The sequence below is a fragment of the Chiloscyllium punctatum genome, chromosome 24 (genome assembly GCF_047496795.1).
Source record: "Chiloscyllium punctatum isolate Juve2018m chromosome 24, sChiPun1.3, whole genome shotgun sequence".
Taxonomy (NCBI): domain Eukaryota; kingdom Metazoa; phylum Chordata; class Chondrichthyes; order Orectolobiformes; family Hemiscylliidae; genus Chiloscyllium; species Chiloscyllium punctatum.
The window spans coordinates 82930581-83200687 of record NC_092762.1 but is presented as its reverse complement, the minus strand read 5'-3'; the positions used below and the strand labels follow the sequence as shown (position 1 = coordinate 83200687).

At 45.1% G+C, this 270107-nt stretch overlaps 2 protein-coding genes across 3 annotated transcripts; one reads left to right on the top strand and one right to left on the bottom strand.

Annotated features, from left to right (window-relative positions):
- Positions 1–58805: 58805 nt before the first annotated feature.
- Positions 58806–108599, bottom strand: slc5a5 (solute carrier family 5 member 5). Of its 2 annotated transcripts, none has more exons than XM_072594326.1 (15): positions 107942–108599; positions 101911–101976; positions 95237–95288; positions 93092–93159; positions 91877–92031; positions 86575–86715; positions 84309–84438; positions 77416–77504; positions 75849–75961; positions 70326–70396; positions 69433–69519; positions 64059–64264; positions 63365–63468; positions 62678–62778; positions 58806–60980 (listed from the first exon to the last, which is right to left on the bottom strand). In XM_072594326.1, the coding sequence occupies exons 1-15, from the start codon at positions 108302–108304 to the stop codon at positions 60777–60779; spliced, it is 1950 nt and encodes a 649-aa protein (XP_072450427.1). In that variant the 5' UTR covers positions 108305–108599; the 3' UTR covers positions 58806–60776. The 2 variants fall into 2 exon arrangements, with proteins under 2 accessions (XP_072450427.1, XP_072450428.1); XM_072594327.1 differs by lacking the exon at positions 107942–108599 and adding an exon at positions 103079–103541.
- A 47349-nt stretch (positions 108600–155948) lies between these two features.
- On the top strand, positions 155949–269396 carry LOC140494758 (tyrosine-protein kinase JAK2-like). The gene is made up of 24 exons (XM_072594325.1): positions 155949–156081; positions 193358–193575; positions 197909–198032; positions 204643–204760; positions 209475–209620; positions 210922–211219; positions 212915–213034; positions 218396–218553; positions 220589–220700; positions 224201–224381; positions 227509–227633; positions 232846–232977; positions 233882–233969; positions 235442–235575; positions 237648–237786; positions 239576–239727; positions 244969–245119; positions 248010–248149; positions 251094–251283; positions 252843–252967; positions 257100–257272; positions 258909–259026; positions 265557–265664; positions 268769–269396. Exons 2-24 carry the CDS (start codon positions 193383–193385, stop codon positions 268871–268873), a joined length of 3330 nt encoding a protein of 1109 aa, XP_072450426.1. The 5' UTR covers positions 155949–156081; positions 193358–193382; the 3' UTR covers positions 268874–269396.
- The last annotated feature ends 711 nt before the right edge of the window (positions 269397–270107 follow it).

Below are 270107 nucleotides of genomic sequence, written 5' to 3'. Positions count from 1 at the left end.
GGAAGATGAGAGAGAGTGAAATGATTGCCCTGCTGGGCTGCGATGTGACATTGAGGGCCGAGGTGATGCTTGTCTATTCATGCAGTGAGCGCAGGCTGATACTTTCACATGAGGTAATATGCCAATAATATACAATCAGTAACTCACCAGGGTAGCACTTTGTCCGTGAGCAATCCTGTTTGTTCACAAAACATCGGTTTCTCTGATTCTTTAGTTTGAATTTTTCAAAGTGTCAATTGTGGAGTCATCGCGATGACTGTCCAAATCAACAAAAGGGCCGTGCCCTGCTCTTTTAATCATTTCTACTTCCTTCTGATCACTTCAACATAAGCAAGCTCCATCTGCCAGTCCCAACACCCTCGTATCAGCTCAATCTATTAACTCAAATCCCTGAGAAATATGTCAGAAAGGTGAAAAATTGGAAAGCATTAGCACACCATGATTCCCTTATGGATATTATTATCAGTTCGTTTATAAATCTTGGAAAAGGTTAACTCTTCATCGTCACTAACACACAGCGACCAGAGGAAATCTTTCCTTGTGTCCCAAGTAACATTAACTCACAAACACACATTCAGAGGAACATTAATCCCTGAAAGATGCTGGTTGTGTGGAATCTTTTAACTCCCTCCTCCCTGCAATATCGTTTTGAATACCTCCTTGTGTTCCTTAAGTAAAGTGGGTGACTCTGACCTGTTATTACAGCGATATCACAGCGATATTACAGTGATATCACAGCGATATCACAGCGATATTACAGTGATATCACTGCGATATTACAGCGATATTACAGTGACATTACAGTGATATCACAGTGACATTACAGTGATATTACAGCGATATCACAGTCATATCACTGCGATATTACAGTGACATTACAGTGATATCATAGCAATATTACAGCAGTATTAGTGTTGTCACAGTAATATTACAGCGATATTACAGTGATATTACAGCGATATCACAGCAATATTACAGTGATATCACAGTGATATCATAGTGATATCACAGCGATATCACTGCGATATTACAGTGATATCACAGCGATATTACAATGATATCACAGCGATATTACAGCAATATCACAGTTATATTACAGCAATTTCACAGCGATATTACAGCAATATCACAGCGATATCACAGCGATATCACAGCGATATTACAGTGATATCACAGCGATATTACAGCAATATCACAGTGATATTACAGCAATATTACAGTGATATCACAGCGATATTACAGCAATATCACAGTGATATCACAGCGATATTACAGTGATATTACAGCGATATCACCGTTATATTACAGCAACATCAGAGCAATATTACAGCGATATCATAGCGATATTACAGTGATATCACAGCAATATCACAGCGATGTTACAGCGATATTACAGTGATATTACAGTGATATCATAACGATACTACAGTGATATTACAGTGATATCACAGCAATATTACAGCAATATCACAGCGATATTACAGCAATATCACAGCGATATTACAGCGATATTACAGCAATATTATAGTGATATCACAATGATATTACAGCGATATCACAGCAATATCACAGCAATATTACAGTGATATCACAGCGATATCACAGCGATATTACAGCAATATTACAGCGATATTACAGCGACATTACAGCAATATCACAGCGATATTACAGTGATATTACAGCAATATCACAGCGATATTACAGTGATATCACAGCAATATCACAGCAATATCACACCAATATTACAGCGATATTACAGCAATATGACAGTGATATTACAGTGATATCATTGCAATATTACAGTGATATCACAGCGATATTACAATTATATCACAGCAATATCACAGTGATATTACAGAGGTATCACAGTGATATCACTGCGATATTACAGTGTTGTTTGTGGAATAAATATTGATGAGCAAATTACAGAGGACTGTCTTCAAATGTATAACCTTTCCATCCACATTAGAGGTTACAGTGCCCCGATTAATCGTCTGATCTGAGAGACAGCATTTCTGACAGTGCAGCACTTCCACACCTATTGCACTGGCTCAGTTTTCAATGTTCATATCCTGGAGTCAGATTTAACCCAGAGCAGAGAGGTGAGAGTGTTTCCACACAAGCCCTGTCTCACACTGAAAGCTGGGGAGCGTTGGGTGAAATAACTCCACAGGAGCCGGTATTCCCTCACTAAGTCACTCTTTATTTGATTTGATTTGTTGTTGTACCTGAGTACAGTGAAAAGTTTTGTTTAGTGTGCAGTACAGGCAAATCATAACATACAAAATTCATAGGGTGATAGAACAGAGTGAGGGATACAAAGCTACAGCTGCAAAGGTTCACAAAAAGCAAGATCAACATTAGGTTTGAAATTTGAGAGGTCTGTTCAGAATTCTAATAATAGCGGGGAAGAAGCTGTTCTTGAATCTGTTAGTCCATGTGTTTAAACTTTTGTGTCTTCTGCCTGATGGAAGATGTTGGAAGAGATTATAACCGGGGTGGGAGGGGTCTTTGATATTGTTGGCTACCTTTCCAAGGTAGCGAGGAGTGTAGACAGAGTCAATGGATGGAAGTTTGGTTTGAGAGATGGACTGGGCTGTGCTTCTTACGGTCCTGGACAGAGCAGTTGCTATATGAAGGTGTGATACATCAGAATAGAACACATTCTATGGTGCACCTATAAGAGTCTTTACAGACATGCTGAATTTCCTTAGCCTCCTTAGGAAGTAGAGGTGTTGTTGTGCTTTCTTGAACTTAGCATCAGTGTCGTTGGACCAGGACAGATTGTGGGTGATCAACACTCATGGGGATTTGATGCTCTTGACCATCTTCACCTCAGCCCCATTAATACAGACGGGGTGTTCTCTCCACTCTCCACCTCCTGAAGTCAATTGACAATAGACAATAGGTGCAGGAGTAGGCCGTTCTGCCCTTCGAGCCTGCACCACCATTCAATATGATCATGGCTGATCATCCTTAATCAGTATCCTGTTCCTCCCTTATCTCCATAACCATTGATTCCACTGTCCTTGAGAGCTCTATCCAACTCTTTCTTAAATGAATCCAGAGACTGGGCCTCCACTGCCCTCTGGGGCAGAGCATTCCACACAGCCACCACTCTCTGGGTGAAGAAGTTTCTCCTCATCTCTGTCCTAAATGGTCTACCCCGTATTTTTAAGCTGTGTCCTCTGGTTCAGGACTCACCCATCAGCGGAAACATGTTTCCTGCTGCCAGAGTGTCCAATCCTTTAATAATCTTATATGTCTCAATCAGATCCCCTCTCAGTCTTCTAAACTCAAGGGTATACAAGCCCACTCGCTCCAGTCTTTCAGTGTAAGGTAGTCCCGCCATTCTAGGAATTGACCTCGTGAACCTACGCTGCACTCCCTCAATAGCCAGAATGTCTTTCCTCAAATTTGGAGACTAGAACTGCACACAGTACTCCAGGTGTGGTCTCACCAGGGCCCTGTACAGCTGCAGAAGAACCTCTTTGCTTCTATACTCAATCCCTCTTGTTATGAAGGCCAGCATGCTATTAGCCTTCTTCACTACCTACTGTACCTGCATGCTTACCTTCATTGACTGGTGTACAAGAACACCCAGATCTCTCTGTACTGCCCCTTTACCTAAATTGATTCCATTGAGGTAGTAATCTGTCTTCCTGTTCTTGCCACCAAAGTGGATAACCATATATTTATCCACCTTAAATTGCATCTGCCATGGATCTGACCACTCACCTAACTTGTCCAGGTCACCCTGTAATCTCCTCATCACATTTCACCCTGCCACCCAGCTTAGTATCATCAGCAAATTTGCTAATATTATTGCTAATACCATCTTTTACATATATTGTAAAAAGCTGCGTTCCCAGCACTGATCCCTGCGGTACCCCACTGGTCACTGCCTGCCATTCCGAAATGGAGTCGTTTATCACTACTCTTTGTTTCCTATCAGCCAACCAACTTTCAATCTAAGTTAGTACTTTGCCCCCAATACCATGCACCCTAATTTTACTCACTAACCTCCTATGTGGGACTTTATCAAAGGCTTTCTGAAAGTCCAGGTACACTACATCTGCTGGATCTCCCTCGTCCATCTTTAGAGTTACATCCTCAAAAAATTCCAGAAGATGAGTCAAGCATGATTTCCCCTTCATAAATCCATGCTGACTCTGACCTATCCTGTTACTACTATCCAGATGTGTCGTAATTTCATCCTTTATAATAGACTCCAGCATCTTTCCCACCATTGAAGTCAGACTAACTGGTCTATAATTTCCTGTTTTCTCTCTCCCACCTTTCTTAAAATGTGGTACAACATTAGCCACCCTCCAATCCGCAGGAACTGATCCCGAATCTATCGAACTCTGGAAAATAATCACCAACGCATCCACAATTTCTCGAGCCACCTCCTTCAGTACCCTGGGATGTAGACCATCAGGCCCCGGGGACTTATCAACCTTCAGACCTAACAGTCTCTCCAACACCAATTCCTGGCAAATATAAATTTGCTTAAGTTCATGTCCTTCAGCCACTGTTACCTCAGGGAGATTGCTTGTGTCTTCCCCAGTGAACACAGATCTGAAGTACCAATTCAATTCTTCTGCTATTTCTTTGTTCCCTATAATATATTCCCCTGTTTCTGTCTTCAAGGGCCCAATTTTAGTCTTCACCATTTTTTTCCCTTTCACATACCTAAAAAAGCTTTAACTATCCTCCTTTATATTTTTGGCCAGTTTACCTTCATACCTCATTTTTTCTCTGCGTATTTCCTTTTTACTAATCCTCTGTTGTTCTTTAAAAGCTTCCCAGTCCTCCGTTTTCCCACTTATCTTTGCTATGTTATACTTTTTCTCTTTTTTCTTTATATATTTCTTAACTTCCCTCATCAGCCACGGCCACCTATTCCTCCTCCTAGGATCTTTCTTCCTTATTGGAATGAACTGATCCTGCATCTTCTGCATTATACACAGAAATATCTGCCATTGTTCCTCCACTGTCATCCCTGCTAAGGTATTGCACCATTATATTTTGGCCAGCTCCTCCCTCATAGCTCCATAGTTCCCTTTATTCAACAGAAATATTGTCACTTCCGATTGTACCCTCTCCCTCTCAAATTGCAGATTGAAGCTTATTGTATTATGGTCACTACTTCCCAATGGCTCCTTCACTTCGAGGTCCCTGATCAATTCTGGTTTGTTGCACAATACCAGATCCAGAATTGCCTTCTCCCTGGTAGGCTCCAGCACCAGCTGTTCTAAGAATCCATCTTGGAGGCACTCCACAAAGTCTCTTTCTTGAGGTCCAATACCATCTTTTGTTTTACTGACATTGAGGGAGAGATTGTTATCTTTACACAGCACTACCAAGCACTCTATCGCTCTCCTGTACTCTGTGTCATTGTTGTTTGATATCCAGCCTACAATGCTGGTCTCATCAGCGAGTTTGTAGTTGGAGTTAGCATGAAATTTGGCCACATGTTCATGTGTATAGTAAGGGGTGAGGACGCAGCCTTGTTGGGCTCTGAGTTGGGGATTGTCGTGGAGGAGGTGCTGTTGTCTGTCCTCACTGATTGGGGTCAGGAAGCTGAGGATCCAGTTGCAGAGGGTGGAGCTGACACCGAGGCCATGGAGTTTGGGGATTATAGTGTTGAAGATGGAGCTGTAGTCATTCGGCAGAAGCCTGGCGTAGGTATCCTCGTTATGCAGGTGTTCCAGGAATGATAGTGTCTGCCGTGGACATGTTGTGACGGTAAGTGAATCGCAAGGGATTGAGATCATAACTAACCTCTCGAAGCATTCCATATGATGGAGGTTAGGGTCATCTGACTTTGACATCACATGCCTAGTTTTCAGGAGGCAATGTATTTCCCGGTTCATCCATGGTTCCCAGTTGGGAATATACGGATTGACACATTTGCTAATGCAATCCATGATGGTGGTGGCATACTCATCTAGGCTGGCCACTGAGTTTTTGAATATGGATGAGCCCACTGATTCCAAGCAGTCTCGCAGAAGCTTTTCCGCTGCCTAAGACCAGCTTCCTGTACGGGATCCACACGGATAACCTTCTGCTGGTAGGATGTGAGGAGGAGCGCAGTGATGTGATGTGGATGGGGTATGGAGCAGTAGGCAGCTTTTATGATTGTGTAGCAGTGGTCCAGGCCCACTGATAGGGCAGGAGACATGTTAATGGTGTTTTGGCAGCACCCTCTTGAGGTTGGTCTGGTTGAAGTCACGATAAGGCCTCAGGGTATTCTGTTTCAAGACTACTTGTCAAGTTGTATACTTCATCAAATACACCATCCACTTCCTATGGGGTGGCAATGGTAGACTGCTGTCAGGATAACAGAAGTGAACTCGTGCGGGAGGTCATATGGACAGTAGCTGACTGTGAGATATTCTAGGGGAGCAGTAACTGGCCACATCTGAGCACCAGGAGATGTTGATTAGGAAGCAGCCCCCTCCCACCCTTTGTCTCCCTAGGGCTCTGTGTGGTCCATGTGATGTACTGAGACACTCTCAGGTTGTAAGGCACAGTCAGGTGTAGCAGGAGTAAGCGGTGTCTCTGTAAAATATAGCACACAGCAATCACTCAGTTTCCTCTGGAGGACAAGTCTAGCTTTAAGTTCATCCATTTTATTCTCAATGGCTTAGACGTTGACCAGGGGTACGATGGAAAGAAGGGACTTGAAACCACATTGTTTCAATCCAACCTGGAGGTTAGTGCATCTCCCACAATCCCTGCCATCGGTGATGGATGTCAACTGCTCTGGGAGGTAAGTGAGACTTGACACTGATCCAGCTCCCTTAGAACCAGCTCTCAGAGTGAACAGAACCCCTGACACTCCTGTTTATATCTGTCAGCCAGGGCTCCCTGATTAACCCAGGTTAACAGCCCTAGTCAGGGAACTCAGATTCTATGAGGTCCACCTGGCTGACCTTGTTACAATCCCTCCCTGGGTCCGAGGCCATAGACTGGTTCTTACTTTTTTAGCTCATTCCGGGGCGGTTTAGCACTGGGTTATATTCCTCCGACTCTGCCTTGGATAGCTCGTTTCTTGCGCCTGCAGTGTCTCGGAAGAAATTAATTCTATTCACGCAGCAAAGGCATCAAGGTGGCATCGGGTCCATCTCAGATTCTGAGGTTTCTTCAATGCTTGACAGAGAGGGAAAGCCATGGGCTCGGGAACAGTCGGGAAAGCTGTTGAGGAGCTAGGGAACGTTTTACTCTCACAGTGTTTGTGAGTTTGCAGCTTTCATGTGGTTCACATGCTTGCTCAGGACTGTCACACCTACTCAAACCTTATATGTCACTGAACCTGACCGCGCGCTGACCACGCCCCTTACCCATGCATGGCTATTCCCATGATTCCTGCATCAAACTTGGCCCCCTCAAGTGTCTCTGTTGCTTAGCAGAGTCTTGTGTCTGTGTTGGTGCTCCTGATGTCATTTCACCCTCTGCCCCAGATCCGGGAAGATCAGATTTAACCTGGTGCAGTGTCTTCTCCCCTTTAGCAACTCAGCTGGAGCTATCCCTGTGTTTGCCTGAGGGGTGGTCCTACAATCAAATAGAAACCGGGACACTTTGGTATCGAGTGAAGCTGTAGGCTGGTCCTTTAAGGCTGCCTCTAAAGTTTGGACAGCTCTTCCTGCCAGACCAATGGATAATGGATGATATGGAGCCGTACGTATATGACAAATACCATGCCACTTTAGGAAAAACTTAAATCTGTGACCAACACTTCTAGAAGCCTGTGTATTGCAAAAGATGGTTGCAGTTTATCTATCATCACCCCCATGTGTGATGAATGAACTCTGTGCGTGTTCTGCTATTTTGGGTCGGCGTCCACAATGACCAGGATTATTGGTCCAGCATTGTTGACATGTAACCGATTCCAGGTTTACCCAGCCATTCCCAGGAACGGGGTTGGGGGGGGGGGGGGTACGGAGAGGGTTGTGGGGGAGCTGCTGACACTAATTTCTCCCAGCACTGCTCCACCAATGTCTGCATCCAATCCTGGCCACCAGACATAACTTCTCACCAACATTCTCATTTTGGAAACCCCCAGGTGACCCTGGTGGAGTTCAGTCAGTATCTGGTGGTGATCTTTACTCAGGACAATCCCTCTTACTCCCCATAATTATACACAGACCTCTACTGCGATCTGGTCTCTCTGAGTCCAAAAAGTCAAACCAAAGGTCCTTTGTTTAGCCCCATCACCACCAGCTGTTTCAGTTTGCCCAGGATTGGGTCTTCCTGTGTCGGAAGTCCGATAGCACCAGTGTGGCTGGAAGTATATCCAGAAAATGTAAAACCATTTCAGTCTCTTCCCATGGCAGTACCACCCAGGGTGTATCTGGCAGCTGGAGGTGGCTCAATATATTCGTATTTGTTACTGGACAATGTTCCAACTTGTAATTACACACACACACACAGAGTTAAAGTCAGCCACTGAATTCAGCCTGAAGCTATGGGCAGCACTGCCTTGTCTTAATCAAGTAGGACCTAGCATGGTTTGTGGTCCATCATTATTACAAATTTACATCTATAAAGGTATTGTTGGAACTTCCTGACTCCAAATATGACTGCCAAGCCTTCCTTCTCTATCTGGGCTCTGCATTAGCCATACACTGTTGGGTGTTCCTCTCCATTGGGCCAGCTGTGAGCTAGTGCGACCCCAATGTCATACAGGGCGGCGTCTCACCTGGGATCGCCAACACCTGAGAGGATGATTGTTGTTTCTTCACTTCCCTGAAAGCTATGCCTTGGCTATGTGACTGTTTCCAAGATTTACCCTTTTTCAGGAGATGATGCAAAGGTGCCAGGATGGAAGCCAGCTTATGTATGAACTTTTTGTAATAATTCAGCAGCACGAGGAATGCCCTAAACTCTGGTACAGACGTGAGAGCCAGAGCACCTCTGATCGCTCTCACATTATCTTCTAATGGGTGTACCCTGGTTTTGTCTGTAGCCCAACAAGGTCACTTGGGGTGCCTGGGACACACATTTTACCCATCTAGGGCATACACTTTCCTGGGTGAAACATCTAAGGACAATGTCCAAGTTTTCTCAAGTGCTCCTTATTGATCTGCCCTGTTATTAGCACATTTAGAAAAACCTATAGATAAATGCTGACCGAGTGTAGACTTTATAAAATGTTCTCCATCATCTGCTGAAAAATTGCACGGGCTGATGATATCTCAAATATATTGGCACCAACCCTAATTGCCCAGAGGGCACTTAAGAGTCAACCATGTTCAGACTAAGTTAGGATGGCAGATTTCCTTTCCTAACTTACATCGGCGAACCAAATGGTTTTCTTCCCCGAAAATTGGCAATGGATTCATGGTCATCATGAGAATCGTAATGCCAGATTGCCATTGAATTCAAATTCGACCAACTGCCTTGATGGGATTTGAACCCTGGGTCCCCAGGACATTGCTGGTGTCACTGGATAAATAGTCTCGCGATAAAACCATTTGGCCATCACCTCACCTAGCCCTGATAGAAACCAATAAAATTTGAACAGGTCTGGACCAGTTAGATACAGGAAGGATGTTTCCAATGGTGGGAGTTTAGAATCAGGGGTCACAGTTTAAGGATAAGGATAAAACTTTTAGGAATGAACTGAGGGGGAATTACTTCATCCAGAGAATGGAATTCATGATCACAGGAAGTGGTTGAAGCCAAAATATTGAATGCTTTCAAGAAGGAGGTGGACATAGTTCTTGTGGCTAAAGGGATCAAGGGATGTGGTGGGAGGGCAGGATTAGGGTATTGAACTCAGTGAGCAGCCACAATCATATTGAATGGCAGAGCAGGCTCGAAGGGCCAAACGGCCTTCTCCTGCTCCTCTCTTCCAAGGTTCTATGGGAGAGAGAAGATGTTGGTTCTTAACTTGGGAAGGTGGAGAAGGTCACTGATGTTCTTCCTACTGCACTGGATGTCTCTCCACATGGCTGAGACTGCAGAGGAACCAGAAGAAAAGACAAAATTCAAACCATGATAAAGGCCATTCGGCCCGTTGGCGCCACTCCTACAATAGCAAAAACACCACATTTACTTTAACACAATGTTCTTCATATAAGTGCTAATGAACAAAATCTGACATGAGGGTGGTTAGTAGAGCAAGAGACAGAGTTGCCAATTGTGATTGGATCCAATCCTGGAGGTTTTATCACATGACTTGCCCTCTCTCTCCATTCATTGGCCAAAGCATGTCCATCCTTGTGATGCATTGCCGTTCTCACCAATCAGAAAGTCAAAAGACTTGTTACCAGGCTGTTTGATGTTGGCTGTCAGCCATATGGCCTTGTCTCTTGTTTTTTTATATATATATTTTATGTCTACTTGAGAGAAATGTTCAGAAGAGCAGGTTTTGCAGTTCCAGAGAGAACACGTGGAGTTGGACTGCTGGAGAGTGGAAATTTTTAAAATGACCCTGTAATTTTTTTCCTGGGTTACAGACAGCGGTATCCTGGAGATTTGCCTCCAATACCTGGTTTCCCTGGTATACTCCTGGAGTCTTTGACACCCTATCAGGTGTTTGGAAGAGCTTCGTTAAAAGAGTTTGTTAAAGCTTTGGTAACGTGTAGATTTTATTGCAGATAAAAAGGAGGAGAGAAAGAGAAAGGATTAGGGATGAAATCCCAGAACTTCAAGCCCAGGTATAGCTCACGACGCAGATGTCAATGATGAGCGATTGCAATCAGAGATGCTTAAGAGCCCAATATTAAACTAACGTAGAGATCGCGAGACAGCTGTAGAGCTGAAAGATGTTATAGAGGTAGAGAGGGGTAAGGCTTATAGAGATTCAAAAACAAAGATGGAAAAGATGAAATCAAAAATATATCAACTCTGGAAAAAGGTATGTGAGGCAGTCAAGGGGTAGATCCAGAATGGATCTAGTCTGATCTGCCTGTCAGCCCAAGTTATACAGACAGATTAATGATGAGAGCAATTCTATGGTGATCAGTTTTGGTCCCTGTATCTCAATCAGGACCTCATTGCATCAGGGAGGGTAAAGACAAGAAGATAGGTACAAGATAGATCCAAGTCTCGGAGGATACAAATGATTAAATTCACTCATACAAAAGATATTTAAAGTAATGGAAGTTTCAGAAGAGCAGGTTTCGCAGTTTCCAGAGAGAACACGTGGAGTTGGACTGCTGGAGAGTGGAACTGGTTCCTGTCTATTAATAACTGTGACAGTTACATGGAAGAAGGTGTTCCATCCTGAATCTCTCTCTGTCTATTAACTGTTGACAAAGGGGATTTTGTAGTGTCATGGAGATATTAACACAACTTCGTTTATTTCCACTGGTTTCTGGATTCATAGGATCCATGAAATTAAAAATGCAGAATGAGGCCATTTGGCCCTCTGCGCTTGGACTGGTTCAGAAAGAGCTGTCCAGCCAAATCTCACTTGCCAGCTCCTGGTCTGTAGCCCTGTAGGTTATGGTACTTTAAGCACATATACGAGTGTTTTTCACAAGCTGAGAGTTTCTCTACTTCCACCCGTTCAGGCAGTGAGTTCCCTGTAGGACATCTTTTAGACATCTACTGTACCCAGTTATTGACCTTTTTGCTTGTCCTTGGTAGCATCCCATCCAGACACAGGATCACAGAATTGTTGCTGTATAGTCAGAGGCCATCCAGCCCATCATGCCTGCACCAGCACATTATTACCTAGTGCCAATCTCTTGCCAATTTCCCAAAACCCCTGCAAATTATGTTTATCTAACTAACCTTCCAATGCCCTCTTGGATGTTTTAGTTGAACCTGCACCAACCACACCTCTAGGCAGTACATTCCACACCCTAACTACTCACTGTGTGAACCCTGTTCTCTCACATCACCTTTGCTTTTTGTGCTGCTTACTTTAAATCTATGCCTCTCTTGTTCTACCTTTTACAAATGAGAAGGTTTCTCCCTATCTACTCTATTAAGCCCCACTCATAAGAACATAAGAACGTGGAGCAGGAGTAGGCTGTCTGGCTCCTTGAGCCTGCTCCGCCATTCAGTAAGATCATGGCTGATCTTTTCACGGACTCGGCTCCAGTTTATCTGCCCTCTCACCATAACCCTTAATTCCTTTACTGTTCAAAGGTCGATCTTTACTTTCAAAACATTCAATGAGGCAGCCTCAGCTGCTTCCCTGGGCAGGGAATTCCACAGATTCACAACCCTTTAGTTGAAGACGTTCCTCCTCAACCCAGCCCTGAATCTGCTCCCTTTTATTTTGAATATATACCCTTTAGTTCTAGTTTCAATCACCAGTGGAAACAATCTCCCTGCTTCTATCTTACCTATTCCCTCTTGAAAACCTCTATTAGGTCTCCTCTTAGCCTTCTGTCCAAGGAGAGCAGTCTGGACAGCACAGTGGTTAGCACTGCTGCCTCACAGCACCAGAGATCCCGGTTCAATTCCTGCCTCAGGCTGGAATTGTAGAGTTTGCACATTCTGTCTGTGTGGGTTTGTTCTGGTTTCCTCCCACATATTGGTACAAACCCTAAGATGTGCAGGTTGGGTGAATTGGCTATGTTAAATTGCCTGTAGTGTTAGGTGTAGGGGGTGGGTTGGTGTGGACTTGTTGGGCTAAAGGGCCTGTTTCCACACTGAGTAATCTAAAAAAAACTTTTTTTATCCATTCTTATGGCTAAAGTTTCTCATCCCTGGAACCATTCCTGGAAACTGTTTTTGCATTCTTTCCAATGCATTCACATCCTTCCAATAATGTGGCACCCAGAAACATACACAATATTCCATCTGAGGTCTGACAAGAGTGAGGCGATGCTGATCCCTTAACAGGCCTGTGCTGTCCTTTTGTTTCAGAAGTACTGTCTAGGGCAGAGTTGCCGAAATGTCTGGCTTGATCTACTTGAAGAAGCTTTCAAGTTTTTAAAACAACACTTGCACAATGAAAGGGGAGTGGCCAGTTCTCCCAGCTCAGCGTTACTCTGGTTTGGTTTGGTTTGGGCTTTGGCAGTTTGGCTGTTCAGAGAAAGCAGTCAGTCAGTTTATTTGAGGCTGCTGGTCCAAAACCAGTTACATGGAAGAAAGTGTTCCATCCTGAATCACTCTACCATCCCTCTCTCCCTGTGTTTGATTTTACCTTTTTTTAAGCCAAGGGGTGTTTATGGGGGTTGCAGCAAGGATTTGGAACAGCATCATCAAGTTGGGTTAGAATCTATTGGGTTTTCAGGTGAGTTATATTATTCTATTTTCTGTTCTCTTTTGTTCATGTATAAATAAATTCTGTTTTGTTTAAAACTAGCTGCATCACTCATGATACATACACTCTACACCTGCTTAAAACAATTAGAAAACTTAGGATATGGGCTACCTTCTTGAAATGTTTGAGGGGGGTCTGGCCTGGTTATAACAAGTGTCTAATAGGCTCTAACTTCTACAGTTCTCTCCTTAAAATTCTTCACTTCTTCACTTCTTTCTCCTCCGTTAAGTCATTTCTTGCTGTTGGACCAAGCTTTTGACCATTTGTCCCAATATCTCCTTTGTTGACTTGTTCCAATGTTGGTCTGACTAAACTCTTGTGTAGTGCCTGTGATTATTTAATGTGCTGTATTAGTGTGAGTTACTGTTGATGAATTGTAAATCCAATTTGGCCTTTGACACTGAGATGTTTCGGGTACAAGTGCCTGTTGCTATTTGTTCCAATCTGTGTTACCTGAAGATCATTTACATTGAAATCTATCTTTGCTTCCTCAGCCCATCTGCATCATCCATCCCAGTCCATTCAGGGTTTCCCTCACACACTAATCACTTGTGGCTGTTTGTCTTGAACAATATTACCACCAGCGAGGATGAACACCAACTAGCCACAAACGACACGACCAGCTATCCTTAGTAGCCACACACTCAGATGACAAGCAACATGAGTTCAACTGGGACAACACTACTATTATAGGACAAGCCAACAGAGAACAGCCAGGGAATTCCTAGAGGCATGGCACTCATCCACAGATTCAATCAATAAGCACATCGACCTGGACCCAATATACCGACCACTGCAACGGACAGCTGGAACTGACAACCGGAAGCGGCAGAGACAAACCACTATAAATGCCGGAGGAAACATCACAGAAGCGCTTCACAGGAGGCTCCCAAGCACTGAGGATGTCACCGAGACAGGGGACGAAACGTCTGCAACACCAATTCCCAGCTCGGCAAACAGAACCACAACATAGGGCAGTGCTCAGAGTCTGTGCTTCTGAGGATCTAGTGACAAACAGGCAGAAAGTCTTATTGTAGTGCAGCTGAGGAACCGTTATAAGGAGATCGGCTAAGGAACGATAAATGACATGAAGAAAACATTTTGTAAAGCAGCAATTGTGATGAGCTGGAATACACAGTCTGGAAGTAAAGTGGCAGCAGAATCAATGACTTTCAAAGTGGAACTGATGAGTGTAAGAATCAAGAATCCACAGGGATATAATTTGTTTAGGATGGTATAGAAGTCTTCTGGGACTAGCTAACATAACGTTGGTTTTCTCTCTCTATGCACTCTGAATATTGAGGTCAAAACGGATATCTGGGAGTCTTCTGACTTCCTGTTTTGCCCCTTATCAATGCAAGTGTTTAGAAAGGGCCAGGAAATTGCCCTGAGCTTAAAGTATATTAAAAAAGCTGATGTCAAACTGACTGATGCACAGGGAGGTGGACAAGGAGTGACGACCCTGGAGACTTGGGTGTCAATTCTTGGTTAGAGAAGCTGAAGGAAGTCACTGAGTCCAAGGAAGCTACCACCAACTCAATCATCATCATTAAGGTGTGCTCAGAGACTGGGGGTAGTCCTCAGGCAGCCATCTTCTTCACTTAGAAGATGGACCAAGGAAGATGAAGAGATATCAGGGAAAGGGTTCCTAACATATCAATGAGACTGCAAGGGGCTGCCGTCTCAAGCTACTGAGATTGACTGCTCTACATCCTGATGAAGGGCTTTTGCCTGAAACGTCGATTTTTCCTGCTCCTCGGGTGCTGCCTGACCTGCTGTGCTTTTCCAGCACCACTCTAATCTTGCTCTAGATCAGATATCCATTTGTCCGCTGGTATCAATGCGGTGTCTGTAACTGTCATGGGCTTTGTGTACTTATCCTATCTGTGGGGCTAATGGATCATATCTAAATGACTGTTTCTTAATAGATGTAAATAAGCTACTTTAAAATTAGTTATGCATTATTGATAGTCTATCTGTGGCTACCCAACCCAAAATCTCACAGGGGGAATATTTGCAGGGATGAATGCGGTAGAGTGAGCCTTACTGGAAAGCTCTTTCAAAGGGCCAACATTGACCAGATGGGCCGAATGGCCTCCTGCTTTGCTGCTATGAGTGGAGCCATCTTTATAAACATCATTTGATTTTGTCTTTCTCTCAGCTTATGTTGGACTCACTCGGGTGTCTGCAAACATTCGGTAATCGCAAAGTAATAACTGCCAGAGCAGACGCCATTATGTCTGGCCACCTGAGCTTCATAATTGAGACGTTACAGGAGGATGACCTTGGTCACCTGCTCTTTGACATTTGAGCTCTGACACTTGACCTCTCAGAGCTCAAGAGCAGCCATTTGACGTTTGCAAAATGAATTGTAGGCAGTCTAGCCATTTAATAGCTTTGAGGATATTTGGGTTTTAATCACCTCAGGTTTGGGGCCAGATTCACCTTTGACCCTGTGTCCTGTTGTCTTCCAGATGAAAAATGGGAGCTCCTTTCAATTTCACAAAAACCCAGATGTCTGTTCGATAATGTGATCAATCAGGATGAATATTCACCCTGAATAATCATGAGATAGCAAAGAGTGCAGCATTTTCCATTTTGTCTGTCAGCCTGAAGCAGGTCAATATTAATTAATGTTTTGAGCCTTATTTACATCATCTCAAAGCTGCAAGGTCCCTCTCTGCTGAGTTTATTTTCTTGTCTATTTGAAATTGACGTCAATGTTCCCCCAGTGATGGCTCAGTCACTCAGTATCATGTCTATTGTCAAATCTGCCAAATAAAAAGGCAGACTTGCATCTATATGACAACATCAGATGTCTTCTAGTGATTTATCAGGCAGCCAAATTCTTCTTAACATGTTATACCATGGGGATACAGTAATATGGAGATTTTAAGAACAGAAAGAGGCCCTTTGGCCCATCCTGTTTCTGCCAGTCACTGAGTTCCTATCTCCTCTAATTGTCTCTCCTGCTTTTCGGATGCTGCCTGACCTGCTGTGCTTTATCAGTGCCACTCTTTTTGACTCTGATCCCCAGGTGCTGCAGTCTACACTTTCTCCATAGCCGTGTATGTTGTTCAGATGCTTATCTCAATACTTTTGAAATGTTGTGAGTGTTCCCACCTCTATCACCCAGTCAGGTAGTGAGTTCCAGCTATCCCCCCACCTTACCCTATAACCATGCTCCCCTGTTACTGATGCCTGAACGAGCAGGAAAGCTTTCTTCCTATCTATCCTCTGAGTACCCTTCATAATGTTGTACCCTGTCACCTCTCAGCCTTCTCTGCTCCTAGGACAACAACCCCAGCCCGTCTAGTTTCTCTTCTGAGTCTCTCCAGCCCAGTATCCAGGCGGATCTCCCTCTCTCCAGTGCAGGCACATCCTTCCTATAATGTGGGGAGTAGAACTGCACGCAGTACTCCAGCTGTGGCTTAACTAGCATTATCCACGGTTCCAGCATAAGCTCCTTGTTATGGAACTTAAGATTGCAATTAATAAAGGCAACTAGCCCTTGTTCCCTCTTAACTGCATTAACCACCTGTCCTGCTGCCTGAAGGATTTATAGACACGTCCACCACCCAGGTCCTTCAATTGTTGTACATCCTTGGATCTTCCTATTCATTTGTACTCCCTTACCTTGGTGGTTTTTCCAAAATGCATTACGTCACACGTTTCAGGAGTAAATTCCATCTGCCACTGCTCTGCCCATCTGATCAGTCCGTCTATATTGTCCAATGATATAAGGATTTCCTCCTCATTTTGACCACAATGTTTGGGTCATTTGCGAACTAACTGATGACATCTCCTACATATATGTCTTGATCATTAATGGAGCTAGCATTGCTCCCTGTGGTACAACAGTAGACATAGGTAAGGGGTAGATGTACATGTAGGGGTATGGGTGGGTTACGCTTCGGCGGGGCAGTGTGGACTTGTTGGGCCGAAGGGCCTGTTTCCACACTGTAAGTAATCTAATCTAATCTAATCTAAAAAAAATCTAATCAAATGACAAAACCAACCTCTGTGTGTCACCGTTAGCCTCCCACTAGTGCAGAGGTTGCAAACATTGAGATCCTGCTTTTTCAAGGTGCTCCCAAACCCCCTAAATCCTTGCTGCTGGACCTCACCACTCTTTGCATCTACATCGTTGGTCCCAATGTGAACCCTTCCCTTTCAGAATGCTTTGCAGCCATTCAGAGATACCCTTGAGGAGACAATACACCATCTGGGGGTTGGGGGGGGGTGGTGTTGGAAATCTGCAGCCACAGAAGTGCCTGCCTATATCCTTCAGTACGGAGACACCTATCACCAATGTTCGCCCTCTCTTTCTGCCCCCACCTTGTGCAGCTGGGCTCTGGCTGCACTCCCCAGAGCAACCCATCACCCTCCTCCTTTTCCAACTCAGGAAAACTGCTCTTCAAGTGTGACTCATTCTACGTCTTTCCTAGCTGCCTGCCTCCCTTCTCCTTGATGCTGATCACCAATTCCTTCACTACCTGCACTTCCCTAAACTGGGAGGTGACCATGCCCAAATATGTGCTTTCTGCATAATTCTCAGACTCCCACGTGCACTGCTGTATCTCCCAGAGAGACTCAATCTCCAAAACCCAGTCCTCAGGCTGATCAACTATTGACACGTCCTACTGACAGGGTGGTATCTGCAGCATCCAGGATTTCCCACATACTGCAAGCTCTGCACCAGAGAGATCTCAGCACTCTTGCTCAGCCTTTGATTAAAATACGGTTCACCTAAAATCAGCCAAGTCAAAAATTATCTACATTTTTAAAAGCTAGAATCCCCTACCTTCCTTTAATGCAGCTTTCAAGTGCAGGAGAACAGTAGTATGGTGGCTCAGTGGTTAGCAATGCTACCTCCTACAGCCAGGGAGCTGGGTTCAATCCTACCCTTGGATACCTGTATTTGTGGAGTTTGCACATTCTTCCTGTGTCTGAGTGCGAGCTCTGGTTCCTCCTGCTGTCCAAAGACCTGCAGGTTCGGTTGGCTTGGCTGTGCTATAGTGCCCAGGGATGTGCAGGCTGGGTAAGTTAGCCATGGAAAATACAGGGTGGGTCTGGGTAAGGTGCACTTTTGAGTGGTCAGTGTAGACTTGATGGGCTGAATGGCCTGCTTCCACGCTGTAGGGATTCTATGAAAACAACTTCTGCACTAACTCCCAATCAGACCTCTACTTTGCAATGAGGTCTTTTCAAATTCTGGTGGATTTTTCCATTGGTTGGATCTTCAGGCTTTTATGGAGAGGTTTTGCGGCTCCGCTTCACTCCCACATTTACTCGACTTGTGCCACCTCCAAATTCTACACCTGGAGGGGGTTTCAAACCCATGTTCCCTTTGGATACCAGTCCACTGCTTACCCTCTCCCCAGTACTTACAGTAACTAGTTACACACAGTAAGTTATTCTATACAGCACTGGGCTGTGTTGTCACCACATATTTTTTCGACTACAGGCTAAAAACAATTAATAAAGATATTGCTTTACACTGAGGAAGCTGGGGAAGAGTAAGTTTGCAGTTTTGGAAATAAGTTACAAGAACACATTCAGAGTTGAATCCTCAACGCTGTCTTTTTTTTGAGCAGTGGGGGAGAAGTCTAATACCTGTAAGTGTATGTTCAGTATAGCTTCACCCAGAGACAGTCTTTCAACTGGTTTTCCAATTGTTGTGAGCTCAAGAGAGCTCAGCATAGTAACAAGCATCTGATTGGTTTGTGGTCAGGTGATTATAGCTCACATGTGTTGACAGGGATGGCCTAGTCTAGTGGACTGCTTTTGTAAAACATTTCGTTAAACCCAAATCTAGAAGCACATGGTGGAGATTTGGAGATTTTTCACTTGTTTCAATAACTTTCAGCTCTTCATCTTAAAGCTGGAATTGTCTGCGTGATAAAATAAAGTCACCATAGTCTCACTAGACCAGTCTCTCATTAGACAGAGTTAACTGGTGGTGGTTTCACCTGAGAGTCACCAGATCACAAGCAAAAAGGAAGGTTGAGCAGGAGAGCCCTTCATAGTAACCCCAGCTGGAGTGGGAATTGAACCCGCGCTGTTGGTATCACAAGCCAGGTGTCCAACCAACCAAGGTAACTGACCCTCAGGTGGCCTTAAAACACCATAATTCTTTCACCTTATTCGCTCAATGGCAGACTCTTTCACCAGCATTCCATTGTACTTTCTTGTGTTTTCCACATGGTGGCAGTGTTACAACCACAATGTCTGGATCTCTCAAGGAAACTTTTGTCAATTCTTTGTGCCCTTCGAGAAATCATCGCCTGAGGCAAATTAAACCTGAACCAGTCCGACCCGCTCTACAATGTCTGTCATCGGTGTTGTCAAAAAATGTTAGATTCAGCGGTTAACTGAAGACATGTCAACAATGATAAAACCACAACAACAGTAACAAATTTAATAGCAACTTTTTTAATGTTAAACATCACATAACACCAGGTTATAGGACAACGGGTTTATTTCGATAAATCAAATAAACCTGTTGAACTATAAACTGGTGTGGTGTGATTTTTAACTTTGTACACTCCAATCCAACACCGGCACCTCCAAATCATAACTTTTTTAACAGAACCAAATGTTCCAAAGCTCCTCAAGGGAGCACTTTCAAAAGCCCCAGAACAGGGGAGGTGATGGTCTAGTGGTATTATCATTGGATTGTTAATCAAAAGACCAGGTAATGTCCTGGGGGTGCTGGTTCATAACCCTGGCACAACAGATAGTGGAATTTGAAATCACTAAAAGTCTGGAAGTGTGATGATGACTATGAAACCAGTTTTGGAGGGAAAACCTGTCGCCTTCATTAATTCCCTGATCTGGTCTACATGTGACTCCTGACCCACAGCAATAGGTTTGACTCTTAACAGCACTTAGGGATTGGCTGGCCAGCAACTCCCTCATCTCATGGATGAAGTTTAGATAAAAAAAAGTCACATAAGGAGGTAGTCTCATGGCAGCCATGTGAATTGGCCAAGCAAGATCGCCAGTGCTTTGTTTTTAAATTCAAGTTGTTGATGGGACACGGGCATCTCTGACTGGGCCAATATTTATTGCCCGCCTCCCATTACCCTTGAGGAGGTGGTGGGTGGTGAGCTGCCTTCTTGAACCGCTGTTGTCCTTGGGGTGTTGCTACCCTGACAGTGCTGTGGGAAAGGGAGCTTCAAAAGGACCCCCAATTGTTTAAAGGGGTGCCGCCAACCACTGGCTTGAAGAGTGTGGGTGGTCGGTAAATACCAATCCGGCTGCTCGCAGCCTGAGAGTACATTAGCAAGATCCTGGATTGAGACTAGCGAACCTGATTTTACATTTTACAGCCGCGTTTTATCCTCTTGATATTTATATTAATTTCACAGTACATCGATAATTAATTACTCCGACATTAAACATGATAACCGCAGTTAAATATCACTTCACAAGCTGCAATAAGTGGTACATTCCAAAAGGTATTTGAATGTTAATTAACTTGTAATAAAAATAAACTCTCTTTTTTCCCCTCGGTTATTTCACTTTCCATAACACATAGAAGCAGAAGCAGGCCATTCAGCCCATCGAATCTGCTATCTAATGAGATTATGGCTGATCTGATAATCCTTAACTCCATTTTCCTACCATATCCTCGTGAATGATGGAATGTTTTCATTGAGAGACAGAGATAAATCATTCCCTTTGTTGAGTGGGTCAACATTTAATGGTCACAGATTTCAAATCATTGGCAAAATATCTGAATGGAAATCAGGAAATCCCTTCCCCTCCTCAGAGAGCTGTCATGAAGGAGGAAGCTGATTCCATCAATAACTCTAAAAGGAGGACCTTGGTTAGGCCGCTTTTGGAATATTCTGGTCTCCCTTCAGTCCAACTCGTCTATGCCAATCAGATATCCTGAATTAATCTAGTCCCATTTGCCAGCACCTGGCCCATATCCCTCTAAACCCGTCCTATTCATATACCCATCCAGATGCTTGTTAAATGTTGCAATTGTACCAGCCTCCACCACTTCCTCTGGCAGCTCATTCCATACACATACCACCCTCTACATGAAAAAGTTCCCCCTTAGGTCTCTTTTATATCTTTCCCCTCTCACCTTAAACCTATGCCCTCTAATTCTGCATTCCCTGACCCCCAGAGAAAAGACCTTGACTATTTATCCTATCCGTGTCCCTTATGATTTTATAAACCTCTGTAAGGTCACCCCACAGCCTCCGACACTCCAGGGAAAATAGCCTCAGCCTATTTAACCTCTCCCTATAGCTCAAAGCCGCCAACCCTGGCAACATTCTTGTAAATCCTTTCTGCACCCTTTCAAGTTTAACAACCTCCTTCCAATAGAAGGGTGACCAGAATTGCACACAGTATTCTAAAAGTCATGACGTGGAGGTGCCAGTGTTGGACTGGGGTGGACAAAGTTAAAAATCACATTGCACCGGGTTATAATCTAACAGGTTTATTTGGAAACATTAGCTTTCGGAGTGACACTCCTTCCTTGGGTGGACACCACCCGATGAAGGAGCAGTGCTCCGAAAGCTAGTGCTTCCAAATAAACCTGTTAGATTATAACCCGGTGTTGTATGATTTATAACTTTATCCTAAAAATGGTCTCACTGATGTCCTGTGCAGCTGCAACATGACATCCCAACTCCTGTACTCAATAGGCTGACCAAAAAGGCAAGTGTACCACATGCCACCTTCACCACCCTGTCTACTTGCAATTCCACTTTCAAGGAATTATATACCTGAACCATAAGTTCGGCAATATTCCCTTGGGCCCTACCATTAACTGTATAAGTTCTGCCCCTGGTTTGCTTTTCCAAAATGCAACACCTCACATTTATCTAATTTAAATGCCACCCGCCACTCCTCGACCCATCTGCCCCATCTGCTGGTCTTGTACTCGGAGATAATTTTCTTCATTGTCCAATACACCACTTACTTTGGTGACATCTGCAAACTTAATAACCATGCCTCCTGTATTCACATCCAAATCATTTATACCTATTCAGGCAAGTGGGGAGTATTCCATGACACTCCTGACTCGCCCTTGTAGATGGTGGACAGGCTTTGGGGAGTTAACATGGGAGTTACTTGCTGCACAATTCTGGTCTTTGACCTGCTCTTGTAGCCACAGTAGTCATAAGGCTAGTCCTGTTGAGTTTCTTGTCCAAGGTAACAGCAGAGTGTTGACAGTGGGGGTTTCAGTGATGGCAATGGCACTGTATGTCAAGGCCTATTGGTTTTATTCTCCCTTTGAGGTGGTCATTGTCTGGCATTTCTGTGACATGAATCCATGTGATTGACCCTGATTTGCCAGTGAGAAGAGTAAACTGTAAGGTCCAGGTACATAAATTGAGTTTATATTTGAGTTTGGAGAGTTGGGTGAATCATCCATTAAGGAGTTTAAAATGACAGAGTCTCAGAAATTTAAACCTTCAGGTTTCCAATCCAAACTCCAAATTAGACAGTGAAGTCTCAGGACTGTGTGTTATTTGGAAAACTGCCTTGAATCATGCAACAAGATGTGGGTCTTCAGAATTGTTCTGAAGAAGGGTCACTGGACCCACAAATGCTGCCAGACCTGAACTGAACTGAATTGAATTAGTTTTATTGTCACATGTATGCAGATGACTACAGTGGGAAGTTTACAAGTCACTCCCTACTGCACCATCTTAAGTACAAAGATACTTAGACACAATCCTTCAGTACTACTGAGATTTTCCAGCAATATCTGTTTTTGTTTCAGATCTTCAGCATCTGCTGGTCTTTGTTTATTTAAGGCTTGGTAGTAGTGTATTGAATTAATAATCCAGAGTCCCAAGCTGATTCTGGGGATATGGCTTTGAACCCTATAATAGCTGAGAATGAAACTTGAATTCAATAAAATCTGAAATCTAATATTGTCACCTAATGCTGACCATATAACCACAGTCCTTTATCATTTTAAAAGAATTCAACTGGTTCATGAATGTCCTGAAGGGAGAGAAATCTACCATCTTCACCTGGTCTGGCCTAGTTTAATACAAACCTACTTCTCATCTTCTTAAACTAATCCTGCTCCATTGCAAGAGAGCCGAAACGTAAACGTGTTTGATTGCAACTTTCTAGATTCTTCTTTCCGGTTTCCAGCCGTCCTTAACTCCAAGGATTTGACCCTTCCCCCATGTCTCAGGCTTCTGTTTCTCAGTCGCTCGCAGCCTCTTGATGTTGAGAACCACTTTCCCAGGATAGAAGGTTCCTGAGTTGTGTAAAGTCCTGGGAGCTGTGGCAGTGCACATTCTAATGAAGCAGTGGCAGCTTTTTGGCAAGTTCTCTTGTCAAACGCCTGCTTCATTTTTATCATTTTCATCGTGGGGTATTGGCACATTTCCTCATGCTGTTCGTTGAGATGTTTTTTTTCTGTAACACTGATGGTTGGCTGTGCCAACACTGCCTGTGGTTAAGCCCTCTGCCAGTTATAATCACACCCAAAATCACAAAACAATTTGCAAAAGGAAAAATATGATCACAAACTCCTCACTTTGATTTTTTTTTCAATGTAAAAGTTAGTCTGTCGCTGTTAGCTCATTGTGTAAATAACTGAACCAGCCCTGGCACAGGGAGGGCTTGAGAATTTGACAAACTAGACCGTGTTTCCATTGACCCCTCGTTCCACTCTGATAGACACGGGGTTCATGTGTAGACCTTGGGCCAGGTTTGGACAAGCTGAGATCGATGATGCTCCTTTTCCCATTCGGCAGTCAGATTGGGAAACACGCTGTCAGTTTAAATGCTATGTGCTGTCTTTACAAACCTCAAGAAGGTCAGGCCTACCTGACTGAGGCAGTGATCAGTTTGGAAAAGGTGGCTTTGACATGAGAAAAAAAATAAAGACTTGGAATTAAGTAGCTCCTTTAACAACAAAACATCGCCAATCATTTCCTGCCAATAAAGTGTTTTTTAAAGTGTTGTCAATATCATGATGAAGGAAGCACAGCAGCCATTTTGTGCACAGCAAGATCCCACAAACAAAACGATTGACTACAACGCCTGTAGGGATGTTGACGAGGGATAAATATTGGGGTGATGGTAAGGATAACTCCTCCCATCTCATTTGAAGTTGTGGCTGTGGTAGCTTTTGTATTCACGTGAGATTCAGTTTAGCACTTCATTGTGGAAGGCAGCATCTGTGACCGTGCAGCACTTGCTCAGCACTGCACTGGGAAACGTCAGCCCTGATGTTGTGCTGTGCACTTGGACTAAAACCCAGAATGCCTGACTCACAGGCAGCTACTGAGTCAAAGCTGACACCTCCACAAATTAGGCACAGCGTGCTCAAAGTAAACAGACAATTCAGAAGGTTGTGGGTTCAACTCCAAGTTGGGCCAGGTTTGGGCAAGCTGAGATCGATGAGGCTCCTTTTCCCAAAGGGCGGTCAGATTGGGAAACACACTGTCATTTTAAATGCTATGTGCTGTCTTTACAAACCTCCAAAAGGTCAGGGCTACCTGACTGGGTCAGCTACACTGAGCTGAAATTAATAGAGGAGTCTCAGGTGCCATCAGGGCATCTGGAACCTGGAAGGAATAGACAGGAAAACTGGCGTACTGGTCTGATTCACCTTGTACACTGTAAATGTGGAACCAGTATGACCAGTATATTTCTTTCCAATTCTCACTCTCTCATACTGATTTCTCCCTTTGGGAAGTTAACAGGGTTCTCAAAGGGCTCAGCTGACCACCATTACTGACTGGCTGACCAATTATCAGAACTGACCCACGGATCCCAACCAATAACATGACAGGAGTGGGATTCAGTGCAGGAATAACGGCATCAGCTGATGGAAGGTGGTGCCACTTAGAGCTGGCAGGATTTCAGGATTCTGACCCATCTCAGTGAAGGTAGGGCCGTATAGCCACAGGATGGTGGGTGGCTTGGAGGGGAACTTGCAACTGTCTGGTGGCTTGCGCCTCCTGCTGGAGCTGTGTATTGGTGGGTTCTGCACCAGGGAGTTGTCTTTCTGTTTTCATCTCCTACATTGTACTTGGATGTAGCATTGTTACTGAATGTTTAAGAGCCCTTGCCTTCACTCTGGGATATTAATGTCCCTCTGGCCCTTTAGCTCTCCAATTATTGTTTATTGTTTATCCACCATCCAGAGCTGCCCATCTCTTCTCAAAGTATTTGCTTCTCTCTGCTGAGCCTTGGAAGTCAGATGATGAATGAGGTGTTGTGTGAAATGCATTCATTTTTAATGGACACATTTCTGAAGGCAGTGTACCCCATGTGCCTTCCATTAGATTCACAAGGCACTGGAACATCCGGCTGTGAACAGTTTGAATCGACAGTCACAGGTTTGACTGAGGCCTAAATGAGCTTCCAGCTGCCTGTGGTCAACACTGTTCCCATTTTGTCATCAGTAACACTCCCCACTCCCACCTTGAGTCCCAAGTCCAGAACTACAGGTCACAGTCCAAGGATAATGGGTACGCCATTCAGGACTGAAATGAGGAAGAATTTCTTCAGTTGTGAACCTGTGGAATTCTCTCCCACAGGAAGCTGTTGGGGGCCAGTTCATTAGATACATTCAAGAGGGAACTGGACATGGCCCTTGCAGTTAAAGGGATCAAGGGGGATGGGGAGAAAGCAGGAATGGGATATTGAGATTGCATGGTCAGCCATGATCATATTGAATGCTGGTTCAGGTTCAAAGGTCCGAATGGCCTACTCCTGCACCTATTTTCTATGTTTCTATATTTGATCAGAGCAAATATGTTTCTCAACCTCATTCCCCTGCCTTCTCCCCATAAAAACCTTAATCCTCTTAGTAATCAAGAACCTTTATCTCTCTGTCTTAAATACAATCAATGACTTGGCCTCCATAGTCCTCTGTGGCAGAGTTCCACTGAGTCACCACCCTCTATCAGGACTGAGATGCAAGGAGCTGGGAGGTCATATTGTGGCTGTACAGGACATTGGTTAGACCACTTTTGGAATACTGCATTCAATTCTGATCTCCCTGCTCTAGGACAGATGTTGTGAAACCTGAACGGGTCCAGAAAATATAAACAATGACGTTGCCAGGTTTGAGCTATAGGCAGAGGCTGAACAGGCTGGGGCTGTTTTCCCCGGAGCATCGGAGGTTGAGGGGTGACCTTATGGAAGGTTTTAAAATCATGACGGGCATGGATAGGATAATTAGACAAAGTCTTTCCTCCTGGGTAGGAGAGTCCAGAACGAAAGGGCATAGGTTTAAGGTAAGATGGGAAAAACTTAAAAGGGACTTAAAGGGCAATGTTTTCACCCAGAGGGTGGTACGTGTATGGAATGAGCTGCTAGAGGAAGTGGTGGAGGCTGGTACAATTACAACATTTCAAAGGCATCTGGATGGGTATATGAATAGGAAGGGTTTGGAGGGATATGGACCTGGTACTGGCAAATGAGACTAGATTAATTTAGGATATCTGGTCAGCATGGATGAGTTGGACTGAAAGGTCTGTTTCCGTGCTGTACATCCCTATGACTCTACAAATCCTCACGGGCTACTCTCTGTCACTGCCCACCATGTTTTCCATCTTCTCGGGCTACAATATATTCCACTCAATAGAAATGTGTTTGTGTCAATGCTGTCCCAGACTGTCTACCCATTGAGTTGGGTGGGATTGGGAGTTTACTCATGAGTAAAGGTTGGATGGACAAGGTGGGTTAAAGGGCCAGTTTCCATGCTATAAACCTCTAAGATAGGCTGGACCACATCCATTGGAGGTAAGCAGAAGGGTAATGATCTTATTGAGATGTGTAACATCGAGAGGGTGGATACTGACAGGATGTTTCCACTTGTGAGATAGACTGGGACTAGGGGACACATTTTAAAAATGGGGAGCCTCCCATTTAAGATGGGGGGTGAGGAGAAGTGGTTTCTCTGACCTTTGGAAGTCTCTTGCTACAGGGTGATGGAGTAATTGAATATTTTAAAGGTTAAATTACAACCCTTGTAAGTCAAGAATCTAAAGATAAATGATGAGTTAGGGCCTTAATCAAATCAGCCGTTTTCTTATTGAGTGGCAGAGCAGGTTTGAAGGGCTGAATGGCCTATTTCTGTTCTTAACTTGTATGTAATATTATAACCCAGGGTGAATTAGGCAACTGTTCATTATTAAATGTTGCTTCCTTTGAAGCACTGTGCTGGCTTATACCCCCAAGTGATGTGTGTACCAGAGAAGCAATGATGATGTCATGTCTTTTTTTTAATCTTTTCACAAAAATGATGGAATCAATTGACATTTAGACACAGCTAGGATCCTTTAATGATATCTTCTCTGTTTGTTTTACTGGACTTTACTCCAGACTTAGCTCAGCACTGTCCTCCAGCTCCTTTAAACTGATATTATCGTTAAACTGCAGCTGCAGTCTAACCTTCATTGATCAACCTAACTTGATTATTTTGTTTCTTTAAGCTTGTATTAACATTGCCGATGAATATATGAACATTTTTGTAGAAACCTTTAAGACTGAAATGTGCAGGTCTCTGCCATTTTTTTAAATTATTGGCATTTTAAAAAAGAATTGCACCTCTTAGTGTATTGCATTTTTGCTGAAGTGTAAAAGAAGATTCTTGTAATTATTTCACCGACCCCTCATTCAGACTCGCAACTTCCTTTTGTCTCATTTGGTATTTGTTCTGAATCAGCAACAAGGAATTCCATCAGCCATCATCCAACTGCCCTTTACTTGTGAATGACAAATAATCTGACTAATTCATCATTTTATTCCTTACCTTGATGGAATAGTTAAAGGACTCTTGGCAGACCAGAGCTTACCAATACTTTCACTAGAGACAACAAGCATTGGTGATCACTGGAGAGAATGTGATGTAAGAGGAAGTGACATCAGTGCTGGTGATGCCAAGGGGAAAGTGATGTCATGACATCAGGTGATGTAATGGAGATCATGTGATGTTGTGGGTGAGTGACATCATGGATATGTAATGGCATTTGGCCATGTGAAGTCATGGAGTCATGTGATGTCATGAACAGGTGATGGTCATTTGGTAATCTGATGTAATTGGATCAGGTAATGCCACTAGGAAGGTGCTGTCTCGGGATAGATGATGTCATGGGCCAGGTGATGGCATTGTGTTATTGGGGCATGGGGCTTCATGTGAACTTTCCAATTATTACTCTCCTCTGGCCCAAAGCAAAAAAATGAACAAAAAGAACAACAGGAAGTACATAAATCAGGAAGAGCATTCAAGCTTAGCAACAGTAACGATTGCAGGCAAACAGAAACATCACCTACATTGTACAAAGCATTGGGAAACATTGCTGATTGTGAAGGAGAATAAAGGGAAGCAGATTGTCTGATTGAGGGATGGTGAAAGGACAGTGACACTCTGATACTTTTAGTTTGGAACCAAATCCTGAAAAGATCAACATGAATCCCACCTGGTAAACCTTCTCTGGATTGACTCTAATGCTGGTGTAACTTTCCTTAGATAAGGGGCCCAACACTGTTCATGGTATTCCATGGTGTTCAAGGTCTGACCAGTGCCTCGTATAGTTTTAGTGAGACCTCTGTACTTTTATTTTGTTTACCTCCTCTATTACCCGCTGAATGTTGATGCTAGCTTTTTGTAATTTACGCATGAGGACTTTCAAATCTCTCTGTGCTACAGCATTCTGCAGTCTTTCTCTGTTTAATAATGTCCAACTCCTTTCTCTATCCTTCCTGCCAAAATGCACTTTGTTTTTATTCATTCATGGGGTGAGAGTGTCGCTGGCTGGACCAGCATTTATTGCCTAACTCTAATCGCTCAGAGGCCACTTAAGAGTCAAGCACGTTGCTGTGGGTCTGGAGTCACATGCAGGCCAGACTGGGTGACGTTGACAGATTTCCTTCCTTGAAGGACATTAGTGAACCAGATGTTTTTATTCTGTCAATTGACATTGAATACATGGTCATCATTATACTCTTGATTCCAGATGATTTTTTGTTGCATTAAATTCCATCATCTGCAGTGGCAGGATTTGAAACCCCCACCCCCTGAACATTATCTGGATCTCTAGATTAACAGTCCAGCAACGAGAATACTGGCCATCCCCTCCCCAACATTACTGTTTTCTATTCCATTTATGAAGTTTCCTTAGAGAGCAGATGAGATTGAGAGGGGGCATGATTGAGATGGACAAAACTATGAGAGGGACATAAATAGGGTGGACAGGAAGATGTGGAGGGGCTAATGACCAAGGGGCAGAAGTATTATTTTTTAGATTTAGATTCTGCACACACTGCAAACAGGCACTTCGGCACAACCAGTCCACATCGACCCTCCGAAAAGTAACCCACCCAGACCCATTTCCCTTTGACTAATGTACCTAACACCATGGGCAATTTAGCATGGCCAATTCACCTGACCTACACATCTTTGGACTGTGGGAGGAAACCAGAGCACCCGGAGAAAACCCACACAGAATGGAATTGAACCTGGGACCCTAGTGCTGTGAGGCAGCATTGCTGACCACTGAGCTACCGTGCCATCCTAAGGTAAAGGGTGGGAAGTTTAGGGCAGATGTGAGGGAAAACTATTTCACCCAGAGAATGGTGGGAATCTGCAGCTCCCTGCCTGTAAGGGTGGGAGAGGCAGAAACCCTTATCACATTGAAGAAATAATGAGATGTGCACTTGTGATGTCAAGGTGTTCAAGAATATGGGCCAAATACTGGGAAATGGGATTGGAATAGTTAGGTGGTAATTTTTGATGAGTGCAGACATGATGGGCTGAAGAACCATTTTTTTAATGCTGTGGATCTCCATGGCTACATGATTCCAAAATACATCTCCTGGCTCTTTTTGAAGTGAGTCAAAGAGTGTGGTGCTCTAAAAGCACAGCCAGTCAGGCAGCATCCAAGGTGCAGGAAGATCGACATTTCAGGCATAAACCCTTCAAAAGGAGAGGTTTATGGGCCAAGGAGGCTGAGGAATAAATGGGAGGGCAATGGGGCTGGGGGGTGGGAAGGTCGCTAGGAATGTGATAGGTAGATGAAGGTGGGAGGGTGATGGTGATAGGTCAGAGAGGAGGGTGGAGAGATAGGAGGGAAGGAAGATGGACAGGTGGGACAGTTCAAGAGGGCGGTGCCGAGTTGGAGAGTTGGGACTGGGATAAGGCGAGGGGAGGGGAAATGAAGAAACTGGTGAAATCCACATTCTGCTTGACACAGTCCAATGACAGCCCAATATGCCAAATATAATTGTTCCTCATGATAGCAAAATGATCTTCATTGACTGGTGCCCTCGAAATGAAAGGAAATGTGACCAAAGAAGGTAGATTCCTGATCAGTCTGGAATTATGGGTTACAGGGAAAGGGCAGGAATCTGGATATGTGGGATGTTGGATCAGCCATGATTCTATTAAATTGAGGGGCTGAATGGCCTACACCTGTTACTATTTCATTTGAGTTTATGGAAATAGATCTAGCTGTGATTGGCTGACAGCTTGGATTGTCAGTAATGGACACTTTCTCATTATGGAGGCATCCTTGTAAGAAACTCGAAAGACGCTCTCCATTTCTGCTCCATGAACCATTCCAAGACGCGGGGAGCACTTGGCTGACTTGGTTGCCTCTCTCCAGTTCTCTCTCAGAGAGAGCTCGCTGTTCCTTCAACCATTTCCACAGCTTCAGGGTTAAAAGGCGTGCAGAGAGTGGGTACACGCTCTGTCTCTCCCACACAGTGCGGCGTTCGGTTTCCATTTGTCACCTCGTGCTTGAGAGGGAAGTGAAGAGCATCTAAAATGGGAAACACAGTGAAACTACTGAACTTGCCTTGTGTTTGTTTTAGTGCTATCTTTGTGAACCAAGTCGGGCTGTGGATGATAGTGACGAGTGCAGTAGCCTGTGGGATCATTCTGTTCACCTTGTACAGGACATGTGACCCTGTTAAAGCTGGACACGTTACTGCACCTGACCAGGTGAGTCCAACCAACAGTGACAAGGCTGAAGGAGGCTACACAGGGAAGAGGATTGCTGTCGTATTTACATCAGAGAGGGCCTTGTATTTGTCCATCAGCCCGTCCACATTCAGCACAAACCCCCTTCACCCCAGGCCTGGTTTGTTAGGTAAGGGGTAATGGGTCAAGGGGTAAGGTGGGGAGAGGGTGAGAGAGGACCATTTCATGAGTTTCATCTTCTGAGGGTTGGTAGCTGCATGATGGGCTGAATGGATTCTGTGCTGTAACAGATCAATGGATCTGTTGTCAGTTCAAGCCCACTTTCAACAAGAACCTCCCCTTTGGACCTTTACAAAAGGTTGTGGCAAAGGATGCTGCCCTGGGTGTGACCTGGGACAAGGACATTACAAATCACAGATTCTGCACCTAAAATGAGGGAGAGTGTGTCTGTCTGTGTCTGTATATATATATGTGTGTGTGTGTGTGTGTGTGTGTGTCTGTGTATATGTGTGTCTGTGTCTGTGTGTCTGTATGTGTGAGTCTGTGTTTTGAGATGTATGTGAGTATGTTTGAATGTCTGTTTCAACATGTATATATATGTGTGTATGTGTGAATGTGTGTGTGAATTTCTGTGTGATCATTTGTGTGAATGTGTCCACATTGTATTTATATCTGTGTGTGAATGTGTGTGTTTGTAGATATGTATGAGTATGTGAACATGCATGTATGTAAATGTGTGTTGTGAATATGTGTGACTGTGTGTGTGCGTGTGCACAAGTGTGTGTGTATAAAGTTTTTTCTGTGTGTGTGTGTGTATCTCTAGTTTTTGATTCTCTGCATATGACTGTGTACAGATTATAGATATTCACACATCAGAAATGGAAGATGAGAGAGAGTGAAATGATTGCCCTGCTGGGCTGCGATGTGACATTGAGGGCCGAGGTGATGCTTGTCTATTCATGCAGTGAGCGCAGGCTGATACTTTCACATGAGGTAATATGCCAATAATATACAATCAGTAACTCACCAGGGTAGCACTTTGTCCGTGAGCAATCCTGTTTGTTCACAAAACATTGGCTTCTCTGATTCTTTAGTTTGAATTTTTCAAAGTGTCAATTGTGGAGTCATCGCGATGACTGTCCAAATCAACAAAAGGGCCGTGCCCTGCTCTTTTAATCATTTCTACTTCCTTCTGATCACTTCAACATAAGCAAGCTCCATCTGCCAGTCCCAACACCCTCGTATCAGCTCAATCTATTAACTCAAATCCCTGAGAAATATGTCAGAAAGGTGAAAAATTGGAAAGCATTAGCACACCATGATTCCCTTATGGATATTATTATCAGTTCGTTTATAAATCTTGGAAAAGGTTAACTCTTCCTCGTCACTAACACACAGCGACCAGAGGAAATCTTCCCTTGTGTCCACAGTAACACACACACACACACAGACACACACACACAGACACCTGCGCGCACACACACACACTCTCTCTTTCTCTGAATGTTGCGGGTTGTGTAGAATCTTTAACTCCCTCCTCCCTGCAGAATACCTCCTTGTGTTCCTTCAGTAACGTTGGTGTCTCACCTGTTTTGTTGGTGCACTGATTCTGCTGATCTCTTGGAACCAATATTATACCAGTTCACAGATATTAGTCGTAGATATTACATCCAGAAATTGCTGCACTCCTTGCCAGACTGTTCCAGCCTGGGATTTGCCTGACAAAGTGGAAGAAACAAGAAAAATTCAATCCAGCTAATTCCTGCTCCATTGGTAAAGTGATGGTCGGGATTGGGGGAGGTGCAACATTTCACCCATGTGGTATCAACAATCTCCATCAAGCTAGAGGTCAGTGGGGGAAATGACTGGATTCATACCTGACCAAAAAGAAGTTGGTTATGGTTCAGAGAACATCACAGCTCAGTACAAGCCCTTTGACCCTCAATGTTGTGCTGCCCTGTGAAACCAATCTGAAGCCCATCTAACCCACACTATTCCATATTCATCCATATGTTTATCCAATGACCATTTAAATGCCCTTAAAGTTGGCGAGTCTACTATTGTTGCAGGCAGTGCATTCCACGCCCCTCCTACTCTGAGTAAAGAAACTACCTCTTACATCTGCCCTATATCTATCACCCCTCAATTTAAAGCGTGCCCCTTGTGCTAGCCATCACCATCTGAGGAAAAAGGGTCTCACTATCTGCCCTATCTAACCCTCTGGTCATATTGCATACCGCTGTTAAGTGACCCCTTAACCTTCTTCTCTCTAACGAAAACAGTCTCAAGTCCCTCAGCCTTTCCTCAGACTTCCCTCCAGACCAGGCAACATCCTGGTAAATCTCCTCTGCACGCTTTCCAATGCCTCCTTATCCTTCCTATAATGCAGTGACCAGAACTCTATGCAATACACCAAGTGCACCACCAGAGTTTTGTGCAGTTGCAACATGGCCTCATGGCTCCGAAACTCAATCCCTCTACCAATAAAAACTAACACACCGTATGCCTTCTTAACCACCCTATCAACCTGGGTGGCAACTTTCAGGGATCTATGTACATGGACACCAAGATCTCTCTGCTCATCTACACTGCCAAGAATCTTACCATTAGCCCAGTACTCTGCAGTCCTGTAACTCCTTCCAAAGTGAATCATCTCACACCTTTCTGCATTAAACTCTGCAGTTCATCTATGTCCCTCTGTAACCTGCCACGTCCTTCCGCACAGTCCACAACTCCACTGACCTTAGTGTCATCTGCAAATTTACTAACCCTTCTACACCCTCATCCAGGTCATTTATAAAAATGACAAACAGCAGTTACCCCAGTACAGATCCTTGTGGTATACCACTCAGAACTGAACTCCAGTATGAACGTTTCCCATCAACTACCACCTCTGTCTTCTTACAGCTAGCCAACTTGGATCTGAACTATTAAATCACCCTCAATCCTATGCCTCTGTATTTTTTGCAATAGTTTACCATGGGGAGCCTTATCCAACACCTTACTGAAATCCATATACACCATATCAACCGCTTTACCCTGTTTGGTCACCTTCTCAAAGAACTCAATAAGGTTTGAGAGGCATGACCTACCCTTCAGAAAACCGTGTTGACTCTTCCTAATCAAAGTATTCCTTTCTCGGTGATTATAAATCCTGTCTCTTACACCTTTTCCAACACTTTCCCCACAATCGAAATAAGGCTCACTGGCCTATAATTACTAAGGCTGTCTCTACTCCCCTTCTTGAACAAGGGAACAACATTTCTGATCCTTCATTCTTCTGGCACTATCCCTGAAGACAATGATGACACAAAGATCAAAGCCAAAGGCTCTGCAATTTCCTCCCCAGCTTCCCAGAGAATCCAAGGACAAATCCCATCCAGCCCAGGAGACTTGTTGGACGTCAGTCACCTTAGCCTCAGGCTATCTCTGCAGGAGCTCCTCAGGGTAGAGTCCTCGGCCCAAATATCTCCAACTGCTTCTCCAATGGCCTTTCCTCCAACATAAGGTTAGAAATAGGGATGTTCAACGTGAACAAATGTGAGGTCTTGCACATTGGCAAAAAGAATAAAAGCACAGCCTACTTTCTAAACGGTGAGAAAATTCGTAAAGCCAAAGTACAAAGGGATCTGGGAGTGCTAGTCGAGGATTCTCTAAAGGTCAACATGCAGGTTGAGTCAGTGATTAAGAAAGCGAATGCAATGTTGTCATTTATCTCAAGAGGGTTGGAATATAAAAGCAGTGATGTGCTACTAAGACTTTATAAAGCTCTGGTTAGGCCCCATTTGGAGTACTGTGTCCAGTTTTGGTCCCCACACCTCAGGAAGGACATACTGGCACTGGAACGTGTCCAGCGGAGATTCACACGGATGATCCCTGGAATGGTAGGTCTAACATACGAGGAACGGCTGAGGATCCTGGGATTGTATTCATTGGAGTTTAGAAGATTAAGGGGAGACTTAATAGAGACGTACAAGATAATACATGGCTTGGAGAGGGTGGACGCTAGGAAATTGTTTCCGTTAGGTGAGGAGACTAGGACCCGTGGACACAGCCTTAGAATTAGAGGTGGTAAATTCAGAACAGAAATGTGGAGACATTTCTTCAGCCAGAGAGTGGTGGGCCTGTGGAATTCATTGCCGCAGAGTGCAGTGGAGGCTGGGTCGCTAAATGTCTTCAAGGCAGAGATTGATAGATTCTTGTTGTCTCGGGGAATTAAGGGCTACGGGGAGAATGCGGGTAAGTGGAGTTGAAATGCCCATCAGCCATGATTGAATGGCGGAGTGGACTCGATGGGCTGAATGGCCTTACTTCCACTCCTATGTCTTATGGTCTTATGGTCTTATGGTCTTATGGTTCACTGATGACTGCACAATGTTCAGTACCATCCACAAATCCTTGTGTGCGGTTCTGAGCAAGGCTGTAGGAGTACACTGTCACTCTCATCCTATGGCCTATGGGGCACAACATAAAATAAAAATCATTTTTCCAGGTACCAAGCTGGCAAATTAAATCTGTTATCTTTGTCAGAGGATTTTAAATTAAAGACCCATCAACCTGGTTTCTTCAACACAATTATTGATAATGATCAAAGCAAAACTTAGTCAATGAAGAAACAGTAATTGGTTAATGTATACAGTCAGTAACACTATAGAAGTATAAATGCTAATTTATATTCTCTAAATATACCAGACACACAAACACACAAATACACAGACTCACACTCACACGGACACACATAGACAGAGACACACACAAACAGAGAGACACACACACACATAACTCTTACACTGAAGGTCTGCATACAGTGTAAAGTTGGCTAACACTATTTTCAGCATTGACATCTGAATTCTGATGTCGCTGCTGCCTCTGAGGTCCATACAGAAGAGAAGAATATTAGCGGGAACACAGTTAAGGAGTGCGATGAAATACTATCCACTTGCCAGTCCTGACGGCACTCAAGAAGCTCAATAACTGTATCTGTGACACACTAACATCTGTTTGCCTGGAAAGTGTGAAGGTGTGGTAGTCATGTGACAAGATCCTGTAGCTAAAATGACAGTCGGTTAGACACGTGATGATGTAAAGTTATATATTGTGGACAGTTGTCGTCGCCAGATCGTAGGAAAGATGCAAATATGTTGGAGAGAGTGCAGAAGCGATTTACAAGAATCGTTGCAGGAATGAGAACCTTCAGTGATGGGGATAGATTGAAGAGGTGAGACTGTTCTCCCTGGAGAGAAGGCAGCTGAGAGGAGACCTGATACAGGCTTTTCAAAATCTTGTACAGAGTAGATGGGGAGAAGCTGTTTCCACTTGTGAAACATACGAGAATGAGAAGGACACAGATATAAAATGATGTGCAAATGAAGCAGAGGCAAAGTGAGAGAAATCATTTACGCAGATTGAGTTACTGAGTTAGGGTGTGGAATGCAGTGCCTGGAAATGTGGTGGTGACAGGTTCAACTGAGGCATTTGAGAGGGGCATGGGATGGTGTTTTGGATAGAAATGGTGAGTGTGGGTATGGGGGAAAGGCAGGAGATTGGCACTGGGTTATGCAGGCAAAACTGAGGACTGCAGATCCTGGAAACCAGAGCCTAGATTAGAGTGGTGCTGGAAAAGCATAGCAGGTCAGGCAGCATCTGAGGAGCAGGAAAATCGACGTTTCGGGCAAAAGCCCATTCCTGATGATTGTAAAAATTCTCCGATTCTCTGTGATACAAACAGGACAACTGAATACCTTGATTGGCACCCAACCACCACCTCCAACACTCACATCCCTCAGCACTAATACACAGTATGCCATCTGTAAGAAACACTTCAGCAACTTGCCAAGCCCCCTCCTTTGAGAGCTCCCAGCAAACCCACAACCTCGAGCATCATTTACATCACAGCACCGCCCCCTGGGAGGTTTCCCCTCCCACTCAGACATCAGCCTGACTTGGAAATACGTCGCTGCTACTTTCACTGTCACAGGGTCAAAACCCTGGTGCTCCCTTGCAATGTGGGAGTCTTTATATGGAGACGGACTGCAGCAGTTCAAGCAGGAACCTCACCCCCAACTGTTCATGGGTAATTAGGACAGGGCAAGAAACTCTGAACTTGCCGATGCCACTCACATCCTGTCAACATTAGGAAGGAATCCCACCTGGGCTTCTGTCACTGAGAGACCTAATGTATAAATATCTGCTGCTATCTGTCTATTACCCTGGACTTATTGGAATCCATTGTCCCTTCCTCAGCCCACCCATTCTTGTCCCTTTGGGGGGGATTGTACTCACACACTGAACTCTCATTCCTCAAACAATATCAGCAACAACCAGGAGGGGGCAGTGGCACACAGTCCGTGTCTCCAAGGGTCTGATGAGGAATAGGTGGAATGTGTTATTGTTGGACTGTTTAACAAAACTTTGAATAAACTTTTGAGGTGATTGGCCAAAGAACCAATGGCAATGTGATGAACAAATGTTTTTAACTGATCAGGTTATGATCATCTGGAGTGCTCTGATTTGATTTGATTTGATATTTTGTAGGGAAGGTGAGGACTGCAGATGCTGGAGATGAAGGGCTTATGACTGAAACATTGGTTTTCCTGCTCCTCAGATGCTGCCTGACCTGCTGTGTTTCTCCAATGCCACACTCTCGACTTTGATTTATTGTAGTCACATGTACCTAAGTACAGTGAAAAGTTTTGTTTTGTGAGCGATACAGGCAGCTCATACCACACAAGGACATGCAGATCATAGGGCGCTTAGACAGAGCGAGGAATACAGGGTAACAGCTGCACAGGAGGTGTGCAAAAGTGAGATCAACATTAGATTTGAAATTTGAGAGGTCCATTCAGAAGTCTATTAACAACAAGGAAGAAGTTGTTCTCATTGATATACAGAGGGGTCTAGGAATGTGACTGCATAATTCCCTGAAAGTGGCAACACAAGTGGGTAAGACGGTCAGGGCACTGAGCATAAATGTTGAAGAGAAAAAGTGGGTGGCACGGTGGCACGGTGGCTAGCACTGCTGCCTCACAGCGCCAGAGACCTGGGTTCAATTCCCGCCTCAGGCGACTGACTGTGTGGAGTTTGCACGTTCTCCCCGTGTCTGCGTGGGTTTCCTCCGGGTGCTCCGGTTTCCTCCCACAGTCCAAAGATGTGCAGGTCAGGTGAATTGGCCATGCTAAATTGCCCGTAGTGTTAGGTAAGGGGTAAATGTAGGGGAATGGGTGGGTTGCGCTTCGACGGGGCGCTGTGTACTTGTTGCGCTGAAGGGCCTGTTTTCACACTGTAAGTAATCTAATCTAATCTAAAAAAATCTGTTAGCACATGTGTTTAAGCTTTTGTATCTTCTGCCCAATGGAAGAGGTTGGAAGAGATTATAACCGGGGAGGGAGGGGTCTTTGATGATGTTGGCTGCTTTCCGCAGCAACAGGTTGTGTAGATGGAGTCAATGGATGGAAGGTTGGCTTTCGGGATAGTCTGGGCTGTGTTCACAACTCTCTGCCTTGAAAAGCTAGTGGTGGCAGATTCAACAGTGATGTAGTGGGCTGAATGGCCTCTGTCTACACCTTCTGCAAATCATTGACTTTCAAAGAGGAATTGAAGGGGGAAGTTTTGCAGGGAGCAACATGGCAGAGTGAGACTTATTGGAAAGATCTTTCAAAGGGCCAACATAGACCTGATGGGCCGAATGGCCTCCTGCTTTGCTGCTGTGAGTGGAGCCATCTTTATAAACGTCGTTTGATTTTGTCTTTCTCTCAGTTTATGTTGGACTCACTCGGGTGTCTGCAAACGTTCGGTAATCGCAGAGTAATAACTGCCAGAGCAGACGCCATTATGTCTGGCCACCTGAGCTTCATAATTGAGATGTTACAGGAGGATGACCTTGGTCACCTGCTCTTTGACATTTGAGCTCTGACACTTGACTTCTCAGAGCTCAAGAGCAGCCATTTGACATTTGCAAAATGAATTGTAGGCAGTCGAGCCATTTAATGAATTTGGAGATTTTTGGGACCACCTCATATTTTGAGGCCTAATTCACCTTTGACCCTGTGTCCTATTGTCTTCCAGATGAAAAATGGGAGCTCCTTTCAATTTCACAAAAACCCAGATGTCTGTTTGGTAATGTGATCAGTCAGGATCAATATGCATCCTGAATAATCATGAGGTATTACTTAACAATTGTTTTCCAACTCTTCTATTCATCCTCGCAAAGTGAGATGAATTCATTATTCGTGAGACTTAACTTGTATTAATCCCTGTGACTGAGGTTTTTTTGTTTTTCATTCACAGGATGAGGGTATCACTGGCTGGGCCAGTATTTATTGTCCAACCCTAATTACCCAGAGGGTAGCTAAGAGTCAACCACATAGCTGTGGGCCTGGAGTCACATGTAGACCAGACCAGGTAAGGAATGGCTGTTTTCTTCCCTGAAGGACATTAGTGAATCAGATGGATTTTTCCCGATAATTGACTCATAGTTATCATGAGACTCTTAATTCCAGATTTTTATTGAATTCTAATTCCACCATTTGTGGGATTTGAATGCAGGTCCCCAGAATATAACCTGGATGTCTGGATTAACAGGCCAGTGATAATACCAGTAAGCTGTTGGCTCCTCCATATTTACTCGAGCCTGTGGTTGAAATTGACTTTGATGCTGCCTCAGTCAGTATAAATCTGTTTGGTTGAAAAGTCAGCTAAACAAAAAGACAAGCTTGTAACCTTGAGATGTCTCAAAGTGTTTTTCGGCCAGATAGGTGTTGTGTATAGGTTAGTTGCTGCTGGAACCAACTTTGACCCCTCTGGGAGATCGACTGCCATATTTCTTTCTTGCTGGTGTCAGTTAAAACTATTGATAGCATTTGGGGATGGATGTCTAGACAAACTCTTCAACAGAAAACAGCCTTAATTGTGATGAACAATAAATGTTTATTACATATTGCTAAGTAGTTAGTTCCATTATAGTAGAGGATTAAGCTTAAGTGCACAATCCAACTTTAGCCACATTGTTTACACTCAGAACAATCACAGAGGCACTTTATATGATTAGATTATATTACAGTGTGGAAACAGGCCCTTCGGCCCAACAAGTCCACACTGCCCCGCCGAAGCGCAACCCACCCACCCATACCCCTGCATTTACCCCTTACCTAACACTACGGCCGATTTAGCATGGCAAATTCACCTGCCCTGCACATCTTTGGACTGTGGGAGGAAACCGGAGCACCCGGAGGAAACCCACGCAGACACGGGGAGAACGTGCAAACTCTACATAGTCAGTCGACTGAGGCAGGAATTGAACCCGGGTCTCTGGCGCTGTGAGGCAACAGTGCTAACCACTGTGCCACCGTGTCGCTCTAGAGAACAAATACAGATCTTTTCGGATACACGGAACTTTGGTTCATTCTTCCCAGGGACAGCTGAGCAGAGTTTGTCTGATGGTATATAGGAACAGGAGGAGCCCATTCAGCCCCTTGAGCCTGTTCTGCCATTCAATGAGATCATGGCTGACCCGTGACCTAACTCCCTACACCTGCCTTTGCTCCATATTTCTTAATACTCTTGCTAAACAAAAATGTATCTATCTCAGATTTAAAATTAATGACTGATCTAGCATCAACAAGAATTTCAAACATCTATCATCCTTTGTGTGTTGAAGTGCTTCCTAACATCTCTCCTGAACTTTCTGGCCCACATTCTCAGACTATGCCCCTAGTTCTAGAATCACTGATCAGTGGGAATAGTTTATCTTTATCACCTGTCTTTCCCTGTTAATATAATGAAGACATAAAGATAATCTTTTCCGATACAAAATTGTCATGTGACAAATTGGTTCCATTTTTGAAGTTGTAGTCACCCTACCCACTAGCAGCTGCCACTAATCCTCCTTGCCAGTGTTTGATATAAAACCAATCAAACACAAATAAGGATTGACAGTCCCAGAAGGCCACTCTAACTCAAACTAAAAGGGCAAAGGGAACTTGTAGATTTTAAATCAGTTTTGATCTAATACCCCAACCCACCACCATCACTGCCCCAATGTGGGTGTCTCTGGCTGGGCCAACATTTATTACCCATCCCTAGTTGCCCTGGAGAAGGTGGTAGTGAGCTGCTTTCTTGAACGACTGAAGTCCATGTGCTGTAGGCACCCCACAACAGTGCTGGGGAGTGAATTCCAGGATTTTGATACAATAGAAATGGTGATATATTTCCAAGTCAGGATAGTGAGTGAAGGGGACCTTGCAGGCTGTGGTGTTGGTACGTATCCCTTGGAAGGTTCCAGGCGCACTGGTAGATATTGTGTGCTCCCTCTCCAAGGACTTGGCCAGAGGCATGACCGGCCTCCCCTCTAACGTTCTTACTGGCTGTGTAGACTTCCAGGTAGGGCAGCAATTTCCAGAACCGAAAGTTTTTCGTCTTTAACAAAATTCGTTCTGGACTCCACCCTTAAGTTTGCACAAGCCCTTGGCTAGACTGAGAGCCCACACTGGGTATCTTTACAGATTAAGGGCTCAACATCAGTTCCGGTCTCTTATGAGAAGCAGCTGGTTCTGTTACCACTGACTTTAGGACAAAGCTCAGGCCTGAGCCTGATGGGGTGGAATTGGTTGAGAAAGATTCCCCTGGATCGGCTCAACATTTTACGATTTGAAAATGATTGCCTGAGTGAAGTTGTAATTAAATACCCACAGGTTTTTCAGGAGGGTCTAGGGATTATCAAAAGAGACAAGACCACCTTGCATTTTGACCAGGAAGCAATCCCATGATTCTGCAAGGCCTGGCCAGCACCATTTGCCTCATGGGTAAAAGTAGAGACAGAAATCAGGAGGCTGTAAAGGGACGGAATCGTCAAACCCAGTCCAGATTGTGGAATGGGCAGCATCAGTCACACTGATCTTGATGTCTGACAGGTTAGTTCCCCTTTGAGGGGGGGGGGGGGGTTTAAACAAATGGTAAACCACTTCTCGCAGCTGGATAAATAGCCAATCCCTCACACAGAGGGTTTATACAGCAAAGCCAGCAGGCGATGCTGTCCTTCACAAAGCTGCACATGGACCACGTGTAGCTGCAATTTCGATTGGATGAGGATTCCCAGACATGTGCTACAATTAATACCCATAAGGGTTTGTACCAATACACAAGTCTGCCATTTTGGATATCATCAGCCTGTGCAAATTTTCAGCGGATGATGGAGAACATTTACAACTCTACCCCAGGTCACCATCTTCGAGGAGAAAGTGAGGACTGCAGATGCTGGAGACCAGAGCTGAAAATGTGTTGCTGGAAAAGCGCAGCATCATCTTCCGCCTAGGAACCCTCCAACCACTAGGGATGAACTCAGATTTCTCCAGTTTCCTCATTTCCCCTCCCTCCACCTTGTCTCAGTCCCAACCCTCGAACTCAGCACCACCTTCCTAACCTGCAATCTTCCTCCTGACCTCTCCGCCCCCACCCCCACTCTGGCCTATCACCCTCACCTTATCCCCCTCACCTTAACCTCCTTCCACCTATCGCATTTCCAACGCCCCTCCCCCAAGTCCCTCCTCCCTACCTTTTATCTTAGCCTGCTTGGCACACTTTCCTCATTCCTGAAGAAGGGCTCATGCCCAAAACGTCGATTCTCCTGCTCCTTGGATGCTGCCCGACCTGCTGCGCTTTTCCAGCAACACATTTTCAGCTACCCCAGGTCACCATTTATCTAGACGGCATGCTAGTAAGTCCAGTAAGGAGCATTTAGAGAACTTGGACATAGTCATTAGACATTTCTCCCAGGTGAGCTTAACTCTTAGAAGGAAAAGCGTGTGTTCCAAGTACCGCAAGTGTCGACAAGACCGGTTTACACTGGTTGGAGGGTGATCAAAATGCCCCAGCTCCCATGTTTGTACCCGAGTTTCGGGCTTTCCTTGGGCTGGTGAATTATTACAGAGCATTCGCACACATAACCTGGCCTCCATCCTGGCACTTTTACATCCAATCCTAAAGAAGGGTCAGCCTTGGAAACAGTTGCATAGCAAGGCATAGCTTTCAGGGAAGTGAAGAAACAGCGATCATCCTCTAAGGTGTTAGCACACTCTGATTCCAGGTGATGTCTGGTATTGACATGTGAAACCTCCCCGTACAGCATTGGGGTAACATTAGCTCACAGCTGGCCCAATAATTCTGCAATCACTGATACTGACCTCCATTAGAACCGGTTGACCAGTTAACTAGATGTTTATTTTGACTAGTTCTGATTTGGATGTTGCTAAGCAATCGAACTGTTCCAAACCAGATGTAGGTGGACCTTCCAGGGTGTGCACTTTCCTGGACTCTGGCCTATGAATTCTCTTATTCCATTTAGGTCTAGTGGGACTTCTTTCCTGTTTGTAGTCCACGCACTAGCAGCACCTACAATGGCTTGCCGGCTCAGACCTTGAAGAAAATTTTAACAATTTGGCTGAGACTTAGCTGTGTTTTGGGTTTTGCTGTGGGTTGACCTAGAGACTCTCTGGTCAGGATATGCCCTGAGTGAGGCTATGCAATTGTCTTCACTTGAGTGCTGTTCCCCAAGGTCAGCTGGACTGACGAGAATGTCCACTTCCATCAGAAAACCCTGTAACTCTTATGCTCCACATCCTGCATTTTCCAATGAAAAAGCCAGTTGTCGTGCCTGTTTGAAGGCCAGTTGGTGTTTTTGCACGGTTACATCATCAATCCCACATGTCTCTCAGCATCTCATTAAGGGTTAAGCCAAAGTCACATGCCTGATTTCCTTGGTTCCTGATTCACTGAGTAAAAACCATAGTGTCTCAGGATCCAAGGAGGCATGGGGTCATAATATCCTTTAACTAAATCTATCAACTCTTGAAAGGTTCAGTATCTGGTGCCTCAGGGAAAGTTAGGTTGCTAATGACTGTAAAAGCTCAGGGTCTACAAACTGTCAGGAGACTTACTCATTACTCTTCAGTGCCATTTACCCAGAAAAAAAAACACATTCTTTCCACATATTGGGCCCAGTTTTTTCAACAGCAGGATTGAATGAGTTGTTATGAAGGTGTAGAGGTACTGTACCTTTAAGAGAGCCAAAGGACTTAGCAAACACACAGAGTGCTGGAGAATTTACAATGTAACATTTGCTCCAGCAGCTAGCACCGGCTGGGTTGCTATGAGTCAAAAACAAATTCAAATTCAGCCAATCAAAGTATGCACCAAGAGACTAAACTCCAATCAAGTTTGAATTTGGTATTTTGACATTATTAAAACCAATGAAATGATCTGATGTTTTGGAGTATCAGTATTAAATAAATTGAACAGTTGGAGGAGAACTGCCAAGGCACCAGCATCTGCAGACTGCCCGGGAAAATAGCTCTCTTAAAGGTACCTTTATTGATCAGTGACCTGTAAAACAGAAATCCCTAAGAAGAAGAAAAGGCAGATGAAGATACAAAGAGAAGATTCAACAGCTGGCTGGTTTTTGAAATGCGAACATTTCTGTAAATCTTAATCAGGTATTTTATAGTATAGTAGAGGGGAAGGTAAAAGTCAGGTTTAGATAAATTAGTTGTAAATAGTTGTCAGTTAATTATTCCCTGTTAGACTTTTAAAAAATTAAAGTTGTTAATTTTTACTTTAAATAGTGATTTTTGTAATAGTTCTTTGCCTCTTGAATTTTAACAGATTACAGCACGGGTTAAATCATGTCTCTGTTGCAGGTTTAAATTAGTAGAGGGGTTTACCTTTTGTCGTAACAGAGTTGAGCTTGGGGAATGTGCTTTATTCTTGGTGCCACTGAAATAACTCTACAGAGGCCAGTATCCCATCACCAGGGATCCAGCTCTCTCAGAGGCAGCTCTCAGGGTGACAGAAACCCTAACACTCCTGTTTTTTTTTACCAGGAAGAAAGGAAACACCCAAGTTGTCAATGACAAGCACTGCCCTTCACATCAAAAGGCAATGCTGTGTGATCAAACAGTGAAGGGGAGGGCAGGGATTAAATCAAAATCGAGTTGGAGGGGGAAATAATGCACTCCACTCCCTGCGGCGCCCACCTCTCCCTGAACAACTCCAGGGGGTTGGTGGACACCGCGTGCTCCTTCTCCAAGGACACCCGGGCTCTAACGTAACCCCGGAAGAGGGGCAGGCAGTCGGCCCTAACGACCCCCTCCACGGCCCGCTGCCTGGACCTGTTGATGGCCAGTTTGGCCAGGCCCAGGAGCAGACCCACGAGGAGGTCTTCGGACCTGCCCTCCCTCCTCCGTACCGGGTGCCCGAAGATCAGGAGCATGGGACTGAAGTGCAGCCAAAAGCAGAGGAGGAGGTTTTTAAGAAAATCAAGAAGGGGGTGCAAACGCCCACGCCCAATATATACATGGTCCATGGACTCCACAGCGCCACAGAACAAGCAGTTGGGCTGGGAGTCCGTGAAACACTGCAATCTGCGGTTGCAGGGGACTGCTGCGTGCAGCACCCTCCACCCCAGATCCCCGAGAGAAAGGGGGAGGACTCCCGCGTAGAGAGCCCTCTACTGGGGATCTCCACTGCCCGGTGGGAAATGGGCACGCCAATGCGTGTCCGGACGGTGGATGAGGGAGAAGAGGTGGACGGTGTGCAGCAGCAGTCGATACAGGGCCTGTCTTTTTACATCCTTAAAAAGGGACAAAATTAAAATTCCAGAGGCGGCTCAGGTTGTGGGGCACAGGCTCCCGCGGGAAGTACGGGACCTTGGGGCCAATGTGAAATTGCGTCCGGGCCGGGGTGAGCGCAGACGGGATCCCACCGCACACCTGAGCGTCCTCCAACTGGTGCACTACGTCGGGTCCGAGCACCGCCGTTTTAAGGCGTCGGATGGCGGTGGCCACATACCAGACGTCTACCGCTGCCCTGCTCGCTATGTCCTGCGGCAGCGTCCAGCCCAGGCCCCCGGCACCCAGCACGTCCCCGACCGTGGTCGCCCTCGCCACCACGGCCCTCCTCTCCGACAGCCACTCGAACCCACGAGCCGTCAGTCAGGTCTCCCTGATCAGACCATGTTAACAGCCCCAATCAGAGAACTCAAATTCTATAAGGTCCATCTGGCTGACTTTGTTACAATCAGTACAAGGGGAAATGGGTGGAACTGACTTTGGGGGTGAGCTGCCTTCTTGAATCGCTGCAGTCCACGTGCTGTAGATGGACCTAAAGGAGGGAAGTTTAGGATTTTGACCCAGCAACATTGAAGGAACCATGATATATTTCCAAGTCAGGATGGTGAGCGGCTTGGAGGGGAACTTGCAGGGGGTGGTGTTCCCATGTATCTGCTGCCTTTGTCCCTCTCGATGGTAGTGGTGGTGGGTTTGAGAACTGAGAGGGGACAATGAGTGGAAAAGAAAGAAGAAAGTGAAAGAGTGATTAATGGGGATCTCTTTCACAAATAGTGAGGTGAAAAACTGCCATGCATTGCTATGCCATTGTTGATTCAGTCCTGTCACTGCCCAGTGGACACAAACTTCCATTCAGCTTCTGCAATTGGTTCAGCAAGTTGGAACATACTGGCTAAAGATCAATAATCTTTAATGAAAGGGTGCAGTTATCTTAAATCTAATCAAACCCAAATCCATAAGCTGAGGGTGTAAGTTGTGCAGCTCTTTAACTAACTATCAACTGTTAATCTGAGAAATAAAATACATGGATTAGCAATTGAAGTCCTTCCCCTCATTAGCTGTATGGCAGAGACTCTTTCACCAGCATTCCATTGTACTTTCTTGTGTTTTCCACATGGTGGCAGTGTTACAACCACAATGTCTGGATCTCTCTAGGAAACTTTTGTCAATTCTTTGTGCCCTTCGAGAAATCATCGCCTGAGGCAAATTAAACCTGAACCAGTCCGACCCGCTCTACAATGTCTGTCATCGGTGTTGTCAAAAAATGTTAGATTCATCAGTCAGCTGAAGACGTTCATAAAATCATGAGGGGACAGGGTGAATAGCCAAGGTCCTTTTCCCAGGATAGGAGAGTCCGAAAGGAGAGATTTAAGGTGAGAGGGGAAAGATTTAAAGGGTCCTATGGAGCAACATTTTTACACAGAGGGTGGTGCGTGTATGGAACGAGCTGCCAATGGAAGTAATATAGGTGGCTACAGTTATAACATTTAAAAGACATTTGGACAGATACCTGAATAGGAAAGGTTTGGAGGGATATGGGTTAAATGCAGGCAAATGGGGCTAGTTTAGTTTGGTCAGCATGGGCAAGTTGGGCCGAAGGGCCTGTTTTCATGCTGAATAACTCTGTGACATGTCAATAATGACCAAACCGCAACAATTGCAATTCGAGCAAATTGCATTTATAGAGTCACAGAGTCTTAGAGATGTACATCACAGAAACAGACCCTTCGGTCCAACTTGACCATGCCAACTAGATATCCGAACCTAATCTAGTCCCACCTGCCAGCACGTGGCTTATATCCCTTTAAACCCTTCCTATTCATACACCCATCAGATGCCTTTTAAATCCTGTAACTGTACTAGCCTCCACCAATTCCTCTGAAAATGTGTTGCTGAAAAAGCGCAGCAGGTCAGGCAGCATCCAAGGAACAGGAGAATCGACGTTTCGGGCATAAGCCTGTTCCTTGGATGCTGCCTGACCTGCAGCGCTTTTCCAGCAACACATTTTCAGCTCTGATCTCCAGCATCTGCAGTCCTCACTTTCTCCTCCACCAATTCCTCTGGCAGCTCATTCCACACACGCACCACCCTCTGCGTGAAAAAGTTGTTCCTTCGGACCCTTTTATATCTTTCCCCTCTCACCCGAAACCTATGCCCTCTAGTTCTGGACTTCCCCATCCCAGGGAAAAGACCTTGTCTATTTATCCCATCCATGCCCCTCATGATTTTATAAACCTCTCTAAGGTCACCCCTCAGCCTCTGACGCTCCAGGGAAAACAGCCCCAGCTTATTCAGCCTGACCATATAGCTCAAACCCTCCAACCCTGGCAACATTTTTGTAAATCTTTTCTGAACCCTTTCAAGTTTTACAACATCTTTCCAAAAGGAGGGAGATCAGAATTGCATGCAATATTCCAAAGTGGCCTAACCAATGTCCTGTACAGCTACAACATGACCTCCCAACTCTTACATTCAATACTCTGACCAATAAAGGAAAGCATACCAAACACCTTCTTCACTATCCTATCTACCTGCGACTCCACTTTCAAGGAGCTATGAACCTGCACTCCAAGGTCTCTTTGTTCAGCAACACTCCCTAGGACCTTACCATTAAGTGTCTAAGTCCTGCTAAGATTTGCTTTTCCGAAATGCAGCACCTCGCGTTTATCTAAATTAAACTCCATCTGCCACTCCTCAGCACATTGGCCCACCTGGTCAAGATCCCTATAAAACATCCCTAAATAGAGTAAAAGGTTGCAGAGGGGAATTTACAGGAGCATTCTCACGTAAATACCTCAGTGATACATACCTTCTAATCATACAGCAATAAGATTCATTACTGAAATGGATGGTGTGTGACTTGGTTAAACAGTGTTTCCTTTCCTATTTTCAACATGATTATATCAGGTAATGAGGAACATTGTAAGATGAAGACTATCTTTTTCAATAGATAAAGACACATAAAGACTTTATTTTCCTTTCTGTTGACTTATCTCTGGAGTTGTACACAGCAGTTTCCTGGAAATTGCTTTCCAGTTTTTGGAGGCCAGTCCTGTATTGTTGATAATCCAAACATGGGGCTGAATTCCATACATTAGAAATGGAAAGGCCTAGGAAAGGGGAACGGGGTAGACCATTCAGCCCATCATACCTGGTTCCCCCATTCAGTATGATCATGGCTGATCATCCATTATCAGTGCATTGGTCCTGATTTCTCCTCATACCTTTTTATTACCTTTAACCCTAAAAACTATATGTAACTCCTTCTCGAAAGTATCTTATGTTTTGACCTGTAGCTGTTCACTGAGTGGCTTGATGTTGGATTCTGAATTGCACAGTCAGGGGTCAAATGGGGGTCAGAGGTCGACACTGACTGGGGAAACAGTCCATCCATTGGAAATTCCCCTCATGGTGCCAAAATAAAGACAGAGGCCATTTCACTAACCAATAAAGGATGGTGAATGGAGAGCCAATCAAAGGCCTCCTAGTTTAAGGTTTTAGTGAAGATTCTGTAGCAAGGATGGTGTTTGGAATTATTGGGTCAGTTCACTGAGTTGGTGGATCTTTCTGCAAATGTTTTGTCCCCCTCCTGGGTGACAGCTTCAGAATTGTGTAGCATTCAGATGAAGAGCTGTTGTTGTGGTCGCCCAGAATTTATCCAGTCTCTCATGGTGGGTGGTTGTATTTCTGTCTTTGCGCTGTAGTGTCCTGCAGATGGGGTCTATTTTAACCTGTTTGTTTATAGAACCAATAGATGAATCCCAGGCCACCAGGAATTCCCGAGCTAGTCTTTATTTCGCATTTCCCAGCATCACGATGTCCCACTGAATTGCCCCAGCAACCTCGAGAAACACTGCATGGGACAGACATACAGGAAACTCGCCACCAGAACACACGAGCATCAGCTTGCAACAAAACTACAAGACCATTCCTCCCTCATATCAGTACACACTGACAATGAAGGACACTGAGTCAACTGGGACAACGTCTGGGTGCTGGGACAATTGGAGAGGCTGCATTCGAGGATAATTGAGAGAGAGGCGGCTTCAGCATGGTGGCATTGTGTCTACCACCATCTAAACTTTATACTAATAGTGGCTTTCCCAACCATTTTGAGGGAGGGAACAACGTGTGGGAGAGCCATTACAGTGAGGCGTGTGGTTGATGGGCCTCTCCTGAGCCACTCTTTATCTCAGGTTTCTGGCCTGCTGCTGGGAGGATACTCAATGCAGACAATCCAAGCCCCCACCTTCTCCTGCAACCTGTGGAGCTTCAGAAGAAGCCCAATAGCTCCCTTCACTCGGCCTCAGGCAGCCTTTAGTTAGCTTCATTGTCTTCTTGCCATTGTGCAGGTCTTGCTGCATCCTGGCCGTCCTGGAGTAGTCTTAGGTCAGCATGATGCCAGGGAATTATAGTTTCCAGGAAAGAGGTTGATATAATTCTTAGGGCTAAAGGGATTAAAGGGTATGGTGGGGAAAGAGGGAACAGGGGATGTTCAGCCATGATTGTATTGATTAGCACAGCAGGCTTAAAGGGCTGAATGGCCTCTTCCTCCTGCTCCTTTTCTTGATATTTTTATTTGCAGCCACATCAGCCACTGGGAACACCAGTCTGCCTTCAGCTGAAAGTCCTGCCCTTCCATCCAGTCAGAGCAAAAGTAACCGTGCAGTAGTTGGATTTTCACATCAACTCAACTCGTTCACACTCATATTCCTTTAGGGAAGGAAACATGCTATCCATACCCAATCTGGGACAACATGTGATTCCATCTCCATGCCAACATGTTGCTCACTAACTTGACCATACCAGCTTTGGTTACTAACATTCTGAATGATGAGCCATCAACACCTTCACATTGACTCAGAAAGGTCTACAGCACACGGCCCATCGTGTCCACACCAGTCAAAAACAACCACCTAACTGTTCTTGTCCCATTACTGAGCCCTTGGCCTGTAGCCTTGGCATTACCAGTGTACATCTAAATATTAAATAAATATTGTGAGGGTTTCTGTCTCTCCCACACGCACTGAGTTCCAGATTCCACTGTGTTGAGGTGGGCAGTAAATGCCAACATTTCTAGCGATGCCCTGATCCTGAGAATATATTTGGAACAAATCTAGATTGAGACTAGCAAAACTCATTCCATGTACTTTCTTAAAATCCATGTTTTGTCCTCTTGATAATTATAATCACTTCACAGTACATTGATAATTAATTGCATTGACATTAAACGTGATAACTGCTTTTAAATATCACTTCACAGGTCGTACATAATACATTCAGAAAGCTTTTGAAAGTTAATTAACTCATAACAAAAATAAACTTTTCCCCCTCAGTCATTGTAATTTAACTCCGAAATCTTGAGCAAATTAAAACCAACAATGACTGGAAGCAAATAAAACTAAAGAGTAGAGGAGACTCGCCTCTCCCAAAATAAGAATAAAATGTACATATAGGATAGTGCAATGGAATCGGGAAAGGCTTGGAGAATGTGGAAATAGAATCTCGAGGTTGAGATGGTTAAATGTACCATCACACATGGGAACACCACCCACCACGCACATGGCAGCTACTCATGTAGACAACGTTATCTACCTGATACGCTGCGGGAAGGGATACCCCGAGACCATGCAGACATTACAGCAATGGATGATTGGACACCGCGCAACAATCACCAGTCAGGAATGTCCCCTCCCAGTCGGGGAACACTTCAGCAGCCAAGGACATTCAGTCTCCGATCTTCAGGTAAGCTTCCTCCAAGGAGGCCTACACAACAGCGCAGAATCACCGAGCAGAAACTGATTGCCAACTCCCATACCCCCATGAAGACGGCCTCAACTGTGATCTTGGGTTCATGTCACACTTCACATCACCTCAACATACTGTTCTGTATCTGTAAAATCTTACTTGCTGTTCTGTTTTGACATCATCACCTTGATAACTTGATTTGATCTCTCTCTCATTAATTAGTTTGTATAGTTTGGGATTACTTGTTACTTTGGTCAGACTCTCAGAGTATGACTCTTATACCTATCAGGTTATTCTACCATTTGGTTTGTCTCTAGCACCATCTTAGTTTTGAGTCTTTGTAATTATCGCTTAAATAATTAGATCATAGGTCATCCCTTCACTTGCTATTCAGCTGTTGACACTTTACTCACACCATCTGACAGTTTTGATCACCTGCAGAGACTTGTTATTCTTTCCTGATGAAGGGCTTTTGCCCAAAATGTCAATTTTCCTGCTCCTCAGATGCTGCCTGACCTGCTGTGCTTTTCCAGCACCACTCTGATCTAAACTCTGGTTTCCAGCATCTGCAGTCCTCACTTTTGCCTTGTTATTCAACCTGTCAACACTCCACTCACACCATTTGTATTTATCTTTTGACACTCTGCCTGGAATTATCTTGCCATTATCATTCTGCATGTAAATTCTGTGCCTGTGTGCTCCCCTCCACTTCACCTGAAAAAGGAACAGTGCTCCAAAAGCTTGTGATTTCAAATAAACCTGTTGGACTGTAACCTGGTTTCATGTGATTTTGTCCAACTCTATCCAACACCGGCACCTCCAAATCATGGTTAAATGTAGACAGCTTTCTATGCATCACACCTGCCCTGACCAATACCCCACAACATCAATGGGTACAGTAATGTAAAGTGTGCACTACTAGGCCTATACCATCCCAGGCAGATTGTGAGACTGAATTCACGATTTCAACACTTTTCACTGTATCGTCAACATTTACGTGACAATAAATAAATCATTCAGTCAAGATTTATTGTCTAGCTGGCACGTGCAATGTAAGTTTGGCAACTTCCACCTTCTTACAGAGACCCAATGGGTCTTTCGGGGAAAATAACTTCACCCAACCTGAGCCTTCCCGTGACTCCACATAATCCAGCTTAGAATATGTGACTCATGGGAATCTGTGAGGTTTAGGGTCTGTCACTGCATACCATAGAACACGCTGTCCTACCTCTCCTGTGAATGATAGCAACCTTGTAATTGATTACCCATCAGGATCGTTTAACTGTGCATCTAGTTTATTTAAGACAGTAAAACACATTATAAATTATCCAGCAGATCTTCCAACAATCCAATTGATTTCTGTGTGTGCAGACAGGAAACTCAAGGTAGACCTTCAGCCAGGCAGAGTTGCAACACTATATACACACAGCACACATTGTGTCATAGAGATGTACAGCATGGAAACAGACCCTTCAGTCCAACCCGTCCATGCTGACCAGATATCCCAACCCAATCTAGTTCCACCTGCCAGCACCTGGCCCATATTCCTCCAAACCCTTCCTATTCATATACCCATCCAAATGCCTCTTAAATGTTGCCATTGTACCAGCCTCAACCACTTTCTCTGGCAGCTCATTCCATACACGTACCACCCTCTGCATTAAAAGGTTGCCCCTTAGGTCTCTTTTATATCTTTCCCCTCTCACCCCTAAACCTATGCCCTCTAGTTCTGGACTCCCCGACCCCAGGGAAAAGACTTTGTCTAATTACCCTATCCATGCCCTCCTCGATGGATTGCTTTAAAGGAAGTGTACCCATATAACACTACTGAGACTGCCATCTCGGAAAACCTCCTAACTCTCTCTTCAGTCACTTCATTAAACTCTCCTGCTGTAGTTTGGAGTGTTCATTTATTCTATGTGTGATTATATGTGTCTGTTGATGTATCCACACTCACTGTGCTTGATTGCTTAAGCCTGGCTGTGGTCTCAGAGAAAGATAGTCAAAACTGTGAAAGAGCAAGAAGCTTGAGGAAGCTGACTGGGTCCACAGCTACGTGATTAACTCCTAACTGCCCCTTGAGGTGTTCTATTTAGCCAAACAGTTCAAGGTCAATTAGGGATGGTTATAATGTGTTGGTCTTGTCAACAACTTAGTGAACAAAGTAATTATGTGTCACTCATCCCTGAGTGAAATATGGCCTGATACGTTTCACATTTGCAATTTGGTTACTGAGGTGGTCAGTCACTGAACATGTTCAACTGAGGCTGCCCATGTACTTTTAACAAAATAACATAAGTATAGTAGACAAAAGAAAAGAACAAAAGCTATCTGGGAAGATCTTATAAATAGTACCAAAAAGAAAAGTTGTACCCTTTCTCCAAGAAACAGCCTTTACTGATACTCAACCCAGTGAAGTATCAATCATATCTTTACACTTCAATATCTTACTGAACTGATCATGTTGCAAGAATTTCCCTTCTGCAACATCTGCTTCTGGCCTCTGATCTCTGGTATCTCTTTCTTTGGGTTGCAAAAGCTCAAATTAATAACCAAGCCAGCAATAATCTCACCAAGTGGCTTGTCTGATCATTTAACTTCATTTGACTTCTTAGAAACTTTACTTTGATGTTACTAAAAAAATGAGTGAGTTTCTGAGCCTGACATAAGACAGGAACTGAAAACTAAAAAGTTATTTCCTTTAACTCAAAACACAAATTCCCAAACAATAAATACTTCCACCAGAAAAAACATTGAAAGGTACCTTTCAGAACCTTTTCCATTTTCTTTTCAAAAACTCCCTCTTGTTATTTGTATTTTATTGTGGTACTAATTATATATTTATCTTAAACTCCCAAGGAATTACATAACAATCATATTTTACTCGAATCCATGTCGATCATATACATTTATCTTCCTCCATATTTGCTCTTGATAAAACATAATGGCCTCCTCCAGCCAGGTGAATGTTTCTCAAACTGTATGGCTGTGGCATTAAATGCCAAAGAAACAGTGAAACATTTTTATTATGAAATCATTTAAGTTAAAAGATTACAGTACATACAAAAAAAAGTCTCTGTAGAATTTTTGGATGTGTAAGCCTCATATTATTGTACAGCCAATGTCAAATTGACAGTGTCAATTTCTCCATCATCAATTTTCCTGTTGTGTTATGGAACAGACTGAACCCCCTGCAACTACAGGACTTTGGTTAGGCCACATTTGGAGTACTGTGTGCAGTTCTGGTCGCCTCACTTTAGGAAAGATGTGGAAGCTTTGGAGAGGGTGCAGAGAAGATTTACCAGGATGTTGCCTGGAATGGAGAGTAGGTCGTACGAGGATAGGTTGAGAGTTCTCGGCCTTTTCTCGTTGGAACGGCGAAGGATGAGGGGTGACTTGATAGAGGTTTATAAGATGATCAGAGGAATAGATAGAGTAGACAGTCAGAAACTTTTTCCCCGGGTACAACAGAGTGTTACAAGGGGACATAAATTTAAGGTGAACGGTGGAAGGTATAGGGGAGATGTCAGGGGTGGGTTCTTCACCCAGAGAGTGGTGGGGGCATGGAATGCGCTGCCCGTGGGAGTGGTAGAGTCAGATTCATTGGCGACCTTTAAGCGGCATTTGGATAGGTACATGGATGGGTGCTTAATCTAGGATAGAAGTTCGGCACAACATCGTGGGCCGAAGGGCCTGTTCTGTGCTGTATTGTTCTATGTTCTATGTACATCAAGAAAGTAACCTAGACCCTAACTATTATCTTATTTAAAGGCAAATGTAAGGTCCTGTGTTACAGATGTAATTCAATTAATCAAACTACTCGATGTTAAGCAAAACACCCTTTATTTTTACACTGCAGTTAAAATACAAATAAAATAAAAAGAAAAGAAAAGAATTGGCTTAACTGTAACTCTATCAAAACCTCAACAAATAGAGTATAATTAACAAATATCGCTCCAATATAGTATATCCCATGAACACACTCTTGGCAAAGGCAAATTCAGTAAAATAGATTGTAATTCTAGCAGCAGGAAGAGAACTTTTAGCCGTTACAGAGAGAGGAGCAGGAAGCTTCCACATCCAGTTTCATGACCCCAGTGACTACAGAAAGCTAAAACTAAAAATCCTGGCTCTGAGGGAGTGTGACCCCATCCATTCAGGCTGCTTCCATTGTTCCAACTAAATAAAGACCCAAGCTGTTTACCGAGCTGGTTTTGAGCAGACCATTCTCTACCTCTGTCTCAACCTTTCTTCACAAAAAAAACCCAGGACAAAATACACCTCATAAATCCATAATATCACCACACCTTCAGAAAAAAATGAACCATCAATATAGAAAGATGGCTTCATTTTTAAAAACCTTTAGCCTTCAGTTATTAGCATGTTACAATGCATACACATGACATTGACTCTCACTACTACAGTCCATTTCAGTCTATTTCTTCCCAGCACTAAACGCCTTTGTCTTCCTTCATCCAAGTCATGACAATGCATTGGCGATTATATTCTCTCATCCTGCCTCGGAGATAATTTTCAAATTGAATGGCTGTGATAATAAGCTCCACCTAAACAGTCTGGTATTTCTATCCTTAAAATTTTCCAAAAACTTTAAGAATTTATGATCAGTTTATCTAATTGCCTCAGACACATTACTGGCAAAATAAATGTTGAAATATTGCAACAAAGTTTGGGAGAAGATTTGTAGCTCGGGTGCTCTTTGTGGTTCTGTTCGCCGAGCTGGGAATTTGTCTTGCAAACATTTCGTCCCCTGTCTAGGTGACATCCTCAGTGCTTGGGACCCTCCTGTGAAGCGCTTCTGTGATCTTTTCTCCAGCATTTATAGTGATTTGTATCTGCCGCTTCCGGTTGTCAGTTCCAGCTGTCCGCTGCAATGGCCGGTATATTGGGTCCAGGTCGATGTGTTTGTTGATAGAGTCCGCGGATGAGTGCCATGCCTCTAGGAATTCCCTGGCTGTTCTCTGTTTGGCTTGTCCTATAATAGTGTTGTGTCCCAGTCGAATTCATGTTGCTTGTCATCTGTGTGTGTGGTACTAAGGATAGCTGGTCATGTCGTTTCGTGGCTAGTTGGTGTTCATGGATACGGATCGTTAGCTGTCTTCCTGTTTGTCCTATGTAATGTTTTGTGCTGGAACTGACAACCAGAAGCGGCAGAGACAGGCCACTATAAATGCCAAAGGAAACAGCACAGAAGCGCTTCACAGGAGGCTCCCAAGCACTGAGGATGTCACCTAGACAGGGGACGAAACTTTTGCAAGACAAATTCCCAGCTCGGCGAACAGAACCACAACAAATATTGCAACGTCAACGCCAAACTCAAGATCTCCTTCTCAGTTGTGGAATATTTCTGTTGATGATTATTCAATTTCCTGGAGAAATACGTGATAGGTCTTTCTATCTTCTTGTTGTCTTCTTGTAAGAGTACAGCACTGACACCTGCATCACTCACATCGATAACCACTGTGAATGGCTTTACGGAATTAGGTGTGGCTAACACTGGGACAGTGGTTAACATAGTTTTCAGCCTCTCAAATGCCTTCTGATATTCCTCCATCCACTGAAACTTTCAGCACTTCTTCAACTAGTCACCCAGTGGGGCAACCACATTGTCAATATTCGGTACAAACTTCTGATAAAAACAACATAGTCCCAGGAATGGTAGTACTTCTCTCTTTGTTGATGATCTGGAAACTTCTCATCAGGCTATCGGTCCATGTCCAATAACATGGCCCAGGATTGTGTCTTAGATGTATGTGAACTCACTCTTAGCCAGGTTTATCACCAAGCTCACCTCCCAAAGTGATCAAACAACTCCGGTAAATGCTCCAAACGTTCCTCCCATGTACGACTAAAAATCATCAGATCATCCATGTACAGTATATAATTGGGTAATCCTGAAATGACTTTATTTGTTAGTCTTTGAAATGTAGCTGATACATTTATTATGACATGGGGTAAACCCCTTTGCTAATCTAAACCCGACGCACAGAGAAGATCACCTCGTGCCGTAATCTGTTAAATTTCAATAGGCAAAGAACTATCTAAGAGGGCACTATTTAAAGTAACAATTAACATTTTTATTCTTTAAGTTCAACTGAGAATGTTAAAGCAAACAGCTATTTACAACTCCTTTTCTTTAATCTATCTTTTACCATCCACTCTACAATAATGGTCTGATTGAAAAAACCTGATTAAGATTTACAAAAAAAATTATATTTCAAAACCATTCAGCTTTGTTGATTGTCCTTGGTAGCTTTTCCTCTGTAGATTCCCTCCAGGTCAGCCTCGATATTCTGCTGCACAAACTTCTCATAGACAGATATCTTTCAGAGAACTCTTCAGCTAGCAGTGTATATTTTGTTGGTGTCCTTAGCAGTTCTCCTCATAACTGATCAAAATGGTTTTGAGATTATCAAAATACTGAATTCAAAGTTGATTGGAGTTTGGTATCTGGGGCATAATTTAAACTGATTGGCTGAATTTGAATTTGTGTTTGTATCATGGCAACACAACTCCAGCTATTTGTTTCGATCAAGTGTTACATTGTTAACTTGTTCAGGACACTCTTTGCTTTCAGTCAGTCCTTGTTATCTTCCTCTCTCTCTTGAAGATACAATACACACCAACACCTTCATATCATTCTTTTCATATTAAATGGTATGACTTTAATTTGGCAACATCTATTTGGTGTCACAACAGTTGAACTTTCCTTCGCTCTCTCAGATGAAGGTGTCTGCTGGTATCCTCTGAGTAAGACCAGCTTCGAAACATAAGTGCTTGTCCTACCTTCTCAATACAGTCTTCCAGCTTTGGAATAGCATATGAATTATTTTTTGTAATTGCACTGATTTTGCAATAGTCCACCCACAATCATTGGGACCATCTGGCTTTGGCACCATTGCTATGGGTCAGCTCCAGTCACTGCAACTCTCTGATTATATCATATTTGAGCATGTGTGCAATATCTTTTTGAACCTGTGCCAATTTTAGAGGGCTGTCTTTTTTGTATGTTTTTAAAACATTTTTTCTTTTTTTTCACCCAGGAAAACAAGCACAAAAAACAATAAAGAAAACCAAACATCAAATGTCTTCCCAGACAACCGGAAGGAAAATAATTCATCTCCTCAACAGAAAGCAACAATATCAGTACACACTGGCTGTATCATAGAATTCCTACAGTGTGGAAACAGGCCCTTCTGCCCAACAACTCCACACTGACCCTCCGAAGAGAAACCCACCCAAACCCATCCCCCTACCCTACTATGCTACATTTGCCCACAGTAATGTACCTAACCTACACATGCATTAACATTAGCATGGCCAATCCATCTAACTTGTATATCTTTGGACTGTGGGAAGAAAGCTGAAAATGTGTTGCTGGAAAAGTGCAGCAGGTCAGGCAGCATCCAAGGAGCAGGAGAATTGATGTTTCGGGCATGAGCCCTTCTTCAGGAATGGGAAGAAACCAGAGCACCCAGAGGAAACCCACACAAACACGGAGAGAATGTGCAAACTCCACACAGTCGCCCAAGTGTGGAATCGAACCTGGGTCTCTGGCGCTGTGAGGCAGCAGTGCTAACCACTGAGCCACCGTACCACCCCTGTACAGCCAGCCAGCTCGGAGTCAGTCCTAAGAATGAGGAGATTCTAACCTAATATTTTTTTTTCCATTTTGTTTTTTTTTATTCCCCCAATGATTACCTAACAACGGTAGTGCTTATTTCCTTTCCCCCAGCACCCATGTTATATGTGTGTAGATGTGAGACACTGAAAAACAATAAGTGCATGAATCTTTATTCAAATTTCCACCACCAGGAAGAAAGGAAACACCCGAGTGGCCAGTGACAAGCAGTGCCCTGCACAAAAGGCAATGCTGTGTGATCAAACAGTGAAGGGGGTGGGCAGGGATTAAATCAAAATAGAGTCAGAGGGGGAAATAAAACACTCCACACCTCGCGGTGCCCACCTCTCCCTGAAAATCATGGACATAACAGAGGGCTAAGTCTATAAGGATATGGCTCAATTGGAACAGCATTTCCTGCATCTCCATCATTCATAATCAGATTAGTACTTCCGAGCTTATTCCCAACTATATCCCCATATGTTTATTCTAGAACTTGCAGGTTATTTTGATTTTCAGCTGAAAGGTAATTCAATAACTTATCCCATTGTTTAAAAAAACTTCTTCACTGTCCAACTTAATTTGAGAAATCTCCAATTTAGTATCATCTGAAATTGGTTCTTCACCCTATGTAGTAGCTGTAAAATATGACATGTCATCCAAATATGTAGTCTCGGAACTCTGACTTACCAAGGTTTCCTTGATTAATTTTAGTGATTCTCTCACCTCATGTCCAAAACCTAATTCAAATAGATTCAAATTTGTAGATTCATTAGGTGCATCCCTAATTTCAAAAGTACAATTTGAATCCCTTTATCCCAGTCCTCATGACCATAAGCCTTCAACATGGTCTTTAAAATTTGATGCCACCATTCTAACGTTTCCTGCGATTTTGGATGGCATGCTGTGGACTTGAAATGTTTTGTTCCTAAACTATCAATAATTCACTTGAACAATTTTGATGTAAATTCTGACCTTTGATCCAATTGTACTTCTGTCTCATAAAAAAATTGGAGTAACTCCTCTATAATCATTTTAACTGTGATATTGTATAATGGAATGACCTCTGGAAATCTCACAGACACATCCATTATCATTAACAAAGACAGATTCCCACTTTTTGGTTTAGCTAGGAGCCCTATGAAATCAATTAAGTTTCTTGTAAAAGGTTCCTCAAATGCAAGAATGGGTATTAAAGGTGCTGGTTTTACTGCTGCCTGAGGGTTTCCAAATATCTCTCATGTACGAGAGGTCGGGCAAAATTCAACCTCATCTTTATGCAGTCCAGGCCAATCAAAGTGTTTTTGTATTTTGGTTTGGCCTTTCCTTAGTCCCAAATGACCTCTGACTGGTAATTCATGTGCCACTTACAACAACTTCCTTCTGTAACCCATTGGTAATACAACTTGATGAACTTCTGCCCATTTCTCACCTGCCTGGAGAGTTAGAGGTAGTTTTGTTTGGTGGTCCAATCACAAGCCAGAACAGAATGGAGACCAGATTTACAAAGTGGAAGGATGTGTTATAAGTCTACAATCAGCAGGCGCTGTGAAGTTCACTGATAGCCATGGGTTGCATTGATCCCCAGTTTGGAGGAACACAGTCTCAAACATAGCTTTCTCTCAGAGGAGGTAAATAACTTTCAACCACAATCGAGGAGCTGCTTTGATCCAGCCTGACATTCCATTGAGTGGGGTCCACGTCCTGGACTGGTGATTGCTCGAGGTCTGGTTTGTCTCGGGCTGGAACAGTTGATGCCATTGAGTTTGTCTCTTTCAGAGCAGCCTTGCTGCTTTCCAAATCAGGAAGCTGTGGATACGGAAACAAGAGGAGTCACAGAGTCAAACAGCACGGAAACAGACCCTTCGGCCCAACACGTCCATGCTGACCAGGTTCCCTAAACTGAACTAGCCCCATTTGCCTGTGATTGACCCATATCTGACGTCATGATATCACTTCCACAATTAAGGAATGGGTGATGTAAGATAAGGGGGCAAAGCCAGAATGCCTTGCATCTTTATGACACCTTTCATGATCTCTGCACATCCCTGGCCAGCCCACTAATTACTGAAGGCTAGTCACTGCTGGAACACAAGGACAGGCAGCAACAATCTGTGTACAACAAGATCCCACTAACAGCACAGTGATAACAGCACAGTGGCTAATACTGCTGCTAATACAGTGGCTAATACTCTTAGTACCAGGGACCTGGGTTCGATTCAGTTTGGAGACCTGACCACTACAGGTACTTTACTGCCTTGAAGGCATCCAATGATCCAGAAATACAAGTTGTCTTTTTTGTTCAGTGAAGAAGACTACCACAGTGAGGTAGTGAGGTGGTCGCCATAACCGTGCACAGCTGTCCTCAGCCCCTGCCCCTGCACATCCATCCTCAGCAAGCCCTGACACCCTCTACAGCCCTGTCCCCAATACTCTCTGCTCTATGTTGCCTGTATACCTCCTAATGCCCCCAGCCGCCACACTCCCGTTTCTACACTCCTCCCCCCCCTACAATGCTTTGAGCTCAAAACCCCTCACCCCACACCCTCCACCCACGCATTGATGGTCCTACACCCTCCTTATAACTCCCCCGTGCCCTACCCTTATACTCTGTACCTCCACCCCCCCACCCCTGCCCCCACACTCTGTTACAGCTGAGCTCCCACTCCCCACACCAATCCTGCACACCCATCCTCATCCCGTTGTAAGCCCCACCTCCATACATCCTTCCCTCACACCTGCCCCTTCCTCAAAACCCCCCTCTATACATACCCACTACCCTAATGCCCTTCCACTCCTGTTGTAGGAAACACAGCAGCCATTTTGTGCACAAGAAAATCCCACAAATGTTTAGCGCACAATGTATATCCCACAGCCAATGACCAGTCGCTATCTCAGAATCCCTACAAATCAGATAGAGGCCATTCAGCCCATTGAGTCTGCACTGATCCTCCAAAGAGCATCCCACCCTATCCCCTGTACCCAGATCCCTTCCCTACATCCATCGCCATTAGACACCACAACCGTCCATCCTCACCCCCACAGCTCCTCACTTCTACAGCTGGCTTCTGTACCTTCACCCCAACCTCCCACACCCCACTGCTCTCAGGCTGACATACCATCCCCCTCCCCCACCCCAGGCCCACTGCCTCACGATTGCCCCACCTCCACTCCTTCTCCCTCCCCTCTTTATGTCAACCTGACATGTCCACTTCTTTACCCCTCAAACATCACTGTTGATAAACTGCTCCATGTCTCCAACCTTTTTCTGCTGAGGGTTGAATGGTGTATGGGTTAGATGGGCTGTGGGGGAGACAGGGGTGAGTGAAACACATCAACAATAAATACTTAACTCAATGATGTTTCCAAAGGCACATCAAGGGTTTTTTATAAAATGATGCTAAGTGATATAAGGGGATATTAGATGAGATGCCCAAGAGAACAGGGCAGATACACAGGGCCAATATTGCACTGTATCACATCAACGTGGTATTTGTTAAATTTACCTCCTTCTTGTTCAATTGTTCTGTCTCTTCAGAAACTGGTTTCTTTTTTGAAAGATCCCACCAGAGTAAACCAATGGCAATATCTTCTCTCTTAGTTGGCCCTAAGAAAAGAGAGAAGGAAAGACAATCTAGTGGCCACACCCTCTCGGTGAAAGGAAGTTGATGGCTTGTGGCGTTAACACCAGCCTATTAATTCCAAGACCCAAGTAATGTTCTGAAAGATATGGGTCTGAAGCCTGCCACAGCAGATGGCAGAATTTGAACTGAATAAAAATCTGGAATTAAGTATCCCATGGTGACCGTTAGACTATTGTTGGGAAATTCCTCATAGAGTTCACTCATGTCCTTCAGGGAAGGAAACTGCTGCCTTCACTTGGTCTGGCCTACATGTGACTCCAGACCCAAGGCAATGTGATAGACTCTGGGCAATTAGGGATGGGCAATAAATGCGGCCTAGCATCCCATGAATAAATAAACAAAAAAAAAGTCACACAATCTCCATTAGTTCCTTTTCCTGAGAAGGTGAACTCCCATTGAAGACTACCCCACTCACTTCTGAACTGTCCTTTTTCCAATTTTGTTTTAGTGTCTGGTAAAGATTTGGTAAAATGATACAACTGCCTTATGACCATCTGCCACACACCTTTCTGGCCAGGATTCAGCCTGATGTTCAGGACATTTCTTTACCTGATAAATAGCTGACTCCAATACCAACGATCACCGTTATTAATGTTCCCAGGAGACCATAGTAAAGGTAAGATAAGGCATAGAACTGATCCACAATGTTGGACCTGCAAACACAATTGGAGATGTCAATAACTTGACAGTGAACTGTGGTCTCCTGCCTCTTGCCTGAGCAGGGACTTTATTGACAAATAAAAAGGAACATTTCCACTGGTTAGGGATCCTCAAACTAGGGGCATAGTCTGAGAATTAAGGCCAGACCATTCAGGTGAGGTGTTAGGAAGCACTTCTGCGCACAAAGGGTGGGAAAGGCTTGGGACTCTCTTCCACAAATGTCTGTAGATGCTGAATCAGCTACTAATTTTGTATCTGAGCTGGAAAAATTTTGTTCAGCAAAAGTATGAAGGGACATGGGCCAAATGCGAGCATATGGAGTAAGGCCACCATCTGGTTGAATGGTGGAGAAGGCTTGAAGGGCTGAATGGCCTCCTTCTGTTCCTATATCTCTGCCACTGCTTCCGATTCTGGACCTGATTGAAAACGAAGGCCCAATTCTGAATTAGTTCTGAGGTAGTGAGAGAACTAGGAAGGAGGGTAAGATCCGAAGCTGTCAGCGCATGGCTGGGAACACGTCCCGAAGATGTGGGCGTTATGGAGAGATTCTTTGACTTTGTGATAGAACAGGGTTCGCTCTCACCTCTTCTTCAGTCCAGACAGCGGTGTCACCTTGTCAACAAACCAAGCACTGCCATTGACTGTAGCGTTGGCACTGTACACAAGATGACAGCTGCCTGTGTTGAATGGCAGGACCCCCATTATCTCAGGGGAGGGTGGGTACAGAATGCCCCCGATGGACACCCAGAGACAAATGGCAAATCCAGCTGCTAAGCCTGAAAATACACCCTGAAAGTAAAGAAAACACAGTGGAATATTTAATCCAAATGAACTTATTGCATTTGGGAAACCACTGAAAAAAAAGGTGGAGACCAGCAACTTATATTAGGAGAGCCTAAGGGCTGACAGATTAATTTGAATGAATGCTACAATGTAACACATCGCATAGAAACAGACCATTCAGTCCATCTAGTCCATATTCCCACAGTACATCATCTCAAACAATCTTCTATTCCGATCTCCCTCAGTCACAGATGGACCAAGTCACTGGCTATTAAAGGAAGTGTCAGACTGTACCCTGAACTGAGTTATTTGCCCATCTTGGCTACTGTTTTGCAGCTTTGACATTAGCCAGAGTGCCCTGTACCTCCCTGTGATTTGTTCGTCTACCGATTTTGGAGGAACCAGAATATCATCATCATGAAGACCGATCTTTCATTTACATGGAGCCTTTAATGTAAAATTAAACTGTACAGTGCAAAAACAGGCCATAAAGCTCAACCACCTAGCATCTCCTTCGATCTCATTCACGGTCATGTCTTTAAGTATTGTCCACTTAACACATACTAACATCGATTTGAGCAAAACATGAACTGAAGCTACTGCTGCCTTCACGTTGACAGGATTTAACCTCAGATTAAAACCTAAAGAAAGAGTTCACTGAACAGACAAACAAAGAACAAAACCAGGCCATTTGGCCCTTCGAGCCTGCTCCCCCATGTAATAAGACCGTGGCTGATTTGATTTTAATCTTAACTCTACATTCCTGCGAATCCCTGACAGTATTTCATCCCCTCGGTAATCAGGGATCTATTCACTTCCGTCTTAAAAATGTTTAAAGATCGTAAACTTTAGGAACAGAAGTAGGCCATTCAGCCCATCGAGTCTGTTCTGATATTCAGTGAGATGATCCTCAACTGGCTTTTCCCCATAACCCTTGATTCCCCTTACTGTCTGACTCAGCCTTGAATGTACTTAGTGATTGGTGAACTGGATTGGTTGTTACAATGATCAATGAGAATCACTGTTAGATAACGGGCCCAAAACTGTTCACATTATTCCAGCCATGGTCTGACTAGGTGCCTTGTATAGTTTCAGCAAAACCTCCCTGTTTTTACACCTAATTCTCTTTGAAATAAAGGCCAATACTCTATTTGCCTTCTCTATCATCCACTAATGTTGTGTGATTCATGGACAAGTACTCCTTAGTTCTGTAGCCTTCTGCAGTCTTTCACCTTTTAAATAAAATTCAATTCAGCTATTTTTCCTGTCAAGCTGGATGACCTCACATTTCCCCAAATTATATTCCATTGACTAAATTTTCACCCACTCGCTAAACCTGTTTATATCTGTCTTAAAACCCTTGTATTATCCTCACCACTTGTGTTCTCACTTATATTTGTGTCAAATTATGTGAAAGTTTGGGATCCACTGCCTTTTGAGGAAGAGAATAACAAAGACTGACAACTCTCTGAAAGAAATTATGTTTTCTCATCAATGTCTCGCATGGGAGATCCCTTATTTCTGAACTATGCACCTTAATTCTAGATTCTCCCACAAGAAGAAACATCCTTTCCATTTCAACCTGGTTAAATCCTCTCAGGATCTTATCTGTTTCAATTAAGTCACTTTTAAAGTCGAGAGAATACTGCCCGAGCCTGACCAAACTTCCCACAACAGGCAATCTACTCATTAATGCATTAAACTATGACCTACAGAGAAGATGGTAAAAGAGGGGGAGGTGTGGCATTGTTGATCAGGGACAATATTACAGTTGTAGAAAGGATGTTTGGAGACTTGTTAACTGAGATAGTATGGGCTGAGGTTAGAAACCGGAAAGGAGAAGTCACCATGCTGGGAGTTTTCTATAGGCCTCCGAATAGTCCCAGAGATGTAGAGGAAAGGATAGCAAAGATGATTCTCGATAGGAGTGAGAGAGGCAGGGTAGTTGTCATGGGGGACTTCAACTATCCAAATATTGACTGGGATCACTACAGTACGAGTACTATAGATGGGTCAGTTTTTGTCCAGTGTGTGCAGGAGGGCTTCCTGACACAGTATGTAGACAGGCCTACAAGGGGCGAAGCCACTTTAGATTTAGTACTGGGTAACGAGCCTGGCCAGGTGTTAGATTTGGAAGTAAGTGAGCACTTTGGAGACGGCGATTACAATTCTGTCAGGTTTACTTTAGGGATAGAAAGGGTTAGGTGTACTCCACCGAGCAGGAGTTACAGCTGGGGGAAGGGAAATTACGATGCAACTAGAAAAGATTTCGGAAGCGTAGAATGGAGAAGGAAACTGCAGGGGATGAGCACATTAAAAATGTGGAGCTTATTCAAGGAAATGCTCCTGTGTGTCCGAGATAAGTATATACCTGTCAGGCAGGGAGGAAGATATAGAACACATGAGCCGTGGTTTACTAAGGAAGTGGAATCCCTGGTCAAGAAGAAGAAGAAGGCTCATGTTAGGATAAAATGTGAAAACTCAGTTAGGGTGCTTGAGGGTTACAAGGAAGTCAGGAAAGACCTAAAAAGAGAGCTCAGAAGAGTCAGGAGGAGACATGAGAAGTTGTTGGCGGATAGGATCTGGGTTAACCCTAAGGCTTTCCATAGGTATGTCAGGAATAATAGAATGACGAGAGTTAAATTAGGGCCAATCAAGGATAATAGTGGGAAGTTGTGTGTGGAGTCAGAGGAGATAGGGGAAGCACTAAATAAATATTTTTCGACAGTGTTCACTATAGAAAATGAAAATGTTGGCGAGTAAGATACAGAGATACTTGCATCTAGACTAGAAGAGATTGAGGCTCACAAGGAAGAGGTATTAGAAATCCTGCAGAGTGTGAAAATAGACAAGTTCCCTGGGCCGGATGGGATCTATCCTCGGATCCTCTGGGAAGCAAGGGAAGAGATTGTCAAGCCTTTGGCATTGATCTTCAAATCATCATTGTCTACAGGAATAGTGCCTGAGGACTGGAGGATAGAAAATGTGGTTCCCTTGTTCAAAAAGGGTAGTAGAGACAACCCTCGTAATTACAGACCAGTGAGTCTCACGTCAGTTGTTGGTAAAGTGTTGGAAAAGGTTATAAGAGATAGGGTTTATAACCATCTAGAAAAGAATAATCTGATCAGGAATAGTCAGCATGGTTTTGTGAAGGGTAGGTCGTGCCTAATGAATCTTATTGAGTTTTTTGACAAAGTGACCAAACAGGTAGATGAGAGTAAACGGGTTATTGTGGTGTATATAGATTTCAGCAAGGTGTTCGATAAGGTTCCCCACAGTAGGCTATTATACAAAATGTGGAGGAATGGGATTGTGGGAGACATAGCAGTTTGGATCAGTAATTGGCTTGCTGAAAGAAAACAGAGGGTTGTAGTTGATGGAACATGTTCATCTTGGTGTCCAGTTACTAGCGGTGTACCGCAAGGGTCGGTGTTGGGTCTACTCAGAGAGTAGTAAGGGTATGGAATGCTTTGCCTGCAACCGGAATAGATTCGCCAAGTTTAAGTGCATTTAAGTCGTCATTGGACAGGCATATGGACGTACATGGTATAGTGTAGGTGGGATGGGCTTCAGATTAGTATGACAGGGCGGCGCAACATCGAGGGCCAACGGGCCTGTACTGCGCTGTAATGTTCTATGTCCTATGTGCTTTCAAAAGAATTCCTCCACACGAGCTTAATATGGCTGTTGTATAAGGGTTCTGAAAGAGTTAATGATGAAGTTGTGTTAAGCTCCACCCAACCTGATGATGTCACATGGTCATTACTTGCAGAACAGGGTGGCACGGTGGCTCAGTGGTTAGCATTGCTGCCTCACAGCACCAGGGTCCCAGGTTCGATTCCAGCCTCAGGCAACTATCTGTGTGGAGTTTGCACATTCTCCCCGTGTTTGTGTGGGTTTCCACCGGGTGCTCCAGTTTCCTCCCTCAATCCAAAGATGTGCAGGTTAGGTGAATTGGCCATGCTAAATTGTCCATAATATTAGGTGCATTAGTCAGACTGAAATGGGTCTGGATGGGTTACTGTTTGGAAGGTCGGTGTGGACTAGTTGTGCCGAAGGGCCTGCTTCCACACTGTAGGGAATCTAATCTAACCTAAAACAGATTTGTTGTGTTTGATATCCTGTTGAAGGCAGATACATCACTTCTGGTAACTGATGATCTTGAGGAATAATGTCAAACTGGTTAATGCAACTTGTACCAAATTTCTGTCATACAAAAAAAACTGCACCTGGTTATTTCAAACAAGTGCCTCTTCTTGTTAAGGTTCACCCTCTCATTCCTGACCACTAAAATTAGATAGGAACTGAGAGTCAACACAGAAAAGAGTATTAGCTGCACCAGATAATGGATGTTACATTTGTAGAAAACTGGATTGGTAACAGCACTCTACCTCAACAATCTAGCTGCACAATATGGTATGGTGAGCAGTGGCAGGGGCTCGAACTCAGGGTAGATGCCAATCCAATAAGATGGTGATCTAGTTGATGTATTTGAGATAATTAAGGGAGATAGAGGGGAACTCTTTCTTCTGTTGCCATGAATCACCCTAATGTTCTGCACCTTATGAAACAAACCTTGACACTGAGCCACAAACAGAGATATTAGGCCAGGTGAACAAAATATTCCTCAAAGAGGCAGGTTTTAAGAAGCACTCTGTGAGTGAAGTGACTGGAATTGGGAGACTGAGAGGCATAGATATGGCATTCCAGAGATATGGCATTCCAGAGATATGGCATTGAGATAGCTGAAAGCCAATGGCGCGCCAATGAAAATTGTGGATGTTCAAAAGACCGGAATTAAGGAGGTGTGAGGATCTCAGAGTGTTGTCAGGCTGCAGGAGATCACAAGCATAGGAGGAGTAAGGCCATGGCGAGATTTGGCAATAAGGATGAGAATTGTAAGATTGCAGGTTGAAATGTAGGTCAGTGTGCACCTGGGTGATGGGTGAAGACAATGTGGCATGGAGTAGGTTAGAGGCAACAGAGCTCTGAATAAGCTCAGGTTTCTGGTAATGTGCAAGGTCAGCAGGGAGGAACAAAATGGGGCAGAATCCCATCGAGACTTGCTTCAAGTTCCCTGACTGTGAGTGACTCAAGGGCCACACGTTGATTCTACTGGATTGTATGAGCATGTAGGAAAGGCACCCTGTCAAATACCCTCAGCCTGGACTTACCACAGTGTTAGCAGGAGGTACAAATATGCCAAGGATGAAGGCTCCCAACAAAGGATTACTGATGACACTCATCACTGTGAAGGAACCCTAGAGTAACATTTAAATAGTTTACATTAAACTCCATCCAGAGACCAGGTAGATCATTCTGAATTTCTCTCCCTTCCTCCCACCCCAGCCCCAGTGAAACCATCTGGCCTTTCCAGTCTGGTAGTTAGATACACCATTGTTCTGCCATTCTCACAGTCCAATCATGTAAGCTGCACAATCAAAACCCTTTCACCCCCCCCCCCCCCCCCCACAGCAGTCCAGCCCCCACCCCCTACAATGATAGCATAAATGCTGCCCCCTCCATATTTCCCCTCAGCTCTGATGAAGAGTCATCTAGATTGGAAACGTTAGCTCGCTCTCTCTCTATGGATGCTGTTCGACTCGCTGTGATCTCCAGCGTTTGCTGTTTTCAGTACAGATTCCAGCATCTGCAGGAATTTGCTCCGATAGATCATTTTGAATTTGAACGCTGATATTTTGGTATGAAATTGGATTCGTGGTAAAGATTTCGCTTGATGTTTGTTTCCATGGGATCAAATGAAAGTAGATAAAAGTGTGACCAAACTGATAACCCCTGCTACGTCAGTCTGCCCACTCATAAACTGAGGGATTACCCAGAAATGCTGGTGATCTTGTAAATGCTTCAAGAATGAGTTCAATACCCAGCCATTACACTGCCCCTTGATTCACCAGTTCCCTGAGCAGGACAGACTGCAGCAACTGAGGTTACACTGCAGAACCATTCAGTCCTTGACAATGCGCGCTCCCTATTTCATCCAAATCCGAAACTGTCCCAACTTGGAATAACAGCAGCAAAGCCATGACCCACCCGGATGTCAACATACCTGCAAGACCCCTCCTCCAAGCAGGGAGGATAATGCGGCAAAAATAATGCAGGCAGAGCCATACAACAGGGCTGTATAAAACAAAGAACAACAATTACATACAAATAACAACAACTTGTGCTTAAGCAGCCCTGCAGTGTTGAAGCAGGCCATTCTGCCCATTGAGTCTATACCAACCCTCTGAAGAGCATCCCACCCTGACCCAGTCCTGCATTTCTCATGGCTAACCCACCTAGCCCGCACACCCCTGAACACTATGGGCAATTTAGCATGGCCAATCCACCTAACCTGCACATCTTTGGACTGTGGGAGGAAACCCACACAGACACAAGAAGAATGTGCAAACTCCACACAGACAGTCACCCGAGGGTGGGATCAAACCCAGGTCCCTGACACTGTGAGGCAGCAGCACTAACCACGGAGCCACCACACTGTCCTACTTGATGTAGTGCCCTTCACGTTCTAACAAGTCCCGAGATCCTTTAGAGGAGCAATGCCAGACCAAACCTTGAGCTGCAGCCACCTCAGGATCAAGAAAAGCTTGGTCAAAATATGAGTTTTAAACAGGAGCAGGAAAGAGAAGAGAGACAGAGAGATTTTGCTGTGCATTGGTCGTGGACAGAGCGAATGTTGAGAGTGATGGACTCATGTCAGTCAAGCAGCTGCTTTGTCCCAGATGTTGTACGTGTTGAGTATTGTTGGAGCTGCATCTATCCAGGTAATTCTGAGAGTATTCCATCATTGCTGGCTCATGCCTTGTGGACAGCTTTATAAGGACAGTATGTGAGTTATTTGCGATACAATCCTGTGTCTCTGACTGACTGAGTAACACAGTATTCAATTAATTGGTCTATTTAAGGTTTGCAGAAATGGTAACCTCAATAATGTTGATGGTGGGTGATTTGATGATGGCAATACAGTTGAATGGGAAGAGGAGATGTTCACTCTCCATTGTTGCAGGTAGCCTTTGCCTGTGTGGTGTCAGTACCTCATGTCAGTTATAGAGATGTACAGCATGGAAACAGACCCTTCGGTCCAACTCGACCATGCTGACCAGATATCCTAAATTAATCTAGTTCCATTTAGCAGCATTTGGCCCATATCCTTCTAAACCCTTCCTATTCACGTACCCATCCAGATGCCTTTTAAATGTTGTAATTGTACCAGACTCCACCACATCCTCTGGCAGCTCATTCCATACACATATCACGTTCTGCGTGAAAACGTTGCCCCTTAGGTCCCTCTTAAATCTTTCCCCTCTCACCATAAATGTATTCCCCTCCAGTTCTGGATTCCCCCACCCCTGAGAAAGACCTTGTCTATTTATCCTATCCATGTCCCTCATGATTCTATAAACCTCTATAAGGTCACCCCTCAGCCTCTGACACTCCAAGGAAAATAGCCCCAGCCTATTCAACATCTCTCTATAGCTCAAACCCTCCAACCCTTGGTAACATCCTTGTAAATCTTTTCCACATCCTTTCAACTTTAACAGCATCTTTACAATAACATGGAGACCAGAATTGAATGGTGTATTCCATAAGTGGCCTAACCAAGGTCAGAACTCTCGTGTTTTCTCAAACTCCTTCATGACGTACTCACCTCATCTCCAAAACTGAGTACGAGTTCATGCTTGCACAAAAATTTGATGAGGTTTCTAACTGATTAGCCTTAACGTGTGTTGATGGCTGGATTAGCAGTGAGTACAGGTCACTTGATAACATGGACGATTCCCGCTCTGCGGATGGCTGGGAACATGCTCCTTGTTTCGGATTGGAGTTGTCCTAACTTTTGTAGACAGAATATATCAAGGAAATTTGCCAATTTGTTGGGAATCGAATCCATTGGGAACTGATGTCTATGATCTACAGTCTCAGAAGGAGGCCAGGTAACACTCCTGGGCTGCAAGTGATTGAACCTTGACCTTTGCACTCACATGCTGGGCACTGCCGACTTGGAGAAGATCATTTGAAATTGAAGCCAACTCCGTGCTGGCATCCCGTCATTCATCATAGACTTTACTGAACAAACATCATATTTAGAGAGAGATGAATGAGCTGAGGGAAGATATCCAATGAGATAAGACTCTCCCTGACCTTCAGGATAAACATTGAAAAAAATTCAAGGATGTCAACATGACATTGTATTATTCACCGTGGCCAGCCGCATTCCTCAGATAACATTTCTTGGATCCAAAGAAGCTCTTGATCATCTGTTTCACTTGTGCTGATGGCCTGTACTCCTGGCATTAACCAATTATGTCTCCAGCTCTCACTGGGCAGGATTAACAGCACAACTGCCCAAATGAGTGTTTACCCTCACCACAAACCTGCCTGCGAATGATATTCTTCTTTCCCCAAACCACTCATTGCGGTTACAAATTCTGTATTCTCGAAATTCTCTGGGTGAAACCATTTCTCCTAAGTTCCTCTTCCAAATGACTTGTGACTGTTTTATATTTTTGGCATGTGGTGCTGGTCTCCCATAAATGTTGACATCTTGTCTCTTTCTACTCAATCAAACCCCTTCCTAATTTTAATGGTCTCTGTTAGGTCACCCATTGGCCTTCTCTTTTCTAGAGAAAAGAAGACAAGCCTCTCTTCCTGACACACATTTCTGTCATATCTTTCTCAATATTTTTGCATCCTCTCCAGTGCCTCGACTTCCTCACAGCTCTACAGTCATAGAGCCGTACAGCACAGAAACAGACCCTTCACTCCAACTAGTCCATGCCGACAAAAATCCCCAACTAAACCTATCCCACCTTTTCTTTTTGGGGTAGCAAGGTGGTTCAGTGGTTAGCACTGCTGCCTCACAGCGCCAGGGACACAGGTTTGATTCCAGCCTTGGGCGACTGTCTGTGTGGAGTTTGCACATTCTCCCCGTGTCTGCGTGGGTTTCCTCCGGGTGCTCCGGTTTCCTCCCACAGTCCAAAGGTGTGCAGGTCAGGTGAATTGGCCATGCTAAGTTGCCCATAGTCGGGGTAAATATAAGGTAGGGGGATGGGTCTGGGTGAGTTACTCTTCGGAGGGTCGATGTGGACTTATTGGGCTGAAGGGCCTGTTTCCACACTTTAGGGAATCTAACCTAATCTCACCTGCCTGTGTTTGGCCCATATCCCTCCAAACCTTTCCTATTCATAAACTTATCCAAATGTCTTTTAAAAGGTGTAAGCTCTACTCACATCTACCACTTCCTCTGGCAGTTCATGCTACATGCGAAACACTCTCTACATAAAAAAGTTACCCCTCAAGCCCTTTTTAAATCTTTCTCCTCTAATCTTAAAAACATACCCTCTACTTTAGCACTCCCCCACCCTAGGGAAAAGACCCTAGCTATTCACCTTATCTATATCCCTCATGATTTTATAAACCTCCATAAGGTCACCCCTCAACTACTTATGCTCCAATGAAAAAACTCCCAGCCTCTCTTTATAACTCAAACCTTCTATTCCTGGCAACATCCTGGTAAATCTCTTCTGAACCCTCACCAGTTTAATAATATCCTTCCTATAACTGGACGCCTGGAGCTGAACTCAGTACGCCAGAAGTGGCTTCACCAAAATCCTGTACAACCTCATCTGGTCAATACTTTCACCACTCTGTGGAAATGTAGCACTTGGTTGGAACAGAGACTCAGGGCTTTGTTGTATTTTGTGGCCTTGCATTCCACTGGGTATGAAGCTGAAACTCGAATTACTAGGGAACGGTGTGTTGTGAGTATTTATGAATACTTTTGGACCCTCTTGAAAGTACGAAAGCAGTTGTACTGCAAGATAAGACATGTTTCCACCCCATCGGGTATTGTCCCCATCAAATATTCCCAGGGCAGGGACAGCATGGGGTTAGATTCAGAGTAAAGCCCCCTCTACACTGACCCCATCAAACACTCCCACGACAGGGACAGCACGGGGTTAGATACAGAGTAAAGCTCCCTCTACACTGACCCCATCAAACACTCCGAGGACAGGGACAGCACGGGGTTAGATACAGAGTAAAGCTGTGTCTACACTGTCCTTATTGAACACTCTCAGGACAAGGACTGCAGAGGGTTAGATACAGAGTAACGCTCCCTAAACACTGTCCCCAATCAAACACTCCCAGGACAGGGACAGCACAGGGTTAGATACAGAGTAAAACTCTCTCTACACTGTTCCGCTCCCCCCACCCCCCCGCCCCCATCAAACACTCCCAGGGCAGGGACAGCACAGGGTTACAAACAGGGACAACACAGGGTTAAATACAGTGTAAAGCTTCCTCTACACTGACCCCATCAAACACTCCCAGGACAGGGACAGCACGGGGTTAGATACAGAGTAAAGCTGTGTCTACACTGTCCCCATTGAACACTCTCAGGGCAAGGACAGTACGTGGTTAGATACAGAGTACAGCTACTTCTACATTTTTATTATGAAAGTAAAGCTTCCTTTACTCTTTTAAAATGAATAGATATAGAGTACAGCTTTCTCTACTCATTTAAACTGAAAGTAAAGCTCTCTCCATCAAAACTCCTAGGGCAGGGACAGCATGGGGTTAGATACACTGTCCTCCTTGAACACTCTAGGACGGGTACAGTATGGAATTTAAGGCAGAGTAAAACCCATGTACACTGTTCCCTCATCTCACCCGTTGACCAATGCCCAGTTTGGGTTCTGCCAGGGCCACTGAGTTCCTGCCTCAGCGCAGCCTTGGTTCAAACATGGACAAAGAGCTGGATTCTAGAGGGGATGGTAAAGGTGGCAGCTTTTACATCAAGACAGCTGATTGGCTGATTACAGTAGCAAGGAACCCGAGTACAAATGAAGTCAAAGGGCATCGGGGGCGAAAGCTCTCCATTGGTTACTTGATATATTGGAAGATGGTTATAGTTGTTGGAAGTCAGCCATCTCAGCTCCAGGACATCTCTGCAGGAGCTCCTCAGGGTAGTGAGGCCAAGCCCAACACTGATGCCCAATAGCAGCTGCAGCCCACACCACCTTTGAGCAAACCTTCCAGTCCTGCCACTCCTACCATCTAGAAGGACAAGGGCAGCAGTTACATGGGAACAGTGCAAGCTGTAAGTTCTCCACAGCACCATGAGTGATCCTGATATGGAACAAATCAGCTTCCTTCATTGTGGCTGGGTCAAAGTTCTGGAACTCCCTGCTAACCCGCCGTGTGGGTCTACCTGCAACAATGCCTCGCCTCTGAAGGGCAATTACAGATGGCCAATAAGTTCTGGTCCAGCCTGTGGCACCCATCTCCCATGAACAAATTTGAAAAAATTAATCGAGAGAGTGAAGTGATACAGAGAGAATGCAGGCAAGTGGAGTTGAGGCAGCAGATTGGACATAATTATATTAAATAGCGAAGTGCAGTCAAGAGTTAACTTGGCTTGTTCCTTCTCTGGCTTCTTGCGTTCTTCAGCAATAGACTGTGTGGCACAGTAAAGGAAGGTGGAGAATTAGTCTTTGCTAATAATGATTGGTGCAATCTAGGCTCCTGCAGATTGGATACGTCATTAATTTGCAGACTAGACACTTACACAATCCTTTTGATATTAGAATCAGCTTCTTTTCAGTCAATGTGTTCAGCCTGGGTTTGATGATGTCCTCCACAGTGCATGCAGCCATAGCATTGATACTGGTCGAAACTGTGCTGTAAGATAAATAGCTTTATAAGGTCTGGTCTTAAATCACATTGACGTGAAATAACTGCTAACACTCTGAACCTTGCATCAGAAACTATGTGCTTCGAACCTCACAAGAGAGTAGAACAGACTGATATTCCATTGTGGGAATATTGGAAAGATAGTCCTTCAGCTGAGATGTTAAACTGAGATCCTGACTGCTTGTCAGATGGACACTAAACCTCAGATTCACAAGTAGAAGTTCATCAAGAAGACATACTGGTCAACATGCATTCCTCAATCTACAATGACAAAACCATCCTTCATCTCAGGGTGTTACTGCCTAATTCCTGCTGAGGTGACCACAGAGGACTCTGCTTCTCAATTCCTCCTCTCGCATAAGGTATGGTGACCCTCAGGTTAAACCACCACTAGCCCACCCTCTCTAATGAGAGGGCTGCCCTATGCTCCTCTGGGACCTTGGGGACTTTACCTTTTACTGTCTAACGCAACAGCTTCTGAGCTTCAGTTGAAACATTATATCACAAGAAGAACAAAGCCTGACAGTTTTAGCACAGCTTTCCCAATCTCTGAACATTCAATAATACCGAACATTTTGTGAATAACTGCTTGGTAACTCAAATCCTGAGTTAGTGAAAGGTAGATATTCTTTTAGGTAAATACAGCAGCCAATATCTACACAACAAGATCCCATAGAAAACAATACAAAGGCCAATCCGTTGATCTGACATTAATAAGGTAGTTTGAGGAAGAAAGTGTTGCTCTGGACGCAGAGAGTCCTCCCAGTTTTCCTGTTGAAAGACTGTCACAGAATCTTTAACGTACACCTGAATGGCCAGGCAACCACAGATATTATTGATCTCCTGTCACGTTGTGCTCCCTCGGCACATCATTGAATGTGAACCTCCTTGATTTTAATTTTATTCATTCTGAGGATGTGGTTATCGTCGGCTAGGCGAGAATTTATTGCCCATTGGTAAGTGCCCATGAGGTGGCAGTAGTGAGCTGCCTACTTGAACTGCAATGATGTTCAGGATGGAGTGCCAGAACATTGACTCGATGACACTGAGGGAGGAGAAACAAATTTCCAGCTCGGGAAGGTCAGTGGCTTCACTTACGAGCTCAAATCCTGGGGTGGGATTTGAGTGCGGTGATATCTTTCTAACCCATTGATGGGAGAGTTGCTAGTTCCCTCACAGATTTTATTCGCATGGACAAATACAGCAAAATCACAGGGACAATAATCCTGAGCTAATCTTGGAAAAGCGAGAATGAATATCCAGGAATTGTCTGGATTGTCGTCAGATCACTAACGCCACAAAAAAACCGCAGAGGTAAGGATGGAGGTCCACCATCACCTTCCCATAGCTCTGGCCAAAAGGTACCCACTCTGCCAACTTCACCCACAATGAAGTTCAGGAGAGCCAACTCTTGTGATGCTGAACATAAATTCTTGCAGTACCTCAATGTCCCACTGAATGCAGCAGAAAGGAACAATCCGGGAACTCCAGGGTAGTTCTGAAAGATATCCAGCACCATGAACGGCATCATCTGTGAGTAGAAAGAGCAGCTCAGATAAACCAATCAAGGACACCCAGGTCCCACTGCACATCCCCTTTCTCTTTATTTTAAAATATACTTTATTCATAAAAAATATTTTATATCCATACATAGCCACTAATGGAGTTCTTTAAATATAGAAACAAGCAAACATCAGAGTTTGCTCACTGAGCTGGAAGGTTCATTTCCAGATGTTTCGTCACCATACTAGGTAACATTTTCAGTGGGCCTCAGGCAAAGCACTGTACATGATTCCTACTTTCTATTTATATGTTTGGGTTTCTTTGGGTTGGTATTGTCATTTTCCGCGGTGATGTCATTTCTTGTTCTTTTTCCCAGGGGTGGTAGATAAGGTCTAACTCGATGTGTTTGTTGATAGAGTTCCGGTTGGGATGTCATGCTTCTAGGAATTCTCGCATGTGTCTCTGTTTGGCTTGTCCTAAGATGGATGTGTTGCTCCAGTCGAAGTGGTGTCCTTCCTCATCTATGTGTAAGGATACTAGTGAGAGAGGGTCATGTCTTTTTGTGGTTAGTTGATGTTCATGTATCCTGGTGGCTAGTTTTCTGCCTGTTTGTCCAATGTAGTGTTTGTTACAGTTCTTGCACGATATTTTGTAAATGACGTTAGTTTTGCTTGGTGTCTGTATAGGGTCTTTCGAGTTCATAGCTGTAGACCAAATATTGAACTACTGAAGCAATCATCCCAACATCCACAAACGAAGCTGCATCAGAACATTATTTCAACGAGCCAACACACACTGCAGCACAGAGGAACTACGCAGAGTAGCCACCAGGATACATGAACACCAACTAGACACAAAACAAAATCACGAGTATCCGTATATACAGATAAGGAAGGACACCACTTCGATTGGGACAACACATCCTCCTAGGGTCAAGCCAAACAGAGACAAGCACGAGAATTTCTAGAAGCATGGCATTCCAACCGGAACTCTATCAACAAACACATTTGAGGTAGACCCCATCTACCATCCCCTGGAAAAAGAACAGTAAATGACATCACCATAGGAAATGACATCACCACAGGAAATTACAACACCAACCCAAAGAAGCCCAAAAATGTAAATAGAAAGCAGGAATTATGTACAGTGCTTCGCCTGAGGCCCACTGAATATGTTAACTAGTCGGGTGATGAAACATCTGGAAATGAACCTTGCAGCTCAGTGAGCAAACATACAACCAGAACCTCAACCTGAGCTACAAATCATCTCAAAATTCACTATCAGAGTTTGACTATTCTGATGGTTTAACACTGCATTTCTTACTTGTACAGGATTATATTTACATATATTTGAGGTACGGGGGAGGGTCGACTAACAATACAGACCCCCATTTACCTTCAACAGGAAGAACTCAAACAGTGGCCATTTCCCACTATGCCCTGGCAGCAGCTGCCCAAAGCTTTAGTGTGTCCCTCAGCGTGTACTCCTGCACACCTGTCTTAAGTTACAGCCACTCAGGTAATATCCTGCCTCCCCGCTTTTGCTCCCAAACTGGATGCACCCACATAACAGAGCAACTGCCTGCGCATTAACCAACTCCCTCAGTATACTGCACCTGTCCATGTATTTACCCACTCCCTCAGTATACTGCACCTGTCCATGCATTTACCCCCTCCCTCAGTACACTGCACCCACTCCAACCTCTCACCCTCACAACGCGCAGCCCTCCAATCCCTCTGCTCCAATCCCAACCTCACCATCAAGCCAGCGGATAAAGGGGGCGCAGTGGTAGTCTGGCGCATTGACCTCTACACCGCTGAAGCCAAACACCAACTCAAAGACACCTCTTCCTACTGCCCCCTCGACCATGACCCAACCCCCCATCACCAAACCATCATCTCCCAAACCATACAGAACCTCATCACCTCAGAAGATCTCCCACCCACAGCTTCCAACCTCATAGTCCAGGAACCCCACACTGCCCGGTTCAACCTCCTTCCCAAGATCCACAAGCCTGACCACCCTGGCCGACCCATTGTCTCAGCATGCTCCTGCCCCACTGAACTCATCTCTATCTACCTCGACAATGTCCTATCCCACCTAGTCCAGGAACTCCCCAAATACGTTCGAAACGCATGCCCTCCACCTCCTCCAAGACTTTCATTTTTCCGGCCCCCAATGCCTCATCTTCACCATGGATATCCAATCCCTCTACACCTCCATCCGCCATGACCAGGGCCTCCAAGCCCTCCGTTTTTTCCTCTCCAGACGTCCCCAACAGTACCCTTCCACCGACACTCTCATTCGTTTGGCTGAACTGGTCCTCACCCTTAACAATTTCTCCTTCGAATCCTCCCACTTCCTCCAGACCAAAGGGGTAGCCAAGGGCACCCTTATGGGCCCCAGCTATGCCTGTCTCTTTGCTGGCTACGTAGAACAGTTGATCTTCCGTAATTACACCGGCACCACTCCCCACCTCTTCCTCCGCTACATTGAGAACTGCATTGGCACCACCTCGTGCTCCCGCGAGGAGGTTGAGCAATTCATCAACTTCACCAACACATTCCACCCTGACCTTAAATTTACCTGGACCATCTCTGACACCTCCCTCCCCTTCCTGGACCTCTCCATCTCCATTAATGATGACTTACTTGGAACCGACATTTTTGACAAACCCACCGACTCCCATAGCTACCTGGATTACACCTCTTCTCACCCAACCTCCTGCAAAAATGCCATCCCATATTCCCAATTCCTCCGCTTCTGCCACATCTGCTCCCAAGGGGAATAGTTCCACCACTGAACACACCAGATGGCCTCTTTCTTTAGAGACCGCAATTTCCCTTCCCACGTGGTTAAAGATACCCTCCAATGCATCTCGTCCACATCCCGCACCTCCGCCCTCAGACCCCACCCTCCAACCGTAACAAGGACAGAACACCCCTGGTGCTCACCTTCCACCCTACCAACCTTGTTATAAACCAAATCATCCACTGACATTTCCGCCACCTCCAAATAGACCCCACTACCAGGGATATATTTCCCTCCCCACCCCTTTCCGCTTCCGCAAAGACCGTTCCCTCCATGACTACCTGGTCAGGTCCACACCCCCCTACAACCCACCCTCCCAACCTGGCATCTTTCCCTGCCACCACAGGAATTGCAAATCCTGCGTCCACACCTCCTCCCTCACCTCTGTCCAAGGCCCTATACTGCACCTGCCCATGCATTTACCCCCTCCCTCAGTATACTGCACCTGCCCAGACATTTACCCCCTCCCTCAGTATACTGCACCTGTCCATGCATTTACCCCCTCCCTCAGTATACTGCACCTGCCCATGCATTTACCCCCTCCCTCAGTATACTGCACCTGCCCAGACATTTACCCCCTCCCTCAGTATACTGCACCTGCCCATGCATTTACCCCCTCCCTCAGTATACTGCACCTGCCCATGCATTTACCCCCTCCCTCAGTATACTGCACCTGCCTGTGCATTTACCCCCTCCCTCAGTATACTGCACCTGACAGACATTTACCCCCTCCCTCAGTATACTGCACCTGCCCATGCATTTACCCACTCCCTCAGTATACTGCACCGGGCTGTGCATTTACCCCCTCCCTCATTATACTGCACCGGGCTGTGCATTTACCCCCTCCCTCAGTATACTGCACCTGCCCGTGCATTTACCCCCTCCCTCAGTATACTGCACCTGCCCAGGCATTTACCCCCTCCCTCAGTATACTGCACCTGCCCAGGCATTTACCCCCTCCCTCAGTATACTGCACCTGCCCAGGCATTTACCCCCTCCCTCAGTATACTGCACCTGCCCGTGCATTTACCCACTCTCTCATTATACTGCACCGGGCTGTGCATTTACCCCCTCCCTTAGTATACTGCACCTGCCCATGCATTTACCCCCTCCCTCAGTATACTGCACCTGCCCAGACATTTACCCCCTCCCTCAGTATACTGCACCTGCCCGTGCATTTACCCACTCCCTCAGTATACTGCACCTGCCCATGCATTTACCCCCTCCCTCAGTATACTGCACCTGCCCGTGCATTTAGCCCCTCCCTCAGTATACTGCACCTGCCCAGGCATTTACCCCCTCCCTCAGTATACTGCACCTGCCCAGGCATTTACCCCCTCCCTCAGTATACTGCACCTGTCCATGCATTTACCCCCTCCATCAGTATACTGCACCTGCCCGTGCATTTACCCCCTCCCTCAGTATACTGCACCTGCCCAGGCATTTACCCCCTCCCTCAGTATACTGCACCGGGCTGTGCATTTACCCACTCCCTCAGTATACTGCACCGGGCTGTGCATTTATCCACTCCCTCAGTATACTGCACCGGGCTGTGCATTTACCCCCTCCCTCAGTATACTGCACTTGCCCGTGCATTTACCCACTCCCTCAGTATACTGCACCTGCCTGTGCATTTATCCCCTCCCTCAGTATACTGCACCTGCCTGTGCATTTACCCACTCCCTCAATATACTGCACCGGGCTGTGCATTTACCCACTCCCTCAATACACTGCACCAGGCTGTGCATTTACCCCCTCCCTCAATATACTGCACCTGCCTGTGCATTTACCCCCTCCTCAATATACTGCACCGGGCTGTGCATTTACCCACTCCCTCAGTATACTGCACCGGGCTGTGCATTTACGCACTCCCTCAGTATACTGCACCGGGCTGTGCATTTACCCCCTCCCTCAGTATACTGCACTTGCCCGTGCATTTACCCCCTCCCTCAGTATACTGCACCTGTCCATGCATTTACCCACTCCCTCAGTATACTGCACCTGCCCGTGCATTTACCCCCTCCCTCAGTATACTGCACCTGTCCATGCATTTACCCACTCCCTCAGTATACTGCACCTGCCCAGGCATTTACCCACTCCCTCAGTATACTGCACCAGCCTGTGCATTTACCCCCTCCCTCAGTATACTGCACCTGCCTGTGCATTTACCCCCTCCCTCAGTATACTGCACCTGCCTGTGCATTTACCCCCTCCCTCAGTATACTGCACCAGCCTGTGCATTTACCCCCTCCCTCAGTATACTGCACCTGCCCAGGCATTTACCCCCTCCCTCAGTATACTGCACCTGCCTGTGTATTTACCCCCTCCCTCAGTATACTGCACCTGCCTGTGCATTTACCCCCTCCCTCAGTATACTGCACCTGCCTGTGCATTTGCCCCCTCCCTCAGTATACTGCACCTGCCCAGGCATTTACCCCCTCCCTCAGTATACTGCACCTGCCTGTGCATTTACCCCCTCCCTCAGTATACTGCACCTGCCTGTGCATTTACCCCCTCCCTCAGTATACTGCACCTGCCTAGGCATTTACCCATTCCCTCAGTATACTGCACCTGCCCAGGCATTTACCCTCTCCGTCAGCCTGACCCAAACACACTGAAACTTCACTGCATCCTTCTCACAATTCACCCTCCCACCAGCTGCAAATTTGAAGATATTACATTTATTCCTGTCATCTAAATCATCAACATATATTGTGAATTAGCTCTGGTCACTCCCTACCTGCCAGAAAAAGCCCCATTTATTCCTCCTCTTTGTTCCTTAACTGCCAACCAGTTTCCACCCATCTCAATGCACTAACGATGTGCTTGAATCTTACGCACTAATCTCTTTTGTGATACTTTGTCAAAAACCTTTTGTACCACATCCACTGGCTCTTCCTAATTAATTCTCTGAGCTACTTCCTTGAAGAATTCCAGTAGATTTCTCAACCATGATAACCTCTTTGTAAATCCATGGTGAGTCTTTCCCAAATGCTCAGCTCCTAAATGTTTTGTCAGGGACTATTGGGTGGTGACAAAAAAAAACAGCAGATGCTGGAATTCAAAATGGACAGGCAGGAGGCTGGAAGTACACAGCAAGCCAGGCAGCATCAGGAGGTGGAGACGTCGATGTTTCAGGTATAACCCTACACCCAATACCTCAGCTTCTCCACCTCCCGATGATGCTTGGCTGGCTGTGCTCTTCCAGCCACCTGCTTGCCTGTATATCATCGGCTTTAGTATTTTCCACGTAGATGGCATTCGGCTGGCTGGCCTATAATTCCTGGAGAGAATAAACATGTCTGTATTGTGTGTGCGTGTGTGTGTGTGTGTGTGTGTGTGTGTGCGTGTGTGCGTGCGTGTGTGTGTGTATGTCACATATGTACATATAGTAAATGTGTATCTATAATAAATGCACTCATAATACATATGTATGTACTGTATAGAATGTGTACGTGTACGTATATGTAATGTATAGACTGTAATAAAGTTCCTTTGCTTTTTGAGTGGCTCACCCTACCTCCTCCATTGGCTTGTATTTCTGGGGTGGAGCAGCACCGAATCCATTCAACCCATCATGCTACTGCCAGCCCTTCCATCATCTCCCCATCCCACTCCTTGACCCATTACCAGGGCTGGGTTGAGGGAGAGCCCAAAACGATTTTTGTGGATGCTACAAATCGGAAACAAAAACAGAAATTGTTGGAAAAGCTCAGCAGGTCTGGCAGCATCTGTGGAGAGAAATCGGAGTTAACTTCTCAGGTCCAGTGACCCTCCCTCAGAACTGTTCAGACGAAGGGTCACTGGACCCGAAACGCTAACTCTGATTTCTTTCCACAGATGATGCCAGACCTGCTGAGCTTTTCCAGCAATTTCCGTTCTTGTTTCTGGGGTGAAGGGGGTTTGTGCTGAATGTGGACAGGCAGATGGATAAATACAAGGCCCTCTCTGATGTAAATACGACAGCAATCCTCTTCCCTGTGTAGCCTCCTTCAGCCTTGTCACTGTTGGTTGGACTCACCTGGTCAGGTGCAGTAATGTGTCCAGCTTTAACAGGGTCACATGTCCTGTACAAGGTGAACAGAATGATCCCACAGGCTGCTGCACTCGTCACTATCATCCACAGCCCGACTTGGTTCACAAAGATAGCACTAAAACAAACACAAAGCAGGTTCAGTAGTTTCACTGTGCTCCCCATTTCAGATGCTCTCCACTTCCCTCTCAAGCACGAGGTGACAAATGGAAACCGAACGCCGCACTGTGTGGGAGAGACAGAGCGTGTACCCACTCTCTGCACGCCTTTTAACCCTGAAGCTGTGGAAATGGTTGCAGGAACAGCGAGCTCTCTCTGAGAGAGAACTGGAGAGAGGCAACCGAGTCAGCCAAGTGCTCCCCGCGTCTTGGAATGGTTCATGGGGCAGAAATGGAGAGCCGTCTTTCGAGTTTCTTACAAGGATGCCTCCATAATGAGAAAGTGTCCATTACTGACAGTCCGAGCTGGCCTAGTCTGACTCGCTGGAGATTAGACTGGTGCTGCGTGACCGGCTGTGCTTTTCCAGCACCACTCCAATCTTGGCCTGGTCTGCTGCTTTATCTTAGAGTTTGAAGCCGACAAAATAGTAAAGAAACCTAACTTGTGATGCAAAGCTCCTTTGAACACTACTTGTGGAGATGGTGAGGCTGCATGCCTCGTGAAAACATCAATTTGTTTTTTGATAGATTTTTGTTGGGTAAGGGTGTGGGCAGCTGTCTGATCGACATGAGCAGGTACAGTCAAGGGACGGATCAATCATGATCCAATTAAAGAGTGGTAGAAGAGGGGCTGAATGGCCTGGTGCCATCAGCGTGTGGACCTGTCCGTCTGTCATCTCCGACTGACCCAGGACGGAACAGCAGCTACATCCCCGTTACTCAGATCCGACAACTATCCTTCACCCACAGATTGGTACCTGTCAGTGAGGAATTCCCACCAGGACCTTCCCAATGGACTGTGGTGGACTTCCAGGAAAGTCAATCAGAGGAACGGGGAGGAAAGTTGCGTGTAGACGGCATCATCTACACAGGGAGGAAGTGAAGACTGCAGATGCTGGAGATCAGAGTTGAAAAGTGGGATGCTAGAAAAGCGCAGCAGGTCAGATATGATGGGCCAAAGGGCCTTTATATGTTCTGTACAAGCTCTAGTTTCATTCCTAATGGAGAGCTTATATTATACCTGAAATGTTGGTTCTCCTGCTCCTCGGATGCTGCCCGACCGGCTGTGCTTTTCCAGCACCATTATTTTCGACCCATCATCTACACAAGCCAGAACGAACCTGTCTACAGTGCCGTGGGAACCTCTCCAAATCCTCAATGTCAGGAGAGTTAACAAAAGAAGCAAGGACTTGCATTTACGTAGCACCTTTCGTGATCTCAGAATGACCTGACAGCAGAATGTGACATTGCAGGGCGGGTTCCTTATCACTCTCTCCCACACTGAGTTGTTCCCCTAATCTTGTGGGGCGTATAATTTATTTGAAAGGTCATTAATGTAGTTGCCCAGTGTAGAAGAATGACCAAAATGACTGACCAGCTCCCCTTGCTCTGCATCACCTGGTCATGATAGACCAGAACCGCACTGCAGCTAAATCCCAACGTCCAGACTCTCACCACAATGTCAGAAACTGACTTCTCATTGCACGGATTGTTCTGAACTTGAGTCAGTTCTCTGAGAGGCATTTCTAGAACCTTCCTTCAACCCACAGGATATCTTTTGGGATGTTTTCACCAGCAGGATTTTAAATCAATTAGTTACCAAAGATACTCTGCCTCTTCCCTTCATAACAAGATCTGCTGAAGATGAATGAGTTTGGCACCAGTTTCCCAGGCAATCCCTCACGAACTATCTAATAACTGTGAGCAGAATCATGTTGGTCTTCTCTTTGATATAATTTTGCACTTTCCTCGGGGCAGCATGGTGGCTCAATAGTTAGCACTGCTGCCTCACAGCACCAGGGTCCCAGGCTCGATTCCTGCCTTGGGCGACTGTCTGTCTGGCATTTGCACATTCTCCCCGTGTCTGCGTGGGTTTCCTCCCACAGTCCAAAGACGTGCAGGTCAGGTGAATTGGCCATGCTAAATTGCCCATAGTGTTAGATGCATTAGTCAGAGGGAAATGGGTCTGGGTGGGTTACTCTTCGGAGGGTCGGTGTGGACTGGTTGGGCCGAAAGGCCTGTTTCCACACTGTAGGGAATCTCATCCTCTCTCACACTGTTTACAGATCCCCTTAGCTCATTTCACCCAAACTTACAGTCGGGCCTGAGACTCTGTCTTGCAGGCGATGTAACGCTGGACTTGAGCTTGATTGACTCCATACATGGATAACCACAGTACAGTTCCGCCGATAACAAAAGTCCAGAATGTGTAGCGTCTCCTGGGATCTGGGTCAAAACTAAACAGAGAACATTCATCAGTGGACAGTAAGAAGGTCAATCTACAGAGGATGTTATTGAACTAAAAAACGTGCAGAAAAGGATTACTTGGATGCTACCCAGACTGGAAAGTTTTAGTTATAAGGAGAGGCTGGAAACGCTGGGACTTTTTTTCCCCAGGAGCGTAGGAGGCCAAGGGGTGACCTTATAGAGGTTTATAAAATCATGAGAGGCATAGATAAAGTAGCTAGCCAACAGTGTTTTCCCACGGTAGGGGAGCCTGAAACTAGAGGGCATAGGTTTACGGTGAGAGGGGAGAGACACAAAAGGGTCCAGAGGGGCAATTGTTTAGCACAGAAGGTGGTGAGTGTCTGGAACAGATTGCCAGAGGGAGTGGTGGAGACGAATACAATTTTGTCATTGAAGAAACATTTAGACAGGGACACAGATTGGATACGTATGGAGGGATATGGGCCAAACACAGGCAAATGGAGCTAGATTAATTGTGAAAACTGGGCAGCACGGACATGTTGGCCCGAATGGCCTGTTTCCAGACTGTAAACCTCTATGACTCTATGACCAGGGCTCTACACCAACAACATCTACCTGGACAATTGCACTGGGTGCTACGTTCCAACAGGTTTTTGAGCAAAGGGCAGATTTTATCAGGACAAGACCTCTCTAGGGTCGATTATAATCATTCTCACAATGTGGCCAATTCTGAGAAGGCCAGGGTTTATTGCCCATCCCTAATTGCCCTTAGGAAGGGTGTAGTGAGCTAAACTCTGATCCAAATAAAATGAGGAATGGGCAATAAATACCGGCCTTGCCAGTGATGCTGATAGTCAAGGAATAAATAAAGAATATTAATATGTTACAAGCCACACAGACTAAAGCGCCTGAATTTCAATTCCTCATCTGTCCTGGGCTAATAGCATCAATTAGCACAGTGCATTGGAGGAAAATAATATTGGCCAGGGCTTCAACTCTTCAGACTCTGAGGAGTGGTAGAGTCGGAGATATTAATAACCCATAGACCCAGCCGAATTCTCTGGGAATGTATGTTCAAATCCAACCAAGGCAGCTTCCTGAAATTCAGTCGAATTGAACACTAGAGTGACACAATGATTCAGTGGTTAACACTGCTGCCTTATAATATCAGGGACCCAGATTCAATTCCACCCTTGGGCCACTGTCTGTGTGGAGTTTGTATGTTCTCCCTGTGTACGTGTGAGTTTCCTCCAGGTGTCTTGGTTTCCTCCCATTGTCCACAGGTGTGAGGGTAAGGTGGATTGGCCATGCTAAATTGCCCACATCATCCAGGAAATTTCAGGCTCGGTGGATGAGCCATGGGAAACGTAGGGGGAGGTGGGTCTGGGTGGGATGCTCTTTGGATGGTTAGTGTGGACTTAATCTGCCAAGTAGCCTGGTTCCACACTGAAGGGATTCTAGTCTCAGTGACGGTGACTATGAAGTTATCATCAATTGTCACAAAAACTCACCTGGTTCATTCATGTCCTTGAGGGAAGAAAATCTGCCATCCTTACTTACCTGGTCTGACCTACATGTGACTCCTGACCCACAGTAATGTTTTGACTCTTAATTGCTCTCCCTTAGCAAGCTATTCAAATAAAGGGCATTAGAGAATGGACAACAAATCTTGGCCTTTCCAGTGATACCTGCACCTCATGAAAAAGAAAAATCAGGAAGCACGATGCAGAGTAAATTGGGTATCAGGCCAGTATGGAATTGAATTCAAATATCAAACCTCAAATGAGAAACATTCTGCCAAGACGATTAATGATAACCTGAATTACATGGAAAACCCAACACAAAAATGAAGCCATTCTGCCCGAAGAGGCCGTGCTGACAGGTGGTAGGTGACATGACACACCTCCTGTTCCATCAGCAACATCTCAGCCTTTCAGCCTCTTTCTTTCTTCTCTTTTCTTTTTCTCATCTGGCTCCCATTCAGAAGCACCATGATCCTCCTCTCAATCACATCGTGTGATTGCAAGATCCACATCTCACCAGCTCTCTGAGTAAGCGTCATTTCTCCATATTGTATTTGCACATTGAAATTATTCATTCCAGTAAGATTAAGATCTGCAGAGTAAGATTAGGGCCAATCAAAGGTAGTAGTGGGAAATTGTGCATGGAGTCAGAGGAAATAGGGGAAATGCTAAATGAACACTTTTTATCAGTATTCATACTAGAAACAGACAACATGGTCAAGGAGAATACTGAGGTACAGGTTACCAGACTAGATGGGATTGTGGTGCAAAAAGAGGAGGTGATCACAATTCTGGAAAGTGTAAAAATAGATAAGTCCCCTGGGCCAGATGGGATTTATCCTCGGATTCTCTGGGAAGCCAGGGAGGAGATTGCAGAGACTTTGGCTTTGATTTTTATGTCATCATTGTCTACAGGAATAGTGCCAGAAGACTGGAAGATAGCAAATGTTGTTCCCTTGTTTGAGAAGGGGAGTAGAGACAAACCTGGTAATTATAGACCAGTGAGCCTTACTTCGGTTGTGGGTAAAGTATTGGAAAAGGTTATAAGAGATAGGGTTTATAATCATCTAGAAAGGAATAAGTTAATTAGGGATAGTCAACACAGATTTGTGATGGGTAGGTCGTGCCTCACAAACCTTATTGAGTTCTAGAGAAGGTGACCAAACAGGTGGATGAAGGTAAAGCAGTTGATGTGGTGCATATGGTATTCAGTAAGACATTTGATAAGGTTCCCCATGGGTAGGCTATTGCGCAAAATATGGAGGCATGGGATTAAGGGCGATTTAGTGGTTTGGATCAGAAATTGGCTAGCTGAAAGAAGACAGAGGGTAGTGGTTGATAGGAAATATTTATCCTGGAGTTCAGTTATTAGTGGTGTGCTGCAAGGATCTGCTTGGGTCCACTGTTGTTTGTCATTTTTATAAACGACCTGGATGAGGGCATAGAAGGATGGGTTAGTATATTTGCAGATGACACTAAGGTCGGTAGAGTTGTAGATAGTGACAAAGACTGTTGTAGGTTACAGAGAGACATAGATAAGCTGCAGAGCTGGGCTGAGAGGTAGCAAATGGAGTTTAATGTGGAAAAGTGTGAGGTGATTCACTTTGGAATGAGTAACAGGAATGCAGAGTTACTGGGTTAATGGTGAGATTCTTGGTAGTATAGATGAGCAGAGAGATCTCTGGGTCCATGTACATAGATCACTGAATGTTGCCACCAGGTTGACAGGGTTGTTAAGAAAGCATACGATATATTAGCTTTTATTGGTAGAAGGATTGAGTTTCGGAGCCATGAGGTCATGCTGCAGCTGTACAAAATTCTGGTGCGGCCACATTTGGAGTATTGCATACAGTTCTGGTCACTGCATTATAGGAGGAATGTGGAAGCATTGGAAAGGGTGCAGAGGAGATTTACCAGGATGTTGGCTGGTCTGGAGGGAAGTCTTATGAGGAAAGGCTGAGGGACTTGAGGCAGTTTTCGTTAGAGAGAAGAAGGTTGAGAGGTGACCTAATTTAGATGTATAAGATAGTCAGAGGGTTAGATGGGGTGGACAGGGAGGGCCTTTTTCCTCAGATGGTGATGGCCGGCACGAGGGGACATAGTTTTAAATTGAGGGGTGATAGATATAGGACAGATCTCAGAGGTAGTTTTTTTTTCCTCAGAGAGTAATAAGGATGTGGAAAGACCTGCCTGCATCAGGAGTAGACTCGCCAATTTTAAGGGCATTTAAATGGTCATTGGATAAGATTATGGACGAGAATTGAGTAGTGTAGTTTAGATGGGCTTCAGATTGGTTCCACAAGTCGGCGCAACATCGAGGGCCAAAAGGCCTGTACTGCGCTGTAATGTTCTATGTTCGATGTTCTATTATTATTCTGCATTAATCATCTCTAGTTTTGGATTCTTCCAGAATTGGAAACAATCTCTCCTGATCCTCTCCCTCCAACCCATTCATAATTTTAAACATCTTTCCCCTCAGCTTTGAACCTTCTATTTCCACAAGAAGATAAGCTTCAACCTGGTCGATTTTAACCGTTTGCTAAAGACTCTCAATTTTGATGCTGTCCAAAAAAAATTCCTCTTTTCATTCCCTTCAGCACTTTCAATGTAGAAACCCGATCTGTGCTCGTAATCCCCATTGCAGTCTGACCAGGATTTGATACAGCTTTCACAAGAATTCTAGTGTTTTATTAGCATTTTAACTTATTTTGCTGACCAGTAATGATTTTTTTTAACGATGTGTTTACTTGTACTCCCAAGTCCCTTCGCTCCTCCACCCCATTTAATTTCTTATTTCTGAGGGTGTAGGTGATCTTTCCATTTTCTTGGCCAAAGGTCATCACCTCACTTCTATCCACAACTAACTTCATTTGTCGCCCAATGCCCAACATACACGTTCTCTCATGCCTTCTGCTATTCTGTTGTATTCTTACTTTGCATTCACCATAGCACTCAGTTCAGTGTCACCTGCAACTTGTGACATTCTGTTACTTTTCCCTAATAATGAGTCCAGCGCTATTCCCTGTGGGATGTTGCTTTCTCGTGTCCTTCTGTATCACTCTACTTCTTGATTTGCCAATTGCAGGGCTTTGGGGAGAGGTGGAGGATTGGACATGGCAGATTTTGCAAAGAGTTGGTGTCGTCACAACAGGCTGAATGGCCTCCATCTCTTCTGTAACCATTGTAAGATCCAATTTTTAGCCAATTCACTATATATTCTTTACTTGTGCCCATGTCCTGTGGTTGGAACGGTGCCTCAGTGGTTAGCACTGTTGCCTCAGAATGCTAGTGATTCCAGCCTCAGGCGACTGTCTGTGTGGAGTTTGCACATTTTCCCCGTGTCTGCCTGGTTTCCTGTGGGTGCTCTGGTTTCCTCCCACAGTCCAAAGATATGCAGTTAGGTGGGTTGGCCATGGGAATTGTAGGATTAGGGTTACGGGGTTACATCTAGCGAGGTCGCCTTCAAGCAGAGAAAAAAGCAGATAGATTCATCAAAGAAAGATATTCAGGAGTGGACCTTGACTGTTGCACCTTCTTCCTCATGTCTGAGCTCTGGGCCACTCAAGGTGCAAGGGAACTGACTCAGCTAGGTTCAGTTACTATGGAGATTTGGGATCTGTTGGGACGCTTGGTGCCCCAGTGATGAACTTCAAAGACAATTTCTTACTCTCCAAAGTTGATCCTGGACCCATTGTATGCAGTTGCCAGAACACTATGGGCTCCTCCAGCCAAATAGGTGCCACGAATCATAATGGCAATGAAGCCTGACATCATGGTGATGATTTGGAAGACGTCAGTCCAGATGACAGCTTTCAACCCTCCCTGGAAGCACAAGAGTGGAAGGTGTTAAACCCAGGAACATGAGGAAGAGTAAACTCCCCCCGCCAAAACCTGTGGTCATTTAGAGTCAAGAGAAGTTACTGAAGTGAGAGGCTGAGAGCTTATACAGTACGGATTAAGACCCTTTGACCCATCATATCTGTGCTGGTCATCAAACATCTATCTACTCCAATCACAATCCCAGCACTTAACCTGTAACCATGGATGCAAAGAGGTTTCAAGTGCTCATCTAAATGCTTAAGTTACTTGAGTGTTACTGCCTCGACCACCCTTTGGGTAAGTGAGTTCCAGAAAACTATCACTTTCTGAAAAGAAAAATCTTGCCTCAGATCCGCTTTGAATCCCCTGCTCCTTACCCTTCGTAACTAGTTTATCTATCTGTCCCATGGCCTTCAAGGATGTGTGGATATGTCTACCAAGGTCCCTTTGATGCTCTATACTCCCTCAGGTCCCACCATTCCCCCTTTTGCCTTGCTAGTGCCTCCCACCTTCACACTTGTCAGGATTAAATTCCATTTGCCACTGTTCAACTTATGGGACCAACCTGTCTACATTGTCCCATAGTCTAAGGCTTTCCTCCTGTTATTTACCGGTCTTTCCACTGACAGGAGAATCGAAGATCAGAGGACACAGACTTAAAACCATGGGATAAACAGCTGGAGAGGAATGAAAGGAAAATATATTTTATACAAGGATTTTCAAAAATCTGGACAGCATTTCCTGAAACAGATTCAACTGTAATTTTCATGAGGGAATTGGAGAAATGCATAAAACAGAAGATTGTGTGGCTGGAGAGAGAGAGAGAAACTGTCACTTTATCACCTTTTATCACAGAGAAAGGTTCTAGTTTTGAAACTATTCTATCATGGGTTGAGCAAAAGTAATGCAGATCACTTTACTGACTATCTCAAGACTCCCTGTCGTTTACACAAACAACCATTAAGGTGCCAGGTTAAGATAAAATTGAAAAATGTAGACATGGTAGAAGGTCTGGATTTTTAACGTAATACTCTAGATTTGGGAGTAAGTGTTCTGTACTAACCACGGTTGTGTAGAATGTGCAGATGATTCCAGTGGATAGCAGAGACGCCCAGATATTAAGACCAGTAACTGAAAGACAATAAGTCACATCAAGATGAAACTATACCACACACCAACACTGTCCCACCAACACGCTGAGCAGTATCGTGCTGAGAACCTTTCACATAATGGTCTTCCTTTGCTAGAACTGGTCAATACAGTTCTGTTTACTTAAAACAGGAAACAATCATATAAGGGCGGCATGTGGCTCAGTAGTTAGTACTGCTGCCTCACAGCGCTAAGGACCCAGGTTCGATCCCAGCTTTGGGTGACTCTGGGTGCTCCGGTTTCCTCCCACAGTACAAAGATGTGCAGGTTAGGTGAATTGGCCATGCTAAATTTGCCCATAGTGATAGGTGCATTAGTCAGGGTTAAATGTAGGGGAATGGGTCTGGGTGGGTTAGTCTTTGAAGGGTCAGTGTGGACTTGTTGGGCCAAAGGGCCTGTTTCCATCCTGTAGGGATTCTAATCTAAAAGCCCATGTCTTGTTTTCATAGAGATTGACAGCACAGAAAAAGGCCCTTTGGCTCATCAATAATTCCATGTCTAAGTCGATCTCATGTAAAAATTGACCATCGTTGTTTTGCCTTAATTTTTTTAGTTTGCCTCATGTTCAGAGTCACTTTGTTTCTGAGGAATCAAAGCCAAAAATCTCAGGGTCAAGGTATAAACCCAGGAAATGTTTAGGATGTTGAAATTACAGAGATTGCATATTTCAAATGCAAAATTCACAAGACAAAAACCTGCAAAAGAGAGAATGAGCAAGTGGTTACCGTTTTCACAAATTGCTCACAGCTTTGTGACTTCTGCTGGAATTTATTGGTTTTAACCTTGCTCCATTGATTACTTAAGAGTTGAAAATCAATGGGTGAGTCTCATTGTACAATAATGATGATTGGCAGTTGAAAGTAAGCCTGTGACTTGATGATCATTTTCACTGGCTTTCCAAAGCTAATTGGAGGGTTCGATCGTGGTTATTTTCCATATATCCTTCATGTCCCTGCTCCAGAATCCTGGACCTTGCCAGATAATGGCACTGTGGACTTCCCAACACTCACATGGACTAGATCAACTCCAGAGGCAGGCTGGACAGCAATTTCTCAAGAGCAACTAGTGATGGGGAATGGATATCAGCAATCCCATATCCGCAGAAATCATTCAGAGTTTCTTTTCTGATGCCCAGATGGATTTTAGATAATGCTTTCATATTTATAGAGACAAACAAACTGCAGAATGCTGGAATCTAGGTTGACAAGCAGGAGGCTGGAGGAACATCAGGAGGTGGACAAATCAATGTTTTTGGTTTAACCCTTCTTCTGGACCTCCATACCTCCATTTGTTCATGGAATGCCCTGCCAGTATCAGTGGTGGACTCTCCCTCTTTATGGTCATTTAAGCGGGCATTGGACAAGCATATGGAGGTTATTGGGCCAGTGTAGGTTAGGTAGGCTTCGGTCGGCGCAACATCGAGGGCTGAAGGGCCTGTACTGCGCTGTATTTTTCTAAGTTCTAAGTTCCATGTTTCCTATCTCAGCGTCTGGTCATCATGTTTGGCGGACGTGGAGTTTGTTTCAACAACAACTTCCATTTGCATAGCACCTTTAATGTACACCATCCACCCAAGATGCATTGCAGTGGTGTAATCAGGAGGAGAAATGTGGGTGTTGAAATAACTCTTCAGAGGCTGGCATCCCATCAGCAATCATGTTTTACTCACAAAATGCATAGCCTGTGATCATTAGCACGGCCTCTCACTGAGTCAGGAACTGAGGGTCCCGATATTCACTCTTTTATATCAACCAGGGCTCCCAGACTGGAGCAAATGAACAGGACCCAAGAAGGCAACTCAGATTCTCCGCTGTCGAGCTAGCTGACTCCGTTACAATCACTTCAGACATAAGACCAAGGAGGAAAGGTCATCAAAAAGCTGTGCCTAGAAAAATGAAGCCGAGAGGGAGAAGGACATACAGAGGAAAGGGCGGTGAGAGTTGGAGGGATTCGGTTGAGGGTAAGTTCAATTTGATTTTCAAAAGGGTTTGAACAGTGCACTACAGTTCTCACACGCTTGCAAATTCTACAAAAGAGAAATGAAATGGAGACTACTTGCCTTGGTTTAATATCAGTGCAGGTGCATAAATGACCACCCCAGTGTACAGGACCTGCAGTGTTAGAAAGAACATCAAATGTTAGTTCATAGAGTCACAAGGTCAGGATGGTAGTGGCGTTTCAACAGACTCACTGCTGTGACGGCCAGATGATAAGAACTTGCTTTCAGAATTGGCAAGGAGAGAAGATGGGATGTGATTAGATTTTTTTAGGTCCCTACAGTGTGGAAACAGGCCCTTCGGCCCAACAACTCCACACCGACCCTCCGAAGTGTAACCCACCCAGACCCATTTCCCTCTGACTAATGCACATAACACTATGGACAATTTAGCACAGCCAATTCACATGGCTGTGGGAGGAAACCGGAGCACCCTGAAGAAATCCGCACAGACCCTGGGAGAATGCGCAAACTCCACACAGGCAGCCATCCGAGGCTGGAACCAAACCTGGGACCCTGGTGCTGTGAGGCAGCAGTGATAACTGCTGAGCCACCGTGTGGTGGCATAATGACAAAATGATTGGACCCAGTGAATCAGGTTAATGTTCCAGTGGATGTAATGACGTCTGGTGGACATTCCATTCAAATAAATAAAGCTGGAATAAACTATTAGTCAGTGATTATTGTGCAACTACCAGACTGTCTTTCAAAAATCTATCTGGATCATTAAAATCCTTTCGGGAAGAAAATCAACCCGACCTGAATGTATTTCCAGACCCTCAGCAAAGACTGCCCCCTGAAATCCACTCGAGAAGCTGGCTCATCGTGCCTTGCTCAAGGGCACTTTGGGATGGAGTTCTCTCTGGGCGGTCGGAAACCTGTTAATCTTCCAGCTGAAGGAGTTGACCCCGACCGAGTGTTGCAGACTGGCACATTCCAAGGTCCACGACTACGTGTTGAGGGACGTGCTGAAGCTTGGGGCAGCTGCCGCCAAGGCACGGCGGGGAAAGACCACCGTGTAAGATCGGCCTGCCTAAAGAAGAACAGGGGGCCCATGCGGACGTTTTTTGGGCTCTGCTGATGCCTCAGCCAAATATATGCATAAGATTGAGAAATGCACAGACTTGTATATGACATTGATAAATTTGAATCTGTGTTTGTAAATGTGGACATATGTACGGCATGACCAAATGTACAGACCATCAAATCATTTTATGAATAAAGTATATTTTTGAAACAAAAAAAAACTTTGGGATGGAGTTGTCAGTGGCACCCACGGCCTGTCAATGAATTTCACAATCTGCCTGGGGACAGATTCAAACCCATGGCCTCAGAGCTGAGAAACTGTCCTTGTGAACTATTGAAGTTGATCCCTCTCAGTAGCGTGGTACTGCCTCACAGCACCCAGGTTCGTTTCCACCCTCGGGTGACTGTTTGTGTGGACAGTGTCTTCATGGGTTTCCTCCGGCTGCTCCAGTTCCCTCGCAGTCCAAAGATGTGCAGGTTAAGGTGGATTGGCCATAGTGGCTAGGGATTGGCAGGCTAGATGGGTTAGCCATGGGAAATGCAGGGTTACAGGGATAGGTTGGGGGGTGGGTCTGGGTGGGATGCTCTTCCGCGGGTTGATGTGGACTCGATGGGCCAAATGGCCTATTTCCACACTGTAGGCAATCTGTGGTCTTTGCAAAATGTACCTCTCTCAGTGGACAGGGTCAAGGACATTCTTCTAAAACTTCAATCTTCAAACTTCCACTTTTCCACCAACAGGCAGGAGAAAGATGTTCACTCCTGGTCCAACATCCCAGGGGAGAAGATAAGACTGGGAAGGATTTGGGAAGGAAGCGGAGGTAGGAACTATTCTGTGACACAGTGCATTGCAAAACTCTGTGGTTCCGCCCTTCTTCCTGTCCATTTGCAGCAGGCCCTGGATAACCTTCAAGCAAGTGCCAAGAGTTTGCACTTAGAGAATTTAACCATCTCTCCTTGACATTGAGTGGCATCACCATCACTGAACCTCCCCACTATCAACATCCTGGAGGATACTCTTGACTAAATACTGTAACCGGAAGAAAAGTTTAAGGCTGCAGCAAGTAACTCACTCTTTGACATCTCCACCCTCCCACCTGCTCACCTCCCAAAGCCTGCCCATCATCCACAAGGCACAAGTATGATGGACATTCTGCATTAATTGCGAATAGGTGCAGTTTGACTGAGGCAAGAGGCTCGTCAGAATGCAGAGCAAAACAATCCTCTTAACAGCGACAGTGACATTTCAGTTCAATATGAAAAAAGGATGTGGGGGGTTGCTAGGAGGATGGGTGGAGGTGGTAATGCAGTGGGAATGTCACTGGCCTAGTAATCCAGACACCAAATAATGTCTGAAGGCATGGAATGCCACCATGGCAAATGTTGAAATTTGGATCCAATCTGAATTAAAAAGCCAGCCTAATGGTAACCATGTAGCTAATGTCATTTGTATTTTTTTAAAAAAACCATCTGGTTCATTAGTGCCATTATGGGAACTATTGTGGTGAGGATGTGGGTGTACTGTACCTTTAAGAGAGTTAAAAGCTAGCAGTGACAGCACCAAGTGTTCTCAATAAACTACAATGTAACAGGCGCTCCAGCTACTGGGATAGCTCATGTAGCTGGTTGCCTGGAAATGACAAAACAGATTTGAATTAGGCCAATCAGTTTACTAAACTCTAATCCAGTTTGAATTCAGTATATTGACAATCTTAAAAGCCAATGACATAATCCAATGCTTTGGCGATATAAGACCGGGGAAAATTGAACAGTTGAGAGAACTGCCATGCCACCTGCATGTAAAAAGACTGCCCGACAAATGGCTCTCTTAAAGGTACCTTTATCAATCAGTAACTTGTGAAGCAGAATCTCCGAGACGAAGAAAAGAAGGCAGGAATACAGAGAAAATGGAAAGCTGCCTGGTTTTGAGATAAGAAGTTTTGTTTTGTAAATCTTAATTGGGGGTTTTATTGGACGAGTATTGGGCAGTCTAGTGGTATGATTCTTGCTGGGGTGCAAGAGGTCCCTGGTTCAAATCCCAGATGAGCCCCCAAAATGTTATGATATGGGGTAAACCCTCCTGCTTATTTAAAACCAGCGACACAGAAAAGATCTATCCCATGCAGTAATCTGTGAAAATTCGAGAGGTCAAGAACTATTTAAAGTAAAAATTAACAACTTTTTTATTTCTGAGAGCATAACAGAGAATAATTAACTAACAACTGTTTACAACTCCTTTCCCTAACCTATCTTTTACCTCTACAATACTGGCCCAATAAAACTCTGGATTAACATGTACAAAACAAAACCTCTTCTCTCAAAACCAGGCAGCTTTCCGCTTTCTCTGTATTCCTGCCTTCTTTTCTACTTCTCAGGTATTGTGCTTCACAGATTACCGATCAATAAAGGTACCTTTAAGAGAGCCATTTTTCGGGCAGTCTTTTTACATGCAGGTGGCTTGGCAGTTCTCCTCTCAACTGTTCAATTTTCCCTGGTCTTATACCCCCCCCCCCCCCAAAGCGTTGGATTATGTCATTGGCTTTTAAGGTTGTCAGTATACTAAATTCAAACTTGATTGGAGTATGGTATTTTTGGGGGTATAATTTAAACTGATTGGCCTAATTCAAATCAGTCTTGTCATTTCCAGGCAACCAGCTATACGAGCTATCCCAGTTTCTGGAGCACCTGTTACATTGTAGCTTATTGAGAACACTTGGTGCTGTCACTGCTAGCTTTTAACTCTCTAAAGGTACTGTACACCCACATCTTCATAACACTATGATGCAGAGCAGCTCGTTGGACAGGGATGGACAAAGTTAAAAATGACACCACGCCAATTTATATTCCAACAGCTTTATTTGGAAATACAAGCTTTCAGACCACTGCTCCTCCATCAGGTAGCTATGGCACAGGATCATAAGACATAGAATTCATAGCAAACGACCTCAGTGTCATGCAACTGAAATGCTACCTGATGAAGGAGCAACACTTCAAAAGTTAGTGCTTCCAAATAAACCTATTGGACTATAACCTGGTGTTGTGTGATTTTTAATTTTAGGAAACTGTCATCCTTCCCTGGTCTGGCCCTAATGGGACTCCAGACCCTGATTCCTGACGAAGGACTTATACCTGAAACGTTGATTTGCTGTTCCTCGGAGGCTAACTGATCTGCTGTGCTTTTCCAGCTCCATACTCTCGACTCCAGACCCACAACAATGTGGCTGACTCTTAACTGCCCTCTGGGTAATTAAGGATGGGTAATAAATGACGGTCCAGATAGTGCCAAGCACATCTCATTCATGAAACAAACACAAACTGGGACCCCAGCTGCTATCCTCATGAATGACTCCCTTCGCCGCTGACGCACAGCGGCAGCAGTCTGTACTATCTACAAGATTTATTGCAGAGACTCAGTGAGGCTCCTCTGACAGCACATTCCAAATCCACAACTTCTAACTATCAAGGACGAGGGCAGCAGATAGATGGGAGCACGGACCCTTGCAAACTACACAGCGTCCTGGCTTAGAAATATTGCCATTCCTCTGTTGTCAGTGGTAAAAGTCCTCGGGCCATTTCATAAGGAGCACATGAGTCTGAAGCATTTCCTGGGGCAACTCACAACACCTTTCCAAAGGGGTAATTAGGGATGGACGATAAATAATGGCCTTGTGTCAAGTCTCTCGAAGAAATGTAAAATATATTGCAGTCACTGGTAATCTGAAATAAAAACAGCAAGTCTGGAAAGACCTGCCAGACCTGCTGACTATTTTGAAAACGCCCTGCACTTACTTGAAAAAGAGTGATTTTTTTTGTGAGACTGGATTGTTACTAAGACATTCCAGCGCAGTTTCACCTTCATAACTTTCTTTGCCACTCCTTGTTTAATGCTGCTGTACAGAAACTGGGCCTGGGATTTCTAATGTGAGGGTGAAGTGTAGGGACAGGCACATTAACAAACAGGGCCGAGAGTGTGGTGCTGGAAAAGCACAGCAGGTCAGGCAGCAACCGAGGAGCAGGAGAATCGACGTTTCAGGCAAGAGCCCTCCATCAGGAACGTCAATTCTCCTGCTCCTCGGACGCTGCCTGACCTGCTGTGCTTTTCCAGCACCCCACTCTCGGCTCTGACCTCCAGCATCTGCAGTCCTCACTTTCTCCATTTAACAAATAGGACCCATCTCATGATGAGAACTCCTTGTGGGTCAGGACACCCTGAGGGTTCCTCAGCCCATCAATTCCTGGGACGGTGATGCCCTCACTCGCCTCCACCATCAAAGCCGCCAGCCAATCAGAGGCCCACAGCCATGGAGAGCAAGAGCGCTGCACATCCCCACGCGCCCCCCAATAGTTAATCAGCGCAATGGCAGATTGGGGCTGTTCAGTGGGTATTATTTAAGCACTTACAATCCTTAACTGGTGGCGTGTGCAGATTGTCTGACCATGGGCCCAGAGCCTAAGTCCTGAGGTGAGGGGGAGAGGGGAGCTATCTCCCCAATGCCAGTGGCTGATCATTTGCCTTATGCACTACTTTCATGGCACAGCTCAGGAAGAGGGGACCCCAGTCCCAGAATCAGCACCAATCACTCCCAGGTCAAGGTGAGCATGGGTTAAATTTATACGATCGGTTAAAATGCTCTTCACAAATCACAATGCCCTCTCTGGTGATAACTGTGCCCTTTCAGTTGATCATATCCAAGCAAACCTTGTCAGCTGTATTCCTGATGAAGGGCTTTTGCCCAAAGTGTCGATTTTACTGCTCCCCGGATGCTGCCTGACCTGCCGTGCTTTTCCAGCACCGCTCTAATCTAGAATGTGATTTCCAACATCTGCAGTCATTGTTTTTACCTTGTTAGCCTGAGAGCCAAATGTAGCAAGTCAGTCAGCTGAATGGGAGACCAATCAGTCTGTGAGGGAGGCTGTGGGGGATGGACACAGAACCATTCAACAGAGTTACTCTCAGGGAAGGACTACCCTCTGTTTGTGATTCCATGGAGTTTTATTCAGATTGTTTTTAATTGACATTCATACTGACCCCATTTGTTTTCACAGAGCTAGCAGCTGGAGGCTTATCCATTGGCTTAACCCCCACCCGCCACCCCAGTTTGGGTACATTGTGTGGTGGTGAGAATGGGAGGGCCTGAGGCTGCATGATTCCTGTGGTTGGGTGGGAGGAGCAGCTGAACTGGATCAAGGTTAAAACAGGAAGAGGTTATAGAAAGGCAGAGGATCAGTTGTACTACATTATCTCCTTCTGTCTCGCATATACCCTCTTCACCAGCCTGGTGGCTGAGTGGTTAGCACTGCTGCCTCACAGCACCAGGGACCGGGTTCGATTCTTCCTGTGTCTGAATGGGTTTCCTCCGAGTGCTCCGGTTTCCTCCCACAGTTCCAAGATGTGCCGGTTAGCTGGATTGGCCATGCAAAATGCAGGGTTACAGGGATAGGTTGGGTTGTGAGCTGTGAGTCTGAGTGGGCTCCTCGTCGAAGGGTTGATGTGAACTCGATAGACTGAATGGCCAACTTAGACACTGTAGGGATTCTATGATTCTATTCTAAGATTCAAAGCTTGACTTCATCCAAAGAGAGCACGATGCGATGGGTTGGACTGAGTCCAGAACTTTCTACACCTCAGCTGTAATTCCCGGGGGGTAGGGGGGGCGGAGGAGGTGAAAGTCAGCCGCCATTTTAATTAGAAAACATGTTGAAATTCTTACCGTGGCTGCTGTGAACTGGATGGTCCCACACAGTCGAAGGCTTTTACTGAAACGCAGTTCCAGGTACTGTAAAAGTAAACCATGATGTCCAGAAACAGTCATAAGCTTTTTCTAATGCTATATGGGTGGAATCTTGAGCCCTCCCTCCCTTCTGTGTTTGGCGGCTGAGGGGGTGGAGTGTACCATTGTGGCAGGAGGGGGAAGAGGGGCAATTCAAGACCCCACAATTCCCATCTCCCCTCCAAGGCTGGGGGGAGAGGGAAGGGGAAGGGGGGGGTTGGATGGAGAAAGGCCCTGGGCCTGCCCAACAGGTGAAGTCCATGCGGCTCCAATTAGCCCTCACCGAAGGGACTCATCTTGAAAAAACAATCATTCAGAGGTTTGAAATGGTGTCTCTGGACCTCATCCCACATTGATGGGTAGGATGGGTGTGCTGGTTGTCCACCTGGGAAACTTGACAAACAAGCTCACATTGGGTCACTTACAGGGCCGTTGGTAGTGGGTGGGCAGAAGGGTGAGGGGACTGCAGTGGTGGTGAGGGGAGGACTGGGACAGAGTGAGGTGCATGATGAGGTGGCTGCTGAGGAGAGTGGTAGTGCCTGCTGAGGAGAGTGTGAAGGGGGTTGGCGTTATGTCGGCAGATATAGTTGGAAGGTGTGGTTTGTGGGCACAGTGGGGGTGTACAGACATGGTGGGGGTGTGGGCATGAAGGTATATAGACATGGCATGGATATGGTAGGGGGAATGGGCATGGTGGGGGTGTGCGCACAGGGACTGTGAGTGTGGTGGTGGGGTTGTGGGCACAGTGAAGTCTGTACATCTAGTCCCATTTTGCCAGTACTTGGCCCCATATAACTTTAAACCCTTCCTATTCACATACTCATCCAGAAGCCTTTTAAATGCTGAAATTGGACCAGCGTCCACACCTTCCTCTGGCAGCTCATTCCAGACACACACCACCCTCGACGTGGAAAGGTTTCCCCTTAGGTCCTGTTTAAATCTTTCCCCTCTCACCCTGTCAAGTTCTGGAATAATCTTACATGTTTCAATAAGCTCTGCTCTTATTCTTCCCAGCTTCAAGGGTTACAGGCCCAACCTACTCAACCTCTCCTCAGGGACAGGACACAAACCATTCCTCCATCCACCACGCAGTTTCAAACAGGCTTACCTCGTAGGTGCTGGTCAGTCTCAACCGATAGAAAACAGGAAGAAAGAGGTAGGCAGTCAGGACAGCGTTCAGCGTCTGGCCCAGGCACATCTGAATAATCTTAGCCCCGTAGCTATATGCTTCAACTGGGACTCCCAGTACCTGCACAGCGGACATGAAGCTGGCTGACAGGGACAGACCCACAGGCAGTGCCAACATCTGTCGCCCTCCCGTGAAAAAGTCATCAGCTTTCTTCTGCCGGCCGCTACGCCGAGTGACACACAATATCCCAATCCCTGTGGAAATCAGGAGCATCCCAGCGAAGAGGACATAGTCCCAGACTGAAAAGGTAATCCTTGTTGGCTTCATTGCTGCTGCCTCCATGATCCACTCTCCAACGAGGGCGTGTGGATTTCAGGAAAATTAAATGTCAAATCCAAGTTAATAACAATGTTGGCGATTCAGGAGTGAAACGTCCAAAGGGTCCACAGACATTGAGGCCAGTTCAGCCTGAAACGAGCTGGTCATTTCTTTCCTCGTTGGAAGTAACCAAGAAATTGCGTGTCCAAATCAGAGACAAATTCAATGTTAATGAAACAAAACCTTGAGGGAAAGCAACAGCCTTCATCAAGCTTCATATCAAAGTGCTTCTTGTTGTAAGATGAAACAGTGCTTCACTCCAACCTGTCACAGTGCTATCACAGATAAATATATTTCAGTTTTTGTTTCCTTTAATTTGGAAGCGTTGGAGGGAACGCAGTGAATGCAAAGTAGCGTTAAGAAGTAGGCGTGTTTATGAACCCATGCATTTTGGGCTGTCATTGATGAGTATCTTCAGCAGGACTCACCTTGTTGGACTTTTAACCCTTTGAAAGCAACAAAGAGATGCTTTCTCCTGTCATGGTACAGAAATACAGCAACAGCATTGCTTCTTAATCAGATCCTTAAACCCTAGTTTAGCTCCACAGTAAAAACTTCACCTGGATGTTTCTGATGAGTTTGTTTGAAAAGGAAGCTGGGAATTTCCCGGAGTGGGTGCTGGCTCACAGTACGTTTACCATTTATGCCACTTTTCCCTCAGATGTCTGCAGCTGGATTTTTCCAGGAGCTGATTCCCAGTAAATTCCATCTTGAGGGATAGAAGTTGATGCTTCCCATTGATAAGCCTCTGACCGTTCACCTTCACGGTTCTGACACGGGGTCATTGACGTGAAACACTGACTTTGATTCTCGTTCCATAGACGCTGGCTCAAGATATCCAGCACGATCCATTTTTCAGTATCCAGTAATTATAGCAGTTGAAATGCTGACTGTTGTCGTCGCTATGACAATGACATAGGATATCGGACAGGACAGAACTGGAACAGGCCCTTCGGTCCACCATTAACGTGCTGACTATAACCATTTTGAGCTGATCCCATCTGCTCGCACATGCTCTGTATCCCGCCATTCCTGGCCTATCCATGTGTCTCTCTAAATACCTCCTAAACTTTGCTGTTGCTTCTACCACCTCCCTTGGCAGGGCAGGTTCCAGGCTACAACCAGCCTCTGTGTGAAAAACCTGCCTCACACATCTCCTTTCAAGAAGACCACCATTACCCCGGTACCAAAGAAAACCCAGGCAGTGTGCCTCAATGACCACCGCCCAGTGCCTCTGATCTCTGTCAATATGAAGTGCTTCGAGTGGTTGGTCATGGTTGACATCAACTCCAGCCTCCCATCCTCCCTCAATCCCTTGGAATTCCCCAACCATCACAACACGTCCATGGCAGATGCTATCTCCTTGGCCCTACACCCAGCCTTGGAACACCTGCATAACAAGGATACCTACGCCAGGCTCCTGCCGATTGACTACAGCTCCATCTTCAACACTATAATCCCCAAACTCCATGGCCTCGGTGACAGCTCCACCCTCTGCAACTGGATCCTCAGTTTCCTGACCCCCAGTCCCCAATCAGTGAGGATAGACAACAGCACCTCCTCCTCGACAATCCCCAACTCGGGGCCCAACAAGGCTGTGTCCTCACCCCTTACTATACACATGACCGTGTGGCCAAATTTCATCCTAACTCCAACTACATGACACCAGTATTATAGGCTGGATATCAAACAATAATGAGACAGAGTACAGAGAGCGATAGAGTGCTTGGTGCCACTGTGTGAGGATAACAATCTCTCCCTCAACGTCAACAAAACAAAAGGAAGTGGAGTGGAGGGTACACCCTGTCTGTATCAATGGGGCTGAGGTGGAGATGGTCAAAAGCATCAAGTCCCCAAGAGGGATGATCACCAACAATCTGTCCTGGGTAAAATCAATGACTGTGGATGCTGGAAACCAGATTCTGGATTAGAATGGTGCTGGAAAATCACAGCAGTTCAGGCAGCATCCGAGGAGCAGGAAAATCGATGTTTCGGGCAAAGGCCCTTCATCAGGAATACAGGCAGAGTGCCTGAAGGGTGAAGAGATAAATGAGAGGAGGGTGGGGGTGGGGAGAAAGTAGCATAGAGTACAATAGGTGAATGGGGGTGGGGATGAAGGTGATATGTCAGGGAGGAGGGTGGAGTGGATAGGTGGAAAAGAAGATAGGCAGGTAGGACAGGTCATGGGGACAGTGCTGAGCTGGAAGTTTGGAACTGGGGTGAGGTGGGGGAAGGGGAAATGAGGAAACTGTTGAAGTCCACATAGATGCCCTGGGGTTGAAGTGTTCTGAGGCAGAAGGTGAGGTGTTCTTCCTCCAGGTGTTGGGTGGTGAGGGAGTGTTGGTGCCATGTCCTTGGCAGAGTGGGAGGGGGAGTTGAAACGTTGGACCACAGGGCAGTTTGGTTGATTGGTGCGGGTGTCCCGGAGATGTTCCCTAAAGCTCTCTGCTAGGAGGCGCCCAGTCTCCCCAATGTAGAGGAGATCGTATTGGGAGCAACGGATACAGTGAATGATATTGGTGGATGTGCAGGTGAAACTTTGATGGATGTGGAAGGCTCCTTTAGGGCCTTGGATGGAGGTGAGGGAGGAGGTGTGAGCGCAAGTTTTGCAATTCCTGCGGTGGCAGGGGAAGGTGCCAGGATGGGCGGGTGGGTTGTTGGGGGGCGTGGACCTGACCAGGTAGTCACGGAGGAATGGTCTTTGCGGAAGGCGGAAAGGGGTGAGGAGGGAAATATAGCTCCAACAATCTATCCTGGTCCACACACACTGACCCTCTGTTCAAGAAAGCACAACAACACCTCAACTTCCTCAGGAGGCAACAGAAATTCAGTACATGTGTAATGACTTTTACCAATCTTTGTAGGTGCACCGTCAAAAATAGTAACTCAACTTAGGACAGCAACTGCTCTGCCCAGGCCTGTAAGAAGTTACACGATGGGTTGCAGGTGGGGGTGGCTTGGAGGGTGAGTAGGTGGAGGGCATTGAGAGGAGAGAGGTATGTGTTTGGGATTAGGGATGTGGAGTATTGGGGGGTATGTGTGTGGGGGGAGGTGGCGGTAGGTGGGAGGGTTTGGGTTGTGATCTGGTCGGAGGAGATAGGTGGTATGGGGGTGGGGTAGGTCTGTGTGTGGGGAGGTGTGGGTGGTAAATGGAGGAGAGAGAGATGGGTAAAGTAATAGGGGTGGGTACCCAGATATTCAAAGGCACTTAGTGTTGCTCTTCACTTTCGCTACTGACCTCCCCTCCTGAAATTCCCCACATAGTCCACGATTCCGAGGTGCTGGTGTTGGATTAGGGTGTGCAAAGTTAAAAATCACTCACCACAAGGTTTTAGTCCAACAGGTTATTCCACAATCACCTGATGAAGGAGCAGCACTCCAAAAGCTAGTGTTTCCTAATAAACCTGTTGGACTATAACCTGGTGTTGTGTGATTTTTAACATTGTCCATGTCCACGCCGACCCACCCCAGACCACAAACACAAGAAGCCTACTCTGGGTGTGATCAAGCATCTGGTGCCTGGAGGTTCAGTGAGGGACAAATCCAGCTTGGGTGGCTGCAGTACCAGCAGCAGCCATCGCCCTCCCATTGGTGCTGCTGTTCAATGGAGTAGGAGACAGTGAGGAGTGCAGATGTTGGAGATCAGAGTCCAGATTGTGGTGCTGCAAAAGCACAGCAGGTCAGGCAGCATCCAAGGTGCAGGAGTTTCGAAATTTTGGACATAAGTCCTTCATCAGGAATGATGCTGGGAACCTCGGAGGGGTGGGGAGCTAAGTGGGAAGGGGTTGGGGCTGGGGAGAAGGTAGTTGTGAGTGCAATAGGTGAATGGAGGTGGGGGTAAAGGAGATAGGTCGGAGAGATGGGTGGAGTGGATAGGTGGGAAGGAAGATGGACAGGTAGGACAGGTCATGAGGGCAGTGCTGAGCTGGACGATTGGAACTAGGATAAGGTGGGGGAGGGGGAATGAGGAAACTGGTGAAATCCACATTAATGCCATGGGGTTGGAGGGAATGGGAAGCAACCTCTCTGCACCATAGTCATAGAGTCATAGACACATACAGCATGGAAACAGACTTTTCGGTCCAACACGTCCATGCCAACCAGATATCCTCACCGAATCAAGTCCCATTTCCCAGCACTTGGCCCCTAACCTGTAAATCCTTCCCATTCATATACCCATCTAGGTGCCTTTTAAATGTTATAGCTGTACCAGCCTCCACCACAACCTCTGGCAGCTCAGTCCATACACACATCACCCTTTGTGTAAAAAGGTTGCCCCTTAAGTCCCTTTTAAGACTTTCCCCTCTCACCCTGTCAAGTTCTGGAATAATTTTACATGTTTCAATAAGCTCTCCTCTTATTCTTCCCAACTCCAAGGGTTACAGGCCCAACCTACTCAACCTCTCCTCAGGGATAGGACGCAAACCATTCCTCCATTCACCAGGCAGTTTCAAACAGGCCTACCTCGTAGGTGCTGGTCAGTCTCAACCGATAGAAAACAGGAAGGAAGAGGTAGGCAGTCAGGACAGCGTTCAGCGTCTGGCCCAGGCACATCTGAATGATCTTAGCCCCGTAGCTATATGCTTCAACTGGGACTCCCAGTACCTGCACAGCGGACATGAAGCTGGCTGACAGGGACAGACCCACAGGCAGTGCCAACATCTGTCGCCCTCCCGTGAAAAAGTCATCAGCTTTCTTCTGCCGGCCGCTACGCCGAGTGACACAAAATATCCCAATCCCTGTGGAAATCAGGAGCATCCCAGCGAAGAGGACATAGTCCCAGACTGAAAAGGTAATCCTTGTTGGCTTCATTGCTGCTGCCTCCATGATCCACTCTCCAACGAGGGCGTGTGGATTTCAGGAGAATGAAATGTCAAATCCAAGTTAATAACGATGTTGGCGATTCAGGAGTGAAACGTCCAAAGGGTCCACAGACATTGAGGCCAGTTCAGCCTGACACGAGCTGGTCATTTCTTTCCTCTTTGGAAGTAACCAAGAAATTGCGTGTCCAAATCAGAGACAAATTCAATGTTAATGAAACACAAAACCTTGAGGGAAAGCAACAGTCTTCATCAAGCTTCGTATCAAAGTGCTTCTTGTTGTAAGATGAAACAGTGCTTCACTCCAACCTGTCACAGTGCTATCACAGATAAATATATTTCAGTTTTTGTTTCCTTTAATTTGGAAGCGTTGGAGGGAACGCAGTGAATGCAAAGTACCGTTAAGAAGTAGGCGTGTTTATGAACCCATGCATTTTGGGCTGTCATTGATGAGTATCTTAAACAGGACTCACCTTGTTGGACTTTTAACCCTTTGAACGCAACAAGGAGATGCTTTCTCTTGTCATGGTACAGAAATACAGCAACAGCATTGCTTCTTAATCAGATCCTTAAACCCTAGTTTAGCTCCACAGTAAAAACTTCACCTGGATGTTTCTGATGAATTTGTTTGAAAAGGAAGCTGGGAATTTCCCGGAGTGGGTGCTGGCTCACAGTAGCAGCTGATTCCCAGTAAATTCCATCAGGAACCTGTGTTGAGGGAAGTTGATGCTTTCCATTGATAAGCCTCTGACCGTTCACCTTTACGGTTCTGACACGGGGTCATTGACGTGAAACACTGACTTTGATTCTCGTTCCATAGACGCTGGCTCAAGATATCCAGCACGATCCATTTTTCAGCATCCAGTAATTATAGCAGTTGAAATGCTGACTGTTGTCGTCGCTATGACAATGACATAGGATATCGGACAGGACAGCGCTGGAACAGGCCCTTTGGTCCACCATTAGCGTGCTGACCATAACCATTTTGAACTGATCCCATCTGCTCGCACATGCTCTGTATCCCTCCATTCCTGGCCTGTCTGTGTATCTCCTAAATACCTCCTAAACTTTGCTATTGCTTCTACCATCTTCCTTGGCAGTGCAGGTTCCAGGCTACAACCAGCCTCTGTGTAAAAAACCTGCCTCACACATCTCCTTTCAAGAAGACCACCATTACCCCGGTACCAAAGAAAACCCAGGCAGTGTGCCTCATTGACCACCGCCCAGTGCCTCTGACCTCCGTTATTGTGAAGTGTTCCGAGTGGTTGGTCATGGCTCACATCAACTCCAGCCTCCCATCCTCCCTCAATCCCTTGGAAATCCCCAACCATCACAACACGTCCATGGCAGATGCCATCTCCCAGGCCCTACACCCAGCCTTGGAACGCCTGCATAACAAGGATACCTACGCCAGGCACCTGCCTATTGACTACAGCTCCACCTTCAACACTATAATCCCCAAACTCCATGGCCTCGGTGTCAGCTCCACCCTCTGCAACTAGATCCTCAGTTTCCTGACCCCCAGACCCCAATCAGTGAGGATAGACAACAGCACCTCCTCCTCGACAATCCCCAACTCAGGGCCCAACAAGGCTGCGTCCTCACCCCTTACTATACACATGACCATGTGGCCAAATTTCATCCTAACTCCAACTACATGACACCAGTATTATAGGCTGGATATCAAACAATCGCGACACAGATTGCAGGAGAGCAATAGAGTGCTTGGTAGTGCTGTGTAACGATAACAATCTCTCCCTCAATGTCAGTAAAACAAAAGGGAGTGAGTGGAGGGAACACCCCGTCTGTATTAATGGGGCTGAGGTGGAGATGGTCAAGTGCATGAAGTCCCCAAGAGAGATGATCACCAACAATCTGTCTTGGTCTACCCACCCTGACGCTGTGTTCAAGAAAGATCAACAACACCTCCACATCCTCAGGAGGCAACGGAAATTCAGTATGTTTGTAATGAATCTTACCGATCTTTACAGATGTACCATTAAAAGTATTCTATCTGGATGTAACTCAGCTGGGGACGGCAACTGCTCTGCCCCGGCCTGTAAGAAGCTACACAGTGGGAAGTGGGCGGGGAAGGGTGAGTAGGTGGAGGGCATGGGGAGGAGAGGGGTCTGTGTAGGAGATTAGGGATATAGGGGTATTTTGAGGATTTGTGTGTGCGGGGAGGTGGCGATGGGTGGTACGGTGTGGGTTGTGAACCAGTCGGATGGGATAGGTGGTATGTGCGTGTGGTAGGTCTGTGTGTGGGGAGGTGTGGGTGTTAAATGGAGTTGAGAGCTGACCTCCCCTCCCCTCCTGGAAATCCCAACATAGTCCATGATTCAGAGGTGCTAGTGTTGGACTAGGGTGTGCAATGTTGAAAATCATACATCACTAGGTTTTAATCCAACAGGTTATTTCACAACCACCTGATGAAGGAGCAGCGCTCCAAAAGCTCGTGTTTCCGAATAAACCTGTTGGACTCCATACAACATAGAACATAGAACAGAACAGCACAGAACAGGCCCTTCAGCCTGTGAGGTAAACCTCATTTACGAACCCTCACATGTCTGTGACCATATGCATGTCCAGTAGTCTCTTAAATATCCCCAATGACCTCGCTTCCACAACTGCTGCTGGCAACGCATTCCATGCTCTCACAACTCTCTGCGTAAAACCGCCTCTGACATCTCCTCTATACTTTCCACCAAACAGCTTAAAACTATGACCCCTCATGTTAACAATTTCTGCTCTGGGAAAAAGATTCTGGCTATCAACTCTATCTGTGCCTCTCATTATCTTGTACACTTCAATTAGGTCCCCTCTCTTCCTTCTTTTTTCCAATGAAAAAATTCTGAGCACAGGCAACCTCTCTTCGTAAGATAAGCCCTGCCTTCCAAGCAGCATCCTGGTAAACTTCCTCTGATCCCTCTCCAAAGCATCCACATCTTTCCTATAATAGGGTGACCAGAACTGGACACAGTATTCCAAGTGTGATCTAACCAAAGTTTTATAGAGCTGCAACAAGATCTCACGGCTCTTAAACTCAATCCCCCGTTAATGAAAGCCAAAACACCATATGATTTCTTAACAACCCTGTCCACCTGGGTGGCAATTTTGAAGGATCTATGTACCTGCACACCAAGATCCCTCTGTTCCTCCGCACTGCCAAGAATCCTGTCTTTAATCCTGTACTCAACTTTCAAGGTCAACCTTCCAAAATGCATCACTTCGCATTTATCCGGGTTGAACTCCATCTGCCACCTCTCAGCCCATCTCTGCATCCTGTCAATGTCACGTTGCAGCCTACAATAATCCTCTATACTGTCAACGGCACCTCCAACCTTTGTGTAGTCTGTAAACTTGCTAACCCATCCTTCCATCTCCTCATACAAGTCATTAATAAAAATTATAAAGAGTAGAGGCCCAAGAACAGAGCCCTGTGGAATAACACTCACCACTGACTTCCAGGCAGAATATTTTCCTTTTACTACCACTAGCTGTCTTCTGTCGAACAGCCAATTCTGTATCCAGACAGCTAAATTTCCCTGTATCCCATTCCTCCTGACCTTCTGAATGAGCCTACCATGGGGAACCTTATCAAATGCCTTACTGAAGTCCATATACACCACATCCACCGCTCGAACCTCATCAACTTGTCTAGTAACATCCTCAAAGAATTCAATAAGATTTATGAGGCATGACCTGCCCCTCACAAAGCCATGTTGACTGCATTTAATCGAGCCATGCTCTTCCAGATGGTCATAAATCGTATCCCTCAGAATCCTTTCTAACACCTTGTAGACGACTGACGTGAGACTGACTGGTCTGTAATTGCCGGGGATTTCCCTATTTCTTTTCTTGAAGAGAGGAATTACATTTGCCTCTCTCCAGTCCTCAGGTACGACTCCGGTGGAGAGCGAGGATGCAAAGATCTTCGCAAGCGGCAAAGCAATCACATTTCTCTCTTCCCAAAGCAGCCGAGGACAAATCTGGTATGGCCCTGGCAACTTGTCAATCTTAATGTTTGTCAAAATTTTCAACACATCAGCTTTCTCAATCTCTATCTGTTCCAGCATGCTTACCTGCTCCTCAATGGTTTCATTCACTACAAGGTCCTTTTCTTTAGTAAAGACAGAAGCAAAAAACTCACTTAGGGCATCCCCTACCTCCTCAGACTCAATACACAAGTTCCCAATGCTATCCCTGATCGGCCCTACACTTTCTTTGATCATTCTCTTATTCCTCACATATGTGTAATATGTCTTTGGATTCTCCCTAATCCTTCCTGCCAAGCCTTTTTCGTGCCCCCTCCTGGCTCTCCTCAGACCATTTTTGAGCTCCTTCCTCGTCTGCCTGTAATCCTCTAGAGCTGAGTAAGACCCTTGCTTCCTCCACCTTACCTGAGCTGCCTTCTTGCTTTTGATGAGAAGCTCCTCCGCTCTCATCATCCAAGGTTCCTTTATCTTACCCCTTCTTGCCTGTCTCAAAGGAACACATTTATGCATCACTCGCAACAACTGTTCCTTAAACAGTCTCCAAATGTCTATAGTGCCCTTTCCATGGAACAATTGCTCCCAGTCCATGCTTCCCAACGCACTTCTGATAGTATCATAGTTTCCTTTTCCCCAATTAAATATCCTCCCATTGTGCCTGCTTCCCCCCTTCTCCATAGCTATGTAGAATGTGAGGCAGTTGTGGTCACTATCACCAAAATGCTCTCTCACCACAAGATCTGACACCTGCCCCGGCTCATTGCTGAGCACCAAATCCAAAATGGCCTCTCCCCTCGTCGGCCTGTCAACGTACTGAGTTAGGAAACCCTCCTGAACACAACTGACAAAAAACAGCTCCTTCCAAACCATCTGCTCAAAGGAGGTTCCAATCAATATTGGGAAAGTTAAAGTCACCCCATTACAACAACTCTACTACATTCACACTTTTCCAAAATCTGCCAACCTATGCTTTCTTCAATCTCCCTGCTGCTATTGGGGGGCCTGTAGTAAACCCCTAACGAGGTGACTGGTCCCTTACTGTTCCTAATTTCCACCCATACTGACTCAGTAGGCAGACCCTCTTCGACAATGGTAACTTCTGTAGCTGTGATACCCTCTCTGATTAGCAGTGCTACACCCCCTCATCTTTTTCCCCCCTGCCTATTCTTTTTAAATGTTCTAAACCCTGGAACATCCAGCTACCATTCCTGCCCCTGAGAAACCCACGTCTCTGTTATGGCCACAACATCACAGCACCAGGTACTGATCCACGCTCTAAGCTCATCACTTTTATTCCTGATACTCCTTGCATTAAAGCAAACACACTTTAATGGTTCCCTTGGTTGTTTCCCAGGAAATTCCTTCCCACTGGCTGCACTACCTCTTGCTATTGCCTCATCTCCATCAACTCTCAACATTGGTATATAGCTCAGGTTCCCACCCCCTGCCATACTAGTTTAAACCCTCCTGAACAACTCGAGCAAACCTGTCCTTCTTGTACAGGTCCCACCTTCCCCAGAAGGCATCTCAATTGTTTACATATCTGAAGCCCTCCCTCCTACACCAGCTGTGCAGCCACGTGTTAAGCTGTGCCCGCTCCCTGTTCCTCGCCTTGCTATCTCGTGGCACCGGTAGTAAACCCGAGAACACTACTCTGTTTGTCCTGCTCTGCAGCTTCCACCCTAACTCCCTGAAATCACTTTTTATATCCTCGATCCTTTTCCTGGCTATGTCATTGATGCCAATATGTAACACGATTTCTGGCAGTTCGCCCTCCCCTTTTAGAATCTTATACACCCGATCGGAGACATCCCGGACCCTGGCACCAGGGAGGCAACATACCTTCTGGGAATCCCGATCCTGACCACAAAATCTCCTGTCAATTCTCCTAACAATCGAGTCTTCTATCACTAGTGCTTTTCTATTCTGCCCCCTTCTATTCAGGCTCAGTGCCAGAGAACTGACCACTATGGCTTTCCTCTGGTAGGTCATCCCCCCCAGCAGTATCCAAAACGATATACTTATTGTTGCGGGGAATGTCCACAGGGGATCCCTGCGCTGTCTGTCTGTCCCCTTTCCTCCCCCCGACTGTAACCCATCTATCCTTGTCCTGAGCCTCAGGAGTGACCAACTGCCAGTATCTCCTCTCAATTCCCCCCTCAGCCTCCCGAATAATCCACAGTTCATCCAGCTCCAGCTCCAATTCCCTAACACCGTTTTCAAGGAGCTGGAGTTGGGTGCACTTCCTGCAGATGTAGCCAGCAGAAACATGTGTCATGTCACTCATCTGCCACATTGTGCAGGAGGACTATAACCTGGTGTTGTGTGATTTTTAACATTGTCCATGTCCACGCCGACCCACCCCAGACCACAAACACAAGAAGCCTACTCTGGGTGTGATCAAGCATCTGGTGCCTGGGGGTTCAGTGAGGGACAAATCCAGCTTGGGTGGCTGCAGTACCAGCAACAGCCATCGCCCTCCCATTGGTGCTGCTGTTCAATGGAGTAGGAGACAGTGAGGAGTGCAGATGTTGGAGATCAGAGTCCAGATTGTGGTGCTAGAAAAGCACAGCAGGTCAGGCAGCATCCAAGGTGCAGGAGTTTCGAAATTTTGGGCATAAGTCCTTCATCAGGAATGAAGCTGGGAGACTCAGGGGTACGGAGTTAAGTGGGAGGGGTTTGGGGCTGGGGAGAAGGTAGTTGTGAGTGCAATAGGTGAATGGAGGTGGGGGTAAAGGAGATAGGTCGGAGAGATGGGTGGAGTGGATAGGTGGGAAGGAAGATGGACAGGTAGGACAGGTCATGAGGGCAGTGCTGAGCTGGACGATTGGAACTAGGATAAGGTGGGGGAGCGGGAATGAGGAAACTGGTGAAATCCACATTAATGCCATGGGGTTGGAGGGAATGGGAAACAACGTCTCTGCACCATAGTCATAGAGTCATAGAGACATACAGCACGGAAACAGACTTTTCGGCCCAACTTGTCCATGCCGACCAGATATCCTAACGTAATCTAGTCTCATTTGCCAGCACTTGTCCCCTAACTTGTAAATGTTTCGTATTCATATACCCATCTAGGTGCCTTTTAAATGTTATAACTGTACCAGCCTCCACCACATCCTCTGGCAGCTCAGTCCATACACACATCACCCTTTGTGTGAAAAGGTTGCCCCTTAAGTCCCTTTTAAGACTTTCCCCTCTCACCCTGTCAAGTTCTGGAATAATCTTACATGTTTCAATAAGCTGTCCTCTTATTCTTCCCAACTCCAAGGGTTACAGGCCCAACCTACTCAACCTCTCCTCAGGGACAGGACACAAACCATTGCTCCATCCACCAGGCAGTTTCAAACAGGCTTACCTCGTAGGTGCTGGTCAGTCTCAACCGATAGAAAACAGGAAGGAAGAGGTAGGCAGTCAGGACAGCGTTCAGCGTCTGGCCCAGGCACATCTGAATAATCTTAGCCCCGTAGCTATATGCTTCAACTGGGACTCCCAGTACCTGCACAGCGGACATGAAGCTGGCTGACAGGGACAGACCCACAGGCAGTGCCAACATCTGTCGCCCTCCCGTGAAAAAGGCATTAGACAATAGGTGCAGGAGTAGGCCATTCTGCCCTTCGAGCCAGCACCACCATTCAATATCATCATGGCTGATCATCCGTAATCAGTATCCTGTTCCTGCCTTTTCTCCATAACCCTTGATTCCACTATCCTTGAGAGCTCTATCCAACTCTTTCTTAAATGAATCCAGAGACTGGGCCTCTACTGCCCTCTGGGGCAGAGCATTCCACACAGCCACCACTCTCTGGGTGAAGAAGTTTCTCCTCATCTCTGTCCTAAACGGTCTACCCCGTATTTTTAAGCTGTGTCCTCTGGTTCGGCACTCACCCATCAGCGGAAACCTGTTTCCTGCCTCCACAGTGTCCAATCCTTTAATAATCTTAAATGCCTCAATCAGATCCCCTCTCAGTCTTCTAAACTCATCAGCTTTCTTCTGCTGGCCGCTACGCCGAGTGACACAAAATATCCCAATCCCTGTAGAAATCAGGAGGATCCCAGCGAAGAGGACATAGTCCCAGACTGAAAAGGTAATCCTTGTTGGCTTCATTGCTGCTGCCTCCATGATCCACTCTCCAACGAGGGCGTGTGGATTTCAGGAGAATGAAATGTCAAATCCAAGTTAATAACGATGTTGGCGATTCAGGAGTGAAACGTCCAAAGGATCCACAGACATTGAGGCCAGTTCAGCCTGACACGAGTTGGTCATTTCGTTCCTCGTTGGAAGTAACCAAGAAATTGCGTGTCCAAATCAGAGACAAATTCAATGTTAATGAAACACAAAACCTTGAGGGAAAGCAACAGCCTTCATCAAGCTTCGTATCAAAGTGCTTCTTGTTGTAAGATGAAACAGTGCTTCACTCCAACCTGTCACAGTGCTATCACAGATAAATATATTTCAGTTTTTGTTTCCTTGAATTTGGAAGCGTTGGAGGGAGCGCAGTGAATGCAAAGTAGTGTTAAGAAGTAGGCGTGTTTATGAACCCATGCATTTTGTGCTGTCACTGGTATGTATTTTAAACAGGACTCACCTTGTTGGACTTTTAACCCTTTGAAAGCAACAAGGAGATGCTTTCTCTTGTCATGGTGCAGAAATACAGCAACAGCATTGCTTCTTAATCAGACCCTTAAACCCTAGTTTAGCTCCACAGTAAAAACTTCACCTGGATGTTTCTGATGAATTTGTTTGAAAAGGAAGCTGGGAATATCACGGAGTGGGTGCTGGCTCACAGTACGTTTAACATTTACGCCATTTTTCCCTCAGAGGTCTGTGGCTGGATTTTTCCTGGAGCTGATTCTCAGTAAATTTCATCAGGAATCTGTCTTGAGGGATAGAAGTTGATGCTTTCCATTGATAAGCCTCTGACCGTTCACCTTCACGGTTCTGACACGGGGTCATTGACGTGAAACACTGACTTTGATTCTCGTTCCATAGACGCTGGCTCAAGATATCCAGCACGATCCATTTTTCAGCATCCAGTAATTATAGCAGTTGAAATGCTGACTGTTGTCGTCGCTATGACAATGACATAGGATATCCGACAGGATAGCACTGGAACAGGCCCTTCGGTCCACCATGTGCATGCTGACCGTAACCATTTTGAACTGATCCCATCTGCTCGCACATGCTCTGTATCCCGCCATTCCTGGCCTATCCATGTGTCTCTATAAATACCTCCTAAACTTTGCTGTTGCTTCTACCATCTTCCTTGGCAGGGCAGGTTCCAGGCTACAACCAGCCTCTGTGTAAAAAACCTGCCTCACACATCTCCTTTCAAGAAGACCACCATTACCCCGGTACCAAGGAAAACCCAGGCAGTGTGCCTCAATGACCACCGCCCAGTGCCTCTGATCTCTCTCAATATGAAGTGCTTCCAGTGGTTGGTCGTGGCTCACATCAACTCCAGCCTCCCATCCTGCCTCAATTCCTTGGAATTCCCCAACCATCACAACACGTCCATGGCAGATGCCATCTCCCAGGCCCTACACTCATCCCTGCAACACCTGCATAACAAGGATACTTACGCCAGGCTCCTGCCGATTGACTACAGCTCCATCTTCAACACTATAATCCCCAAGCTCCGTGGCCTCGGTGTCAGCTCCACCCTCTGCAACTGGATCCTCAGTTTCCTGACCCACAGACCCCAATCAGTGAGGATAGACAACAGCACCTCCTCCTCGACAATCCCCAACTCGGGGCCCAACAAGGCTGCGTCCTCACCCCTTACTATACACATGACCATGTGGCCAAATTTCATCCTAACTCCAACTACATGACACCAGTATTATAGGCTGGATATCAAACAATCGCGACACAGATTGCAGGAGAGCAATAGAGTGCTTGGTGGCACTGTGTAAAGATAACAATCTCTCCCTCAATGTCAGTAAAACAAAAGGGAGTGAGTGGAGGGAACACCCCGTCTGTATTAATGGGGCTGAGGTGGAGATGGTCAAGTGCATGAAGTCCCCAAGAGAGATGATCACCAACAATCTGTCTTGGTCTACCCACCCTGACGCTGTGTTCAAGAAAGATCAACAACACCTCCACATCCTCAGGAGGCAACGGAAATTCAGTATGTTTGTAATGAATCTTACCGATCTTTACAGATGTACCATTAAAAGTATTCTATCTGGATGTAACTCAGCTGGGGACGGCAACTGCTCTGCCCCGGCCTGTAAGAAGCTACACAGTGGGAAGTGGGCGGGGAAGGGTGAGTAGGTGGAGGGCATGGGGAGGAGAGGGGTCTGTGTAGGAGATTAGGGATATAGGGGTATTTTGAGGATTTGTGTGTGCGGAGAGGTGGCGATGGGTGGTACGGTGTGGGTTGTGAACCAGTAGGATGGGATAGGTGGTATGTGCGTGTGGTAGGTCTGTGTGTGGGGAGGTGTGGGTGTTAAATGGAGTTGAGAGCTGACCTCCCCTCCCCTCCTGGAAATCCCAACATAGTCCATGATTCAGAGGTGCTAGTGTTGGACTAGGGTGTGCAATGTTGAAAATCATACATCACTAGGTTTTAATCCAACAGGTTATTTCACAACCACCTGATGAAGGAGCAGCGCTCCAAAAGCTCGTGTTTCCGAATAAACCTGTTGGACTCCATACAACATAGAACATAGAACAGAACAGCACAGAACAGGCCCTTCAGCCTGTGAGGTAAACCTCATTTACGAACCCTCACATGTCTGTGACCATATGCATGTCCAGTAGTCTCTTAAATATCCCCAATGACCTCGCTTCCACAACTGCTGCTGGCAACGCATTCCATGCTCTCACAACTCTCTGCGTAAAACCGCCTCTGACATCTCCTCTATACTTTCCACCAAACAGCTTAAAACTATGACCCCTCGTGTTAACAATTTCTGCTCTGGGAAAAAGATTCTGGCTATCAACTCTATCTGTGCCTCTCATTATCCTGTACACTTCAATTAGGTCCCCTCTCTTCCTTCTTTTTTCCAATGAAAAAATTCTGAGCACAGGCAACCTCTCTTCGTAAGATAAGCCCTCCATTCCAGGCAGCATCCTGGTAAACCTCCTCTGATCCCTCTCCAAAGCATCCACATCTTTCCTATAATAGGGTGACCAGAACTGGACACAGTATTCCAAGTGTGGTCGAACCAAAGTTTTATAGAGCTGCAACAAGATCTCACGGCTCTTAAACTCAATCCCCCTATTAATGAAAGCAAAAACACCATATGATTTCTTAACAACCCTGTCCACCTGGGTGACAATTTTGAAGGATCTATGTACCTGCACACCAAGATCCCTCTGTTCCTCCGCACTGCCAAGAATCCTGTCTTTAATCCTGTACTCAACTTTCAAGGTCGACCTTCCAAAATGCATCACTTCGCATTTATCCGGGTTGAACTCCATCTGCCACCTCTCAGCCCATCTCTGCATCCTGTCAATGTCACGTTGCAGCCTACAATAGTCCTCTATACTGTCAACGGCACCTCCAACCTTTGTGTAGTCTGTAAACTTGCTAACCCATCCTTCCATCTCCTCATACAAGTCATTAATAAAAATTATAAAGAGTAGAGGCCCAAGAACAGAGCCCTGTGGAATAACACTCACCACTGACTTCCAGTCAGAATATTTTCCTTTTACTACCACTCGCTGTCTTCTGTCGAACAGCCAATTCTGTATCCAGACAGCTAAATTTCCCTGTATCCCATTCCTCCTGACCTTCTGAATGAGCCTACCATGGGGAACCTTATCAAATGCCTTACTGAAGTCCATATACACCACATCCACTGCTCGAGCCTCATCAACTTGTCTAGTAACATCCTCAAAGAATTCAATAAGATTTATGAGGCATGACCTGCCCCTCACAAAGCCATGTTGACTGCATTTAATCGAGCCATGCTTTTCCAGATGGTCATAAATCGTATCCCTCAGAATCCTTTCTAACACCTTGTGACTGACGTGAGACTGACTGGTCTGTAATTGCCGGGGATTTCCCTATTTCTTTTCTTGAAGAGAGGAATTACATTTGCCTCTCTCCAGTCCTCAGGTACGACTCTGGTGGAGAGCGAGGATGCAAAGATCTTCGCAAGCGGCAAAGCAATCACATTTCTCGCTTCCCAAAGCAGCCGAGGACAAATCTGGCATGGCCCTGGCAACTTGTCAATCTTAATGGTTGTCAAAATTTTCAACACATCAGCTTCCTCAATCTCTATCTGTTCCAGCATGCTTACCTGCTCCTCAATGGTTTCATTCACTACAAGGTCCTTTTCTTTAGTAAAGACAGAAGCAAAAAACTCACTTAGGGCATCCCCTACCTCCTCAGACTCAATACACAAGTTCCCAATGCTATCCCTGATCGGCCCTACACTTTCTTTGATCATTCTCTTATTCCTCACATATGTGTAATATGTCTTTGGATTCTCCCTAATCCTTCCTGCCAAGCCTTTTTCGTGCCCCCTCCTGGCTCTCCTCAGACCATTTTTGAGCTCCTTCCTCGTCTGCCTGTAATCCTCTAGAGCTGAGTAAGACCCTTGCTTCCTCCACCTTACCTGAGCTGCCTTCTTGCTTTTGATGAGAAGCTCCTCCGCTCTCGTCATCCAAGGTTCCTTTATCTTACCCCTTCTTGCCTGTCTCAGAGGAACACATTTATGCATCACTCGCAACAACTGTTCCTTAAACAGTCTCCAAATGTCTATAGTGCCCTTTCCATGGAACAATTGCTCCCAGTCCATGCTTCCCAATGCACTTCTGATAGTATCATAGTTTCCTTTTCCCCAATTAAATATCCTCCCATTGTGCCTGCTTCCCTCCTTCTCCATAGCTATGTAGAATGTGAGGCAGTTGTGGTCACTATCACCAAAATGCTCTCCCACCACAAGATCTGACACCTGCCCCGGCTCATTGCTGAGCACCAAATCCAAAATGGCCTCTCCCCTCGTCGGCCTGTCAACGTACTGAGTTAGGAAATCCTCCTGAACACACCTGACAAAAAACAGCTCCTTCCAAACCATCTGCTCAAAGGAAGTTCCAATCAATATGGGGAAAGTTAAAGTCACCCATTACAACAACACTACTACATTCACACTTTTCCAAAATCTGCCAACCTATGCTTTCTTCAATCTCCCTGCTGCTATTGGGGGGCCTGTAGTAAACCCCTAACGAGGTGACTGGTCCCTTACTGTTCCTAATTTCCACCCATACTGACTCAGTAGGCAGACCCTCTTCGACAATGGTAACTTCTGTAGCTGTGATACCCTCTCTGATTAGCAGTGCTACACCCCCTCATCTTTTTCCCCCCTGCCTATTCTTTTTAAATGTTCTAAACCCTGGAACATCCAGCTACCATTCCTGCCCCTGAGAAACCCACGTCTCTGTTATGGCCACAACATCACAGCACCAGGTACTGATCCACGCTCTAAGCTCATCACTTTTATTCCTGATACTCCTTGCATTAAAGCAAACACACTTTAATGGTTCCCTTGGTTGTTTCCCAGGAAATTCCTTCCCACTGGCTGCACTACCTCTTGCTATTGCCTCATCTCCATCAACTCTCAACATTGGTATATAGCTCAGGTTCCCACCCCCTGCCATACTAGTTTAAACCCTCCTGAACAACTCGAGCAAACCTGTCCTTCTTGTACAGGTCCCACCTTCCCCAGAAGGCATCTCAATTGTTTACATATCTGAAGCCCTCCCTCCTACACCAGCTGTGCAGCCACATGTTAAGCTGTGCCCGCTCCCTGTTCCTCGCCTCGCTATCTCGTGGCACCGGTAGTAAACCCGAGAACACTACTCTATTTGTCCTGCTCTGCAGCTTCCACCCTAACTCCCTGAAATCACTTTTTATATCCTCGATCCTTTTCCTGGCTATGTCATTGATGCCAATATGTAACACGATTTCTGGCAGTTCGCCCTCCCCTTTTAGAATCTTATACACTCGATCGGAGACATCCCAGACCTTGGCACCAGGGAGGCAACATACCTTCTGGGAATCCCGATCCTGACCACAAAATCTCCTGTCAATTCTCCTAACAATTGAGTCCCCTACAACTAGTGATTTTCTATTCTGCCCCCTTCTCTTCTGGGCCACAGTGTCAGCATCAGTGCCAGAGAACTGACCACTATGGCTTTCCTCTGGTCGGTCATCCCCCCCAGCAGTATCCAAAACGATATACTTATTGTTGCGGGGAATGTCCACAGGGGATCCATGCGCTGTCTGTCTATCCCCTTTCCTCCCCCCAACTGTAACCCATCTATCCTTGTCCTGAGCCTCAGGAGTGACCAACTCCCGGTAACTCCTCTCAATTCCCCCCTCAGCCTCCCGAATAATCCACAGTTCATCCAGCTCCAGCTCCAATTCCCTAACACCGTTTTCAAGGAGCTGGAGTTGGGTGCACTTCCCGCAGATGTAGCCAGCAGAAACATGTGTCATGTCACTCATCTGCCACGTTGTGCAGGAGGACTGTAACCTGGTGTTGTGTGATTTTTAACATTGTCCATGTCCACGCCGACCCACCCCAGACCACAAACACAAGAAGCCTACTCTGGGTGTGATCAAGCATCTGGTGCCTGGGGGTTCAGTGAGGGACAAATCCAGCTTGGGTGGCTGCAGTACCAGCAGCAGCCATCGCCCTCCCATTGGTGCTGCTGTTCAATGGAGTAGGAGACAGTGAGGAGTGCAGATGTTGGAGATCAGAGTCCAGATTGTGGTGCTAGAAAAGCACAGCAGGTCAGGCAGCATCCAAGGTCCAGGAGATTCGAAATTTTGGGCATAAGTCCTTCATCAGGAATGAGGCTGGGAGCCTTAGGGGTGGGGAGATAAGTCGGAGGGGTTTGGGGTTGGGGAGAAGTGCAATAGGTGGATGGAGGTGGGGGTAAAGGTGATAGGTCGTAGAGATGGGTGGAGTGGATAGGTGGGAAGGAAGATGGACAGGTAGGCAGGTCATGAGGGTAGTGCTGAGCTGGACGATTGGAACTAGGATAAGGTGGGGGAGGGGGAATGAGGAAACTGGTGAAATCCACATTGACGCCCAGGTTTGGAGGGAATGGGAAACAACGTCTCTGCACCATAGTCATAGAGTCATAGAGACATACAGCACGGAAACAGATTTTTCGGTCCAACTTGTCCATGCAAACCAGATTAGATAACCTAGTCCCATTAGCCAGCACTTGTCCCCTAACCTGTAAATCCTTCATATTCATATACACATCTAGGTGCATCTAGCTGCCACATCCTCTGGCAGCTCAGTCCATACACACATCACCCTTTTTGTAAAAAGGTTGCCCCTTAAGTCCCTTTTAAGACTTTCCCCTCTCACCCTGTCAAGTTCTGGAGTAATCTTACATGTTTCAATAAGCTCTCCTCTTATTCTTCCCAACTCCACAGGTTAAGGCCCAACCTACTCAACCTCTCCTCAGGGACAGGACACAAACTATTCCTCCATCCACCAGGCAGTTTCAAACAGGCTTACCTCGTAGGTGCTGGTCAGTCTCAACCGATAGAAAACAGGAAGGAAGAGGTAGGCAGTCAGGACAGCGTTCAGCGTCTGGCCCAGGCACATCTGAATAAATTTAGCCCCGTAGCTATATGCTTCAACTGGGACTCCCAGTACCTGCACAGCGGACATGAAGCTGGCTGACAGGGACAGACCCACAGGCAGTGCCGACATCTGTCGCCCTCCTGTGAAAAAGTCATCAGCTTTCTTCTGCTGGCTGCTACGCCGAGTGACACAAAATATCCCAATCCCTGTGGAAATCAGGAGCATCCCAGCGAAGAGGACATAGTCCCAGACTGAAAAGGTAATCCTTGTTGGCTTCATTGCTGCTGCATCCGTGATCCACTCTCCAACGAGGGCGTGTGGATTTCAGGAGAATGAAATGTCAAATCCAAGTTAATAACGATGTTGGCGATTCAGGAGTGAAACGTCCAAAGGGTCCACAGACAATGAGGCCAGTTCAGCCTGACACGAGCTGGTCATTTCTTTCCTCGTTGGAAGTAACCAAGAAATTGCGTGTCCAAATCAGAGACAAATTCAATGTTAATGAAACACAAAACCTTGAGGGAAAGCAACAGTCTTCATCAAGCTTCCTAACAAAGTGCTTCTTGTTGTAAGATGGAACAGTGCTTCACTCCAACCTGTCACAGTGCTATCACAGATAAATATATTTCAGTTTTTGTTTCCTTTAATTTGGAAGCGTTGGAGGGAACGCAGTGAATGCAAAGTAGCGTTAAGAAGTAGGCGTGTTTATGAAACTAAGCTTGTTGGGCTGTCACTGGTGTGTATCTTAAGCAGGACTCACCTTGTTGGACTTTTAACCCTTTGAAAGCAACAAGGAGATGCTTTCTCCTGTCATGGTACAGAAATACAGCAACAGCATTGCTTCTTAATCAGATCCTTAACACTTAGTTTAGCTCCACAGTAAAAACTTCACCTGGATGTTTCTGATGAATTTGTTTGAAAAGGAAGCTGGGAATATCCCGGAGTGGGTGCTGGCTCACAGTACGTTTAACATTTACGCCATTTTTCCCTCAGATGTCTGGAGCTGGATTTTTCCTGGAGCTGATTCTCAGTAAATTCCATCAGGAATCTGTCTTGAGGGATAGACGTTGGTGCTTTCCATTGATAAGCGTCTGACCCTTCAGCTTCACGGTTCTGACACGGGGTCATTGACGTGAAACACTGACTTTAATTCTTATTCCACAGATGCTGGCTCAGGTTCCATTTTTCAGCATCCGCTTGAAATGCTGACTGTTGTCGTCGCTATGACAATGACATAGGATATCCGACTGGATAGCACTGGAACAGGCCCTTCGGTCCACCATGTGCATGCTGACCATAACCATTTTGAACTGATCCCATCTGCTCGCACATGCTCTGTATCCCGCCATTCCTGGCCTATCCATGTGTCACTATAAATACCTCCTAAACTTTGCTGTTGCTTCTACCATCTTCCTTGGCAGGGCAGGTTCCAGGCTACAACCAGCCTCTGTGTGAAAAACCTGCCTCACACATCTCCTTTCAAGAAGACCACCATTACCCCGGTACCAAAGGAAACCCAGGCAGTGTGCCTCAATGACCACCGCCCAGTGCCTCTGATCTCTGTCAATATGAAGTGCTTCAAGTGGTTGGTCGTGGCTCACATCAACTCCAGCCTCCCATCCTGCCTCAATCCCTTGGAATTCACCAACCATCACAACATGTCCACATCAGATGCCATTTCCCTGGCCCTACATTCATCCCTACAACACCTGCATAACAAGGATACCTACGCCAGGCTCCTGCCGATTGACTACAGCTCCACCTTCAACACTATAATCCCCAAACTCTGTGACCTAGTTCTCTGCTCCACTCTCTGCAACTGGATCCCCACCCTCCTGACCAACAGACCGCAAACAGTGAAGATAGACTGGGGCAGGGGTGGAGATGGTCAAGAGCATCAAGTCCCCATGAGTGTTGATCCCCAACAATCTGTTCCGATCCGCCGACGCTGATGCTATGATCAAGAAAGCACAACAACACCTCCACTTCCTTAGGAGGCTAAGGAAATTCAGTATGTTTGCAATGACTCTTACCAATCTTTGCAGATGCACCACTGAAAGCATCCTATCCGGATGTCTCACAGATTCGTACAGCAACTGCTCTGCCCAGGCCCGTAAGAAACTACAGAGAGTTTTGAACACAAGTCCAGTCCATCACACAAACCAACCTTCCATCCATTGACTCTGTCTACACTCTTCGCTACCTCGGGAAGGTAGCCCCAAAGTCATCAAAGACCCTTCCCACCCCGGTTATAATCTCTTCTAACCTTTTCCATCAGGCAGAAGATACAAAAGCTTAAAAACATGGACCAACAGATTCAAGAACAGTTTCTTCCCCACTGTTATTATATTTAGATTAGAATAGATTACCTACAGTGTAGAAACAGGCCCTTCAGCCCAACAAGTCCACAGTGACCCTCCAAAGAAAAACCCACCCCCCTATATTTACCCCTGACTAATCCACCTAACACTATTGGCAATTTAGCATGGCCAATTCACCTGACCTGCACATTTTTGGACTGTGGGGGGAAACTGGAGCGCCTGGAGGAACCCACGCAGACACAGGGAGAATGTGCAAACTCCACACAGTCACCCAAGGCAGGGGTTGAACCTAGGTTCCTGGTGCTGTGAGGCAGCAGTGCTAACCACTGAGCCACTGTGCCACCCTCCATATCTGAATGGATCTCTGAAATCTTTAATGTTAATTTTGCTCTTTGCTCACCTTCTCTGTTGCTGTAACATTGTATTCCTCGCTCTGTTCTATCACCCTATGATCTTTGAATGGTATGATCTACCCGTACTGCGCACAAAACAATACTTTTCACTGTACTTAGACACATGTGACAATAATAAATCAAGTTGAATCAATTTTCCCTCTCTCACTTGAAACCTGTGTCCCCTCGTATTTGACATTTACACCTTGAGAGAAAGACTCCAAAATCCATTGCTCTCATAATTTTAATCTACATCTTTCAATTCACCCCTCAGCCTCCAGTGCTCTTGCAAAAATAACCCTGGTTTATTCAACATCTCTTTGTAGCTAAGACACTCCAAATCAAACAACATGCTGGTATACCTCTTTTGCACGCTCCCCAAAGCCTCCACAGCCCCTCTGCAGTGTGGCAACAAGAACTGTACGCAATATTACAAAGGTGGCCGAATGCGGATCCAAAAATTGACAGTAACCGCCATTTTGTTTTTAAATGGCCAGGTTTCTTTTCCCCTGTTGAACTCAAACGTCACCATCTCCTACTGTAAAAGTTAACAGTCCAGCGCGAGGAAGAGATCGAGCCCTCGTGGGAAAAGCCCAGCGTGGATCCATTGCAGGTCCATGGCTAAAGAGGGCCTGCAATTTGGAAGTTTTAATGTTCTTTCTTATTTACTACTTTGTACTGAGAGGAACTGTAATGTTGAAATTTTATTTCTTTATCTTTGTACTCTTTACCTCAGACTTTGTACACAAGTACTTTGTACCTGAGGTTGCACTGTGAATGTTAACATTTCGCACTTTTCACTGTGTTCCTGTATCCCTGTATTTGAGTGCATGTGATAATAAAACCCAATTCTAATTCTAATTCCAAACCGGTGATGCTAGAGCATTAACCTCAATTCTTGGATTATGACTCCAATGACATTACCGCCACCACCATCACCATCAATGACAACACAGCTCCTTGATGACGTCCCTTTTAGTGCTCTGTTTTTAATATTCAATAAAACATGACATTTCAAATGTTTAATCACAAAAACACTTTGAATTTCAGGAAAGACCAACATTTTCCATAGCCCCATCAAAAATACTTTTTTTGCACACCCTCCAATAATGGTCTCACTCCAACCTTCCACTTTTATCATGTTTCCCCCAAACATGACAATTGATGGAAAATTGCACTTTAAAGAATTTTAGGTTTTGTTTTGTTCAAACTTACAATCTGGGTCAAGATCCAGCCCAGATTCTCCTCTCTCGACATCAGGATCTGAAGTGAATTGGGTTTAAGGCAGCTGCAAACAACTCTGTGCCAACACCAACCTGATTAGACACTTGGCACGGAATACCATGAAGTTGGCAATCATGTTGAACAAGTCTAAAAAGGACTGTTGTTGTAATAAACTGAGATAAAGGAAGGGTTATTGGAATTTTGGTGAAAGGGATTTCTTGGATGAGTTCAAGCTGCCGGAATATTTCTTCTTTGATTAAAATTAAGAACATCATGTTGATCTTTTGGGTTAGATCTGGGAGTATTTTGGCCCAGTGCACTATTTTAAATGAAGAAGCGAATGTTTTTCAGCCAGATTGATGAGTAATTATTCCCTTAATTTAAAAGAAGAACAATCTTTCTTTCATTGTTGCTTAGAAATACACTCAGCATAAAGTTTCAGGATTTCGCTCCAAACTAATAGTATTAGAGTGTCACTGTCCTTTCACCATCCCTCAATCAGACAATCTGCTTCTCTTTATTCTCCTTCACAATCAGCAATGTTTCCCAATGCTTTGTACAATGTAGGTGATGTTTCTGTTTGCCTGCAATCGTTACTGTTGCTAAGCTTGAGTGCTCTTCCTGATTTATGTACTTCCTGTTGTTCTTTTTGTTCATTTTTTTGCTTTGGACCGGAGGAGAGTAATCATTGGAAAGTTCACATGAAGCCCCATAACATCACCTCCCTCATGACATCACCTGACCCAATAACATCACTATAGTGACTGTAATATGGTCTGCCAGGTGGACCTCATAGAATCTCAGTTCCCTGATTGGGGCTGTTAATCTGATCCAATCAGGGAGCCCTGACTGATAGATTTAATAGGAGTATCAGGTATTCTACTCACTCTAAGAGTCAGCTCTGAGGGAACTGAGTCAGTGTCATGTACTTAGCATGTGTAAATAAAAGGTGAAGTGGCTTTCATGGAGTCTTTTCAGTGGTGGAGGGAAAAACATTTCCCTGAAGAAATTTGTTTGCAGCAGCCATCTTTGAGTTGAGGTAAGCATTTCTGGCATCACGGTGTTATTTAAGAGGTTTGATCCATTCAATCCCAAAGACTGGGTCCAGTATGTGGAAAGAATGCATTACTTTTACTGGACACATGACACTGGGGGGAGACAAAAAACCCGAGTAATTCCCCTGACAGCTTGTGGGCCTGCAGCTTTTTCAGTTATTAGGAGCCTAACATTCCCGGAGGCACCAGTTACTAAAACCTTTCAAATGTTGACAGATTTAGCTAAGGAATATTATGACCCAAAGCCCCCTCTGATTTTGAGACACTATTGGTTTTACTTGGTAATTCAAGAACCAGGGGAATACCTATTGGGATTTTTGACAAGGTTAAGATGACTGGTAGAGGAATGTAACTGAGATGCTGAGAGACCATTTGATATGTGGGATTAATGATGTGACCGTGCAAAAGTGCCTACTAGCGGAAGCCCAACAGGACCTGGGACAGGTGCTACAGCTGTCATTAGAAAAGAGCCAAAAAAAACTGCAGGTGCTGGAATCCAAGGTAGACAGGCAGGAGGCTGGAAGAACCCAGCAAGCCAGGCAGCATCAGGAGGTGGAGGAGCCCTGAAGAAGGGTTACACCTGAAACATGGACTTCTCCACCTCCTGATGCTGCCTGGCCTGCTGTGGTCTTCCAGCCTCCTGCCTGTCTACCTTGTCATTACAAAATGCAACAAGTGGGGTTTATGAGTTGCAGGCCATTCTGTTTAAAGTGGATATCCTCGCCAGGCTAACCAAGCTTGGGTAACACTACTCTTGAGTGAAGGCAATTGCATAGCCTCAGTGTATCCTGGACAGAAGATCCAGTTTTTGACTAAATGCAAAGTATGCTTGTCATTAATTTCACTTACCCCTCGTTCAGACTGGTGCCAAACAAGGCTAAAGAAAGTCACTAATCTGGATGATGGGTCGGTGAAATTAGTGACAAGAACATTTTGCATTTAGTCAAAAACACTATTTGAAGAGCAGAAATGTTATGGCACAAATGTTTGTAGTAATGAAGAGTATGATAGAAACACAATCCAACAATGTTTTGCGCGAAGAAATGTGCGTCACAAATTCAAAATAAACTGTGAAGCCAAAAGCAGGATGGATTTGATCCATTGAGACAAGGAGTCATATGAATTCCTATTGACCACAACATGGCCAAAGGCTGCTCCCAAATTACCCAGGCAAAACCGGCATGTGCTGGCATTGGACTAGAAGCAAGTAACAGCTAAAAATGGACATGAAACATATCAGTTTGCAAAATGTCTGAATCATGGAGTACAGAAGATAACTTGTGGCCCATCGCATCTCTACTGTCAACCATAAGCAACTTCAGTCCCACTTCCCTGCAGTAGGCCCATAGCCCTGATTGTCATGACAGTGGAGCTAATTGGCCAATTTGACAAACACTAAGCCTCCCCAGAAGAACCAAAGCATGCCAGCTGTGCCTGGGTAATTTCGGAACAGGTGCCATCAGCCTTTGGCTATTTTGTGGTCAAAAGAAATTTGTATGATTCCTAGTGTCGATGGATCAAATCCATCCTGCGTTTGGTGCTAGTTTATTTTGAACTTGCCATGCACATTTCTTTGTTGGAATATGTCTCCGTCGTGCTCTTCATTACTATCAACATCTGTGCCACAACATCGCTGCTGTTCGAATTGTGTTTTTGACTAAATGCAAACTATTCTTGTCACTAATTTGAATGTTGTGACAGTGAAGTCATTCGGCCAATTTGACAAACACTGAACATCCCTAGAAGAGCCAAATACACTACCAACAGCCAGGCTGACAACTCTGGTATCTCGGTCTCCTCTGCCGGTCCTGTGGCAAAAAGGCCGTCCCTCCTCTCACCACCCCACCCACCAGGGCATCCACTCCTGTCTGCAGATTGTTGGGGATGGGGGCACAAGTACCCACTTCTCTGTTACATCCAGGGCAAATGTCTCCAACTGTGTAGGTGTGCTCTGGTCTGACAGCTCTGGACGGGGTGCACAATGACCTTTTAAATGTCAGTGGCACCAGGGATCCCAGGATCCTGGCAGTGATGTGTACAGCCAGCGATGGCGTGAGAGAATCTGACTCACTTCAGACAGGTGGGGTGTGGTCGGTAGCTAATGAGGCAAGTTTGGGAGAATAAAGTGAGAAAACTCACTAGGCCTCATGGAGAGAACCTGTCCATGAAATCCAATGAAAAGGACGCTTATTAAAAAAAATTCAGCCCAATGTCTAACCTATTATAGTATTGTAACTTATACCTGATCTCATTAACCATGCCTTGTCTAGGATTAGCGACTCTACTTATTAGACTATTGAGAGGTTTTCCTGTACTACTTTAGGCAAATAGACCCTGTGTGCACAGTTAGAAAGGGAGGATAAGGTCTTAAGACATAAGAATAGAAGCAGACCATTCACCATAGAGACCGCTTCACCATGCAATGAGATCACGGCTGATCTGATAATCCTCAACTCCACTTTCCTGCTCTTTCCCCATAGTCGTGATTCCCTTTGTGTTTAAAAAATTGTCTATCTCAGCCTTGAACATACTTAATGACCCTATTGAGTACCCAGCCTCAACAACCCCTTGTGGTAAAGAATTCCAGAGATTCATTACCCTTCCGAGAGGAAGCCAAGTTTGGAAATCACACAACACCAGGCTTGAGTCCAACAGGTTTATTTGGAAGCACTAGCTTTTGGAACACTGTTCCTTCATCAGGTGGTTGTGGAATGAAACAAAACCTATTCAGCTCTGTCTACAATATCCCTTATTCTGAGATTATGCTCTTTGGTCTATCCTGCCCAATCCCCTAAGAAACTGGAAGATTTCAATAAAGTTGCTTCTCGTTTGTCTGAACGCCGATGAGTATATTAGGCCTGAACTCAATCTCTCCAGTGGCAGCTTACAAAGAAGTGCAGAGAATGATTGAAATATTCAGCAGTTCCAGGTGCATCCATGGTGTGTGAAACAGAATTAATGTTTCAAAGTGATGCCTTTCGATTAGAACTGGAAGAAGCTTGAAAAATAGCAGGTTTCATGCAAAGACAGAGGCAGTGAGAGTGGGGAGAAGCAGAAGGTAAGGTTTGTGGTCAGCAGGGATTAAATGGCCAAAGTGATGACTTCAAAAAACTAAAAAGCAGATGGTCTGGGGGCGAATAATGAAACAGGCGATGGGGTCTGGATGATAGGATTTGTATAGTTTTTAGCTATTCGATTTTCCTGCTCCTCGGATGCTGCCTGACCTGCTGTGCTTTTCCAGCACTACTCTAATCTTGACTCTAATCCTCAGCATCTGCAGTACACACTTTCGCCTACAGGTTAGGAGGACTGCCCATGGGAAATGTGGGGTTACAGATATAGAGGGCTGGATGGAATGCTGTTTAGATGGTTGATACAGACTCAATGGGCTGAATAGCCTCTTTCTGCACTGTAGGGATTCTGATGAAAGGAACATCATTTATTGTTGAACACCAAAACAGAGCTACTACTCGGGGCTTACATAAACTAGTCCCAGCCCAGGACAGATATATCTACAGTCCCCATCCCTGAGTCTGCTTTATTTTGTTGAGTTAGTCGCTGAAGTCAGCAAACTTTCTGAATCTCCTACTTACTTTTTTCTTTATTTTTCCCCACATCACCTGTGGTGTGTGCTTTTGTGCACTGACTCATAAAGAGACCTTTGTGTAAAAAACTTTATTTGATGGCTCCACCATCAGGAAAGCAACCATGTGGCCAGTGAATCAGTAACAAACAAAAATCAACAGGGGTGATGCTTAAGTGAAGACAGTGAAGGGGGATGGTAGTGATTAAATCAAAATAGAGTTGGACGGGGTAATAAACTACCTCCACCCACCATAATGCCCTGAATCAGCTTTATAAATGGCTCCGGTGGTCAGTCGATGAAGGATTCTTGCTCGAAATGTCGGTTTTTCCTGGTCCTCGGATGCTGCCTGACCTGCTGTGCTTTTCCAACACCACTCTAATCTAGACTCTGGTTTCCAGCATCTGCAATCCTCACTTCTGCCAAGTTCCAAGTGGCCTGACCATTGTCTGTTACCAAAGCAACTCCCATTCAATAAGCCCCACAAAGAGTTGGCTTATAGAATCATAGAATCATAGAGATGTACAGCACAGAAACAGTCCAACTCATCCATGCTGACCAGATATCCCAACCCAATCTAGTCCCACCTGCCAGCACCTGGCCATATCCCTCCAACCCTTCCTATTCATATACCCATCCAAATGTCTTTTAAATGTTGTAATTGTAAAAGCCTCCATCACTTCCTCTGGCAGCTCATTCCATACATGTACCATCCTCTGCATGAAAGCATTGCCCCTTAGGTCCCTTTGAAATCTATTTCCTCTCACCCAAACTTATGCCCGTCAGCTCTGGACTTCCCCACCCCAGGGAATTAATGATTCCCTGTGAGCCTTGTAGGGGGGTTATCACACTTAGATGGACAATAGAGAGAAAATCAAACATTACAGTTAGCTGATTAATATCAGTGCTTTAAGTGTGAAGCATTAGTGTTCATCCCCATTCACACAGGTTGGAAAAGGTCCATGAGGCTGATCCTGGGTACAGAGTGAGATTTGTATGAGTAGGGGTTGAGTGAATCAGGCCTGTGCTCATTGCAGTTCAAAAGAATGGGAGGTGACATTACTGAATCACACAAGATTCTCAGGTACTTGCCAGGCTAGATTATTCAGGTGGTTTCCCCTTGATAGAAGAATCTAGGATCAGAGGGCATCATCTTAGAATAAGGGTTTTCACACTTCAGAAACAGGGGGAACAAGGAGGAATTTCTTCTCTCAGGGAAATGAATTTATGGAATTTCTTGCAACGGAGGACTGTCAAGATTGGGTCATTCAGTCTATTCAAAGCCTACGTGCAAAGATTTTTAATTAGTAAGGGGATCAAGTGTTATGGTGATGGAGTTGGGGATTATCAGATGAGCCACAATCTTGTTGAATGATAGAACCCAATCAACAGGCTGAATGGCCTATTCCTCCTCCTGTGTTTTATGCAAAGCTTTGGCCATGTGCTTCACTTTTAAGCAATGTTCACGTTCTGCAAGCAGTTGGTTAATTAAATATGTCCTTTCATCAATTACAGGACATGAGCAGGAATGGTGTCAGGTGGAGTCCAACATCAATCTTGACAAGTTTCTGGTAGAAGATCACTTTTTTGGCAACACGCACAAGAATCTCCAGTAAGATACTGTAGCAAACTCTCCCTTTCATGGTATTTCCAGTTTCCCAACTCTCTCCCACTTTGAGCTGTTGCAATCCAGTTTTCATAGCCCATCTCCTGAACATGCCCAAAATCAGGTCTTTAAACACCTAACATGTCTCTCTGGTAACGGTTCGTGTGCTAAGTTAAATGGGCATCAGGAACTTGTTTCAGGAGGCTGAGATTTGTATTTTTCAAACAGTAAACTTTGTTCTGCTTCTTAGCGTTCATACTGAGTGGCTAATAAAGGCAAAAATATTAATTAGAGGTATATATGGAGGTTACAAACAAGTCCCATTATATCAAATTGGATTAAAGAGTGATTTATTAAATGCATAATTTTGTATTTAAAAAGTGACACAAATTCAGATTGAAGGAATTTATTTTATTTTGTAAGATAACCTGACAGATTCAAGAATATTGGCTTCTGCAAGGGTGGTCGTGGTTAAAAAAATCTGAAATGTTCTTACTGGAATATCCTGGATTATTTCTTCACTGTGCTGTGACTTGACCTCAGGCCCATAGAAGTAGACTGGAAGTAAAGGCAACTATGAAACAATGAGATGGTTCTGGAAATGGGGATTTCAGTTATTAGATATAATTAGCCAAAAAAAAAACAGAAGGGTGCAGATAGAGTTATCGCACCATAGAGCACAGCAATGGACCATTCGGTCCAATCAATCCATGTCAACGATAATCCCAATCTAAACTAGTCCCACCTGACTGCGCTAGGCCAATATCCATCCAAGCATTTCTTATTCATTCACTCATCCAAATGTCTTTTAAATGTTGTAACTGTACCCACATAGAGTTCTTTGAGGAAGTGACCAAGTTGATAGATGAAGGAAGGGCTTTGATGTCATATACATGGACTTTAGTAAGGCATTTGATAAGATTCCCCATGTTAGACTAATGGAGAAAGTGAAGTCATATGATGTGCAGGGTGTTCTAGCTAGGTGGATAAAGAACTGGTTGAGCAACAGGAGACAGAGTAGTAGTTGAAGGGAGTTTCTCGAAATGGAGAAAGGTGGCCAGTGGTGTTCCACAGGGGTCAGTATTGGGGCCACTGTTGTTTGTAATATACATAAATGATCTGGAAGAGGACACTGTTGGTATGATCAGCAAGTTTGCAGATGACACAAAGATTGGTGGGGTAGCAGAAAGCATAAGGGACTGTCAGAGAATACAGGAGAATACAGATAGACTGGAGAGTTGGGTGGAAAAGTGGCAGATGGATTTCAATCCAGACGAATGTGAGGTGATGCATTTAGGCAAGTCTAATTCTAGAGTGAATTATACAATGAACGGGAGAGCCTTGGGAAACATTGATGGGCAGGGAGATCTGGGAGTGCAGGTCCATTGTACCCTGAAGGTTGCTGCACAAGTGGATAGAGTGGTCAACAAGGCATATAGTATGCTTGCCTTCATCGGACAGGGTATGGAGTATAAGAGCTGGCAAGTCATGTTAACGTTGTACAGGACATTGGTTCAGCCGCATTTGGAATACTGTGTACAGTTCTGGTCACCACATTACCAAAAGGATGTGGACGCTTTGGAGAGGGTGCAGAGAAGGATGTTGAGAATGTTGCCTGATATGGAAGGTGCGAGCTATGAAGAAAGGTTGAGTAGGTTAGGTTTATTTTCACTAGAAAAAAGGAGATTGAGGGGGACCTGATTGAGGCTTACAAAATCATGAAGGGTATAGACAGGGTGGATAGAGACAAGCTTTTTCCCAAGGTGAAGGATTTAATAACGAGAGGTCACGCTTTCAAGGTGAGAGGTGGAAAGTTTAAGGGGATACACGTGGCAAGTACTTCACACAGAGGGTGGTGGGCATTTGGAACGCATTGCCGGCAGAGGTGGTAAAGGCAGGCACGGTAGATTCATTTAAGATGAGTCTGGACAGATACAGGAGTAGGTGGGAGCAGAGGGATACAGATGCTTAGGAATTGACCGACAGGTTTAGACAGTACATTTGGATCAGCTCAGGCTTGGAGGGCCGAAGGGCCTGTTCCTGGGCTGTAAATTTTCTTTGTTCTTTGTCCTTTGTATCTACCACTTCCTATGAAAGTTCATTCCATACACGAACCACCATTTGAATTAAAACAAAGTTGCCCCTCATGTCTTTTTAAAATCTCTCTCCTCTCACCTTAAAAATATGCCCTAATAGAGCTATCGAGTCATAGAGATGTACAGCATGGAAGCAGACCCATCGGTCCAACCCGTCCATGCTGACCAGATATCCCAACCCAATCTAGTCCCAACTGCCAGCACCAGGCCCATATCCCTCCAAACCCTTCCTATTCATATACCCATCCAAATGCCTCTTAAATGTTGCAATTGTACCAGCCTCCACCACTTCCTCTGGCAGCTCATTCCATACACGTACCACCCTCTGCGTGAAAAAGTTGCCCGTTAGGTCTCTTATATCTTTCCCCTCTCACCCTAAACCTAGGCCCTCTAGTTCTGCCCTCCCCAACCCCAGGGAAAAGACTTTGCCTATTTACCCTATCCATGCCCTTCATAATTTTGTAAACCTATATAAGGTCACCCCTCAGCCTCCGATGCTCCAGGGAAAACTGCCCCAGTCTGTTCAGCCTCTCCATGTAGCTCAGATCCTCCAACCCTGGCAACATCCTTGTAAATCTTTTCTGAACCCTTTCAAGTTTCACAACATCTTTCCGATAGGAAGGAGACCAGAATTGTAAGCAATATTCCAACAGTGGCCTAACCAATGTCCTGTACAGTTGCAACATGACCTCCCAACTCCTGTACTCAATACTCTGACCAATAAAGGAAAGCATACCAAACGCCTTCTTCACTATCCTATCTACCTGTGACTCCACTTTCAAGGAGCTATGAACCTCCTCTCCAAGGTCTCTTTGTTCAGCAACACTCCCTAGGACCTTACCATTAAGGTGTATAAGTCCTGCTAAGATTTGCTTTCCCAAAATGCAGCACTCGCATTTATCTGAATTAAACTCCATCTGCCACTTCTCAGCCCATTGGCCCATCTGGTCAAGTTCCTGTTGTAATTTGAGGTAACCCTCTTTGTTGTCCACTACACCCCAATTTTGTTGTCATCTGCAAACTTACTAACTGTACCTCTTATGCTCACATCCAAATCAATTATGTAAATGACAAAATGTAGAGAACCCAGCACCGATCCTTGTGGCACTCCACTGTTCACAGGCCTCCAGTCTGAAAAACAACCTTCCACCACCACCCCCTGTCTTCTACCTTTGAGCCAGTTCTGTATACAAATGGCTAGTTCTCCCTGTATTCCATGAGATCTAACCTTGCTAATCAGTCTCCCATGGGGAACCTTGTCGAACGCCTTACTGAAGTCCATATAGATTACATCTACTGCTCTGCCCTCATCAATCGTCTTTGTTACTTCATCAAAAAACTCAATCAAGTTTGTGAGACATGATTTCCCACGCACAAAGCCATGTTGACTATCCTGAATCAGTCCTTGCCTTTCCAAATACTTGTACATCCTGTCCCTCAGGGTTCCCTCCAACAACTTGCCCACCACTGAGGGCAGGCTCACTGGTCTATAATCTTGAAATCCCCCACCCTAGGGGAAAAAACAGCTGCCATTCATCTTATCTATACCTCTATTATTTTGTAAACCTCTGAGGTCATTTCTCAACCTCCTAGGCTGGGAGTTTTTTCACTGGAGCATATCAGCCTCTCTTTATAATTCAAACCCTCCATTCCCAGCAACATCCTGGTAAATCTCTTCTGAACCCTCTCCAGCTGAATAGTACCCTACCTTAACAGGACGATCAGAACTGGACACAATACTCCAGATGAGACCTCACCAATGTCCTGTACAACTTCAACATGATGTCGTAACTTCTGTACTCAAAGATCTGAGCAACGAAGGCAAGTGTACTAAAAGAAAATATTGAGACCAGCTTCTTTCATCGAAATATCACAAATGGATTTGGAATTGAGAGTTACCAGTGATTGAATGGGAAACAATACTCGAGTACTATAACTTGAGATAAAGTGTTAAAGAGGAAATAGAGACCACCTGAAATACCAGCCAATGAGGAGCGAACAGTGCTTCCTCACATGGTTACAGTCCAACAAGTTTAATTGGAAGCACTAGCTTTTGGAGCACCGCTCCTTCATCAGGTGATTGATGAACCACCTTAGGGAAAAGACAACTGCCATTCACCTTATCTTTACCTCTGTTATTTTATAAACCTCCTATGAGGTCATTTCTCAACGTCTTACACTCCAGTGAAAAAAACTTCCAGTCTATCCGGCCTCTCCTTATAACTGAAACCTTCCATTCCCAGCAACATCCTGGTAAATCTCTTCTGAACCCTCTCCAGCTGAATCATATCCTTCCTATAACTGGGCGATCAGAACTAAGAGCAGTGCTCCAAAAGCTTGTGCTTCCAATTAAACCTGTTGGACTATAACCTGTTGTTGTGTGATTTTTAACTTAGTACACCCCAATCCAACACCGGCCTCTCCAAATCATGACTTGGTAGCCCCATCCGTACATTGGTAAAAAAAAAATTGAGTGGCTCAAAACAAGTTGATTGGTTCATCTTGTTTCCCCATAATGTGCTCAGTGCTGCAGCCAGGGTAGTGGCTGCACACTACCAGGGAGCACACCCATGAGACCAGGTGGTCAGTACCATAACAGGAAGGGGTTCCATTCCATTAACAATCAAGTGATCTGTGATCACCATGACCACTTACTGGAGGTTGGCATCCATGGCCATACAGAGTGCATGACTGTCTCTATAACCCTCCTTTTATCAACAGATTGTGTACAGATTCCTTTTGAAAACATAAGACAGTGTCCTGAGTATTTTATGTTTATCGCTTTCAACATGTGCAAATGCATCACTATAAATAGCTGGTTAAAACCCATCCTGTGGTGTTACCTGCTTGTGTTTCAGTAAAAGAACACTTCCTTCAAACCAAAAAAGTGTATCAAGCCATATTTCAGCCTGAGACCTGACTTGCCCAGTAATTCTATCAGCTAGATTATATCACTTGTGACAACATCTTATTTACTGAAGACACTCTGCCTGGTCTTGTGGTGATCAGGTTGTAGTTTATACTTTGAACATTGACCAGAAGATGTAGCTTTGCTAAACTGGGGTCCTTATGTCTCCCTGGATGATATTCAAAGGTATATTCATAGGCACCTAACAGCATTGCCCAACACTGCATCTGAGCTGATGCGATGGGAGGAATTGAAAATGTGTTGCTGGAAAAGCGCAGCAGGTCAGGCAGTATCCAAGGAACAGGAGAATTGACGTTTCGGGCATAAGCCCTTCTTCAGGAAAGAAGGGTTTATGCCCGAAACATCGATTCTCCTGCTCCTTGGATGCTGCCTGACCTGCTGCGCTTTTCCAGCAACACATTTTAGCTCTGATCTCCAGCATCTGCAGTCCTCACTTTCTCCTCGATAGGAGGAATTGCCTTGCTTTCCTTGGCAGAGGTTGTGATCAGTGACAACTGTGAAATACTGACTGTGGATATACTAGTGAAGCATTTTCACCGTGATTACCATGGTCAAGCCTCTTTCTCAATGTGTGCATACTTTCATTCTGCATCTGCCAGGGTTCCTGACATCTATGCGATTGGATGTTCGACCCCATCGTCCAACGATGTGATAATACCAGCCCTTCCCCATAGGGGAAGGCATTAGAGATTACAATGAGTGGTCTCGGGGAGTTGTAATATATCTGTCAACAGTAGCTGTTGTTTGATGTTGCAAAGATTTCCTCTGGTGGCATTTACCATGACCATTTCTGATTGTTGTTTTGATCAGGGCATGGAGGGGTGCTGTCAGGGTCACCAGGTTGGGTGTGAATTTCCTCCAGTAATTTCTTAGATCTAGAGAAGAATTCATCTCTGTTGTGTTCCTTGGAGTCAGAGTCTTTTTTATTGACTTCACCCTCTCTTCGACAGGGTGTAATCCATCCTGCCTAACCCTGTTCCAGATGTACTTTATCTTGTTTACCTGGAACACATGTTTTGTTCCATTTTGCCAGACTCCAGCCACAGGAGTTGCAGCCGGAGAGGCCACTGCCTGTTGCTGGGGGAAATCGCACTCTGCAATCTCCAAATAGAAATTAATTAGTGATTATCCATGGGCCTTGCAGGAGCTATCGCCAAAACATTTATGAAGTACAACATGTTCAAAACTGATGTCTCTGATCATATCCATTGAAACATATTGTCCTTGCTGAGCACCACGTGAGACGAAACTGACAGGTAGATGTTCCATCACGATGCAGCTGTCTGTACTAGCTATATGTTCTCTGGTTTTGACTAATATTTGAGTTCTGGGCATTTTTTGGTTGAGTTCTGAACCCTCTTCAAAGATCACTTTGTTTGCACAAGGTCAGCTTGTACAGGTTTTGTGCTGATATTCATTGCCTGGCAACTAGTGAGAAATCTTGGCTGGTAGTGCTGCTGTTTGGATTGGCGATGAGGACTTAAAGCAAGAGAAGCTGCCAGAAGTCACGGGTGAGAGAGAGGTCACTTCACTGGAGGACAAGATGACAGTGTTTTCAGGGACCGATTCTCCAACACCCACAGAGTCAGCTGTTGGGTGGATGGTCTGACCTTTGACAATGGTTGTGAGTTCAAATCTCCCTTCAGGCAGGTACCAGGAAAAAACCATAGTACCATGGGTAATGGAAATCTGAAACAAATACAGAGAATACTGGAGAAACTCAGCAGGTCAGGCAGTGTCTGTGGAGAAAGAAGCAGAGTTAATGTTTTGAGTCCGGTATGGCTGCTTCTGGAACACAGAACAGATCAGGAGAAGAATCCAGTAGATGGTCTAAGATTATGTTAACACGTAGTCAGGCCCATCCCCTCTCAGGGGCACTGCCCTTGAACTCAAGGGGCGGCACGGTGGCACAGTGGTTAGCACTGCTGTCTCACAGCGCCAGAGATCTGGGTTCAATTCCCGCCTCAGGCGACTCTCTGTGTGGAGTTTGCACATTCTCCCCGTGTCTGCGTGGGTTTCCTCTGGGTGCTCCGTTTTCCTCCCACCAAACCAAAAATGTGCAGGTTAGGTGAATTGGCCATGCTAAATTGCACGAAGTGATAGGTGAAAGGGTAAATGTAGGGGAATGGGTCTGGGTGGGTTGCGCTTCGACAGGTCGGTGCGGACTTGTTGGGCCGAAGGGCCTGTTTCCATACTGTAAGTAATCTAAATCTAAGTCTAAGTAGTCTAAGAATCAATATGGAGCCAACGCCTTCTTTTACCTCAGTGTGATTAACTCTGTCACCTTCACAAGGATTGACGCAAACCAGTTTGGAAAAGGTTGTTATTCAGGGTAACAAAAGTTTGCTTTTGACCTGACTGACTTGTGGTTTATTGACTCAGTGGTCTACAACTCTCCACAAAGCAAAGACTGTGACGTGTGTCCAGGCCATATCAGTGTCATACATCACTGACCCATTTTCTGAGCTGCAACTGTACTTCCTTCTGAGTACTGCTGAAGCCAAAGATGTTTTTAAAGAGGAATTAAACTGACCCCAAGGAAGTCGTAACCCATTTTTTAGATTAGGGTCGATTCCCTACAGTGTGGAAACAGGCTCTTCGGCCCAATCAGTCCACACCAACCCTCTGAAGAGTAACCCACCCAGACCCACTTCCCTCTGACTAATGCACCTCACACTATGGGCAATTTAGCACGACCAATTCACCTAACCTGCACATCTTTGGACTGTGGGAGGAAACCGGAGCACCCAGAGGAAACCCATGCAGGCAAGGGGAGAATGTGCAAACTCAACACAGGTAGCCACCCGAGGCTGGAATTGAATCTGGGACAGTTAGTCCATGCTAACCACTGAGCCACCGTGCCGCCCAGATTGTGGGTCAGATTGTGGGTGGCCAGCTCCCTACATCTGTGTCTCTTGGCCAATTGACTGGAACAGTGACAGAAGGATACCTGAGCAATTCTTTAATACTAATTCAGGGGTGTGTCTATTCCAATTCGGATGAGAATTGTCCCAGTCCTGGAATACAAGGAGGCAATAAACAGGAAGGCCATGTAAAAGACAGAGTAAGTATGTTTCAATCATGTTACTCTGAGAATTAGAGATGGTTGAGGGGCAGGACAGTAAATTCTCTCCTTCCATTGATCAGCATCGTTTCACTTGGAGACAGGAAGGAGTGCAGATGCTGGAAGCCAGAGTCAATAGATGTGAAGATGGGAGAGCACCGCAGGTCAGACAGCATCCAGGGAGCAGGAAAGTCAATGTTTCAGCCTGAAACATTGACCTTCTTGCTTCTCAGATGCAGCCTGACCTGCTGTGCTTTCCCAGCTTCACATCTATTGACAGTACCTTCTCATTGTTTTTGATCTGGTGAATAGGACAGGCCCATTCAATCAGCAAGGGTCATTCCTCCAATGGCAGTGACTTGGAGACAGGAAGGAGTGCAGATGTTGGAAGCCAGAGTCACAGAGACGTACAGCACAGAAACAGACCCTTCGGTCCAACCTGTCCACGCCGACCAGATATCCCAAGTCAATCTAGTCCCACCTGCCAGCATCCAGCCCATATCCCTCCAAACCCTTCCTATTCATGTACCCATCCAGGTGTCTCCTCATGCTAGCCATCACCATCTGAGGAAAAAGACTCTCACTGTCCACCCTATCTAATCCTCTGATCATCTTGTATGTCTCTATTAAGTCAGCTCTTAACCTTCTTCCCTCTAACAGTAATAGCCTCAAGTCCCACAGATTTTCCTCAGAAGCCCTTCCTTCCATACCAGGCAACATCCTGGTAAATCTCCTTTGCATCCTTTCCAAAGCTTTCACATCCTTCCTATAATGCAGCGACCAGAACTGTATGCAATACTCCCAGAGTTTTGTACAGCTGCAACATGATCTCATGGTTCTGAAATTCAAATCCTTTGCCAACAAAAGCTAACACACCGTACGCCTTCTTAACAACCTTATCAACCTGGGTGGCAAATTTCAGGGATCTGTGCACCTGGACACAGATCTCTCTGCTCATCTACACTACCAAGAATCTTACCATTAGCCCAGTACTCTGTATTCCTGTTACTCTTTCCAACGTGAATCACCTCACACTTTTCCAAATTAAAATCCATTTGCTATCTCTCAGCCCAGCTCTGCAGCTTATCTATGTCTCTCTGTAACCTGCAACATTATTCCGCACTGTCTACAAGTTTAGTGTCATCTGAAAATTTACTAACCCATCCTTCTAAGCCCTTATAAAAATGACAAACAGCAATGGACCCAAAACAGATCGTTGCGATACACCACTAGTAACTGAACTCCAGGATGAATATCAATCACCACCCTCTGTCTTCTTTCAGCAAGCCAATTTCTGATCCAAACCACTAAATCACCCTCAATCACATGCCTCCATATTTTGTGCAATAGCCTACCATGTGGAACCTTATCAAACACCTTACTGAAATCCATATGCACCACAACAACTACTTTCCCCTCATCCACCTGTTTGGTCACCTTCTCAAATAACTCAATAAGGTTTGTGAGGTACAACTTACACTTCAGAAAACCGTGTTGACTATCCCTAATCAAATTCATCCTTTCTGGATGATTATAAATCCTATCTCTTATAACCTTTTCCAATACTTTACCCACAACAGAAGTAAGGCTCACTGGTCTATAATTACCAGGTTTGTCTCTACTCCCCTTCTTGAACAAGGGAACAACATTTGCTATCCTTCAGTCTTCTGGCACTATCCCTGAAGATGATGATGACATAAAGATCAAAGCCATAGGCTCTGTAATCTTCTCCCCAGCTTCCCAGAGAATCCTAGGATAAATCCCATCCGGCCCAGATCTATTTTCACACTTTCCAGAATTGCTGACACCTCCTCCTAATGAACCTCAATTCTGTCTAGTCTATTAGCCTGTATCTCCGTATTCTCCTTGACAACATTGTCTTTTTCCAATGTGAATACTGACGAAAAATATTCATTTAGCATTTCCCCTATCTCTTCAGGCTCCACTCACAAGTTCCCACTACTGTCCTTGACTGGCCCTAATCTCACACTAGCTAGTCTGCTATTCCTGACATATCGAGAGAAAACTTTAGGGGTTTCCTTGATCTTACTGCCAAAGACTTCTTATGTCCCCTCCTGACTCTTCTTAGCTCTCTCATTCGGTCTTTCCAGGCTAACTTTTAACTCTAAAGTGTCCTAACTGAGCCTTCATGCCTGATCTTTACATAAGCCTCCTTTTTCCGCTTGACAAGAAATTCAACTGTTGGCTACTTAGAACAGTCAATCTTCCATAATTACACCGGCACCACTCCCCACCTCTTCCTCCGCTACATTGATGACTGCATTGGCGCCACCTCGTACTCCCGCGAGGAGGTTGAGCAATTCATCAACTTCACCAACACATTCCACCCTGACCTTAAATTTACCTGGACCATCTCTGACACCTCCCTCCCCTTCCTGGACCTCTCCATCTCCATTAGTGACGACCGACTTGACACTGACATTTTTTACAAACCCACTGACTCCCACAGCTACCTGGATTACACCTCTTTTCACCCTATCTCTTGCAAAAATGCCATCCCGTATTCCCAATTCCTCCGCCTCCGCCGTATCTGCTCCCAAGGAGGACCAGTTCCACCACAGAACACACCAGATGGCCTCCTTCTTTAGAGACCGCAATTTCCCTTCCCACCTGGTTAAAGATGCCCTCCAACGCATCTCGTCCACATCCCGCACCTCCACCCTCAGACCCCACCCCTCCAACAGTAACAAGGACAGAACGTCCCTGGTGCTCACCTTCCACCCTACCAACCTTCGCATAAACCAAATCATCTGCCGACATTTCCGCCACCTCCAAAAAGACCCCACCATCAAGGATGTCTCGAGGAATTAAGGGCTACGGGGAGAGTGCGGGTAAGTGGAGTTGAAATGCCCATCAGCCATGATTGAATGGCGGAGTGGACTTGATGGGCCGAATGGCCTTACTTCCACTCCTATGTCTTATGATATATTTCCCTCCCCACCCCTTTCCGCCTTCCGCAAAGACCGTTCCCTCCGTGACTACCTGGTCAGATCCATGCCCCCCCTTCAACCCATCCTGGCATCTTCCCTTGCCACTGCAGGAACTGCAAAACCTGCGCCCACACTTCCTCCCTCACCTCCATCCAAGGTCCTAAAGGAGCCTTCCACAAAGTTTTATCTGCACATCCACCAATATCATTTATTGTATCCCTTGCTCCCGATGCGGTCTCCTCTACATTGGGGAGACTGGACGTCTCCTAGCAGAGCGCTTTAGGGGACATCTCTGGGACACCCGCACCAATCAACCACACCGCCCTGTGGCCCTACATTTCAACTCCCCATCCCACTCTGCTGAGGACATGGAGGTTCTGGGCCTCTTTCACCGACGCACCCTCACCACCAGACGTCTGGAGGAAGAACGCCTCAGAACACTTCAACCCCAGGGCATCAATGTGGACTTTAACCGTTTCCTCATTTCCCCTTCCCCCACCTCACCCTAGTTCCAAACTTCCAGCTCAGCACCATCCCCATGACTTGTCCTACCTGTCTATCTCCTTTTCCACCTATCCACTCCACCCTCCTCCCTGACCTATCACCTTCATCCCCTCCCACTCACCCATTGTACTCTATGCTACTTTCTCCCCACCCCCACCCTCCTCTAGCTTATCTCTCCACGCTTCAGGCTCTCTGCCTTTATTCCTGATGAAGGGCTTTTGCCCGAAACGTTGATTTTACTGCTCCTCGGATGCTGCCTGAACTGCTGTGCTCTTCCAGCACCACTCTAATCCAGAATCTGGTTTCCAGCGTCTGCAGTCATTGTTTTTACCTAAGAGATTCAACTTCTTTAGTAAACACGGCTCCCTCACTCAACCACTTCCTCCCTGCCTGAAAGGTACATCCTTATCAAGGGCATGCAGTAGCTATTCCTTGAACAAGCTCCACATTTCAATTGTGCCCAGCCCCTGCAGTTTCCTTCCCCATCCTATGCATCTTATATCATGCCTAATTGCCTTTCCCCCAGCTATAACTCTTGCCCTGTGGTATATACCTAACCCTTTCCATCGCTAAAGTAAACATAATTGAATTGTGGCCATTATCACCAACGTGCTCACTGACCTCCAAATCTAACACCTAGCCTGGTTCATTATCCAGTATAAAATCTAATGTGGCCTCGCCCTTGTTGGCTTGTCTACATACTGTGTCAGGAAACCCTCCTGCACACATTGAACAAACACTGACCCATCTAAAGTACTCGAGCTATTGTATTCCCAGTCAATATTTAGAAAGTTAAAGGCCCCCATAACAATTACCCTCTCACTCTCACTCCTAACCAGAATCACCTTTGCAATTCTTTCCTCTACATCTCTGGAACTTTTTGGAGGCCTATAGAAAACTCCCAAAAGGGTGACCTCTCTTTTCCTGTTCCTAACTTCAGGGGGAGGGAGAAACAGTTAATATTTCAACTCTGATATGACTGTTGTTAAGAAAGTTTGCAGAGAAGGGTCACTGGATTGAAAAGTTAACTTTGTTTTCTTTCCACAGATGCTGCCAGACCTGCTGAGTTTCTCTAGCAATTTCTGTTCTGGTTTGCTTCAGAATTCCAGCATCTGCAGTTCTTTGTTTTATTATCAATGATAATTGGCTTATCCTCAGAGCTACAAACATGTAAATGTGGCTGAATGGTGATTAAAACATCGGTTACTACATTTAGTGTGCTTCTAGTTGGTGCTTCAAAGTTTTCCATTGTGAGATGTGAAAAATATTATAAAATAAAACTACTTCTACCCTTTTTCCTTGAGCAGATTCCCATCTGTGAGGAAGGAGTGTTGAGCCCAGATGGCTGTTCTTGAACCCCATTTGCCTACCCTTCCTAACCCCCAACAATGTCCTCCCCCATGTGCTCCCCTCCCTCCCGTCCACCACCACCCACCCCCTCACCATCTTATTCCCCCACCATTCATACATGGTTGCGGAGTCCGAGTCAATTTCAAATGCCAAAATGGTTGCAGTGGGAATACCTGCCTGGGAGTCACTGGGCTGGAGTCTTACGACTTATCAAAGTAATTTTTAGTTTGCATTATATTGTGAACATGCACCAATCACATGTTATAAGCTGTAGCTCCTCTCTTTCAGAGTTTATCCATCAACATCTGCCCACATGCACACTCAATAACTAACCTTTTACTGTACACTACCCTGCCGTAATTTTTAAGTCATATGATTGACTTTGGCTATAATCCTTACATTTCTGTTGTCCATTTTCCTGACAAGGTAAGGGCCAGCATCTGATTCCCAGGCCTTCATTTACCTTGAGAAGCAGTTGAATAACAGCCTCCTTGAACCGCTGCAGTCTGTTTTATTTGGTTTGATTTATTAGATCAGATTCCCTACAGTGTGGAAACAGGCCCTTCGGCCCAACCAGTCCACACCGACCCTCCAAAGATTAACCCACCCAGACTCATTTCCCTCTGACTAATGCACCTAACACAGTAGACAATGTAGTATGGCCAATTCACTTGAACTGCACATCTTTGGATTGTGGGAGGAAACCCACGCAGACACTGGCAGAATGTGCAAACTCCACACAGACAGTCACCCAAGGCTGGATTCGAACCCGGGTCCCTAGCACTGAGGTAGCAGTGCTAACCACTGAGTCACCGTGCCGCCCCAATGTGTCACATGTACCTAGGTGCAGTGAAAAGTTTTGTTTTGCTTGCAGTACAGACAGATCATTCTATAAAAAATGCATTCAGGTAATAGAATAGAATAAGGAATACAGTGTTATGACTGGAGAAGGTGCACAATCAGCGAGATAACATTAGATTGCACCTCTCAAATTTTCATTCAGAAGTCTGATAACAGTGGGGAAGAAGCTGTTCTTGACTCTTATTTTAGTACATGTGTTTAAGCTTTTGTATCTTCTGCTTGATGGAAGAGGTTGGAAGAGATTATACCCAGGGTGGGAGGGGTCTTTGACTTTGGGGCTGCCTTTCTGAGGCATTCAGAAGAGTAGATGGAGTCAATGGATGGAAGGTCGGTTTGCATGATGGACAGGGCTCTATGTTCACAACTCTCTGTAGTTTCTTACAGGCCTGGACAGAGCAGTTGCTGTACCAAGCCATGATACACCCAGATAGAATGCTTTCTATGGTGCATCTGTAAAATTTGGTAAGAGTAATTTCAGACATGCTGAATTTCCTTACCCTCCTGAGGAAGTAAAGGTGTTGTACTTTTTTGACTGTTGCATCAACATGGGTGAACCAGAACACATTGCTGACGATCATCAGTCCTGCAAACTTGACCATCTCCACTTCAGCCCCATTAATACAGACGGGGTGTTCTCTCCACTCACTTCCTTTTGTTTTGCTGACATTGAGGGAGAGATTGTTATCTTTACACAGCGCCACCAAGCACTCTATCGCTCTCCTGCAATCTGTGTCGCTATTGGTTGAGTTCTGGTCTACAATGGTGGTGTCATTACTGAACTTGTAGATGGAGCTAGGACCAGTCATGAGTGTACAGGGAGTACACTAAGGGGCTGAGTTCACAGTCTTGTGGAGCGTCATGTTGAGGATTATCACGGAGGAGGTGTTGTCGCCTATTCTTACTGAGTGCGGTCTGTGGGTCAGGAATTAGAGGATACAGATGCAGAGAGCAGAGCCGAGACCAGGGTCACAGAGTTTGGAGATTAGTTTGGTTGAAATTATAGTGTCAAAGAGTGTGGTGCTGGAGTAGCACAGCAGGTCCGGGAGCATTCAAGGAGCAGGTGAATTGACGTTTCGGGCATAAGCCCTTCATGAGGCTCATCAGGAACGGGATTATAGTGTTGAAGGTGGAATTGTAGTCAATAGGCAGGAGCCTGGTGTAGGTATCCTTGTTATGCAGGTGTTCCAGGGATGAGTGTAGGGCCTGGGAGATGGCATCTGACGTGGACATGTTTTGATGGTGGGTGAATTCCAAGGGATTGAGGCAGGATGGGAGGCTGGAGTTGATGTGAGCCATGACCAACCTCTCAGAGCACTTCATAATAACGGAGGTCAGAGGCACTGGGCGGTGGTCATTGAGGCACACTGCCTGGGTGTTCTTTGGTACCGGAGTAATGGTAGTCTTCTTGAAGCAGGTGGGGATTTCAGATTGAAGGAAGGAAAGGTTAATGATGTTAAATCTTTGAGGTGTTGATACCCAACCATGCTGTTAGGAAGGTTCCCCATTGATAAGGTTCCCCATTGTAGGCTTATGCGGAAAGTCAGGAGGCATGGGATAGAGGGAAATTTGGCCAATTGGATAGAAAACTGGCTAACCGGTCGAAGTCAGAGAGTGGTGGTAGATGGTAAATATTCAGCATGGAGTCCAGTTACAAGTGGAGTTCCGCAGGGATCAGTTCTGGGTCCTCTGCTGTTTGTAATTTTTATTAATGACTTAGATGAGGGAGTCAAAGGGTGGGTCAGTAAATTTGCAGATGATACAAAGATAGGTGGAGTTGTGGACTGTGAGGAGGGCTGTTGTCACCTGCAGAGGGACTTAGATATGATGCAGAGCTGGGCTGAGGAGTGGCAGATGGAGTTCAACCCTGCCAAGTGTGAGGTTGTCCATTTTGGAAGAACAAATAAGAATGCGGAATACAGGGTTAATGGTAGGGTTCTTGGTCAGGTGGAGGAACAGAGGGATCTTGGGGTCTATGTTCATAGATCTTTGAAAGTTGCCACTCAGGTGGATAGAGAAGGCCTATGGAGTGTTATCGTTCATTAGCAGAGGGATTGAATTCAAGAGTCGTGAAGTGATGTTGCAGCTGTACAGGACTTTGGTTAGGCCACACTTGGAGTACTGTGTGCAGTTATGGTCGCCTCACTTTAGGAAAGATGTGGAAGTTTTGGAGAGGGTGCAGAGAAGATTTACCAGGATGTTGCCTGGAATGGAGAGTAGGTCGTACGAGGATAGGTTGAGAGTTCTCGGCCTTTTCTCGTTGGAACGGCGAAGGATGAGGGGTGACTTGATAGAGGTTTATAAGATGATCAGAGGAATAGATAGAGTAGACAGTCAGAAACTTTTTCCCCGGGTACAACAGAGTGTTACAAGGGGACATAAATTTAAGGTGAAGGGTGGAAGGTATAGGGGAGATGTCAGGGGTGGGTTCTTTACCCAGAGAGTGGTGGGGGCATGGAATGCGCTGCCCGTAGGAGTGGTAGAGTCAGATTCATTGGCGACCTTTAAGCGGCATTTGGATAGGTACATGGATGGGTGCTTAATCTAGGATAGAAGTTCGGCACAACATCGTGGGCCGAAGGGCCTGTTCTGTGCTGTATTGTTCTATGTTCTATGTTCTATGTTCTATGGTTCTCTCATATGTCTGCTGTTCTTGTCCTTCTGGATGACAGTGAACATGAGTTGGGAAGGTGCTGTCATCAATGGGGCCTTGGTGAGTTGTTGTAGAGAGCCCCTGCAGACGGTCCACACAGCTGCCCCTCTGTGTTGGCAGTGGAAGGTGGCACCAGATCAAGATGGATTGCCAGTCTGCTTGGCATGGAATTTGGTGACACCGTGTCACCAGAATCCGCCAGCTTCCCTGAGGCAGGTTTGAACGGAAAAGGGGAGCAGAAAACTCAAAATAACCAAAAGGAAGAAGAGCAGTCTAAAGAAACCGCAGCCTCAACCTTCCATTTTTACATCACCTGGGGCATCAGGCAAGGTTTCCTGAGCAGTGAACAATTAACAGGGGTTTAAGGGGAAATCAGTTAAGCAGCATGTTGTTCAGGGCCCAGTAAAAAAACACAAAGAACTCTCCACTCTAACAGGCCGATGCATTGACTGCACACGCCTTTCAAACTGTGACATCTGCGAGGCTTTTTTTTGGACCAGCAATAACACACACACACAGAAAAAAACCGCATTCGCTTGTAAATTTCCGACTCTGAGCTGTCAGGCTGCTCACTACATCAACTCTGTGCACGACATGCTGGTTTAGCAAGGCCACTGCATACACCACAACTTGATGCTTTGTCACTCCTGCACTAGATTGCCAGGAAGCTGAGAGAGGAGGAGGGTACGGGGTGTGGGGGAGGGGGGGAGGGATGTTGGTGAAAGAGAGTGGGGGAGGTTAGGAGATGGCTGTTTCCCGTCAAGATGTTAGCTGGTGTTCAGGAACTGCCTGCCCCAGTGCACATGGGTATGAGATAACAGGCTTTTCACAAAACACACAATGACGGGAAAACTTTTGAGCTGTAACTGAAGGATAATGCTTCAGAGTTAAAAGGGCACACACAGAATGACACACAGTCATAAGAATTGAGTAAAGGGAAAGCGATGTCAAGAAAAAATAAAATCAAGAAAGAAAAATATTAGAGAATTTTTCAGAGAAGTCCAAGTGCTGGTTTCGATGATAATAATTCCTCTCTGAATTTTAATATCCAGCTAAACTTTTCAGTAAAGATTTCAGTTGAAGGACAGCGCTTTGTATCCCATTCATGTTCAAATCCAAAATTTGAAATCAATAAAATCTGGAATCGAGCACAAATCTAATGGTGACCATATAACCAGTGTTGTTTATCAGAAAAACACATCTGATTCACAAACATCCTTTTAGGAAGGAAATCTGCTGTCCTTGCCTGGTCTGACCGAGACCTGATTCCAGACTAACAGCAACGTGTTTGAATCTTAACTCTCAAGACAATGAGGGATAGACAATAAATAGCCAGTGACACCCACAGCTAATGAAAATGAAACAATCTCCCTCAGTGTGACATTGAAGTATAGGGAAGGAAAGTGATATATGATGAATATATGATGAATGGAGGACTTTTGGAATCACTATAGATCAGAGGGATGTTGGTGTGCATGTACACTAACCCTAGTGCATAATGTTCCCTAACCCTTCATGTATCGGAAGGGTAGGTAAAGGGGTTAAGACAGCACATGCCTTTTGTAATTTAGGCATTACATTGAATTTATTGTCACGTGTACCGAGGCACGGTGAAAAGCTTTGTCTTGTGAGCAATACAGGTAGATCACAGAGTTAAGTAACATAGATAGTAAATAATAGGTAAACAGCGGCAAAAAACAAAAACACAGGTATAGGTGAATGTTAAGAGTTTGCGAGTCCATTCAGTATTCTAACAACAGTAGGGTAGAAACTGTTTCGCAACCGGCTGGTGCATGTGTTCAGGCTTCTGTACCTTCTCAAAATCAAACCAATCAAAATTGTGAGCAGAGTGGTTGACAGAAAACCATTGACCCCACAGAAGGATGAAGAACCAGAGGTTACAGACTTAAGGTGATTGGTTAAAGAAAGTCTTCTTTCTTCTTTCAGATCGGAATTGGATAATTATTCTGGGGGGGGGGGGGGGGGCGGGAAAAATGGTTGCTGTTCGCAGGAAACATCTGGGGAGAGGAATGAGATTACACAGAGAGCTAGTACAGCTACTGTGGACTGAATGGTCTCACCCATTGCTGTAACTATTCTGTAATTTGAAATCATGGAGCTGGTCTTGAAGTAACTGCACGTTGATGAAGATGTGAGAGTGCTAGCCATGGAGTTAAACAGAAGAAATCTGTACAACCACATCTAATGATGGAAAACATTCCCAAGTATTTGAACCATTTCAGTTGTAATGATCTCTTCTCATTGTGAACAATAATCTTTCACTGGATGCATTTGAAATTTAAACTCTCTCCCAACTCTGCTGCCAATTACCTCCATTGATGATGCAAAGGGTTTGACCTTTAACACCGCACGCAGTGAGTGGACCTGGTTTTAACTGGAACACATTGATAAGGACAAGATTCTGCACAGGATTGATTCTGTTGGTGGAAAGGAGTAAATGGAGAGAGGACGATTAGTCAAACTCTGGTTTGACAAATCGCAGTAAAATGTGGAAAAGTTGTGTAAAATTGGGGCCACTGATTTTTAAAGTTATTGTGTGGATGTGGGTATTTCCCACAGAGAGAGATTCACCTACCTCTCCTCCAGCCTAGTTTACTGCATGAGGTGCTCCCGGTGTGGTCTTCCCTACTTCGGGGAGACCAAACATAAACTCAGGGCATGTTTCATTGAGCATCTCAGCCAGGCCAGCAGTGCCCGACCAGACCCACCCAGTCACCCGCCCACTTTAATTCCCCTTTCCACTCCCTTTCCAAAATGACCACCCTTGCTGTCCTCCAATGCCGAAACAAATCTCAGCTCCTAATGGAGGAACAACACCTTATCTTCCGCCTGGGCACCCTACAGCCTGGAGGACTCAACATTGAGTTCTCCAATTGCAAATAACCTCCCTCCTCATCCTCCAACTCCCTTCCCAGCCCCTCCCCCTCCCTTCCCTTCCATTCCTCTCATCGACCCTTCCTTCCAGCCACCAACCGGATTCATTCCTCCCATTGACCAAACAGGTCGTACCATCTACCTGTCTTCACCTATCCCCACCTCACTACCCTGCCCCACCTCCCCCCTTTTCTGTAGCTCCCCTTACACCCATCCCCCGTCCTGAAGAAGGGTTACACCCAAAATGTTGACTTCTCCACCTCCTGATGTAGCCTGGCTTGCTGTGTTCTTCCAGCCTCCTGCCTGTCTACCTTGGATTCCAGTGCCTGCAGTTTTTTTCTGTGTGGATATAACAGGCAAGGACAGCTTTTGCTGTCCATCCCTAATTGCCCTTGAACTGAACAGCTTGCCAGGACATTTCAGAGGATCATTAAGATCTGAAGTTGCTTGTTGACCTGACTCTGTAAGGTCAGCAGATTTCCTTCGTCAAAGGACATTGGTGAACCAGGTGGGCTTTAATGGCAATATTTTCCTGTTATTTAGATGAACTGTTGATTGAGTTTAAATTCCACCAGTAGATCAATTTGGAACAGCGGTCCCCAGAGCATTAAGAGTTAGGAAGACAAATGCAATGTTAGCATTCATTTCGAGAGGGCTAGAATACAAGAGCAGAGATGTACTGCTGGGGCTGTATGAAGCTCTGGTCAGGCCGCATCTGAAATACTGTGAGAGGTTTTGGGTCTTGTATCTAAGGAAAGATGTGGTGGTGTTAGAGGGGGGGTCCAGAGGGGGTTCACATGAATGATCCTGGGGATGAACGGTTTGTCATCTGAGAAGTAGTTGAGGATTCTGGGTCTGTACTCAATGGAGTTTAGAAGGATGAAACGAGAGCACATTGAAACCTCCAGATTACTGAGAGACCTGGATAGAGTGGATGTGGTGACTATGGTTCCACTCGTGGGAGAGACTAGGTCCAAAGGGCACAGTCTCAGAGTGAAGGGACAACCTTATAGAACTGAGATGAGGAGGAATTTTGCAGCCAGTGGGGGTGAGTCTGTGGAAATCATTGTCATAGAGGGCTTTGGAAGCCAAATCATTGAGTGTATTTAAGACAGATATAGGTTTTTGATTAGTAAGGAGATCAAGGGTTACAGAGAGAAGTCAGGAGAATGGGATTAAGAAACATATCAGCTTTGATTGAATGGTGGAGCAGACTCAATGAATTCTACTTCTATATAATGGCCTTAACCTGAGACACTAATCTCGGTACTCTGCCATTGCACCACGGTCTCCCCCATAACCCAGGAGAAACCAAAGGGAAACAATTCAAATGATCAAAATCCCAAAGGAGGAGCTGCATAGGCAGACCTAACACTGAGGTATCAACCTAATGGATGTCCAACACAGGACTACGTGTGAGACCGGGTCACTGGCAAGGAAAAGCAGCACAAAATAGACAGAGCTAAGTGATTCCACAACCAACAGATCAGATCTGCAGCCCTGCCACATCCAGCTATGAATGGTGGTGGACAATTAACCAATTCACTGGAGGAGGAGGCTCCACAAATATCCTCATCCTCAATGATGGGAGAGCCCAACACACCAGTGCAGAGCTCTGAATCTGCCTTCAGCCAGAAATGCAGAGTTGATGATCCACTTATACCTCCCGCTGAGGCATCCACTATCACAGAGACCAATCTTCAACCAATTCGGTTCAGTCCATATGATGTCAAGAAGTGACTGAACACACCAAATATTGCAAGGGCTATGGGCTCTGCAAATGTTCCAGCTTAGTGCTCCATGGCCAGTCCCTGGCCAAGCTGTTCTGGCTTAATTACAGCAATGGTCTCCACCCAGCAATGGAGGAAATAGCCCAGCTCTGAGCAGTTCATAAAAGGCAGGACATTCTAGACCCTGGGCAGTTACTGCCCCATCCGTCTACCCTCAATTCTCACCATGGTGTTGGGAGGGAGAGTTGATAGCACTAACAGGTGACATTTGCTCAGCAATAATCTGCTCAGTTTGGCTTCCAATTACACCTGTTGGACTATAACCTGGTGTGTTGTAATCTTTAACTTTTTCCACCTCGGTCCAACACTGACATCTCCAAATCATTTCTTCTTTTTGATCTCATTATAGCTTTGGTCCAAGCATGAACTCCAGAGGTGAGGTGAGAATGACTACCCTTGACATCAAGACAACAGGAGTCCTGATGAGGTGTCCTGACTGATACATCGACTCTCCCACTCCTCTGATGCTGCTTGACCGACTGTGACTTTTCCAGCTCCACATTTTGTTGACTCCATCAAGACAACATTTGACCAAGTGTGGCCTCAAGGAACCTGAACAAAACTAAAGTCAATGGAAATCAAAAGGAACTATCCAATGAACGAGAAACAAAGAACTGTGGATCATGAAAATCTCAAACAAAATCAGAAATTATTGAACTCATTTATTCATGGCAGAATACTTCACAGTGTGAATGACCTCTGGAGTGCATAGCTATCATGATGTAGACTTGCACTGTTATGTAGGTTAAGGAGGGGAAGTTTAAGCCTGGTTAGAAGCAGGAAGCTGCTCAGCAATTGATGTCTCATTCATCCTGAACAGGAAGTCTAAGGCACATACAGTAATTGCGGGTGCTTAGTGCAGAACAGTCAGATACGGCATGGAGAAACTTCTATCCACTAGCTATTCTCGTCCTGAAATGTGGAAACCTCGCACAGTGTAGGAGAAGGAACGTTTCAGGGTAAAGAAACTTTATTGACTGGTTTTACAATATTAATGTGTGTTTTGTAGATTGATGTAGAGTTTGTTCGCACATTTATTTATCAGACCGGCCTACAGACACTCATATACATACAAATAGACTTTAGTGCACAATCATTAGTGCATATGCAAATATACATGCTTTGACACAAACAAGTACACATACACACACACACACACACACACACACACAAAGACTCACTCACACTCAGACACAAACACTCACACATGCACTCAAAAATACACAGACACACACACACAACACCAAACATATACACACAAAATCAAATACATACACACACAGTGAAATGCACACAGGCACTCAGATACAAAACTCACACATAGCTACATTAAAACACACACGCGCACACACACACACATTCACACTCATTCGCACATATACTTTCCAATGTGGGTTCATTGAACCAGAACAAGTAAATTTTGTTGTCTGTATTCCAGGATTCTTTGACCTGGTGTAGATGTTTCCTGACACAAAGTGCAGCCAATAATGTGTTTTGAAGTGCAGTTACTGTTGTAAAGTGGAAAACATAATGGTGAACTGTTATCCATTCAGTTCCCACAAACAGCAATGTGAGCGCGAGCAGATAAGCAGCTTCTACTGATGTTAAGTGAGGAATTAATTATGATCGGGACATTAGGGAGAATGCTTTTTTTTCCCCCAGTTGTGATGTAGGATTGTTTACATCTAGCTGAGTGGACAGGCAGGGCCTCAGCCTAATGTCCCATCCAGATGGTAGTGCCTCTGACAGTGTGGTACTGCAGTAAGCATGTGAGCCCTGATTCTGTGTTCGTATATCTAGAATGAGGGTGAACCTTGACCTTCTGACCTAGATTTGGCAATGAGTCGTAGCTGACATTTTTCAGCCTGACCTTCCACGTGACTGTTGTGCTCTTACGGGTAGCACTGGAGACTGGAGCAGGTGGGAACCCCCATTCAAACAGTGACCTGGGTGTAACTGGGCAGACTGGATCAGATGCCCCTGTGGGATCTGCCTGATTCACATTCCCCTGAATGCAGCAGATTGAAGATCAGGTGGGTTCTGAAAGGGAGAAGTGATGGACTTGCTCCTTTAGGTCACCAACCAACCAGTCAGTGAAGCTGGAAGTCTAACCACCTTTCCCTTCCATTTCCCCACTGTTTTGTTCAATCACTCAGTTACAGCGGGGGTCTCGATGGACAGCACAATTTACCCAGTCATTCTCACATTGCGGTTCCTTTTGCAGCTTGCTGTGTACTAATTGACTGCGGTCTTCTCCATATTGGACCACCCTATGAAAGTAGTTCAATAACTAGAAAGCACTTTCGGACATCCTGAAAGATGATCTACAAATTCAAGTCCTTCCTGTCAACTTCCCTGTTAATCCATGTTGTAAATGACTGGGCTTGAATTCAGACCAAGAACTTGTGTTAATTAACCATCCAATCCAAAAGTAACCGGAAAGCTGATAGAAGGTTATGGTCTGCACCTACACATACACAAAATGGGTGAAGGAAAAAGAAAGAAAAACAAAGAGAAAAATGTATAGAAGGTTATGGTTTATTATGAGGGGATTGAATACAGAGTATGGAGGTTATATTTCAGAGGTATAGCTTATTGGAGAGATTGCATCTGGAGTCCTGTATAATTTTACTGGTCACTGTACTTATGGGAGGATGTTAATATATTGGAAGCAGTTCAAAGAGTGCTTACTAGATTAATACCTGGAACGAGAGGAGAGACAAGACTGACTAGGCATGTATCCTCTGGCGAGGTAAAAACAATGACTGCAGATGCTGGAAACCAGATTCTGGATTAGTGGTGCTGGAAGAGCACAGCAGTTCAGGCAGCATCCAAGGAGCTTCGAAATCGATGTTTCGGGCAAAAGCCCTTCATCAGGAATAAAGCATGTATCCTCTGGCATTTAAAGGTGACTTATAAAATCTTGCTGCGACCTGAGCAAGTGGATGTGGAAAGAATCCTTCCTCTTGCAGGGGAATCTGGAACTAGGAGTCGCAGTTTAAAATGTAGGGATCACCATTTAAGACAGAGATGAGGAAGCTTTTCTTTCTGTCAGATGGTTGCAAGTATTTGGAACTGCCGGCCCAAAAGGCAGTGGATGCAGAATTCTAAAATAGTTTTAAGGCTGAATTAGATTGATTCTTGATTCGACAGATAAGAGTATTGGAGTTCTGCAAGAATGTAGAGCTGAGGCTAAAATCAGATCAGCCACCATCTCATTGAATGGGCGAGCAGGCTCGAAGGGCTGAATGGCCTATTCTTGTTCCTGCATTTCACTGGAGGCCCAATGCTGCCTGTGAGTGTGGAGGCCACCCAGCCTACTCAGCTTTGGGTGCAAAGGACATTGTCACTTTAAAGTTTAGAAAGTTACGTTCATTTACCTGCCAAGGGAACCTGGTGCTCCATGGGAGACACAGGGTCCAGCCTGGAGACCTGCTAGTGCCCTTGAATTTGCCCTCCAGCCACTCGTTGACTAATTCAGTGGAAATGACAAAGAGAGGGAGAAAAAAACTCACAAAGAACAGCGGATCCTGGGAATCAGAAACAACAAGGTTCTGAAGAGGGGCCACTGGATCCTGAAACGTTACCACTGCTTTCCCTCCACAGATGGTGCCAGACCTGCTGAGTTTTTCCACAATCTCTGTTGTTGTGTCAGTGGACATCACAGCTGGGTGTCTGTCCCCAGCACAATGTGACCATCTGGCCTCAATGGGTCAAAGCTGAACAGGAGGAGAGAACCCTGCCCTCTGAGTCATTAACCGTGTGTAAAATAGTTCTCTCAAAAAAGTGCATGACACTTCGAGGGATGGCAGATGCTGAAAAGAGGAGAGACTAGAAGGAGGGGACACTGTTTAAAACTAAGGGTTGTCCCATTTAGGATGGAGATGAGGAGGATTGATGTTCTCTCAGAGGTTCATAAGTCTTTGGAACTCTCCTCCCCAGAAATTGGTGGGGATGGGTCATTGACAGAGACAAATAGATTCTTCACCAACTGGGAGTCAAAGGTTATTGGAACCAGGCGGGAAAGTCAGATCAACCATCACCTGACTGAATAGTGGTGTAGGCCACAATGTTGAAAGGCCTATTCATGATGAAATTTGTTTGTTTGCATTTTTGTTATTACTTGTGTTCAGGTTTAATGTTAACTAAAGTAATTAACCATTAACTCCTCATCCTCTTTTTGGTTAGTATGCCACAGGGTATGGTACTAAATCATGGAGGGTTGATGGATGATGGTGATGTTGGTGACATTGTTATGCACAGGAACAAGCCCTGTGGTACTGGTGGTAGTGCTGGAGACAGAGGGGAGGGTGGTGATGGAGACAGTGGGGACAGTGATGGTGAAGACAGTGGGGATGGGGATGGTGATGCTGATGCTGAGGATGGGGATGGGGATGGGGATGGTGAGAACAGTGAGAATGATGTTAGTGGAAGCAGTGGGGATGGCGGGGGTGGTGATGGTGGGGAAGGTGATGGAGACGGTGGTGATGAGGATGGTGACGACAGTGATGGTGGGGACAGTGATGGTGGGGACAGTGATGGTGGGGACAGTGATGGTGGGGACAGTGGTGGTGACAGTGATGGTGGGGACAGTGATGGTGGGGACAGTGATGGTGGGGACAGTGGTGGGGACAGTGATGGTGGGGACAGTGATGGTGGGGACAGTGATGGTGGGGACAGTGATGGTGGGGACAGTGGTGGGGACAGTGATGGTGGGGACAGTGATGGTGGGGACAGTGATGGTGGGGACAGTGATGGTGGGGACAGTGGTGGGGACAGTGATGGTGGGGACAGTGATGGTGGGGACAGTGATGGTGGGGACAGTGATGGTGGGGACAGTGGTGGGGACAGTGATGGTGGGGACAGTGATGGTGGGGACAGTGGTGGGGACAGTGATGGTGGGGACAGTGGTGGGGACAGTGATGGTGGGGACAGTGATGGTGGGGACAGTGGTGGGGACAGTGATGGTGGGGACAGTGATGGTGGGGACAGTGGTGGGGACAGTGATGGTGGGGACAGTGATGGTGGGGACAGTGATGGTGGGGACAGTGATGGTGGGGACAGTGGTGGGGACAGTGATGGTGGGGACAGTGATGGTGGGGACAGTGATGGTGGGGACAGTGGTGGTGACAGTGATGGTGGGGACAGTGATGGTGGGGACAGTGATGGTGGGGACAGTGATGGTGGGGACAGTGGTGGGGACAGTGATGGTGGGGACAGTGATGGTGGGGACAGTGATGGTGGGGACAGTGGTGGGGACAGTGATGGTGGGGACAGTGATGGTGGGGACAGTGATGGTGGGGACAGTGGTGGGGACAGTGATGGTGGGGACAGTGATGGTGGGGACAGTGATGGTGGGGACAGTGATGGTGGGGACAGTGGTGGGGACAGTGATGGTGGGGACAGTGATGGTGGGGACAGTGATGGTGGGGACAGTGGTGGGGACAGTGATGGTGGGGACAGTGATGGTGGGGACAGTGATGGTGGGGACAGTGATGGTGGGGACAGTGGTGGGGACAGTGATGGTGGGGACAGTGATGGTGGGGACAGTGGTGGGGACAGTGATGGTGGGGACAGTGGTGGGGACAGTGATGGTGGGGACAGTGATGGTGGGGACAGTGGTGGGGACAGTGATGGTGGGGACAGTGATGGTGGGGACAGTGATGGTGGGGACAGTGGTGGGGACAGTGATGGTGGGGACAGTGATAGTGGGGACGGCGATGGGGATGGTGATGGTGATGGTGATGGTGGTGCTGGTGGATTCGGTGGGGATGGTGATGGTGGGGATGATGATGGTGGGGATGGTGATGGTGGAGACAGTGAAGATGGTGATTGTGGGGATGGTGATGGTGATAGTGGGGATGGTGATGATGGAGATGGTGATGGTGGAGACAGTGGGGATGGTGGAGACAGTGGGGATGGTGATTGTGGGGATGGTGATGGTGGAGACAGTGAAGATGGTGATAGTGGGGATGGTGATGATGGAGATGGTGATGGTGGAGACAGTGGGGATGGTGATTGTGGGGATGGTGATGGTGGAGACAGTGAAGATGGTGATAGTGGGGATGGTGATGATGGAGATGGTGATGGTGGAGACAGTGGGGATGGTGGAGACAGTGAAGATGGTGATTGTGGGGATGGTGATGGTGGAGACAGTGAAGATGGTGATATTGGGGATGGTGATGGTGATAGTGGGGATGGTGATGATGGAGATGGTGATGGTGGAGACAGTGGGGATGGTGGAGACAGTGGGGATGGTGGGGAGTGTAATGGTGGGGATGATGGTGGGGAAGGTGATGGTGATGGAGGGTATGGTGATGGTGGAGATAGTGATGGTGGGGACAGTGACAATGACGGTGATGGTGGAGATGGTGGGGATGATGATGGTGATGATGATGGGGCAGTGATGGTGGGGATGGTGATTTTGGGTATGATGATGGTAGGGATGCTGATGGTGGGGACAGTGGGGATTGTGGAGATGGTGATGATGGTGCAGACAGTGGGGATGGTGGAGACGGTAATGGTGGGGATGGTGATTATGGGTATCGTGATGGTGTGAGTGGTGATGGTGGGGATCATGATGGTGGGGCAGTGAAGATGGTGGAGATGGTGGGGATGGTGGAGATGGTGGGGATGGTGATGGTAGAGATGATGGGGATAGTGACAGTGGCAATGATGGCAGAGTTGATCTTGCTCATTGGCCCTAGGGAGTGGGTCGAAAGTGTGCTGATAGTGATGTTATGAAAGGAATCTTGATGATTTTCTCGAAGGACTCTACCTTGTTGTGAGGTATCATCTCATTCCTTCATCAATGGAGATTCACAGCCACAGAACATCCTGTAATTTGGCATTTTACTGAAACCAGGAGCAGGAGTGGACCATTCGGTCCTTTTACACTGTTCCACTCAATCTTAATGTCATATTCCTGCTTTCTCCCTATACATCTTTTCAAATCTAAAAATGTATCAATCTCTTTCTTAAATATATTCAGTGACTTGGCCACCCCAACTTCCTGTGATAGATCAGCCCAAAGGATGATTGGAAGGATCTAACTTGACCTGAGATTGATTGTCAGGAAATACTGTGCTGCTGAAGGAGGGTGCATTTCTCCAAGATCTATTCTCAGATCCAAAATAGAAATTCCAACCGCAAATAATCAAACTCTTCCAAAACTATTTCAACCTTTTCTCTGCCGCACACCTACTTGAGCAGTGGAGAGTGTCCATGGAGTTCAACTCCCTAGAAACATTGAGCGTGGTCACTCAAGCTTCCATTGGCAAACCATCAGGGATGGGCTGAGATGACAAGAAAAAGGGAATGTTGTTGGACCAAGAATCCAGATGGTCCCAGGTGAATGCTGTGATTATGGCAGCTGGTGGAATTCAATTCATTCATGAACTTCGAATTGAAAGCTGGTCTGTGGTTCACTAATGTTCCTTCATGAAGGAGACCTGCTGCCCACACGTGACTTCAGACCCACAGCAATGTGGTTGCCCCTTCACTGAAATGACTGAGGAAGCCAGGCCGCTCAAGGGCAACAAGAGATGGGCAACAAATACAGGTTTTCCTGGCAACATCACATCCCACCAAAGGATAGAAAAAAGCGTCTGAGAGACATTCACCATCACAACCGCATTCCCACGTTCAACCTGATGGACTTGCTCAATGTTACAGGAAGCTTCTGTCACTTCTGAGTTCTGTGATGAAGGAGGGTGAACGAGAATAGGAAAGTTACCCAATCTCTAACCTCACTGCCCTGACTAATAGGATTTGTCACAAACAGTGTCTGCTCATAGTAGGTGCCATCTCAACTCAGTCCAACAGCGGCACCTCCAAATCAATTGGGCAATATGAAGACAGGGACACATTGGGAACGTCACCGTGGTTAATAATCTTAAACTGCAGGCTGATACTTTCGGGTCATAGGACTAACTCCAAACCTGGCGGCTAGTGGAATTTCAAATTCTGTTGCTTCATTGACAAGAAGAAACAGTTGTTGGAAGCGAGGCACCATAAATTTGTCTCATCTTTGGACAAGCTGTTTGCACCGAATTTGTGCAGGAACTATACTGGAGGGTGAGAAGATTTGAAATGGAGGTCTCTTGGTCTGTGTTGAGTTTGCCGATCTCAACTCATTTCTGTCATGCCGCCATATCAGGATGTCTTGAAAAGTGTTACGTACAGTGACTCACCTTACACATTTGAGTGCAGTTAGAGTATGTCAGCCAGAGTATGAGAAGCTCCCACAAGCAGCAATGAGGTAAAGAAGCAGATTATTCATTTTAGTGATGGTGGTCCAGTGGCTTTGAGGAAGAACTACATTGTGTTAATGCATGATTAAAGATGTGCAATAGAAATCAATTTAAATTTCAGTTATCAGAAGAGTGTTGGTTATTTCCGTGAAGGGAGTTTTTAAAAAACAGCTGAAACAATGATATAATCCAGAGAGTTGGTGACTGCAAAACCCTGGAGTGTTAATGGACTGCAATGCTTATACCAGGGACTTATAGCTGATACAGTAAACATGACAATAATCAATGACTGATTTTAGATTAGGGAAGTTTACTTTAGACTGTAAGTTTTTTTTAGAGCGTTTGGAGGAGATCTGCTTGAAGTCAGTGCAAGTTTTAGTTTTGTCTCTTCATAGGATTATAGGGCAGGATGGGGAAGACATGGCCACTTCAAGAGATAAGTTTAGATTTTGAAATTTCCAAACCCAGAGAGATTGGCTAGAAATCTGCAGGGTATTAGGACAAAGCAAACTTAGTCTCTCAGAGTTGCTGAAGAGTTCATGTTGGTTTATTGACTCAATGAGTCATCCCCACAGTTCATGGTAAAGAAAATATAAGGAGTCATTTGAGTACTACCCAAAGGAGTTGAGAGATGGGATATACAAACTCTGGATTATTCCCCAGTGTTGGGAAATAGATTCAAGACTTTGTTTTGCTGTGTTGCTATAAGAATTTTCCTAACTGTTCTACGTTTAGATTGCTTTTTTTTTAACTTATTTGTTTTTTAATGTGTGAAAAATGTTCAGGAGTATGAGTAAAGAGCAGCCTTGTGTATCTACATTACAGTGACTGAACGCCGCAGTAACTATATAAAATCCATCAAACCAGATTTCACTCTGGGATCTTATTTGTCCAATAGTAACACTAGGTGAGATCTTAACAAATGTCACTGCGCTAGTAATCCAGTCGGTGAAAGGGAAGACTGCAGATCCTGGAGATCAGAGTCCAGAGTGTGGTGTTGGTAAAGCACAGCAGGACGATCGATGTTTCGGGCATAGGTTCTTCATCACGAAGTGCACACGCGCGCGCGCGCGGACACACACAAACGCGCGCGCACACACACAAACGCGCGCACACACAAACGTGTACAAACACACACACACACACCATCCCTACTCACTGAAAACTGCCCAGGAAACTGTAGCCGTTTCGTTTCATGAGTAGCTGCTGAATTATTTTAGGGGAATTTGAAGTGAGGCAACTTTTTATTTACGGTAAATGCAGTTCCCAAAGATCGCACCATGTGTTTTGGTAATTGCAATGTAATATTGTTCACATTGGTTTCTGGCTTCACAACATAGAGTGACTAATGGTGAACCCTGTTTTCTGAAAGAGCAGGTCATTTGGATTGAGAGCTCACACAGTGGTTCAGTTATAGATAAAATCACTACAGTCCTGTCGAGCTGCTCCCTCATTACAGAGAGACAACTGATGGTGCATTTAACCTGTCACCACAAGTCAAGGCATGGGGAAAAGGAACTGCTGAGTAACTTCAACTGGCAGAGGAACTGAGCCCATGCTGTTGGGGTCACACTGTGCCACAAGCCTACCATCTAACCAACTGGCAAATTCCCAAACCCACTGTAATCCCAGAAGACTGTAGGCTGCTCTTTCATCAGAGACAGAGAGAGAGAGAGACAGCTCCTGGTGGTAAGTTTGACCTGAGAGTCACATACCTTAGGCAAAGTTGAAAGCTGCATAATAACCTTAGCCGATGCAGGAATGGCAGCCACGCTGTTGGTGCAATTCATGAAAGCAGCGTGGGCAAAGTGGAAGGAAGCTGGGGTTTTTTTTTCCCCCAATCTGGGCTGGGCTGGCTGTAATTGTCAACTTCATTGAAAGGGAATTAGTTGGGTTTGCCATTCTGAGTGCCAGCCTCTGCAGGTGTTCACACAGCAGGGAAAGGCAAGACCCCAGTGACATCCAGGCCTGCCATTCTGCCCGAAGACTTCACCCGCATCATCGAAGATGATGGATGGTCCAGAGGGGCTAACAGCGAACTGGTTTCCATGTCCACACTCCTGATGGACATGGTTAAAGTCAGCAAGCTACATGATACCTTCAGCACCCCTGCAGACGGAGCGCAGTGTAGATACACCTGCTCATGGCCAGACAGATCTATCCGCTCAAGGATTGATTTCCTGCTTGTGTCCCGTACGTTCTCAGTCAGGTCAAGTTGGTGTTCCTATCTGACCACTACCTCCTGCTGGCCATTTGTCACATCCAGGACAACCAGTAGCCAGGCAAGGGAACGTGGAAGCTGAACGTGAAACTGGTCACCCCAGAGGAACCCAGAAGGGACTACTCAGGTTGGAGAACCATGAAGCCCCTCTTTGAGTCTCCAACAGACTGGTGGGAGACAGTCAAAGGGAACATCAAGAGGTTCTTTATCCCCAAAGGTGTTCAGAAGGCAAGAGCAAGAGATGGGGAAAGCCACTCAGAACCTACTCATGGGGGTCGATGTCACGGAAGATCTCCAGGAGGTGAAGAGACAGCAAGCCTTGTTCTCTGCCTCGGAGGCCTCCAAGATAATGTTCCAGTCCAGGGTCCACACCGTGGAGCAGGACGAGATGTGTTCGCATTTCTTCTTCTAGCAGGTTCACAGGGAGGGCTCTGTGCTCAGCAGCCTGAAGGAGAAAGATAGCTCAGTTAACATCACCTCAGTCTGACATCCTGAGGATCAGCAAATCCTTCTACACAGGTCTGTATAACACGAAGCCCACAGACAGCACGACCTCCCAGTCGTACCTGTCCGCTATCACAGAGGTCTTAGACGACAGCACATGGAAGGGGCTGGACCACCCGCTCTCTCTGGATCAGCTGACCAAGGCTCTCATGCTGTTAGAAAAGCATAAACCTCCTGGAAGCCCACTCTCTCCTGCCTTCTGTGTGTGTGCTATAATAGAGCCTTTGGCTGAGTCCATCAGGAAGGATGCGAGCCTGAGAGGGGTGACTATTCCAGGTAGCGGGGAGGGGCCTGCGACTCAAAGTCCCCCTGGATGTGGATGGTGTCGCTGTTTTCTGCTTGGATCCTCTGTCAGTGCTCAGACCCATGAGCCTCTGTGACCAGTTCAAACTGGCCTCGGGAGCTGAGGGAAATCGAGGCAAGAGCAAGCCCATGTTCTTAGGGATCTGAGCAGACCAATCCTCTATCCCCTTCACCACCAGCACAGATGATCTGGAGGTGCTAGGAACATGCTTCAGAGGAGCTGGAGAATGTGCAAAATTTTGGGTGGAGCGCATCGCCAAGGTGAGGCAGAAACTGGGCATTTGGAGCACTGCTCCCTCTCCATTGCAGTTAAAACTCTGGTCATCAGGTATGAGGCATTCTCTCTGTTGTGCATGGTGTAGGTCTGGCCCATCTCCCAAAATGGTGCCACTACAGTCAACCTCTTAACCTGGAGGTCAAGATGGACTGTGTACACAGCGATACCATATACAAAACTCTGGATAATGGCGGAAGAATGGACCCAACACTACCCTCATCCTGATGACCACCTCTGTGTATGCCTACACCAAGCTGTGCATAGACCCTTGGTACACAAACACCAAGTGTCACTACATACTGAGGATCTACCTGTCTCCAGGGTTGTGAAGGATGTGACTGGCCACGCTGCCGCAGAACACTCCAAGTAATTGGACTATTCCATTTCATGTGTCCCCTGTGGAGAAATTAGCGCAGAGAAACACTTTTGATGATAATCCACCAGGAAGTGGTCAGCATGTGGTGTCCTCAAGACCCTGAGGGAAAAGGAGAGGGTGGGTCCTGTTGCGTGGTTCCCTGAGCAGACTGTCAAAGTCATTCAGCAGAATGCCTCATCACCAGAACATCCCAACAAGCTCCAAGACATTACTCGGCTGGTGGTGAGACGGGCATGCCCATCAGATCCTTCATGTATGCCCAGACTCTCTGCACCACAGCACAGAGACAGTCACAGATCTCCTTGCGGAATGTGCCTTTGCAAAGGAAGTTTGGAGGAAGATGCAATGGTTTCTGTCAAGTTTCGTCCCGAGCAGCTCCGAGATGTGGAGGTTTGTGCTCTATGGTCTGTTCTCTGGGGCACACACTGAGACAAGCACTGACTGTTCCTGCAGGACTATCCACTCAGTGAAAGATATCCTTTGGTCTGCCCGAAACCTGTTGGTCTCCCAAAGCAAGGAGTTGACCCCGACCGAGTGTTGCAGACTGGGACATTCCAAGGTCCAGGACAATGTGCTGAGAGATGCACTAAAGCTTGGAGCAGCTGCCACCAAGGCACAGTGGGGAAAGACCCCTGTCTGAGGGCTTCCTGCTGAAGGTAAATGAGGGTCTGTCCAGTTATCAGATCCTCCCTTGGTACCTCAAATGCAAGTCAATATAGTTAATTCAAATAAGGGATGCCTTTGGTTTGTTTGGATAGAGTCAAACTCCAATGATTGTTTGTTTTCTTGATGTGCTACTGTACAGAACTGAACTGCATTTGGCACTATGCATGTACGTAAAGATATTTTCTATAAGTAATGTAGTTTTTGAAATCAAAAATCGAAGGTGGTGGAGATTGATACAATTACAGCATTTAAAGGCATCTGGATAGGTATATGAATAGGAAGGGTTTAGAGGGATATGGGCCAAATGCTGGCAAAGGGGATTAATTTAGGATATCTGATTGGCATGGACGAGTTGGACCAAAGGGTCTGTTTTGATAGAGTACATGACTATGACTGCAAATCTGTAACTCTGAGATCCCAGCAGACACACAGTCAATTCTCGTAAGTGTGTTGGAGCCAGTTGTGCAAAATAATCATTGCTGCTAAAGTCAGGATCTGTTGGTGCATGAGAAGGTGATGGTAAGCGGCTTTCTTGAGCTGCTGGACTCCATATAGGGTAGGGAGACCCACAATGCCCTTAGGAAGGAAATTCCAGGATTTTGACAACAGATACATGGGAACACCACCACCTCCAACTTCCCGTCCAAGCCACTCACCATCCTGACTTGTAAATACAGTATATCGCCGTTCCTTCAGTGTCACTGGGTCAGAGTCCTGGAAACCCCTCTCTAAGGGCATTGTGGGTTAATACACAGGACTGCAGTGGTTCAAGAAGTAAAGGTGCTGGTGTTGGACTGGGGTGGACAAAGTTGGGAGTCACATGACACCAGGTTATAGTCCCAACAGGTTTTGTCAGGTGAAGGAGCAGTGTTCCAAAAGCTTGTGATTTCAAATAAACCTGTTGGACGATAACCTGGTGTCCAAAGTTAAAAATCATACGGTCCCAGTTGAGGCCCTCCCTATGGGTACCAAACTTGGCTATCAGCCTCTGCTCGGCCTCTTTTCACTGCCTTGGAGGATGGTCACCCGAAGGTCCGAGGTCGAATGTCCTGGACCACTGAAGTGTTCCCCAACTGGGAGGGAATCCTCTTGTCTGTTGATTGTTGTGCGGTGCCCATTAATCCGTTGCTGTAGCCTCTGCTTGGTACCATGTACCATGCCTCAGGGCATCCTCGCCTGCTGCGTATGAGATAGACAACGTTGGCTGAGTCACATGAGTACCTGCCGTGTACATGGTGGGAGTTGTCCCCATGTGTAATGGTGGTTTCTGTGTTGACATTCGGACACGTCTTGCAGCGTTCACCATGACAGGGTTGTATGGAGTTGTCCTGAGAGCCGGGCAGTTTGCTATGAACAATGATCTGTTTGAGGTTTGGAGGTTGTTTAAAGGCAAGCAGTGGAGGTGTGGGGAAGGTCTTGGTGAGGTGCTCATCCTCATTGATAATGTGTTGCAGGTCACGAAGAACATGGCGTAGTTTTTCGGCTCCTGGGAAGTACTGGATAACGAAGGGTATCCTGATGGTTGCAGCACGTGTCTGTCTCCTGAGGAGGTCATTACGGTTTCTCACTGTGGCATGTCAGAACTGGCGGTCGATGAGTACAGCATCCTATCCCATTCTTATGAGGGTGTCCCAGAGTACTTCCAAGTGCCCGTCATTTTTTTTTAGATTAGATTCCCTACAGTGTGGAAACAGGCCCCTCAGTCCAACAAGTCCACACCGACCCTCCGAAGAGCAACCCACCCCGACCCATTCCCTACATTTACCCCGACTAATGCATCTAACACAATGGGCAATATAGCATGGCCAATTCACCTGACCTGCACATCTTTGGATTGTGTGAGGAAACCGGAGCACCCGGAGGAAATCCACGCAGACACGGGGGGAATGTGCAAACTCCACACAGACAATTGCCCAAGGCAGGAATTCAACCTGGTTCCCTAGCACTTTGAGGCAACAGGGCTCCAAAAGCTTGTGCTTCCAAATAAACCTGTTGGACTATAACCTGGTGTTGGGTGATGTTTTTAACTTTGTCCACCCCAGTCCAACACCGGAATTATAACCTGGTGTCATGTGACGTCTGACATGAATCAAGAAGGTGGCTCACCCTCACCTTCTCAAGGGGCAACTGGGGGCGGGCAATAAGTGCTGGCCCAGCCAGTCACACCACAACTAGTGAGAGAATTTTTAATGCAAACCTGCCAGCCAACAGTAATTAATAATATGTAGTTGGTTGCAAAATGTGCCTTGAGATTGAATAAACAAATGCATGTCTTGTTTTATCAAACAGCTTTTCTTTTGAGTTTGTGTACTCACTACTGGCATGAAGCTGCTTCTGATTTCTCATCAACATCTCAATCAGAAAGAGGCTGTGGGTCCCATTTTCCTGTGAGTTGCCTCTGACTTAACCTTGATCTTTCCGCTTCATTCTGGGGTTTAGCAAAGGTGTAGCTGGGATTTCTGGCACTCCAGACAATCCAGTCCCGGGATTGCAACCCTGGGGTTGTATTTAACACAGAGATGACCTCCTGACCACGCGCTCGCCAGCCTACTGTCAGAGCAAATTACCGCAGATGCTAGAATCTGTACTGCAACCACTGGAGATCATAGCAGGTCAGGCAGCATCCATGGAGAGAGAGACAGAGGGAGAGCTAACGTTTCCAGTCTACTGTATATGGCTCATTGTCAGAGCTGCTGAGAAGTGTGGAGGGGGTTTTATGTTATACTTGGGGAGATTGTGGTGTGGGGTGTAAAGTGCTAGGGGAGAAAGGATGTTAATACAGAGGAACCTCGATTATCTGGCATTCAATTATCCGAATATTGGATTATCCGGCAAAATTACAAGGTCCCAATGCTCGGCTAAACAATGTTATCCAACATTCAGTTACCCAGAATTCGATTAGCCAAGCGAAATAGTCCCTGCCAGTGTCCTTCGGATAATCGAGGTTCCTCTGTAGTTCAGACTAAACGATTGGAATCTGAGAATGCAGAACAATGGTGCGCCCAACTGCCAGGCGAACAGACAGTTCCACTGCGGTGGGGGGAGGGGAGACAGGAACACGATGACAAGGAATCACAGCAAATCAGACAACATCCGAGGAACGGGAGAGTCAAAAATATGGAGGGACCAATTTGTGAGGCCACCTTATTGAAACATCCAAGGTTTCGTAGGGGAACCTGACAGGTGAGATGTGGAGACTTTGTTTCACCTTGTGGGAAGGTCCAGTGTATAATCGAAGAACTGGGGGTTGCTCCATTTCGGACAGAGATGAGGAGGAATTTCATTTCTCAGGGGATAGTAAATCTGTGGAATTCTTTCCTGTGGATGCCTTTTAAGGCTAGGTTATTAAATATATTCGAGGCTGAGATCCATAGATTTTCAGTAGTAAGGGAATCCAGAGTTATGTGGCAAAAGCAGCAAAGTGGAATTGAGAATTATCATATCTATTGAATGGAGGAGATAGCTCAATGGGCTGAATGGCCTACTTTGGCTCCTCATAACTTATGGTTTATTGTTTCCATGTGGATGTGGCAGGTCGATTGCACTGCAATACATTCAGGGCAGTACATGCAGTCCCTCACTGCATGGCACCTATTACCAACAGATTCCATGTTTCCTTGTGTACATCACAATCATCATTGGCACTCTTTAACTTGAGATAGTCATTTTCAAATCCAATGGGAAACACAGGAGAAATGCTTGACCCACAAAATAAATAACAAGAATGTGGAAATTACTAGTGCAGGGGATGATTGAGGCACGCAATTGGGATGCATTTATGGGAAGCTAGTTGAACTAAGAGAGAATTTGCATAACATTTAACTTGAAAGGAATAAATTTGTTAAGAGGAGCTTTGTGCTGCTTGCAGAACCCTTGGGGAATGTGATGATCTCAGCCAACAATTTGCTGTTTCTCTGGCTATGGCGGGGGTTGGGCAGGGCGTAAGTGCGAAGGCAAGCCAGCGATGACCTGCAAGATCTTCATGGAGCTAGAAGCAACAGGTATCACACTGCTTCTCCAAATGACACCAACATTGGGGGGGTAGAGGACTACAACGGGACATTGACCAGATTGGCCGATGGTTTGAAGAGCAGCAGACAGAGTTTAATTTAGATCGATGCGTGGTGTTACATTTTGGTGAGGCCAACCAGGGCAGGACTTATACAGTCAATGGTAGGGTCCTGGGGAGTTTTGCCGAACAAAGAGATCTTGGATGTAGGTTCAGTGTTCCTTGAAGGTGAAGTTACCAACAGACTCCATGTTTCCTTGTGTACATCACAATCATCATTGGCACTCTTTAACTTGAGATAGTCATTTTCAAATCCAATGGGAAACACAGGAGAAATGCTTGACCCACAAAATAAATAACAAGAATGTGGAAATTACTAGTGCAGGGGATGATTGAGGCACGCAATTGGGATGCATTTATGGGAAGCTAGTTGAACTAAGAGAGAATTTGCATAACATTTAACTTGAAAGGAATAAATTTGTTAAGAGGAGCTTTGTGCTGCTTGCAGAACCCTTGGGGAATGTGATGATCTCAGCCAACAATTTGCTGTTTCTCTGGCTATGGCGGGGGTTGGGCAGGGCGTAAGTGCGAAGGCAAGCCAGCGATGACCTGTAAGATCTTCATGGAGCTAGAAGCAACAGGTATCACACTGCTTCTCCAAATGACACCAACATTGTGGGGGTAGAGGACTACAACGGGACATTGACCAGATTGGCCGATGGTTTGAAGAGCAGTAGACAGAGTTTAATTTAGATCGATGCGTGGTGTTACATTTTGGTGAGGCCAACCAGGACAGGACTTATACAGTCAATGGTAGGGTCCTGGGGAGTTTTGCCGAACAAAGAGATCTTGGATGTAGGTTCAGTGTTCCTTGAAGGTGAAGTCATAGTTAGGCAAGGTAGTGAGGAAGGTGCCCGGCACACCGCCCCCCCCCCCCCCCATTGCCAATCAAGTGAGGGCTGATTTGTATGAAGCAGTTACACCAGCATTGGCTGGTTAGAACAGCCTGTGTTCTTTAATTTATTAATGGGATCAGAGCATGGCGGGCTGGAGTAGCATTTATTGCCCATCCCTAAATGTCCAGAGGGCAGTTAAGGGTCAACCACATTGCTGTCAGTCTGGAGTTACATGTAGGCCAGACCAGGGAAGGATGGCAGTTTCCTTCCCTAAAGGGCATTAGTGAACCATACGGGTTCCCCACTCCAACCAACAATCATTCCAGATTTTTAATTCAATTCAAATTCCACCATTTGCCATGGCAGGATTTGAACCTGGGTCCCCAGAGCCCTGGTTCTGGATGAACAGTCCAGTGACAACAACACCACTAAGCTATCACCCCACCCCAATATTGTGTGCCATGAATATTATGAAATGAAAAAATCCCCATAAATCATTCATCACCCGAGATAAAAGAGCAGGTAATATTTCAGGTGTAAAGCACTGTTCAGTAATTCATGTGGTCTGATCCGGCAGTTGAGTAATCGATGGGAGGGGTGGGTGGCTCGGGTGGGGGTCAGGAACAGGAGGGGAGATTGCGATAATAGTGAGGCAAACAATTGTTTATGTTTAATCAAAGTTATAGGAGCAAGTTCTCTTAAAGACCAGAGAAAGTTGATGGAGACAGGAAACGTTGAGAAGCCGCAGAGTCTGCTCAAAAACAAATCATGTCAAACCCCAGTGAGAAAGCAAGAGGAAGCTCAAAACCCACATTCGTTAAAAACTAACAAACAAGAAGCAGTTTCATTCGGATCCTCATTCAGCTATCAAAATTTCACTTTGTTGTCTCGAGCCACCTTTGATGTTCATCGACTTGATGAAGTTTGTTGGGGCTGGAGAATAAACCAAAACAGCTGGAATCAGTTGTGGACTGCATCCTACGTGGTGATATTTAGAGGGTGTGCCCTTTGATTGGCAAAAGAAGAGAGTTGTGACATTCCTGTAGGGATCGGAGAGAAAGGAGGACCCACACAGTTTGTGTTGTCCTGCCGTGACTACCACTTCTCTGACACTGCAGCACTGACCACACTTGACTGTAAAAGTGCTTTGGAACATCCAGAAGTCATGAAAAGTGCTAAATAAATGCAAGTCTGTCTTCCTTTCTGAATAAAAGACTGAACTGTGCATTTCAGCACAAAATGGTGTTGAGCGTGAGTGCCAGAGATGTGTCAAGACTGCACGGGTGATTCAGACACACAAAGGTACAGGATCCCACCGTGCCCCACCTTACCGCAACCCTAGAGGGAGCTTGGTGGCAGAACAAGGATTGGTTTGGGTGGCAGGGTGGAGGATGGGGATTCCAGCACCTTCCAGTCTCTGTCCTGATTAAGAGCAAGGCAGAATGACTTGTCGATGGGCTGCAAGTCCCACCTCCATATCTCTGGGGTCTGCAATTTCTTTCCGTGGGAATGAAAGCATGCTGTGTTTTCTGCTCCTCCTGCCAAAGTGGACAAATGGACTCATTCCCACATTGTGCTCCATTTGCCAAGGTTTTGCCTGCTCAGAAAATCTCAATGTCTCTTTGCTGACCCTTTCACTCTTCATTTACTCACCGGTGGGACATGGGTATTACTGACTGGGCCAGCGTTTATTGCCCATTCCTAATTGCCCTTGAGAAGGTGGTGGTGAGCTGCAGTCTATATGCTGACCCACAATGTCTTTAGTGAGTGAATTCCAAGGATGTGACACAGTGACAATGAAGGAACAGTGATATATTTCCAAATCAGGGTGGTGAGTGAGTTGGAGGGGAACTGCAGGGGGTGGTGTTCCCATATATCTGCTGCCCTTGTCCTTCAAGATGGAAGGAGTCATGGATTTGGAAGGTGCTGTGTCTGGATATTTGGTGAATTTCTGCAATGCATCTTGTAGATAGTACACACCGCTGCTGCTGAGCACCGGTGGTGGGGGGAGTGAATATTTGTGGTGCCGATCAAGAGGGCTGCTTTGTCCTGGATGGTGTCAAGCTTCTTGTGTGTTGTTGGAGCTGCCCCCATCCAGGCAAGTGGGGAGTATTCCATCAGACTCCTGACTTGTGCCTTGTAGATGGTGGGCAGGAGGTGAGTCACTTGCTGCAGTAGTCCTAGTCTCTGGCCTGCTCGAGTCCACAATGGCTTGCCAGCCCCTATCCTGAAGAAATGTTGGCCGAGGCTTGGTTTTGTTTTGGGGTTTTGCTGTGGGCTGACCTAGACTCCCTCTCTTCACGTTATGTCCTGAGTGAAGCTCTGTAATACACGGGGGAAGGCAATGGCCCAGTAGTATTCAAGATGGATTATTAATCCAAGGAACCTGGGTTCAAATCTTGCCACACCAGATGGAGGAATTACTTGGGATTGGTATTCTGAACTCTTATTTGGCCATTTTTCTAATTTCTTGCTGAACTTTTTATTCTGTTATTTTTCTAACCTTTTCCCCTATGAATTTGTACTTAAGAATCTGCACCCAGGTAAGTTGGTACCTAAGAAGGCACTGTAGGTGCAACTTGTAAACTTTTCACTGCACTCATCTGAGAATATGTGACAATAAAGTTAATTCTCATCCTGATTCTATATGCCTTCACTTAAGCGGTGTTCCCCAGGGTCAGTCAGACAGGAGAGGGAGTCTACTTTCATCAACATACACTGCAACTCATATGCTGCATTTGCCACATGTGCCAATGATAAAGCCGGTTATAGTGGCTTTTTGAGTCCAGTTGGGTTTCAGTTAATAGGTACTTTTGCATAGTTATATCATTAATCCCACATACAAACCGTCTCTCAGCACCTCGTTAAGGGTTGAACCAAAATCACACGCCAGTCATCTTAACCTCGTCAAAAATCCCAAGATAGATTCCCTTGGTTCCCGATTTGCTGTTTAAAAATGTCAATGTCCCAGAATTAGAGGAAGCTTGGGGTCGTAATATTCTTTAACTGAATCCATCAACTCTTGAAAGGTTTCAGTATCTGATGCCTCAGAGAAAGTTAGGTTACCAGTAACTGAAAAAGCTGGGGTCCACTAGCTGTCAGGAGTCTTACTCATTGCTTTTCACTTGCCCCAGTGCTATTTACCCCAAAAAGATATGCATTCTTTCCACATACTGGGCCCAGTCTTCCACAGCAACATTGAACAAGTCAAACTTCCCAAATAATGGCACAATTCCAGAAATGCTTACTCCAACTCAAAGACGACTCAAAGAAATTTCCTGAAGCAAATTTCTTCAGGAACACGCTTTTCTCTTGTTGCCACTGAAATAACTCCACACAGGCCAGTATCCCATCAGCAAGTCTCCCTTTACTTATATGTGGTGAGTCCTTGACACTGCTCCAGCTCCCTCAGAGCCAGATCTCCGAGTGAACAGAAACTCTGACACTCCTGTTTATTTTTTTAAAATTTCCACCACCAGGAAGAAAGGAAACACCCGAGTGGCTTGTGACAAGCAGTGCCCTTCACATCAAAGGGCAATGCTGTGTGATCAGACACTCCTGTTTATATCTGTCAGCTGGGGCTCCCTGATTGGACCAGGTTAACATCCACAATAAGGGAACTCAGATGTCATGAAGCCCACCTGGCTGATCTCATGACAATCATTACGTGACTCTTCTTAGCTATGGAGGACACAGGCCCAGCCTGTCTGGCCTTTCCTCATAAGGCAATCTGCTCCGTAAGTGTGATCAGAGCTATACGCTTTACACTAGATGCAGTCTCAACGATACCCTGGATAACTGAAACATAACCTCCCTACTCTTACATTCAGTTCCCCTTGCAATAAAACTGATTTGATTAGCTTTCTGGATCACTTGCTGTACCTGCCCCATGAACCTTCTGTGATTCACGCTGAAGGACACCCAGATCTCCCTGCATCTCAGAGCTTTGCAACCTCTCCCCATTGAGATAAAATGCTGCTTTTTTATCTGTTCTACCAAAATGCACATTTTACAATTCGCCTTGTTGTACTTCATTTGCTAGATCTTTGCCCTCTCACTCACTTAACCTCTCGGTGTCCCTTTCTAGCCTCTTTATGTCTGCTTCACACCTCATGTTCCTATCCAGCTTTGGATCGGTTCTGGTCAAAGCACCTTTCCTGCATTTGGCGGGCCAATATGAAAGTGAGCTCTGAATGATGATAGTGACATTTTAAAATCTAAAGAATGATCTGAGTGCGGCTGAGCACAGTGTCCCATTCTGGCCAATACAGGTGCCTTTGTTTCTTTCCATTTTGAGTCTGTTTGTCATCATTAGGACATAAAATGCAGAAGCTGGAAAGTTCAGATGACAACTTCCTCCCACCTACATTAAAAAAGAATCGCAAGGCACTTCCTCTACGAGCAACAAAAGGTGTAGAATCTGTCAGTCATGAACTATGAAAGGTTGCACTTTGTGACTTGGTCTTTAGGTTTAGTGTGGGCAGGTTAAGTGATTAATATTTTAACCAACTGGAAGGATCTTTAAAACGTCTTAAAATTGTTGGAGGTAGAGGTGATGTTTTTGTGAGCTCTGTGCAGCCTAGAATGGGAGGACACAGAGTGCAGGCTCAGAGAACTCCACAGGAATGAACATTGTTCAACAGAGAGGTGCTTCAGAGTTGATTTGAGCAGAGGAGCTGGAATGCCTTGATATGTAGATGCAAAGAGAGATTTAGAAGTAACAGATATAAATATTTCCAGTCTCAATGAAGAGCTGAATAAAACAGCAGCTGGCCACAACAAGTGCTATGCGCAATTCTGGTCACCACAAAAGCATGTGGTCACACTACAGACCATGCAGAGCACTCACAGAGTCATACAGCACGGAAACAGACCCTTCAGTCCAACTCATCCATGCTGACCAGATATCCCAAATCAATCTAGTCCCATTTGCCTGCATTAGCCCACATCCCTGAAAACCCTTCCAATTCATAAACCCATCCAGATGCCTTTCCAATGTTGTAATTGTACCAGCCTCTACCACTTCCTCTGGCAGCTCATTCTATACCCTTTTACATTTTTCCCCTCTCACCCTAAACCTATGTCTCCGAGTTTTGGACCCCCCCCCCCCACCTCAGGGAAAAGACTTTGTCTATTTATCCTATCCATGCCCCTCATGATTCTATAAACCTCTATGAGGTCACCCCTCAGCCTCTGACGCTCCAGAAAAACAGCCCCAGCCTCTCCCTATAGCTCAGACCCTCCAACCCTGGCAACATCCTTGTAAATCATTTATGAACCCTTTCAAGTTTCACAACATCCTTGCTATAGGAGGGAGACTCGAGGTGTGTAAAATTACTTTCAGGACTGGAGGATTTTAGGTGCAAGGCATAAGAGATTGGAAGTTTGTTTCGTTTGGAGCAGAGGAGGCTGAAGGAAGGTTGAATTGAGGGGAATAAAATTATTTGGGTCCTAAATAAAGTGAGTTGGGAGGATCGAAGTAAAGTACCGTGGGTGAGTATTTTGAGACGTGAGATAAAAACAGAAATTTCTGGGGAAGCTGAGTGAGTCAGACAGTTTTGGTGGAGAAAGAGAAAGAGCGAGAGAGAGAGAGAGATAGAGAGAGACACAGAGTGAACATTTCGAGTCTGGTATGGCTGTGCTTTGGAACAAAGGCAAAGGGTTAAAGTAGCTGGTGGGAAGTTTGGACAGGATTTGAAGAAAATGTTTTGGTCAGCCAGAGGGTATGTGTGGGACTCCCGGAACCCGCTGCTGAAAGGGTTGCCAAAGCAGAAAGCCTCACCGCATTTACAGAAACCACTCAGATAATAACCTACAGGGCTACTTACCAAAAGCTGTAAAGTGGGATTAGGCTGGTTTTCAGCCACTGGGCCGAATATCCTCCTTCTACATGGGGAATCAACAACGCTGCTGTGGGGTGTAAATAAGGACTTTCGGCAGGGTTAAACAGGAGTGCACGTCCCTCTGCCAGATTGTAAATTGGCCTCTTAAAAGTCGCCCCCTCCTTAACATTACATTACCTACAGTGTGGAAACAGACCCTTCAGCCCAACAAGTCCACACCGACCCTCCGAAGAGCAACCCATCCAGACCCATTCCCCTACACTCACTCCTGACTAATGCACCTAACATTACAGACAATTTAGCCTGGCCAATTCACCTGAGCTGCACATCTTTGGACTGTGGGAGGAAACTGGAGCACCCGGAGGAAACCCACGCCGTCACAGGGAGAATGTGGGCTTAGATCAGAGTGGTGCTGGAAAAGCACAGCAGGTCAGGCAGCATCCAAGGAGCAGGTAACCGACGTTTCGGGGAGAATGTGCAAACTCCACACAGACAGTTGCCCGAGATGGGAATTGAACCCGGGTACCTGGCGCTGTGCGGCAGCAGTGCTAACCACTGAGCCACTGTGCCGCTCAGCTGGTATTCTCCCACCTCCCCCCATTACTGGCCATCACTTCAGAAGGAATTCTCTCTTTGAAACCTTTTTAATTCTCCCCCTCCTTTAACTCAGCTCCTTCTCACCGTCCTCTTTGGACAGACTTTTGTTCACCTGGATCAGCATCTCCTCGGTCTAACGTGTCCAGTTTTGTCTGAAGTGTAGTGGAATGCCTTGAGACAGTTTTACTGTAAAGCAAGGCTGGTCTTGACAGCGCGAAGAAAGAGAAACTAGCTCCACCAGCAAGAAGGTCAGTAACCAGAGGACACAAATCTTCAGATGGTTAATAAAGTTTAGCAGATAATAGGGAAGGCAAATGGAATGTTAGCCTTTATTTCCAAGGGAATGGACAGTAAATATAAGGATGTTTAGCTAAAGCTACACAGGCGCTAGTCAAACCAGAACTGTTTTGGTTCCCTTATCCAAGGAAATATATATTGCCATTGGAGGCAGTCCAGAGAAGGTTAATTAGGTTGATACCAGATATGGAGGGACTGTCTTATGAAGAGACATTGAGTAGATTGAGCCTGGAGTCAACGGAGTTTGGGACAATGAAAGACAACCTTACTGATAGAAGGTTGTTTAGGGGTAGATGTGAAAAGCTTATTTAGCATTGTAGGAGAGATTCGGATCAGAGGGCATAATGCAAGAATAAGAGATTGCACATTTAATACAGAATTTACAAGGAATTCCTTCTCTCAGACAGTAGTGCAGCTACGGGAATTCTTTACTGCCGAGAGCTGCCAAGGCTGTGTTTTGAAGCACATTCAAGGCTCAGATCGATTTTTAATCAGTAAGGGGGGAAAATCGAGGGTAATGGGGAAAAGGCAGGCAAGTGGGATTAAGGATGGTCAGATCAGTCACGATTTCATTCAACGGTAGAGCAGACTCGATGGGCTGAATGGCCAAATTCTACTCAAATGTCATTATGAAGCAGAGGGGAGAGGAGAAGTATCCTTCCATGTTCAGGGCGTTGTTGTGACCTGGAAGGTTCTGCCTGACAGAGAAGCAGAGGAAGGTTCATTTGTAGCTTTCAGAAAAGAATTCAAAGAAGAAAGGTTTCTTACTTGGAAAGAGCAGCGAAAGTAGAAATAATCAGATAAGCCTTTAAAAGTGTGAGCAGAAGCCCAGCAGACCGAATCGGCTGCTGAGCTGTATCATCTCATCAAGGGGAGTTTCTGACTCAATCACAAAGCAGCAAACTGATGTTGACATCATTCCCCTGAAGACGTTTATATTTTTTGAGTGTGATTTTGACTTAGTCACAACCCATTCACTTGCAGAGTTAAAAGCCGTCTCTCATTTTCCCCATACAACTGATGAAGATCTGAACCTGAAAGAAATGCATTTCTGTCTCTCCTCTCCTCATGATCCCATGGGCTTTGGTTTTGGTTCATGGGCCCAGGGGAAAGAAAGGTCACTTAGACTAAAAGAGAGAATGCTGGAAATACTCAACTGGGGAGAGACAGAGAGAGAGAAGAAGAGTTGACATTCCTTGGAGTACAGCAGGACCTCGATCAGATGGGCCAAGGGGCTGAAGAGTGGCAGATGAAGTTTAATTTAGACAAATGTGAGGTGCTACATTTTGGTAAGGCAAATCAGGGCAGGACTTATACAGTTTGTGGTAAGGTCCTGAGGAGTGTTGCAGAACAAAGAGACCTTGGAGTGCAGGTTCATTGCTCCTTGAATGTGGAGTTGCAGATAGATAGGATAGTGAAGAAGGCATTTGGTACGCTTCCCTTTATTGGTCAGTGGATTGAATATTGGAGTTGGGAAGTCATGTTGCGGCCGTACAGGACATTAATTAGACCACTTTTGGAATACTGCGTTCAGTGCTGGTCTCCCTCCTATCAGAAGGATGTTGTGAAACTTGAGAGAGTTAGGAAAGATTTACAAGAGATGTTGCCAGAGTTGGAGGGTTTGAGCTACAGGGAGAGGCTGAACAGGCTGGGGCTGTTTTTCCTGCAGCGTCAGAGGCTGAGAGGTGACCTTATCGGGGTTTATAAAATCATGAGGGGCATGATAGGGTGAATGGATAAGGTCTTTTCACCAGGATAAGGAAGTACAAAACTAGAGGGCATAGGTTTAAGATGAGAAAGGAAAGACTTAAAAGGGACCTAAGGGGCAACTCTTTCACCCAGAGGGTTATACGTGTGTGGAATGAGCTGCCAGAGGAAGTGGTGGAGGCTGGTACAATTACAACATTCAAAAGGCATCTGGATGGGTATATGAATAGGAAGGGTTTAGAGGAAATGGGATTAGAATAATGTCGAATATCTGGTCAGCATGGATGAATTGCATTGAATGATCTGTTTCTGTGCTGTACATCTCTATGGCTCGATGACTTGCAGAACAATTTGCCAATTGTGAACCTTTCCTGACCTCAAAACATCCTATTGCTCTTTACAGACAATGAAGTATTGCATCGTCCCTGATCGACAGTGAAGTGTGTGTGTTAGTTCTGTATTTTATTGGCATATTAATGGACATTCTCTGATTAATGTGCTGGTTCATGAGACAGCACTAATATAAATCCCAATCTATGCACTACCGCTGTTTGGTGGTAGTGTGGGTGTTTAAAAACAAATGTAACCAGGGGATTAGAATCTCCACAGTTGAGGACTGACTCTGAGCTGGCTGGTCACACAGCCAGTATACAGTGAGAAGGAAGAGAGTTTCCTTAACTAGGGAGACATTTGCCTTCCTTTTTTTCTCCTTTAGCTTTGTGTTTTTGGTTTACTTATATAAATAGGAAGGGTTTGGAGGGATATGGGCCAGGTGCTGGCAGGTGGGACTAGATTGGGTTAGGATATCTGGTTGGCATGGACAAGTTGGACCAAAGGGTCTGTTTCCATGCTGTACATCTCTATGACTCTTAAAAAAAAATACAAAACCCAACCTCCAATGTCAGCAGAGTTACTTGTTTCCACTGTGGATACGTGGAACCTGTTATACTGCCCCCCCGAAGTATCAAACTGTTCATGAACGAATCCCATTCACTGCCAATACTGCCTCTGATACAGTGTGTGCTGCCTCCTTTTACAAAGAAAGCTAAAGATAGGCAGTGCTCCATATCCTCAATCCCAGAACATTGCAAAGCCCTTTTCCATCACAGAGGGGGAAGGTAGGATGCAATTTTAGCTTCACCTCCAGCACCAAGAGCTGACTGTTCCAGATCTTAACCTGCACTTTAGATGAGGCACCCAACTAGGACACTCACGCAAAGCCACCCACTTGAGATCCCTCTTTATAGGATTGCTAGGAGGTGATGGCCTAGTGGTATTATTGCTCACCTATTAATCCAGAGACCCTGGGAATGTCTGGGTTCAAATCCCACCATGGCAAATGGTGGAATCTGAATTCAATAAAATAACCCCTGGAGCTAAGTGCCTAATGGTGACCATGAAACCATTGCTGATTTTTGGGAAAAGCCCATCTGGTTCACTAATGTCCTTTTAGATTAGATTACTTACAGTGTGGAAACAGGCCCTTCGGCCCAACAAGTCCACACCGCCCCGCCGAAGCGCAACCCACCCATACCCCTACCTTTACCCCTTACCTAACACTACGGGCAATTTAGCATGGCCAATTCACCTGACCTGCACATCTTTGGACTGTGGGAGGAAACCGGAGCACCCGGAGGAAACCCACGCAGACACGGGGAGAACGTGCAAACTCCACACAGTTAGTCGCCTGAGGCGGGAATTGAACCCGGATCTCTGGCGTTGTGAGGCAGCAGTGCTAACCACCGTGCCGCCCAGGAAAGGAAACTGCCATCCTTGCTTAATCTGGCCACACATGTGACTCCAGTTGCACAGCGATGGGGTTGGCCCTTCAACTGTCTCCTGGACAATTAGGGCCTGGCAATAAATACTGGGCCTAGTCAGTGACACTCACATCCCGCTGGTGAATTTTAAAAATGTCATTTGAATCATGCTTAAAGTTTAATTTGAATAGGAAGCAAAGATGGGTTTTCAAGCAGATATGTTAGCATTTTGTAATTTTCCTTGTGGGATTCTTCCAGAACAGGAAATCCATCTCCCACCTCCCCCTCCCATCCCCAATCCCAATATAGCTGCAGCAGCTGAGCTCATCAGTCATTTGGTGACCATGTTTTGTGGGGGTTGGGGCAGCAGTGATGTCAAGATGGGTATTAGTGAGTAGTAACCTTGTCCTTTTTCATTGCAAGATCCACAGCTTGGAGTTAAATCCTGCTGGCTAATCTTCAGGGATCTTTTAGCCCTTCACCTCTGTTCATCCCCTTAGACATTGTCCAACCTTCCCTACCGGCATCAGTGAGCTATTTTCTGGTTGGCTCAGCAGGGAGATGGATCAAGATGGAAGGGTGGGAGTGTATGGGATTGAGGTAGTACCATCCCAAACAACCTCCAGTTTGAGATCCAACACCAGAGGGCTTGTTACTTCGAGAAACTAGCATCAGCCTTCCTTTTGGCCATTTTAAAGCACAGTTGAATCTTTTCTGGAAATAGTATATGTGCTTCCATCATGGAAATTTGGAATGTTGGGAAACCTTAGAGTCTTGTGATTACCAGCGACTGGACACCAAACACTGGAAGCAGTTTTTAATCTTTGATGAATCTGTCGGTTGGACCAGAAGTTTCTCCTTTGGAGCAGTCATTAGTGTCAAGAAGCTAACCAGGCACGTGGAGGTGGTGACCTGGTGAAAGGTCACTCAATCAATAATCCAAAGGAATCCCCAAACTGTGGGTCAAATCCCACTGCCGTGATTGGTGAAATTTCCGTTTGATTCATAAATCTGGAATAAAAGGTAGGCATCAGTAATAGTGACCATGCAACTGTTCTAAACACATCAGGAAATCTTCCTTCTTGCAGCCCCAGCTAGCTTACATCTGACTCCACACCCAGACTAATGTGATTGACTTTTAACTGCCCTCTGAAATGACCTACTCAGCCTCCCAGTTCAACGCCAATGGGTAATAAATGTCGCCTTTGCCAGCAACGTTACATTCCATGACAAAGTAACAACAAAACGATCAAGCTGGACAGTGAAACTCTCAGGGAGCCGTGGTGCTCACCCCATTATTTTCATTCGGGCACAGGGTCACGTGCACCTCAAAGATATCCCAGAATGTGCGAAGGTGTGGGTATTTTCCAAGTGAACCCCAATAATTGTACAATCTGATTGTTGACGCACATGTGGCGGATGTTAGATATATGAAATACAAATGTAAATGTTTGAAATGCTCAACTTGTTTAAGAGCTTTGGTGGAGAGGGAAACAGATTTGAGATTTCAGGCTGATGACCTGTTGTCAGAACTGGAAAAAGTTAGAGAGGGTTTTTCAGCAGTTAACAGAATACAGAGGTGGGGGTGGGGTGGGTGGGGGGGGTGGTGGTGGGGTGGTGGTGGGGTGGTGAGGGATCTGTAATGTGCTGTCAGGCAGAAGAGATTAAATGACAAAAAGGATGATGGTGCAAGACAAGAAAGAGATAATTGAACAAGCAAAGATGTGTGTAGAGCGAGTGTAAATAGCAGCAACAGCTGCCACCTGATAAAATGGAAAAAGCGGCAATGATCTGAAATTGTCAAAGTCGCAAAGTGACTGATCAAAAAATGTGCTGCTGTTCCTCAAGCTTACTTTGGTACAGCACTGGGGGCCAAGGACAGAGAGGTTAGTGTGGGAGTAACATGGAGCCAGTGAATCTTTGAGTATATACTCCACGTAGCAGTGACCTCTGGTTGTGCTAGAGCCTGTGGCTGGTTAAACTCAGATACACCTCATGTACCCATGTAATCTGAGTACAGGCAATCAGACTGCACAGGACCAGTGCTATTTGAGAGCTTATATGACTGTGAGGGAAATTGAAGAGATGGTGTCACACTATGGAATATTGCAACTGGCTACAACAGCCACATAACAATGACCTCACAAAATATGTAACAACAACTTCATATCTGATATCCGCCGAGTTGTACCATACTTGGGCTAACCCACAAGGTGAACAGCATTGGCAAAGGGCTGGGGAATGAGGAGCTCCAGACAACTAAATCCATGATGAGCTGGAAACATTCATTCCCACTGATACTCTGGAGCAGCAGTGTGTACTATATCCAAAATACACTGCAGAAATTCACCAAAGGTCCTCAGATAGAACCTTCCAAACCCACAACCATTTCCACTTAGGATGATAAGGGAAGCAGATGCATTGTTCACTCCACCCCCTGCAAGTTCCCCTTTGAGCCACTCACCATCCTAACTTGGAAATATGTCACCACTCCTTTGCTGTCACTGAGTCAAAATCCTGGAATTTCCACCGTAATGACATTTGGGGTCTATCCACAGCACATGGACTGCCGCTCACCCCCAACTTCTCAAGGGCAACAATAAATGGGCAATAAATGTTGGCCTGGCCAGCAATGCCCACAGTCCATGTATGGATAAAAAGGAAATTGTATCCCGTTGCCAGCCAGAAGTCCACATTTCTTGTCAAAAGGGGTCGGACCACAGAGGAGAAGGGTAAGCTCCCATTGTACTGAGTGTTGGTCAGACACCTTCTGGAATGTAACATTCAGACCTTGGAATGTTCTACAGAAAGGCTAACATGATGGGGATAACTTGCATAAGCCTAGGCTGCTTCTTTATGCATATAGTAAATTGAGGGCTTACCTAATTAAGATTATCTTACCTAATCAGGTGATATGGGAAAGTATTTCATTGGAAGAGGGAGGATTATAATGCTATTAGGCAGGAACTGTGGAGCATAAACTGGGAATAGATATTCTCAGGGAATTACATGTCACAAACGTGGAGGTTGTTTAGGAAGCACTTGCTGATAGTGTTGGACAGGTTTGTCCCACTGAGGCAAGGAAGAGATGGTAGGGTGAAGGAACCTTGGGTGACAAGGGATGTGGAATATCTAGTCAAGAAGAAGAAGGAAGCTTACTTAAGGTTGAAGAAGCAAGGATCAGACAGGGCTCTAGAGGTTTACAAGGTAGTCAGGAAGGAACTGAAGAATGGACTTCGGAGAGCTAGAAGGGGAAATGAAAAAGCCTCAGCAGGTTTTCCTTATTCCCCATGGTGTTCTACACTTATGTGAGGAACAAGAGGATAGCCAGAGAGAGGGTAGCGCCATTCAGGGATAGTGGAGGGAACTTGTGCCTGGAGTTGCAGAAGATAGGGGAGGTCCTTAATGAATACTTTGCTTCGGTATTCGCTATTGAGCGGGACCTGTCATTTGTGAGGACAGCATGAAACAGGTTGATGTTAAGAAGGAGGATGTGCTGGAAACTTTCAAAAACATGAGGATAGATAAGTCCCCTGCGCCAGATGGGATGTATCCAAGATTACTATGGCAAGTGAGGGAAGAGATTGCTGCGGCTTTGGCAATGATCTTTGCATCCTCACTGTCCACTGCAGTAGTATCAGATGTTTGGAGGGTGGCAAATGTTGTTCCCTCATTCAAGAAAGGCAATAGGGATAATCCTGGGAATTGGAAAATGGATGAAGGATTCCAGATGAAGAGCTTATGCTTGAAACATTGATTCTCCTGCTCCTCAGATGCTGCCTGACCTGTTGTGCTTTTCCAGCAACACACTCTTTGACTCTGATCTCCAGCATCTGCAGTTCTCACTTTCTCCTAATCGGGGAGTTACAGACCAGTTCGTCTTACGCCTGCGTTGGGAAAGTATTGGAGAGGATTCTGAGAGACAGGATTTATGATTACTTGGGAAACCCTAGTTTGAGTAGAGATAGTCAACATGGCTTTGTGAGGGGCAGGTCATGCCTAACAAACCTGATTGAATTCTTTGAGGATGTGACAAAACATGTTGATGAAGATGGAGCAGTGGATGTGGTGTACATGGATTTTAGCAAGGCTTTTGATAAGGTTTCCCATGGTAGGCTCATTCAGAAAGTAAGGAGACATGGGGTAGAGGGAAATCTGGCTGTCTGGATACAGAATTGGTTGGCCCATGGAAGACAGAGGGTGGTGGTAGATGGAGCATATTCAGCCTGGAACTCGGTGACCAGTGATGTTCCACGGGATCTGTTCTGGGACCTCTGCTCTTTGTGATTTTTATAAAAATAACTTGGATGAGGAAGTGGAAGGGTAGGTTAGTAAATGTGCCAATGACACAAAGGTTGGTGAAGTCATGGATAGTGTGGAGGGCTGCAACAGGACAGTGACAGGATCCAGAACTGGGCCGATAAGTGGCAGATTGAGTTTAACCTGGAAAATCGTGAAGTGATTCACTTTGGAAGGTTGAATTTGAATGCAGAATACAGTGTTGAAGGCAGGATTCTTGGCAGTGTGGAGGAACAGAGGGACCTTGGGGTCCATATCCATAGATCCCTCAATGTTGCCTCGCAAATTGATAGGATTGTTAATAAGGCATGTGGTGTGTTGGTTTTCATTAGCAGGGTAATTGAGTCTAAGAGCCATGAGGATGTGCTGCAGCTCTATAGACCCCAGGTTAGACCACACTTGGAATATTTAAGCCACTCTTAGATAGACACATGGATGATAGTAAAATGTTGGAAATGTAGGTTATTTTGATCTCAGTGTAATATAAAAGATTGACACAACATCGAGGGCCGAAAGGCCTGTACTGTGCTGTACTGTTCCATGTTCTATGTAATCAAATTTTTCAAAGCTTTAAAAGGATTTGCTAGGGTATATGTGGTAACCATTGGCAGCATTGTTAGTCTTTCTGGGGGCAGTCTGTCAGAGATGGGATTGAGGGTGTTATGGTGGTGGATATCCAAATGCAGTAATTATAGGCCTGCTGAAATCTGTAGGAGGCGGTTGACTGGGATGTTTCAGACAGCAGCTCTGTTAATGAAGGCAGAAATGGCCAGTTTAGTGCCTTCAGATAACCTCAAGTGTCATCAAGTCATAGTTATAAAGCATGAAAACAGGCCCTTTGGCCCAACTCATCCATGCTGACTAGGTTTCTCAAACTAAACTAGCCCCATTTGCCTGCATTTAGCCAACATCCCTCTAAAACTTTCTAAAACCGTGTATTGGTCTAAATGATCTTTAAATGCTGTAATTGTGCCCACCTCCACCACTTCCTCTGGCAGTTTGTTCCACATACACAGCACCCTCGATGTAAAGGGTTGCCCCTTAGGTCCTTTTTAAATACTTCCCCTCTCACCCTAAATCTATGCCCTTTAGTTCTCGACCCACCCAGCCCAGAGAAAAAACCTTGGACATTTACCCTATCTATGCCCCTCATGATTTTAAAAAGTTCTATAAGGTCACCCCTCAGCCTCCGAAGCTTCAGGGAAAAAGTCCCAGCCCATTCAGTCTCTCCTTAAAACTCAAACCATCCTTGTAAATCTTTATTACACCCTTTCCAGTTTAATATGATCTATCAGAATTAAAGTTTAAAGTAACTATTACTGTAACATCCCTGTTATCCAATACACAGGCATCTGGAATTCTCATGTACTTCAGTAAGGCATTCGGCAAGGTTTCCCATGGGAGACTGATTAGCAAGGTTAGATCTCACAGAATACAGGGAGAACTAGCCATTTGGATACAGAACTGACTCAAAGGTAGAACACAGAAGGTGGTGATGGAGGGTTGTTTTTCAGACTGGAGGCCTGTGACCAGTGGAGTGCCACAAGGATCGGTGCTGGGTCCTCTACTTTTTGTCATTTACATAAATGATTTGGATGCGAGCATAAGAGGTACAGTTAGTAAGTTTGCAGATGACACCAAAATTGGAGGTGTAGTGGACAGCGAAGAAGGTTACCTCAGATTACAACAGGATCTGGACCAGATGGGCCAATGGGCTGAGAAGTGGCAGATGGAGTTTAATTCAGATAAATGCGAGGTGCTGCATTTCAGGAAACCAAATCTTAGCAGGACTTATACACTTAATGGTAAGGTTCTAGGGAGTGTTGCTGAACAAACAGACCTTGGAGAGCAGGTTCATAGCTCCTTGAAAGTGGAGTCACAGGTAGAAAGGATAGTGAAGAAGGCATTTGGTATGCTTTCCTTTATTGGTCAGAGTATTGAGTACAGGAGTTGGGAGGTCATGTTGCGGCTGTAGAGGACATTGGTTAGGCCACTGTTGGAATATTGCGTGCAATTCTGGTCTCCTTCCTATCGGAAAGATGTTGTGAAACTTGAAAGGGTTCAGAAAAGATTTACAAGGATGTTGCCAGGGTTGGAGGATTTGAGCTGGAGGGAGAGGCTGAACAGACTGTTTTCCCTGGAGCATGGGAGGCTGAGGGGTGACCTTATAGAGGTTTACAAAATTATGAGGGGCATGGATAGGGTAAATAGGCAAAATCTTTTCCCTGGGGTGGGGGAGTCCAGAACTAGAGGGCATAGGTTTAGGGTGAGAGGGGAAAGATATAAAAGAGACCTAAGGGGCAACTTTTTCACACAGAGGGTGGTACGTGAGTGGAATGAGCTGCCAGAGGAAGTGGTGGAGGCTGATACAATTGCAACATTTAAGAGGCATTTGGATGGGTATATGAATAGGAAGGGTTTGGAGGGATGTGGGCTGGGCACTGGCAGGTGGGACTAGATTGGGTTGGGATATCTGGTCGGCATGGACGGGTTGGACCGAAGGGTCTGTTTCCATGCTGTACATCTCTGTGACTCTATAACTGACAATTAAAAAGACACCTCCATATTGCAAAGCTAAAGGATAAGAAATCAGAATAGGAGTAGGCCATTCAGTCCTTCGAGTCTGCCCTATCATTCAATAGGATTATGACTGATTCTGCATATTCACTTTCCTGCTTTACCCCCATGTCTAGTGATTAGAATGAGGATGGCCAGGTGGATCTCATTGGGTATGAGCTCCCTGATTGGGTCTGTTAACCTGGGCCATTCAAGGAGTCCTGGCTGACAGATATAAAACAGGAGTCTCAGGGATTCTCCTCGCTCAAGTGAGTGGCTCTGAGCTAGCTGGGGCAGTGCCTATGGTCTGTGCGCATGTAAGCAAAGGGTGACTTGGTGACGGGATACCGGCCTCTGGGCAGTTATTGATCCCTCTTCTGATCCCCACAATTCAAAATTTAAAAGGGTAATTTGGAATTGTAACCACCTGAGGACTTTCCCAAGGCAGAGTGATCGACTTATTGGGGTGGGAATAGGTCTTCTCACTCTGGGAACTAATTGTTTGGTCACTCCCCTCACCCTTGTTTCTCGCTTATGGTATTTATGAACAGTGCTGGGCGCTAATTTTCACAACATCAGTTCATCTTGCAGCAGCGATGAGCTGTGTTTCCCAAACACCACTCGTGTTCCTCATGTAGCTCTCAGATTCATGGACCCAGATGCCCCTATTCCCGATGATTATTGGGTATTGGGGAGGTTACTGTACTTAGAAATAGAACATAGGGCCATAAGACATAGAAGCAGAAATTAGGACGTTCAGCCCATTGAGTCTGCTCCACCATTCAATCATGATTGATAAGTTTCTCAACCCCATTCTTTCACCTTCTCCCCGTAACCTTCAATCCCCTTTCCAGTCAAGAACCTATCTATCTCTGAGTATATTTAAAATAAATACTCAATGACCTGGCTTCCACAGTCTTCTGTGGCAGTGAATTCCATAGATTCCCCACTCTCTGGCTGAAGAGTTTCTCCTTATCTCCGTTCAAAAAGGTCTTCCCTTTATTGTACGGCAGTGCCCTTGGGTCCTCGTCTCTCCTACCAATGGAAATATCTTCTCAACATCCACTCTGTCCAGGCCATTCAGCATTCTGTAAGCTTTAATTGGATCCCCCTCATACATCTAAACTCCATTAAGTATAGACCCAGACCTAAAGTCCTCAAACATTCCTTATATTTTATTCCTGGGATCATTCTTGTGAACCTCCTCTGGACTCTCTCCAGGGCCAGTACATCCTTCCTGAGATATGGGGCTCCAAATTGCTCACAATATTCTAAATATGGTCTGACCAGAGTCTTATAAAGCCTCAGAAATACACCCCTGTTTTTATATTCTAGTCCTCTCAACATAAATGCTAACATTGTATTTGCCTTCCTAACTACTGACTCAACCTGCAAGTTTACGTTAAGAGAATCCTGGACTAGAACTCCCAAGTTCCTTTGAACTTCTTTATCTGAATTTTCTCGCCATTTAGAAAATTGTCTATGCCTCTATTCTTCTGACCAAAGTGCATGACCTCACACTTTCCCACATTGTACTCCATCTGCCACTTCTTTGCCCATTCTCCCAACTTGCCCAAATCCTTCTGCAGCCTCTCAGCCTCCTCAATGCTACCTGTCCCTCTCCCTGTCTTTGTATCATCTGCAAACTTAGCCAGAATGCCCCCAGTTCCTTCATCTAGGTCATTAATGTATAAAGTGAAAAGTTGTGGCCCCAACACTGAGCCTTGTGGAACACCACTTGTTACCGGCTGCCATGCTGAGAAGAACCCTTTTATCCCCACTCTCTGCTTTCTGCCATACAGCCAAGCTTCATTCCATGATAGCATCTTGCCTCTAATACCATGGGACCTTATCTTACTCAGTAGCCTCCTGTGCGGCACCTTGTCAAAGGCCTTCTGGAACCATCCATTGGCTCTCATTGGTCTAACCTGCTCGTTACCTCCTCAAGGAATTCTAGCAGATTTGTCAGGTATGACCTCCCCTTGATGAAACCATGCTGGCTTTGTCCTATTTTACCACACACTTCCAAATATTCAGAAATCACATCCATCACAATGTCTTCCAGGGTCTTACCCATGACCGAGGTTAGGCTAATCAGCCTATAATCTCCTATCTTTTGCCTTGCTACCTTCTTAAACAGGGAGCACTGGTCATACTGGAGTTCATTTTGAAGTACACAAGATAAGTTGGATCACATTATTCCTATTGGGAGTCCAGGAACTATGCACTGCAGTCAGGCTTACAAACTGTGAGCAGTTTAGGCCTATACGCTCTGGAGTTTAGAAGAATGAGAGGAAATCTAATTGAGATATATGGAATGCAAAAGGGGATTGACAAAATAGACATATGAAGGATATAGGGAGATGTAGGAGTACAGGCACACAGTTCATTGAATGTTTCATCACCGCCAGACAGAATGGTGAACAAGGTGTTTGGCATCCTTGCCTTTATTGCTCAGGCCATTGAGTATAGGAGTTGGGACATCATGTTGTGGTTGTACAGGATGCTGGTGAGGCCACTGTTGGAGTACTGTGTAAAGTTCTTGTTGCCATGCTATAGGAAGGAGATTACTAAGTTGGAGAGGGTTCAGATTTCCCCCTACATGAGTGAATATACAGGTTTTAGAACAATCACCAATAGTTTCTATATAGATTAGAATCAGGTAGATATTGTTGACTGTGAGATTTCTGATAGGGGTAGTTAACCTGGGCCAGTCCAGAAGCCCTAGCAGACCACTGTAACAGGGATTCAGAATCTCCTCAGTTCAGGGACTGACTCTGAGCTGGCTGACCTCAGGCTGTGTTCTGAAAAGGGTGACTTGGTGACGGGATGCCAGCCTCTGTGCAGTTTCATAGCCTCCTTTACTGAGACTAGCTTTATTTCCCTGATTCATTACTTGAGGTTAAATTCAATCAGTGGCAGTGGATGGATTCAAACCCTGCATCCCCATGGATCTCTTGATGACTAATCCACTGATATAACCTCTACAACACTATTTCTCCCCATTAAACATGCTTAAGAGTGGAGTACTCACAGCTCACTGCGCTGGAGAATCCCAGAGATTCACTGTGGCCATTTCTCTTCAGCTCAGTCCAGAACATCTTGAACCTAACAACCTCCTCTTTCTAATCTCACCGGTCAGGGATCAATGAACTCATAGAACCTACCTGGTCCAGTTGTCAAAGAATTTCATAACTCTTAATGTGTTCACCTATAAAACCAAGGAGAGAATGGCCTATTCTACTCCATGTAGCATTATATGATGGCCTACTTGGACTGTTACTCCAGAGATTCTGGAAATGTTCTGGAAACTTGGAAGCAAATCCTAACATGGCAGATGGTGGAATTTGAATTCAATAAAACAAAATCTGGAATTAAGGTCTGGTGATGATGCTGAAACCCCATTGTTGATTGTTGGACATACCCATCTGGTTCATTAAAGTCTTTTAAGGGAAGTAAGTGGCATTCTTACCCAGTCTGGCCTACATGTGACTCCAGGCCCACAGCAATGTGGTTGACTCTTAACTTCCCCCCTGGGCATTTAGGGATGGGTAATAAATGCTGTCCCAATCTCTCATCCCGTGAATGAATTAAAACATTGTACAGTAGACAAATGGGTCTATTCATGACAACTGATGGTGAAAGCGTTTGTTTTTTGTCTTTCCTTTTCAGAGAAGAGACAGTTTCTTCGCCTTCCATGCCTCCGTTACCAACTTTTGGCGAAATGACTGCTCTGGAGGACACAAGTCGGGAGGGGTCTCAATCAGAAGGTGTCGGACTGAAGGTCTATCTCTATCACTCTACGGCCCATCCTAGCGAAAGCACCTTGAAATTCTATTCTGGAGGGTACACAGCTGAAGAACTTTGTATTTCGGCAGCAAAGGCGAGCGGTAAGGACCATCTCGGTTTTACTGTTGGGCTCTGTGGAAAAGCTTTGAACCTGCTCAGGACTCTCCTGTCCATTCAACATTACTCTACGTAAACAACAAAGGCTTTCAACAAAACTACAGAGTAGTTCTTTTGGGAAGCTCTTTCAAGGTTTTCATTTGATTTGACTGCCGAGTCTGAATTTTCTTGCCCCACCATTGAGGGGGCTGCGAGGTCGGGGAGGGTGCAGTTCCGATAGAGGAGGTGATGTCTTCATGTTGATGTCACTGGGCTAGTAATCCAGAATGCCTGGTTAATGTTCTGGGGATATAATTTCAAATCCCATCCTGGGATCCAGTGACATCTGTATCAATGAAAACCTGAATTTAAAACCTAGCTTGAAAGGGACGATGCAGCCACTATCAATGGTGGTAAAAACCCATCAAGTTCACTCAAGGCCTTTGAGGAAAACCGCCACCCTTACCTAGTCTGGCCTACCTGGGACTCCAGAGTCACAGCAATGGGGTTGACTCTTAACTGTCCCCTGAAATGGTCTGGCAAGGCACCTATTATGAGGGCAACTAGGGATGGGCAATAAATGCTGACCCAGCCAACAGCACCCACATCTCATGAATGAACAATAATATTAAAAAAAACTCCGGACAGACCATACAATCCCTGGAGCCCATTTCCCATTGATGCATGCTGCTCAGTTATCTGATCCTGTCTCTGGCCATGGGGTATCACTGGCAATGCTGGTATTTATTACCCAGCTCCACTGCACAACTGCTAGCAAATCGATAAAACAGAGTGGGTTGTGAGACCACTTTGGGAGGTGGGTGGAGGGTGGGGGAAGCAGTTCAATGTCAAACTAGAATGGCATATCTGACAGATCAGCTGAGAACAGCTGGTGACCTTCTCGAAAGGACATGAGCTAGGCTTTTTATAGCTTCATGGTCACTTCCACTGATAACGGATCGTTCTGTGTTAAAGTCATGATTCAATTAAAAACACAAAGGTGTTGGAGGGTCGCTCAGTGGGTCAGGCAACATCCGTGGAGAGTGAAACAGAGTTTCATGCGAGGTCATTGGCCTAAAAGACTGCAGCATTGTCCATCTTTCAGATGAGATGCTGACCTCAGATATAAATACATAGAACATAGAACATTACAGCACAGGAACAGGCCCTTCAGCCCACAATGTTGTGCTGAGCATGAAGCCAAATTAAACTAATACCTTCTGCCTACCTTTAGTCCATGTCCCTCCATTCCTTACATTTTCATGTTCTTATCTAAGAGTCCCTTAGACACCCCTATCGTATCTGCTTCCACTACCACCCACGGCAGTCCGTTCCAGAGGAACAATATTCCAAGATGTTTCTCTGGGTAAAAAACTTGCCCCACACATCCTCTTTAAACTTTGCCCCCTAACCTTAAATGCATGCCCCCGAGTATTGGGCATTTCAACTCTGGGAAAAAAGATTCTGACCGTCAACGCTTCAATGCCTCTCATTATTTAATAGACTTCCATCAAGTCTCCCCTCAGCTTCCGCTGGTCCAGAGAAAACAGCCCAAGTTTTTCTAGCATCTCCTCATAGCTCATAATGAGCTGCCTTTTCAAGGGGATGTAAAAACTCCCTTGTCTCAATTACAAAGAGGAGCTTGGGAATTTCTCGCTGGTGTCTGGAATGGCACTAAGCATCACAGCAGCAGCGTATTATCTCACTGCTCCTTGAAAAAGATTGTGTAGCATCAATCTTTCTCACATCTCAGCAGTGAACTTGCCTCCTTTAGCACAGATTCTTGGAGTTAAACGCACATCCATCTTCTATTGGCTCATCACTGTTTTCTCACGTCTCTGTGAAGCATCTTGGAACGTTATTCCCCTGATTAAAAAGCTTCATAAATTCAAATTATTATTGCAGTATTTAACCAGCTGAATGCTGCAGGACCCAAAGGGTCAATCATAGACCATTGACATGATATCCCAGTTCACAAGACTAGATGACCCATACTCATGTGATTGACCCACTTTCAGGGAGTGGGATAACAGGCCATCTTGTGCACAGCAAGATTTCGCAAACAGATGTGAGATAAATGAATCATGAATTCTAGTTTTGGTGAGATTGGACAGGGCACAGCAGGAGAACATCCCATTGTCCTCTAAACCTCAGAGGAATGTAGGCCAGTCCAAAGGATGCCGCTCTTTACACTGGGACAATCTCTCAGTGTCACAGTCAGGCTGCAGGACCTTAGCTAAAGCCCTCATGCCCTAGAGTGGGGCAATGTGCTAACGCCAGGCTGAGTGCCACTTTCACAAGGGAATGAAGATACCGCTGACTTCACATGCATTTACAAGGCCAGCTCCTCACCAGCAGAAAGAGTCTACTGTATAGACTGCAGTGGTTCCTCAGGGCAGGATGCCACTAACTTCTCAAAGGCAATCTACCTGGGCAATAAATACTGGTCCAGCCTGCAACACTTACATCTTGTGAAAGAAATCTTAAAATATAACACCAATCAATGTTCAGAAGTCATATGACACCAGATTATAGTCCAATAGTTTTCATTGAAATCACAAGCTTTCAGAGCACTGTTCCTTTGTCAGGTGAAGTGTATAAAAGTATCACAAGGTTAGCTAGCATTAGATCTTCAGTGGTTAAGCTCACAAGGAGAAATAGGGAGCGGAATCTGGGCATCACTTTAATCCTGGGATTTAGATTCTGATTTGCTGTTTTTTTGAAAAGCACAACAATCTGAGCACGAGCTAAAATGAATAGACTACTTGATGTATCTTTGACCTTTGCATTAAATTTGGAGACTCTGGACCTATTGAAATCAATGTGGTGACTGGTAAAACTGGTATTTATTTGCATGTACTTTGTGAAAATTAGCCACTTGTATTGGAACATTGTAACGATTGGAGGGGTTTGTTGATGACATGAGTTTAGAAGCTATCCAGGACTGGACTGACGAGGCTGCTCGGATGAACCAACGTGGTTGGTTGATGCATTCACTGGTCAAAACCCAATTCCTTAAACTGGACTCCTGGATCGAAATTTCACAGAATTGAATAATTGTTTGATTGGTTGATGAATTGATTGATTGTTGAGACATACAGTATCTCAAAACAGGTTAAGTCCAGGAGGAGGCCATTCAGCCCATCAAGTCTGTGCAGGCTGTCTGCAAGAGCACCTCAGCCTCCCCTGCTGTTACTCTTGCCGCAAAGTCCCTATATCTTTTCATTTTCCTTCAGGTCCTTTGCCAATTTCCATTTGAAAGCCATGGTTATTGCATGTCAAGTTTACCCCTCTGTCCCCTCTGGTTCTTTTCCCAACTCACTTGGTCTGGTTCTCAATTCTTCATCAATGGAAACTGTTACTCCTTGTTTTTTCTGTCCAGGTCCCTCATGATGTTGAACACTCCTATAAACTCTGCACTCAACCTCCTGTTCCCAAAGGTAAACAGCCTCTGCTCCTCTGAGCTGTCCACTCAACTGAAGTCCCATCTCCCTGGAAATATTCTCCCTTCATCTTCAACCTCCTGCAGTACCCCAAACCTTTGAGGTATCTGTTCTCCTCTCATTCTGGCCTTATGTCCATTTTCGAGCATAATCGCTCCACTGCTGGGGACCACAGATACTCAGAGAGTCCACTCAATGACTTCCAGTTCCACGTTCATGGCTAATTCCAGATCTCAGAGGTTCACACAGCTGCAAGGGGATTTAGAGGGAATGTCAGCTGCCTGAGCCCCAAACTCTGGAATTCTGTCACTGCACCTCTCCAGCCTCGGTCTTATTTGTTTAAGTCACTTCTTAAAAGCCCCTCTTTGATCAACCTTTTGGTTATCTGACTTAACATCTGCTTACGCCATTTACTGTCTTATTTGATTTGATAATGTTCCTGCATCATGTTAAAGACAATAAATTGCTTAAAGGCAAAATATTGTGGATGCTGGAAGTCTGAAACAAACATAGAGAATGCAGGAGAATTTCAGCAGATCTGGCATTATCTTTGGAGAGAGAAACAGAGTTAACATTTTGAGTTGAGTAAGAAGGGTTCTGATATTCTGAAGAAGAGTCATACAGGAATCAAAAGATCAACTTTACTTCTATCTCCAAAGACCTACTGAGTTTCTCTAGCTCTTTTTGTGTGTTGATTTTGTCATTGCTATAAAACCTCTTCCTCTCCCTCTCTGAAGTCTTCGCAGCCTTCCTATAGTTCCGAACATTTAGCCCCGAACTCCAATTTCCCTTTCAACCGAGACAATCAACTTTGAATCTTCTTTTATCACTTTGACTCAGTCCTTTGCCCCTTCTGTCTTTGATGTTTGGATATTTTGATCTCTTCCCAACACAGGTATTCAGCCAGTCTACAGCAGCCTTTTCGCCCTCGCAACTGAAGATCTGCAAGTGTGGTACCCTCCCAGTCACATTTTCCAAGTCGATGGATCCAATCCACAAGTTGTCCTATACCGGATTAGGCAAGTTGTGAAATATTGCATTCTTGTTGTGGGCACTAATGGTCAGTATAATATTGAGAAATGGTCCTTATCACTGGTCCAACAATAATACCATTAAATAGGAAGGTTTTCATTTCCACGGCACCTTTCACAATCTCCATACTGCTCCAAAGATCTTTATTGATAATGAGATACTTTTAGAAGTGCAGTCACTGTTGAGGGGCAGTGGATAGTGTCTCAACCTCTGAGCTAAAAGCTCTGGGTTCACGTCCCACTCCAGGGCTTAGTAGTCAAGCCAATAGCTTGATTAACTGCTTGTAAATCTTCCAATACAAGCCAATGGCAGAAGATTTCTAGCCAACCATCTGCAGAAAGCAAAGGGCCAATCTATTGCTGTACTGCTATAACCATAGACCGACACAGAAGTCCCTGAATTACAAACAAATAAATTAAAATATTGTGGATGCTGGAATTTTGAAATAAAAGCAGAAAGTGCAGGAGAAATTCAGCAGGTCTGTCAACATCTGTGGTGACAGAAACTGTTTACAGTCTCATAAGATTCTTCTTCAGAACAGGAGAGCTTGGTACCAGATGAGGGAGAGACTTTGTTGTAATGTAGAAAACTTAGCATGCAATTTCTGCACAGCAAGTTCCCACAAACAGCAATGGAATAAGAAGTCTTTTATTTTGTATGATATTGTTTCAGAATTAAATATTGATTATAACACCTCTTCTTTTTAATTTTGTTCATCGGATGTTGGTGTCAGTGGCAACAGTTATTGCCCAGAGGGCAGCAAATACTTAGCCACATTGCTGTGGGGGTCTTGGGTCACGAGTGGGCCAGACCACGTAAGGGCCACAGATTTCCTTCCCGAGAGGATGTCGGTGAACCAGATGGGCTTTTACTCAACAGTAGGTCATTTGTGTCTTGCTGGTCGGGCGTACAACTGCATCATGTCAGATATTGAATATAACACTGAAAAAGAATAAGAGATACTTATGTGTTTTTTGATGCATTTGCTTTTGAGTGCTGGATTGTGTTACCAGCTACTTCATGCACTTTTCATGAATTAAATTTAATTTCAACAGGAACCATCAAAGACAGGCTCCCTCTCCCTCATCACCATTTTTAGGGATGACTTTATAGCGCGGCGAGCAAACAATAAACCTGAACAATTCTTAGAATGCACTTTGTTTTATTTCTGCTTCTAAATGCTGGCCGATTAAAGGCTGTGAAAATCATTTCTGTTTTCCTATTCATGAGCTGAGAGGAGCTTTCAGCCAATGTTGAGATTGAATGAGTGTAATCAAAATTGAGGTAAACCAGAAAGTGAAGCCAAATCTGTCTTTGGAACGGCTGAATGTAGGAGAAAGTGCAGAGTTAGTTTTATTTTCATGTAACAAACTCTCCTTGTGTGACACAACAACATTCTCTATTTCTTTAGCTCCAGAATGCTTTGCAGGAGCTTAATCAAATGGAAATTAATGATAAGTGACATGAGGCAATACAAGCACACTCTCTCGAAACCAGAAAAATGTAGAAAATAGGAGAAGCCTTGGGCCATTTAGGCCTTCATGCCTTCAGTGCCATTCATTGTTATCACATCAGATCACCCAACTCAGTCTCCTGTTCCTGCTTTCACCTCTTTGATCCCTTTAGCCCGAAAAGATACATCTTAATCCTTCTTGAAAACATTCAATGTTTTGACCTCAACTGCTTTCAGTGGCAGAGAATTCTACAGGCTCCTCATTTTCTGGATGAAGACATTTCTCCTCATCTCAGCCCTAAATGGCCTACACTGTACCCTTAAACTGGGATCCCTGGTTCTGGGCTTCCTGGTTATCAGGAAAACCAACAGCTTCATGACATTGGTATTGTTGTCCTTGAATTTACCACATTTTGTGTCAATTGTTTTGGCCAGTAGTAACAGGTTGGGTGGGGTCAAGGGTCACTTGGAGCTTGTGAATAGACCATAGACTCATAGAGATGTACAGCATGGAAACAGATTCTTCGGCCCTACCCGTCCATGCCGACCAGATATCCCAACTCAGTCTAGTCCCACCTGCCAGCACCCGGCCCATATCCTTCCAATCCCTTCCTATTCATATACCCATCCAAATGCCTTTTAAATGTTGCAATTGTACCAGCCTCCACCACTTCGTCTGGCAGCTCATTCCATACACGTACCACCCTCTGTGTGAAAAAGTTGCCCCTTAGGTCTCTTTTGTATCTTTTCCCTCTTACCCTAAACCTATGCCCTCTAGTTCTGGACTCCCCACCCCAGGGAAAAGACTTTGTCTATTTACCCTATCCATGCCCTTCATCATTTTGTAAACCGCTATAAGGTCACCCTTTAGCCTCCGACGCTCCAGGGAAAACAGCCCCAGCCTGTTCAGCCTCTCCCTGTAGCTCAAACCCTCCAACCCTGACAACATTCTTGTTAATCTTTTCTGAACCCTTTCAAGTTTCGCAACATCTTTCCAATAGGAAGGAGACCAGAATTGCACACAATATTCCAAAAGTAGCCTAACCAATGTCCTGTACAGCTGCAACATGACTTCCCAACTCCTGCACTCAATACTCTGACCAATAAAGGAAAGCATACCAAACACCTTCTTCACTATCCTATCAGCAACGAAAGAGTCAAGTCTAGCAACGTGCAGGACCCACCCAAATTATCCAGGTAAATTGTCTTGTAACTGAATTAAAAAAAGTTTTGGCACCTTTTATTAAAAAGTTGGTGAAGGCACAGCTCGAGTATTGCATGCAGTTCTGGGTATCATCGTTTGGAGCAAGCTCCAAAGGAGAAGTGCTTAATGAGACACTTCAGTTATGTGACAAAGTGAAGACACTGCGATTATTTCTCCTTAGAGAGAAAATCCTAATGGAATATTTAAAAGAATTGTTTAAAATTGTGAAATAGTCACTTGGCGGTATAAAACTTGAGAATTGTTGAGAAAAAAATTCTATCATGTACTCATCAGGACTGAAATGCAAGAATACCAAATCTCACAGCGAATAATAAGAAAATAATGACTTGTTGGCTATTGAATGGTAATTGGTTGAGATATTGCCATGGTGAATGCACCAGGCAGTTAACTGTCAATCTTTTATTCAAATTCAAATTAGGCAAGTTGGCTGTGATTGGTCAGTGCAGTAGCATGGGATTGGCCTTCCTTTTGTTTTTGTTAAAATTCAAGTCAGGAAGTTGACTGTTTGGCCAGGGCATTGACAGCCAGCCCCCAGGTTATTGATTGGTTGAAAAAGGTGCAATGTCTGGACATGTTTTGTCTGTTTATAAATAGCTGGGCCTGTGCATGAATGTATCTAGCTCTATACATGCAGGTAAGACACACTGATGAGCCTGACTGATAATCTTAAACTGTTTATTATTGTGATTCTCAAGATAAGCAGGATTGTTTTTGGAATGTTGTCCAATCATGGGCTCACATCTAATGTCAGACATTGTGTTGTGATTTTTGGCTGTTTGAATACAGTTAGTCGTATAACCTACATAATTGACATCACACCAGCAATGAAATTCATACACCACAAAATTTCTGTGATCCACAACCTAGAGTCCACTGTGTTAGAATCATGCACCTGGTACATCATGGAGCACTGATTCATGTGTTATAGTCCTATACTTGACAAGGGAGCTCTATAATTGACACATTACCACCCAAATATATTAATTCCTGAACCTGACATTTTACAATCCTATAATCTAAGATACTGGTATCCTAACTCTGGCCAATAAATTAATTCTTTATTCATTTGTGGGATGTGGGCTTTGCTGATTCGGTCAGTATTATTGCCCATCCCTAATTGCCCAGCGGGCAGTTGAGAGTCAACCACATTACTGTGGGTCTGGAGTCACATGGAGGCCAAGTAAGATTGACAATTGTCTTCCCAAAAGGGCATTAGTGAACCCAATGGGTTGTTATCTGACAATTGGCAAGCATTTCATGATTATAGCAAGGGTACATGAGTATAAAACTCTTACTTCCAGGGTTTTTTAAAAAATCAATTCAACTTCCGCCATCTGCCATAGCAGAATTAGGTCCTGGGCTCGCTGGGTCTCTGGATTATTAATCTAGTGATAACACCTCCATATCACATTGTCTCTCCAAATCTGTTGCTGAATCTCAGAATGAGAAGGATAACCTCACTGTTAACACCCTGTACTGTTAACACCCTTGATCAACATCAAATCCAAAAGTAAAAGATTAGAATGAAGCAATGATAGCCTCGCAGTTGAGTTGTTACTCTTAACTGGAAGCATGGAGGGCAGACTTATTTGTATAAGATCGTAAACAGGAAATCTTACCCTGTTCACTATGTACAGAGATAAGCACTGTCATAACACACACCTTCCTGTGTCCCAGTTAAAGATTAAATATCTTGACTCTGTTGACAGCATTGATCACTTTCTAAATCCAAGGTGGATCGCCAAAATGTAACTCCATAATCCAGGGAGCGCTGCACAGTCAAGAAACACTGCTCTTTAAAAGAGAGACCAAATGTGGATCTCTCTGTCTCTCTCTCTTTCTCTCTCTCTTGTTCTCTCTGGTTTTGATTATTGCAAAAAGTTCCAAAGCATTGTTCCCAAAGAAAGGACTAACATCTGGTAAACAGGAATCTCTCAAACAATACCAACCTGCAAAGAAATGTCATGGACTATTTTGCATTTTAAGCCTGTTTATTGAGAAATGTTCTGCCTCTTAACTCCCCTCACCGACTTGCCTTAGCTCCATATCCTTTCGGATCCTTATCAGCAAATATCTATTAATCTCCGATTTAAAATGGTTAATCGCTGCTTGTGGGATCTTACTGTGCATAGGTTGAATGCTGTGGTTGCCAAATTGGCAAATGTGAGTTCATTTCACAAGCAAGTCACCGATCATCAAGCGCTTCGGGAGATGCACTTTACTGAAACAAAAAGGAAACAGAAATTGCTGGAGAAATCCAACAGATCTGGCAGCATCTGTGGAGAGAAAGCAGAGATAACATTTCGGGTCCAGTGGCTCTTCAACAGAACCTGGTTGCAGACCTGCTGAGTTTCTCCAGAAATTTCTGTATTTGTTTCAGATCTCAAGCATCCATGGTTCTTTGTTTTTCTTCATTTTTACTTCTTGGTTTTGTAAGGACACCGATTGATACCTGTTTAAAATTGAAACTGACCTGGATCTTCAGGTATCAAGAAGTGAAATTGTCAGCGTTCACATTTACTTGTCCTTGGAAGCTGACAACGACTTAATATATAATGTGAACAGCTGCGGCCCCAACACTGAACCCTGCGGGACAACGCTTGTCACCGGCTGCCATTCCAAAAAAGAACCTTTTATCCCAACTCTCTGCCTTCTGTCAGACAGCCAATCCTCAATCCCATACCAGTAGCTCACCTCGAACACCATGGGCCCTCACCTTGCTCAGCAGCCTCCCGTGTGGCACCTTATCAAGGGCCTTTTGGAAGTCTAGGTAGACCACATCCACTGGGTTTCCCTGGTCTAACCTACTTGTCACCTCTTCAAAGAACTCCAACAGGTTTGTCAGGCACGACCTCCCCTTACTAAATCCATGTTGACTTGATCTAATCCGACCCTGCTCTTCCAAGAACTTAGAAACCTCATCCTTAATGATGGATTCTAGAATTTTACCAACAACCGAGGTTAGGCTAATTGGCATATAATTTTCCATCTTTTGCCTTGATCCTTTCTTGAGGGAATGCTATCTCCCTTGACTTAACAAACAGGAGAAGCTTCCTTCTTTGTGGCTGTGCGAAAGACATGGCAATGCAGTAGCACTGTGAGCCTGGTTTCTTGGGATGAGGTGCAGTTTGCCAGAACACAAGGCAAGATTCCAGGTCGGCTCAGAGAGGGTGAGAGCTAAAAGGACAAGCGAACAGTCTGGAGATGCAATCCAGTCCCCAGTCCAGTCTAGTCCGCGAGTTGGGTGTGTCTCCTTGACTGCATAATTTCCTTGCTGTAACATTCCAAAGATAGTTACTAGACTAAGGTAATGCACTGAAGTGCAGAAGCATCCTGTCAGTGGATCAGCGATAGGCTGAGAGGCTGGCACATGTAAGATGCCAATGTTCATGAAGATGGGTTCCATGTGGCTGATGCTCATGGACAATGCCCTGAGATGTTGGTGCTTCGTGTCCAACATGGAGATCCTTTGGAGCAAGCAATGAGTGAAAATCACTGGGTATCCGCTCTGACTTCCATGTCAAGAATCTTTGTCCATTTTGCTGGTGGTAGGTAATATAACAGGAGGCTGTGTGTTAATGAGGCAAGGCTGGTAGGCCGAAGGGCCTGTTCCTGTGCTGTATTGAATTAATATTGAAGATATGCAGTTAATAAGGTCATCAACAAGCAATTATAATGCCCCTCCTCAGTAGGTAACTCACCACTGCCAAGTGAGGACCTCCCCCTGATACCTGGGCCTCAGCTAGAAGGTGCAGTGAGTTGTTCCCATCATTGAGAGAGTGGACTTGCTGGACTTCTGATGCAATCCTGCCACATTTCTCATCATAGCCCACGTTGTTCAGGGGCACCCTATGGGGCCCAGTACTCCTTCCTGTATTGTAACGCTGATGGGTTCACCTCTCTCCCTCTCTCTATGTAGATTTTTCTTCCCGAATTGGTTTGGACAAGGCAGCAATAAATCCTATCGCTATGGTCTTACAAAGGAACACATTAACACTGTGTTGGATTACTCGGTCATCGACTACCTCTTTGCTCAGGTAAATGGGAATCTTTTATTGCTTAAGGAAGATGAAGCAGACAGTGATCTTTACAACTTTAGGGAATTTCTACTGAATTCTGGAATTATCAGTTGGAGCCAAAAAGTCAAAGATTTCTGAGCATTGTCATGCAGGTTAATAAGGTCATTAAAACATGAAAATTCATGGAATTAATTTGAAGAGGGATTGAATTAAAAAGCAGTGAGGTCAGGGTAAACTTGAGTCATATCTTGGTTAGACAACACTATGCATAGCTCAGGTCTTCCCTTACAGAAGAGAAATAGGACAGGACGTTATGCTTTCCCATGGGGGCATTGGAAGTCTAGTGGGGTCGGAATGGGTGGCGTATGTTTCTCTTGCACCTGACCCCATCCCCAATTTTGCACATTGACTCAAGCATCAATTGGCCAATTCATGGTATTCACACAACGTCGATTCTCCTGCTCCTCGGATGCTGCCTGACCGGCTGTGCTTTTCCAGCGCCACACTTTTTGACAATGGGAAAACTGACTAATTAGTATTTGGAAGTAGGCTCCGTGTCCATTTGCGGTTTCATAGAATCCCTGCAGTGCAGCCATTCAGACCATCAAATCTGCACAACACTCTGAAGCGCGTCACGTCCAGGCCAAACCCCTAACCCAGCATTTCCTACAGCTAACCCACCTAGCCTGCACATCCCTGAACACTACAGGGCAACGTAGCATAGCCAGTCCAGTTCGCATGCATACCTTTGGACTGTGGAAGGAAACTGGAGCACCTGCAGGAAACCCATGCAGACACGGGGAGAACATGCAAACTCGATGCACAGAATCACCTGAGGGTGGAATTGAACCCATGTCCCTGCGGTTGTGAGGCAGCAGTGCTAACCACTGAGCCACTGTGCCACCCCTTGTGTGTCCAAAGTGGGTCAGGAACCAGAAATTGGTTCTGGTTACCAATTTTAGAGCCACTTTCTTTCTCTCCTTAATGACTATACCAGCCTATAAAACAGAGCAAATGAAGTCAGTGAACCAGAGTGGACCTTCGATCGACGTTTCCACCTCCTGATGCTTGCTGTGTTCTTCCAGCCTCCTGCCTGTCTACCTTAGGTTCCAGCATCTGCAGTTTCCTTTTATCTCACCCAACGGGATAGCTTCCTGAGCTCTGTTTCTGGGGTTTGTCATAATGACTTGTGCCTGACCCCCGGAGGGTTTACTGTGCGTGACTGGGTGACCTAATGGAGTCAGGCGTGCCAAGTGAGTAAATTTCCCAACTCGATTTACCCACCTCAGCAGTGAAAATCAGACCCAAGGTATTGGTAATCTATTAGCAGTGCACCATCCAAAAAAACAAAAGAACTGCAGATGCTGGAAAGCTGTCCTCTTGACCTGTCTTCAGTTTCTTGTTCCAATATCATGTGCTTTAGTCATAGAATCCCATTCAGCCCATCAAGTCCACATTCTGAAGAGCACCCTACCTAGATCCATCCCCACCCAGCCTGCACATCTCTGGACACTTCAGGGCAAATTTCTTTTTCAAACGTGGCCAATCCACCTAACCTGCACGGAGCGAATCCACCCAGATGCAGGGAGAATGTGCAAACTGCATACAGTCACCCAAGGGTGGAGTCAAACCCAGATTCCTGGCACTGTGAGGCAGCAGCACTAACCACTGAACCACTGTGCTGCCCACCATCGTCTTCCTCTCTCTCACCTTCCCCCACTCCATCCCCCATCACCCAGTATCTTTTCTGTTCTTTGCTGTCTTCCCCTCTTTCCCTAGCCAGAGCTAAAAACCTGTTAAAACAAATCAGTAAATTTTGATAACCTGGTCTTACCAGAGCCCCATCCTGAGGATTTCCTGACAAAGGGCTTTTGCCCGAAACGTCGATTTTCCTGCTCATCGGATGTTGTCTGACCCGCTTTTCCAGCATCACACTCTCGACTCTGATTTCCAGCATCTGCAGCCCTCACTTTGTCCTGAGGTGTACAAGACAAGTCGGACTAGTTTTACTGCTTTTTCTTTCTGGATTACTCTATTAAAACCTCTTACACCACAAACATTTATCCAGGGAGATAACTGAACTGAAACTTTGACTTTACGATTTTCTCACTTTGTATTTAATTTGGTCTGCTGAGCTTTTCCACCACTGTCTGTTTGTAGTTTGCAGGTTCGCATTCTCTCTGCGGCTTTAGTTATTTGAAGATCACAAAATGCACCTCAGTAGTTTCTTTCAAAGGATGGCGTGGGGTTAGCAAAGAAATGATACTTCCTGTCTGCACAGTCGACAGCAGTGTAGAGAAGGTGAACAGCCAGGTTTGAGTTTCAGAGGACTGACTACACTTATAGGGGCATGTTGCATGCATCTAACTCGTATCTCTTTCTTGTGTGTTCATGGCTTGTGGGTATCACAGGCTGCACCAGCATTTATTGATCAAAAATACAAAATACTGGAGATGATAACAGGTCAGGCAGTACCTGTGAAGAGCACCTGATGAAGGGCTCTAGCATGAAACGTCGATTTTCCTGCTCCTCGGATGCTACCTGACCTACCATGTTTTTCCAGCACCACACTCTCAACCTGTGAAAAGAGAACGAGCTAATGTTCATCAGACCCTCATTGCCCAGAGGCAATTAAGAATCAACCACATTGCAGAAGGTGTGCAGTCACTGGTAGGCCAGAATGAGTAGGGATGGCAGATTTCTTCCCTAAAGAGCATTACTGATGGGTTTTTACAACAGCAAATAAAGCATTACATAGTCACCATGAGGCTAGCTTTTAACTCCAGATTTTCTCACTGAATTCAAATGCCTCCATCTTCTGTGGGAGGATTCATCCCATGCTCCCAGAGCATTAGCCAGGGTTTCTGGGTTACTAGGCCCGTGAGCGTAAGACCATAAGACATAGGATCAGAAATTACACCATTCAGTCTATCGAGTCTACACTGCCATTCAATCATGGCTGTTAAGTTTCTCAACCCCATTTCCCACTTTCTCCATTTAACCCTTGATCCCCTTGATACTCAGGAACCTATCTATCTCAGTCTTAAATATACTCAATGACCTGGCCTCCCCAGCTTTCTATGGCAATGAATTCCATAGATTCCCCACTCTCAGGCTGAAGATGTTTCTTCTTATCTCCATTCTAAAAGGTCTTCCCTTTACTCTGAGGCTGTGTCCTCAGAACCTAGTCTCTCCTACCAATGGAAACATCTTCCCAACATCTACTCTGTCCAGGCCAACATTACCATCATACACCATCTACTCCCTTGGGTACAGAAGATGTCCAGGAGACCTGATCATTGTATTTAAACATGTTAGAGCTATTTGATAGGAAGGAACTGCTCTTCTTTTAAATTCATTCCTGGGATGTGAGCATTGGTTGGACCAGTATTTATTGCCCATCCTCAAGTGCCCTAAAAAATGTGATGGTGATCTGCCTTCTTGAACCACTGCAGTCCTTGGGGAGTAGGTACAGATTGTCAGGGAAGGAATTACAGGAATTTGACTCAGCAACACTGAAACAACTGCAGTATGTTCCCAAGTAGGATGGCGAGAAGCTTGGGATTGGCAGTGGTATTCCCATGTATCTGCTGCTTTTGTTGTTGTAGTGGCCATGATTTTGGAAGGTGATGTCAAGAGGTCTTTGGTGAGTTAATGCAGTGCTTTTTGTGCATGGTACACACTGTTGTTACTGTGCAGAGCGGCAGGTGGTGAATAAAGTGCCAAACAAGTAGACTGCTTTGTCCTGGATGGTGTCAAGCTTCCTGAGACTTGTTGGAGCTGTACCCATCCAGGTAAGTGGGGAGTATCCCATCACACTCCTTACTTGTGTCTTGTAGATGGTGGGCAGGCTTTGGGGACACAGGAGATGAGTTGCTCACTGCTGTATTCTCAGCCTCTGACCTGGTCTTGTAGCCACAGTGTTTATATGGTAAGTCCAGTTCATTATGTAGTCAGTTATAACCTCTAGGACATTGATGGTGGGAGGTTCAATGATGGCCATCAATGTTTCTGGAATGTGTTTCTTTTTCGGCTTTGAACCTTCAAGTTCCGCGCCCGGTAGTGTTTCCCGAACCAAAAGCCAACAGCGTGAACCACGTCGGTGTGCCACTCACATTGCATAGCCCCTCACTGCAGCTGTTTGGTCTCACAGCATTGAGAGGACACTGATGGTGGCGCCATTGAATGGCAAGTGGAAATAGGAAGAATTCTGAGTGCAAGGAATTAACCTTAAAATAGGAGCCCAGGCCAAGCAGGAGCAGAGCGATAAGGCATTATTCACACATTATTATGATATAGTGGACATCATTCAAATTCCATTCCCCAAAAGCTGTGAATACTAGTCAGCTATTGGTAGCTTTACGGTTGAGAAAGCTAGAGTTCTGTTGGGTAAACTTATCAAGAAATATGGAAGAGTGGGAAAATGTAACTGAGCTGTAAATCAGCGATGATCAAATTGAATATTTGCATGGGTGTCATGATGTTTCAAGCCTATATCAAAAATTGCAAGTCTCCTCATTCCCACTCTCGCAATTAATTCTCCTCTTTGCTTGCTGGGTGAAAATCTTCTCAAGTTCATCTGATACCATTAAACTGTTGATGAGGTCGATGTGGGTTAATCGAAAGGAAATTTGACCCTACTGAAAACATCTTATCAGGGTTTGCTGTTTGAGGAAACGTGTTTATCACACTCACTCATCATTGCTCACTGTTTGTTCTCCCCCATGTGTAGTCACGCACTGACTTTGTCAGTGGCCTCATTAAGGTGCCGCTGGACCTGCAGATGCAAGAGGAATGCCTGGGAATGGCGGTATTGGACATTATGAGGATCTCAAAGGAGAAGAAATGGAATCTGCAGCAGATCTGTGACCATGTCAGGTGAGATGCTTGAGGGAGCTAGATTCTGGCCATCCATTTCCCAACATGGCTTCCCCCCACAGTTAGATTCCAAAGTCTTTCACTGCACTTCCCATCACTTGGAACCTCTCCAACGGCTGTTCAATCTCACAATGTGACCAGAATGAATGAAATGGTAAGGACACAAATGTGTGCCTTGGTTGGTGGGAGCCTTGTCATCCCTATGTAGTCTGGTGACTGTTTCTGACTAAAACAAGGTCTTATTGGACAGGTATTTATTGTAATTTCCACATGACTCATCTTTTCTCCTTTGGAAACCCTCTGAAAACCTCTTTGACTACCTCTCTTCCTTCTCCCACAACCACAAATGGTCTGATACCCTCTTTGCATCTTGCCATATGTCTAGAGTGTCACCATCCATGATGAAGAAGTGATACCCTGAGCATGCATTTGTCCAAAATGGGTGCACACAAGTTCCTAGACCAAAGACTGAAAGTGTGGTTACTGCTATAATCAGCAGTCAAGTTATGGCCCCACAAACAGCTATTCAACAACAGCTAGATTACCTTATTCTGCAATGACAGTGAGGTCCATATTGAACACTTCATCTGAAAGATGGCACCAGCGCTCTCTCAGTAATGCACTGAAGCGTCAGATCAATTTCCCGAAATGGGTCTGTGATCCCATGACCATCTGATTCCGATGTGCAAATGTTCCCACTGAGGCAAGGCTGGCTATCACAGTCCGTTCACCTTTTGGTACTCTGCTTACTAATACACCCATCTTTAGCTCACCACATTTATTTTTTCCTTATGTCCAAAGATCTATGGGTCACAGTAGTGCAACACTGCAAATCAACGAGCACTTTAAAAAGCAGAAATAAACTAAAAATCTGAACTATACCAAACTAAACCAAGTAGTATCTTTGTACAAGATATCTTACAACTCATGACGTATTACAAGCTGTTCAGTATTTCCCAGAGTAGCTTTTCCTCCTGATGTACTTTTTCACTATCTCTCTTGCTATGCAACTGGTATAGGATGTATTCATTTCTATATTCCTATCCCCTATAGAACGATGAACATGGAACAGTACAGTGCACTACAGTACAGGACCTTCAGTCCTTGATGTTGTGCCAACCTTTTATCCTACTCTAAGATCAAACTAACCTACGTACCCTTCATTTTACAACCATCCATGTGCCTATCCAAGAATCGCTTAAATGTCCCTAATGTATCTGACTCTATTACCATCACTGGCAGTGCATTCCATGCACCCACCACTCTTTGTGCTAATCAAATCATTCTCATTCCATTTTAAGCTACAAGTCCTGCATCCCAGCCACCCTCCGGCAACAGATTGAGCAGCACAACTTCCTGACAAGAAAGAGAATCCGCAGAAAGTTCTACAAATTCCTGGACAAAATCAGTCACTGCGAGGCCGACCTCAAGTACCTGAAGCTGAAGTATCTCATGGATATGGAAAGTTTGGAAACTGTGCCCAGCAAGGAGACCTTCCATGTTAAAGACCCAACGTGGGACCCACAAAGGCAGCAAGTGCACAAGTTCATCTGTGTCTCAGGAGAACATGGAATTCAATGGGGTTTAGAGCAAGATGAGGTTGGTGCTTAATTTTGGTTGACCTCCTATAAATAACAAAAGGCATTGAACTTTGCGGAATACCCACAATGTGGCTGCTGGCCAGATTTTGATTGATTGGGCAAAATTGGCATGGAGTTGGAAAATTTCAAATAAAACCAAAAAAAAGTGTGGATGCTGAAAATCTGAAACACAGAAAGTGCTGGGGTCATTCAGCAGGGTCGATGGTGTAGATGGAGAGAGAAAAACAGAGTTAACACCTCAAGTTGAAAGTTCCAGATGAAGAAGAGTCATATTAGATGTGAAATGTTAACTCTGTTTCTCTCTCTCCACTGATGCTGTCAGACGCACTGAGTTTGTCCAGCGTTTGTTTCAACTGGAACTGTTAATTGTCAATCTTAACTAACTCATTAACCTGGGACCAGTCAGATAGGCTCTGATTGGTCAGGGTGTTGCCGTGAGGAATTCAGCAGAGATTGGCAGTCTCTTCTTCAATGACAAAGGAGTAATGAATACAAAAAAACAGGGTCCTGTAAGGCAATAGGTGCAGGTTCCAGCACCCACAAATTAAACTGATAAAACAGTAAATTTACATTATATAAGTAAAATATTATGGATGCTGGAGATCTGAAACAAACTCAGTGATTGCTGGAGAAACGCAGCAAGTCTGGCAGTAACTGTGTTAGAGAAGAACAATGTCCAATGTGACCTGCTGAGATTCTCAAATATGTTCCATGTTAGTAATCTGGACTGTTCATTTGACAATAAAACTCTATATATACAGACAAGATTAACTGGGAGACTGTGGACTTCTGAAATGGTGTTGCTGTGTATTAAGTTCAATGCAGCAGAGTAACTACATCACATCCTGTCTCAGTAGTAGTAATTAGCAGAAATGTGAGATGAAAGCAATAAGGTACATGAACATCAGGTCACAACAAAATGGTGGGATAGTAGGTCAGCTGCTCGATTATCCAATATGAATTCTAACTGACTCCTCGCTAAGATCTTAAGGTGTTGGGGCAAAGGTAGGCCCTTTGAGTCTGCTCTACCATTCAATGAGATCATTGACGATGTGATCATCTTCAACTCCACTTCCCTGCCTTTTCCCCATCAACCTGAATTCCCTTCCTCTTTAAAAATCTGTCAGTCCCAGCCTCGAGTATACTTAACAACAGCCTCAGCTGCCCTCTATGGCAAAGAATTTGACAGATTCACAGCCCTCTGGGGGAAGAAATTCCTCCTCAACTCTAACTTATCTGGGTGACCCCTGACTCTCAGATTAAGCCGACGGTGCTAGACTCTCCCCCAAGGGGAAAGAACCTTTCCGTATCTACCCTGTTAAGAATTCTTTATGTTTTAACAAAGTTGCCTCTTCTTCACTCCAACAAGTATAAGCCCAACCCCTCCTCACAAAATAGTCCCTCCCTTCCCAGAATCAGCGTAGTGAACATTTGCTGGACTGCCACCACTGCTGATATATCTTTCTTTAGGTAAAGGGACCCAGAACTATTTTCTGCTTGATCACTGTATGGGTTAAAGGTTATGTAATGATATTGAAGATATTGTAATTGTACTGCACAGATGAATGGACCAAGGCTTCATTAACAGCCTGTCATTATTTATATGTTGGTAAGACACTGGTTGTAATTTTATTAATACTTTGCTGCCAGATAGTAAGACAATCTCTGTTTGGTTTCCCTCCTTGTTTACCAGTGGCAGCCATTTTGTGACTTCCCTGAGATCGTGGACATCACTCTCAAACAAGCGAGTCGAGATTATATCTTAGAAGAAAGTCGAATTGTCACAGTTACCAAGCAAGACAATGAGCTTTTGGTAAGCTTTATCTAAAAGATGGATTTTATGCATTTGGGACAGGAAATCAGAGTCGAGAGTGTGGTGTTGGAAAAGCACAGCCGGTCAGGCAGCATCCAAGAGGCAGGAGAGTTGACGTTTCAAGCATAAGCCCTTCATCAGGAATGTGTGGGTGCACGCGTTTGTGTAGAGTGTGTGCACGTGTGCGCGTTTGTGTACTATGTGTCTGTAAGCACACCTTCGCACAGCTCAGGAACTTTGGTGCAAATGCAGTGCAGGTGTATGGGTTTGAAGACCACACTCTCAATGGGGGTGCCAAGTTCCCAAACTACAAGAGATTATTGTTGTTCTCAATTCTGAATTTGCAGCTCAATTGCTACACAGGAAGCTGAGAGGTGTTTTGCCAAGTGTTCAAGTTCAACTTGAGGGAATTAGGAAAAATGGTATTCCAGTGCCGCATGGGTCAGTCACCATAGGAGATAGGTTTACGTATCAAAAGAATTAGGAGGAACATTAAGAACCTTTTTTGGTTAATAGACCTGACAATCTCTTGTGTTCTGGAATGAAATTCCTGAAAGAATGGAATAAGATTGAGTTGTAACTTCTAATAAAGAATTGGTGAAATGCTTGCAAGGGAAGAGTTTGCAAGGCTACAGGTGGAAGAGCACAGGAGGCCAATTGGCTCATGCTTTTAAGGAGTTAGCACAGGCATAATGGGAGGAGCGACCTCTGTCATTGTTGGATTATTCCATGAGTTCATCTGACAAAGTCAGCTTCATCCCTAAAGGCTACAGTGGTAGGTGGAGGTGGAAATAGTTCATCGAGGAATTGTAAAGGGAGGTTTATTCTGTGCCAAAGCTAGGTTATGTAGCTGAAGAGAGGATGGTGTACTTATTCAGGAGTGCTGAAGCTGAGTTTAACACCTTAACACAATACAGGGACATCCCAAAACATCCTAAAGCCAAAGGGTACTTTTGAACTCTCCTGGGTAGATGAATATGGAAAGCCAATGGGTATAAGGGATGGCTACACAAACAAGAACAGTGACCAGGTCCGTTCTTGGTCAACACTTCAGGCTAATTCCCTGATCCATTGTGAATAAAGCCATGGAATTGTTTACACCAGTCTGAGCAAGCCAATGGGATATTCACGGAACACCACATCCAACAGCGCCAAGTCCAAAGTTGCTGCTTTCACTATACACTGCAGTGAAAGCGACCACTTATACCCTCACCACCATCAGGGCTAGTGAGCTCCTGATTTTACCTGACAAGGAAGTGAAGCATCGTCAGATCTGTCAGGGAAAGAAATTATTATTGAGGAATCAGGAAGAAGTTCCTCCCATTCGGAAATTGCCGAAACGCTGACCAAAGTTGCATTCTCCAAAAGACAGCAAGGTCACAGAATTGTCACAGCGCAGAAGGAGGCTTTTCAGCCCATCAGGTCTGCACTAGCCCTCCGAAGGAGCAACTCCCCGGGTAACACTCCCCATGTAACCCTGCACGTATGGCCTCAAAGTCTAACTGGAGCAAGACATCCCTGCATTCGTATTTCCATCCCCTTGGAATGGAAATTCCGTTTGCCTTCCCAATCACTTGCTGTTCCAGTTTACTAACTTGCTGCGATTCTTGCATCAGGACTCCTCAAAATCTCTGTATCTCAGAAGTCTGAAATATCTCTCCACTTACACTTCTAGTTTTCCTGCCAATGTAAATAACTTCATATTTTCCCACATTACACTGTGGTCATTTTTGACCAGATGTGAGTGATATCCTTTTACGGACTCCTTTGTTTCACTTTTCTGCCTTTATATTCTATGTTTTGGTTTCTTTTTGCATTTTAAGAGTGTGTCAGAATGTGGCGACACTATACAACACTTTTCACTGTATTTTGTACCAAAATACGTGTGACAAAAAAAACCAAACCTCTTCACATATTGCTCTCTTTCTGCCATTAGCAATAACTCTGTCTCTTTGAACAAGTCCTAGTTTAGGTGAAAAATAACCCATGCCATAATTCTGTGACACTGGACTCATGACAGCTTGCCAATCGTTTTTAAATCATTTAAAAACCTATTATTATCTTAAACAACTCCAGCAGGTTCCTCAATCTTCTATACTCAAGGGGAAACAAGCCTTGTTTGTAATACTATCCTCATGTTAATCTCTTCAGTACCCAAAATGGTTAAGTTGTTATTGCCTCTAATTGACAGATGGGCCAAGGGACGAGATGGCCAGGAGTACGTCAGGACAGATTTGGATGTTTCCTTTATGGAGTGGGAATCTCAGAAATGGAGGCAAAACTCCAGGAGGCAACGAAGTGACATACGAAATGAGAAATGGGTATTACTGGAAAGGCTAGCATTTTGATTTGCCAATTCAGAGGGTAGTTACTTATCGAATACACTGCTACAGGACCTAGACAAACCAGGTTAGGGCAGCTGATTTCCTTCCCCAAGAAAATTAGTGATGAGGTTGGGTTTTAATGACGATCAATGCTCACTTTGTGATCACAATACCACATTTATGAATTTGGATGGGGCAATTAGTTCAGCTGGCTGAACAGCTGGTTAGCAATGCTGACACAATGGGTTCAAATCCTGCATTGGCTGAGGCTACCATGCAGGACACTCCTTCTCAACCTCTCCCCTCACCTAAGACATGATGACCCTCAGGTTAAACCACCACTTGCTGCCTTTCTGAAGAGAGCATAGTCTAGTAGGACTATGGTAACTTTTCTTTAATTGAACTGAAATGCCACCAGTTACCATGGTAGGATTTAATCCCCTATCCCCAGATCATTACGCCAGGACCATGAATGACCACATGACCAGCTCCCCCATAACAATGGACTGTGCATTGTCTAAGGATGAGCTAAAATGAACCAAGTAGCCCCCAACGTTAAGCCAACTTGAATTTTCTTGGCATTTTTAATTATATTTCAAGAATTTGAATTTGAGTTTAATTCATTGTCACGTGTGAAAAGCTTTGTCTAGCGAGCAATACAGGTAGATCACAGAGTTAAATAGCATAGATAAGTAAATAATAGGATAAACAGTGGCAAAAACACAGTTACAGGCGAATGTTTAGAGTTTGTGAGTCCATTCAGTATTCTAACAACAGTGAGGTCGAAACTGTTTTGAAACCGGCTGGTGCGTGTGTTCAGGCTTCTGTACCTTCTCCCCGATGGTAGAGGTTGTAGAAGAACATTGCCAGGGTGGGATGGATCTTTGAGAATGCTGGCGGCCTTTCCTTGACAGTGGGCCTGGGAGATGGATTCTATAGATGGGAGGTTGGCCTTTGTGATTGTCCGGGCCGAGTTCACCACTCTCTGTAACCATCTCTGATCTTGAGTGGTACAGTTGGCATACCAGGTAGTGATACATCCAGACAGAATGCTCTCGATGGTGCATCTATAAACGTTGGCAAGGGTATTCACTGTCATGCCAAATTTCCTCAGCTGCCTGAGGAAGAAGAGACATTGTTGAGCCTTTGGAGCCGGTGCATCCACATGAAGAGTCCAAGAAAGCTTGTTGTGGATGACCACTCCCAGGAGATTGACAGTCTCCACTCGTTCTGCCTCAGTTCTGTTAATATGTAGGGGGGTATGAGTAACATCCCGCTGAAAGATCTCAGCTTAACCTCCTTCCCAACTGATATCAGGGGGATAAATTGAACACCTTAAACAGAGAGTGAACATTTTCTCTTTCCCAGGGGCTACCAAGGTTAGTACCTCAGCCATATCAACATGAGAAAACAAAGGCTAAAGATTGGGGGTGGGGGGTGTGGGGAGATGTGCTGTCTGAAGTTGTCAGGTTATTTTTTGTTGCATGTATTGGTCTGGATGTCAAAGTAATGCTTTATTATAAACAGCGCAGTCTAAATAACTCCTGTGAGGCTTAGCTCATCTGTGACACAGACACAAGTGCGACAAGCGGATATTTATGATGCCATTCACCTGGTTTTAGAATTAGGAAGCCTGAATGAGAAGGCAGCACTCCTGTAGGTCACCGGTAGGTTTGAGAAGAGATGAAGATCTGTGAAAATGGACATGATATTTAATTGCAATTCATGCAAGAACTGAACATCGCTGGCAGCCCAGCACTTTGGACATACCTCATGAGAATTCGAAGCTTCTAAAGGTTCTGCATTGGAGAAGGGTTTGTAGGTGAAAGAAAGTTGGTTTTGAGGTCTATAGAAAAATTGAGCAAGAGTGGAAGGTGATATGAATATTCTTCATTTTAATACATTAAGGATATAGGGGAATGTCTAAAAGAGGGGGAAAAAAGCTTTAATTAATATGGCACCATTCACGACCTCAGAATATTCTCTAGCCAGTGAAGCACCCTTTGAAATGTAACATCGGAAATGCTGCAATAGGTTCATACACAGCAAGCTGCCATAAAGTACAACAGGATAAGGATGAAATGTTGACGGAGGGACAGATATCAGATCAGATTCCTACGGTATGAAAACTGGCCATTTGACCCAACAAGATAACACTGACTCTCCAAAGAATAACCATCCCAGACCCATTCCCCTAGCCTATTGCCCTACATTTATCCCTGACTAATTCACTTTACACGATGGACAATTAGCGTGACCAATCCACCTAACCTATACATCCCTGAACACTATGGGCAATTTCCCAGGATCTGGGTTCGATTCCATCTTCGGGCAATTGTTTGGATGGAGTTTGCACGTTCTCCTCAAATCTGTGTGGGTTTCCTACAGGTGCTCCAGTTTCTTCCTGCAGTCCAAAGATGTGCAGATTAGGTGAATTAGACATGCTAAATTGCCCATAGTGTTCAGGGCTAGGTGTATTAGTCAGCGGTATATGGAGAATAATATAGGGTAGGGGAATGAGTCTGGGTGGGTCACTCTTTGGAAGGTCAGTGTGGACTTTGTTGGGCTGAATAGGCTGTTTCCACACAGTAAGGATTCCATGAGTATCTCCCATGGCCTTGGTAACATTGTCTATCACACTAATGTAACTTGTCATGCTGATTTCTATCATTTAACAAGCTACACCTTCTTTAAGACAAGTTCCTCTTCACATTCAGCTACCTAGTTACTTTTCCTCACCACAATGAGACCACTCAGACCCTTTAGATCCCAAATCCAAAAGGTCCATGGTGTCAGCTGATCCCCTTTCCACCAGAGTAATGTGCACTGTCATACAATAATTATCAAACACAAGAGCAACGTTCAAGTCTTTGATGGACTTGGATCTTATGGTCACAGTATCTGAGGAATGTTAGTGCTGGTTTCAGCACTAAATTATGTGGTAAATCTATTTGGCGTTTTTATTGTGAATGCGTAGAACTGCATTCTGCCTCATGCCCTGTTTCAGTAATCCTGTCTGTTGTCTCTATTCTCACAGGAAGCAGAGTTTCCCACTCTGAGGGAAGCCCTCTCCTTCGTGGCCCTTATTGATGGCTATTATCGACTGACAGCTGATCCACATCACTATTTCTGCAAAGAGGTGGCTCCACCCAAGCTGTTGGAGCTTATTGAGGACAACTGCCATGGACCAATCACGTAAGTTCAAGAATTTGGTCATTATGATTGGTCCAGTGAAAATGGGCCAAGTTCTTGAGGAAGGGGAAATCAGCCATTAGCGATACAAGTTTCTGTAAACTTTTAATTTCTTAACTTTCCTTCCACACATCTCCAAAAGTAGCAAAACTTCACCCAAGGTGGCTCAGTGGTTAGCACTGCTGCCTCACAGCTCCAGGGCTCGATTCCAGCCCCGGGCGACAGTCTGTGTGGAGTTTGCACGTTCTTCCCGTGTCTGCGTGGGTTTCCTCCGGATGCTCCGGTTTCCTCCCACAGTCCAAAGATGTGCAGGTCAGGGTGGATTGGCCATGCTAAACTGCCCCGTAGTGTTCAGGGATGTGTTGGGTAGGTGCATTAGTTAGGGGTAAATGCAGAGTCATAGGTTAGGGGAATGGGTCTGGGTGGAATACTTTTCGGACGGTCCGTGTGGACTTGTTGGGCTGAAGGATTGGTTTCCACACTGTCGGGATTCTCTGACTGTGTGGTACTCAGCAGATGCACACAGAATGAGATGAGGCCATTAGGTTGCATCGTACCTGATCTGATTGTGGCCTCAGTTTCCCTTTCCAGCTGGTTCCATTATCTATTAAAGAACTATTGAACTCAGCCTTGAATAAATGTAATGATCCAGCCCATCCCCTCTATTATCCAGGGAAGACACTTCCACAGATTGAGGTGGCTCAGTGGTTAGCACTGCTGCCTCACAGTGCCAGGGACACAGGTTTGATTCCACCCTCAGGCCACTGGGTGTGTGGAGCTTGCACATTCTCTTTGTGTCTGCACAGGTTTCCGTGCTCTGGTTCCCTTCCACAGTCCAAAGATTTGCAAATCAGGTGAATTGGCCATGCTCATTTGCCCTGTAAGGTCCAGGGATGTGTAGGTTAGGTGGGTTAGTCATGGAAAATGCATGGTTACAGGGAAAAAGGTTGTGGGAGAGTGCAAATGGGTCTGAGTGGAATGCTGCTCAGAGGGTCAGTGTACACGCGATGGGCCGAATGGCCTGTTTCCACACAGTCAGAATTCTATGATGAAAATTCCCCTCATCTCTGTCTTAAAGAGGAAACCTCTTTTTGTTAATATATCTTTCTCGTCGTCATCTGTCACACAAGAGGAAACAGCGTCCAGGTCTCCACCCTATCAGGGTCCCATGCCAATTGTTTCCAGGACATTCTTCAGCCTTTTAATGTCTTGTCACTTTGTAAAGAAATGCCTTTTGTTTATTCAGTGGCTCCTTCTGACAGGGTTGTTAAGAGCAGGTGGTTATGAAGGTGGTCTAGAAGCTCTGCTGCTACCCTGTAAGATATTGTTATGGAGCCCCGCTACTATATCACAACCTTTATATTGTCCAATTCTCTCCATCTTTCATAACATCATTACAGACCCTTGAATAAGCATCTGCTACTCATGTCCTAGCTTGTATGAAAGCTCCTTATCCTGTGCACATTGAGCAGCATTAGCTACTGGTCCAGCAGGGGGTTTTAAAAAAATTTCTGATGCTTGTTTTCAAATATTTTTAATGTCTCCCTATCTAAGTTATCTCCTCTATGTCTAAAAAGCTCTGAGATCTCTGTTGTCCTCCAATTCTAGCTGCTGGGGCAGTGCGATTTCCATTGTTCACCATTAGCAGCCCAGCCTTCAGCTGCCTGGATCCTACTCTCTATCACTCTCTTGAGGGTGCTTCTTAAGATCTAAAGATGTGACCGTGTCTTCACTCAGCTGCCCTAAGACATCCAAATGCCCCGCGATCCTAAGTAAAGTTCACAAAATGTCGAACCGATTCTTCATCAGTTTGTGATCATCGTAAGTCTCACTCAAAAGGCCAGCTCTGATGTCCTGCAGTAACCGTTGGAAAAGTTCCACTCTTGACAAAGCATCAAAGGCGGGTAAAACTACGTTGGAAACCCCAGTACAGCAATAGTTCCACCAACCTGCCCACACATGTCTGTGCCTTTTCAAAGGGCCCATGTTATTTTTAATCTCTGATTTTTAATATAAGCTGATCACTCTTTCTTAACAGCTCTGACTTTGCCATATATAAGCTGAAGAAGCTTGGAAACAAGACAGGTCTCTATCTCCTCCGTTGCAGCCCTAAGGAGTTCAACAAGTATTTCTTGACTGTTTGTGTTGAAGTAAGTCACCAGTTTAAGATTTTGTTGTGTGTTTTGTGTATTTGATTTGCCTCAAAGTAATGCAGAGATGGCTCCAGTGTGCAGGGTCATATCCCTGAGCCAACATCCAACCATAGATCAGGAACCAGACTCACATGAACACAATGCAACTGAACCATCGAATCTAATGGACACCACTGACAGGGTTTTGAATTTCATTGGCTGGTTGCTCTGGTAGACCCTTCGTGGTTGAGGAAGACCCTAGGTAGAGAAACAGGCACAAAAACCCGGGCCTTATAGTGACCCTGGGAGGGGGAGGGTGGGGAAAACCTTTCTTGGCATCTTCCTCACTCTTCTATCATTGCCCATTATTGGAGCAATGCCTCAAATTACTCCAAAGACCCCCTTGACCTTCAGAGATCCCTGCCCTGAAATTCCAGGAGTTCTGCTATGCCAGCACAAGGCCCCAGGCTTCTTCCCAAATCGTGAGGCTGAGGTCATTTCCTTATTCAGGAAGGGGTTCACTATCTCCATGGAGATGACTATCACATGACTATCAAGCTGACCACAGCTGCTCCGCTATATATTCCTCTTCAGTCTTTCCTGAACAGGCCAACCTTACATCAAAGGTAGGGACCTTGGCCATTCAGCCCCTCAATCCTATCCCACCATTCAGTTAGAGGCGCAATAGAAACTAAAGGAAGCTCTTTCCACCCACAGCTTGAATCCAGTCTGGGATTTTGGTTTGGTAAGAGCAAAATGTGTGACAAAACCAAAGGGAGTTAGTGGATTTCTGACATTGGTTAGCTGTGATTTGGTGGAACAGGTTTGAGGGCTGAATGGTCTTCTATTCCTATAATTACCCTTGCCTGATGTTCGTTTCAGAGCCTTTCCAACAGAAACTGCATGATTCATAGATGCACAGATTAAACTATTTGTAAGAGCTGTGACTGGGACTGACCCTTTACTAAACCTGAGTAATGCGTCAGCAATCACAACTAATCCTCTGGTAATGAAGTTGTCTGTGCTAGCCCTCATCAGTATCTATAATCACAGTTAAGCAGAAACTAATATTTAAGCTAAAATAACACTCTTGTTTAAGAAGGGGCAGAGCCAGTTAGCCTACTTTGAACAATGATAAGATTTTACAGTTTGTGATTTAGGATGAGATTGCAGATTATGTGAAAGTGCAGGGCAAAACCATGGGGAGGTCATGCCTGACAAATCTTTCAGAATTCTTTGAGGAAGTAATGAGCAAGTTAGGCAAAGGAGAGCCAGTGACGTGACCAATTTGGATTTCCAGAAGACCTTTGACAAGGTGTCACACGGGAGGCTGCTAAGTAAGATAGGAGCCCGCTGTGTTTGGGCAAGGTACTGGCATGGAGAGAGGATTGGCTGGCTGGCAATGGGCAGACAGTGGGGATAAAGGGGTCTTTTTGAGGATGGCAACCAGTGACTAGTGGAGTTCCACAGGGGTCAGCGTTGGTACCACAACTATTCATATATACATGAACGATCTGGACGAAGGAACTGAGGGACTTGTTGCCAAGTTTGCAGATGACACAAAGGTAGATAGAGGGGACAGGTTGGGGAAGCAGGGAGGATGCAGAAGGATTTGGACCAGTTAGGAGAGTGGGCTAGGAAGTGGCAAATGATATACAATGTGTGAGTGTGTGAAGTTATGCACTTTGATAGAGAGAATAAAGGTGTAACACTGCAGGCTCCTATCTTACTTAGCAGCCTCCCGTGTGGCACCTTCTCAAAGGTCTTCTGGAAATCCAAATTGGTCACGTCACTGGCTCTCCTTTGTCTAACTTGCTCATTACTTCCTCAAAGAATTCTGACAGATTTGTCAGGCATGACCTCCCCATGGATTTGCCCTGCACTTTCACATAATCTGCAATCTCATCTTCCAAATGAAGAAAGGCTTTGAAAATACAAAGCACAAGGGGACTTGGGAGTTCTAGTTCAGGATTCTCTTAAGGTTAACATACAGGTTCAGTTAGCAGATAGGAAAGCAAATGCAACGTTAGTTTTCACTTCAAGAGAGCTAGAATACAAGGGCAGAGACTGCTGCTGAGGCTGATTAATGCTCTGGTCAGACTGCATTTACAATACTGTGAGCAGTTTGGGGCCCTGTATCTACAGAAGGATGGGCTGGTGAGGAGGTTTACAAAAGTTATCCCAGGGATAAATGGCTTGTCATATGCAGAACAGTTGGGTACCCTGGGTGACTCGATGGTGTTTAAAAGGATGACAGTGCATATGAAGAAGATGTTTCTACTAGCAGGGAAGACTAGGACCCATGGGCACAGCCTCAGGGTGAAGGGACGACCCTTTAAAACTGAGAGAGGAGGAGGGATTCAGCTGGGGGGGGGGGGGGGGGGCGGAATGGAATCTGTGGAATGCACAGGGTTGTGGAAGCTACTGTATTTAAGATAGAGATAGAATGGTTCTTGATTAGTAAGGAGATCAAGGGTTACAGAGAGAAGGTGAGAGAATGGGGTTGAAAGCCATATCAGCCATATCAGACATATCAGAATGGTGGAGAAGGCTCAGTGGGCTGAATGGTCTCAGTCTGCTCCTATATCTTATAAGGGCCACTTTGAAGAAAGTTACACCCAGCATCCCGACTTTCAACAGTGCTGTTATTGTAGCCTCCCAGATCATCCAAATCTTTAGTTTGCCCTTCAGTTCAACCCCTTAACTGGCAGAGCAGCAGTTGTAAGGCATAGGTCTCAGCTGGATACCTTGCAATGAGTGCCACACTTCCCCGAGCATCTCTTGAGCATCTACAAAGTTTACGTTGGGAATGAGATACAATGTTCACTGGCATGGACCTCCTCAATTTCCAGAAGATTCCAGAAATTCTGGTCCAGTCCATTGACCTGGAATGGCACCCAATTTAACAACAACTCCAGCCCTGCTAGTGCACAATGGCGTCTGTAAGGTGCCTTTCAACAAACCGCCAAGTCCCTCCATTGGTAACCTCCACTCCTTCCTCAGCAAACAGCAACGATGCACAAATACCCTCACCCTGCTTTACACAGGGAGTTATTATGATCCGGACAGCTCATTTCAGAGGAGAGGTGCCAACAGCTTCAAAAATAACTTTCAAAGGGCAATTGAAGGGCTGGAGGGGAAAGAGCAAAAGGAGGAAGACTACAGGCATCTGTGATTCACTGATGTCTGACTTAGAACACTCACACCATAAAAGTGACCTGAGCAGAATCAGGGTACCCAGGTTTAAAGTTATTGTTGGAAGGATGAGAGGGGAGTGGAGATGTTTATGTTCAGTCAGGATAGGGTGGGGATCTAGAACCCACTACCTAAGAGCATGATAGCGGCAGGCACCTTCACCATATTTTTCAAAATTTTTGGATTTTCATTTGAAGTGCTGGAACGTACAAACCAAGAACTGTGTAGTGATCAAGGCAGTACTCTTTTGGCTAGCATGGAGGCAATGGATCAAATGGCTTCCTTCTGTGTTTCATTTGATGACACTCTTTTATTTGATGCAGACAGAATTTGGAAAGGGCTACAAGGACTGTCTGATTATCAAGGAGAAAAGCTACTCTCTAGCTGGAGTACAAAGGCAGTTTGAGAGTCTGAGGGAGCTCCTGAATTATTATCACAAGACGGGCCTCATGTCAGAAGGTATCAGCATCCAGCTCACCACCTGCTGTCCACCCAGACCCAAAGGTAACATTCCCAGTTTTCTTTCCCAAGTTCCCTCCCTATGTCCCACTGCCACTCTTCCTTCTCATTTAGGATAGATGTTAAAACCCACCTCTGACTCTCCTAAAGGGTGGGATCTTCCATGTTCGTTGGGATTCCCTCTCATTAAGTGAGTGACCCATGCAGGGCAAGGTCTGAGCTTTCCTTTGCCAATGAGGCAGCTTCGCAGGTAGTGGTAGTGCTTTCCCCAAACCTCAAACCCCATGGGTGAAGCTCCAACCCACCAAGAGATGCTGGCCAATCAGAGGCTGACAACTCTTGTACTCAGTAGCGCCACCAATCACTGTGGCTGCTGCCAGAAGGGCAAGCAAGATCGATAGGATCAAGACGTCAGGTAAGTTCCTTGAATGTGTGGGAACTGGGTTTCTGGAGGTGGAGGACACATGGAGAGGAGGGGCTAATAACAGGGGAAGGGGTAAAAACACAGAAAATTGGGAGCAGGAGTTGGCCATTCTGCCCCTTGAGCCTGTTCTGTCATTCAATGTGATCAGGGTTGATCTTTCAACTCAATACACTGTACCTGCTTTTTCCCTGTATCTTTTGATCCCTTTAACCTGAAGATCTCTATCCCTTTAACACTAAAAACTCTATCCAACACCTTCTTGAAAGCCTTTAATACACTGGTCTCAACAGCTTTCTGTGGCAGTGAATTTAACAGACTCATCACTCTCTGGGTGAAGATAAAAATCACCCAACACCAGGTTGTAGTCCAACAGTTTAGCAGCACTCCATTTAGCGGTTTATAGTTCAGCAGTGCTTCGAAAGCTTGTAATTCCAAATAAACCTGTTGGACTATAACCTGGTGTTGGGTGATTTTGAACTTTGTCCACCCCAGTCCAACACTGGTACCTCTACATCTCTGGGTGAAGATATTTCTCTTCCTCACAGTCCCAAATGACCTAAACTCTGAGACTGCGATTCACTCTCACAGACTTATTGATGAGTGGAAGCTACTTGTTCTCCCAGTTTGCTTTTTCCCAAGTTCCTTCCGGTTTTGAGCACCCTACCAGATTTCAGTCTAATCTTCTTTCCTCTGATAAAGGCTGCCTCAGTTTGTCAAGGAACTTACAAATGAAGTCTTGTGTTCCTGGTGGCATTGCAGTGCCTGAAGGTCCATGGGCAACTAGCATGGCCCAAAACACTTCACAGTCAATGAAGTGTAGTATTGTCATGTGACCAACATGGCAGACAATTTTTACACAGCAAGATCCCACAAATAAGGCAGGAATGTGTAGTGATATTGTCACCTGACTATTAATCCAAAGCAGGATTTGAACCCAGATCCCCAGTAAATGGACTGGCTTGCAGGATTAATAGCCTAGTCATTGAGTCATACAGCACAGAAACAGACCCTTTGGTCCAATTGGCTCGTGTTGCCCATGTTCCCAAACCTAAACTGGTCCCCATTTACCTGAACTTGGTCCAAATCCCTCAAAACATTTGTTATTCATGGACTTATCCAAATGACTTCTAATTGTTGCAACTGGACCTGTATCCACCACTTCCTCTGGCAGTTTATTCCAGACATGAACCACTCTCTGTGTAAAAGAGGAGTTGCTCCTAATGTTCTTTTGAAAACTTCCTCCTCTTACCTTAAAAACATGCCAATTGGTTCTGAACTTCCCCACACCAGGGAAAAGACCCTTGCTATTCACCTTATCCATGCCCCTCAAGATCTTATAAACCTCTGTAAGCTCCTACGTGCCAGGGAAAAATGTCCCAGCTTTTCCAGTCTATTTTTATATCTCAAACACTCAAACACTCCATTCCTGACAACATCCTGGTGAATCTTTTCTGAATCCTCTCCAATTTAATAATATCCTTTTTATATCAGGGCAATCAGAAGTGGAGACAGTACTCCAGAAGAGTCTTCACTAATGTCTTGTACAACCTCAACATGATGTCTCAACTCCTACACTCAAAGGTCTGAGCAATGAAGATAAGCACGCTGAACACCTTCTTAACCACTCTGTCTATCTGTGAAGCACATTTCAAAGAATTATATACCTGAGCCCCTACATCTCTCTGTTCTACAATACTACCCAGGACTTTATCATTAATTGCACAGGTCTTGCCCATGTTTATTTTGCCAAAATGCAATGCTTCACATTTATCCAAACTAAACTCCACCTGCCACTCCTCACTCCTCTGACCCAATTGAACAAGATCTCTTTGTAATCTGAGATAACCTTCTTCATCGTCCACTGTACTACCAATTTTGGTGTCATCCACAAACTTACTAATGATGCCTCCTATATTCTCATCCAAATTGCTGATATAAATGACAAATAAAAGTGGACACAAAACCAATTCTTGTGGAACACCACTGGTCTCAGGCCTCCAGTCCAAAAACTAACTCTCCACCACCACCCGCTGTCGCCTACCGTGAAACCAATTTTGTCTCCTTATGATAATTCTATTATGCCATCACCTCCCCTTGAGACAGACAAGTTTGAAGTATATAATACCCTGAGGATTTTTCACAGAATGTATTTGGGGAGGATGTATTCTCCTGGGGGAATATCTCAAATTAGGCACTGTTGATTAAACATAAGGATTCACCCATTTGAGACAGTGATGAAGAGAGGTTTTTTTTCACAAATAGACAATTGGAACTGTCTTCCTCAAAAAGACAGTGGAAAGCAAACACTTTGAATATTTTTAAAGCAAAGATAGATAGCTTCTTGACAAGCAAATGGATGGAAGTTCATCAGGGTTAGGTGGAGTAATTAGATCAGTCATGCTGTTATTGAATGGCAAAGCTGTCTTGAAGGGTCAAATGGCCTGCTATGTTTGTAACTCATTTGGTCGTATCTGTGTTCAAAATAAACTCTCTCCATCAGTGTTACATTTGGGATTTCAGAATAGTGATAAATGTTGGAAGGTTTGGATTATTTGAGGATAAATATTAGTTTCAAACAATAATAACGTAGGTATTTTATCAGCACTTCTGTAATAAACTGGCAGATAGTATCTAAATGAAACCAGCAGCTTTAAAGCAATTGTTTTACTTGATTCTCTTCCCTGATGGACAGTCCTTCATTGCTCCAATCCCCAATCAATGTTCTTCTGTTATCTCTCCCCCTTGCAGAAAAGTCCAACTTAGTTATTGTCTGCAGCAGTCACACCAGCAACCTCCTCACTTCCCCAACTATGCACCGAAGGAATGTCCATCAGATGATGTTCCACAAAGTGAAGAAGGAAGAGCTGATCTGGGTGAGTCCGTGGAAAGAAAGAATCTTTGACTGACAACTGAAAGCGAAAATCATGCTGCTGGAGATCTGAACTAAAAGTGCAGCGAAGGCTCAGGCAACATTCCACAGACAGAGAGAAAGTCAAGCAGAGTCAATGTCTCCTATCATAGAGTCATAGAAATGTACAGTATGGAGACAGACCCTTCAGTCCATGCCAATCAGATATCCTAACCTAATCTAGTCCCATTTGCCAGCACCCAGCTCATATCCCTCCAAACCCTTCCTATTCATATACGCATCCAGATGCCTTTAAAATACAGCAATTGCACCAGCCTCCACCACTTCCTCTGGCAGCTCATCCCATACACGTAACACCCTCTGTGTGGAAGTTGCCCCTTAGTTCCCTTTTATATCTTTCCCTTCTCACCCTAAACCTATGCCTCTATCGACCTTTCATCAGAAGGGAGTTTTTGAAATTGATGCTGCGTAAAAGTCATTAACATGGCAACAAGAAGTCGCTGACCTGGTCATGTCATTTCAATTCTTAAAAAGACTCATTGGACCCAAAACATTAACTTTGCTTTCTCTCCACAGGTGCTGCCAGACCTCTTGAGCTTTTCCAGCAGTTTCTGATTTTGGTTCCACCGTCGTGGTCCTTTGTTTTTTGTGCTTAGTGTAATTTCACCTGTGCATGCGTTTGCAACTCCAGAGAGTGTAGGAACTGGTTGATGTTCCTCTGTTTGAATCACAGCAATGAATAATGAGACTGCAATCTTTCAACTCGCAGAACTCAGTGTCAGTATCTGGTACTCCTGTGTCAGGAACAGGCTAGCATTAAGTGATAGCATAAAGATTTCCTGGACTCTACAAGTGCAATATACTTTTAGATTCCTAACTGTAACAGTACAACATTTTGCCACTTCTCCTGTGTGAGACTTAAATAAATGCCAAATGCACCCAGGTTCTAAAATTCTTCCCCAACAGAAACTAACTTTTGCTACAAGTCAAGTGCTGGATCGAGACTGGTTAAAAACATTGCATTGTACAACTAACAAGCAAATTCATCTTATCAAATGGTTCTGGATTTGAACCCAGAAGTGAAATTCTTGCATCTCATTCATGACACAACCCAGTTTCCAAGAAGTGTGTTTTGGGTGAGGTCAAAATCATAAATTAATAATCGGAGATAACTGAATGAAAAGAAATCATTATTTGCGTATATCAAGTTTCATACAGTCATTAGAGCTTAGTTACTGTTCCACTGATTCAGGAGGAACTTCAACACACATGAGCCGCCAACAGCAGCATGATCTAATCAGTCATTCAAGGTGAACGACAGAAAAAGCAAAGGAGGATGAGAAAAATATGTTACACACAGAGAGTAGTTAGGATATGGAATGCGCCATCCGAGACCGCAGCAGAGGTTGATTGAGTTGAGGCTTTCAAAGGGGAATTGGATCGTTAGCTGAAGAGAAAAAAATCATTGTAGGGTTAATGTGGGAGGATTTGGACTTGCTGACATGCTTTTACTGAGGGCCAGCAAAGATATAATGAGCCAAATAGCCTCCTTCTGTGCAATAATTATTCCATGATCTGTTTTAATGAAATTGTTTGAGAGATAAATATTGGCTCGTGACATCTTCAGATGGGGCCATGTCCATCTGAGCGAACAGACAGGGCGTTTGTTTTCTGTCTTACCCAAGAAGGCTGCACCCCCATCATAACAACAATGGGACTATCTGCCCAAATTGTCTAGGAGGTTAGAATCTGCAGCTGCCTGACTCAGCAGCAAGAAGGTTAACCATCATAGCAAACATAGCTCCACACACCTTCAAGGTATGGAGAGAGACTTAGTTTGAGCAGTAAAATAAAGTTTGGTTTTGACACCAAGAAAAGGGTTTGCGAGAGTTGAGACACAAATTTCAAGTTAATGGGCGGGGGGGTGGGGGGGGGGGGTGGTAGTTTCAGGAGGAACAGTAAGTACAATAACATTGCCAAAGTAGAAAAAGACAGCAAAGTATTGAAGCGATTTAATAGAGTACACATTTCTCTCATTGGGGAACTAATAATAAGTGGTCATTAATTTGAACTATCAAAAAGACAGAGAGGAGAGAAACTAGGGGTCGTGTTTTGTATGACAGCAATTTTGTTTTTGGGTTGCTTTGTCACAGGGAACATTTGCGATCATCTTTTCAGGAACATTTGAATTGATACCTCTATTCTTTCCATGGGATGTGGGGTACTGCTGGCCAGGTTAGGATCTGTTGCCCATTCCTCAAATCTCTTCAACTAAGTCGGTCACTCGGTCATTTTCAAAGGTCAGTTAAGAGTCAGCTGATATTTGATGCTGAGGAAGGTACTGAACTGTGAGGGATTAGATTTGGAATTGTTCTAGCAGAGAGTCTGTGCAAGCGAGATGGACAGAATGGCCTCCGTGTATGCAGCAGCATTCCACAGCAGAGAGCAAGAGAGAGAGAGACATTGGTCTGTGAGAGCCAGTTATTCCAATGTGTGTCCAATATAAAATTAAGACATACTCCATATGAAGGATCACACCACAATGAAAGGTTGTGCAGTCGCAAGTAAATCACATCATGACTTGCATAACCTATTCTGAGAATGTTACCAGAGAGTAGGTATGACAGGTCATTCCAAGATCGATGCCAGATTTTTATCAATGACGCACTTGTGAATTGTTTCAAGAAATTTCTTCAAAGCTTTGCTAAATGAGCCTAATCAAAGCAGGTTGTCATTATATATAGATGTCATTGTTCATTGTAGCAAACATCCTTGTTGCACTTGCCAGCAGCTTTCTGTATTGTCACTCAGAGTCAGCATATTTCATTGCACCTCCCAGTCGGCCTGGCTGTCCTAATCTTCAGTGAGAGTGTAGTTAGTGCAGCTAGTTCAGGTATATTGAGGGAGCCTGTGAAGTAAGGGTGGCATGGTGGCTTAGTGGTTAGCATTGTGCCTCATAGTACCAGGGACCTGGGTTCAGTTCCAGCTTTGGGCAACTGTCTGTGTGGAGTTTGCATATTCTCTCTGTGTGGGTTTCCTCCCACAATACAAAGATGTGTAGGCTAGGTGGGTTAGCTGTGCTAAATTACCCATGATGCACAGGTGAAGTGGGTTGGCACAGGGTAACTGGGTGGGATGCTCTTTGGAGGATTAGTGCAGATTCAATGGCCTCTTTTTTAATAGAGATTCTGTGATCTATTCCTTGAGAGGCTTGGGGAGGCACTGCAGTTGGTGTTCCTCCCTCTGAGCTAGGAGATCCAAGTTCAAGTCTCACTTCCTCCAGAGGTATGTCATAACATCTGTGAACAGGTTGGCTAGAAACTATCTGGAAAGTAATGCTGACAATTTGAGTCTTTAAGGGAGTCTGTTGCTATTGGGTACCCAGGAGGTGAATTTGAGGATAACAATGAGCATTTCCATCAGAGGCAAACGCACATGATTAGCATTCATGCTGGTTCTTTCTCTACTGTGTGAACCCCCAAGGTCTGTGTGTGTGTGTGTGTGTGTGTGTGTGTGTGTGTGTGTGTGTCAGCATCTTCTGGCACCAGAAGGTAATGCAGCGAGTGTGTGTGGAATCACAGAGTGACTGTATGTGCTCACAGTTATGCATCTTACAGGGAATGTTGCCCATGACGTAGACTCACGCCATTCCAACACCTCTAGATATGAGTTCAGCGTTTGTTAACGTACTGATGGAGTCCTGCAGTGCAGAAGAGCCTTTATTCAGATATGACGCTGTATTGTGGTACCGATTGCTCTCCTCAGTGGGTGTAAAAGGTCCCACAACCCCCCACTGCTTTGAAGTGGATTGGGGAGTCCTCTCAACTGTTTTACCAATATTGATCCCACTGCCAATACTTTTGGAAAAAAGGTCTCCTTTTCATAATGTTCTGGGGACCTGGGTTTGAATGCTGGCGTGGCAGATAGTGGATTCAATACAAATCTAGAGTCGAGATAATGACCATGAATCCATTGTCAGAAAAACTCATCTAGTTCACTAATGACCTTACCTGGTCTGCCCTACACATGACTCCAGATCCACAGCAATGTGGTAGATTATTAACTGGACTCTGGGCAATATAGGATAAACAATAAATACTGGTCAAACCAGTGACGCCCAAATTCCATTAATGAAATAAAAAGAAATATCTGAGTAAATCACACAGATAATTACAGTTCAGAGATATTTAAGTGGCTGTGAAGCATTTGTGACTTCAGTAGATTGTGAAAAGTGTCACTGAATTGCAAATCCTTTCTTTACTTCAGGGCACATCCTTAACTCTGAGAACAATAGGGTTTCTGCATTCAGACTGAACACCCCCAGGCCATCTCATATTAGCAAACAGTTCCATAAGGTGATGTGAAGATTGTTCTTCAGGGAAGACTGAAGCTAATCGATATCACAAGCTCAAAACAAAACCAGACGTTGCTTGAAAAACTCAGCAGGTCTGGCAGCATTTGTGGAGAGAAATCAGTTAACGTTTCGGGTCCGGTGACCCTCCCTCAGAAACTCGGATTTCTCTTCACAGAGGCTGCCAGATCTGCTGAGCTTTACCAGCAATTTCTGTTTTTGCCTCTGATCTACTGCATCCACAGCTCTTGCACTTTATATGAAGTGGAAAACTGGAAAGTATAAGGGTTTGGGAAGAGAAATGGAACAGTGGAAAAGTGGTGGCGAGGATGTGAATTAATTGGTGGAAAGATGTGTTGCTCCCATGTAAGAATGCTTTCCTGCGTTCGTTCATGGAACATGGGTGTCGCAGGCTGGACCAGTATTTATTGTCCGTCCCTAGTTGCCCCTTGAGAACGTGGTGGTGAGCTGCCTTCTTGGACTGCTGCAGTTCATGGTCTGCAGTGACACCCAGTATGCTGTTAGGGAGGGAGTTTGAGGATTTTGACCCAGAGATGGTGCAGAAATGGCGAGTTGCAAATCAGGATGATGAGTGATGTGGAGAGCAGTTCACAATGTTGAGTTTCACGATGGAAAGGGACTGCTTCTCTTAGTTTTCCAGGTGGTACTGCTCACAGCTCAGAGGTTGCTGGTGATTGGATATCTTTATAACCTTTAGCAGGAATGCCCCCATCTGAATGGTGCTGTCTTGAAGCCCCATGAGAGGAAGGAGCCAGGGACGTAGTGAGCTGTGGCAATCCAATGCCTAAGGTGGGAATGGAAGCCATTCTGAACTAACAGTTGGGCTTTTCTTCAATCACAACAGGGTGAGAGTCTGGGTCAAGGCTCCTTTACAAAGATCTTCAAAGGAATAAGGAAAGGAAACGCGCATGGTTATTTTAACCAGATGGATGTTTTATTGAAAGTCCTGGATCACACGCACAGGAACTACTCTGAGGTAATTCCATCATCCCTCCATTCAGGGGCGATAAACAGCAGACTTCAGAAGATTGAAAAGTGATCTGATTGAATTGATCAGGGTGAGGAGGATATTCAAACTAAACTGTTCAGAATCTAGTGTGGGGATTAGTGAAAAAAACTTGAAGTGTCTCCCCCAAAGAGATTTTGCAACTGAGTGATAAAAGGGGTGGATATACTTTTGCGAGGTTAAGGTATCTAGGGGCGTATCATTAAGGGGCTAAATAGCATCTTCTAGTCCATTGATATTTCAAATGGTTACTGAATTGTGGAGACTTCAGTAAGGAAAATGGATATTGAAGGATGATGAATGACAGCCTAAAACCTAGCCAAAGAGAATCTCGAGAGGTAAAGGAGACCGGTGGAACTCCACAGTTAGGCACTCAAGGAATTTTGAGTGATTTGATTCGATTTATTGTAGTCACGTGTACCTAAGTACAGTGAAAAGTTTTGTTTTGCAAGTGGTACAGCCAGATCATAGCAAACAAGGACGTATAGATCATGGGGTACTGAGGCAGAACGGGGTATGCAAGGTTACAGCTGCACAGGGGATGCACCAGAGCAAGATGAATGTGAAGGGGAAGGGTCACCGGACCCGCTTTCCCTTCACAGATGCTGCCAGACCTGCTGAGCTTTTCCAGCAACTTCTGTTTTTTTTGTTTCTGATTTACAGCATCCACAGCTTTTTTGCCTAATATTAGCAAGATCAACATCATTTGAAGTAAGAGAGTCTATTCATCAGCCTAAACCTGCCAATGGGAGCCAGGGAAGGTGCAAGGCAGAGAAACAAAAGAGTTGGGAGGTGATTATATTGCTGGAGGCAATTGGAGATATCTACCTCTGTTATTGTAACTAACTAACTGAACTCTTTTTTACTCTTATAGTCATTCTTTGAAGCAGCAAGCATTATGAGTCAAATTTCCCATAAGCATCTAATCCTGGTTTATGGAATCTGTGCAGTCAGCAATGACAGTAAGTCCTGTAATGTCCATGGGGTTTGACTGAATTGTTCTCTCCTACCTTTTTCCAACAATTAACCACTCAAATTATTTTAAAGCGTGAATCAGCAAAAGTCTTCATTATAACATACAGCACGGTGGCACTGGAATAAGGGGAAGCCATTGACCCTCACCAGTCCAATGTATCATTCATCAGATCCTAACATTTTGCTGTCACTATGGTCCTCAGTATCTCTCCCCTTTTCTCTCTCTCTCTTTCTCATGGATAATTATCAGACTCAGCCCTATCCTAGGAGAAAGTGAGGACTGCAGATGCTGGAGATTAGAGTAGAGAGTGTGGTGCTGGAAAAGTACAGCGGGTCAGGCAGCATCCAAGGAGCAGGAGAATCAATATTTCGGGCATAAACCCTACATCAGGAACATCGACTTCCCTGCTCCTCGGATGCTGCCTGACCTAATGTGCTTTTTCAGCACCACACTCTCCATTCAGTCCCCTCTCCCCACTTTCTTCCTATCCCTTTCACCTTGCCAACTATATCTAACTCCATCTTGAAAACATTCAGAAGTCACATGACACCAGGTTATAGTCCAACAGGTTTATTTGAAACCACAAGCTTTTGGAACACTGTTCCTTCGTCCGTTTCAGATAAACCCATTGGACTATAATCTGATGCCGTGTGACTTTGTCTCCCCCAGTCCAACACCAACATTTCCATATCTTGAGAACATTCAACGTTTTACCTCAACCGCTTTCTGTGGCAATGAATTCCACAGGTTCCCCACTCTCTGGGTGAGAATACTCCTCCTCATCTAAGTCCTAAATGGCTAATCACATAGTGTTAAACTTCAGGTAAGGTAGATAGGGAGAAAGTATTTCCACAGGTTGAGGAGTATAGTAAGGTCTGGGTGCGATGGCTCCAAGACATAAACAAATCTGAAGAAAGAGTCAGAATTGAGCATCTTGTCACGAGGAGCAGACATTTTAAAGCATCGAATTCCTGTGACACAAGTAGTCTCTGTGTATAATGCACAGATAAAGAATCTAAGATTGGGGCAGTGTTATTATACTAGACCTTAGGAGTGAAATTAGAATATTCTTTTATACACAAAGAGTGGAGATGTCAAGGACTGTCTTCAGCAAATGGCAAGATTAAGTTTGAACGTTAAATCTGAAACTGATATATTTTTGTTAACTAATGGCATGAAGGAATTTTGAGCAAAGTTTGGTACATGGCATTAGGTCACAGATCAGTCTCGATTTCACTAAGTGTTGGAATGATCTCCAAGGACTAAAGAACCACCTCCTGTTCCTGTGTTCTTAAACAGCATGTGGGTGTTATTAGTGGAAGGGCGACCACATTAAGTTATAAAAGCCTTCAAAACAGCTATTTTGCACTTCTATTCAAATACAAAACCTTCTTCAGGTGCTCCACTCCATAGCCACTCAATGACTGCCCTTTTAATTTTCTCTCTTTCACTTTGCAGATATCATGGTGCAGGAGTATATGAAATACGGAGCCCTGGACATGTACTTAAAAAAGAACAGAAACAAAAGCTGTGTCAACATCAGCTGGAAGCTGGAAGTTGCAAAGCAACTTTCTTACGCTATGAATTTCCTGGTAGGTATTACAACACACAACAGTCGCTTATCTCATCGTTGGATGTTCCCAGTTCCTCGGAGTCACCCATTTTAGGCAGAAATAACGGAAAGCATTTTTCTTTTGGAGGGCGATGAGGCTTTGGATCTCAAATGGGTGGGGGAAGCAAGCTTTATGAAGGTTTTTATGGCAGAAGTAGAAAAAAATTGCAACATGCACAGAGGTGAAAGGTTATTGGGATGTGGTTGTGGAATAACCAGATGAGTCAGAATCGTATTGAACAGCAGAACACACTCAATGGACTGAGTAGCCTACTCTTGCTCCTCGTTCTCTACAGTAGGAGACAGTGGGGGCTAAGCCACTGAATAAATTCATGAAAGACATAAATTTTCATTTAGATTTTAAATACACAAAGGGGAGAGGAAGGAATGAGAATATGTCATTGAGATAGAGGATCAGCCTTGATCATATAGAATGGGAGAGCAGACTTGATGGGCTGAAGGGCCTACTCCTGCTCCTAGTTTCTAGCTATTTCCCGTGTTCATGTACAAAAACAGGGATGGGTAGAGTTCTGGGTGGGTAGTTTACCAAGGTTCCCAGACTAAAAGTTTAACTCAGAACAACAGAACCAAAATCAATTCTCAGTCAAAGAGTGTGGTGCTTGAAAAGCACAGCCGGTAAGGCAGCATCCGAGGAGCAGGAGAGTCAACGTATCAGGCATGAGCTCTTCATCAGGAATGAGCCCTTTAATAAGGAATTCTTGATAAAGGGCTAATGCCCAAAACATCAACTCTCCTGCTCCTCGGATGCTGCCTGACCTGCTGTGCTTTTCCAGCATCACACTCTCGATTCTGATCTCCTCACTTTCTGCTAAAATAAATCCTCAGGTCATTTACTGATCTTGCTGTGCTCTTTTATCATCACAACTGTGACTACGCTTAAAAATATAAGATGTCAGAGGCTGCAGTGAACAATTAATCTCCCAATTTCCCCAAAGCCTGTCCACCATCTACAAGGCACAAGTCAGGAGTGTGATGGAATACTCCCCACTTGCCTGGATGGAGGCAGCTCCAACAACACTCAAGAAGCTTGACACCATCCAGGACAAAGCAGCCCCTGCTTGATTGGCACCATCGCAACAAGCATCCACTCCCTCCACCACCAATACTCAGCAGCAGCAGTGTGTACTATCGACAAGATGCACTGCAGAGGTTCACCAAAGACCTTCAGACAACACATTCCAAACCCATGACTGCTTCCATGTAAAAGGACAAGGGCAGCAGATACATGGGAACACCATCCCCTCAAATTTCCCTCCAAGGCACTCACCATTCTGATTTAGAAATATATTGCCATCCCTTCATATCATTGGGTCAAAATCCTGGAATTCTCTCCCTAGATTTACATGGGGAAAGACATTTCTACACAATGAGTGGCTGGGATTGAGAAAGCACTGCCTTTCAGGGGTGGATATATATTCAATAGTAGCCTTCAGAATGGTGTCAGATAAATATCACATGAGACAAAAAATGCCAAGATATGGAGAAAGAGCAGAGAGTGGGCCTATCTGGATTTCTCTTAAGATCCAGAATAGTATGATGGGCCTAATGGCCTGGCTCCTTCATTATATTATTCTACAATTTTGTGAAACTAAATTGGGTTGACTATGACAATGAAGCCGTTAGGTTGGACAATGATGGTTTGGATAAAATAAATTCTTGGATCCATTTAATTTGTCCTCAGAATGCCAATCTTTCAATTTTCCCATTCAAGACCCAAGCTATTTGATGAAGTAGTCTGGGGCCCAGTCAGCCTTCCTCGGTAACTCCTTCCTATCATTAATCACAGCATTAAGTGAGGAAATACAGCCTGACATCATTCCTCTACTTTCCCTCCACTTGTGCGTGTCTTATTTATCCTGGACTCCTCGAGCACACTAACACAGCTCCCATACTTAGCTTCATTTCCATTACCCTCTGAACCCTCCTCCCCAAGAATCGCCAGATTCTCAATGTTGTCCTCACGGACCCAGCTATGTTCAGCTTCAAGCCCTCATCGACACTCAGTTTAACATGAGGCGTTCTCCTTGACAGGAGGACAGACACATTGTCCACAGCAACGTCTCTGCAAAGAATGTACTGCTGACCCGTGAAGGGGATGCGGTAGAAGGGATCCCTCCATTTATCAAACTGAGTGACCCTGGAGTCAGCATCACAATCCTGCCAATTGAAGGTAAGAGATTGAGAGAACTTGGCACAGAAGCTATGTCATTGATCATGGTACCTCTTTATTGGTTAGGAAGAGATAGTTCATCTCAATGCTAAACAACATAATGTTGACATGTATGTGACAGGGATGTGCTTGCAATGCCCTTTTTGATGAGTATTCGTACCTGGCATAAGGTAGGGGAAGTTCCGAACTAGAGGGCATAATCTTAAGGTGAGAGGAAAAAGATTTAAAAGGGACATGAGGAGCAACTTTTTCACACATGTGGAATGAACTGCCAGAGGAAGTGGTAGATGCAGGTACAGGTACAACATTTAAGAGACATTTTGACTGGTACATGAATAGGAAGCATTTAGAGGGATATGGGCCAAACACTGGCAAATGCGGTTTAGTTTGGGAATCTTGGTTGGTATGGAAAATTGGATCAAAGTTATTTCTGTGCTGTATGACTGCATAACTCTATGGATGTGGGTGTTGACGCTGACATGATTGGAATCCCATTTGACAGAAAAGGTGATGGAGGTTTTCCTGAACTAGTGTGTACTATGAGGTGCATGTGCTCCCACTGTGCTGTTAGATACAGAGTTCCAGCATCTTGATCCAGCAACAATGAAGGAGTGATCAGGTTCAAACAAATTACTGCAGATGCTCAAAATCTGAAATGCAGAGGACACAATGGAGAAATGCATTAGGGCTGGCAGCATCTGTGAAGTGAGAAACAGAGTTAATGTTTCAAGTCCAACATGAAACTTCTTCAGAAGCTGTGCCCAGGTTAAGTTGCTGCTTGATTCCGATGGGAATTTCGAGGTGTGTGTGTTTCCATGCTCTTTAATGTCCAGCCTGCTGGTGGAGGTGCTAATTTATAGACAATAGACAATAGGTCCTGGGCCTCCTTCACCGCCAGACGCCTGGAGGAAGAACGCCTCATCTTCCGCCTTGGAACACTTCAACCCCAGGGCATCAATGTGGACTTCACCAGTTTCCACATTTCCCCTTCCCCCACCTCACCCTAGTTCTAAACTTCCAGCTCAGCACTGTCCCCAAGACTTGTCCAGATTTGTCCTACCTGCCTATCTTCTTTTCCACCTATCCACTCCACCCTCTCCTCCCTGACCTATCACCTTCATCCCCTCCCCCACTCACCCATTGTACTCTATGCAACTTTCTCCCCACCCCCACCCTCCTCTGGCTTATCTCTCCACGCTTCAGGCTCACTGCCTTTATTCCTGATGAGGGGCTTTTGCCCGAAACGTCGATTTCGAAGCTCCTTGAATGCTGCCTGAACTGCTGTGCTCTTCCAGCACCACTAATCCAGAAATAGACAATAGGTGCAGAAGTAGGCCATTCTGCCCTTCGAGCCGGCACCACCATTCAATATGATCATGGCTGATCATCCTTAATCAGTATCCTGTTCCTGCCTTATCTCCATAACCCTTGATTCCACTATCCTTGAGAGCTCTATCCAACTCTTTCTTAAATGAATCCAGAGACTGGGCCTCCACTGCCCTCTGGGGCAGAGCCACCACTCTCTGGGTGAAGAAGTTTCTCCTCATCTCTGTCCTAAATGGTCTACCCCGTATTTTTAAGCTGTGTCCTTTGGTTCAGCACTCACCCATCAGCAGAAACATCCAGAATGTCCAATCTTTTAATAATCTTATATGTCTCAATCAGATCCCCTCTCAGTCTTTTAAACTCAAGAGTATACAAGCCCAGTCACTCCAGTCTTTCAGTGTAAGGTAATCCCGCCATTCCAATGTGAAGGTGAAGCTAATATCTAACTGTGTTTCTTCCACAGTGCGCATCGACAGGATCCCCTGGACAGCTCCTGAGTGTATCGACAGAACTGACCATCTGGCTCTAGAACCAGACAAGTGGAGTTTTGGGACAACTCTCTGGGAGATATTCAGTGGAGGAGACATTCCTCTTTACAACATGGAGCCAAGACGGGTCTGGAGCAGTCAACTGCTAGTTTTTCAACTTTTGAATAGATTTTGATCTGGAGCTATTCAATAGAAGAGTTCAAGACTGGGAAAACTTAACAAATGTATTTGGTCCTACAGCCTTATAAGTATAAGAAATTTCACAGCCCAATCCAAATACATAATTCAGAATACCTAACTCGCACATATATTACAGGGAATAGGACTTTGTATATTATGGAGAAATATCAACTTAGTGGGTGGCATGATGGCTCATTGGTTAGTACTGCTGCCTCACAGCACCAGGGACCCAGGTTCGATTCCAGCCTCGGGTGACTGTCTGTGAGGAGTTTGTACAGTTTCCTTGTGTCTGCATGGGTTTCCTCCGGGTGCTCTGATTTCCTCCCATAGTCCAAAGATGTGCAGCCATGTGAATTGGCCAGGCTAGATTGCCCATAGTATTAGGTGTATTAGTCAGAGGGAAGTGGGTCTGGCTGGGTTGCTCTTCGGATGGTTGGTGTGGACTTGTTGGGCCAAAGGGCCTGTTTCCACACTGTAGGGAATCTAACCTAAACTCCCTTGGTAGAAAGAGAGGACTGGAGATTAGAGTCAAGAGTGTGGTGCTGGAAAAGCACAGCAGGCTGGGTAGCATCTGAGGAGCAGGAGAATTGACATTTCAGGCATAAGCACTTATGCCCAAAACATCAATTCTCCTGCTCTTCAGATGCTGCTTGACCTGCTGGGCTTTTCCAGCACCACACTCTTGCTCTGAAACTCCCCTGTCAACTCATAGAGTCATAGAGATGTACAGCATGGAAACAGACCCTTCGGTCCAACACGTCCATGCCGACCAGATATCCCAACTGAATCTAGTTCTACCTGCCAGCACCCGGCCCATGTCTCTCCAAACCATTCCTATTCATATACCCATCCAAATGCCTCTTAAATATTGCAATTGTACCAGCCTCCACCACTTTCTCTGGCAGCTCACTCCACACACGTACCACCCTCTGTGTGAAAAAGTTGCCCCTTAGGTCTCATTTATATCTTTCCCCTCTCACCCTAAACCTATGCCCTCTTGTTCTGGATTCAAAGTTTGTGAGAAGATTTGTAGCTCGGGTGCTTGTTGTTGTGGTTCTGTTCGCCCAGCTGGGAATTTGTGTTGCAAACGTTTCGTCCCCTGTCCAGGTGACATCCTCAGTGCTTGGGAGCCTCCTGTGAAGTGCTTCTGTGCTGTTTCCTCCGGCATTTATAGTGGCCTGTCTCTGCCGCTTCCGGTTGTCAGTTCCAGCTGTCCGTTGCAGTGGTCGGTATATTGGGTCCAGGTCGATGTGCTTATTGATTGAATCTGTGTATGAATGCCATGCCTCTAGGAATTCCCTGGCTATTCTCTGTTTGAGAATAGAGAACAGAGAATAGCCAGGGAATTCCTAGAGGCATGGCATTCATCCACAGATTCAATCAATAAGTACATCGACCTGGACCCAATATACCGACCACTGCAACGGACAGCTGGAACTGACAACCGGAAGCGGCAGAGACAAACCACTATAAATGCCTGAGGAAACATCACAGAAGCACTTCACAGGAGCTCCCAAGCACTGAGGATGTCCCCTAAACAGGGGACGAAACGTCTGCAACGCAAATTCCCAGCTCGGCGAACAGAACCACAACAACTCTGGATTCCCTGACCCCATGGAAAAGACCTTGTCTATTTATCCTATCCATGCCCTTCATAATTTTGTAAACCTCTACAAGGTCACCCCTCAGCCTCTGACGCTCCAGGGAAAACAGCCCCAGCCTGTTCAGCCTCTCCCTATAGCTCAAATCCTCCAAACCTGGCAACATCCTTGTAAACCTTTTCTGAACCCTTTCAAGTTTCACAAAATCTTTCCAATAGGAAGGAGACCAGAATTGCATGCAATATTCCAAAAGTGGCCTAACCAATGTCCTGTACAGCTACAACACAACCTCCCAACTCCTGTACTCAATACTCTGACCAATAAAGGAAAGCATACCAAATGCCTTCTTCCCTATCCTATTTTCCTGCGACTCCACTTTCAAGGATCTATGAACCTGCACTCCAAGGTCTCTTTGTTCAGCAACACTCCCTAGGACCTTACCATTAAGTGTATAAGTCCTGCCAAGATTTGCTTTCCCAAAATGCAGCACCTCGCATTTACCTGAATTAAACTCCATCTGCCACTTCTCAGCCCATTGGCCCATCTGGTCCAGATCCTGTTGTAATCTGAGGTAACCCTCTTCGCTGTCCACTACACCTCCAATTTTGGTGTCACCTGTAAACTTACTAACTATACCTCTTATGCTCACATCCAAATAATTTATATAAATGACAAAAAGTAGTGAACCCAGTACGGATCCTTGTGGCACTCCACTGGTCACAGGTCTCCAGTCTGAAAAACAACCCTCCACCACCACCCTCTGTCTTCTACCTTTGAGCCAGTTCTGTATCCAAATGGATAGTTCTCCCTGTATTCCATGAGATTTAACCTTGCTAATCAGTCACCCATGGGGAACCTTGTCGAACGTCTTACTGAAGTCCATATAGATCGCATCTACTGCTCTGCCCTCATCAGACTTCTTTGTTACTTCTTCAAAAAACTCAAAAAAGTTTTCCCATGCACAAAGCCATGTTGACTATCCCTACCTTCCCCCACCCTCCTCTCTGACCTATCACCTCCATCCCATTCCCAATCACCTACCGTACTCTTTGCTACCTTCTCCCCAGATCGCCTCCCCCCCCCACCCCCCACCATTTATCTCTCCACACTGGAGGCTCCTTGCCTCCATTCCTGATGAAAGGCTTTTGCCCGAAACGTCGATTTTCCTGCTCCTTGGATGCTGCCTGACCTGCTGTGCTTTTCCAGCACCACTCTGACCTAAACTCCTATCCTTAATCAGTCCTTGCCTTTCCAAATACATGTACATCCTGTCCCTCAGGATTCTCTCCAACAACCTGCCCACCACCGAGGTCAGGCTCAATGGTCTATAGTTCCCTGGCTTGTCTTTACCGCCCTTCTTAAACAGTGGCACCATGTTTGTCAACCTCCAGTCTTCCGGCACCTCACCTGTGACTATCGATGATACAAATATATCAGCAAGAAGCCCAGCAATCACTTCTCTAGCTTCCCACAGAGTTCTCAGGTACACCTGATCAGGTCCAGGGGATTTATCCACTTTTATGCTAAGAATCTTGTATGTTTCAATAAAGGTTTTCTCTCAATATGGGGGATTGGCAAGTTTTCTTATTAAAACATGTAAGATTCTTTGAGGGTTTGACGGGGCAGATGTGGAAAGATTGGTTTCCCTTGCGGGTGAGTCTAGGACCAGATTATAATCTCTGAATGAGGGATCACCCATTTAAGGCAGAGATGAGGAGGAATATCTTCTCTCCGAGTGTGGTGAGTCTGTGGAATTCTTTCCCACAGAGACCTGTCGAGGCTGGATCACTAAGTATGTTCAAGACTGAAAATCAATAAGGGGAATCAAGAATTATGGAGAATTGGCAGGAAAGTGAAGTTGAGGATTATCTGATCAACTATGATTTTATTGAATGACAGAACAGACTCAAGGGGCTGAATGGCCTCTTATAGTTTTCTGGTCAGTATATATATTAGCAGAGAGCTCACCCTATATATGCTATAAGGTAAATAGTGTATTATGTTGCATCATATTATATTACATTACAGATATATTAAAGGGAATAGCATCACCTGTGTATGACATAGGAAATAGCAGGTACTGTGTACTTTTATTCACAACAGATTTTGTGTATATGACAGAGAAACACAATGCTGCAACTGTGCAAGATGTTGGTTAGGCCACTTTTGGAATATTGCATGCAGTTCTGGTCTCCTTCCTATCAGAAAGATGTTGTGAAACTTGAAAGGGTTCAGAAAAGATTTACAAGGATGTTGCCAGGGTTGGAGGGTTTGAGCTACAGGGAGAAGCTGAACAGGCTGGGGCTGCTTTCCCTGTAGCATCAGAGGCTGAGGAGTGACCTTATAGAGGTTTATAAAATCTTGAGGGGCATGCATAGGGTAAATAGACAAGGTCTTTTCCCTGGGGTTGGCGAGTCCAGAACTAGAGGGCATAGGTTCAGTGTGAGAGGGGAAGATATAAAGGGACCGAAGGGGGAACCTTTTCACACAGAGGGTGGTGCGTGTATGGAATGAGCTGCCAGAGAAAGTGGTGGAGGCTGGTACAATAACCTTTAAAAGGCATCTGGATGGGTATATGAATAGGAAGGATTTGAGGGATATGAGCCAAGTGCTGGTAAATGGGATTAGATTAGATTAAGATATCTGGTCGGCAAAGACGAGTTGGACCGAAGGGTCTGTTTCCGTGCTGTACATCTCTGTGACACTATAACTGTAGATGGAGTAATTACTCTTATGCATGTTACAGAGAACAAAAAAATATTGTGCATATGTGTTCCTATTCCATTTATGTTTCCAAAGTTCCTGGCCAATCTCTTTCTTTATTCTTCCCTTTCTAACCCATTGTCTCCATTTGGCTGCCATGTTGTTTAACACCTGATCTCACGCAGGTGCTCATTACTCCTCCATGTGTGTACACACAGAATGCTGGCAGCTGCCCAACTGTAGGAAGCATCGCAAGCGCTCTGTCCTTTTGCAATCTGCATGCAGGTTCCCTCACAGCTCGATGAAAATGAACCAGGCAAAGGAGCCTGGCTGAGTATTTTCCTTTCCTGATTGAAGATCGTCAAGGAATGAACCTCTATTCCCTATTTGCTTAAGGAAAAGTTTGCATTGACGTGGCACCTATCACAGCCTCTAAGTACCAAGTGAGAATTCCCCAAAAGGAGATATATCCATGGAAGAGGGTAGCTGGGAACTCAGTTTAATATCACATCTGAAAGACAGAACCTGAGAGAGTGCAGCACCCCATCAGTACTGCACTAGGAGTGTCAGCCTACATTATTGTCTTGGGGATGAAGTTAGAAAACATAACCTTCAGGTGTAGAGGTAGGTAACACTGCTCACTGAGTCACAGCAGCTCAGTTGGAGAGCTGGGATTAAGCTGGGAGCTCTCCCGTCTGACTGACTCAATTACTGAATTTCTCACTGGGCAGATCTCCCCTTCAGCCACTGGGCAGGAGTCTGACCCGAGCAGATCAGCTGTGGAGTGTGGGAACCATCAGGAAATAAAAACTGCACTGGGGATAGACTTGCAATTGTGTGTTTTTTTTTAATGAATCAGGTCTTTTATCCCATTGATCGTACAGAAACTGCAGTTTTATGAAGACGGTCTCCAGCTTCCTGCTCCCAGGTGGACAGAGCTTGCCAACCTCATCAACCAGTGCATGAACTATGAGCCCTATCAGCGGCCATCTTTCAGAGCGATCATCAGGGAGCTCAATAAACTGAACACGTCAGGTAACCAGATTCCCACCTGAGCATTAGCCGACAGCATGGGATCAATTCCTGCACCAACTGAGGTTACCACAGAGAGACCCTCCTTCTCAACCTCTCCTCCTCACCTGAGATATGGTGACCCTCAGGTTAAACCAGCAGCAGTTCTCTCTCTCTCTCTCTCTCTAATAAACCCTCCCCATAGTGACTGGAAAGAGGGCCAAGTGAACCACATTGACTGGGATCCTTGATTGGGATTGTGAACCTTTAACAGCCAATCAGGGAGCCCTGGCTAACAGATATAAACAGGACATTTTATGTTAGAGCCCGGGTGTCCTTGGAGAAGGAGCACGCGGCGTCCACCAACACCCTGGAGTTGTTCAGGGAGAGGTGGGCGTCGCAGGGAGTGGAGTGCATTATTTCTCCCTCCAACTCTATTTTGATTTAGTCCCTACCCTCCCCTTCACTGTTTTGATCACAGCATTGCCCTTTGATGTGAAGGGCAGGGCTTGTCACTGGCCACTTGGGTGTTTTCTTATTTTCCTGGTGGTGGCAATTGAATAAAGAACCATACACTTTGTGTCTTTCACTGTGTATCACACCTACACACACACACCATGGGTGTTGGGGAAAAAATTAAGCACCACCGCAGTTAGGCGGGAGTGTGGGGGTTAATATTTAAAAAAAAATAAACAGGACATTCACCTGCACACACACAACATGGGTGTTGGGGAAAAATAAGCACTACTGCTGTCAGACAGTAGTGGGGGAGAGAAACATTTTTAAAAAAGAAAGATAAATAAACAGGACATTCAGAAGTCCCCTCAACCTAAGGACTGGCTCTGAGCTGGCTGGCCAGAGCAGTGTTTGTGTAAATAAAGGGTGACTTGTTGTCAGGGTTTCTGGCCTCTGTAGAGTTATTTTTCATTCCTGTGAAAGTAATGTTGCAAGGTAGATGAGGTCGTGTGGAAAACCACTTATATGAGTAAAGGTTTAATGAAGTGTTCTGCAATTTATCTTCCTTTTGTGGCGAATTTTCTGCTTTTTAATAGTTTTAAGTAATAGTGTGGAAGCTGATCAGGATCCATATGTGTGCCAGTCCACAGCTCCAACAACATTCTCGGCACCATTTCTGCAGAAACTGTGATTCTCTTAAGATCCTCCCTTCCTTCCATTTCCTGATTTACTGCTGCTTCCGTAATGTTGTCTTTATTTTTTCACAGTTGAGGACACATACAAAACACCTGTTCAATTCATCTGCTATTTCCTTATTTCCTGTTAGTAATTCTCCAGTCTCGCTCTCAGTAGGACCAAGGCTGACTTTGTTATTTCTTATTTTTAAAATTATTACCGAAACTCTGACTATTTTTATTTTTCGGAGTAGCTTTCTTGCAGTCTCTAACTTGTCCCTCTTTATTAAACTTCGGTCATACTTTGCTGCTTTTTATGTTCTATCCATTTTCTAACCTGTCACTTATGTTTACACAATTTTGTGCTTTTCCCTTTAGTTTGATACCATCTTTAACATTTCGAGTTAACCACATGTGATAGTCAGTCCTTTGAACTATTTTCTTCCTTGTTGGAAAGTTATTTATTCGACATACTCAGAAATATCCCCTTGAGTAACTGACATGGTATCTCCACTGATCTATCTTTTAAAATAATTGCTGATTCTCTGTTTGTCCTTTTAATTTCCTGTATTTAAGTTTTAAAGGACAGACTCAGATCCACAGCAAAAGGATCCTCAGAAGGGTCACTCAACCCGAAATGTTAACTTTGATTCCTCTCCGAGATGCTGCCAGGGCTGTTGAGATTTTCGAGCAGTTTCTGTTTTTCTTTAATGATTTGGATGTGAACATAAGAGGTACAGTTAGCAAGTTTGCAGCTGACACCAAAATTGGAGGTGTAGTGGACAGCGAAGAAGGTTACCTCAGAGCAATACGGGATCATTGTCAAATGGGCCAATGGGCTGAGGAGTGGCAGATGGAGTTTAATTCCGATAAATGCAAGGTGCTGCATTTTGGGAAAGCAAATCTTAGCAGGACTTATACACTTAATGGTAAGGTCCTGGGGAGTGTTGCTGAACAAACAGACATTGGAGTGCAGGTTCATAGCTCCTTGAAAGTGGAGTCGCAGGTAGATAGGTTAGTGAAGAAGGGGTTTGGTATGCTTTCCTTTCATTGGTCAGTGTATTGAGTACAAGAGTTGGGAGGTCATGTTATGGCTGTACAGGACATTGGTTAGGCCACTGTTGGAATATTGCGTGCAATTCTGTTATTGTTCTGTGAAACTATTTGGAAACGTTCCATCAACTCTTCACCTCAGCTACCTTTGCCCACCTGACTTTTCCATTCAAAAAGGTAAGTTCAAATCTCCCAAGATTATTGTAAAGCCTTTCCAACTAGCACCATTATGTCATCCTTCATGACCCACCTAACTCTGTGGTAACTGTTAGGGCAGGGGCCTGTACACCACTCTCAAAAGTGACTTCACGCCTTTGCCATTTCTCATCTCTCTCCAAACCGTTTCCACATCTCAGCTTCCTAAACTTGGGTCACCTCTCTCTATTGTGCTAATACCGTGATTAAATAAAACTCCTCAGGCTGGTGAAGCACAGGATTGGAGGCAGAGTAGTGTTCCCTCTAACTGTCCCCATTGGCGTGTCTCACCCCCAATCTCAGACACTTTGGGCTTGAACTCAGTCATCATTTCCAAACAGTTGATGCCAATTTAGAAGCAGTTTGATATTACAACAGAAACTCTGCTGAGCTAGAAAAGATTAACCTCATAGGGCTGAGCATGATTTATAACCTATTTTCTGAGGCTGGTATTGTATAAGACCCTGGATGTGAAAGGTCAGAATTCTACCCTGCATTAAGCTCCTAGTGTTATTAATGTCTTTGTCTGATTGCAGACTATGAACGACTGTGTGACCTGTCACCCACTGACCTCCCCAGTACTGATGGATTCTGGCGTTTTGTGGACACGAGGAAACAGGATGATCCCAGTTTCTTTGAAGAGAGGCATCTTAAATTCATCTCAGTTTTGGGCAAGGTACTTGCACTGAATTCATAGAGGAATAAAACTGGGTTCGGAGAGGTGAGTGAGGAAGGTCACAGCTCTAATCTTGTTCTGTGTCGGATTCAGTGATCTCAAATGATTTCCGTAGCGCCTATCACATCTTTTAGAAGTCTCAAAGAGCATTACAGCCAATGACTCACCTTAGAAATGTGGGTATGGAAGGTTTGAATTATAAAGAAAGGTTTAGATAGGATGGGATTCTTTTTCACCGGAGCATAGGAAGTTGAGAGGTGACCTAATAGAAGTTCATAAAATCATAGATAGGATGGGGGATTTCAAGAATAGGGGGCACATTTAAGGGTGAGAGGAGAGAGATTTTAAAAAAAATACATGGTGGCAAATTTTTTACACAGTGTTTCACGTGTGGAATGAAATTCCTGAGGAAGTGGTGGATGTGGGTACAATTACAACATTTAAAAGACATTTGGATGGATACATGAATAGGAAAGGTTTGGACGGATATGGACAGGTGGGATTAGTTTAGTTTGGGATTATGTCAGCATGGACAAGTTGGACCGAAGGGTTTGTTTCTGTGCTGTTTGATTCTATGACGGTATGGAATGTGGCAGTCAGTATATGTGTGTGTGTGTGTGTGTGTGTGTGTGTGTATCAGAATTGTGAGTTTTGAGAAGACTTGTAGCTCAGGCTGAGCTTCTGGAATTAGGTTTGCTCGCTGAGCTGGAAGGTTCATTTTCAGATGTTCGTCACCATGCTAGGTAGCATCATCAGTGAGCCTCTGGTGGTATGACCCACTTTCTATTTATGTATTTAGGTTTCCTTGGACTGATTATGTCATTTCCGGCGGTGATGTCATTTCCAGTGGTGATGTCATTTCCTGTTCCTTTTCTTAGGCATGGTAAATGGGACCCAAGTCAGTGTGTTTGTTGATAGAGTACTGGTTACAATGGTAATGGAAATCTAAACACATCAATAGAAAGTGAGCCATACCGCCCACGCTTCATCTGGAGGCTCACTGATAATGTTACCTAGCATGGTGACAAAACGACTGAAAACGAACCTTCCAGCTCAGTGAGCGAACCTACATGCAAAACACCAATGAATTAAAAAATGATAATGGTTCAGTGATTTATGAGGTGATGATGCCATTGTGGCAACATCATTGGATAAGTAATACAGAGAGGCGAAAGTGGTTACTGCAGATGCTGGAGATTAGAGTCAAGATTAGAGTGGTGCTGGAAAAGCACAGCAGGTCAGGCAGCATCCGAGGAGCAGGAAAATTGATGTTTCGGGCAAAAGACCTTCATCAGGAATGAGGTCTCATTTCTGATGAAGGGCTTTTGCCCAAAACGTCGATTTTCCTGCTCCTCAGATGCTGCCTGACCTGCTTCGCTTTTTGAGCACCACTCTGATCGTAATACAGAAATTCAGGCCAATGCTCTTGGAGGCATGGGTTCAAATGTTGGTGGAATTTTAATTCAGTGAAAACTCTGGAATATAAAATTAGTCTCAGTGAAAAGCTCATCTGGCTCACTAAAGCCATTTATGGAAGAAAATCTACTGGCCTTACCTAGTCTGGCCTACATGTGACTCCAGATCCACAGCAATGTGGTTGACTCTTAACTGCCCTCTGATATGAAGAAGAGACTTTAAACATGAAGAGTCTGAAAAAGAGTCATACCAGACTCTCTCCACAGATACGTCCAGACCTACTGAGTTTCTCCAGTACTTTCTCTTTTCTTTTAATTTCAGATTTCCAGCATCTGCAGTATTTTGCTTCTATTTCCAAAATGGACACTGGCCTGGGACTGTTCCAATAATGTGATGGGATCTTTTACATCCATCTTTTAAACTCTTGAATATTTGGAACATTGTGAGAGGATTTGGGCCTTGTATCTAAGGAAGGATATGCTGGCCTTGGAGCGGACCCAGAGGAGGTCTCCAAGACTGATCCTGGGAATGAAGGGTTTGTAATATTGAGAAAGAGCTTCCCACTGAGATTAGTTTTATATTCCAGGGTTTTTCACTGAATTCAAATTCCACCAACATTTGTATAGAAGGATGGGGGAGCTGGGAGCTGATTGAAACTTACAGAATACTGACGTGGAGAAGATGTTTCCACTGGTCGAAGAAACTAAGACCAAGGGCACAGACTCAGAATGAGGCATGACCCTTTGGAACTAAGATGGGGAATTTTTTCAGCCGTAGGGTGGTGAGTCTGTGGAAATCATTGCTGCAGAGCGCTGTGGAGGCCAGGTTATTGAGTGTCTGTCAGACAGAGATAGATAGGTTCTTGATTAGTAAGGGGATCAAAGGTTACAGAGAGAAGGCAGGAGAATGGGATTGGGAAACATATCAGCCATGATCGAATGGTGGAGCCAACTCACTGGGTCGAATGGCCTAATTCTGCTCTTATGCATTTTGTCTTATTTGAGGTGACCGCTGGGCCCATAGTTACCGTAGAAACCAAAAACAAACACCTCCCATGAATTGTGTTTTTCTTTGGGGTGACACGGAAGCTCAGTGGTTAACACTGCTGCCTCACAGCGCCAGAGACCCAGGTTCAATTCCATCCTCAGGTGACTGTCCGTGTGGAGTTTGCACATTCTCCTCATGTCTGGGTGGGTTTCCTCCGGGTGCTCCGGTTTCCTCCCACAGTCCAAAAAATGTGCAGGTCAGGTGAATTGGCCATGCTAAATTGCCCGTAGTGTTAGGTACATTAGTCAGAGGGAAATGGGTCTGGGTGGGTTGGGTTGCTCTTCAGAGGGGCGGTGTGGACTTGTTGGGCCAAAGGGCCTGTTTCCACACTGTAGGGAATCAAATCTAAAGTTTTCTGGGTAATGCTCCCAACGGTGAGCTAATCTCTAATCCGGGAGGATCCACGACAGTTTCGGAGTGTTATCAAGCCCCCTGTCCATGCGCTCGGTTTTATCAATTTCTCTGGTTGCCTCGTTGTCAGGGAAACTTTGGCAGTGTGGAGCTGTGCCGCTACGATCCATATGGTGACAACACGGGAGACCTAGTCGCCGTGAAGAAACTACAGCAAAGCACAACCAAGCACCTTCACGATTTTGAGCGGGAGATTGCGGTGGTCAAGAATCTCCGCAATAAATACATTGTGAAATACAAAGGGGTTTGCTACAGTGTCGGTGAGCAGGAAAACACTTTCTTTTCCCGATTCTCCTCTTTGTTATCTTTTATTGAGAAACACCTTTGGAGCTGAAGATTCCATTGTTTGTAAATGTTGCAGTTGAGGATTTGGAGGGGTGGGTGAGGAGGAAGATGAGATCTTGTGATGCAGGACTGCAACATTGGATCACAAGATGAAGAAGGTGCATTCTGACCTCTCAGGGGTTTCTTTTAATGGCAGATATTCCATCAGGTCCCTCTGTAAATGGATCCCCCCCCCCTCCCCATGGTGGGGCTTTCTCTGTCCAATTATTTTAAATCTTGGTCGTCTATCATTGCCCCTCCCGCTGGTGAAAACTGTTCCTCGCCTAAATGCTCTATGTGAAAGCTTCCACGTTTTGAACTCTATTAAACCCCCACTCAACCTTTTCCATTCGAAGGAAAATAGTCGCAGCTTCTCAAATCTCTCCAGATATCTGCGGGGTACAACTAAAGCGGCCATAGTTGCACTCTCTCATTCGAGAGTCAAACCGATGGTGAGTTTAACATAAGGTTCGCCACACATCAGGCAAGGGGTAGCTTAGGGTCATCAGGGTAGTGCAGGCAAGTGCAGGAATTGAACCCACATTGTTGGCACTACTCTGCATTATAAACCTTCTGTCCTGCTAATTGAGCTAAACAAATAACATAGAACATTACACCACAGTACAGGCCCTTCAGCCTTCAATGTTGGGCTGACCTGTGGAACTAATCTGAAGCCCATCTAACCTATACTATTGCATTTTCATCCATATGTTTATCCAATGACCATTTAAATGCCCTTAAAGTTGGCGAGTCTACGACTGTTGCAGACAGTGCGTTCCACGCCCTTACTACTCTGAGTAAAGAAACTACCTCTGACATCTGTCCTATATCTATCACCCCTCAATTTAAAGCTCTGTCCCCTCATGCTAGCCATCACCATCTATGGAAATCATACAACTGTAACCCCTTCCACACTGATTCTGACAGCAATAAAAATTGCAAAGAGACAAATTCATTTTACCTCCATCTGTCTGATTGGATCATTGTGGCACAACACTTTCAGGCTTCCCCTAGTGCTGGCAGTCTGGAGTTTGAAGGGAAACACTAGAAGTCTCATGGTTGGAAAGTGAGAAGAGGCAACAATTTAATATATTTTGATTTCAGCACAGGAAAGCAGAAAGGAGGAAGATGTAAAATGGGCTGGAGGTAGAGGAGAAATCAGGAGCATTAATTAAACAAAGAAAACCCCCCAAAAATTTTAAAAAGCAGCGAGAGACAATGAAGGTTGAAGAAAGATTCCTCAGTAGTAAATAATTTCCTTTATTATAAAGGTATTTTCAATTCTACCTATAGCCTAAATGTTTGCATAAAAATTTGTTCCAAAGATCAAGAGGATAATTGGTTCGACACACTCTGACTCATTAAAACAAACATTCAGATTTTACTGAGAGCTCCATGCCATTCACATTTCCCAACAACATGTCCCTGACTCACAACATTACACACCCAGGCAACACCTCTGCTGTCAGAAATAGCTGTTGTTCAATTCCATCAGGTCGCAGGAACCTGAGACTGATCATGGAATATCTGCCATTTGGAAGCCTGAGAGATTACCTGCAAAAGAATAAATCCAGACTGGACCACAAGAAGCTTCTGCTGTACGCTTCCCAGATATGCAAGGTGAGTGTCGGGTCACCGAGAGAGCATTCGCTTTGGATATTTCCACTGGCAGATGAAACTAGGACGAGAGGGCATAGCCTCAAGATGTACTGGCACTGGAGGGGGTGCAGAGGAGGTTCACTGGGTTGATTCCAGAGTTGAGGGGGTTGGCTTGTGAGGAGAGGTTGCGTAGACTGGGATTATATTCATTAGAGTTTAGAAGAATGAGGGGGGATCTTATAGAAACATATAAAATCAGGAAAGGAATCAATAAAATGGAATTAAATAGGATGTTTCCACTGGTAGGTGAAGCTATGACAAGAGAGCACAGCCTCAAGATTAGGGGGAGCAGACTTTGGACTGAATTGAGAAGGAACTCAGAGGGTTGTTGTTCTATGGAACCCCTTGCCCAGGGAAGGGGTTGATGCTACTTCAGTAAACGTTTTTAAAGCTAAGATAGATATGTTCTTAAGGGTTATGGTGAGAGGGCGGGTAAGTGGAGCAGAGCCCATGAAAGGATCAGCCATGATCTTATTGAATGGTAGAGCAGGCTTGAAGGGCCTGATGGCCTACTCCTGCTCCTAGTTCCTATGTTCTTATGAGGGGTCTTCCCATCAATGCAGCAGCACAGATTGTCCAATGCAAAGCGCATTATCATACTGGCCATTACCGAATGAGGCTGAAGGCCCTGGCGCCCTGTTTAAAGGACACTCGGACTGATATTCATCCCCCACAGGGGGCACCTTCACTTGGGCTCAGACCCACTCATCTGCAGGGAAATATGCGAGCTCTTCTCAGTCAGGATTCCCCAGGGCGGACCTCCATCCTTGGCCAACTGCTTTGACACAGGCCCGTTACCCCCCACCTACCCTTTATCGAATAACTTCCATACCCGGCGCAACTTAGATCTCAGTTGTGGCAAACTCTCCCCAAAGAGGAGGAAGTAGTGGCCAGTCATGAGTAACTCCATGAAGGTGCCTACCTCTCCTACAAATTCCACTTCTACACAGTCGAGAATCTGCAGGCACATCCTGGTCACTCATCATAGAACAGTGGAACAGTGTGGAAATAGGCCAGACAGCACACCTAGTCCACACCAACCCACTGGGGGGGCACCCCGATTCCCATGCCTATTCCACACACCCCTGAACACGATGGGCAATTTCCCATGGCCCATCCACCTAACCTGTACAATTTTGGACTGTGGGAGGAAACTGGAGCACCCGGAGGAAACCCACGCAGACACGGGGAGAACATGCAAGTACCACACAGACAATCACCTGGAATCAAACCCAGGTCCCTGGTGTTGAGGCAGCAGCGCTAAGCACTGAGCCATTGTACCATCCCTGGTGTTGAGCTTAACTGAGAAAGGAACATAACTGTTATAAGGGACCAAACTTTTTTTTCTTTTTGAGATTATGGAAATCGGGAATTGTACATGATTGAAAACCAGGAGGGTTTTGCAACTTGAAAGCTTGTGTGGTAAATTTACAGCTGCACAAGACCATATTGCTTTTAGAGCAGTGATTCTGTTGCGTTGTTAAGACTGAGCAGCTCATGGAGTCTTCATGTTGAGGAAAACCTGCCTGATAAGTGCCCTTGGATTGGTCCAGACGCAGTTTGCTATAGATCTGTGAAGGCAGTGCAGTGGAAACATCTAGAGCCACCAAACAGTAAACAGCTCTCTCGCTTGCTCTCCAAAAGACAAAAAAAAACTGAAAGAAAAAGAATTCTAATATAAGAAGAGACTTATGTTTCTCCAGTCTGCTACTGAATCATACAATGACAATTGCTGTACCAACAACAATGTGCCATCATTGTTAAAATTAAAAAGACTGTGCCCTTCTGGTCTGGGAATTTCATCTTCAGAACTTTAATCCCACTCTATTTCGCCCACATAATATGTGTCAAACTATCTAACATTTGCCTGGATTAATTATGAATGTGTATATGCATTTAAGGCTTGAAAGGGGTATAACTTAAGTTGCATGGTAGTGACTTGCTTTTCCCCTGAGTTGTTGTCAATCAGGGAAATTGATCTCCTTGTTGCTGTGATTGGGTATTTACATATTTGCGATGGCTTGTGGGATAAAAAGGTTTGATGATCAAAACACACTTCCCAAATACGTTGTGGTGAGCTGACCATTTAATGCAGGGCATGGGAACGAAAGCCAAATGGCATCCCAACACTGGCCATCAGCTCACTTACCTTGCTCTTATATTTCTAAGGAATTTACTTGTCAGGTTTCATTCCGTTACTTTGGCTTTTCATCCCAATCTTTCATGAACCGGCCCACTTTGCTTCCTGATCCCAGATTGCACCCGTGTTCACCTTTCAAAGTAGAACGGGAAAATTCCTAACCCCACCCCAGTCAACCTCTGTCACTCATTCTGTATTCACTGGAATATCTGGTCATTTACACTGGTCCACTTTGTGGAATCTTACTGTGCACAAATGAGCCTCCACATTTCTAACATTATGGCAGTCACCATGTGTTTTGTTAAATGTATTTGTTGGATGAGGGCATTTACTGCCCATCCCTAATTGCCCAGAGGATACTTAAGAGTGAACCACAGTGCTCTGGGTCTGGAGTCACGTGTACAGAACGCTGTGCAGGCCCTTTGGCCCTTGATGTTGCACCGACCTGTGAAATTAATCTGATACCCATCTAACCTACATTGTTCCATTATTATCCATATGTATGTCTAATGCCCATTTAAATGCCCTTAGGCCAGACCCAGGTAAGGAAGACAGATTTCCTTCCCTAAAGTCAGAAGCCACATGACACCAACAGGTTCATTCGAAATCACAAGCTTTCGGAGCGCTGTTCCTTTGTCAGGTGACCTCACCTGATGAAGGAGGAATGCTCCGAAAGCTTGTGTTTTCGGATAAACCTGTTGGACTCTAACCTGGTGTCATGTGACTTCTGACTTTGTCCTCCCTAACCTAACACTGGCACCTCCACATCAGGCCTTCCTGAAGGACATTAGTAAAGCAGATGGGTTTTTCCAACAATCGAAAGTGGATTCATGGCCATTGTTAGACTTGCAATTCCAGATTTTGATTGGATTTATGTGCCATAAGCTATGGGGAGCCCCAGGAACATTGCTTGTGTTTCTGGATTAACAGTCCAGTGATAATACCACCAGACCATTGCCTCCCCCAAATTCAGAAGCTGTTCACTGGCTACAAAATGCTTTGGGACATGCTACAATCAAGTAAAGCGCTATACCAATGCACTAGACTGAAAGCAAACACTCCCGAAGGAGGAACATGTTCTCCCTCAAGAATGGGTGCACAAACACCTTTTGCTTCCAGGGGGATGTTAGATTATTTTGGGAGGAATTGTGCGGGTTTCGTATACAGGGATTGATCACTGGATCTGGATGGGTATTTCCCTAGAGATGGCATTAACTGACCACCACCACACCTTCCTGTCCCTGTCACCCCATCTCCAGGTTCACTCACCCCCACACGTTTGCCAGCGATTGTCCAATGCACATCATCGTGATGCCCTTGTCATGGTCTACCCATTACCTCACCCAATGTCCAATATCAATAACCAAAATATTCAAAGAATATTACATTAAAAACACAATTTTTAAGAATCACTTTACTCTGGGGTTTTCTCACTGCAAGATTCTGGAAAAGTGTCCTTAATCCATGCTCCAGGGTAAATCTAGAAGGTTGGCAACTCCAGTTGAGGTCCCAAGTGTTTTCAGAGGTGGGTTTAAGGTTTTTTTAATTCACTCTTGGGACGTGGGTGTCTCTGACTAGCCAGCATTTTTTGCCCTGCCCTGTCCCTGCCTGCCTTAAACTAAGCCATTTAAAAGGCAGTTGACAGTCAACCACATTGTGTGGGTCTGAAGTTACATGTAGGCCAGACCAGGTAAGGATGGCAGATTTCCTTTCTTCAAAGGCATTTGTGAACCAGATGGGTTTTTCCTGACAATCAGTTTCATGGTTATGAATAGATTCTGAAAACGAAAATACCAAATGCCATGGCAGGATTTGAATCTGGGCTCCAGGAACATGAGCTGGATGAAGGGTCCCAGTGGCTAACAGTTCCTCTTAACCAAATTAAGCACAGTTTTTGAAATGGTCCAACCTGTAGGCCAAGCAAGTGACAACACTGCACCTTTGTTTTGACAGGGAATGGACTACCTTGGCTCCAAACGTTACGTGCACAGGGACCTGGCGACACGGAACATTCTGGTAGAAAGCGACACCTGTGTAAAAATCGGTGACTTTGGGATGACCAAGGTCCTGCCGGGTGACAAAGATTATTACAAGGTCCTGGAGCCTGGAGAGAGTCCGATCTTTTGGTGAGAGCAGCGGAAGGTTTCCATGAATAATAAGGTTCAGTCAGGTACTGCTGTCCTGGGGTACACTGTGTTACGAAAGGAAGGTTTGCATTTATGTAGCAGCTTTCATGACCATCCCAAAAAAGCTTCACAGCTAATGAGGCACTTTTAAAAATGCAGTCGCTGTTGTCGGAAAAGGAGCAGCTAACTTGTACTCAACAAATTCCCAGGGACATCTATGCTTTAATGGTCACATCATCTGTTATTATGTTGATGGGTGGAGATGAAGGTTGGCCCAGGACACTGGATAGAAATCCCCTGCTCTTTGCTAAGTAGTGCTGTGAGATTTGTTTACATACAACTAAGAGAACAATGGGGTCTCGATTTCTCATCTGGAAACAGTGCCTCTGAGTGTGGCACTCCCTCAATATAGATATGGCCTGCTCTTCGATTTAATACAATCATGGTTGATCTCATCTTGATCTCAACTCTACTGCCCCGCCTCCTCTCCATAACCCTACAACACATTGCTAATTAAAAATCTGTCCATTTCTTTCTTTATTCAATGTCCCACCATCCACTACACTCCATGACAGTGAATATCACAGATTTACCAACTCTCTGAGGGAAGTGTATATGCACGTAATGAGGTAAACATGTAGAAATGGGTGCTGTAGTCCACCCCTGCAAGTACTGTCCAATCTGCACAGCTGTAACAACAGTCAAGGAGCTCAACACTGCTGTATATTCATCAGTTTGTTACATAGTTTATCTGTCTCAGAACAATGTGGGGAATAAAACCACATGTATTGGATTATTTACAAGAGTTTTAAAATATCTCTGCTGTCACTAAGTTTGTATTTTCTCTAACTCTGAGTCATCATCCAGACTTAACCAATCGAGCACAGCGAGCATTGATCAGTTATCGTGTAATCAAACATAGAACACATCACCGATGCAATTGGTTACAGTTTACCATGCAGAGACTGTGCACTGCATGTAGACTGTAGCATAGTGGTAATTATTACTGGGTTTATAATCCAGATTAATGCTCAAGAGATGAATTCAAATCCTCAGCTGGAGATTTTAAATCAATATATTGAATAAATCTAGAATGACAAGATTACCTTATGCAATGCACTGAAGTACTGAGTTATTATAAAAATTCATTAGGGAATGTCCTTTATGAAGGAAATCTGCTTCCTAAACCCCTTACCTCCTCTTTACCTGCTCTGAGCTGCACCTGCACCAGCCATACTGAAATGAACCATCTAGCTCCTCGGTGGCCTCTCCCTCACCACAATCTTCCCAAGAACAGGCTTGAAAATGTGGCGCTGGAAAAGCCCAGCAGGTCAGGCAGCGTCAGGATACATTCCTGATGAAGAGCTTCTGCCCAAAATGTTGACTCTCCTGCTCCTCAGATGCTGCCTGACCGACTGTGCTTTTCCAGCAACACACTTCTTGACTCTGATCTCCAGCGCCTGCAGTCCTCACTTTCTCTCTACCCAAGAACACGGACAGGGATGGGAAATAAATGCTGGACGGTGCTGACTTCCACAAATTACTTTTGAAAAGTAAACACTGGGGAAGTTTCTTTCATGATGCTGTTTGGAATGTCTCGAGTGTATTATTTGAAGGAGATTGCCTTTGTGTTTAGGTACGCCGTTGAATCTCTGATGGACAGCAAGTTTTCCAGAGAGTCAGATGTGTGGAGCTTTGGGGTTGTCCTTTACGAGTTGTTCACATACAGTGATCGAAGCAAGAGTCCACCGATGGTAGGTATTAATGTTGAGGAGGAAGCACTGAGACAAGGCCGTCTGGGTTGGATTCTCAAACTTCTCGAGGTAGCCCCTGACTTTCTGTGTGTTAAATCAATCTTGGACCAGACCTCAAAATACTAAAAGCCCAAAGACCTATTCTGTCTCTCCCTCCAAACCAAAGACAAGTCTTTTTTTTAAATTTCTGCGTTTTTTGTTTCTAATCTACCTGCTTAGGGATTATTACACACCTCTGGAGCTGTTGAGACTTGAATTCAGGCCTTCAAATCTAGAGGTAGGGACACTACCACTGTGCCACAGGAGGGCTCTAACAGAGAGATGAAACTGCCTTGCTTTGGCTAAAAATCAAACCCAGGCAATCCAGTGGGTCAGACAAATGTTCTACCACTGAACCACCAACACAATGACACAAGGTCATCATTCGCTCCATGGTTTGTACATTAGGGATGGAGTCATGGAATCTTTACAGCAAGGAAAAAGGCCCTTCAGCCCATCTTCTGGGTGTCAGAACGTTTTGAGAGCCTGTGAGAGACTGACATCAAGTCTGGTTTCCAAGAAGTGTAAGATTTGGAGTTTGAGACAAAGATCCGACAAACAATGGCCAATATGAAATGAAATGACAAGGAAGGTTGCATTTAGTTTGTGGAGAGTTGAAATATCATTAGAAAATATGCTTACTTTTTTTAACAAGTAATTTTTGTGGGGAGTGTGATATTATGATATAGTATCAGACAATTCATTGAAAGCTGCAGAAACTCATCGACACTCAGTATTGTGTACATGAAACTCAAATCAAGCAAATTATTTAGGTGACAGGTTTAGACAGGAAATAATTGAATCAAAATGTACAGTAGTCAGAGTTGATTCATTCCCTATTTTAAAATATTGCTTTCTTTTTGACTAATATAATTTTTTTCCCTGTGACGCATTGATTTTATTATTATTGTTCATTCTTAAAATAAAAAGTAATTTGGGAACCAGAGAAACAGTTGAAACATAAGGTTTCTCAGCAGGAGAGAGAAACAAGCTGGAAGTCACAGAACTGTGGAGCTACAGCACCACCACTGATGGGAGGGTGCAATTACAGTGTGACAATTTTGCAGATTCTCCTATATTGTTTGTCTTGGGAATTTACGACGGAAAATGTTCACACCAAAGTGTGATAACAGGGAAAAATTGCTGTGGCAGGCAGAAAAAGAATTGCCCATAGGTAAGGAGTTGGATTTTGAGCCCCCTGCTGGGGCTTCCAGAACTGGGATAGAGTCGTAGGGCTGTGCAGCACAGAAACAGACCCTTCGGTCCAACTCTTCCATGCTGACCAGCTATGCCAAATTAACTTAGTCCCATAGGTGGGATATTGAGGCTACTAGCTCATGCATGGTGCAAGTTGGCCAAATTAATTAAGGGTCACTGAGTGCCCATTGACTGGGCACTCTCCAGATAAACTATAGACTCACAGAGTCAAAGAGTCATAGAGATGTACAGCACAGAAACAGATACTTTGGTCCAACCCGTCCATGCCGACCAGATATCCCAACCCAAACTAGTCCCACCTACCAGCACCAGACCCATATCCCTCCAAACCCTTCCTATTCATATACCCATCCAAATGCCTCATAAATGTTGCAATTGTACCAGCCTCCACCACTTCCTCTGGCAGCTCATTCCATACACGTACAACCCTTTTTGTGAAACACTTGCCCCTTAGGTCTCTTTTATATCTTTCCCCTCTCACCCTAAACCTATGCCCTCTAGTTCTGGACTCCCTGACCCCATGGAAAAGACTTTGTCTATCCATGCCCCTCATAATTTTGTAAACCTCTATATTTGTAAACCCCTCAGCCTCCGACGCTCCAGGGAAACCAGCCCAGCCCACACACAGAGCAAGAAGAGACCATCTTACTTGCCTGGATGTGACCTCCTGATGGCAGACAACAGTGCCAGTGCTCCAGGCAGATTTAAGATCCTGTTACCTGGATCCTTCATTAATCCTTCCTTGAAGACTCCCTCTGCTGGTACATGTGTGTATGGTGGAGGGCAGTTATGCTGACCCGATATATGATATGCGTAAGAGATCATCTGGAGTATTGTTCTCCATACTTTAAGGGGAGAGGAAGTGAACCCTTTGAAGAGGGAAAAACAATTTTTAAAAAATATATTTTATTGAAAAATAGTTTTTTTTAATATTACAATACAAAACAATACAAGAAAATCAATTTTTAATTAGACTTTGAAAATGTTGGAGAGAGGACTCATCCATTTTTGAAACAACAGCTCTCACTGAGCAGCTGGGGTGGCACACTGTGCAGCTTTGAGAGTACAAATCGCAACCACAACTGGACCACAAAGCACCAGCCTCTTGGCATTATTTGGTCAATTCTGGGGAAATCACATTGACTGTTTCCCACACGGAGGAAAAAACAGCCATCATACAACTGCAAGACTAAGACAGAGGAAAGGAAAAGAAATAATGGCTCAGCAATGCCAAGTTTGGCATTTAAGAATCTTCAAATTGGAGAAGGAACGTCTAAGTTGCAGGTTTTAAAGTTCTGGGAAAGAATAAGTTTGATTGCAATGCAACGGCAGTCCATTTTTGATGCATTGATTTAGTGCAAGGAGGAGGAATGGGTGTAATTGTTTGGAGGTGTTGTGATACAAACGGTTTATATTCAGCCAAAGACTGCACAATCTGTTAGACATGGAAGCTTTATTTCATCTTCCAAGCAGACTCCCTGTGCTGGTACATATCTGTATGGTAGAGCATGGTATAACAACAAGGAGGTGATGTTGAACTTAGATAAGACGCGAGTCCTCAGCTGGAGTGTTCTGTACAGTACGAGGTACCACAATAGGGGAAGATGTGAATACATTGGAGAGAGTGTAGGAGAGGTTAATGAAACTGATTCTAGGGTTGAGACACTCTAGTTATATTGATGAAGTATGGACTGTTTTCACATAACAGGAAATTTAATAAAAGCTTTCAAAATCATGACAGGTCTGGGTAGAGAAGACAGAGAGAAGCTGTTGTCACTCACAAAAGGATTAAGAATGAAAGGGCACAGATTTAAAGTGATTTGCAAGAGAACATAGAACATAGAAGAATACAGCGCAGTACAGGCCCTTCGGCCCTCGATGTTGCGCCGATCAAAGCCCACCTAACCTACACTAACCCACTATCCTCCATATACCTATCCAATGCCCGCTTAAATACCCATAAAGAGGGAGAGTCCACTACTGCTACTGGCAGGGCATTCCATGAACTTACGACTCGCTGAGTGAAGAACCTACCCCTCACATCAGTCCTATATCTACCCCCCCTTAATTTAAAGCTATGCCCCCTTGTAATAGCTGACTCCATACGTGGAAAAAGGTTCTCACTGCCAACCCTATCTAACCCCCTAATCATCTTGTACACCTCTATCAAATCACCCCTAAACCTTCTTTTCTCCAAAGAAAACAACCCCAAGTGCCTCAGCCTTTCCTCATAGGATCTTCCTACCATACCAGGCAACATCCTGGTAAACTTCCTCTGCACCCATTCCAGTGCCTCCACATCCTTCCTATAGTATGGCGACCAAAACTGCACACAATATTCCAGAAGCGGCCGCACCAGAGTCTTATACAACTGCAGCATGACCTCAGGACTCCGGAACTCAATTCCTCTACCAATAAAAGCCAGTACGCCATATGCCTTCTTCACTGCACTATTTACCTGGGTGGCAACTTTCAGAGATCTGTGTACATGGACACCAAGATCCCTCTGCTCTTCCACACTACCAAGTAGTCTACCATTAGCCCAGTAATCCATCTTTTTATTACTCTTACCAAAGTGAATCACTTCACACTTAGCTACATTGAACTCCATTTGCCACCTTTCTGCCCAGCTCTGCAGCTTCTCTATATCCCGCTGTAACCTGCCATATCCTTCCTCACTGTCTACAACTCCTCCGACTTTCGTATCATCCGCAAACTTGCTCACCCAACCTTCTAACCCTTCCTCCAGGTCATTTATAAAAATGACAAACAGCAATGGTCCCAAAACAGATCCTTGCGGAACACCGCTAGTGACGGCACTCCAAGATGAACCTTTGCCATCAACTACTACCCTCTGTCTTCTTCCAGAGAGCCAATTCCTAATCCAAACCTCCAACTCACCCTCAATGCCATATCTCTGTATTTTCTGCAGTAGCCTACCATGGGGGACCTTATCAAACGCCTTACTAAAATCCATATATACCACATCTACCGCTTTCCCCTCATCTACCTCCTTCGTCACCTTCTCAAAGAATTCAATAAGGTTTGTGAGGCACGACCTGCCCTTCACAAAACCATGCTGACTATCCTTGATCACATCATTCTTATCCAGATGTGCATAAATCCTATCCCTTACAATTCTCTCTAAGACTTTGCCCACAACAGAAGTGAGACTCACTGGCCTATAGTTACTAGGATTATCCCTACTCCCCTTCTTGAACAAGGGAACCACGTTTGCTAGCCTCCAGTCCTCTGGCACTACTCCTGTCGACAAAGAGGACACAAAAATCAAGGCCAATGGCTCTGCAATCTCCTCCCTTGCTTCCCAGAGAATCCTAGGATAAATGCCATCAGGCCCAGGGGACTTATCTATTTTCACCCTTGCCAAAATTTCCAACACCTCTTCTCTACATATCTCAAAGCCATCCATTCTACTTATTCGTGCCTCAGTATTCATATCGACAACAATGTCCTGTTCCTGAGTGAATACTGACGAAAAGTATTCATTCAGCGCCTCCCCAATCTCTTCAGCCTCCACACGCAACTTCCCATTACTATCCTTGATTGGACCTATTCCTTCCCTAGTCATTCTTTTATTCCTAACATACCTATAGAAAGCCTTAGGGTTTTCCCTAATCCTACCAACTAAGGACCTTTCATGTCCCCTCCTTGCTGCTCTTAGCTCTCTCTTCAGGTCCTTCCGGGCTACCTTATAACTCTCAATCGCCCCTATTGAACCTTCACGCCTCATCTTTATTGAGGCCGCCCTCTTCCATTTAACAAGGGATTCCAACTCCTTATTAAACCACGGCTCCCTCACACAACCCTTTCCTCCCTGCCTGATAGGTACGTACTTATCAAGGACACTCAATAGTTGCTCCTTGAACAAGTTCCACATATCAATTACGCTCTTGCCTTGGAATCTACTTTTCCAATCCACACATCCTAAGTCATGCCTCAACGCATCATAATTTTCCTGCCCCCAGCTATAACTCTTGCCTTGTAGTACACACTTATCCCTCTCCATCACTAGAGTAAAAATCACCGAATTGTGGTCACTGTCCCCAAAGTGCTCACCTACCTCTAGTTCTAATACCTGGCCTGGTTCGTTACCCAGAACCAAATCCAGTATGGCCTCACCTCTTGTTGGCTTATCTACATATTGTGTCAGGAAACTCTCCTGCACACATTGCACAAACACTGACCCATCTAACGAACTTGAGCTATAGCTTTCCCAATCAATATCAGGAAAGTTAAAGTCTCCCATAACAATCACCCTATTACTGTCACACTTCTCCTGAATCATCTTCGCAATCCTTTCTTCAACGATTCTAGGACTATTAGGAGGCCTGTAAAAGACTCCTAACAGGGTGACCTCACCTCTCCTATTCCTAACCTCAACCCAAACTACCTCAGATGGCAAATCTTCATCCATCTTCCTTTCCACCGCTGTAATACTGTGATGTGAGAAGAACTTTTTCACAAAACAATGCAACACCTGGAGATTTGCTGGAGGGCAGCTTAAATCAAGGCATTCGAGACAGTGTTAGATAATTATTGAAACAGAACTAATAGGTAGGGCTATGGGGAAAAGACGGGAAAAGGGCACTGAATCAGGATGTTTATTTGAGGAGATGGTGCAGACATGATGGGCTGAATGGCCTCTTTCAATTCTGAAACACTTCTCTGATTCCAGTGGGGTCAAGGAGGAGAGACAATGATGTAGTGACAGTGTCACGGGACTAGTATTCCAGAACCTCAGACATCAAACTGCCCCCTGGGCAAGTAAGGCTGGGCAATAAACACTGACCTAGCCAGGGCCACACACATTCTGTGAGCAAATTGTGTCACAGTAGCTCAGTGGTTAGCACTGCTACCTCACAGTACCAAGGACCTGAGGTCAATTCTAACCTTGGCTGACTGCCTGTGTTGAGTTTGCACATTCTCGCCCTGTTTGTGTGGCTTTCCTCCCACAATCCAAAAGTGTGCAGTTTAGGTGGATTGACCATGCTAAATTGCCCAGAGTGTTCCGAGATGTTTAGGTTAGGTGCATTAGTCAGGGGTAAATGTAGAAGAATGAGTTTGGGTAGGATACTCTTTGGAGGGTCAGTGTGGAGTTGTTGGGCCTAAGGGCCTGTTTCCACACTGAAGGGATTCTATGAAATTAAAATGAAATGCAATTTCCAACACATGACACACCTATTTCTTTGTGGAAATAAGGGGAGGACAGTTTGGTGAAATTAATGTTCCTAACTGTTGACTTTCTTTTAAAGGAATTTCTACGTATGATTGGTTCAGATAAACAGGGTCAGATTGTCTTGCAAATGCTGGAAGTTCTGAAAAGTAAACGATTGCCAGTCCCTCAGGACTGTCCCAGGGAGGTAAGCATTGCTCCTGGCCTACGGATTGACTGTTTCTTTGTCTCTGCAGCTAGTGAGTTGCATTGGTTTTGAGGAAGTTATCACCGGATGCAAAACACTAATTCTGTTCCTCTCTCCACAGTTGCTGTCAAACCTGCTGAGTTTCTCCAGCAATTTCTGTTTTTGTTAGTTAGATGGAACCTCAGGCCCATAATTAAACCAGGCAACATTCACATCCCTCATCCAAAACACTATTGTATATAACTGTGGCCCCTGCACTGATCCCTGTGGCACTACATTAGTTAGAGGTTGCCATCCTGAAAATGCCCCCTTTATCCCAACTCTTTGTCTTCTATGAGTTAGCCAGTCCTCTAACCCTGACAACAAACTATCCATAACACCATGGACGCTTGTCTCACTAGCTTGTTTCCCTCATCCAACATCTCTTGGAAACTAATCTGATTTACTAATTTACTTTGAGGAAAGGAAATTGTCTGTCCTTACCTGGTTTGACCTACATGTAACTCCAGATCCACAGCTATAGAGTTGACTCTTAACTGCCCCCTGGACAATTAGGGATTGGCAATAAATTCTGCCTCAGTCAGTGGTGAATAAAGCCACAATTTTAATTGGAAAGGCATAATTTGAAATAGAGTCATAGAGATGTACAGCATGGAAACAGACCCTTCGGTCCAACCCATCCATGCCGACTAGATATCCCAACCCAATCTAGTCCCACCTGCCAGCACCCGGCCCATATCCCTCCAAACCCTTCCTATTCATATACCCATCCAGATGCTTTTTAAATGTTGCAATTGTACCAGTCTCCACCACTTCCTCTGGCAGCTCATTCCATACCCGTACCACCCTCTGCGTGAAAAAGTTGTCCTTAGGTCTCTTTTATATCTTTCCCCTCTCACCCTAAACCTATGCCCTCTAGCTCTGGACTCATCCACCCCGGGGAAAAGACTTTGTCTATTTACCCTGTCCATGCTCCTCATGATTTTATAAACCTCTATAAGGTCACCCCTCAGCCTCTGACGCTCCAGGGTAAACAGCCCCAGCCTGTTCACCCTCTCCCTGTAGCTCAGATCCTCCAACCCTGGCAACATCCTTGTAAATCTTTTCTGAACTCTTTCAAGTTTCACAACAGCTCTCTAATAGGAAGGAGACCAAAATTGCATGTAATATTCCAGAGAGCTTAGAACTATTTTGACATTAATTTAGACAGATCTTAAGTCACATGTTATGATGATTCAATTTGGATTTTAGCTGCCACTGTATTTTCCCAGATTGAAAGAGAGAGACTCAATAACAATCAGTAGCAGATTTCCGCTCTGTAAGCCAGGGATTCAAAGGTCTATTATGCCAATCGGTTGAGATCAACAAAGATCAACGTTCAAAGCTATAGATCCCTACATCTCAACCAATCACTGCCTTCGTTCTTGTATCAATAAGAATAGTCATGTTGGTCTTTAATTTAGCTGATCCAATATCATCATTTCACCAATTTCCCCCAAAAGGTCTAGAATGGAAAACAATCAGCACATGGGCAAGAAAGAAAATTGCTAAGTGTGGTAAAGTTTAAGTAGGAACTGGCCAATGTCCATGGATTCACTGACAAATGCTCTCATTCCAGTCTTTTAACTTCCCTGGAAGTTGATTTCTAACCAGGGGAACAGAGGTGACCAGTGACAAAAACAGCAATGCTGATTGGTGGGTCCCAACCAGGAGCCTGGGGTTTTGTTTAATTGAATTGAATGAGCTTTATTGTCACATTTGGAAGGAATTGTGGCTCTTTAATTTGAATCCAGTTGAGAACAGCTAAAACAGCGTATTGTTGTGATGTGTTCCAGCGTACTGCTGGAAACAGTGACAAAAGCAGATTCCATAGAAATATTCAAAACATTATAAATATGAAAAAGGCTATGGAGAAAGCACAGGAAACTGGGACCAAGTGGACAGCACTTTCAAAGAGCCAGCACAGGCACCATGGACTGAATGGCCTGAAACTGTGACACATAGAGTCATAGAGATGTACAGCACGGAAACAGACCCTTCGGTCCAACTTGTCCATGCTGACCAGATATCCCAACCCAATCTAGTCCCACCTGCCAGCACCCGGCCCATATCCCTCCAAACCCTTCCTATTCATATACCCATCCAAATGCCTTTTAAATGTTGCAATTGTACCAGCCTCCACCACATCCTCTGGCAGCTCATTCCATACACGCACCACCCTCTGGGTGAAAAGGTTACCCGTTAGGTCCCTTTTATGTCTTTCCCCTCTCTACGCTCTCTAGTTCTGAACTCCCCCACCCCCGGGAAAAGACTATTTATCCTAACCATGCCCCTCATGATTTCATAAACCTCTTTAACTATTGATTGGCTCAGTATGAACCTCTGGGTGTTTCAGCCCCTACCTGCCTGATTGTGTACCAGCTAAGACACCACATTTTCAGCCAGGTCAAATGTGACAGAGCACTTAGGATTCAGCTGAGGGAAGATCTCTTCATTCAGAGGTTAGTGACCCTGTGGAATTCTGTCCGACAGGGGGTTGTGGGGGCCAGGAATTAAGGAAGAGACAGAAATCCAAAGGCATCATGAGAAGTTTGGAATTTGTCATGAAAACAGGATCGGTCGTGATCATATTGAATGGTGTAGCCGACTTGAATCCCTACAGTGTGGAAACAGGCCCTTCGGCCCAACAAGTCCACACCAACTCTCCAAAGAATAACCCACCCAGACCCATTCTCCTACATTTACCCCAGACAAATGCAGCTAACCTTAACACCCCTGAACACTATGGGCAATTTAGCATGGCCAATTCACCTGACCTGTACATCCTTGGATTGTGGGAGGAAACCGGAGCACCCGGAGGAAACCCACACAGACACAGGGAGAATGTGCAAACTCCACACAGACAGTCACCCGAGGCTGGAACTGAACCCAAGACCATGGTGCTGTGAGGGAGCAGTGCTAACCACTGAGCTACTGTGCCACCTGCTCCTATTTTTGATGTTTCTCTATTAATATAAGGCAGATCAGCTCGTGCCACAAGGTGCTGGGTTTTATTATTAAATCATGACCTTTATTTCTGTTTCTCACTCAAATATGTTCTGCAGATGCACAACCTGATGCTGAACTGCTGGAACAATAATCCTGCTCAAAGACCGACGTTTGTGGAGTTGCTGGGGAAAGTCGAGGCAATGCGAGACGCCCTCCGGTGATGGGGTGTCCTCACTGGGAAGTAATCTGCCCTGCCTGAGCAACCTGAGGGAGCAGGGGGTCACACAGTGGCACTGAAACCCCAGAACAAGCCGATTCCTCAGGAAACCCACAGCCTGGCCTCTCTGTCTCGCTTTCTGAACTGCCTCAGGCCCACGCATCACCTTCAGAATGCAGTGGGGAGCTGACTGTAATCTCCTCGCCACAGTTCACTGCAATATAAGCACCCACGACATATCGAGCTGCACATCAGACTGCAATTGCCAGAAGGAGGCAGATGAGGGCTGCCTTTTCTTCTCCTGTGCTTTCCTTGTACACTTCTTACATTTTCACAGCCACCGGTTCTCCCTCAGAGTGCAGGACTTGGGCGACACCGAGAAAATGGCGTGCACGTGTTGAGAGAGGGCAGAATGCACAGATTTAACATAATTCACAGCTTGCCTTGAAGCTAACATGCAAATCTACATCTTCCCTGGACACTGGAACTGTCAATGGGCAGAATGGGCCTTGTCTCTGGGGGGAAGGGAGGGGAGGAGGTGGGCAGGTGGGGTTTGCGGTTGGGTAGTAATGAGGTGGGGTGGTATGGGGGCTTTTGGGGTAGAGTGGGGGAGGCGTGGAGGATGGGGTGAGGGGTTAAAGTGGTAGCCTGTATAATTCATTTAGACTGAAACCCTGTAACCCATTACAGGGACGTTGGAAGGTGAAACTCTGATAGAGCGCCAACTGCAGGCAACACAGCGCAGTGGTGAGAGCCATTCTGTTGATATTGTAACATTGCATGGTCCAGATAAGGACGTCAGCTTCTCTTTTCAAAAAGGCTTGCATCTCTGTATCAATTTCAATACAATTATATACTCGGAGATATTGAGCAGAGTCTTACAGAGGGCCAAGTGACATGAACAACATGAGTGAGAAATCCAGCAAGGCTTAGCTCAACATCAGCAGCAACTCGTTCCATCTTTTCTGATTTTCATGGGTGTTTATCGAGACGTGATTCCAGCTTGGAGGCGGTGAATTGCCAACTGGAGTGCGACCAGTTAAATGCCACATTGGAGTTTCCTCATCCACATTCCGCCTCCCGTCCGACAAAACTCGCTAAACAACCGAGATGTCAGGAATCTCCAGGTGCTCCGGTTTCCTCCCACAGTCTAAAGATGTACAGATTAGGGTGGATTGGCCATGCTAAATTACCCATAGTGCCCAGGGATAGGTTGGGGTTAGCCAAGAGAAATGCAG

What these genes read in the sequence shown, in the direction of transcription:
- slc5a5 (XM_072594326.1), bottom strand. Translation starts at nt 108,304, where the DNA reads ATGGAGGCAGCAGCAATGAAGCCAACAAGGATTACCTTTTCAGTCTGG. An exon ending in TCTAATATCAAAAGGATTGT is followed by an intron (nt 70,397 to 75,848) that starts GTAAGTGTCTAG and finishes TGTTTTATACAG; the next exon opens with CCCTGTTGTATGGCTCTGCC. An exon ending in TTGGAGGAGGGGTCTTGCAG is followed by an intron (nt 69,520 to 70,325) that starts GTATGTTGACAT and finishes ATGTTACTCTAG; the next exon opens with GGTTCCTTCACAGTGATGAG.
- LOC140494758 (XM_072594325.1), top strand. Translation starts at nt 193,383, where the DNA reads ATGCCTCCGTTACCAACTTTTGGCGAAATGACTGCTCTGGAGGACACA. An exon ending in CAGATCTGTGACCATGTCAG is followed by an intron (nt 209,621 to 210,921) that starts GTGAGATGCTTG and finishes TTCCATTTTAAG; the next exon opens with CTACAAGTCCTGCATCCCAG. An exon ending in CACAATCCTGCCAATTGAAG is followed by an intron (nt 237,787 to 239,575) that starts GTAAGAGATTGA and finishes TTTCTTCCACAG; the next exon opens with TGCGCATCGACAGGATCCCC.